The sequence below is a fragment of the Wyeomyia smithii genome, chromosome 3, assembly GCF_029784165.1.
Source record: "Wyeomyia smithii strain HCP4-BCI-WySm-NY-G18 chromosome 3, ASM2978416v1, whole genome shotgun sequence".
NCBI classification, from domain to species: Eukaryota; Metazoa; Arthropoda; class Insecta; order Diptera; family Culicidae; genus Wyeomyia; species Wyeomyia smithii.
Genome location: NC_073696.1, coordinates 194,684,364 through 194,928,156, shown reverse-complemented (window position 1 = coordinate 194,928,156; position 243,793 = coordinate 194,684,364). Strand labels below are relative to the sequence as shown.

General features: G+C 39.9%; 16 protein-coding genes, 3 long non-coding RNA genes and 3 pseudogenes across 35 annotated transcripts; 12 read left to right on the top strand and 10 right to left on the bottom strand.

The window, feature by feature from the left end:
* Positions 1-494: 494 nt before the first annotated feature.
* LOC129731139 (glucose dehydrogenase [FAD, quinone]-like) lies at positions 495-14,716 on the top strand. 2 transcript variants are annotated; one of them, XM_055690918.1, is made up of 5 exons: positions 495-655; positions 12,370-12,676; positions 12,742-14,060; positions 14,121-14,382; positions 14,666-14,716. In XM_055690918.1, exons 1-4 carry the CDS (start codon positions 650-652, stop codon positions 14,331-14,333), a joined length of 1,845 nt encoding a protein of 614 aa, XP_055546893.1. In that variant the 5' UTR covers positions 495-649; the 3' UTR covers positions 14,334-14,382; positions 14,666-14,716. The 2 variants fall into 2 exon arrangements, with proteins under 2 accessions (XP_055546893.1, XP_055546894.1); XM_055690919.1 differs by lacking the exons at positions 495-655; positions 14,666-14,716 and adding an exon at positions 868-1,084 and having other exon boundaries at positions 14,121-14,351.
* Positions 14,717-15,119: 403 nt separating this feature from the next.
* On the top strand, positions 15,120-17,160 carry LOC129731140 (glucose dehydrogenase [FAD, quinone]-like; annotated as a pseudogene).
* Positions 17,161-28,077: 10,917 nt separating this feature from the next.
* Positions 28,078-93,880, bottom strand: LOC129728105 (uncharacterized). Of its 3 annotated transcripts, XM_055686497.1 has the most exons (5): positions 93,697-93,880; positions 93,578-93,636; positions 35,846-36,038; positions 29,253-29,655; positions 28,078-29,183 (listed from the first exon to the last, which is right to left on the bottom strand). In XM_055686497.1, exons 3-5 carry the CDS (start codon positions 36,030-36,032, stop codon positions 28,817-28,819), a joined length of 957 nt encoding a protein of 318 aa, XP_055542472.1. In that variant the 5' UTR covers positions 36,033-36,038; positions 93,578-93,636; positions 93,697-93,880; the 3' UTR covers positions 28,078-28,816. The 3 variants fall into 3 exon arrangements, with proteins under 3 accessions (XP_055542472.1, XP_055542471.1, XP_055542470.1); XM_055686496.1 differs by lacking the exons at positions 93,578-93,636; positions 93,697-93,880 and adding an exon at positions 45,321-45,816; XM_055686495.1 differs by lacking the exons at positions 35,846-36,038; positions 93,578-93,636; positions 93,697-93,880 and adding an exon at positions 34,545-35,122.
* Positions 86,741-88,407, top strand: LOC129728975 (uncharacterized protein K02A2.6-like). The gene is made up of 3 exons (XM_055687449.1): positions 86,741-87,043; positions 87,245-87,879; positions 87,957-88,407. The coding sequence occupies exons 1-3, from the start codon at positions 86,741-86,743 to the stop codon at positions 88,405-88,407; spliced, it is 1,389 nt and encodes a 462-aa protein (XP_055543424.1).
* Positions 92,971-93,569, top strand: LOC129728106 (uncharacterized). Its single transcript, XR_008728628.1, has 3 exons — positions 92,971-93,089; positions 93,143-93,408; positions 93,466-93,569. It is a non-coding gene; the product is annotated as an uncharacterized LOC129728106 (long non-coding RNA).
* Positions 93,881-95,907: 2,027 nt separating the features above from the next.
* Positions 95,908-97,726, top strand: LOC129728319 (putative nuclease HARBI1). Of its 2 annotated transcripts, none has more exons than XM_055686753.1 (4): positions 95,908-96,128; positions 96,364-96,802; positions 96,878-97,019; positions 97,077-97,726. In XM_055686753.1, exons 1-4 carry the CDS (start codon positions 96,010-96,012, stop codon positions 97,442-97,444), a joined length of 1,068 nt encoding a protein of 355 aa, XP_055542728.1. In that variant the 5' UTR covers positions 95,908-96,009; the 3' UTR covers positions 97,445-97,726. The 2 variants fall into 2 exon arrangements, with proteins under 2 accessions (XP_055542728.1, XP_055542729.1); XM_055686754.1 differs by lacking the exon at positions 95,908-96,128 and adding an exon at positions 96,142-96,309.
* Positions 97,586-129,653, bottom strand: LOC129728318 (MAU2 chromatid cohesion factor homolog). 2 transcript variants are annotated; one of them, XM_055686752.1, is made up of 5 exons: positions 129,527-129,653; positions 99,309-99,722; positions 98,725-99,250; positions 98,203-98,665; positions 97,586-98,106 (listed from the first exon to the last, which is right to left on the bottom strand). In XM_055686752.1, the coding sequence occupies exons 2-5, from the start codon at positions 99,711-99,713 to the stop codon at positions 97,650-97,652; spliced, it is 1,851 nt and encodes a 616-aa protein (XP_055542727.1). In that variant the 5' UTR covers positions 99,714-99,722; positions 129,527-129,653; the 3' UTR covers positions 97,586-97,649. The 2 variants fall into 2 exon arrangements, with proteins under 2 accessions (XP_055542727.1, XP_055542726.1); XM_055686751.1 differs by lacking the exon at positions 129,527-129,653 and having other exon boundaries at positions 99,309-99,863.
* LOC129728317 (regulator of nonsense transcripts 1 homolog) lies at positions 118,633-124,443 on the top strand. The gene is made up of 5 exons (XM_055686750.1): positions 118,633-118,760; positions 118,880-119,196; positions 119,852-120,249; positions 120,312-122,575; positions 122,640-124,443. Exons 2-5 carry the CDS (start codon positions 119,002-119,004, stop codon positions 123,170-123,172), a joined length of 3,390 nt encoding a protein of 1,129 aa, XP_055542725.1. The 5' UTR covers positions 118,633-118,760; positions 118,880-119,001; the 3' UTR covers positions 123,173-124,443.
* A 23,460-nt stretch (positions 129,654-153,113) lies between the features above and the next one.
* LOC129732715 (zinc finger protein 37-like) lies at positions 153,114-156,319 on the bottom strand. Its single transcript, XM_055693840.1, has 4 exons — positions 155,005-156,319; positions 154,445-154,918; positions 154,138-154,372; positions 153,114-154,065 (listed from the first exon to the last, which is right to left on the bottom strand). Exons 1-4 carry the CDS (start codon positions 156,169-156,171, stop codon positions 153,896-153,898), a joined length of 2,046 nt encoding a protein of 681 aa, XP_055549815.1. The 5' UTR covers positions 156,172-156,319; the 3' UTR covers positions 153,114-153,895.
* A 4,178-nt stretch (positions 156,320-160,497) lies between these two features.
* Positions 160,498-162,490, bottom strand: LOC129732716 (39S ribosomal protein S30, mitochondrial). The gene is made up of 2 exons (XM_055693842.1): positions 161,931-162,490; positions 160,498-161,869 (listed from the first exon to the last, which is right to left on the bottom strand). The coding sequence occupies exons 1-2, from the start codon at positions 162,371-162,373 to the stop codon at positions 160,648-160,650; spliced, it is 1,665 nt and encodes a 554-aa protein (XP_055549817.1). The 5' UTR covers positions 162,374-162,490; the 3' UTR covers positions 160,498-160,647.
* Positions 162,491-163,324: 834 nt separating this feature from the next.
* Positions 163,325-173,938, top strand: LOC129732719 (uncharacterized; annotated as a pseudogene).
* On the bottom strand, positions 173,198-174,620 carry LOC129732720 (uncharacterized). The gene is made up of 3 exons (XR_008729324.1): positions 173,855-174,620; positions 173,715-173,784; positions 173,198-173,647 (listed from the first exon to the last, which is right to left on the bottom strand). It is a non-coding gene; the product is annotated as an uncharacterized LOC129732720 (long non-coding RNA).
* Positions 174,621-180,988: 6,368 nt separating this feature from the next.
* Positions 180,989-181,875, top strand: LOC129728974 (uncharacterized; annotated as a pseudogene).
* Positions 181,876-182,048: 173 nt separating this feature from the next.
* LOC129732717 (uncharacterized) lies at positions 182,049-184,360 on the bottom strand. 3 transcript variants are annotated; one of them, XM_055693843.1, is made up of 3 exons: positions 183,747-184,360; positions 183,359-183,688; positions 182,049-183,282 (listed from the first exon to the last, which is right to left on the bottom strand). In XM_055693843.1, exons 1-3 carry the CDS (start codon positions 184,207-184,209, stop codon positions 182,606-182,608), a joined length of 1,470 nt encoding a protein of 489 aa, XP_055549818.1. In that variant the 5' UTR covers positions 184,210-184,360; the 3' UTR covers positions 182,049-182,605. The 3 variants fall into 3 exon arrangements, with proteins under 3 accessions (XP_055549818.1, XP_055549819.1, XP_055549820.1); XM_055693844.1 differs by having other exon boundaries at positions 182,049-183,249; XM_055693845.1 differs by having other exon boundaries at positions 182,049-183,249; positions 183,411-183,688.
* Positions 184,361-195,006: 10,646 nt separating this feature from the next.
* LOC129732714 (poly [ADP-ribose] polymerase) lies at positions 195,007-198,555 on the top strand. 2 transcript variants are annotated; one of them, XM_055693839.1, is made up of 4 exons: positions 195,008-195,436; positions 195,527-195,774; positions 195,843-197,029; positions 197,090-198,555. In XM_055693839.1, exons 1-4 carry the CDS (start codon positions 195,178-195,180, stop codon positions 198,384-198,386), a joined length of 2,991 nt encoding a protein of 996 aa, XP_055549814.1. In that variant the 5' UTR covers positions 195,008-195,177; the 3' UTR covers positions 198,387-198,555. The 2 variants fall into 2 exon arrangements, with proteins under 2 accessions (XP_055549813.1, XP_055549814.1); XM_055693838.1 differs by having other exon boundaries at positions 195,007-195,774.
* On the bottom strand, positions 198,457-211,205 carry LOC129732718 (zinc finger protein 271-like). 7 transcript variants are annotated; one of them, XM_055693852.1, is made up of 8 exons: positions 210,865-211,205; positions 210,524-210,806; positions 200,260-200,737; positions 199,669-200,204; positions 199,271-199,607; positions 199,095-199,200; positions 198,752-198,958; positions 198,457-198,693 (listed from the first exon to the last, which is right to left on the bottom strand). In XM_055693852.1, exons 3-8 carry the CDS (start codon positions 200,398-200,400, stop codon positions 198,683-198,685), a joined length of 1,338 nt encoding a protein of 445 aa, XP_055549827.1. In that variant the 5' UTR covers positions 200,401-200,737; positions 210,524-210,806; positions 210,865-211,205; the 3' UTR covers positions 198,457-198,682. The 7 variants fall into 7 exon arrangements, with proteins under 7 accessions (XP_055549827.1, XP_055549821.1, XP_055549822.1 ...); XM_055693846.1 differs by having other exon boundaries at positions 198,756-198,958; XM_055693847.1 differs by having other exon boundaries at positions 198,756-198,958; positions 210,743-210,806.
* Positions 200,685-202,217, top strand: LOC129732721 (uncharacterized). 3 transcript variants are annotated; one of them, XR_008729327.1, is made up of 2 exons: positions 200,685-200,715; positions 201,747-202,217. It is a non-coding gene; the product is annotated as an uncharacterized LOC129732721 (long non-coding RNA). The 3 variants fall into 3 exon arrangements; XR_008729326.1 differs by having other exon boundaries at positions 200,703-200,810; XR_008729325.1 differs by lacking the exon at positions 200,685-200,715 and adding an exon at positions 201,312-201,684.
* LOC129728973 (uncharacterized) lies at positions 208,085-214,487 on the top strand. Its single transcript, XM_055687448.1, has 9 exons — positions 208,085-208,142; positions 210,745-210,974; positions 211,627-211,772; positions 211,910-211,997; positions 212,114-212,308; positions 212,364-212,525; positions 213,781-213,898; positions 213,958-214,070; positions 214,128-214,487. Exons 1-9 carry the CDS (start codon positions 208,085-208,087, stop codon positions 214,410-214,412), a joined length of 1,395 nt encoding a protein of 464 aa, XP_055543423.1. The 3' UTR covers positions 214,413-214,487.
* Positions 214,488-214,890: 403 nt separating this feature from the next.
* Positions 214,891-215,601, bottom strand: LOC129728972 (uncharacterized). The gene is made up of 2 exons (XM_055687447.1): positions 215,318-215,601; positions 214,891-215,272 (listed from the first exon to the last, which is right to left on the bottom strand). Exons 1-2 carry the CDS (start codon positions 215,599-215,601, stop codon positions 214,891-214,893), a joined length of 666 nt encoding a protein of 221 aa, XP_055543422.1.
* A 4,066-nt stretch (positions 215,602-219,667) lies between these two features.
* LOC129728971 (uncharacterized) lies at positions 219,668-221,337 on the bottom strand. Its single transcript, XM_055687445.1, has 2 exons — positions 220,765-221,337; positions 219,668-220,339 (listed from the first exon to the last, which is right to left on the bottom strand). The coding sequence occupies exons 1-2, from the start codon at positions 221,335-221,337 to the stop codon at positions 219,668-219,670; spliced, it is 1,245 nt and encodes a 414-aa protein (XP_055543420.1).
* A 10,049-nt stretch (positions 221,338-231,386) lies between these two features.
* On the bottom strand, positions 231,387-233,146 carry LOC129727923 (ER membrane protein complex subunit 2-like). Its single transcript, XM_055686206.1, has 4 exons — positions 232,954-233,146; positions 232,328-232,893; positions 232,173-232,268; positions 231,387-232,098 (listed from the first exon to the last, which is right to left on the bottom strand). Exons 1-4 carry the CDS (start codon positions 232,985-232,987, stop codon positions 231,883-231,885), a joined length of 912 nt encoding a protein of 303 aa, XP_055542181.1. The 5' UTR covers positions 232,988-233,146; the 3' UTR covers positions 231,387-231,882.
* A 2,344-nt stretch (positions 233,147-235,490) lies between these two features.
* LOC129727784 (DNA replication licensing factor Mcm3) lies at positions 235,491-238,366 on the top strand. The gene is made up of 3 exons (XM_055685963.1): positions 235,491-235,751; positions 235,813-237,102; positions 237,165-238,366. The coding sequence occupies exons 1-3, from the start codon at positions 235,686-235,688 to the stop codon at positions 238,272-238,274; spliced, it is 2,466 nt and encodes an 821-aa protein (XP_055541938.1). The 5' UTR covers positions 235,491-235,685; the 3' UTR covers positions 238,275-238,366.
* The last annotated feature ends 5,427 nt before the right edge of the window (positions 238,367-243,793 follow it).

The window sequence follows — 243,793 nt, the reverse complement described above, 5'->3', positions numbered from 1 at the left end:
CACTGAAGCTTTTTTTTCACACAAACTCCACCCATAACAAATTGCTCCTGTATCGATAGCCTTGGGAAGATTTATAATGTCTGATTACTGACTCGTGAGGCATGGTAAATTAGAAGGCAGATAACTCATTAAATCCATGTAAAACTGTTCATCATTAGGATCAATAAACAATCGATAAAACAGACTGAAAAATTCGGAAGTTTTTCGGTGAAACCACTCTCGCTCGACAGTCAACGAGCAACATCCAACCTTCCGATATAGCAGAATCTGCCACCGTTCAACCTCCAGCACGCAGCATAGTATTAGCAACCGATCCTCGTAAAATACCCACTAGTGGATGCCGGCTAGTATTCACCGTCACACCATTCGTACTACCGGTTGGTTTGCTATCCAATCATAGATAAACTCCTAGAGACCCGTAGAGCGTCGATTAACGACTTTTAAAATGCAGGCCTGGTTGCGGAATGAGCTAAAACTTTAGTAGTAGATGCAACTTCGTCGCGATCGGAACAGCGCTGAAACCAGCTGGCCGCGAAACTTTAACTAGTGTCCACTTAGTGAAAAGGCAGGGCAAGAGTGAAGGAAGGAATCTACTTCAAGAATACGAGATATGATTGGTTATTGTGAACGAAAAACGGAGTGAATTCTAATGAAAGTACGTACATCTAAAGATTAGAAGAATATATTTGAATATATTTATTTAAACAGTGGATTCCAGAAAATCAAGTGCATGTGTCGACATTTGGTCAAGGTTTTTAGTCTCCGATTTTTTTGTAAGAGTCCCGATACTGCAAGAAAAATTCAAATTTATTCTGATGCGAGTTCTTACTGGCACATTGGAATCCATAATTTCAACAGATTTGACGGACAGACCATTCTAAAAATTAGTCAACCTTTCAAAAAAATCAAAAAAAAATATTTTTAGCTATAGCCAGAAAAAGTGAAAGGCTGACTACTGATGAAAGTCAAGGCTGCATATTCATAATTCACATTGATTGAATTTTTGGGTTGTTACGAAATAAAACTCGCCCACAATTGGCAAAAGCGTTTGCCTCAAGCTGAGAATAGTATACAAACTGATGAGGTAAGTGCGGATTTTGAATAATGCTATTCAAATTCTAACCAAAAGGAGAAAATATATTATTCATAGTTAACAAGTTAGATATTATTTGAGAAAATACGTGCCTCAACTCCTTTAACGTGTGCTGAAAATGAGGTAGCCCATACCGCGTGTTTCCGCTATAGAATATCGAATTTCATGATTTCATGTTTTCAACTCGACAATACAAATTTATTTTCATCTTAGTTCATGGTTATAAGCATTTGATAGGACTGTACTGTGAACGAATTTTAATAAATTAATTGGCATAACATCGCAGGTGCTGATCGAAAGCAGTTTTGAAGGTTCATTATTTCATCGCCGCGTATCGAATTCTGACTGAAGCAAAAGTTGCTCTATTGTGTTAGTTTGTCGTTTCAATCTTGATTTTGACACCAGTGTTTTGGTTCATCCGGTTTCGCTTGAACTCAGGGGGGATCTATCTGTCAAACATCGTGTAACCAACATATTCGGCAACATGGTGTTTGTTTTGGTTTTTGTTCTTTTTGGTTATGAAATTGATCGATGTGAAATATTATAGAATTGGAACGTTTTTTTTTTATCAAAACTCGAGAAACCGCGGAAAACTTTTATGAATGTGTTGTGTAGTGATTTTTTCCTCATTATCGTTCATAGTTACAAACGTCACGGACCAACAAACGTCATGATCTGCGATAACGCACACATATATGAAATTTGACAGCAGTGAATCCCCTCTGCTTGAACTACTGTTAAATGAGAGCAAATGAACAAGTGAAAATGGGCCTTATTTTTGTGCATTCTTTCAACTTTTTCTATTTTTTACAAAAATAGATCCATGATAACAAACCGGAGATGTAAAATTATTCAATCGGAACTGTGTTGCGTTGAAAAGTATGATTTATGATAAGTTGTAAAAAAGATTTAGCATATTAATGAAACTATTGATTCTACTGTTTTTAATCTGTGTTGTCGATTCCTTCAAAACTAATTTACCGATTTAATCCTGTATCAGGGACAACATAGACAGTGAAACGAATCATCACGAGCGAAAATATTCCAAAAGTTGTTTTTTTTAGCTTTCCAATGATCACACAAAGTAACATTATAGCACACCAGTTCTAGTGATTCTCAGTATAAAAGTATTTCATAACAAAAGTATGTTACAGTAAGCAGTTAGCGAATATTACGCTAATCTTGTTTAGCGATTATCTAGGAGTAGGAACACTACTTTTTCCGGTTAGCGAATTAGCGATTAACGGCGCTAAATTTTTGGTTGGCAGTGCTCACTCTTGGGTAGAACTGACTTTTAGGATAAAATATAGGGTATCGGACGTCTTCGAAAGTGGTTTTTTCAGCAGGTTTATGCATAAAACTGCTGTAGAAAACCTGCCGAAGCGTTCAATACCCTACTGCTCCGCAAGGAATACGGGACTTTTTTTAAAGAATATCGAAAAGAAAACAATAATGCTTTGCTAAAAAATTACACGTTTATGACTATGTTTGAATTAGATTTGCAATCATGTTTCATCTGCGACTTTAGAAAGAATATATCCTACAGGTGGAAATATTGTTGCCTCGTAGTGATGTTATTTGGATTGTATAAACCTCGAAAAACTAAAAATCAATAAAGAGCAAAAATTTTCGAATGAATTAGAAATAACGAAAGAAGCCCGGAAGAATAGAACACTATTTTTTTATTCAATTTCGTATCTTGAGTATTTATTAAATTACAAGAAATAAATACATGAGAATTACAAAAACCTAAATTAATCCACCTAGCGGTCAGACCCAGCCTTTCTCATTCAAACTTTTATGTGAAAACAATAAATTTACATGAACGCTTCAATTCACAATATTCACTCTTTAGGTTCTAAAATATTGATGTTGTAATCTATACATATAAAAATGCAGTCCGGTCTGTCTGTCTGTCTGTCTGTCTGAACCATATAGGCTCGAAAACTACCGAGCCAATCGAAGTGAAAATTTGTATGTAGGGGTTTTTGGTGCTGAGAGAGGTTCCTATGATAGTTTGAGACCCCTCCCTCTTCTGGAAGGGAGGGTCCTATACTAATGAAACATAAATTTCTGCACAACTCAAGAACAAACCAAGCAAATGAAACCGAATTGGGTATGTGGATGTTTTAAGGGGTAACAAATATGTCCATAATATTTGGACGCCCACCTTTTTCTGGAAGGGAGGGTTCCATACAAATGAAACACAAATTTCTGCACATCTCGAAAACTAATCAACTAAATGGAACAAAATTCGGCAGGTAAATACTTTTAGTGGTAAAAAATATGTCCATAATGTTTTGACACCCCTCCTTCTCTTGGAAGGGAGGGGTGCCATACAAATGAAACACAAATTTCTGCACATCTCGAAAACTAATCAACTAAATGGAACAAAATTCGGCAGGTAAATACTTTTAGTGGTAAAAAATATGTCCATAATGGTTCGACACCCCTCCCTTTTCTTCAAGAGAGGGGTCCCATACAAATGAAACACAAATTTTGCACAGCTTAAGAACCAATCAAGAAAATACAACCAAATTTGGTATGTGAATGTTTTTATAGGTAACAAATATGTGCATAATGGTTCCATACAAATGAAGCACAAATTTCTGCACATCTCGCAATCCAATCAACTAAATGGAACCATATTTGGCAGGTGAATGTTTTTAGTGGTAACAAATATGTCCCATATTCGACCTCAGGCAATATTTTGGATTGCAAGATAAACTTCCGGTTTATGGAAAAACGCCAAAAATGGCCGATTTCCACCTAATATAATAATATTATATATTTAAAATCGACCACAGATACCATTTTGAATTCTAAGATGGCGACTTTCGGTTTCTGAAAAACAGCTGAAAGTGACCAAATACTACCCAATATGGGTATTCCCGGGTTTGTTATGATGCACTGAAGCCACATATCTACTTTAGACAACATTTTGGATTGTAGGATGACGACCTCCGGTATCTGGAACTCAGCCGAAAATGACCAAATACCACCCAATATGAGTGTTTCTTTAACCAGAATGACGCTCAGAGGCCAGAAATTGTCTCTAAATGCCATTTTGAAATCCAAAATGGCGACTTCCGGTTTCTGAAAAACAGAGAAAAGTGACCAAATACCACCCAATATGGGTATTTCCGGAATCGTAATGATGCACTGAAGCGTGATTTTCACAGTTCGATTACAGTAAAATTCAATAGGGTGTTATGAGGCAGCTAGACCTTTCATTTGACACTAATTTTGTGGAAATCGGGTCAGCCATCTCTGAGAAAAGTGAGTGAGTTCAAGTAGTCTTCGGAATATGTTCCTTTTCATAGCTGGATTTCACATTTTTAAATATAACAGGCAAAGTAATGGTCTGATTGCAAAACAAATCAATAGGGTCTTATGGGGCAACTAGACCTTCCATTTGACACTGATTTTATGAAAATCGGCCACGCCACATCTGAGAAACATGAGTGAGATTAAACAGTCTTCAGAACACGTTTCTTTTCATAGCTTTTGAACCACAAGTTCAATCTTCATGAAATTCAGTTGTGTAGTTTCTGAGATAATGAAGTTTTATGATTTTCACATTTTGATACATAACCTCGAAACTAAAAATCCGATTGCAATAAAATTCAATAGGGTCTTATGGGGCAACTAGACTTTTCATTGGCAATTAGTTTCATGTGTCCAGCCATCTCTGAGAAAATTGAGTGAGATTGGGAGACTGTTACATACATACACACACACATACAGAAAATGCTCAGCTCGTCGAACTAAGTCGATTGATATACGAGATTCAACCCTTTGGAGCACTTTTATACCTTTGGTTTTTTCAGTGATTGCTATACCTTTCTAGGAGAAAGGCAAAAACGTTATTAATGTGTTCTGAAATGTAGAATTTTGTTTTCAAAATCGCTTGCGATCGGAATTAAAAACAAAATTATTTTGTTTCAGCATCTGCAAATTTACCTTAATTACATTCTAGTTTATTTTACTAAACCGAAATTAATTTCGTATTATAGCTATTTAATTATTATTGTAAATATTGATGCCCTAGCCATTACCAAAACACATCAACCTCCGTGAGAGTGCGCATAGTAATTGCTCGCCGGGTTCGTCGCTTCAACGTTATGTTTGCGAGAAAGCTCGTTTAACTCTCTGAAAAAAAGTGTTAGTGGTTGGAGGCACCAAACTCACATAGATGGCTAAAATCATAAAATCTTTCATTTTTTCCTAGTTTGAGCATTAGAGCCACACCTGTGTTGACCAGTGTAGTATTGATCAATGCTGCAATCACGCTCATAAGATCTTTCACACTTATTGATGATAGAGTTCTATGGAGGATTTCACTCGTGAGAACCGGTAATCAATAAAAACCACAAGTACTTCAAAAGCCCATGATAAAACTTCACGGACCCGGTATGACATTTATAAAATTACCGTAAACCATGAATTAAAACAATTCACATTTGAATTGTAACTTTGTGTAGTCTACGTTTGAACCTAAAAGTTATAATCGTCAAATCGAACATTTTAAAGATTAGATGCAGGTGTTCTATAGATCCGGTTTTTTTTTTTTTTTTTTGATAAATAATCAAACTTGTATGAGATAGACTAGATCAAACCGGTAAGTGGATTAATGGTGATACCAGTCAAGGTGCATCGGTGCAACGAAACGACTCAACACATCGTGTTGTTGTTTCCACTAAAGCGAGAATGGATAATGTAAATATTGTTATTTCTATTCGCTTTGAATATTTGCTATTTGCTGGTGTTGCTTTTGCCAGACCAAAAGAACAAAAAAGAACCATAACTACCAAAACTAACGGTCCGAAGCGTGGGCAAGTTAACTTAAAAACGTCTTCCACGACAACCAGGCGATTTTATATATGAAGGTATTTAGTATGAAGCGTACTTTTGCGAATTTACGTGTCATTTGAGACTTTTCTAGATTTCAACGATGTTGCAAGGATGAGACGGGGGTAGGGGGAAAGGTGAACGATGTCAACCTTTGATGAGTTTACCATCGCTGAATCGTTCATTATTAAATTCGGTACGATTATGAATTTTATCAATGTCAATAGCGTGGTAAAGAGAGGGAAGCAAATTTGTTTTTGTAAACTCCTAATAAACAGCTGATTTTTGGCAGAGCTGTATGCCACCCAAGTCAGCGCGAGGCGAGACCACTGACAGTACCCGACTGTCCCAGACCAGCAGCGGGTATCGCTTAGGGATTGTAGGGGTCGGGCACTGAGCAAAGTCACATGTTTCCACAGCACCTCCGACGGAGAGAGCAATGTCGCTCCCATTATCCAAAGTACACTAATTCGCCCATTAGGGCTTTTTGTCTTCTTTTATTCAGACTAAGTAACCTACTTCCTTCCTTATCGACTCTATCATGTTCTCCTGCAAGTTATAACTCTAAAGCATAGTTTACAGTTCCAAGCGAAGTGAAAAATTTGACAAGTGAAAAAGCGTAAATTTTCGCTTGCGAAATCTGTTGTGAAAACCCGTTTGTGGAACACGCAGGTATTTCACCAGCCTGCAGTTTACAGTTCATGTGAAGCGAAATTCACTAGTTTACACTCCGAGCAAAGTGAAAATTGGCTGCAACTGACAAAATAGAAATACACGCAAGTTTTCGCTTGCTACTGCTTTTTTCACTAGCGTTTGCATGCGTGAAAAAAAAACCCAAGTGAAAAAGATGAGATCCACAACCTTCGATTTCGCTGGATCGAATTTGTTTACAGTTCCAAGCGAAGTGAAATTTTTGCAGGCTGCATTTTTCACGAGCGTGAAAAAATAAACATTTTGTATGAGATTTTCACTTCGCTTGGAACTCTAAATAGGGCTTACCAGCGTATAACGTGTTATAGTGCCTTTGATATAATCGAACCTCTAGAACAGTGTTTATTAAGTCTGGAGAGAAGATTTTGTGTGGAAGAGCCTGAGAATAAACCAATACTTGAAGTTCTTTTTGCCAACGAATGGCTTGGTTCTACTAAGATTCGAACCTATGACCATTCGGTTGTTAAAGCATACTCTGTAACCTTGCAGCTACGCAGCTCTTCATTTGGAATTCGTTATAGTACCAGATCTCTGGGCTGGCACCCACATCGTGTTCCCCTAGTAAAGTCGCGTAACAGCGGCTTGAAACGGCATGGTGGTGCCCGGTGCAGGGGTCTCCGTCCCGTAAAACCTGGCAGGCCATGTAGTACTTTTTGCGTTCATTGCCTGATCGAATCAGGCACGAGAGGATAAGGTTTAAGGATCAGATCAGATCAGATGGATTGAATCAGTTTTAGGAACAGATTTCCTTTCCTGACTAACGCCGGTCTGGAGCGTCATAGTTACTCATAAGACGCTATGAGCGACCTACCCTAGCCATTGCTTCGGCAAAGACCACCATCATCATGGACCATCATGGACAAGGATAGCGGCCGGAAGAGGACCCAATTAACAAGAATGTATCCAAATAAAAAAACAAGCAACGGGTGCAAAGGGACTACCGAATCCCTTTGCGCGAGGTGGCATTCAGTGATCTTCGCAGAAACCCGGTGGCGGGTAGGCTAACACTCCAGACTGAATATAACGGTTGACGATACCATTCTAGTCAAGGCCATCGAAAAAAGTTGGGAAAAATGGGCGCTAACTACAAGGCGGTATTCTAGCAAGCCCTAGACCACCTCTTTGCCAGGTTCAGACACTCACCTCGGAGATGACTCTCCAGCTTAAAAACCTGGACGAAATCACCGAGGAGTGCGATGTCGCGCAAGCCTTCAAAGAGAAGTGCGGGTGGAGGTGGCCAATGAGTCAATCCGTCCCCGGAAGAGTCCAGCGGGGACCCAGGTGGCCACCTTCCGACTAGCGTCGGCAGACGTGGACCTAGCTATGGAGGAAGGCAAGCTCAAGGCCGGTTGGTCAGTATGCCCTCTGGGTATACTTCAGCAACCTGACGTTTACTTCAGCTGCTTCAGAAGGGAGGACATACATCCTGGACCTGCAAGGGGCCCGATAGAAGCCAGTTATGCAGGCTTTGCGGTGGCGCTGGCCATAAAGCGAAGGATTGCGGGGAGTCCCATGTGCATGGTATGTTCAGGAAAACGGGACACCAAACACTTTAAGTGAAGCTCCAGCTACCCATGCGATGCGGATAAGTCCAGCATGACGGCCATAAGGACGACGCGCAGGTTCAGGAAGATGCTTCAACTTAAAAAAAAGGGTACGCGGTTGCCAAGGTGATCGAAGTGTTCTACTGCAGTTGCTTTGCTCCGCCACATTGGTCTACCGAAAGATTCATCCAGATAGTCGAGCTAACGGGCCTCACGTCATTGGTGGTGGCTCACGGCTTCAACGCTTGGGCTGTTGAGTGGGAAAGTCGCTTTACGAATCAGAGGGGTCAGATCCTGTTGGAGGCTTTGACAAAGCTCAACTTGAATCTGGCCAACGTTGAGATCAAATGTACGTACAGCAGGAATGGTGCGGAGTCGATCACCGACGTGACGTTCTCCAGCCCAGGACTGATCACGAGGGTTCTCAAAAGCGAGATATATTTCTGTGACATTGATTTCTTTGTATCTCAGTGGCGAAGCAAAGGGTGAATTTCATTGATCTTCATTATTTTTATACCATTGAATAGTTCATTTTGGAAATTTATATCGAGTAAGTTTCTAAGATATTGGTGTGGGCAACGATTTTTACTATTTGTAACACAGAAATCTTCAATTACTATCCTCATGTAAATTTGATTACAAGGGTTTTTGAACATGTTATTGGTACTTATTACGGGAGTCACTTCACGGTGAAATAAATATCACTCTTATGCTCATTCCACTTTTTGCCTTTCTCCTGGAACGGTATAGCAATCACTACAAAACCTAAAGGTATGAATGTGCTCAAAAGGGCCGAATGTCGTATACCACACGACTCAGTTCGACGAGCTGAGCATTTTCTGTATGTATGAACTCGACTCAGTTCGACGAGCTGAGCATTTTCTGTATTTATGTATGTATGTGTGTGTGTATGGGCATTTTTTTCTTACTCACTTTTCTCAAAGATGGCTGAACCGATTTTCATGAAATTAATTGCAAATAAAAGGTCTTGTTGCGTTATAGGTTGCTACTGAATTTCTTTGTAATCGGATTTTTAGTTTAGAGGTTATGTATAAAAATGTCAAAATCATGGAATAACAATATCACAAAAACTAAACAACCGATTTTAACAAAACAGATGTCAAATGATCAAAGATGGCTATCTCCAGAACCTTCAACTTATAAATTTCATATGAAATAAACATATGGTTCAAAAGTTATGCAAAGAAATGTTTTCCAGAGGCTGTTTAAACTCATTCATTTTACTCAGAGATGGCTGGACCAATTTTCACGAAATTAGTCTCGAACGAAAGGTCTAGTTGTCCCATAGGTTGCTATTGAATTTCATTGTAATCGTTTGGTAACTTTGTCCGTTATTTATGACAATGTGAAATCACGTAACAGAAGCAAAGCTTATACCAAAGCCTGTTCAAACTCACTCACTTTTCTCAAAGATGGTTAGACTAATTTTCACGAAATCAGTAGCAAATGAAAGGTCTAGTGGCCTTATAATACCCTATTGAATTTCATTGTAATCGGATTTTTAGTTTAGGCACCGTGTTTTAAAATGTGAATATCACGAAACTTTATTAATCATTATCTCAGAAACTACACAACCAATTCAGACAAAACTGGTCAAAGCTCACTCAATTTTTCCAGAATGGTTGGACCGATCATACTTGAATTATATCTTTATATATGACACCAATATTCTAGAACCCAACGAGTGGATATACTTTCATTGGATTGTATTTGACTATTTCAGTATATTTTCCAGAAATCGGAAGCTGCAAAATCGGATTTCAAAGTAAAGTATAGAGTTCACCCCGGCTTCCGAGCACTATCCCGGTTCCTGGAAAATATTGGCTAATGTTTGTCCCTTTTAGCTTGTTTTCCAAAAATCGGAAGGTACTATCTAGAAATTTAAAATGGCGTCCCAGGTTGATTTCTGGGTATAACGCTTCCGCAATACTCATAATGGATGATATTTGGTCCCTTTAAGCTGTTTCCAGAAACTGAAAGTCGAAAAACCCGAATTTGGCAGAATTTGGCCACTTTAGGGTGTATTCTATGTAAATCTATTTTAACAAATAACAAGTTCGAATGAGAAAGGCTATATTTCACCGCTAGGTGGATTAATTTGCGCTTTTAGATTCCACCTGAAGTGAGGTGACAAAATTAGCTCCGTGAAGTGAGATTGACAGTGAAGTGAAAATGAGAATAGGACAAGTGAAATGAGGGAGTTTCTCAGCTCAAAAATTCTAAGTACCAGAAAGTCTATTGAGCTGGAATAGAGTATAAGGACATTTTTCGAGAAGATGAAACTGTTGTGCCCTACCGCTAAACGAAAGTCGAAGGTCATTTTTTCCCTTACGTTCCATTGGCTGCAGCTCTTAAATTCATAAGTCCCAGAGAGTCGATTATTTTCAAACAAAAAAATGATTCGTCTTGTTACTGGAAAATAAATCCGATATTTATTATCATTAGATCACAAATCAATCGATTTTAAAACGTTTCCCATCTTCGTGAGATCATTTCACCATTCAAAATGTTCGTGAAATAATTCTACGCTAAACTTACCTTTTTCGTTTTCACTTTAGTGATATGACACTCATAATATCCCAGATTACACGGCAGATGTCACTTTGTGACGTTATTCTCACTTGCGTGAATCCCGTAACAGGACTTTATTCACTTCACTCTGATTTCACTGTGAAATGACTCCCGTAATAAGCACCATTACCATATTTGTTTTCAGATTTCTTCGTTACGTGTCCATAATCATGCGACAAAATTGTTATGTATTGACGTGAAAAATGTCTGGACATGTTTAGAACGCAGATTTCGACCAATCAAAGGCCAAACACTATCCAATTAGAGTATTTTTGGAACCGGGATGATAATAATAGACCGGAACTTGACTTCGGATACCATTTTGAATTCCAGGATGGCTTCGTCCGGTTTTTGGAAAACAGCATGGCCGATTACCGTCCCATATATTTCTGAAACCCGAATGGTGCCCAGAGACGAGAATCAAGTCCAGACGCCATTTTGAGATCCAAGAGGGCGCCCTATGATTTCCAAAAATGACTAAATATCACCCATCATGGTTATTTTGGGAACCAAAATGATACCAAGAGACCGAAAATCAACTTCAGACACCCTTTTGGAATCCAAGGTGGTAACTTTCAGTTTTCGGAAATACTCAAATACCACCCAATGTAGACATTTCCGTAATCTATATGAAACTCTTTTGAAATCTGAAGTGACAATTTCCGATTGCTGGAATATAGCCAAAAATGTTCATTCTGGAATCGAGTTGATGCCCAGAGACCGGAAAACTTATCCAGACGCCGTTTTGAAATCGAAAACGACGACTTTCGGCTTCCAAAAATGATCAATAACAACCCATTAGGATTATTTTGGGAAGCAAAATGATACCCAGAAATTGACTCCAGATGCAATTTCAGAATCCAAGGTAGCGACTTCCGGTTTCTGAAAAACAGTCAAAAATGATCAAATACTATCCAAGACGGATATTTCTGGAAACGCGATAATGTCTGAAGGACTGTAATCAACCGCAGATGCAATGTTGAAATTGAGGGTAGCAACTTCCGGTTGCTAGAAAACAGCCAAAGTTGGTCATGAACTACATAACATGAGTATTTTCGGAACCGGGATGAGCAGCAGAGCCAGCAGTCGATTCCAAATGCATTTTTTTCTGGGCCACCATATTATTTCCTTAGAGTGATATTATTTTTAGATAAATTTTAGATAAAACTTTAAGCTAAATTGGACTAATACTATAAATTTTACCAGCTTTAAAATATAGGTCCCAACATTTTTTAGTTAATCTTAAAAATTACTCAACACTAACAGTCCAAGAAAAAATTTTCCGCTCGACGACTTGGACCTCTACATAATAGAATTCATCAGAATAGAATTGGAGAAGTCATCAAAAAATTTCTATTCTTTCTTTCTATTTTATTTATTTTTATGTTTTCCAAAAGCATTTTTTATTTTTTTTATCAAAACATTAATCCTTAAAAATGGATACCAGGTACTTTTAGCAGTGGTGAACTATCAAAAATGGCACACACAAAACTGACTTATAACCCTTTTTGTGTAGAAATGAAATCGTCAATATAAATTTCTTTTTGATTATGTAGAAAACCTATTTTTTCATTCCAGATGTTTCTGCCAATCCTCCTTCTAATACTCAGCATCGGCGTCGTCACACCGGAGAGTCCCTTACAGAACATGTTCGATAATCTAAGTTTCTTATTTCTGTACGGTAATCGCTCTTCCCGGGTGTCAGACACGGTTTCATTTCGAAACAATTATGACTTTATCGTAATTGGTGCCGGCTCCGGTGGATCCGTGATGGCCAATCGGCTTAGCGAAAACGGAAACTGGACCGTACTGCTGCTCGAAGCTGGCAACGAGGAAAATTTGGTTGTTAACGTCCCCCTAACGGCGGGACTTACCACAGCTACGAGTCAGTACTTTCATCGCTCAAACAGTAACTGTTTTTATAACAAATCTTTTCTTTTGATGTTACAGGATTCAGTTGGGGCTATCGATCGGATCCGATGGAGAATGCGTGCTTGGGATTGGAGAACGGGGTGTGCTACTGGCCAAAGGGTCGCGGACTTGGAGGAACGAGCCTTATAAATTTTCTTTTATACGGCAGAGGACATAAGCGAGATTACGACGAGTGGGAACAAGCAGGAAATTATGGATGGGGATACAAAGACGTTGTAAAATATTTCCAGAAAGCTGAAAAGATCAAAGGACAGAAATCAAATTCGGAGGGCTATGTAAACATCGAGCAAAGCTCATACGAAACCCCCATGCTACGGTGTTTCATTGAAGCAGGTGAAGCTTTAGGTTACCAGGAAATTAACCCAAACGAAAAAATCCAGCTTGGATTCTACAAAGCACTGGCGACTATGGTCAACGGCGAACGATGCAGTGCTTCCAGGGCTTACTTACGTCCTGTTGCCCATCGTTCTAATCTACACATTTCGATGAAATCTTGGGTGACGAAAATTCTTATCGATCCAGATTCTAAAGCAGCCTATGGTGTTGAGTTTATTAAAGGTAAACAACGCTATCAGATTAAAGCAACGAAAGAGGTAATACTCTCAGCAGGAGCAATAGCATCTCCGCAACTATTAATGCTTTCTGGAATTGGTCCGAGAGAGCATTTGAAATCGCTGTCAATTCCTACGCTGATGGATTTAAAGGTTGGTTATAATCTACAGGATCACACCACCCTATCGGGGTTGGTTTTCACGGTCAATAAACCTGTCACAATAAGAGAGCAAGACATGCGACGGCCAGAAAACTTTCTAAACTATATGATTAACCGCAAGGGACCGTTCACCGTTCCTGGTGGAGCTGAGGGTATAGCGTTTGTCAAAACCAACAATTCTGACCTGCCACTGGACTATCCTGATATGGAACTTGTGCTTGGAACAGGCGCCGTTAATAACGATGAGTCAGGCTCCTTGCGGCATACCTTCGGGATGACCAAGGAGTTCTACAGTAAAACCTACGGATCGGTTAGAGGTGTGCATGCTTTTGGAATAGCACCGGTACTAATGCGACCCCGGAGCCGTGGAAGACTATATCTGAAGACCAAAAATCCCTTCAATTGGCCCCACATGGAAGGTAACTTTTTCGATCACCCAAAAGATATGTCCACAATGATCGAAGGAATCAAGTTGGCAGTTCAAATAGGGGAATCGAAAAGTTTCGCACCTTTCGGGGCGAAACTGTTGTCTACTCCATTCTTCGGCTGCGAAAACGAACGGTTTCGCAGTGACGAGTACTGGAGGTGCTGTGTTCGGAAAATAGGCGCCAGTATTCAGCATCAGGTAAGCGATGATGGAACGCGTTATAAGATGTCGTGAAATATGATACTTTTTTGTTTGTAGTCGGGTACCTGCAAGATGGGTCCAGTCAGCGATAGCGATTCTGTAGTCAATCCAGAGCTTCAGGTACACGGAATAGGGAATCTCCGGGTGGTGGATGCGTCGATAATGCCATTTCTACCTGCGGCACACACCAATGGTGTGGTGTACATGATTGGTGAGAAAGCCGCCGATATGGTGAAAAAATATTGGGCGAACAGTATCGAAAACTCTTGAAAATATTGCTACAGTAATAACGTACAAATTATGACAATAACTTCGTTAGGTTAGTACCCTTATCTAGTCAGTAAAAGTATATGTTTTTCACTTTCATAGTAGTTGAAATGTTAACTTAATCAAATGACTACCAATCCAACCAGAATATTATTTAAAATGGCAAATTTAGTGACACTAAACGTAAATAATTCATGCCAGATGCTGCGTAACATCCCTGCTGAATTTAGCAGCTACGTAAATACTATCAAATATATACTAACTGAAGCGCATTTTTTAAATGAACTGCTATCGCCCTGTACATGACATTATTGAGGTTACGTTTTCCTCCCAAGCTTCCGGAAACGAAACTTCTACTGGCTATCTACAGAGCGTCACAGCCGTAACCAAACATTCCGAAGACAACTATGACGGTGGCCGGTTTACTCCCGATGTTGCTTGCTATTAGCAACGAAGCTTCTCTCAGAGTGATTGATAGTGCGTTCAACAACTTCAGTACAGAATATCTCTATGGAAAAGCGACCGCCCAGGTTCCGGATACTGTGTCATTTAACGGCGAATACGATACGAGCAGGACCCGCAGGTTGTGTAATAGCCAATCGCCTGACAGAAAATCCTCGTTGGAATGTATTACTGGAAAAGAAGAGAATGAGAAGCTGGAAAAGAAGAAAACATCATTTTAAGTGTACCTTTAACTCAATCCCTAACTCTTCAACAGCCAGGTCGGTGCAGAAAAATTAAACAACTCCTTTAATACTGGAAACACAAATTTTCAGGATACTTATGGAACTATTACCCTGAACCGATGAACCAATCATGCGCAGGGTTGCCAAATGGTGTTTGCTGGTGGCCCAGAGGAACTGGCCTTGGTGGGTGCACGCTAATAAATGGAATGATCTACACTAGAGGACATCAAAGGGATTTCGACAGTTGGTCCCAAGCAGGAAACTACGGTTGGAGCTATGACAATGTATTGCCATTTTTTCACAAAGCCGAAAACAGTTATGTCCAGCTGTCACAAAATTCGTATGAAACAAAAACTTTACCTGCTTTCGAAGAAGCTTTGAACGATTTTGGCTATCAAGAAATTGACCCCAAAGATAGTAGACCTGTCGGATTCTATAAATTACGATCAACCACGATAAACGGACAGCGGTACAGTGCTTCACGTTACTATTTGCATCCAGTGAGAAATCGGCCCAATCTACACATCTCGGTAAAATCATTTGTCTCCAAAATATTAATCGATCCAAAGAGTAAGATTGCTTATGGCGTTCAATTCGAGAAAAAACAAGAGATGTTTCAGCGTTCTCGCAAGAAAAGAATTGATTTTGTCAGCGAGGTCTCTGTCAAGCCCTAAATTATTGATGTTATCTGGTGTAGGACCAAGAGAACATCTGGAATCCCTCTCCATTCCAGTTATCAAATCACTCGATGTTGGCTACAACTTGCATGACCACAACCTCTATCCCAATCTTACTTTTTATCCTGATCAACCAATTACGATGGATCTTAGCAAAAGTACTGCTCAACATTTTGCAGATTATATAGCCAACGGAACCGGTCCGTTTTCGGTTCCCGGAAGGTTTGAGGCGATATCGTTTCTCAAAACAATTGATTCAAGTTATCCATCCAATTACCCGGATGTCGAAATCCTGCTCGCATCTGCATCCATAAACCGTGAAGACTCAAGTCGCGCCTTCCAACTGCTGGGAATAACTGAAGCGCTGTACAATGCGAACTTCGCCAAAAGCCCATACAACGACAATTTTTCTTTCTATCTTATATTACTGCACGCCAAAAGCCGAGGTCGTTTGATGCTCAAGAGTACAAACCCTTTCGAACATCCACGGATAAACGCAAACTATTTGGACAACCCGGAAGACATGGAAGCATTCGTTAGAGGCATGAAATTAGCAGCTCGTTTAGGGGAATCGTACCATTTAGCCAAGTATGGCTCAAAACTAAGCCGAATGCCAGTAGCCGGCTGTGAAAGTAATCCCTTCGGTAGTGACAGCTATTGGGAGTGCTGCATTCGTCAGTTTGCGTCAACAACCCATCACCAGGCGGGAACGTGTAAAATGGGACCGGTAAGCGATCCGTCCGCCGTGGTCGATCCCGCGTTACGAGTGTACGGGATCCAGGGTCTTCGTGTCGTCGATGCGTCAATATTCCCTCAGCCGTTAACGGGACATCCGATGGGAGTTCTGTATATGATTGGCGAAAAAATTGGCAAGTCACGGCGGCTTCAATATTACTAGCGTACTCAAAATTTCGCAAATAAAATCATATGGTAAATCTACTTTAGTATTTAACTAAATTTTGTACATACTTAGTTTTCGTATCTGGTACGGAATTAGGTTCTGTTTTATTTTATACTTAAGGAGCTCTTGGCACACCTCGAGGCACTCGATTGGTCCGACATCTTCCTAACTTGATTGATGACAGACACTTTTCGGACATCATGGATGTCAGGTCCTTCAAAGGGTCCAACATGGACTCTGAGCTAGCTCCAGACGTCAACGTCTTTTTAGCATCCAACGACTATGGGCTCACGACATAGCTTCAAATAATGCCCAGAAACATGATGAAAGAAACGAACAACATTACAAATGAAGACACTCTAATTAAATTGCATCACAGAAAAAACGCTGTAAAAATTGCTTTGTCAACCGTCCCACTTTCACTTTTACACAATAAAATATAACCTGGTGAGTTTTTGACATATTAATTTCATTCATGTTCAATACCATAATCGTACACTCGTATCTTACGCTAAACTCCACTCAATAGCTTCTGCGCAACATCTGGCAGCAGTTGCCTCTGTACGGAAACCCACTTTTTTCATATCTCTCTCAGATTTTAACTATTCGGGAAGCTGCCGTAGCGCCTGCTTCATAATAGCTTAGTATTTTCCGATGGGCCCTAGCTTTGGTGCGTTAAAGGAAGGAGCGGTTCATGTTTACGGTTACGAAAGTAACACTGTTGACAAGATTCGGCCTGAAGATCGTAGGTTCCTCATGTTGCTTCAACAGAGGAAGCAGGCGCTTCTGTAGGCACTTCTTTAAGTAGTCACGAACTGCATCCTCCATTTACCAGATTGGTTACCAAATAATGCTTTTCTTGGCCAACTTTGATAGTTTCTGCTTCCTTACTTCTTCCGAAACATCAAATTTATGCTGGGCGGTGAGGAACAGTAGCCCCAGAAGCTGCCGGAAGTCAACCTTGACGTCTCGTCATCCATGATGAGACAACGAGGCTTCTTGACTTTCTCACCGCATTTTGCCGTTCGTCACGATTGACGCGCTCTCTGCACTTTGTACGTATACAGTCCCTCACGATTCTTGGCTCTCTGAACAGAAGACTTGGACAGATTCAACTTTTCGGACCCCTTTCTCACGAAAGCTTTGGGATTCCGCTAAAACGCTTTCACGACACGCTTGTGATGCTAAGAACTTTAAAAGAACATCCATTCTGACCGCCTTTCTCCTTCCAATTGATGCTCAGTGTTTCTTAGTAACGTTTAATCACACGACTCACTGTCGACTGCACGATTCAAGTTGTTTGCCGATGTCCCGATGAAGGAGTTGTGGGTTTACTAGGTGCTTGCGCAAAATCAATTCGCAGCGTTGCTTTTGTGTGACGACATTTTTTCCATTTTTCGGGAAACTGACAGCGATAAAAATACAGTGTAAACAATACACTACAAACTACTTCTACTTTCAAGAGAAAATACTTAATGGGTAATTCCCTACAGCGTTTTTTCCATGATGCAAATTGATGTGGGACACTGTTTAAACGCGAGATGGAAACAGGTCCAGGATGTGCCTAAAAAGCAGAAGAAAATTTTCATAGAGACGACGTGAGGAATTTCTTTAAAATCGTCAACAATACGCCAAACGATGCTATTTTAGCACCAGTTAAGAACAAAGATGGTCTATGCTAGTTGCCAGGCGGGAAGAATATTTCGAAGTGCTGCTTAAAGTAAAACAGAATACGAATTGAGGACGATGTGATAGACCACGTCCAGACCGAGAACGTGTTGTAACCTGCAGAACGGTCACCAGCGATGATTGTAGACTCTTTCCATGCCACGAACTGACACATCGGTCTCACGTAAACCTGCAGAACATTCAAAATGTGAATTGCCTCTCTTCCGAAAAGATGGAAGAGGCAGACTCAAGTAACAAAATTGGTTTTATCAAAGTTTTATAGCGCTATTTTGACTGTATTAAGCGCTATAAAACTTTGATAAAACCAATATTGTTACAAGGGAGAGGCTACTTTTATTGCCTGTCTGTCACCTAGACTGAAGAGGTAGCACTCCAGCGACGGAGAAGGGGCACCCGCTATTGCGCAATCTTTACGCTAGACGTGAGGAATGCGTTCAATTGTGCCAGTTTGGTCTACATAGGCCACGTGCTTCAGATTCTTCCGCTGTTTCAGATTTTGGAGTGCTAGTTAACAACACGAAAATGTTCGGAAATGTCATGTATGACAGTGCGTTGAAGCTAAAGATCTCTATAGGGGTTGTGATCGTTGGCTTTGCAGACGATATAACCCTAGGTCTACTAAATCTAGGTCTACGGCGAGTCGAACAAAATCAACGGCCCCCCATTCTATGCGCTTAGTCGAAGACTTCAGGTAACTGGAGTTGGCGTATCGTAAGGAAGAGGTCTTAGTTGCAACAATTGGTGATCAGCGTCGGAAACTACCACGTCGTGTATGCCCATAAATAACCTTAACGGCTTATTCAGCATTATCTCCAAAGATGTCTAACAGCTCAGCAACTTATTACCGTTTAGTTGCAGAATACTGCTCGTGGCTACACCATGGAGCTCTTTTGCTCTACCTCTTCTTTCTCGCAGTGGTAGTTCGCAGATGATGTTATTAGGAACGGGTTGCCAACAACGTCCCAGATAACCAGAAATCGTATAAAAATGGCAATACAAAATCGTATAAACAATATCGCACGCTTAGCCTTGGGGCTAATAGCGGTCTCGATCAACTAGATTAGTTGAGAGAATTCGTTATCGATATTGTTTTTGGCACATTTCGTATGTGTAGGATAAGTACAACGATACACCGTGCCCCAGTGCTGAGTCGAGAAAATTTCCAGCTCGAAAAGATCCTCGACTCGATCGGGAATCGAACCCGATATCACAACCATGTGGGAGAGCTAGCCGACCGACATCGCTAACCACAGAACCACGGGGACCACAAAAAATCGAATAAACATCCAGTTTCAATCGAAATTGCATAAAGTTCATGTTATAACCAGTTCAAGTTATATTTCATCATATATGGGTCGTACAGTCCGTGATATAAGACTGCATATTGTTTCTCGTATAAATGCACACAAAAAATCAGGTTTCATCGCAGTAGAGTTGTCTACAGTGCTAAACATAATCGCAGTGAAAACTTGTAGGATTTCTAATTTATGTGATCCACGTTGATATTTATATTCCTTGAAAACCCCTATAACAGTTGTAAGAGGATTGCATGATGAATTTTATACAATTTACTTTTTCGTGACAGTTAAAATCGTCTATTATGAAACACGAAATCGTTGAATAGAAAAGAATCTAACCATTTTTCTGTCAAATTCAATTTAAATTAAAATGTCCCTTTCAGCAACTCTGGTTTTTAAAATCTAGTTCCTAAAAGATAAGAATTGGGTTGGCGCAGTTTTGACTAAAAAAAATTACCCAATAAAATGGCACATATAGTCGAGTTTCACATAAACATGGGCAACGCCTTGAAAGATTTTTAATGCATGTTGATTGCAATCGCTTGAATCGCCTAACAGTTAAAAAGAAGGTCAATGCAGATCGCATGTTATTATTCCTTCGTATTTGAGGCAATATTGAATTACATATTGACACCAGAGTCTATAAATAGATTTGGGTCAACATTGAAGACAATAAGTGACATTATATACGATTTACAGGCGTTAAACTGCACTAGATAAAATTCGTTGACATGCAGCATCGTAAAATGACTCTGAGGATAGAGAATAAGAGCAGATAACGTTACGATCAGTTGGGGGTTCGAGACTGAACACAACCTTGTAAAATATAATAAAGAAAAATGTCGCATCCAACCTCGATAATTATAAAACATACCAAAAAATGTACAAAGTTAAATGGCACGCGTACTTCTCATTAAAAAAATTAAATAAAATTGTTGTTACTCAATTTTATGTTTTTTATTATATGGAAAATTAAGGTTGTATATAATGCAAATTTTTTTCGCAGTACAGGTTACACACTGCTGCGTTTCAGTTTGAAGTAGAATCACAATACGGGTGAAACGGAATGGTATGTATGCTTGAATTATGGCAATATAAAATTGTACTAAGTAGCAAACAGAGTTGTTCATACCTCAGATTTTATGCAAAAGGTAATTTTTATAGAATTGTAAAAAATGGAATAAAAAGTTGTATATCTACTGCGCGAACCATTTTGGTACGTATATTGCCTCCACTTTGGTACTTATAAGCTCATATAGAACGTTATATACAACTTTATCAGATTGTACAAGGGTGCTTAAATCTCAGCAACAACTGAAATATACGGACCAAATTGTTGGCTGGGGAGGAGCCCGAACAAACGTCAAACATCGGTAAAATTCGGGAGCATCAGTCTAGAGACCGGGATTAGTGGCTTATAAAGCTCGGCTTTGGCACGAATTCGATCTTCCTGTCCTGGACGATTGAACGGAAGAATAGTGCGCGTGTATTAAGTTCAAGAGTTAGAAGGAGTTTAAAGTAAAAGCTAGAGCTCAGTTAATAGAGCAAAGAGTTAGTTGAAGCGTTATTTGAACTATATTAGTAGTAGTAAATAAAGTGGAAAAATGTTAATTTGTTGAAGCGTTATTTGAAGTTTATTAGTAGTAGTAAATAAAGTGGAAAAATGTTAATTTGTGTATTTGAATAAAATAGGTAAAATGTCAAATATATATTTTGACATAGTGAGAAAATAGTGTATGGAAATAAAATAATTCTCAAGATTATTAAAAGTTCTGTACAGATATGGAGTAGTATTGAAGATTCCCGGAGGGAGCTTTCCAGCTAGCACAAGTTTGCGTGCAAGCAGACCCAGTTAGACGAGGAGAACAGACATCTTGGGACGCCCGGACTTCTGGTGGCCTGGTGGAGTATATCTGCCATTTTGCATCACCGGCAGCCGAACAAAAGCCACACAATCGGCTGCCCTCCAGATTCGGCGTCCACGCATTTGCGATTGAGTCTCGACCAGCGTTGCCAGGTAACCAGATTTATCCAGATTATCCAGATTTTTGAATATGTATCCAGATAGACAGATTTGAAGTCCAGTTATCCAGATTTTTCTTAACTGATCCAGATTTTATTTTCTCTGTTCCGCAAAAAGGTCATCACTTCAAATTTGGCGCAAAATTTTGCAATTTTGTCACTTCAAATGTTGGGTACCCCAAGACTTTTATCCGAAAAAATTACTTTTTGCTCCACAAAATGACTGCCAGATTTGATCTAGATTTTAATTTTGCTTTTTCCAGATTTTTAAAAAATTGACCTGGCAACGCTCTGCCGGTACCCACATAATTGTCCCATACTGATTTTGGTCACTTTTGAGTTATCATCGGGAATCGACTTAATTGTTATCATATTTTCTGGAAAAACATTAAAATTGATACCTTTGTATGGAAAAACATTGGAAAAAATACCAAGTTGTTTTTGTCCCATATTGAAAGTACCCGCATTACAGTCCCACTGCATAGTGGTACAAACTGCAAACATATAATTTTGCTCCAGATTAGTGTATATCGGATAATTTCAGGCATATAGAAGTATGTCATTTAATTACCTAGACTAATGTTGTTTTTCTGTAGTACAATCTACGTTGCCAATGATACTGCCGGTTGCTGGTTGAATTTATATGTGATGGGACAAAATATTAGTGCTGGGACTTTTAACCGGATATATTCGTGATCCGGTTATCCGGAGCTCGGATCACGGATATGTAAACGAATACTATTGGGATGTCCGGATACCCGGATACGGATAATCGAATAGTCGGATATCCGGATATACTATCCGGATATCCGGAGTTTTTTTTTTCTAGCTTTTAGGCACGTTCGAATGAAATGTAACGCGAAAAATGACTTTTTCCACAATCCCCCATCCTCTCGTAAGTATTTATTTACATATTTCTCATTAAACTATGCTCCGATACAATATCCGGATATCCGGATATCCGACTATCCGAAAATCCGGATATCCTGTCGGATAATATCCGGATATCCGATTGATCCGGATTTTGGATATTTGTCCGATATCCGAGGTCGGATATCCGGATATTTTAATCCGGATAGTCCCAGCACTACAAAATATGCGAGTACTTTTGAAATGTACCCGCATATTTTGTCCCATTTTGTTTTTTTTTTTTTTTCAAGTTATATAACGTAAAACCAATGCCATCCATGTTTTTTTTGTTTTCAACGATAAACTTGTGTCGCCATGAAACTGTTATGGTCATTGGTTCTGGATGTAATTGCTGGAAATCCGAAAATTCACGGATAATATTAAATCGCCGTTCTCTCAACATGTTGTTTTTCATTATGGGACAGTTATACGGGTACCGGCAGCGCTGGTCTCGACAGACGACCAGAAGAGAGGGGTTGGCCTTGTCTTGTAGTGAGCACACAGTTGACGTCGATACCCGAAGTTGATTCTGACTCCCCGGTGTCGGCGTTAGAGGCAGATATCAACTTAGTCATCGATATCAATAGCCCGTGACGGCAGATAAGATCGACGTCATTGGTCTCCGGTATCTTCAGCTCCCGGGTCAATCGTGTAGACGCGAGGAAATCGCAGAAGCAACCAGCAGCGGCACCGAGCAGCAACGAAGGAAAGCAAAGCCAAGCAATTGCGGGGCTAGCGCTACAATCCTACTGGAAGTCTCTCCCGAGCTGAGACTCGAACCTACGACGACTGGCCGGTTGGGCCAGCATCGTACCTAGAGACCATCTGGGAAGCGAGCAGTGACATCGACAGTTTCAAAACTCCCTTCTTTTTGACACATTGAAGCACAGATTAGACACAATAAAAACATCGGACATCCGATGGAGTTCTTTTGCAGGACTTTTAGACCATTCGATGCTCTGACCGTTCATTTCAACTCCAGGAATGGCAGAACTAAGCCACCCGTTCGGCGGTGTCGGCTTGTGACGAACAGTGCTTTACTTTTAGCTGGACGTGTAGGTCATTTTGTCGCGACTAGTCTGCAACTCGTTTAAGATCCACTTTCACCATCCTGACTAAATCGCGCGCATGGTGGATGCAATTCTCTCCGTCACTAGAACGGCTGAGGTTGCAATCCAACGTAAAAGGAGGGGCATTCGTTATTGCGCGATCGTCACGCTCGACGTGAAGAACGCGTTTAACAGTGACAGCTGGGACTCCATAGCCTTAGCGCTACAGAGCCTCAGAGTGCCGACGCCGTTGTACAAGATTCTGGGTAACTACTATCAGAATCGAATGCTAGTGTACAACACAAACGAGGATCAGAAAAGCGTCCCAGTTACCGCAGGTGTACCGCAAGGTTCCCCCCTGGGTACGGTATTGTGGAATGCCATGTATGACGACGTGTTAAAACTAACACTCCCTCCAGGGGTGGTGATTGTGGGCTTCGCCGACGATATAATTCTTGAGGTCTATGGCGAGTCAATTAGAGAGGTGGAGTTAAAGGTCGCGCTATCCATACGCGTAGTGGAAGACTGGACGCACTCCAGGAAACTGGAGCTAGCGCACCATAAGACAGAGGTTTTTGTTTTGTAATTAAAAGAAAGTCGGATCAGGTGGCATCGATCAGTGCTGGTGCATGCACTATCGCCTCAAAACGCTCCTTGAAGCTTCTGGGGGTTATGATCGACGACAAGCTCACGTTCGGGAGCCTCGTCGATTATTTCTGCAAGAAAGCTACGTACAGGCTAATGTGCCTAAGGGTCGCGTGCGCATACCGAACAGTGTCGTACGAGGCGGTTTGTGTCTCGGCTGGCATGATGCCCCTCATCATCATCGTCAAAGAGGATGTAGAGTGCTTCGACCAACGCGACACGAGGGGTATACGCAACACCATACGGTGATCTTCAATGGCTAGGCGGCAGCGGGAGTAGTCCAACACTACGAAAGGTAGATGGACACACCGACTCATTCCAGAGCTAGCATGTTGGATTAATAGGCGCCATGGGGAAGTAACCTTCCATCTGAAACAGATCCTGTCAGGCCATGGCTGCTTCAGACAGTACCTGCATAGGTTCGGGTACGCCGAGTCCCCTATGTGCCCCGCATGTACGGGTGCGGAAGAACACATGCCCGCGTTTCGAGCGCTGTACGAAATGCTGGCAATAAGTCGGACGGACACCACGCCAGAGAATATTGTGCGTAGAATGTGCAAGAATAGGGAAATCTGGGATACAGTCATCAAGGCCGCATCACAGCTCGTTAATATTTTGCAGGGCACCAATCGTAGGGAAACCATCGATGTGCCCTAGTTAGTTAGCAGTTAACTAACTGGCCTGAATAGGTTGCTCTGCTACCCGTAGGGGTGAGAGCTGAAAAGCACGACTGGCCCTCTCCCTGAAGTAATGTCTAACAGCGCTCCCGGGGAGACCAAGGGCTGTCCAGCTTAAGGTTGCTCAGCATGGGTAAAAGCAGGGTCCTAGTTGAAAAGTTGAACTGTGTGCTCAGCTTGTTTTATAATTTGCTGTGCGGGATTGTATCGAATGCTTTCGAGTTATCGAGCAATAGCAGTATTCCAGCACCTTTTTTGTCTACAATGGCACTTATATCATCGTGCACGCGAAGAACTGCGGTTTTAATGCTTTGTCCTTTACGGAGACCAACTTGACATTCTGTCAACAAGTCATTATCCTCAATATAAGAAATCATTTGGTGTTTGAGAAGCTTCTAAAAAACTTTCGACGATGAACGAAGTATGCTGATAGGGCGCAGATTTTCGACGTTGTTGAAGTACGCTTTTTTCTTCAAGGTAGAATTTTTGCATGCTTCCAAGAGTCAGGGATGGTCGAATTTCCGATAAACATGTTGATTAGATGCATTATATGTTGCACAACTAATGGAATAATAATCTTGATGAACCTAGTGGATGAACCGTCCATTCCAACAGTATTCGAGTTGATGTTTCAGATGGCGTTAACAACTTCTCAGTACCGAATAGATGAAGAAAAAAAAAAACTTCTCAGTACCGTACAAAATAAAAACAGAAGTTACAAACTGGCGCTGATGCTGATCTTGGTACTGTTAGTTATAAAAGTATCTAACTGCAAGCACCATCATTATGGAAGAATGCTGGCACAATACAAACGGATGACACGGAAAAATAACGTAGCATCGAGTAGAAAAGCGTACGTTTAACGCAATGCCGAAATAGGTCAATATTAAAGAAGTTCAGTTTTGTCCCTTTAGTCCGTAGTAAGTGTTGTCCGAAACCTTTAGAGCAGTTAAGAGCAGTTGAAATTAAAAGTGGGAAATGCTCGATACATACAGAAGTCCAAGCAATGTCCAATAGAATGTAACTGGAACAATAAATGCGTTTAAACTGGCTTGATTTTCTCGTTTCCGTAAAAAAATCGACTGTAGATTACATATTTACCTTGTGACAAATTCCGGATATTTAACATGCAGATGCTTCGTCCGTTTGATGATTCTAAGACAGCGTACGATTCGGTGAAGAGAAATTTATTGTTGTAGATAATGCTTGAACATGACTTCCCGAGCAAGTCAATTCGTCCCCTTAGTGCTAGAACTAGATAACTCGAAAATTGACGTTTCGAGAAAAACTACTTTGAAAATTTGACCTATTCTGGTGATGACGATTCAAATGCGATTTTTAAAGGTTCAGATTTTATGAAACGCAACCATATCGTTGCAGACCGGTTATAGCAACGAAAAAATCAACAAAAAGCCGAGTTATTTAGTTTTATCACAAAATAAACTTATTTTACATTGAGATATCTAGTTTTTTAATTGATGAATAACACTTTTTTTGGTAATCGTGTTTCAACGAGTTTTGGATATGTTCAAGAGCTCGACGCGATTAATATGATGGCATACTTGACTCAAAATCGACAAATTTCGAGTTATCTAGTTCTAGCATTAAGGGGACGAATTATGCTGATTTGTCCTTCGCTAGATGTATCAAAACAAGCATCGAAATAGCTGGTGAAATATCAGATGCACGTTAGATAGCAAACTAAAGTCACCTGCAATAGCTAATCACAAAGCATTGACATTGATAGTAGCCCTTTTATGTCTGTGAATCATGGACGCTAAAGTAAGCAGATCGGTGATTAATCGGTGTCTTCGTACCAATTATACGACGTTCACAACAATGCAGGCATTGTAAAGTTGATCAGGCGCAGATTGTTACGGTGGGCTGGGCATATCGCATGATTGCCAGAACCTAAACATCAAGGAAGACGCACATGTCTTGGTTAACCTCAAAAGCATATATCTAATTATATATAAGCGATCAGATAAGACGAGTTCGTCAGCGATATGGTTTTCCTCGGATTTCCTATCGAAATGGTAAATATGCATGCCATGCATGCAAAGATTAACAAAGTAACAAGGGCAACTCTCTATGCAGCATTAACATTTTCTTATAATTCTAAAAGCGCAAGAGCTTATATGTAACCAATAATTACTGTGATGGTACAGTAAACTCTCCAGTATCTGTGATGCGAAGTAGCATGTGTTCTATTTTTCCATTTTTCATTAGTTTATTATCGTTTAATAAAGTTTCAACGAGAAATTTAATAACTTCTGAACTTTTTTCATTAATTACGTTCAGACTCCTACATTGAATTTGTATAATCCTTGACATAGTTTACTAGGCATCCTAATTAGTTCAGTACTTTAAAACGTTCGCAGTTCAGTCAAATGAAATTAAAACAAGTTTCCACCAAAAACGACGGCCATTTACATTATTGTTTGTAAAATTAGCTTCATGATATCAAAATCAAAATATTATAATCGCTAAGCGTGTCGGTTGCAAGAGTAATTTGATTTAGTCCCAATCGAGAATCAAAGTGATCACAAGGTTCAGATTAAAACGCCTCAATTTAGTTGAATGACAACATGACTCACTGAGGAGGATGCGAAAAGTTTTAGTTTACACAAAAAAGGAGTTCTATTGTAATCCTTGACACACCAAAAAAAAAAGAATTTTATGCTTTCTGGTTAAAGTTTCTAGCAGCAAGTTTTAGCTTCTTGTCAAGCATAATCGCTTCCAAATACTTCGTCAAAGAACTGTTAAGACGGCATCAATAAATTACGTAACAAAAAAAAACATATTTCGACAGTTACCTACGATATGTCTAATTCATTATACACAAACACGAGTTATTGTTAAAAAGATTCTAGATTCTCAAAAATGTGATGGTTCTAATATCTTACCCATGTCTTTTCCATGGACATTATCAGATACAGTTCGTCAACAAGAAACCAGAGAAATAACTAATTTCCAAGCAAATTTTTTTAGTCATTATGGATCTGCAGCTAAGATTTGTTCAAAGACAACTACTGATACCGTATCAGGATGCAAGCGCTATCTTAACATATTATAGCTATCTTGTCACAGGAATTACGGCAACTTGTTATACCCAACATATTTTACGTGTTGCAATATAATAACGAATACTTTGTATTATACAACACACAACCTTTCAAGTGAAACAAAGTGCATAATCTATATCATCAACTATTTAATAGCTTGAATCGAATGAGGTATAATAAATAACAGTATTTTCATAACTTATAAATGTTTATTGTTTAGTCTTGTTTTAATTGTAAAAGCAACTATCACTAGGCATCCTTAGAGTTTAAGATTTTAAAACTGAACCGATCGAAAAACTTTATGCAGAATGTTCATTGTTTACTTATTTGTATCTCCTTTTGGCTTACGTCATACGTCGAATAAATGCAATTAATATAAATGTTAGGGATGATTGCTTGTCAAGTTTACCAACTACATGGCTATGAAATCAGATATTTAAATTGCAAAATTTACTCGACTTTCGACCAATGCGTTCAACGCAACGTGTATTCTATCGGCGGGAGAAGCTCGCACTTATGGTTTTATATAAACATGATTGTTGTGATTGATTAGTTCTAGATCATTACTGACAGATAAAATAATCAAATAAATTACTGTATACTATCCATTTTACACGAAAAAAATATTCAAAAGCTTCATCGTTAGTCAATCAATACTAGATGTATTTATATAACAAAACATCGTTCCTTTAAGCAGTTTTTGATGCGCTTCGGTAGATCTTTCCGATCATCTGTGGGAAAAAACACAAATAATCAGCTCCATAACCTGTAGTATGGATAATTGTACACACAAACTGCGTTTGAATGTAATCTTTTGAAATATTGATTGGAAGTGCGCTGACTAGGAGGCATACTGTCCCGTGTAGATTTATTTCTGAACCACAAGCGTGGGTGTGCTTGTCCGGCTAGGAATCGCCGCGTGAATACGATTTCGCAATGGCTCATTCTCCGGATTGGCCATTACGGACTCAATGAATGCTTTAGTTTCCTGCTGCAGCTGAGCGAGCCTAGTCTGCAGCTCCTGATTACGCCGGATCAATTTAACAGTCTTCAGTGCAATGTCGAACAAGCCCTTGGTATTGTTCGGGTGGTGTGGCACGTTTTGATGGCGATGGTGCAGCTGATGGTGCCTCTGGTATGACCTTGACGAAGACAGCACCGAGTACATAGAGGAAACGCTGTTGTCTTCACGAAAACCATCATCGTCGAAATCTGATATACTCAGCGATGAACATCTGCGGATGCAGTAACGAATAACTAATTAGTAAATTGAATTTAGATGCTTTTATATTGTTTCTACATACCGACAGCTGCTTATGCTGCCTAATGGAGAAAAATTACTATTTCGATCATCCATTGAGCTCGAACATCCACTGGACGATACGCTCATAGATCGCTGATTGCGTGAGCCAGCGTGAGGCTGCCGGTATAGGTTTTCTTCCATGTTCAGTGGTTGTTGCAGTTGTGGACGCTCATCTGCGTTCATGTTTTCGTCAAGATCTACCATGTCCGCAATGTTTTCCACTATGGGAATCGATATAATAGAGGCGCTCTCTGAGCTGTAATCAACTGAGGATCCTACTGAAGAGCTAGTATTGTCATCTGCCGATTCCACTCGACTTGTCTGAGGAGACACCTGCTGACGGATGTAGGGTTTGCGGTCTCGTACCGTGGGTCGCTGCGATGTTTTGCGCTGTGATTTACCCACTGTGGGAGAAAAGATAGTAGAATATGTAATATAAGTATGAGACTGATTTGGAATTCAATGAATTTTTAAGCGTTATATATTTTATCCCTCTGGAATTTGTTTGATGAATTGAGTCTTCTCCAATGATTTTGGATAATTCCAAGATTTTTCTTCCTGTATGGGCTTATCACCTCAACCTGAAATCTATTGTTCTATTGTAATTTTGCTCGGGTGTCTGCTGTACGCCGCACTTCTATTATTAGCAATACCACTATTGAGAGTAAGTGATATGCTTATGTTTACCCGTGCTTGTGTGTATATCCTTGACCCTTCCCATTATGCTGACTGCTTCACTATACCAGCCTTGTTTCTACCACCCCGTATCGCCAATTATGATTCTTTGGAGAAATTTTAACCATTTGTCTTTCTGACCAGTTTTGTCATAGGAGGGACAATTTTTTCAAGTGTTAGTCGCACTATTATAAAGTTTATAGAGAAGGAAGAGTGAATGGAGAGAGCCTTAGAGTAAATCAATGCTTAAGTTCTTTGGCACTGAATGGTCCTGATTCTACTAAGATTCGGAACCATGACCGCCCGCTTGTCAACGTGGACTCTGTAACCTTGCGGTTACGTAACTTTCCTGGACTCATAACAAATTTAACCAATTTGGTTAAACCTCCTTTGACGCATTTCGCGCCCACTCAACTAGATGTTGGCAGCACCCACTCAGAATTTAATACTAAATACTTTGTGAGTGTGTAGACCTTAATGAACCAAGCAACTTTGCTTACTTCTTTTTTGAAATTTTATCTGGATAAACCATTGAAAAGGGGTGAAGTTTTTTTTAATCGACATACCGGAATTACTTTTAGGTAATTGTTTGAACATTCATTTAAAAGTATTTTTTAAAAAATAAGATGTTACACTGAAAAAAATCCATTTCAGAAACAAAAAGTGATTTATATAATTTATAATTTTTTTTTAGTCTAAGATCTCAATTCCTGTTTTTCCATATTTTTAAACGAAGGTTCAAACAATTTCCTAGATGTCATCCTTCGACAACTTTTCTCTATCTCTCGTTTTAATTTTTGATACAGTGCTTTTTCGATTTCATCACGGCCAAAAAAAACACCGTGAGTTTGTCAAAACCGAAATGCGAAATGAAAAAAATATGAGGGTGGTATCAAAGACACGACAGCATGACGTTAGACTACGGTATTTTTATATTCCATGAAAACAAATAGTAGACTGAATTTTAACTCTAGTATTTTCTGCAATTTAATCTAACAGTTTGTTTGTTAATACTGAGACGTTAATACTGAGATAAAAAATAATGAATGGATCTTTTAAATTAGCGCTGTCACTTCAGAAAAACCTTTGTTCGTAGCTACCAAGACAATCATATAATTTAGCGAATTGGGCAAAATATTCCAAGCAAACTCAACGAAACTATCTGAAATTTAAGACCAGAACGATTCAAGCGGAAATTCTTAGATTGAAAATTGTTTGACATTAAACCGATGAAACTCATGCTAGGTTAACTCCAGCCCAGCATATAACTTCATGTATTTTAAGAAATGACGTTTATTTCAATAACTTAAAGAAGTAAGAACTCAATTACACGCTTTTTTCGTAGTTGTTATCAAGGTTTTGACGAGTTACAGTAAAATGATGATGATGATGATGATGATGGTCCCGCCACATACCCCTACAAAGGTTTGAGCTGGACGATTTATAAATTTTTTTTAAGATATGGACCACAGAAACAAAAACGAAAAATGGATGTATGCTCATTGAGAAAACTATTTATTCCAATAATTTATGATACTTAAAAGAACCCGTTTTGATCTAAATTAAAATTCTAGCAAACTAGTGTAGATCATTCATAGACAGTAATTTTTCCTCGATGAATTAAGACTGGCTGAAGAAGTTCAAATCGCTGCTGTAAAGTCGAATTTACAGCCGTGTTCGTTTGGGCGTTCAAATATTTCAAATGAAGTGGTTATGAATACACGAGAAAATACTAAATCTTCGATGAACACCCGCTATAGCTATCCACACATGTGCTATAGCAAACCAAACATACGAACGAATGAAAAAGGGGGGAGCTTAGAAGAATAGAGAATGGCAAGGAAAGTAAAAATGCATCAGAAACAGAAAGCGACCTCGAGTAAAACAACAACAACAATAACAAATCGTGTTCAAAGTCAGATCGGTTGTATCCGTTAGTGTCGGCTGTGCTTGGAAAGATAGGTAGTAATGGGTTTCTCGGTATGATTTAGACAATCGATGTTATTTACCATTTTTTCAATAGAGTATCTCAAACAATAGGTTATTTTTGTTACATGAATTCAACCGTAACAGAATTTCTGATCATTTGATGCCTAAACCGCGATATTCTGAAAAGAAATGACTAATATGTAAGCGCTCAAAACCTGACCACTTTTCCCTGGTTGATTTTCTAGATTCAGGCGCCTATTTTCGATAAAGACGTTAGTCCAACGTCAAAAACCTTTTTTTTGTTAAATACAATTTAAATTAATTGTAGTTCGAATAAAATAGTACACCTTTATAGTCCAATGAAACATAAGTTCAAGATTCATACGAATAACCAAAGAAAAATTAGTTCAAAATATTTTTCTCCAAAGCATTTTCGCGTACTTTCTAAGGGCAATTATCCATACGATATTAAATTGATTTTATGCTGTCTATTCTACCATGATTGAGAGAGACTAACGATTGTTTTTTTATTTATTTTCGAATCGACGTTCTATGAACACCAAACTGCTCGGCAATTTGAGTTCTGAAAAGATCCTAATTCTTAACCACTCGAATAATACGTAATTTTTTGTATGAAATCAATGAAATACGCTTTCTACGATTCATTTTTCATAAAATTTTGATACAGATAAATTTCACTTTTTTGACATTTTCATGATTTTGACATTTTTAACAATTTTAACATTTTTGAAATTGTTAACATTTTTAATAATTTTTTTTGAAATTGTTGACATTTTCGACATTTTTTACATTTTTGGCATTTGTGACATTTTTTAAATTTTTAACATTTTGATATTTTTTAAATTTTTAACATTTTGACAATATTAATATCAAAAATATTTTTAACATTTTTAAAAATTTTAACATTTTAAAAAATTTTAACATATATTATATTTTTAACATTTTCAACATTTTTAACATTTTTAACATTTTGACCATTTTCAAAATATCAACATTTTTAACATTTTTAACATTTTTAACATTTTTAACATTTTTAACATTTTTAACATTTCTAACATTTTTAACATTTTGAACATTTTTAACATTTTTGACATTTTTAACATTTTTAACATTTAACATTTTTAACATTTTTAACCTTTTTAACATTTTTAACATTTTCAACATTTTTAACATTTTTAACGTTTTTAACATTTGTAACATTTTTAACAGTTTTAACATTTTTAACAAGTTCTTTGGTAGTGTTTTTTACTTATATTGTTTCAACCCGCTTAGCTAAAGATTGAATATTTCACGTATAAAAATTATGAAAGTTTCACTAAGTGAAACATACATTCCAGTATTTGATAAATGAAGCCGTACTATATTATTTACAAAATTTAAAAGAAAAACTATGTCCACCTTGAAACGCTGTGCAACTTTTATCCAAGTAATTCGCGAATACATTATTCTGCATTAAAGCAGCCACAATTGCCGTACACGAATCACAGAAAAAGATTTCGGTCGCATCAAAGAAAGATTATTGGAAGATTTATTACTGTTGGGCATTTTTTTGCCTGAAAATAGACTTTTAACGAGCAGCACACACTGTGTTTCAAAACATATAATGTAATTTTTCCTCACTCAGATAGGTTTGCAAGATAGCAGAAAAAATGTTTTGTTTACAATTGTAGAACTCTTTCTAGGTAGTATATACTCTTTATTTTTAGGATTTTTTAATCACAGCTCTTGTTCGGCGTAGTTAATCAAAACATCTCTCACCTTTATTCTATCCGAAGCGGAATTTGTGCCACAAAAACACCAACAAATCGCTAAACTATACGATAAGAAAAAAGTATTCTACTACCAAGCGTGGTGCATTTGAACCTTCTCATGAGCTAAAACAGACTGAGCTTGAAAATCACGAGTAGCCGACCGACCGCAAAGTCTATGTAACAAGTGGGGAGCTATTTCCATGTGCTCGGTGTTGACCGGAGCCCAAGTCACGTGCCCGGGCGAGTGTTTTCCACCTTCCTGCACCGCTCTCACTCTCGACGGCTGCTACGTAGCCTGTAAACAGCCAAGACCAGTGTACTCAACAACCTTTTTCCTGGTAGTCAGCGTGATTCACGGAAGTTGGAAATGTAAATTAAACGAACAAAGCGCGACTGCGCGAACGGTGGAAGTCGGCAGGTTTCGCCTAGAACCCTTTGGTTGGGAGATAAGTGTGAAAAATTTTGCGATTCTCTGTTCCGCGGAACATCTGGTGGGGAAATTATGTCACGTTCCAATGCGCTTATTATCAAACGGAAATTGAATGTGTGACTTTGCTTTTAGCTGACATCGACGGCATGCCTGAAAGGGTCACAGCGACTGGTAGAACGCAACGTAAGCGTACGCGTGCTAATTCTATTGACAAGATCTTGGTAGAGATGAATCACAAGTGCAGTGATCCATTTATCTAACATTATAAAGTATAAAACCATGTTCCTTGAAATTAGTCGGCAACATGAACACAACTCGCGCTTCAATTTCCGATTTCTGATGCATTTAGTCTGTAGAAGACGAATATATTTTATTACTAAGTGGTGGCGAGTTAATTTATTCAGCATCAGTGCAATTTTAATATCACACAGATAGATAAAAATCTCTTCGTTTTTTTTGTTTCTGCCAACATAAAATTCAAATGCACCCATGATCACGTTCCACCGCTCGTATTCTAACGCACAGCTCGTGTGTATTATGCATCCGTGTAACGTTCCACTGTGCCGGTTCACACCTAGCAACTCTGCTGATATACCACGTAACGTCGCTGTAGCCAACTGACTAACTCGGTTGAGTTCGCTGACTAACGTAACTAAGCCGTGCTTGTCTCGGCTTATCACTAAAAACATAGAGTTTGTCACGTTTGTATGCCGCCGCTCAGCCAATTGAGGCTGGTCGGAAACAACATCCAGTCTGTTCCCTATTGCCAACTGTTGCGATCCGCTTGATCCGGAGTGCTAATTCTTATTCCGTTTTTAGACGAGATATGATAATTGATGAATTTCTTGAACAAGCGAATCTACTGTTGATGCCTCAAACTGATGTGACGATTTTTTTTTGCTGGTACTTAATTTACAACAATTTTTTTTTCATACTTTCTACTCATTAATAAAAAAATGTTTTCACTAAGGCTCTTGGCTCTCGGATTTTCTAACCCACACCAACGATAGTCTTTGCAACAGAAATGCAGCAATAATAGGAGCAACAATACACCCGCGTGCGCGAACACATGCTCTACCGCGTGCACTCTTCACTGACCTAGACTAAATAATTGCTTATCTCTCATCAAATCAAACGTCATTGCGCAAACAAACTGTATAGCAAGTAGGGTGGCAGCTTTTTTTTTTAAATTTGTCAAAAAGATAACCTCCATAAACAACCACATGGAAAAAATTAAAATTGTTTATGAGCTTGATTCGTATTGTTTTATATTTGAAATTTCAATGACAAATGTATGAAATGCATTCAAAATTTATTGTGTTTATATAAACATATATCTCCCTACAAGGTGTTCCGGATTGATTATACATTGCGTGGAGTTACCGTCGATTATACTGCCGACTAGAAAAGTGGCGAATACTATACAGTATCACTTTTTGCCCTTCTACACCCAGGACAGCACGTAAATAAGCGTAACGTTCTGAATACTGTGAACCGCAATGTTGCAGAACGAAACCACGAAAAGCGCACTCTTGTTTTCTTTCTGATGAATCATCTATACATACAGAAATACGAAAACTCACATGGCTCGCAATGTGAGCAGACTATCGAGATTCCACCGTCGTTTTATGTGCTGCGTTTTAACCCCATACGGAAAACGTTTTTCTACATTGCAATTTTGAAACAAATTAGAACACATCCGTTTTGTGCAGCAACAATTACTCACATCTAATTTGTAGCAAAATGTCATAGAACTAATTTCTACTAGAAAATTGAGTTTAAACTCACCATAGTTAATGACCGAGAAGCTGGTCGAAAGCACACTGTCAGGAGATCCAACTGACACACTCATTCGACCGGACGGATCCTTCAGATCGTGGGTCAGCTCAAGCCTCAGGTCTGAGCTAGTCGTTGTATCCTCCGACGAAGACTCCCCGAGTGATGCTTCGTCGTTTAGTTCCAGAACGGGTCCCATAGCGGTCTAGAGATGGAAGAAAAGAAATAACACATTCGACGGTCAGTTTTACATTCTGCTTTCATCATAATTTGATTATCCATATTCGTACATCGAACGGATTGAATTTCAAAGTGCAATTTAATAGCTTCGGAGGAACGTGCATCGGTAGACACATGTCGCGAAATTCATAGTTAATCATTCGGGGAAGGAAGTGAAGTGTGATAGAACAGAACGACGATCGGACCGATTTGAACGCGTTGAAATTTTCAATTGATTCTAGCGGATGAAAAACCAAACGAACATGATGGAGTAATCGCAGAATTGTTCTCCAGACGCAATAAATGGCGGAGCATAGATAAATATTGTGCATTTAAATAAAACTTATCAAAACGTCGCTGATAAACTGGCAGGTCAGGCACACTTCCGATGCTTATTTTTGTTGTTCTCGCAACACTGCAACCATCTCAGCCGCCACTGCGCTGTCAGTCCGACTTACAAAAACAAATACATTGAAATCATTCCCGCAGTTCATGTTGTGTGAACACGCAGTTGCTCTATGTGCTTGTAAAGTCGGAAGAAAGTTCGGAAGTCTTTAAATTAGTGCTGGCGCCACAATACGTGAATTATTAGTCATTCATGTATTCGTTCGATTACATTAGAAACATGAAGGTTTGACTAACGTATGGAACTAAGTCTAACCAAGTACAACCTGTGTAAAATTATGTATTTGCGATACAAACGGATATTTTACTAATGTATATTTGCACTGCGGTAATTGCCGAATTCCGAAACAGAGCTACAAAGTTTAGACTAATGGATGACAACTAAACTAAGAAGTTTATTTCAGGTTCTCTTAGAGTCGAAACAAGAAGCATTACGCAAGTGCACTGTACAGTTGTAACTGAACTGCAAAGAATTCTAGACAAAAAGTTTACGGTAAACTATTATAAAACCGAAAATCTTCCAGTTTCGGCTGTATACAATTACAATAAACCCAACAATAATTTGCCAGGAATGTAATGGAAGACCGACTGAAGTAAAGGACAAAAAAACTTCGTTCTTTTACACATATTAATGAGAACTCAATTTTTGCAAATGAGCAGTTTGGTTTTCGCCATGGGCATTCCACTACTCATCAGTTACTTAGAGTAACAAATATGATTCGAACCAATAAATCTGAAGGCTGTTCGACTCGAGCTGCTCTTCTAGATATAGAAAAGGCATTCGACAGTGTCTGACATAAAGGTTTAATAGCTAAAATGTCAAATTCCAGTTTTCCGCTTTACCTCACAAAAATGATACAATGTTATTTAACTGACCGCACTCTTCAGGTTAACTATCTAAATGGTAAATCTAATAGATTGCCTAATAGAGCTGGTGTGCCTCAGGGGAGTATCTTGGGCCCAATCTTATATAACATTTTTACTTTTCATCTTCCTGATTTACCACCAGGTTGTGAGAAATCTCTGTTTTGTGACGATACAAGCATTTCCGCAAAAGAAAAAAGCCTTCGTGTTATATGCAGTCGGCTTCAAAAAAGTTTAGATATATTTTCTTCATACTTACAAAAATGGAAGATTTCCCCTAATGCTTCTACAACACAGTTAATTATTTTTCCTCATAAGCCAAGAGTTTCATTTCTCAAACCCACCCATAACCACGTTATTAAGATGAACGGTGTGGTCCCAAATTGGTCTGATCAAGTTAAATACTTAGGGCTTATTTATGATAAGAATCTTACTTTCAAGGAGCACATTGAAAATATCCAGTCAAAGTGCAATAAGTATATCAAATGTTTATATCCTCTTATCAACAGGAATTCTAGACTTTGTCTCAAGAAGAAACTGTTAATTTACAAACAAATTTTTAGGCCAGCAATGTTATATGCAGTTCCCATCTGGACAAGTTGTTGTGCAACCAGGAAGAAGGCACTTCAGAGAATTCAGAATAAACTTTTGAATATGATTTTGAAGCGCCCTCCCTGGCTTAGCAAGAACGAGCTACATAGGCTCACTAATGTAGAAACATTAGAAAATATGTCAAGCCAAAATATCAACAAATTCCGACAAAAATCGCTGCAATCCTCAATTGCAACGATTAGCTCACTTTATAGTCAGTAAGATATTTTTAAGTGTATTTTAAGTTTTGTTTTATTCCTTTTTTTATATATATATAATATATAATAGAGTTGAAATGTCACCATTTGTGGCAGAACACACAATATTAACCCTCTAGTACCCAAATAAATTTTTAGACGGACTTCGAAAAAATCACTATTAAGCCTCATAAACATTTTTTAAGTTCTTATTGAAGCTTTTTAGAGGTTCGACTGAAGACCGCCTAGAGGCGGCACTGGGCACTAGAGGGTTAATTCTGAATAGATATTAGTGCATAAATAAATCATTACAAACATTCCCCCCCCCTTTTAAAAAAAAACTTCGTTCTTTTCTTTTAAATTTTTGTTCGAGCCCACAGATCGACTATCAATCCGATAAAAAATATATGTTTATGATTATTTTCTCGTTAATAACGAATTTAGTAGTCCTCGGGGCTCTGCGGTTAGCGATGTCGATCGGCTAGCTCTTTCACACGGTTGTGATAACGGGTTCGATTTCCGATCAGGTCGAGAATCTTTTCGAGCTGGAAATATTCTTGACTCGTTTTCATTTAAGTATATCTACCTTTTGACAGCGCTGGGAAAAAATCAAAATTTTAGTTGCGCCCCGTTATGTACACTGATTTAAAAACTTCACATTAGAGTTTCACAAGAAATGTTCCAGTTTTGATATTTTTTTTGAATTGTCATTTTTGATTTGGCTGAAACTATGCACAGACGTTGCTTTGGGCAAAAGAAGCCATTTTGTGCTATTTGTTTAATTTTTTGGAACACGACTCATTTTTGAGAAGCTATTGAAAAATGCTATTTTGGGAAGGTATTGATGATTACCAATATTTTTAGAGCCAAAACAATTTGTTTGATCGGTATGACGTCTTCGGCAAAGTTGTAGATAACAGTTTTGTCTTTACAAAAAAAAAACACTATAAAAAATATTTTTTTATGAAAAATAGTTAAAATAAAAATTAAAAATTAATTATCTAAGAAAGCTCATTTTTTAAAAATCTTTTTTTTTATAAAATTTACAGAAGATTACCTAAACAATGAAACCGGTCCGATCATGGAGAAATCAGACAGAGGTTATAATGTTTTGAGATTTTTTTTGATTTTTTTTTTTAAATATTTTTGATTCTCCATAGTGCTCTATGGGAAATTAAAAATATTTCTACAGCCAAAACGGTTTGTTCGATTGACATAGTGTCTTCGGCAAAATTGTAGATAACAATTTTGTCTTTCCAAAAAAACATATGCTCCTCGAAAAATATACTGAAAAAACAAGTTTTCTCCAAAAAATCTTCCTTTTTTTTAGTTTCTCCATGATCATACCGGTTTCATTGTTTAGGTAATCTTTCGTAGTTTTAATAAAGAAAAATAGATTTTCAAAAAATGAGATTTTTTAGCTAATTGATTTTTAATTTTTATTTCAACTTTTTCCCCTTATTTAAAAACCTTATATGAGAGTGTACACTTTTTTGGGAAGACAAAATTGTTATCTACAACTTTGCCGAAGACATCATACCGATCAAAAAACCGTTTTGACCCTAAAAATATTGGTAATCATCAGTACCTTCCCAAGATAGCATTTTTCAATAGCTTCTCAAAAATAAGTCGTGCTCCAAAAAATTAAACAAATAGCACAAAATGGCATATTTTGTCTATAGAAACATATATGCAAAGTTTCAGGCAAATCAAAACTGGCCAATTAAATTGGTTGCCCGTTTTTTTGTGGAATTGCTCATTAGCAGCTTTTCAAATAAAGCTTAAAGATTGTTAAGTTTCTATTCCAGATAAAAAAGCGCTTTGGAAATATTTCTAACAAATATTTTGCAGACTCAGGACACAGGAAAAACTAGTTTACGAGCAGGCTTGTAATTTTTCTCATAATGTGGAAAGAGCAATGAATATTCTTCGCCTTATTCTTGCATGAGTGTTGCGTGTAGCAATTTTTTCCACCACACTTTTTCCTTCTGCTTTGTGCTGTGTTTCTGCTGATCGCAGAGAAAATATACACTCACTGCTTGCACCACAGCTAAGCAAAACAAGAGTGATGGAAGAGCATAGGACGATGAGAACAGTAACGCATTTCTTAGATGTGAGCAATTCATTTTACATATCTTACATGTGCAGATGAGCTATTCACACGAATTTAGCTGGGCTTATACTCTATCAAATTAAGAGCGTTTATTCGCCAGAGAAACTATTACTCTGCACTCTCTCAATAGCAGAGCACATTGCGCAACTGTGAACTTACATTGAATGTAAGTTTACAGTTGCTCAGAGGGGAGAAAATTATTTCCTCTCTAAAATTAAGATGAGCAAAACGAAGCCAGACGAGAATACACAGAAGAGCGTGCTGAAATAAATTCTATATCATGCTTGCGTGACAGTAAACTTGCGTGACGAATGGCTGGACTTTTTTTTCAGTTCCGCAACGCAATCTACTTTCCTACCTAGATGCTCTCCTTATTTGATATATGCTTGAGAGACACACAGTAAAAGCACTGCAGTTATGCATTTTGCATTTCACGCATTTTCTATGCGAAATAAGAGCAAAAGTTGTGCGAAATGAGAGGATGCATTACTTGAATAAGGCTTCAACCTTTCCGTATACAATTTGATAGCAATGTGGTGATATCTTGTAATTAAAATATACAAAAGATTGGATCTCACCAATAAAGAAACACAGAACATCACCTCCAGCAATGAAAACTTGTAAATACGAAGAAATGACAAATAAATTTATCTTTAATATCAGCGTCTACCAATCTGCAAATAGAATGAGCTTAGATAAGTTAAATGCTTATTTTTCGTAGAGCATTTGTTGACCATTTTCACGCGACTACATAAAGGAAACACACGTTGCATCACCGCAATGGCGAAGCTTTCTGAGTCCTTTTGAGACCCAAACGTCGCCTTAGATCTCGTCGTAGGAACGATTCGCGTCCAGCTGGCCAACTAATACAAGTCGCGCACTTCGATGAGGATACTGTTGGACATTCAGAATTCAGAAAGTTGATGAACGGATTGGTGAATAATTAAACGAATAATACAGACGCATCCACGATACGGTGAGCAATACAGCGTGGAACGTATTGAGCACGGAGAAGCCTCAAAAAAGCCTCCACCAATGCAAAAAACGCGAGCTTTGCGAACGATCTGTTGTGGAGGCGGAGGTTTGTTTCGCCAGGTACGATGTTGAACTATGCCAATCCCGATGACCAATGAGACACTGGTGACCATGCGTTAGAAGCAGTATTTCGAGAGGTTTTTGAATGATGAGAAATATCAAGAGGATGGACAAGCTGTGAATCCGCCAAGATTTGACGAAATCAGTGAAGAGTTAAAAAACACGAAGTAGTTGGGCTTCCCAACCGAGCCACCGACTCGATTGTAGTAAATAGCGAGGCATAACCCTCCTCAATTCTGCACACAAGATTCTCTTCCGCATCCTTTTTCATAAACTAAAGCCTTTGGAGAGTACTAGTGCGGTTTCTGAGAAGACCGACTCACAACGGACCAGATGTTTCCTTGCGTCAAATCCTTGACAAGTTCAGAGAAATAAACGTGCAGACTTCAAGGCGGCGTACGATTCAGTTGAGCTCAATAATGCTGGAACACTCGTTTTCCAACAAAACTGAATAAACTGATTCATGCCACTCTTGATGGTTCCTCATGATATGTTAGGATAGCGGGTGTAATTTCGGAGCCGTTCATCGAACGGGTTGAAGTAAAAGAACGAGCTTTACCTTGTGGGTGTAATACGGGGAACTGGCGTAATACTGAAATTACGATCTATAAAGTATTCGATGAATTTGTGTATCTTGGTACTCTCGTGACGTGTGACAACGATGTTAGCTGCAAAGTTAGGAGACAGATAGCAGCCGCAAACAGGACCTTTAACGCATCATGCATGTCCTCAACAATTTGGACTGATTTTGAACGCTGATTCTCTCGGAGATACTCTATGGCCATGATAAAAAATATTACGGTAGTGGGCTGGCCATGTGTCACAAATGTCGGAGGAGTGACCAGCGAAGATAATATTCAACAGAAAGCCCGAGTGAGGTCGGCGACTCCGTGGTAGACCCCGCACTCCTTGGATGTGTGGTGTAGATGACGACGCCCCTTTCGGCGGGTGTTGGGAGCAATTGGAGAAGACTAGCTCAAGATCGAGTAATGTGGAGACGTATTCTGGATTTGACAGTGGATCGTCAACGACCTTTTGCCATACATTTTCAACAAGTCTTTTACGCAAGGAAAGTTTCCTGTAGCTTGGAAGCAATCGCTAATGTTTCCCGTACTAAAAGCCGGTGACTTTGACTTTTTTTCGTACCTTCTGGCTAGCCTTTTTGCTGGGTCTAAACTTTTCAAGATCATAGTAAGCGGTGATATACTTTCCTGCACTTAGCACTATATGTCAACCACTCAGTATGGATTTATGTCCGGCCGCTCTGTCTATACCAATTTGTTGGAGTTCACCTCGTCGTGCATCTCACAAATTGAACAAAAAGCTCAAGTAGATGCGATTTACACCGACCTCAAGCAGCTTTTGATCGCTTGGACCATTCGATACTTTTGTGTAACATCTCGCATCTAGGTGCCTCCCACCAGTTCGTTGCATGGCTCTGCTCGTATTAACGAGGAAGAGTTCTACGCGTGAAACTTGGTTCTAGTATTTCATCGCAATTTACTAAGAAGTCAGGAGTTCCTCAAGGAAGCAATTTGGGGCCCTTGCTATGCACTTTTTTCAATGACGTGACACTGCTGCTGGCTGATCGCTGCAAGTTGATGTATGCAGATGATTTGAAGTTGGTCCTAGACGTTCGAACTATCGAAGATTATCATTGACAACAAAATTTCTTGAACTGGCCCGCGGTTGGTATAATCAAATGCGAAGTCATAACCTTCCATCGTATTTACCGGCTATGTTCTTCTTGACACTCGTTCAATTGTATTTCTGTAGACTCCTTTTCATCGCGCATCGTTCGGCCATAATGAGCCCGTCACTGCCTGTATTAAAATTTGAGTGTTGCAATACTCAGGAAAGTGATTCACTGATTGTCCAAATACCACCTAATAAGGGATTCCGGAAATCGAAGTGTTGTCCACGGGTCTTAAATTTCAATATTTTTCAAATTGATTTGATTCTGCGATCAGTTTGCAATGCTTATGTGGACTATAATATTCTATTAAATTCTATTAAGCCTCTCAAAACAAAGTTATTTTTAAGATCGAGCTTCTCAATTGTTTGATGTTCATACATTTAGGCAAAAGTTACTTGCATTTTGTTCAGGCTGCGTGATTCAGAAATGTACTTTTCGGAGGGCAAAATTATACTATAGCAGTACATCTTAACTTGAACAACTTGGAGAAGCAGAATAATCCTATATAAAAGTCATTGGGACGGAAAAGATAAAACACCTCTAAAACAAAGAAAATTGTGGCTTCGACTATCTGATTTGTCTGTTTGATGCGCGTTGAATATACATACAGAACTAAAATTGCATCCACAAGAAGATAAAAGCAGTGAAGCATAACAAGTACGAATCATGGAAGTAACGTTTTAGGTCGGCAAGAATATTGCTAGGAATCAAAAATTGTCCGTCATCCTGTATTAAAATTTAAAGTTATTTCTCGAACTTCACTTCCGTTTTAAGATATAAACATTTAAATGCATCATGTTCAACTATCGTTAACCACTTTGCGTTTTGAAATTTTTCCAGGCATCATTTTTCTTGCATCTGCATACTATCATAGTGCTAACACCAGCGAATGTAAGAGTAATGTTAGTAGATAACGTCATATTCTGATTTGTTTACCTAGTGTATTCTTGCAGGAGAAGTTAATTCAATTTCATATTTTGCTTAGTAAAATGTATAAACAAAAAGTAAAATGACAAACAAAGGTGTATCCCAAGACGAAATAACAGATAGTGGATTATAGATATATAGACAGTAGAAAATATTGTCTTACTAGCACGAGGGAGGACGCACTACTATCCTACTACGCCTTACTATGTAGCGGTACAGAGTAATAAAGTAACGCCACCCAAAGCAATACATAACGAACGACAAGTCACGTGACCTTCGGTGTGCGAAGAAACGAGGTGTGTTGTTTCTGCTCCACGTGGCTCACTAATGGGCGTCGGAACTGATGATGAAACTGCTGTCGAGGTTATGAGCTGGTTGATTCAGATTTACCAATCACGGTGAGGTGACGCTTTCACCATCAACACGAGCCGCATCTGCAAGCCGTGTCTTGAGCGAAGCTCTTCAAATCCTCGGTTGATTGGATTGATTTAATTAAATTGAATTTATTCAGCGTATTAGCGACGCAAACTGTATTGTTAACGACGCTTGTGTCTTTAAATTAATGGTTTCTTCCCCTTCCATGCTAAAATAAACTGATGACAGGTGGTGCCATAACCTTGTCGATGACAGAGAATGTTCGCACTAGGAAGTAAATGAATCAAAATTCCAATCTCAAGTAAATCTCGATTGTAAAACCCAGGTTCACTCACAATAAATTAAATCACCTTTCCAAATATTTCGAGTTGAAAGACGAATTTTAATAAAACTAACCGAAAACAGACTTTCCTTATTTCTTTGAACAGGTATTAAGGATGTTTCTGGTGAATCTTTTTTTAACAGCAAAAGATTATTTTTTGGAAATAGCTAATGAATAAACATAAAAAAGTAAACTTTTTGTCACGCTACTCCACAGGTAAACTTTGTGCGCTTAAGATCTTTTTTAAACCCTATAAAAATCAATAAAACAAGAACTTTTGAACTTTGATTATTATCCTGTAAAGGATATCTACACGCTAGTTACCTTCAACGGCCTACAGCGATACAATAACAAAGAAACCATAACAATAACTAGTTTACATAAATTGAAAACTCATAATCAATAACAGTATTTAACCTATTAATCATTCCCGGAGAGCAGTAAGACCTAATGGCCGGTGCCTAATGACCAACAGACTCTAACGAGCTCGAGCAAATATCAACGAGTTGCCATACAGAATATGGCGCGACACTCCATTTGATGATGGGTGTTTTTGCGGGGTTTTCAATAGCACTTCTTAATATGTATTACTTCTGAGATGGTGAGAAAATGAGTAAACATGATAAAGAAATTTGAGCGTGACACAATGTAACCTAAGGAATTACTTCAAAGTTCATACTCACAAAGGACTGAATGGCTGAATGACCGCTGCCTACGCTTTTACCCAGTAATCCAACAAAATGGAATAAAGTTTCTTCTTTAAATTCTGCGCTTGGGCAAACTGCACTCTTTGTTTCTTTTTTTATCGTAATTTTTAATATCACCAACACAGACACAGGTTGCACTGTTAACTGTATAAATTTCCTTCCTGTCCTGTGTGGAATGAAAATTCTGCACTTGCGAAGTAACCTTTTGGAGTAACTCTTGGTTTTTCTTTCACGAAAATGATCCGCTTATACACTTTTGCACCACTATCTATACCGCATTATTCAACCCAAAACCCCACAAGCGTTTTACAAGCGAGTTCTTCAAGCTCAGAAACCTTTACCGGCAGTATGTTTATATGTTGCCTTAATACTATTCATTACTTAGTAACTGGACTCAGCGAACAGTAAATTTTTCCAACTGCCCCTAGACGCGACTGATCATCAACTGCTGCTAGCGAAGAGAATAATAAGCAGACACAAATGGCGATGACGCTGCCGCAACATTTCCACCTTTCGCCCTACCACCCACCGATGGCCGCCGGAACATGGTTTGTGCTTTTGGCACTACGCGCGCCGACCGTGTTTCGCGAGAGCTGCAAGAGAGCGAAAACTGCTAAATTCTCTGCGCCGACATCGTCGCTCACCTTTTGCAATTCCACCCGAGACACCGGGTCCAGTGTGCCTGAAAAAGGTCTATTTTGCTCGTGTTGCAGCAGCTGAAAATTGTTCCTAAACAGTAAACACGTGCAGTGAAAGAGTTATACACATATTTTGTCTAAATTAATCAACAGAAGCGTATACATTGTGATAATGAAAGAATATGGATAACATTGCAAAGTTTCCCAACAATTACGAAACTGTATGGTGATTTTGACCACTAAAATTGTCCTCTAACTGTACATGACAATCGTCAAAATTAAAGAGAAACTGCCAGCACGACCCCCAAACTGTCCTTTGTTCTTTTGCACTAGAACGAAACGAATTTGGCTCACGATTTTTGGCAATATATCTCACCAATATACATATCGAGTGTCGGGCTGCGAAACAGCTTTCGGCGGAACAATCACCATCACAACCGTGAAAAAAAATGAAATGCTACACGAGGCGGAAACGGAGGAGAAATGTGCAAATGCGATGGGGTCCAAACGGAGGGAATAACAAAATTCCCTATGACCGAGCCAAGCCGCACGGGGAAAACACTTTGTCGCATTCTCATTTCCACCCGTTGTTGGGATGAAACGAAGACATCGTACCTAAATGCAAAGTCAGTCACTCAGATAAGAATAATCGAAAGCAATTAGTGTTTCTATCCTGAGAGTTTAATATCAGTTTCGCTTTTTGAAAATAGTTCCAAAATTTACTTAAAATCAAATCGAAACAATCCCTTACAAAAATAATTGTAATCAGAACGAACCGTTGCAGATAAATTCCTGTTCAATCTGGACTAGCTCGATCTCGTATTATGAAAAAGAATAAAACTTTCTCTCCCCTATTAGGTCACTCGACTGGCTAGAAATGTATTCTATGCAATGGAAAAATGATTTAGCTAAAAAATCATAAACCACATTCACTGACTCTAATTTTGCTGTTTTTTATTCGAAAAATGTATAACATTAACTTTAAATATTACATGTTTGTTCAACATTGTTGACATTTTTGACATTTTTAACATTTTTGACTCTTTTGACTCTTTTGACATTTTTGACATTTTCGACATTTTTTACTCTTTTAACATTCTTGACATTGTCGACATTTTTGATACTTTTGACACTTTTGTCGTTTTTATCATTTTTAACATTGTTAACATTGTTAACATTTTTGACATTTTTGACATTTTTGATATTTTTGACATTTTTGACATTTTTGACATTTTTGACATTTTTGACATTTTTGACATTTTTAACATTTTTGACGTTTTTGACATTTTTGACATTTTTGACATTTTTGACATTTTTGACATTTTTGACATTTTTGACATTTTTGACATTTTTGACATTTTTGACATTTTTGACATTTCGACATTTTTGACATTTTTGACATTTTTGACATTTTTGACATATCTGACATTTTTGACAATAATGACATTTCTGACATTTTTGACATGTTTGTCGTTTTTGACATTAATGACACTTTTGACATTTTTGACATGTTTGTCGTTTTTGACATTAATGACACTTTTGACTTTTTTGACATTTTTGACATTTTTGACATTTTTGACATATCTGACATTTTTGACATTAATGACACTTTTGACATTTTTGACATTTTTGACATTTTTGACATATTTGACATTTTTGACATTTTTGACATTTTTGACATTTTTGACATTTTTGACATTTTTGACATTTTTGACATTTTTGACATTTTTGACATTTTTGACATTTTTGACATTTTTGACATTTTTGATATTTTTGACATTTTTGTCATTTTTGACATTTTTGACATTTTTGACATTTTTGACATATCTGACATTTTTGACATTTTTGACATTTTTGACATTTTTGACATTTTTGACATTTTTGACATTTTTGACATTTTTGAAATTTTTGACATTTTTGACATTTTCGACATTTTTGACATTTTTGACATTTCTGACATTAATTACAATTCTGACATTTCTGACATTTTTGACATGTTCGACATGTTTGTCGTTTTTGACATTAATGACACTTTTGACAATTTTTGACGTGTTGGACATTTTTGCGTTAGATGTATATTAAGCAGCCTCAAAAAATTAGAACGCCTTCTGTTTTTTACTGTCCGACGTTTCGTCACTGTTAATTGACATCTTCAGAGGAAAATGAATCTCGTTTGTTTCTTGTCAGTACCCTGTTTATCTCATCGTCAACACTTATTGAAGTACATGTATTAAATCTATTTGCTGTGGACCTATTGCGATGGCGGATGATTTCCTTACTATGTGTGACGTCACCGGCAGTGTTATAGATAACAATTTGGTCTCTTCGGAAAAAGTATACACCGCGGATAAAATTTGTTTTTCTGAAAAAAAAATCGAAGAAACAAAATTTAAAACTCCTTATTGAACAAGTCCACGCTACTTCGCAAATCGATTCTGATCGACCATTTCCGAATTCGCTGAAACTTTGCACAGTTGTTTCCAGTTGATAAAGAGGTCATTTTATACTATCAGTTCTTCATGTAGACTCACGACTGCTGTTTCGGAAGGGCCTATCAAAAAATGTGACTTATGAATGAAATATTTTGTATCAGAAAAACGACTTGTTTGATTGAAATGGTGTCTTCAGCAAAGTTGTAGGTAATAAAATTGCGATTCTGAAAAAACATATACACTGCAAAAATTGTTTTTTTTTCGGCCAAATATTTCAAATTGTCACAAAATCTAAAATATTTTAAAAAGTACATTTTATTAAAAATCTAATTTTTCACACATTGAAGACGACAATATTTATTACTGTCTGTCAAAATTTGATGATGGTAAAATGAAAAACAAAAAGTTATGGACGTTTGAATATTTTGTCATTTTCACTCAGATTTTTTTGTGTTTTTCTGTTATTGTTATAAATTATCGCTAAGAGCATGATACAAATCCAACGCGTTGTTTTTGTAACATAATCAATCATTTTGATACTGGCTTGAAATATAATATGCGTAACTCAGCGACGATTCCCGCTATCAGATGGTTTTAAAAAAGACGCGTAGAGAGAGCTAGTTTCTCTATATGCAGACGACATGACGTACAAATACGAAATTTGTTAGTTAGTTGCGATGACTTGGAATACTTTATCGCTTTCTAGTTTTGGATATTATTATCCGATAGTTTCCGCAGCTGCTTCGAACACTTTTCACCATCGAAAGGTCGAATACATTTAATTTTGTACATAGTGTTATTCATGTTGTTTGCTGGACCTTATCACTAACAGTTATTTCACTTAACCTATTTATTTATTCACTTAAAAACTGTTTTATGTATAGTTGCTTATACTACTAAGATGCCAATAACCAAAATGTAATAAAGTTACGCGCTTGTATGCATTTTTGCAGGGGAACATACAAGCAAGAGCCGCGTTGCATGTGTAAGCGAGACATCACCTGCTGTGTTTGTATTTTTTTTTTTTATTCTCGCTTATTTTCCGTCGGTCTATTTCCGCCACTGTTGTGGCCAATTACCGACGCCCAGGGAGGCGACTCCACACCCAGGTCCCTAACTCACGACCCGTTTATTAACGGACCGGCGCCAACGGCTTTACTTCCTCGTGCGATGGAAGGCGTGATCCCAGAGATTTTTCGCCTCAGAAAATCTCCCGGTGTCGGCTAGGTTTGAATCTAGACCAGTTGGGTTGGTTGTGAGTGGATCACGCCACCTCACAACCATCGACACCTATGTCGGCGGTGGGATTCGAACCCAGGCGTCGAGCGTGGTTGGCGGAGACGTCATCAACCACACTAGGCCCCCGCTCTGCTGTGTTTGTATTGATGCAACGATCTAATACATTTAAGTCACCACAGTGTGTGTTGTAAATCGACTGGAGATGAGGATAATTTTTCATTTACTTTTTCAAGTAGTGAGTAAAAGTTTTGCAAGTAGTTGTAACGATTATTATTAGATACTTATGATCTTGCAATATGTGCAAATTATATTGCAGTAAGGGTTGTTACTCAACAGAAGAAGAATTTTATTACTTGTAAAGTAATAGATTTGTTACACGAAGGGAAATATTTTTTAATTACTCTCCAAGTAATAAGTTAAATTTCATTAAGCAGACAATGTGTGCAGTAGGGAAAGCGAAAAATAGGCGAACTGGAAATATGTTACAGATTTGGAAAAATATACCGCATCCCGACGGGACTTGAACCTGCAATCTCCGAGATTGCGGATTTGCAGGTTCAAGTTGGGAGATTGCGGGTTCAAGTCCCGTCGGGATGCGGTATATTTTTCAAAATCTGTATCATATTTTCAGTTCTCTTATTTTTTGCTTTCCCTACTGCACACATTGTCTGCTTAATGCACTTTAACAAGCAGAACTTAAATGATAACGGGTAAAAGCCGTTGTTAAAAATAGAATTTTAGTTCGAATAATAAGTTAAACTTTTGCGTGTAGTTATAGCAGCTATTTGGCTGGGAAATAATATAGGTAGGTATGATAGTGTTAATTTTACCACAAATTTGTATCATGCTCTTAGCGATAATTTATAACAACAACAGAAAAAAATTCTCAAAAATAAGTTCTGAGTGAAAAAGATAAAATATTCAAACGTTCATAACTTTTTGTTTTTCATTTTACCATCACCAAATTTTGGCAGATATATTAAATATTGTAGTCTTCAATTCGTGAAAAAATAGATTTTTGAAAAAGGTACTTTTTAAGATATTTTAAATTTTGTGACAATTTGGAATGTTTGGCCCAGAAAAAAAATATTTTTTCGGTGTATATATTTTTTAAGAATCGCAATTTTATTACCTACAACTTTGCTGAAGACACCATTTCAATCAAACAAGTCGTTTTACCGATACAAAATATTTTATTCATCAGTCACATTTTTGGATAGGCCCTTTTTAAACAGCAGTCGTGAGTCTACATGAAGAACTGATAGTGTAGAATGTCCTGAGTTTCAGTGAAATCGGAAAGAATAGAATGAATAGAATAGAATGAAGAATGCCTCTATATCAAAGAAATAGTTTCCAATTTTTTTTTTAATTGCAAAATGTTAGCTAAACATTGATGGTTGCTTAATCATGGGAAAATAAAGAATCAAGGATTTAAAATTTTCAAAATAAAAAATAAAACCAGAACGGTTTGTTTGATTTATATAATGTTTTCAGCAAAGTTGCAGTCACTTTATTATTATTATTTTTTTCAAAACCCAGAAAACACTCGGTTTGCTAAGTGCAAAATTTCATTGAAATAAAAAATCAATCAATGTTTTGTGAACTATTTTCTCATGAAACAGTTTTGATTATATGGATGCATTAGAGCATTAGTAAATTGTAATTGTACGATATAATTCTCATTTATTGTACCCAATCGAATATCGCTTAAACACCCTCATTTTGAACGACATACCAAAGCACAATGGTATGCGACGAATTCTTGTAAAATTCTTGAAAACCATGTACGCGCTTTTCTTTGATGCCGCACAAACCATGAACTGTAAACGTGCCTCCGATGGTACCTACGCTACGCGGCGCACAAAAAGTATTTGCATTTATTGACAGGTGCACTCGAGTGATTACAAGGGTTTTAGCATAGGGTGGGACGAGGTTGGTTGGTCATAAACTTTGGTTCACCAGCTACAAAAAAAAAATACCGGATTCGCACTTTAATCTATGAACCTGCCTTGTAAGAAAATCTTACTTTAAATATGCAATGCACAGCTTCCTTGTAACATTTTCTATAGAAAGTGGTCAAAACAGTAACGAGCTGCATACCAACTAACCCTGCTCTACCCTACAGACAATAGCAGCGCTTCCAACGTGAGAAGAAGTGTGTCATTGACTTTACTCGGAATACGTGCGCGTGACGTAGAGTGTGGGCTGAGAATTCATCGTTGGAATCTGCCGCGATCGCGTGTTCTGTAACAGGTATTGAATATAGCGACTAGCCGTTCTCTTTCTAATGGGGAGAATGTAATAAATTACAATGCTAATTCTAACAAGGAAAAGCAGTTTAAATTATTTCTTGTTTCAATTTGTTATAAGTTTGCATACCTTATTGTAATTATAGGAATAGAACTTTATTATCAAAAGTTCGTAAGTTTCATTTAATTTGTAAGTTTCCTTTTCCAATATCATTTTGTATAGTTCGCAAATACTGATTATTATTAATATCAACGATAGTAACAAAGCAATAATAACCTGTTGAGACACAGCTGGAGATTCCTGCCCGATATAAATATAGTAAACCACACTGGAGTACTCGTGTTTTACGGTGCTGTGCCATGCTTCGTGATATTTACTATTTCACGCTGCTCTACACGTTGCAAACGCCAACTAGAGCATGTCACAGGCCACCACGAGTTGTGCACCGTGTTCTTTCGCGATAGTTGTGCTCATTACTTTTCCCGGTAATATTTTGTGTAATCCGAACTAATCTTTTTTATGCAGTAGAACATTGACGAAACACAACCAAAACGTTCGAAGACAGGGAAACACTGTTGACAATGCTTATCGTGATGCGACATCCGTAAAAATACACATTTTCCATTGCGATACTCGTGGTTCGTATTACACATCAATAAGCATTTCAGGCAATGTGCGCGCCATTTATCACATTATTCGCCCGATGGCAGTATCGTAGTATCGTAACGGAAAAATCGGATCCTTTCAACCTAGTTTTGTTTATTCCCATTTTTGAAACCCTTCTAGTCCGAAGAGGCTAAGCCATAATTGAATGAAATAATGCTTGGGAATGGCCAGGAAGTGTTTTTAAAAGTAATTTCGTTGAACAAGTCTATTTTGAGTAATATATAGGATGACACTTTCCTATTTAGCATTTATGATTAAAAATTCTAAATAGCATACAACAACCAAAGAACATTTATTTGAAACCTGAACCCCTTACCTCCAAAAAGCAGATTCACTACATGACTCTAGTATAAGGTTAATTTTTATAAAATCCTATGATTTCAAAATTATAAGTTGCATTACCTTTCAATGAAGTTTGAGCGAAAAAAATCCCCTAAAAGCTAACAGATGATTCATAGGTCGTATCAATACGGTCATCGTTATCCAACTTATCGCTGAATATTTCCGCTCGCTGTCAGTGAACATTATTCATTACCCTGCGCTGGTTATTGTGCGCAATAGTGCATGTGTTTCTTCTTCTCGACGAAAGCTACACGTGCTGTGAAAACTCGCGTACGCGTGGCTAGAAGGTAGATAGGTCAGATCAGTTGCCAACTTACCAACAAACGCTCATTTAATTTTCATCATCCTGCACTATCCATTATTTACCACCTTCGAATGCAAGGTTTTTATTCTGTGGTCAACAACGCGTGGAATATCCCATCCCCAAACGAACGTTTGTAGAGATTTATCGATTTGTGCTGATACACAGTCGATTTGTGAAAGCCTAATAGATATTTGCAATGTTTAGTGCAATCATTGGTGTTAATTTAACTGAACTCACAACAAGAACAGGACCCATTGCACATGGTTTGAAAATTTGGTCTAATTTTTGTTTATCACAAATATACAAAACATATTTATATAGTATTCTGATCGTGTTCATAGTTTAATTGAATAATTAAACTAGTCCCACAATAATTCGAAACCTTCCGGTTCATGTCGCAATTTTTTGGTCATATTTGATAATTTTACACATAAAAAATGAGACTTATCGAATCAGTTTTCGATAATTACTCAGAACTGTTTTTCAGGTTTAATTAAAATTGTACTAAATTACAAAATTGAGTAACATTAGCAACAGTATTTCAACATTCGCAAAATAAGGCGTAGTACACAACTTACGTAACGTTAAAAAACAAACTAATAAAGAAATATAATATTCTGGAAATATAGTATAGCAGGGCTAAATTCTCTGATGCCAAAAATTGAGGTATAAAAAAATATGCTTTAAAAATAATTTTCCCTGTATGGATCACCCTCTGTGATCAGAAACGTTGGTCTATTGTGAAATTGCCCGGACGTCTGCTGTATTCCACGCTTTTAACAATAGCAATAACGTTGTTTGGAGTATGTGGCATGCTTATCATTCAACTGTGCTTATGTGTATATGTTTTTACCCTTCCATTTACATTTACTGTTTTACTATACCAAGCCGCGTTTCTTCTGCTAAGGTTCACCAATTATAATTCCCTAGAGTGGTTTCAACTGTGACCAGAACTCCGCCTGTTACGGTTCTCTTGGTTCAGTTTAGCCTTTACGAATAGACTTGAATTATTGAGAACTGTAGCAGAAGGTCCAAAGCCCCTGTAAAGGAGGATGGTTGCAACAGCTCTTAACCATGGCTGTTGCGTAAAATCCAATGGTTCAAACCCCTAAGCTCAGGTGTTATGCGACCCGTGCCGGTAGATGACGTGGTGGGGGAGGGGTTTAAGAAATACTCAGCCTCTAACGGAGCCTGTGGAGTACCAGGGCACCCTTCACAGTAATTAGCCCTTACTGCATCACGCAGGTCACTGATGCAGCGGACTCTTCTTTACCCAGCGACTCGTGGGAATTTTATGAACGACAAAACTTCACAAAATTCGGCCACCGGCAGCCTTTCTTTGCCGGAACCCATGGACTCATCGGAGCGTAGTCCAATAAAAACAAACGCACCGGGCAGAACGGAGGAGATGGAGCATGAGGATGATTTCAACCTCGACAGCGAATCGCTGGACGGAGGACCCTCTGATTCATCCTTAATCCTACTTTCTCCACAAGGGAATGACGAAAGTCAAATGGACTTAGTTCCCGGTCCACAGACAAGGCCCGATGACGAAGGGAAACCCGAATCATCGGCACCCCTTGTCAAGCGACTTTCAAATGCGCAAAGGCGGCGACTGAGCAAGAATCTTCGCTCCGGTCTCTCGTACGAAGAAGCCAGGAAGCTGGCCCTCCTTCCGACAGAGCAGCCTGCTCAATCGAACCAATTCGCCGTCAAGCGACAGCGGTCGGACGGCTCGGTGTCCCCAAATACCAGTACTAAGTGTCCACAGCCTACAAAACTGCGGAACGGCACGAGTTTAGAGTCATCGGGTTCAAAGCCGCTCCCGACGGCCACATATAGGGACATGGTGGGAGCTATAAGCCTTGCGGTTACTTCTGCTACCCACCCCAGCTCCCTACTCACAACGGACCAGCTTCAGGCTGTCCGGACCTCCATCCTCGATCACATTGCGGACCAGGAAAATCCAACCACTAAGCCCAAGTTTAACGGTTGCCATCTAAAAAATGGCTTCCTGCAACTTGCCTGTGCCGACAACGACACAGTGCAGTGGTTGAAAAGGGAGGTACCTTCTCTCGTACCATGGGAGGGAGCACAACTTCGTGTATACCACATGAAGGATCTGTCGAAGGCCAGACGGTATGTCGGTTACTTCGCGGACAGTGCGAACTCTCCGGACGAGAAGATTCTTCGTTCACTCCAGAATCAAAACGACCATCTCTCTACCAAAATGTGGCGAGTCTGCAACCGCAAATTGGTAAAGACCTTGGTCGAACTAGTTCTGGATATTGACGAAGAATCGGCCAAACTCGTTGAGAGTAGGAATAATGAACTGCACTACGGTTTCGGCAAAGCACGCATCCGAAAGGTAAGCGGAAGGCCGAACGTCACAGGCAGGAAAGACTCCGTCGCAATGTCAGGGAAGGTACGTGCGGGTAACTCCTCCGGGAGTACTCTGCCACCACCCAGGCAAAGCGATCCTGCGAATGGGCTAAAGGTTCGCGTGGGAAACTCCTCCGGAAGTGCCCCACAACCACCCAAACGCAACCCTGCGGTTGGGAAGGTACGCGTAGGATGCTCTCCCGTGAGTGCCCTGTCACCACCCAAACAACGCAACCCCGCGGCTGCTCGGACGGTTCCGCCGAAGACGCGCAAGAGTGTGAAGCATCAACCACCGAACAGTCGCATCCCCCGGAGTCAAAAACCGCCACAGTGTGCGCGACGACCTTCTGTTGCCAATCGACTGCTGCAACCGAAGCCGAACAGTGAGGAAGAGCATCTTCCATCAACCAGCCAAACCGCTGTTAGCAGCCGTCAGCCAATACCAGGATCATCTTCCGATCCGGACAAAGACGGCAACTTCACTGCAAAGTGAGCAGCCTTCGCTGCGTGCAAGCGAATCTCCATCACGCAAAAGGTGCCTCGGGTGTTCTTTGCAGGAGATTCGCCAAAGAGCAGCTAGCGGCTGCATTCATCCAGGAGCCGTGGATCAACGAATCCAAAGTTTTCGGACTTAACGCTCCTAACGGTAGGTTAATCTACTGTGACACGCAGTCCAAACCAAGGACTGCAATTCTGCTAAATAGAGAACTAAAATTTTTACCTATTACAGAATTTATCCAACGCGACGTCGTTGCCGTCATGGTTGTCGCGTCGACCTACTTCCCGGGCGACCAAGGTGATATACCGCCACCCGAAGTTGCTGCGCTCGTGCGGTACTGCAAGGCCATCAACAAGCCGTTTCTGATCGGCTGCGATGCCAACGCTCATCACACGATCTGGGGCAGCTCGGACACCAACACCAGGGGTGAGTACCTACTTGAATACCTTACTTCTAACGATGTCAATGTATGTAATGTAGGGAATAACCCCTCGTTTATCAACGCTATCAGACAGGAGGTCCTTAATCTCACTCTGTGTAGCGCCTCTATTTCTGAAAGAATTAAAAATTGGCATGTCTCCGATGAAACTAGTTTGACGGACCACAGACACATCGTTTTTAATATAGAGGCTAACCCTCTGAAAAGAGAGCTGTTCAGAAATCCTAAGAATACAGATTGGGAATCCTTTAAGGAACACCTGATCGATTCACGAACTTTCAGTTACAGCAACATTCGAAATTCAGTTGACCTGAATTCGGCAGCAAATGATCTACAAAACCGAATCATGGATGCTTTCCACGCTAACTGTCCACTAACACAACGGTCAGTATGCCGTGACGTACCCTGGTGGAATGATCAACTTAGTGACCTTCGTCGGGAAACTAGGCGGTTGTTCAACAGGGCAAAAGTCACGTCTAACTGGGACGACTACAGGGCGTCCCTCATTAAGTACAACGCCGAGCTACGCAAGGCTAAACGGAAATCCAGAGTTAGTTTCTGTGAAAGAATCCAAACTCTGCCGGAAGCTACGCGGCTCCAAAAGGCGATGTCCAAAGACCATACTAACGGTTTAGGACAAGTGAGGAAAGAGGATGGATGCCTCACTGTCACTACCAAGGAACACTGGAGGTTCTTATGAACACCCACTTTCCTGGATCGACAGAGACCGAAGAACTGAATAGTGATGGGTCGCGACAGGACAACTCGAGACATATGGCGTCTCGGGAGTCCATCCTGCTGGCCCGTCGACTGTTCACGGAAGCTTCAATAGGTTGGGCTCTAAGCACATTCGACCCTATGAAGTCTCCAGGTCCAGACGGCATACTACCCATCTTTCTACAAAAATCGGTCGCAGTTATCATGTCCGAACTCATCAACCTCTTCAGAGCCAGCTTTGTCCTGGGCCATATTCCGGATAACTGGCTGAAGGTGAAGGTAGTGTTTATCCCCAAAGTTGGAAGAAAGGACAAAACCCTACCTAAAACTTTCAGACCCATAAGTCTGACTTTATCACTTCTCAAGTTGATGGAGAAAATAATGGATAAATATATCCGTGATGAGTTTCTTAAAGACTCCCCGCTGAATAGGAACCAACATGCCTATCAAAGCGGCAAGTCAACAGAAACTGCTCTTCACAGCTTAGTGACGTTGATTGAAAAGTCCCTGAGTTATCAGGAGACGGCGCTATGTGCCTTTCTTGATATTGAAGGGGCCTTCGATAACACGTCCTTTGCATCAATTGATACGACTCTTTCTCATAAGGGAATCGACCACACTTCAAGGAGCTGGATACACGCAATGCTCTCTAGCAGAGTGATCACAGCAACCTTGGGAGATTCGTCTGTAACAATGTCAGTGATCAAGGGATGCCCGCAAGGAGGAGTTCTCTCGCCCTTGTTATGGTCACTAGTTGTCGAAGCACTTCTCAACAAGCTTTCACAGCTTGGTTACGAGGTCATTGGATACGCTGATGACATCGTCCTTATCGTCAGAGGTAAAGATGACGCAACTCTGTCGAGCCGAATGCAAACGGCTCTGAATACCACCATGTAATGGTGTTTACAAGAGGGTCTAAACATAAACCCCTTAAAAACAGTCCTAATTCCATTCGGCAGACGAAGGAAGATCTCCATCACTCCTCCAATACTGAATGGAGTCAGACTGGGCTTCAGCAATGAAGTCAAATATCTCGGAATTATTCTGGACAAGAAACTGAACTGGTCTGCACAACTGGATCATGCCGCTAAGAAAGCGATCTCAGCGATCTGGGCCTGCAGAACTCTGTTCAATAAGACCTGGGGACTGAAACCAGACTTGGCACTCTGGTCTTACAAGACCATTGCCCGACCAAGAATCACCTATGCTGCCCTAGTGTGGTGGCCTAAGGTGAACGAAGTGACTGCGCAAGCCAAACTCGAAAAAGTTCAAAGACTTGCATGTCTTTCGGTTACCAGCGCTATGCGAACAACTCCAACTGCAGCCATAGAAGTTATGCTTTGCCTACTACCTCTACATCTTCATGTGAAAAAGGAAGCATAGCTTGGCGCTCTAAGGTTGCAAAGGAGGAAAACTATACTTGAAGGGGACCAAATCGGCCACCTTCGCATACTTAATGAGTTCAAACTAACTCCGCTATTAACTACAGTCTCCGACTGGATGGACGTTAGGACCAACATGGATATTCCATATAGAGTGATTGAAACAAACCGCTCTATATGGAACAATGGAGGGCCTAATCTTTCACCTGGCATCGTCAGTTTTTATACAGTTTTTATACAGAACCCGTTAGGGATCCCATTTTTTATTTATAGAAAATGGGATCCCTAACGGGTTCTGGTATATACGGACCCGGTATTAGGGAAACGTTATCCCTGGGAAAATGACCTACCGTTTTTCAAGCAGAGGTATATGCCATATATATCTGCGCAAAAATATGTTTGCAACGCAGCTACAGACATGCGAAAATCTGTATATTCTCGGACAGTCAAGCAGCACTACTAGCACTTAAGTCCGTCAAATGCGCTTCCAAACTTGTTTGGGAATGCATTGAAACTCTACTTTCCCGACAGAATTCAGTTTTTCTGTTTTGGGTGCCCGGACACTGCGGAGTCGAGGGTAATGAACACGCTGATTACCTAGCAAGACAGGGATCAGCTCAGCGGTTTATTGGCCCCGAGCCGTTTCTGGGTACGTCCATTTCCGCTACCAAAAGTGAACTACTAACTTGGAAAGGGCTAGAAATAGTATCCCAATGGCAACAGTTTATCTATCCGAACCCTGGAACCGCCAGAAAGCTACTTAGTCTAAATCGTAGTGACCTACGGATAATCACGGGACTCTTCACCGGACACTGTCCTGCTTTTTATCATTAAAAGAAAATCGGCGTAGTGTTGAACGACACCTGCCGATTCTGCAAATCTGAACCAGAGAGTTCAGAGTATTTGCTTTGCTCTTGCGAAGCTCTTGCTTCCTCTAGGTACAACTTCTTAGGAAGCTACCTTTTAACTCCATACCAAGTGTGGAGCTCTAATCCCAAACAGGTAATTAGTTTCATCAACTATGTTGTACCTAATTGGGGTACAGGCTTACAACAAAACAGCTCTACTCCATCAATGAGTACGATCCGTAACCTGTGCACAGCAATCGGGGCCCGCCACAAAAGACAATCAGCAAAAATGTCGCAGTGGCATTTCAGTACCCAGTGCCCTTCAGGCATACAGAGAACTGTGACCAGTTTTTTTCCAATAAGGACTTATTTTGTCAAGCGGAAGTCATCTAGGTATTGTGGTTTCAGTATGAGGAAAGGGTAAGAAAGAAGCCTGAGAATAAACACGTGCCTCTGAGTTTTGACAGCCACGAGCCCACGACATTGACAAATCAAAATTTTTGAATTCATCTCAATAGTTAGTAAGAAACAGCAAAAACTACGGTAACAATAAAAACTACTAAGAGGAGGGTTTTTTTTTTGTGTTAACACTTTCCCGGCGAAGAGAAATCAGTTTTTACCTCAAAAAATGAACTTCAAATTCTTATTACTCATCAACTATATCCGCAATTGACATAAACTGTATTGCATATTAAAGATTAATCTGTTCTCTTAGCATACGGAATAGTTTCATCGTTCAGATTTTCAAGCATATTTGTTAAACTTGAATCAAAGTTTGAATGTCAGTTGGTAAAGTTAGATTCACTTAATGTTTGGTCGCAGCTTTCTATTTACCATGGCGCCTCTTGTGGCGGGTACGAGAAACCAATGACAGCGCAGTGATGAGAAAGGTTTGTTTACATAGTAGTGAGAGTTTCATTTCAAGTTTTCGACGATGAAACGTGAAAGACGTGAAAAAATATTGCACACTCACGTTAAAATTCTGACGTGGTCAGGAGCGGAAATTGCGAAGTGCCTCAAATTCCCCAAATCACACGTGCTGAAACGATTCAATGAAACTCTAATGCTGGATCGCGTTGAACACAGCAACCGCAGAAATGGATCAATTGACGAGCAGCTACGATTGAAAGTCTGTAGAGTAGTTGGTGAGTTGACAACCTGGAAGGAGCGTCAAACATAGCTTCGGCCCTCACAAGTTCCTATCTCACACCTCCACGAGTCATATGATTACACTAGACTGCCGGTTGAAACATGGATACAGCTGGTTGGTGTTGCCTGGGCAATGTTGTCATCCGACAATAGCTAAGTGAGAAGGTGCGACGCGATCGTTGGCGCGTAAACCATATTCCGACGGTATAGGAAATGCTTCGCCAACCCGAGCGTCTGTTCACCAAGATGGTGCGGCTCAAAACAGCGTCTGATCTTCATGTTAGGAGCGGCTGATCAACGTCCTGGTGACAGCGTGGGACTCTGAACAGAGCTGACACGATGGCTCCCCGGCGAGACAGGGGGTTGGGGAAGGCACAACGAGCCGCCCCGAAAAACAACATGTTACAAACAACGTAAGAGATAATACTGATCGGAACAATCGGCATGGACCTAGGCAACGAAATAAGGACTACGATTGGAAACTTGGGAGTTGCAACTACAAATCGCTCTGCTTTCCAGGATGCGACAGGATAATCTACGACGAGCTACATCCACGTAACTTCGAAGCCATAGCACTGCAGGAACTTTGTTGGACAGGACAGAAGATATGGAAAAGCAGGCACCGTGCGTCTACTTTCTACCAGAGTTGTGGCACCACCAGCAAGCTGGGAACCGGCTTCATAGTATTGGGCAAGATGCGCCAACGCGTGATGGGCTAGCAGCCTATCAACGCAAGGATGTGCAAGTTGAGGATAAAGGGCCGGTTCTTCAACTACAGCATCATAGCCTGCATGCCGTGTCTAATGATAACGGCCATCGGTGCGTAAACTTTGCGGCCTCCCGTGGTATGGTAGTCCGAAGTACCTTCTTCCCCCGCAAAGGTATCCATAAATCCACCTGGAGATCACCCGACCAACAGACAGAGAACCTAATCGAACACGCTCTAATCGATGGCAGGTTCTTTTCCGACATCATCAACGTTCGCACCTACCGCAGTGCGAATATAGATTCGGACCGCTACCTAGTAGCTGTGTGCATGCGCTCACTGCGGGACGCCGAGGCTGCACAGGAATACGCGGAACAGCTGGAAGCAGCGCTACCCACGGAAGATGGCTGGAGGGGCATTCGATACGCCATAGGTAGCACTGCTGTAGCGCTACTAGGTACATGGGCCCCGAAGCAAAGAAATGACTGGTTTGACGGCGAATGCAAACGGTTAGTCGAGGAGAAGAATGCAGCACAGGCGAGAATGCTGCAACACCGTACGAGAGCGAACGTGGAACGATACCGACAGGCACGGAACAGCCAAAACTCAGTCCTCCAAAGGAAGAAGCGCCAGCAAGAGAACCTAGATCCAAGTTAACGATACTCAGAAGCTCTACGAGAAGCTGAACAACTCCCGTAAAGGCTTCGTGCCGCAAGCCGATATGTGCAGGAGCTTGGACGGCAACCTCATTACAGACTAGTGTGTGGTGATCGAAAGATGGAAGCAGCACTTTGTCGAGCATCTAACCGGCGATGCATGGTGCACGAGTATTTTTTTTTATTCTCGCTTATTTTCCGTCGGTCTAGTTCCGCCACTATTGTGGACAATCACCGACGCCCAGGGAGGCGACTTCACACCCAGGACCCTAACTCACGACCCGTTTATTAACGGACCGGCGCCAACGGCTTTACTTCCTCATGCGATGGAAGGCGTGATCCCAAAGATTTTTCGCCTCAGAAAATTTCCCGGTGTCGGCTAGGATTGAATCTAGACCAGTTGGGTTGGTTGTGAGTGGATCACGCCACCTCACAATCATTGACACCTATGTCGGCGGTGGGATTCGAACCCAGGCATCGAGCGTGGTTGGCAGAGACGTTACCAACCACACTAGGCCCCCGCTCATGGTGTACGAGTAGAAGACATCAAAATTCCAGCCCCCGAGTATCGGGTATTCGGGGGCACTCTCGAAACCCGAAGACGTCTAAGGCAAGGTGATGGTCTCTACTGCCTACTGTTTAACATTGCCCTGAAAGGTGTTATTAGAAGAGCGGGGAATAACACGAGTGACACGATGTTCCAAAAGTCGGTTCAACTGTTTGGTTTCGGCGAAGCTATCGACATTGTGGCTCGGTCCGTTGTGAAGCTGGCAGATACGTACATCGGACTAAAGTCTGAAGCCAAACGGATTGGATCAATGCATCGAAGACGAAGTACATGAAAGGAAGGGTTTCACGAGAAGACAGTGCTAACCTCCTGTGGTGCTGACATGTAGTGTATAAAATAAAAAATATAAAAATAAATAAAATAAACAATCGTACATTAATTTGTTTAGTTTTCCTAGTCTAGAACTATAAATTGAACCTCCCTACAAATATCTTCATTGCCTTAGAGCAATAAACAACCAGCACCGTACACGCAGATGCGGGAATGGCAGAACTCGAAGAAATTGTACAGTTGTATGTGCTTCATATGCAGCAACTGTGAGTGGGGATAGATATACATATGCTCCACATTCTGCAACTGGTGACTTTTAGAAAGCGTATAAAAGAAACGCGCCTTCGGAAAAAGGCTCATTCTTGCGGATACTTTCAACAGCGATGGACGCAATGGCAACTCTAGCCAAGCAGAAGAGGAAAACGCGAACGGGACTGGACGACACACAAACCGGAGGAAGGACTATAGATGGCGCGGAGGGCCCCATCGATTCGGCAACGGATGTACAGGGCGAAGGACCTGAACATGCTGCGTGCAGGCGGCCGGCGCCGGGGTTGATACAAGCATGTTATGCTTCATCATTTACTCAACCAGACCCAATGCAGGCTGCAACCGATAACCCCGCTGCTAGTGGACTACCAATGGACAGCGTCGAGACAAATTTTCAAGCATCCGCTTGCTCTCCGGATCACGACACCTCCCACCTCGAGTTCAAGTTGGTGGTGATGAAATCGAGCTGGTCGATGAGCTCGTGTATCTGGGCTCACTGGTAACTGCCCGATCAGTCAAAAATATCAGGATTATAACAAATCTTAATATTTTGTTACGAACTTTTTGTTACAACTTGTGTTCTAAACTTGGTCTCGTTAATAGTTAAAATATCAAAATTCCTATCAAAATTACTTACTGATTATAACAAATTATAGCAAGTTTTGTAAGGTTTTTGGCAGAAAAAGATCAGAATTAGTTAGAATGTACACTATTTTGTCAAATGAATAACAAATTCTGTTATATATATATGCTTTAGGAAAACACACTTTTGAACATTCAAGTGTATGATAACAGAAGTTAATTTAATTCTGTACTTTTTATTATTCTTGTATATCAAGAATATTGCAGGCTTTGTTATTTCTATCAAGTTCAGATATATTTGTGATACCCGTTTGTTAAAATCGTTTGATCGGGTGCCTACAACGATACGATCAGAGAAATTTAACGGCACATTATGGCAGGAAATCGTGCATGCTTTGGTCTCCGGAGGACGCTCCGATCGAATAGAATTCGTCGCCGCACCAAGTTAACCATTTACAAGACACTGATCAGACCGGTAGTCCTCTACGGGCATGAGACATGGACTATATGTTTTGGGGACCAACGCGCCCTTGCGGTCTTCGAGCGGAAGGTGTTGCGTACCATCTTCGGTGGACTGCAGATGGCGAATGAACCACGAACTGCAGGAGCTGCTTGGGGAGCCATCTATCGTCCACACCGCTATGATAGGCAGGTTACGGTGGGCTGGGCATGTTATAAGGATGTCAGACGACAGCCCGGTAAAAATGGTTCTTGAAACCAATCCGTCAGGAACGAGACGGAGAGGTGCACAGCGGGCAAAGTGGATCGATCAGGTGGAAGACGACCTGCGGACCCTACGCAGACTGCAGAGCTGGCGAACTGCAGCCATGGACCGTGTGGAATGGAGACGACTCTTACGTACGGCAGAGGCCGCACCATGGCTTGGGACTGTTTGGTAAGTACCTTAAGTTCGGACCAACCCCCGGATCACGGGGGCCTGCGGTCATTCACGTCAGCAAGCACCCCAACAGGACCCTCAAGCTGGATCTCGTTGCAAAACGCCGCACTAGGATGCTGTATAAGAAAGTTCGATGGCTGCATTTCAATAGACGATGAGACATACAGTCAAATCCCTTTATAGCGACATCGCAAGGGACTGTCGCAATAATACAAAGAATTTTTGTATACGTCGAACAGAAGGTACAGTTGAGAATGTCGTCATAGATTTGGCAATGTCGTTATAGAGAGATTCGACTGTACTATTGTCGCAAAAAAGAATGACAAGTATTAGTTTTGGTATACCGTTATAGAGGAAGGTTGAAATAGCTAAATGTCGCAATAAAACGAAGAATTTTAGTATAAAACTGAGGGGACTTTGAGAATGTCGCTATAGCGAGATGTGTCGTTTTTAAAAAATGTCGTTTTAGAGGGACTCAACTGTATGAAAAAATGGATTTCGAGCAGCTCCCAGGACGAAAATTCTATATGGCCAAGCGCAAGAGTGATGTTCGAGCAACCACCGCTAGAACGGCAACCCTTCCCTAGATTCAGCGACGGACACAATAGTGACAGGGGCACTGACACAATAGACAGTTGACACGATACACTTGCACATTAGACATTAGATACTTTATACTGGTTAGTTGGAGAGAGCACACGTTACACAGAACAAAATAAAAAGTGTTAACGAATAATTAAAATTACATATTAAATAAGTTGTTAAAATCACAATTACCGTTGTTACACTACAATCGAACTAAAATGTAAGTCAATAATTTGGTGAAGATTTATTCAAATAATTAATGCTAAATAAAATTTATAGCTTGAAGCCTACGCAACAGAAAAACGCGTTTGCTTTCGGAGACCGAAAAAGGTGTAACAAAAGTTCCAACAAGCTTCAAGATTTTATTTGGATCTTGCATACGTCGTTATTATCGAAATCGCACTAAATTCTCCGGTAGAAGATGCCGAACGTCGAAACGGATTCCATGCGGTGTGACTCACCTAACCTCAACAGTTCGACTCCTCGTAACTGTAACGCTTGCAGTAAACCCGATTCCATAGAAGATATGGTGCAGTGCGAATCTTGTGTACTATGGTACCATTACACTTGTGCTGGGGTAGACGAATCGATTTCGCAACGTGATTTCCGCTGTAACCCTTGCATGCAACCTGAAGTAACCGTAGCAGCCAGTATCAAGTCCAAACGATCAACATCTTCGAGCGTAAGAGTAGCGCGAGCCGAACTCGAATTACGGCTTTTAGAAGAGGAGAAAAGTTTCACGGAGAAAATGCTTCGAAAGCAGATAGAGGACGAAAATCTGCTCCGAGAGAAGGAGGAGAATTTGAAATTAGAGATTTTTCGGAAAGAAAAGGCGAGGCATGCAAAAGAAGAGTCATTTAGGATGGAAGCTCTGCTGCTAGAGGGCAAAATTCAAGAGCAGGTAGAAGCGATGAAAAAGGAAGCACTGCGAAAAGAAAAGGAAAAGAAGGAAGAGGACCGTAGAAAAATGGAAAGCCTCCATAAAGAATTACTACCGGAAGATTTCGACGGTAACAGCGAGAAAAGCCACCGAACAAGTCGGAGTGGCATTTCGAGAGTGAGAGACTGGCTGAGCACTACCAAGGCAACGGAAACGGTTTCCGGAAATGTTATCCCAACCGTTGTCCCGTCGGCGCGAGGAGTGTCAGCAACAGAAGGTATCTCCACCTCAGCGTCCGATCGTGTAATTCAAACACAACCACAAACTAACAACTTTCCCCTCACGCATTCTATGAACGTGTCAAGTTCCTCCTCAGGTTTACTAATGTCAAGTAGCACCGTCCAGACGTCTATTAATCCGTTAGGACTGTTTCCTTATGTACCTCCTCAGAAAACATCACAACAACTTGGAACAAAACCGAAATGTACTCCTGTTACTAAACCCCAACAGCAGGAAAAATCGATTTTCTCCAACAAACCGCATTTTCCACCAGAGCTATCCAATCCTAGCCTACCGTATGCAGGTCTACCATTGCAGTCGCAACTTATGACAACGCAACGAAATAATAAAGTAGTGCACTCAGAGCAGGTAAATTTCAAACCGGAGCCGTTTCAGTTCCAGCCAGCGCATTCTACAACTAACGATTCGAGACCACTTAACGAGCAGCAGGAGATAGCTTCGGAAACATTTCCAGCAGGATGGCAGAATGCCGAGGGACCATTGTACGGTGGAGAGGAAGTTAAAGAGCGGCCATTAGGACCACCGATCCAGTCGCAGGTGCAGACGAGTCAAAGTCGATACACACAGTTACCAGCACCATTAAGAAATCCCCCGCCTCCAGTACCACCAAAGCCAATTGCCCATCACAACCAGGTAACATCACAGCATCGACATCAGGTATGCGACAATCTTAACTCTCACGTCGTTGGACAATATAGCACTTCTTACACTTCTTATGCGGATATGTCACACCTGAAAACGAACACACCATACAACATCCCATTGTACACACCTAATCAGAATAAACAGATATAGGGGAACAACGGGCAAGACGGTCACCCTAAGGAAATCATTCATTATTCTGCTCAAAACACAACATTGCAACCAACAATATTCATAATATTCGACATGGACTAGTGCTTTTCATAAAATAAAGCAAACCTTTCCTTTTTAGAGTGATTTTATATTAGTTTCCACTAGAATAAAAACAGTCTCGAAAAACTTGCAACTTTTTTTACCAATAACTTATGATACTCAAAAGAACCCGTTTTGATCTAAATCAAATTTCTAGTAAATAAGTGTTGATCATTCATAGGTAGTAATTTTTCCTCGATGAATAAAGACTGGCTGAAGAAGTTAAAATCGCTGCTGTAAAATCAAATTCACAACTGTGTTCGTTAAGACGTTTTAATATTTTCAATGACAATAATAATCTTCGAAAAACACCCGCTAGTTATTCACACACATGCTATAACTATCTAAACACGCGTTAAAACTATTCATACACACGCTGTAGCTATAGCTATCCATACACACGCTATTCCTTTTCATACATCCGATACAACTATCTATACACACGCATAAGCTATCCAACCATGTGCTATTACTATCCATACATACGCTATAACTAATCATTACACACGCAGTAGCTATCCACACACAAGCTATAACTATCCGTACACACGCTGAAGATATACACGCAATAGCCATAATATGCTACACTTGCTAGTGTCTTACACACGCTATAGCTAGCCATACACACGCAACAGCGCCATCCCTATCATCGCAAATGTCATAGCAATACAGATGCACATACGCTATATGTGCACACTGCACACACACCCAACGTTTTCACCCAACGATATCTGAATTGGATTACCGCTGGTGGGGTCCAACTCAGATCGAAGGAGCACCGAACTGAATGAAGAAATGCAGCTTCCCACTACCTTCGCCGCTGCTGCCTGATACCACCGCTCTGGTTCTGCTGCAGCTCAGTTTGGCCGCTGGAATCAGCCACCGCTGCTGATTATACAAGACCGGCCTGGTGGCCTTTCACTTGTTAACTGAAGACTGCTATGAGACGACACAGGCTATTATATAGCCCAAAGCAAAAATCCATCCGCGAGCAAACAAGAAGCGAGCTTGTGATTGGTTGAATGTGCACGACTTTTAACACAACTTTTAACTAGTTTAGTATCGAAAACATATTTAAATTACTATATGACAATCTTGCGCAATATTTCCCCTATCAATCAAGCCATTGGTGTTTAGAATCTGTTCAGTGGTAATGATAAAAGAAGCATTTCAAAACGGTGTTGAAACACCTGTTGCAGCTACCGAAAGCGAGCTCGTTATTGGTTGAAAGCTGTGAGACTGTTTACAAAGTCAGATCGGTTGTATCCGTTAGTGTCGACTGTGCTTGTGAAGAGAGGTGGTGATTGGTTGCTCGTTATGATTTAGACAATCGATGTGATTTATCAATTTTTCAATAGTGTATCTCGAACAATAGGTTATTTTTGTTACATAAATTCAACCGTAAAAGAATTTCTGATCGGTTGATGCCAAAACCTCAAAATTCTGAAAAGAAATGACTGATATATAAGCGCTCAAAACCTGACCACTTTTCCCTGGTTTTCCCCGGTTGAATTACTAGATTTTCAAATTCAGGTGCCTAACTTCGATATAGACGTTAGTCCAACGTCAAAACCACTATTTCACAACGTGCATATGAAACGGACCGGCTGTGCTGGAAAGACGGCCCTATGAAAGACTATAGTAAATTTCATTTCTATACGGGACGACGCGCTGCGCAAAAAAGCTCGTGTTAGCTTACCGTCCGCTGCGCAGATGGAATCATTCACATTATTTACATGTAGCATATTTACAGGTTTAAAAAAAGTTTCTAATGATGATTTTTATTTCAAATGAGAGTTAATGACTTCAAGTCTCATCTCACGTACTAAGAATGCTGAAAGAAAATGGTGCTATCGTCGTTTTCTCAGACTGCCCATTTTGCGAACACTACAACTGACCGTCTTGCCCAGGAGGCAAACAATTTTTTGGATCGATGTGATTTCCAAAAAAAATCATATTTTCACTAAACTATCTTCACCCACATGTTTCAAATATGCTTAATTATTCCAATGTCATTAAAAACTATATTTTTCTGAAGTTTTACCGCAGCAGAAGCTTAAATTCGGCATGGCAAAAACTACATCACATTGCTTTGCTGTTGAGAGTGAGTTTATTTTTATTATTTCTCAAATAACTAAGTATTGTTTCAATCTACATAATATCTCGAAACTCCCAGAATGTTGTTGGTATGTAACTGGCATAAATGATTTGTGTTAATTTCAATGGTTTATATAGAAATGAGCAACGGATCATCTAGCCCGCCCTGTCCGTGTTGCCCGTTGTTCCCCTACCCGTCCTCTGCACCAAATTTTCACGATGTTTATTACAATAAACCTAGCCATCATGTGCCTCACTATGGCTCCCACATGTCCACTATTCCAAATTCGTCTTTGCCGGATAACAAACGGTATGATATAGACTATCGCGGCCAAACAGTTCCGTCGGCCTTAGACAACCTGTGCTACCCCACTTCTGTAACGTTTCATAGTTACCAGGTGCCAGTTGCTCTCCCGTCTTTGGCTAATAGGGCAGGTGCATTTGAAACGTCAAATATCCCCAATGTAAATCACAAAACCGCTGCTACAGTTTACAGTCGTCATGCGCCAATCACTTCGATATTGCCGGCATCGCCTCAAGTTGGGCCGTCAGCTCAACAATTATCAGCTCGTCATGTGATTCCAAAAGAACTGCCGAATTTCAGCGGGAACCCTTCTGATTGGCCACTTTTTTACACTAGTTATAAAAATTCAACAGAAATGTGTCTATTCAGAAGCAGAGAATTTAATGAGACTTCAACGTTGCTTGCAGGGAAATGCGCGTGAGGCAGTTAAGAGTCTCTTATTGCACCCCAGCCTTTTACCACAAGCCTTGCAAACACTATACACCTTATATGGCAGACTGGAACTAATAGCGAATTCGTTGCTAGAAAAAGTGAACGCTACTCCCGCGCCCAGAGCCGATAAGTTTGAAAGTCTGGTTAATTTCGGGTTAGTTGTCCAAAATATGTGCGGACATTTGGCGGCCGTCGGAATGCACAATCATTTGAAAAATCCCACGTTACTTCTACTAGTACAAAAGCTTTCACCAAACGTTCGGCTTGATTGGGCTTTGTATCAGCGTCAAGTTGAATCACCAGACTAGTCGACTTTTGGTGATTTCATGGCATCACTAGTGTCCGCCGTGAGCCAGATCGTGGTCCCAGTTGCGTCGAAGGACCTGAAAGGAGATCAACCTAAAGCGAAATTGTTCGTCAATACGCATGTAGTGGATAACAAGGAGGTTGCTACTAACAACGATTTGTCCGAAGGTACGAATATTCAACATAAATCGTGTCCGGTGTGTAAGAAATTTGGCCACAGCGTGAAAAATTGCTTCGAGTTTCAAGGCTTGAGTGTTGACGCAAGGTAGAAGGCCGTCAACGAACAGCATCTCTGCCGGCGTTGCTTGGTCCCGCATGGTAAACGACCATGCAAAAGTGTCGTTTGTGGAATTGAAGGATGTGTATACCGTCACCATAAACTTTTACACTCGTCGAATCCCAGAAACACGCCACAGGTAAATCAAAAACCAAAACCCGGAGTAGTTTCATACCACCAAGAAAGTGGATATTCCTCGCTTTTTAGAATGATACCAGTTACTATTTACGGAAATGGTGTAGCAATAGACACGTTCGCTTTCTTGGACGATGGTTCTGAGCTAACGTTGGTCGACAAAAAATTGGCAGAAAAGTTGAACGTCGTCGGTGAGGTAGTTTCTTTATGCTTGCAATGGACGGGTGACGTCACGAGAACTGAAGCTAAATCACAGCTACTTCAACTTAAAATATCCGGGCGACATAGTGCAAAAACGTATTCTCTCAAAGATGTACACACTGTCTCCAACCTCAATCTCCCACCACAGTCTGTGGAATTTTAAGAAATGCCTGTGAGAGCAATTCATGTGGAGGTAGCTTCTACTCTATCGACCGAGTCATGTAAGCTTGCTATTAGAAAGTTCATAGCCAGGAGGGGTTCGCCTCAAGAAATTTACAGTGATCAAGGAACTAACTTTCTGGGAGCAAGTCGCGAGTTAGCAGAGCAAATTAAGAGCGTTAATAACGACTTATCACAATCGTTCACCAACGCCACCACCCAATGGAACCTAAATCCTCCAGCTTCACCCCACATGGGTGGGGCGTGGGAGCGTATGGTGAGATCCGTCAAGACTGCCCTTACATCATTGTCATCATCCAAAAAACCCGACCACGAAGCCTTTTGCACCATTCTCACAGAGGACGAATCCATCGTCAATTCGCAGCCACTCATATATCTGCCCTTAGATGCTGACGAGGATGAATCGCTGACGCCGAATTATTTTATTATGCTCAGCTCATCAGGTGTACTTCAGCCAGTTAAACCGCCCAAGGACGTACGAACTGCGCTCAGAGCCAACTGGAGCCATGTTCAAATGCTGCTTGACCAATTTTGGACCCGTTGGATACGGGAATATTTGCCCATTATAGCTGACCGCTCTAAATGGATCGACGAGGTGAAGCCAATAGAAATGGGTGACCTGGTAGTCATTGTGGACGAGGCAGTAAGGAATAGTTGGACAAGGGGACGGGTAATTAAGGTGTACTTTGGGAGTGACGGGCGAATCAGAAAGGCAGATGTGCAAACAAAAAATGGGATACTACAGAGACCTGTAACTAAGATAGCGGTGCTTGAAATTTCAACTGGTGGTATTGCTAAGCCAGACATCTAGCAATACGGGGCGGGGGATGTTCGAGCAACCACCGCTAGAACGGCAACCCTTCCCTAGATTTAGCGACGGACACAGTAGTGCCAGGGGCACTGACACAATAGACAGTTGACACGATACACTTGCACATTAGACATTAGATACTTTATACTGGTTAGTTGGAGAGAGCACACGTGACACAGAACAGATTAAAAAGTGTTAACGAATAATTAAAATTACATCTTAAATAAGTTGTTAAAATCACAATTACCGTTTTTACACTACAATCGAACTAAAATGTAAGTCAATAATTTGGTGAAGGATTATTCAAATAATTAATGCTAAATAAAATTTATAGCTTGAAGCCTACGCAACAGAAAAACGAGTTTGCTTTCGGAGACCGAAAAAGGTGTAACAAAAGTTCCAACAGGTGATGTCACCGAGCAGTATAAATTCGTGTTTGCTGACAAGTTCGCTTTGAAGCTGATGCTGATGCAATATCACCAAAAAGGCTATACACCCACCAAATTGCCCAGATTTTCGTCCAATTGAAAAATATTAGGCAATAATGAAGAGCGAGTTGAAGAAAAGTGGAAGAACAGCTGATTTACCTCGATGTGGAAGAAAATGGCGGATCGAGTTGACAGTTAAACTGTGCAGAAGATCATGGGCGGTATAAAACGAAAAGTGCGTGAATTCATCCAAAACTCAGAGCCGGTAAGCAATTCCACAAAAAAACGGGCAACCAATTTATTCGACCATTTTTGATTTGGCTGAAACTTTGAAAAGACGTTTCTAAAGGCAAAAGATACCATTTTGTGCTATTGGTTGAATTTGTTTGGAACGCGACTCATTTTTAAGAAGCTATTGAAAACTGCTATTTTGGGAAGGTATTGATGATTACAAATATTCTTAGGGTCAAAACGGTTTGTTTGATCGGTGTGACGTCTTCGGCAAAGTTGTAGATAATCGTTTTATCTTTCCGAGAAAATGTTCACTTTAAAAAAAATATTTAATTTTTAAAAAAAAAGTTAAATTGAAAATTAAAAAATTATTATCTAAAAGAGCTAATTTTTTATTTAATCTAACTTTATTTTTATAAAAACTACAAAAGATGACCTAAGCAATGCAATCGATTTTGATTTTTTGAAAAAAAAAAATTTTTATTTTCTTTTCGGAGGACATATTTTTGCGGAAGAACAAAATTCATATATACAACTTTGCCAAAGACACTATGCTAATCATTCAAACCGTTTTGGCTGTAGAAATATTTTTACTTTCCAATAGAGCGCTCTATAGGAAAAAAAAATATTTTTACAGTCAAAACGGCTTGTTTGGTTGGCATAGTCCTCTGGCAAAGTTGTAGATAATAATTTTGTCCTTCCATAAAAAGATGTACCCTGTGAAAAATAATTAATTTTTTTTTCAAAATATCCTAATTTTATTTTCTTGATTTCTCCATGATTGGACCGATTGCATTGTTTAGGTAATCTTTGTAGTTTATATAAAAAAATAGATTAAAAAAAAGAGCTTTTTTAGATAATTAATTTCTTATTTGTCTTTTAACTTTTTTTAAAAAATTAAATAGAGATGAATATTTAATCTACTACTTTACCGAATACGTCACACCGATTAACGGATTGTTTTGGCCCTAAAAATATTTGTAATCATCAATATCTTCCCAAAATAGTATTTTTCAATAGCTTTTCAAAAATCATTCGTGTTCCAAAAAAATCAACCAATAGCAATGCCTATAGAAACGTCCATGCAAAGTTTAAGCCAAATCAAAAATGGCAATTTCAAAAAAATATCAAAACTGGGACATTTTTAGTGGAATTGCTCTGCTTGCTTTCTTAGCACGGTCGACAGAATGTTGAACCTAATTAACCGGCAATGCGTATAAGAGCCTGTCTTTGCTCAAGCCAATCATTTTACTAGTAGATGACGACTAGGACGGTTCTATCTGGGCAGCAGCAGGTGATAGCAGTAGCGGCAGCCGATATCAGCAGCGCTAGTTAGAGCAGCGTTCGCTGTAGGTGTAGCGCGCTTCTTCTATTTCAATAGCTGCCTTTGTGCGGTAGCAGCGGCATCAACAGGCACTTCTTTCAGCGAAAAGCTGCCGTATTTTAACAATACGGAAACGTTTTGGGGTGCTGATAATTAAAATCTGTGAGCCGACCAATTGTCAGTGCGTAAACAGCTTTACACTGTGTTATCAGAAAAATGCCTTCGTTCCACCGTCGGGGACAGCACAGATATGCAATCAACATCATATCCGATATTAAATTAAACAACAAAATTTTCTTTTGACTTCTTTTGATAGAGTATCTCTACAAATGCTTAATATATTACTGGTTCGAATTCTGCCTACTGGACAAAATATAGCCATCATATGTTATCTGCTTCCAACGTACTATTTGGGCTATATAGAATCCTGCGTCTGCTTAAACCAATCATTTAACTGGTGGATGGCGACTTGGTTGGTCCTACTTAAGTAACAGCGGTACTGGTAGCTGCGCCACCGGAAGGTGCACTTCCTTTAGAAAAAAACATAACAGAAAGGTTGCAAAACCTCGACCTTGACGTAAAACTATATAAGGTTGTTTGTTACATTACTTGCATTGTTGCATTCGAGAGTAATCATAAGTTATTGTAACTGTTATCCGGTAATAAAACATTACTGGATAATAAAATAACATTGAAAATAATGTGATGACACTGGGTCGATTCACGGTAATTTTGAAATTCAAGCTGTTGACTCCCGGTTCCAGAGAAATGCAAACTCCATGGTGACGATTTCTGCGACGAATTTGGCGCGTTTTTCAGAAAACAGACAATATAAATAAGCTGTAAATCGATTCCAGTTGTTATTTTGAATCTTTTCAGGGCCATCATACTGTTTCCAGAGATTTACATTGAAAAAATAGTGTTGGACAAACATTTTTGACATTGAGATGAGATAGTCTATCGTAATTTTAGCGTCTATCATTCAAAGAATTCGCGATCACTCCCGAATGCAACAATGCAAGTTTTGTAACGAACAGTTCTATGTAGTTTTAAGTCAGGCTTGCGGTCGAGGATTTGTACACAACCCAAACTCAAAACTTAAACTAGTTTTAAAAAGAACGTAATAAATAAATTTGCACTTGGATGGTATTTAAGTATTTCTCAAATGGCATTAGATTGTGTAAGCCCACCTTTTCAGTATTTTGCATGTTTAACCCTTTATAAGGCCGTGAAAACTACGCAAGGAATCGACATAAACTTTTATAAAACGTATTCCTTACAGAAGGAACAACACAAATGTACCTTTGTTAAAAAATTCACTATTGAATCAATTGAAAAAATTGGTGGCAATATAGTTGCCACTGCCCGTTAACCCCAAAAACGATGGTGCAATTTTTTTGCAGCTGCATTGTAAGCTTGATTTTTTGAAATTATAAGAAATGGAAAATCATAGTAATTAGAATGTAACAGTAGGACTTCATTTATTTTGCATGGAAAAGATCGAAGCAAAGGATTTTCAAGTGGTATTCAGAAAAAAGTTTTAGTAAGAAATTTGAAATTTGTCGTCCAATACACCATGTACGTTAACGAAAAAACTGCATAGTCTAACACAGTAGGTCCTGAACAGAAAGTTCCTGGTGAAAAACTTACCAAGATTTTCACTAAATTGAAAATGAATTTTCTAAATACGGTCTAAAATAGCGGTTTGTTCACATAAAATGATCCCAAAATCAGTATTGTACACTTCAAGCAGTCCTAGAAAATAACTTAAGTGTTCTAAAACACCTTTAGAAGTCTTTGGTTAAGTCAAATTTAAAAACAATATTCTTAGTGCAGCGAAAAAAATTAATTTTGTTGGTGGCAATATAGTTGCCACTGCCTTATAGGGGGTTAAAAAACATGTTCTGAACAGCCATTTGAATCTTCTCTAAGCAGTTTATCCTTGAAAAAAAAACGTTCAGACCGTGGAAGGTCACCCGTTGATTGCCTTACGATTCAGTGGCTTAATAAACATTTCTGTGAAGCAGCTTTACCAAAATGAAAACTGTTCTGTCTTGTTTTACGATATCTTTCTTATAACAAATTGGTTAAAAAAGTCAAATACAATTTACTTAAGCCAAATGGAACAACCTGTTCTACGTGACCAGAATTGAGGGCAATACGAGCTGGGAAACATCACCCATCTGCTTCCGCCCACGTTTTACCAATCGTAACACGTGTTGCGCCACGTATGTACCGAACGATGACCAGCAGGGTGACGACAGTAACCAAATGCACGGACATTCGGAATCGCATGAATGAGTCATAAACTAATTAAACATTATGAACTTCTTGAAAATGAATTCAATTTAAAATAAAATTATGTATTAGTTTGCAAAAATCATTTAAAATGTTAACGAAATTTTATCGATACAGTTTTGACAGAATTTCTTTTTTTGTTTTATTAACGCTATCAACAAACTTTTGACAGTGGGAGAATAATTTAATAGATACCCTGTCAATAAAGCGTGCGATATTTTTTGTAGTAACACGGTATAATGCGGTGCAAAAGTAGGCCACCGTCTGTCGCCGCACCAGCTTCTATCTATCTATACAGAAATAGAGGTGGACTGGTGGATTCCCTTTATGTAACCGCCCATGGTTCGCGACAGCGTACACGTGCCGCTGTCTCGTGCATAACAAAACAGGGTCATTTTGAAATTTCACGAATACCTAGCGTCACGCATTGGCGGGAAATTTGAAACCTGTAGCAATGACTGAGAGAATGCTATCTCTGTTAAATGTAACACATCTTTGACGCTTTCGATATTTCATAACTATATTCTCTTAAAATACAAAATTTTTCACCTTCGAGTTTTATATTTTTCATTAATAGTCGTTAACAATCTCGTGTTACAATCAGTCGGTCGGTCGGCTAAAAACATCCTGGAAGATGCACACATAGCAACATGCTCGTACAAGCATTCGAAATTCCTACCCTACCCTTGTTTGAAGTTATTATTTGTCGAATCTTTCAAATTAATGACAAATATCCACGCTTTGCAATATCTGAAGTCTGAACTAAAGTCTTCTGTCCGGTATAACCGGCTACTGCGAACAGTTAACGGTGTTTACTTTAAGATCACGAAGCGTACCGGTTAGAGTCACTTTATCTTTTCGACGAGACAGTAATATTTGACAGTAATATCTTAGGGAAACATAGTGTAAAAACTGAAATAAACATTTCAGTTGCTCGACAGTTTTTCAATTGTTTTACACTTGATATTTTTAATTTGTTCTGATTATCAAAATCATGAACCAGATATATTAATCATGTCAGACTTTTACATAAAAAAAACGAACCGATCTGATGGGCTAACTTTTCGGTGTTGCTATTTTTTCCATTGGAGTACAGAATAATCAAATTAGTTATTTATTTAAGTAAAATTGTGACCAAAGGAAATTTATGCGCTGCTGTTCAACCATTTCCATTTTAAGCCAAATTCCTCCATATATTTGTTATGCAAAAAAAAGACCACACGTGCTGCGCGGTCATTGACGACACTAACTAACGTTTTGGTGTTTATTTACCGCGCACGCACGCGTGCGCTTATTTTTTATGCCAATTAAACCTGTCTATTCATGTGAACTCGATAGCCATTGGCGGGTTTGCTGCGAAATTTCCGAGGGGAGAGATAAGGTTCCTGAGCTATAAAAATCCATCTAAAACAAAGACTTTCAATACTACCTTAAATTTATTTATTCACCTATGATCACATTATTGCTCTGTTGCCATCTTAAGAAATTTATTGCTCATAAAATAGAAATAAAATTGTACCTAACCTAAAATTCAGATTATCTTTTTCCTATAACAAAAATTTCTTCTGGTATGCTGCACTACAAACTTTATTAAAGACCTTTCATTCAGTCACTCAACCATTTTCTGGTGCCCAATAGTCCTCCTGGATCCAAGAGGTTGTAACGCCCATGGTGATTTTGATGCGTAATCGGGCCCAACTGAATTGAGAAAACCTATAATTCGCAAAAGACGAGATTGATAATTAGTGCCACGTTTTCAAAGATAACTTTTCATAAACACGTAAACACGTACATCAAATTAGAGCGTTTTGACTCTGCACCTGCACCCCGAATATCACGCTGGAGATTTCCATAGTTTAGCACTGAGTTAATCCAGTTCGATTCAGTTATGAAAAATGCATGTTCACTGTTTTCGTCACAAAACAATGAGGATGGTAACAGTCACTCACCAGGTCACTTCTGCTTACTGGTGAAATTGTTCACCATTACTTAAATTAACAATATTAATTTCTACCATTTATTCTATGTACAACACACTACGTAGAGTGAACTAAAAACAAAATTTGTTAAATTTTAACGCTTTTTCTGGTTCTAGAAACTTTAAGTACTAACTCCAACTGTTGAGAAAAATCGCTGGTGTGTGTAAAACACAGAGTAAACAGACTACTGTCATTATTTTGTATTTACAAAACCATTCTACAATAGTTTAGTTTCTAAAATAATCCGTATAAAAATACGTCACTGACCACGGTGACAAAGTGACCTTCCTTTCCGTTATAGTCGTTAGAGATGCAAAGGTGAACTCGGTATTTGGTAGCAACGATTCTAACACTTTTTTCTTTCCTTCTCTAATCGACCGTAAGGACGTAGCCGGCACTGTTATCAATCTTCACAAAGCGAAAGCTACTGAATTGTTTTGTTTGTTTTCAAAAAGTGAGTTTTTACGGTTCAAGTTCTGCTGGCCCATCTTCAGATGCCTCTTGATGCTACGGTGACATCCAAGTCGTTCAGATCGGATCAAATGGTTGGAAGTGGTCGACAACGAAATGCAACCCATGAAGGTAATCGGTGTGTGGAAGATGACATCCTGTCAGAGCGGAGTGAGACCCCTCAAAACAAAATGGATATTTCGCATGAAGAAAAATAAAGATTACCAGGCCGTGAGATACAAGGCTCGATTGGTAGCAAACGTTGGTTACCTGCAACGTTACGCTCCTGTCGCGAAGCTGTCAACTATAAGGATTATGCTAACATCAGTCGGCATTGACCACCAGTTTCATTTTCACCAAATGGACGTCAAACCGACGTTCCTACAAGGCGGCTTGTAACAAACGGCTTGCTTTACCGTCGGCATTCGCAGATCGCCTGCCACAACAGGTACTTCTTCGCGAATTCGTACGTCTTTCTCTTCCGGAACTTTTCCGTAACCTCCATGCGGAACGTACCGACAAAAAAACTTAAAACACACAGAGGAGTGATATCAAAGAAACCTGGTAGCTTAAAGCCTTTTTTAAGAAGTTTCATAATTTTCAATCATTCTCAAACTGTTCTTCAATAAAACCACACATTAGTTTTGAACGCTCTGCATTTGTTATTATAATACAAAATAAAGACACGAATAATTTTTTTTACGGAAACCATCTAGAGGAAGTCATGCAAAGATATTGCAAATATCAGCGTAAAGGAAGGGGAAGTGCTGGGGAGCCTGGAAATAAACCCATGTTCAAGTCCTTTCTGACATCGAATGGTCTGGTTCTACTAAGATTCGAAACCACGTTCATCCGCTTGACAAAGAGAACTCTGTAACCTTGCGGCTACCCAGCTCCCAAAATGGCTTGTTAAACCAACATCATACCTTGAGTGAGCCCAGCTGGGAGTTCTTTCGAGCTGCTTTTCGTTCGATTTCAATGTCACTGGAATTATTTCAATCATATTACACAAATCGAACATAACACACTTTTGGGTCGTGGTACCCCGGGAATGACACTCTAAAGGCTCTTTACATCGGAGTAAATAAACGGTCCTGTTTACAACTAATTAAAAACTATTTGTTCACGACACGTTAAAACGGTACAACAAACTGTAACATTCTTTCATCTATGCGCATTTCCAGCATCGCACATGACAGCTATGCTGCCGTGGCGAGCCCTGCGACTTTGCGCTGCGTCGGTTGACCCAGAAAACAAGCGCAGCGCAACAAGGTTGTCAACAACATCTCCCCTCTTAATAGAGGTGCTACGGGTCGAACCTTAGCGGCGGTCTTCGAATCCTTGAAGAGCGCCTAGGGAGATTTACCGCCGGCTCCACTTCGATAGCAGACTCGAACTCACTTGATGTTGTTGATGAACCCGACGGGGCAACGGTCGAGACCTCGTGGCGTGGCGTAGACGTAGCACGAATCGGATCAGAACCTTGCACGGTTCCCCCTGGAGTATACACTGGTACTGATGGAGGCGAGGGCAATCGGTGCGACGGCATGAGCGTAACCGGCGACAGGGTCGGCGTACCTGGCGATAGTCTTGGAAGATCTCAAGCATCCAACTTATGTCGAGCGGAAGTGAATGCTGATTCGACGCAGCTTGCTCAGCGGATTGCTTCGATATCGGTAGCAGCAGAGTGACTCCGAAGTTGGTTGACATGCGAGCGTACCATTCATCGATCTTCGACCCACACGTTGTACATCACGTTTCCTATCTTCTCGATGACGACACCGGGAGCCCATTCCCAACCATTCTGACCAAAGAGTTTAGAGTATACGTGGTCGTTTTGGTCGAAGGTCCTCGGTTCCTTGCGGTCGTCATTCGTTGGCACGGGAGCACGTACTGGCGGTGGACGCAGAAGCTCGAGGCACGTCCGGATTTTGCGACCAAACATGACCTCGGATGGCGACTTCTGATCAGGCAGGGCCCGGTTTGGCGTGCTTCGGTAGGTTAGCAGAAAGATGTCCAGTGCTTCTTGGATGAATATTCTCCCCTCTCTGATTTTCTTGACGGCCCGCTTGAAGGTGTCTACATATCGCTCCGCTTGGCCATTCGATTGCGGATGAAATGGGGCTGTCGTGACGTGCTCGATGCCGTTGGAAGCGCAGAAATAGGCGAATAGTGCGCTGGTGAACTGAGTATCGTTGTCGCTGACTAGAGTTTCCGGCATACCAAGCCGAGTGAACAACCCACGCAGGATGTTACAGGTCACAGCGGTGGTGATGCGGGTCGTTTGAATGATCTCAGACCACTTGGAAAACGAATCGATAGCGACCAGGTGATAGTCGCCTTCGATTGGACCGGCAAAGTCGATGTGGACGCGTTGCCACGGAGCGTTCGGTTTGGGCCACGGCACCCGGTGGAGAGTGAGGAGGTGATCAAGCTACGGACGCACACTGCTGGCATGCTTTAATGAATCTGGTAATGTCGGTATCCATACAGGGCCAGTAGACGTAGCTTCGAGCGATGGCCTTCATACACTGCATGCCAGGATGGCCACGATGAAGCTGTTCAAGGCACCGCTTTCGATGAAGCGACGGGATAACAAATTGTTCGGCAAATAAGATGCATCCATCCACCACAGAGAGCGATTCTTGGCGATATTGGAACTGACGAAGCTCAGACCCCTCGAGCGGTGACTGAGGCCAGCCGTTCTGGACGTAACGGTGGACTTGGCGGAGCAGTGGATCTTCCTGGGTGCTTTGTGCAACGACTCTGAAATTGAGAAGCAACACTTTAACCGTATTAGATACTACCGACCTAAGATCCTCTTCCAGAATGAGGCTCGCGATGACGTAGTCCTCTCAGTTACCGAACTTCTCGGTGGACACGTATTCAATCTCGAAGTCGTAGAGCAACAAGGTGAAGGCAAAACGTTGCAGACGGTTAGCGGTGTATACAGAAATCCCCTTCTTGAAACCGAAAATGCGTAACAGTGGCCGATAATCAGTTTGTCTTGTGGAACTTCGTGACGGCGAAGATGATGGCCAAACCTTCACGATCGGGCGAGCTAAAACCTTGCTCCGCCTTCAAGAGTGCCCGAGATGCGCGTTGAACGACCTTGATGGTGCCATCAGGGAACCTGTGGCTAATGGTAGCCCCGAGACCAACGGAAAAAGCGTCAGCAGCCACGATGATCTCCCGCCTTGGATAGTAGTGCATGAGGAGAAGATCCGACAAAAGAATCCGTTTAAATTGGTCGAACGAGCTTTGGCACTCCGAACTTCACATCCGACTTGAGAAGGTTGTCGTGCGGGTAGCGTAGCATGCGCATGTTGGGGACGAACTTGCCATAATAGTTTATAGGCCCCAGAAAAGAGCGCACCGGATACATCGGTTGAAGGAGGCAACCTAGAAATCGCTTCAATTTCGAACAGATCCGGGCGTAGCCCACGACAATCCACGATGTGCCCCAAATATCGGATTTGCTGCTTGCGAAACGTACACTTCTCGACTCGGATTGTGAATCCGAGTTCTTTCATACGCTGTAAAACCTTCCGTAGGCTGTGCTCGTGTTCCTCCTCCGTTTTGCCGCCAACGATGACGTCGTAGCCAGAAGTGCCCTTAAGTCCGGCTAGCATCCCTGTAGATGGCGGTGATGTTAGAGGCAGTGTCAAGTTGTAGGCGGATATCCGTTCCAAAAAGTCCAACGGTAACGAATTTGCGTCGCTGCTCCACACTGCACACGTCGACGGCCACAACCTTCGTAGAAACTGGTTCTCTTTTGCGTCTGCTTCCAGCTTTTCGGAACTTGGCACTTTGACAGTATCCTTCACGGTGTCCGGTTTGGCTACAGTATACGCATTTATGATTTTTGTAGCAATTCCTAACGTAGTGGAATCCACCACAGAACCAACAAGGCGAATTTGGTTTTTTTGCCAGTGTCACTGAAAGGACGCTTCGGTGACTGTCGATCACGCTTTTCATGCCGCCTTCTACCTAACTTGCGAACCGCTTGCACTTGGTTATACGTTGTCGGAGATTCGATCATCGCACCGTCGTGTTTGATGTTGTCGAGGCTCTGACATTCTCTAGAAAGCTGCTCCAATGTCACGTCGTTCCGCTCTTCAATTTTTGAAGGCGCGTGCGAATCTCGACTTCGTTCTCCGATTTCAAACCACACACGTAGACCAAGCACTTGAATTGCTCTTCGAAGAGCTTGCCAATCTCAAACTCCACGCAAGCTTTATTTACTCGGCAAGCGGAAGCCACATGGTATTCTACAGGATTCTTCGCAATCTGCAGACATCGGTCACGACGGCTTATTACCGATTCTTTTGCTCCGAACAGTCTCTTGAGCTTACTGCTTAGCCACCGTTTCGGAAAACGTGAATTTTTTCGGCAACTTAGGTAAAATGTAACTCACATACCTCTCATGTTCAGATTAGGGATACCATCCGTCCTGACTTAGCAGGACATGTCCTGATTTTGTAATCCTATTTGGGCGTCCTGATTTATTTTTCATATTCTAGCATTTGTCCTGATTTTCTCAAAATATTCAATATTATAGCTTGACAATACGCAGAATTTTTCGGAAATTGATCTTTTTCCGATTCCTGGATACAACGTTCACTAAGATCGATTTTTGTGCCCGGTTGCATCTATTTGCATTTTTACCAAAACTGAGTTTTTGAGAAGAAATGGTAACTAACAATATATACAGTGGTGGGCACCATTCTGCTAATTCGCTAATCGCTAATTAGTGACGCTTATATTCAGTTAGCGATTTCGTTAATTTTTGAGCTGGTTAGCGAAACTGTTAGCGTTGCTAAAATTTTGGCCTTCGGAACGCTAATCGCTAAATTTTGTAGATAAGCGACAATAATACTATTTAGAAAAACTGTGAATTGTTGATGGCGTACGTAAATTGCTTTGAAAGATGAACATACTTTACTGCGAAAGCTACTAAGGAAAGTATGTTTCATTTAAAAAACTTTCAATTGTCTTAGTTGTCTAGAGTTCCTCCGCAGAGAGATGTCCAAGCTGAGTTTCAAACTTGTGTAAAGTTTTTTGTAGTAGCAATTCGTAACCAGATAGCGCTACCAGTGACAGCCTCGTATACCAGCGAAAAAAAAATGTATTGTAGCGATAAGGTCACCAGGCGGCACTAGTGTACACGTGATTTATAACGCAATTCTATTTGAAAACTTACACAGAATTTTCGATCACTGTTGTTCTTGCTTGGACGTCTGTCTGTGGTTGCTCTCTTTACGACACAAATGCAAGTCAGTCTTTTTACCCTAGAATGGAGTTCTGGTTATCGTTTAAGCCACAGGAGCATTTTGAAAAACAAGCTCAAAGTCTAGATTGAATTTTCGGTACACCAAGAACCAGAACAGTAAGAATTGTTTGTAAGAATTGTTTTGTGAACCTTTTATTGTAAATAGCTCTAAAAAGTAATTGTTTTCGTTTGTTTTACCACAAAATATCAAAGTGGTCCAAAACAAATAAAACACGAGCAATAAATATAGCGATAAGACTATTTACATATTAATATGTTAGCGATTAGCGATTGGCGGAAGTTCCACTAATGTGGGTTTAGCGATTATCGAGCTAAATTTTTCGATAAGCGGCTTAGCGATAGCATCGCTAAATTTTCGGTTAGCGGTGCCCACCACTGAGTATATAGTTTTGTAATATTAGATGAATTTGACAACTTTTTACTGGAGAGCTTTGTGAAAGCATCCTGTAGTATATTAGTCATACCTTTATCCTATGATCTTTGCTTCGGTAAAATACTAGTTACCTTTCCTATTAATATACTTTGAATGAATGAGAGTGTAGTAGTGAGAGGATAGCGAAGAGGATTGGAGAATCAGAATCAGCAGGGATTGGTGAGACGACAAGCAACGAAATAGGACGCGTTACTACAAACTGGCGACTTGTAGGGATTCTTTTGCGAAAAATAACATGGTAAGCATAACGGATTTGTGAAAATCTATAGAAGGCGGCAAACGCCTTTTGTGAGAATGTTCAGCGTTTAAGTTATTAGGAGAATTTCCTCTGGCTAGAGTTTTTTTTTGCGTGATCATTTCTAGCACGACATTACGGCAGTGGTGTTGGTCGAATTCTGAAAATTCTTGAAGCATGCGGGCCGTAATGTCGGATGTTTTTCTTTCTGGAACAAAGCGGGAATAAGAAGCATTGCCCCGAGTTGTTGCGAAAGTCGAAAAGGGCTTTCCGGGAATTTAGTTGACCGTTTCAGAATGGGCGAAAATCCTATGGATTTACCATGTGGTATCGGAAAGTTCGATTAAAAATGGCGAAAATCGACAGGATTTTCCAAGACGGCTTTATTTTTCAAAAGAAGTAGAAAATGCGAAAATTAGCACAATTTTCCACGAGCAAACGAAAACGGGATGGTTTCTTTGTTGTTTTGAAACGATATTGATGCGTAGATAAACTAGTTGAAAGGGTTTGCTAAAAGGTGTTGGTGTATATTCCACTTTCAGATGGAAGATTCACAACCGGTGCTACCTTTCAGATGCAACCAGATAGAGACAGGCAAGTTGGCAAAAGAGTGGAGATCATGGAAGGATTCTTTGGGATGCTATTTCGCGGCTTATGGCATAACAGATCAGCAGGTTATGAAGGCGAAACTATTGCATCTAGGTGGCCCAGCGCTTTAAACCGTGTTCAAGAACTTGAAAGATCGTGACCATATGCCGGTAGTTTCCCTGATGCCAAAATGGTACGATGCCGCGGTCGACAAACTGGATGAATTCTTTGAGCCCCGGCATCAAACAACATCAGAACGTCGCAAGCTCCGCCAGCTCAAACAGAAGTCTGGATGTTGCCGATTTTATAATCCGGCTGAAGCAACAAGTTTCGGAATGTGGTTTCGAGCGCTACGGAGATCGAAGAAATACTAACGGAGATTAACCTCACCGGTGCGGTTGTAGAGGGGTGCAATTCTAACGAGGTCAGAAGAAGGATTATGCTCAAAGACTTGCCATTTGCCGAAATTGAAGCTTTTGGAATATCATTGGAGGGCGTGAATCAACAAATCGAGGGATTGAATGAGCCACCTCAAAAGATTTGTCGCGTAGGTCCACCGAAGGAACGATTTGCGAACCACAAAGGCTCATCGGTGAGGTCCAATGCAGATAGAGCCTGCTACAACTGTGGCAATATTGACCATCTGGCCGCTTCGAAGTTGTATCCAGCTCGCGGCAAACCGTGTAGGAACTGCCATATTTATGGCCACTTCGAGCGTATGTGCCGTAAACAAAAACAACGTTCCTTGCCTGAACGTATTAGAAAGCAAGTGCGAACCGTAGAGGACCAGAAACCGAATCAGAGCGATGGAAGCAACAAGGAAGAAACTGAGCAGGACAAGGTATATTCTGCTTTTTATTCCGGAAACGAGAGCAATGTTGTGACGTGCAACATCGGGGGCGTTGATGTGGACATGCTGATCGACTCCGGCGCCGACGCGAATCTAATTAGTAACGTGGCCTGGTTGAACCTAAAGGAAAAACGAGTAAAATTGATCTCCTCCACGAAAGTATGCACAAGGATTCTCAAGGCATACGGAAGCAACGATCCGTTGAAGATTTGAGGAACTTTTGTGGCGGAGATAGGGGTTAGTTAAAAGACGACTCGGGCTGAATTTCTAGTTGTCGGAGGGGGACAGCGTTGCCTCCTTGGTGACACTACAGCAAAGTGCTTGGGAATCCTCAAAGTCGGATTGAATATTAATCAGGTCGACAATAAACCACAGCCATTCTCGATTATCAAGGGTGTTAAAGCATTCATTCACATCAATCCGGATATGGCTCCTGTGTTCCAACCTATGCGCCGCCTACCTCTTCCATTGGAAGAAGCTGTCAACAAGAAGTTAGACGAGCTTCTTCGACGTGACATCATTGAGCCGAAAACCGGACCTACCACTTGAGTATCTCCACTCGTCGTGGTAGGAAAGGCAAACGGTGAAGTAAGGTTGTGCTTGGACCTTCGCCGTGTAAACGAAGCGGTTCTCAGGGAGCATCATCCTATGCCTGTGGTGGATGATCACATTGCGCGCCTAGGCAAAGGTACTATTTGGAGTAAACTGGATATAAAGGAAGCCTTTTTACAAATCGAACTGGACGACGAATCTAAGGATGTGACCACGTTTATCACCGGACGAGGACTATTTCGTTTCAAACGGATGCCGTTTGGTTTGGTGACTGCACCGGAGCTCTTCCAAAGGGCTATGGATGAGATTCTAGCCGGGTGTGAGGGTGTAGCTTCGTATCTCGATGACGTCATCATCGAAGGAAAAGACATGGACGAGCATGACACACGACTCAATGAGGTAATGTAACGGTTTTTAGTCAATTAAGTTGGCTTGAATTATTCCACTATCACTAGTTTCATTACTAACTCAGTAAATCCTTACGAAGTATGAATTGTTTCAGGTGTTGTCTCGTTTGAAAAATCGAAAGGTGGCTCTCAACTGGGAGAAATGTCGGTTTCGTGTTACCGAATTGGATTTCCTGGGACACATAATCTTCAGAACAGGGATCCGACCTTCAGATACGAAGATTCGAGCTTTGTTATCGTTGTAGCCAACTACATGAACAAGTTCATACCGAATTTAGCAACAATAGATCAACCACTACGAAAATTGTTAGCAAAAGATGTCAAATTCGAATGGTCAAAGGAACAAAACGATGCTTTCAACGAGATCAAATCGGCTTTGAGCAAAGTTCAAAACTTAGGATTCTATAGATTAGCAGACCGAACAGCTGTCATTGCTGACGCAAGTCCGCATGGGCTAGGGTTCAACCAGCATAACGAGCATCGTGTAGTAAGTTTCGCCTCCAAATCGTTGACCGAAACTGAGCGTAATGAAAAGATAATAGTTCGTGCAGTAACCCTGTCGGCTCGTTCTTGTACGGCGTTCACGTGGAAAGAGATTAAAGAGGCTTCTATGTCGGATTCTGAAATCAAAATCGTGTTGGATTCTCTGCTCAATGACGTAGATAGCTTGCCTATTGAATATCGGGTGGTGAGAAATGAACTGTGTCAGTTTGAAGATGTTCTGCTCAGGGGTGATCGGATTGTAATTCCGAAATCTTTACGTACTAGAGTGCTGTCTGCTGCTCACGATGGTCACCCGGGAATAACGATGATGAAGAATCATTTAAGGTCAAACGTATGGTGGCCGAAAATGGACGGCGATGTCGAGAGCTACGTAGAAGGCTGTAGAGGTTGTACTCTTGTAGCAGCACCGGATCCACCGGAGGCAATGACTCGCAGCCACCTCCGTCCTATCCTTGGCACACATTGGCTATTGATTTCCTCGGTCCTTTGCCGGAAGAACAAAGCCTGCTCGTGGTGATCGATTATTATTCCCGATTCATCGAGGTTTGCGAAATGGAGACTACTACAGCAACTGATGTGGTAGGAGAACTGGCTATTATGTTTGGAAGGTTTGGTATTCCGTCGTTCATAAAGGCAGATAATGCTCCTCAGTTTAGCACTGAGTGTACGGAGATAGAGGAGTTTTGTAAGTGTACTGGATTCAAAATTTTGAATACTATCCCTTACTGGCCTCAGTCTAACGGCGAAGTGGAGCGGCAGAATAGATCAATTCTGAAACGACTACGCATTGCACAGGAGCTGGGCCAGGACTGGAGAAAAGAGTTGCGTGATTACATCTTAACGTATCATTAGACGAATCATCCATCAACAGGAAAATCACCCGCAGAACTTGTATCTCGAGTATCATTGTATCCCGAGTACCACGCAGCAAACGTCACTTTGAAGTCGGCCTCAAAACGGAATTCCTAGATATTGCTGGCCAGAGAGTCAAGGATGAGTTCCGTATTGGGTGGTACTTGCACTTTGATGAACGAAGCGAAGGATTGAAAAAGACGTTCTTGCCTTTCATCGTTCCTCTGCTGTTGCTGAGTAAATTGCTACTGCTGCTGGGCAAATCGGACCAACATGTTATGATGCTGCATTTGCACAAACATGGTGATATTGACCTGGGTTTGCGGTTGGTGGGGCGGGATGGACGCAAATTGCTGCTGCTGGGCCGTAGAAACTGGAATAAATGGCGGCTGCTGCTGGTGGTGCACGTGATTTCCCGAGGCGTCGGCACCATTTTGTTCATTGTTACTCGCCATCGCGCTTTTATTCCACTTTCTCTTCTTCCGCGCGGGAGGAGAAATATTGGCTATTTCCTTTCGCAGAAAAACAACCCTCATTCGCGATTGTTCGTCACCACTTTTGGGTCGTGGTACCCCGGGAATGACACTCAAAAGGCTCTTTACATCGGAGTAAATAAACGGTCCCGATTACAACTAATTAAAAGCTATTCACGACACGTTAAAAAAAAAAAACTGTAATGGCCGGACAACATTCTTTCATTTATGCGCATTTCCAGCATCGCACATGACAGCTACACACTTAGAATTCGAATTTGACTTCGGTGAAAAAAAATGCCGAACAGGTATGGCTAAACTTCATTTTCACTGAAAAAATCAGGACATGATCACATTTGCATAAATTCGTCATACATTTTTGCTGAAGTTTTCGTTAAATATATATTTTGCGGAAAATTCGGCACTTCAAATTACCGTGTTCTCCTGCAAAATCGAGTACAACCGAAGTCGGTTGCAGTTTTGCCGAAATTTTGCAGAATCATACTCATACTGCCGACATTCAGTTTGTTGAACTGGTAGCCATTTTATTTGTTTGTTCGTATAAACTATAATATTGCGATTGTACCTGCGAAAATGGATGAAATACTGGAACTACTTGGTAAAGCTGATGTAAGACTGGTGGAAATTTTTCGTAAGTAACCAGAGTTTATGTCAAATGTATTGTTGTAGGAAAGTGATAATACGTTGGTTTGTTTCCATTGCCACCAACAAATTCGAGGCTATGTTGATGAGCTGGAAAGGCATGTTAAAACCCACGTTAGACAAGGTCACTTTTCTTCAAATCTTACGTTTTACGATTGTATGGTTCGTAAATGTAAAGCTAGATATAATCACTTTACATCGCTTAAGAGACACATACAAAAAGAACATCCGAGGCAAGCGCGTTTATTGCATGAAACACAACCGGTACCGTTAGAAAATAGTATTTTAGCGTCACCGTAATCAGCATGCCTAATCCAGGAAGGCGCAGAATCCACGCGGGATAACTTCCCAGCTAATGCAACTTCCACAAATCTGAAAAGACATACGCCTGACATTTGCTCTGATAAGCATGATAGTGATTGCAGTCTTACTATTGAACAAATTAAGCACTCAATATCATTGAGGATCTGTCGTTTGGCCAAGGATGTATCACTTCCACAGACTAAATTTACCGAACTAATTAGTATTTGTGAAATGGTTATAAAATTACTATCAGAACTTTTCCAAAACAAATTCAAAACTTTTTTAAAATCAAATAATATCGATGAAACGACCGACGAAGTATTAAATTTCCTGAATGATATCAATTTCCCAAATATGTTTGAGTACATTCGCACGCAACAGAAACAGAACCAATTTTTGAAACAATTAGCCGTTGAGATACCACAGCCACAGGAAATGATGCTTAACATTCGCCAGGATATCCGACATGTGAACGGAATACCCACGACAGTCGCAGTGAATGAAACATTTATGTATATTCCGATAATTGAAACGCTAACCCTTATTCTCAACCCGAAAACTCATTGATGACGAATGTTTTTATCTTCATGAAACGCAAGGCGTTATGGAATATTCATCATTTAGGTCAGGCTCCACTTTCAAAAATAGTGAATATTTTAAATCGTTTCCTGAAGCGATCCGTTTAAGCATTTATCTGGACGACATTGAAGTTGGTAATCCACTAAGTTCTCGAGCTGGAATCAATAAAATTTCTGTATTTAACTTCAAAATCCAAAACATTCCCGAGAAGTGGAATAGATCACCACGAACTATTTTTCCAATTATCTATTGTCACACACTAGATGCGAAAAAATATGGTTACAATAAAATTCTAAAGCCATTGGTTGCGGATTTTAAAAAAAGTAGGAGGGTGGTATTCAAGACACGACCGCATGACGTTGACTACCGTATTCTTATATAAAAAAAAATATTCCATTGAAGCAAATAGTAGAGGGAATTGCAACGCTTCTTTTACAAAACTTCTGTAACAAAATTTACATAGATGATGGAATGGTAGAGACAAATGTTTCTTGAAAGCTGCGCCGGCCGCAGTCGTAATATTAACAGCATCACAAACATGCATTTTTGCAAGGTTTTTTCCGCTAGCAGCAGCATTTGGTAAAACATAAAATTCAATTAGCCGCTTCTGTACCAAAATTTCGAGGCACCAAAAGGTGCCAGTTGCCGATTATAGTTTCCTGGTTAGTCCGTCCAGAATTCCAGCCATTTAAGTGTTTTGCAGTAGCCATTTACTACTAAAGCCACCAGCATAACGGGTGAAACCGGCACGAGATGACCGGTACTATTTTGTATTTCCTTCTTTCAGCTGCTATCACCTAGCGTCCGCATGTCACTGGTGCGGTTTTGGAATCAGAATGATCGGGCGCCGGCCGCTGTCGTAAAATTAACACCAACAAAAAGATGCATATTTGCAAGGTTTTTTCCGCTAGCAGCAGCATAAACATCGGAAACAGAAAGTGACAACAACAATAACAACAAAGTCAGATCGATTGTATCCGTTAGTGTCGACTGTGCTTGGGAAGAGAGGTAGTGATTGGCTGCGCGGTATGATCTAGACAATCGATATTAATTACCAATTTTTCAATAGTGTATCTCAAACAATAGTTTGTTTTTGTTACATAAATTTAACCGTAAAAGAATTTCTGATCGATTGATGCCAAAACCTCGAAAACCTGATTATAGATGACTGCAAAATAAGCGCTCAAAACCTGACCACTTTTCTCTGGTTTTCCCTGGTTGAATTACTAGATTTTCAAATTCAGGGGCCTAACTTCGATATAGACGTTAGTCAACGTCAAAACTTGAAAAAGGTATAACCGTACAATACGATAATGAGGAATACATACTGCGTGCTGCTGTTGCTATGTTTTGCGGGGATACTTTAGCTTCTCACGAAGTGTTTGGTTTGCTAGGGCCGCAAGCCGCATTGTTTTGTCGCTTGTGTACCATCTCTAGAAGAGAATTTCGAACGAATCCTCAGCAAAAGTTTGAACTTCGAAGGATAGAGTGGTATGATTCGAACCTTGAAAAGTTAAGAGCCGGAGAAATTAAATCTTCTGAATGCGGTTTACAAGATAGCGGATGTGTTCTGAATGAATTAGAGAATTTCCACGTAACTCAAAATTTTGCATTAGATGTCATGCATGACTTCGCGGAAGGTGTAATCCCGCTAACTATTCAGCTTGTTTTGGGTCACTGCTTTAAACAGAAAAGGCTCGGCTTGTATAAAGGCCAAATAAACCACAGAATCAATACTTTTAAATATGGCTATGCTGACAAAAAAAATCGGCCTTGCGCTAACATTACAGACTCTATGCTGATGAAACCGGAACAAAATAAGCTCAAACAAACTGCCTCTCAGAATACATGTTTCTTACGTGCATTTCCATTCTTATTCTATCATAAAATTCCACCAAATGACGATTGCACTCTCTTAATAGGCCATCTTATAAACATACAAAGGATTCTTGATTCATCGATAATATCAGAACACATGCTTGCCTGTTTAGAGGAGCACATCAAGTTGCTTCAGAACATATTTTATCAAAAATTCGAGCAAAGAATTAATAAACTTCACCACCTGGATCATTACGTTGAGTGCGTTAAAAGAAGTGGTAACATGAAACAATTCAATTGTTTAGTATTCGAGCAAAAAAAAACAAACCATTGAAGGATCAAGCCTCAACGTGTCGCAACTTTGAAAATATTTGCAAGAGTCTTGCGAATAGGCAATCTTTTTCTTCATGCATAGATATACCAGACAACCCGTTCTGTGATAAAATTATTTACAATAATGGAAAACTTATTCGCAGCGAGAATTGCTTGAGTAGAAAGTTTGTCAATGAACCATATGTCTTCAGACCGAAAACAGTAACCATAAATGGTGTTGAGCTAAGGCCGAATTTAATTGTGTGTATAAAGAATTTTCGAAATGAACTTTATCCTTGCTTTGCCATTATAAAAGAAATAATAATTTCTCGAAACCGAATTTGCTTACTGCTGACCATATGCAATACAGAAACATATGATACTTATCTCCAAGCATTTTGTGTAAACGTAACCTCAGAAATACAATTCTTCTATTTAGAAGATATTCACTATCACACAACTTTTTCGTTCTGGATGCCAATTGGGAGCAACCTAAAATATATTTCAAGGCGCACATATCAACAAGATTATTGAGTAAATCATAAACAGTTTTTTGTTCAAGTTATTTTCATTGTTCCGTTTTTCAGGTGAGGACGAAATATCCGATCTCGAAACATTTTTTTCACTGGATAATAACGACTTCATTAGACTAAAATAAAAAACCGCACAAGTAAAAGCTATACTGAATCTTCAAAAAAAATATCAAGACGGCCTTTATAGAGAAGAAATTATTGAAGAGGTTTACATCAACGGTGAACCGGACACTGCTCATGCAACACATCAAACTACAAGCATATCTGCAATCGCATCAGTTGACAAGCCAAAGTTATATAAATCTATAATTTTAGACAAGGTAATTCAAGTTTTTATATTCAAGTTAAGGATCACATATGTCTTGTTCTGATTTTAGACTGTGGATATAAACAAGATCTTTGGCCTTACTTACTGAAGGTATTGCAGTCATGGAGAAATTTAAATTTGCCACAGCAATTACTGATAAGCTTATTACAAAAATTACACACATTCTTTGTGATTTTCTCGTTTTCATATCCGGAGGGTTTGTGTTGATCGAGATCTTGATCTGGAAGAGATTAGTTTTTTTTTAATTTTAGGAGAGCGTCAACAACATAAAAAGATGTACTGGCAGAAGCCCTTGTTGAGAGCTATCCAAGTCTGGCTTCCACTGCATCGGATAATGTACAGGTACACAGGCACAGTTTTATACTTTTAATGTGATGAAAATGATTTAAGCTGTATTCCCGCATAGATCACATAACTTCTTATTTGGATATTGAAAACTTGAATTTTATGACAAGATTGTCATTGTTTTCTTGACTTCCTCGCTAAAATGGTCTAAGCGCAAGATAAAAAAATTAAAAATGGTCTAAGCGCGAGATAGCAATAATGTTTTGTAACAAAAACTTATATTGTGTTGCTTTATATCTTATTTATATATAGTCCCTCTGGTTCCACAAGCATGGACGTGGTATTGGTAGACATGCAGGAAAACTGCACTACAGAATGGAATTTTTGTGTAAGAAAGCAGAAAGGAGACTATTCGTACGCAATAATGGAACAAACTCACTCGAATCCGTTTCAAAACTAGAGCCTATACAAATTATGGATGAGATTCCAGCTGTTGAAGATATGGTAAATTTGTAAATTTTATGAATAAACTAAGATTAAACCATTTCAATAGCTTACAGAACTGCAATATTTTATTCCATCTAATCATTCAAAGGAGCGTCTTATGGTTATTTGGAAGGCTACAATTGCATACCGCAATGAGCAGCGCGCTAATGACAATTTTCTACATTTTTTGAGTGATTTTCCAGCTGCTTCATCTTTCAACGGAGAACTGGTAAAACACAATATCCCTAATTAAATGGCAATTCAGAAGTTAAATTAACATTTCTTTTGTTTAATTCTAGCTTCTAGAAGAGTTTACTATTTTAAATCCTAAAGCTAATGATTTTATTAGCACGTGGACTGTTCTACAACCAAAATTGCTTTCTTTTTTTGATGAAATGTACCTTCATATTACTAATCAGTTCGTGCGAAGCTTAGCAATTCTTAAAAACAAAAACCCCACCAGAGGTTCTAGACAAAGTTCGTGACGACGCACGGAAAATTAATCCGTTGCATGGTATTATTGATTATCCAATCGTAAATATTTAAAGGTGTTCAATTTATATTTCTTATGCAACGCTAATTTTTAATTACAGCCTGAATTTGAAATTCCCGCTTGCGAATTCCCACAGATATTTGTAGCAGCAGAACAATTTCAATGTGGAGATTGCTATTTGGTCTGGGATGATTTCGCTATCAACACGGGCCGTGACTTGGAACACAGCTTTATATTGCTGTGTAAAAGTTTCTCAGTTTTCAATGTATTGCCATCCTCTGCCAACAAACTTTTCTATGCATTTTTTAGCGCTGTCATGTTAAAAACAATCCCGCTGAGTACTACTGCTAACAAACTTATGATGATGCTACCGAATATATAATAGTAAATGGATGAAACAAGAAAAATCATAACTGTAAATTTGACATCCGTTATTTATTCCGAAATTTATATTGCCTAAAATCAATCGAGGGTTATTGAATCACTGATACTTGGTATAAAATAGTACGGTGATATAAATAATAAATTGGATTTTGAACTCTAAAACGAAAATTTCGCACAAATGAATACCGTCTTACAGCAAATTAACATGCCGACTCTCGTCATCTTAGTTTTTGCAATTGAACCGAAAAACTCGGCAGCTCTAAAAAATTTCGCCGAAAATAAATCAAACTGTTTTCTCGCCGAAATCCAAACCGAGCACTCGGCTGTTGAAATTTCGGCAAATTAAAACCGAAATCCGGTAAAAATTTCTAAGTGTGTACACACTCAGATTTTATTGCCGAGAATTCAACAGCTGATAAATTCAGCGAAATGTTCTACAAGTTTTCGGCAGAACTTTCAAGAATTTCGGCAAACAAAATGTCAATACATGCTGGTTTACGGTAGATCGACATACTTGCTGAATGTTCGTCGAAATATACTGCTGACATTCGTTTAAAATTTCGCCGAGCTCAATCAGCTGTTGGGAAGTTTGCCGAGATAAATTAAGTGTGTATGCTGCCTTGGCGAGCCCTGCGACTTTGCGCTGCGTCGGTTGACCGAGAAAACAAGTGCAGCGCAACAGAATTTTTCACACACACACACACACGCATAACGGATTGAGTCGAATCAGTCGAATAGACCAAAATTACTCCATACTGACCCTCACTCAGCCTTTCACACTGATTATGAGATTTTTTAGTTAAAAGGAAAACTGGCAGCTCTGTTGAGTGAGGCTGCAACAGTACAGTGATGACATTAAAATCCAACAGTCTCATTGTATTTTGTTTGTTAATATAGCAGCATGCTGAATCGCTTCGTTTAAAGTTTTCAGAAAAAGTCGTTAAAATGAGCATACTTTTGTGGTTTAGTAGTGACAGCGACAGCGAGGAGGATTGCGAGAGCCTTGCAACGGAAAGAAAGATAATAAGAGACCGTTCAAACCCTTTGGACCAACCAGAAAAATCGTAAGCTTCAATGTTCACCCTTATTCTTGTTTACGAAGCGATCGATTCGAATAAGTTTGAGAATGCCTTTCCCGTTTTTGAATGAGCTAAATAAAGGTGTATTCAAATTGATTCAAACGGGAACGGGAATGCGTATTACCGATACCGAACAAATGCGATAGGACCGTAAACATTAATAAACGTGATTATCACAATCATTAAATGTCAACGAAAACTTTACATTCCGTTTTTGTAGGTTTAGAGAATACTTCAAAGTTTCCAAAGAGATCTTTATGTATCTGCTGAATATAATTGAAGATGAAATTACCACAATTAAACATTCCCTTGCGATTCCACCAATTATTATGCTAGCAGCCTCGTTACGATTTTTCGCAGAGGGAAGTTATCAGAAATGCGTAGGTAATGATCGATTCATTGGAATGGCACAACCTACGTTTTCCAAATCGTTAACAACGATTCTTAACATCATTGAACAGGAAGTGTGTCCAAAGACAATTCAGTTTCCTTCTGAGGAACGGGAAATGAGCGAAATAAAGCTCGCCTTTTACAGGAAAACCGGGTTTCCCGGTGTGATAGGCTGTGTCGACAGAATGCATATAAAAATTATTCCACCGGCACATGCTATAGAGCATTTTTTCAACAATAAAAGCTACCATAGCATTAATGCTTTGATGGTAGGTGAAATGGATTACTTTCATTCTTTTTTTTTACAGTAGGTAATATGTCTTATGAGAAACATATAATTTCAGATTTGTGACCACAATTTGACTGTACGCCATATTGACGCCAAAAATCCTGGGTCCTACAGTGATGAATCGATATGGAACAAAAATTCATTGAATAAATTATTAACACAACGTCAAAACAAGCAACAAAATTCCTGGTTATTAGGTATGAATTTGCTTGCTTTAATACGCCTTCATCGTCAGATATTTTCATATATTACAGGAGATGCGAAATATCCCCTGAAGCCCTTCTTAATTACCCCTTTCAAAAATGAAGCAAACATCACAGAACAGCAGTTGCAGTTCAACGAAATCCACTCGAGGGCGAGATCTGTTGCCGAAAAAACGATTGAGATTATTAAAAATACCTTCCGGTGCTTGCTAGGAGAGAAAACGTTACATTATAAACCAGAGAAAGCGACTCAGATAGTGAATGTCTGTGTTGCATTGCACAATCTTCGAATAAAGCACAATATAGGTTCTGATGAACTGGAACTACCAATCGATGCTAAATGTGATATACCAGTCATAGAAAATAATGACGATGATGCTAGTAGTATAAGGAACAATATTATGAAAAATATTGTATAAGCTAACAAACATAAGAAATCACTGATCAGACAGCGCTACTTTACTTTACAAAATCCAAGACCATTACCGAAAAAAGTATAAAGCAATGTTAGTAGTATTTTTTGAGTTCTTTTTTCGGATGAATAAATATCTGTTAACGAATGAGCTCGAACGACAAAATCTATGTAGTTAAGTTGCAATTAGTTTTCATGCGCACATTTTGACTTCATTGATAAACTATCTGCTGTCCTGGTTGTCCGGGGACGCGAACCACCGTAGCAGTCGATTGAATTGGAGCCATCTCCGGTATGTCTTGAGTTAACATTGGCAACGGCGGATCTCCCTGTAACCAGTTAATAAGTGTGTGCTCCGGAAACTTAGTACACTTGAGCTGATCGGCAATCAAATTTTGTGAAAAATTTAAATGATTATTATACGCCTCATTCTCGAGTGCTTGTTCCTTCAGCATTCGGTGTAGATCCTTCAGTATGGCACTACCCCAAAGTTGCACGTGAATGTCAGGAATTTTCGATGCCAACTGCATGGCCGGTGTAACCATGTTCATACTTTCCTTAGAATTTCCGATACTGAGGAAAACATGACTTAGAAGAACTAGTGAGCAAGAAGTGAGGCGATTCAGATCTTCAGCATTCGCCATCTTTAAAGTTTCTCGGAGGAAGCGTCTGAAATTATATTTTGTCACATAAAATAGAAATTTGGTGCTTGATTTGTAAATTCTAAATTTAACAATCACAAATATATAATGCCACTTCACTTACTTTGCCTCATGAAAGCTGCTCTTGTGAAATGCATTTAAACCCTGAACATAGTAGAAACTTCCCATCAGTGCTTGGCTGTTTGAACATTGTGAATTCTCCTGCTGTACCGTTTCTAGTATCTGCCGTAAGTCTTGCTCTCGTTTCATACGCAGATAGACAATTGCTAAATTCAAATTAGCAAACAGTTTCAAGTCTCGCTCATTGGAGTCTGCAATGCAGCTCACAAATTGTCGCTCCGCATGGTCAAACAAACTGGCCGACATTGCGTACAAACCGAGCAAGCAATGCAACTGGGCCGAATGTTTCTTGAGCAAGAACTTATTGTGCGACGATAGACAAACATCTTTAGCGAGAGCAATCTCCTTAATCGCCAACGACTTGTTGCCCATCACCAGCCTACACATGATGATATGCTCAAGAAGAATAATTTGAAACACCGCAAGTATAGGTTTGTTTTCCTGAGCTGAAAAGAGAAGCAAGTAATTCATGGAAACAATTGCTTTTTTTTTTATGTACACTTACATTTTAATTTTTCGATCTGAGTCAGTGCTTTTTCAGTGTATTTTTGTGCTTTGTCCATATAGCCGGCCATCATCGAGTGAGAAACGGTAACCAAGTATACCAAGACATACAGCTGTTCTTTTGGTAACCACATGAACATTTCAGTACTGTTCTGACCGAAGATTTGTTCATCGGTTGGCCAATTGGGAGCCATTATAGTTTGAATACTCTGCTGCAGCTGTTTCAAGCTGGTCTTAACTGTTTTCACCTGTCCCAACTGCAAGTAGTGGCAGACCTGCAGCACGAAGAAGAACACTTTCAAATATTCCTTTAGGTGTATGTTCTGAATCGCATTGTCAATAATTGTTCCGGCTTGGTTCAAAATAGCAAGAACATCGCTGTTTTTGCGTTCGATCATCATTATCATCGCTCGACTGAGTAGAAACAATGACTTCAAGTAAGTTGCATTAGATTCATCGGTAGACTCCACTCCAACCGCGAGCAGCTCCGAAGCCAAAGCGTATTCCTTGTCCGTAGCATGGGTTTGCTGTGGCAAATAAAATGTTTAAATAATCGCGTCAGTAAAATATCCTTGTTGAACTCACCGCCAATTGAAACAGCAATTTACAGTGCCAGTAAACGTTATGCTGCGAGAGTTCGATAGCTTTACGCAATACCGGCTTTGCTAAAGCGCTCTGCTCCTGCTGCTGATAAAGCTGAGCCAACAGACTCGCCGTGTCGAATTTAACATCGTCGAAATTATTGATATTTTCAGAGAGCATCCACGCCTGCTCCAGATGATTCCGAGCCAATTCGATATTCTTCGTGTATGCCATAAGAATCTGCCCCAGCTGCAAATGCGTTCGGGCTTCCACTTTAAGCGGTGGCTTGAAGGTAAACAACGCCTGCAAACATTGGATGCACTTTTTGATGTTCGGTGGTGTAGCGGTTCGAAAGTATTCTGCTAATCCAAGCAGAGATATGTAACAGGCATCTTGCGATGATGTCATTGTTAGCGCCTTTTAAGAGAAAAATTTAAACCGAAAAAGAAATCACTCCATTAAACGACAAAATTTGTTTACTGAAATTTGTTCCGTTTCTCTATAATATGACGTTGCGGTTGCGCGAGAACTGTGTTGCCAGCTTTCATGTTGCACATCACTAATTATGTACGCTGAAAGTGTACTGCACATTTTTTAAGTTGAAAGTTAAGATGCCCCCATTGAAATCAGAGTCTATGTGTATATAGAGTCGCGCGAAGAGAAGATCTATCGTTTCGGCAACACAGTTTTTGTGTCGTTTTGTTGCCAAGAAATATACAGTTCTGTTTTTCACCATGCATAAGCGAATATCATTTTTTGAAATTCTTCACAAGGTACACAGTTTTGAAAGATTACACCGGTGATGTTTTGTTAAATTTAAGTGAACCAGTGTACTGGTTTAATGTTGGATTAAAATGTGTAAGTAAAACTTCGGAAAAACACATGTTCTTTATTACGCTCAATTAGAACACTTTTCATCCACTCCTAACATTATCACCTTGTTTATTTACATTGCTCGATTGGTACCCTCGTTTGACACTGATTTGGTTCCTTTGGTTTCGTCTTTGCGGGACTCTTATTATAAACATAGACTCTGATTGAAATAAGGCATCATGAAAAAAAGTACCATCGCAGACAGACGTCCAAGCTGAGTTCCAAACTTGTGTAAAGATTTTTGTAGTAGTAATTTGTAACCAGATAGCGCTACCCCAGCCAGCCTCATACACCAGCGAAAAAAAAATGTACTGTAGCGATAAGGTCACAAGGCGGCGCTAGTATACAAGTGATTTAAAACGCAATTCTCTTTGAAAATTTGCATGGAATTTACGATCAATTTTGTTCTTGCTTGGACGTCTGTCTGTGGTACCATGTATTCTGGGGTGAGAACAGGAAATGCCCAACAAACACGTTGATTTACAGTTTGTAAAGCTGCTATTAAACGGATTTCAGCTGAGCAAAAGCTCAATACGCTGTTACACAAAAAAACTGCTTGTTGGTTGGACAATGTTTTTCATTGTAACCATAATAAACATGGTATAGTGGAATTTCGATTTTATCAAAGTCAAAAAACACTTTCCGGTAAATCTAGCGAAACTTTGGATTCGAGGAAATAATGGAGGTTAGTATTTTTTTGACGTAGGACTACGTCTAACCGCACTATATTGAGATACATTCTGCGGAAACTAAAACCAAAGTGTAATGTTGGAATGAAAGATTTCAAATGGTAATTCTGATGTACCCACATGATGGATTACAATAATCAATATGTCGTTGCATTGATAAAATGATGGACAATTTTGCGATTCTTCAGTTATCATTATCATTTCATTGTTAAACGATTAAAATTTCATAAAAGTTTCCAATAAAAGGTCCAATTTTCACAAACAATGTACCAAACACATGCGAGCACGCCTAGCACAGACTTCATGAGTAGACACTAACTGCCTGTTGTGATATCCTGTATAGCAGTGGCAAAAAAAAATTGACAGAATCTCTGCGTCCCAATAGGTCAACTAATGTTCGCTTCCATGTAGGGACGGGCGAACGGCTCACGAGCCGTTCATATGAACCGGTTCTTAGAAAAGAGCGAAAGAACGAACGGCTCACGAAAAACAGCCACGGTTCTTTGAGCGCACCAGAACTGATGGGTTCGTGCGAACCAGAAGTTTACCGAAAAAACACGAACTGTCAACGCTCGTGAATCATTGTGAACCATGAGCCGTTCATGTGAGTCGGTTCGGAACGGTGAGTGAGCGGTTCAGAGCCGCTCTTGCAAAAGAGCCGTTTCGCCCACCTCTACTTCCATTAGCATAGACTATTTTGATGTCTTGAAGGTGAAGCTTTTTCGGAAAGATCTCCAGTATCAGACAGTTTTACGTTCTGCTGTTAGAATGTTATTAAAACTGATATCTTGAAGGAAAACATGCTGGCACAGGCAACAGTACTGCACCGAGCAATGTATGAATAGAACACTGGTCTTTCGTCGTCTATCAGTGCAGTAGAACTCGATATTCATTCAAGCCAAGTGAAGACTACATTGCCGCTGTCGACGCACAGTGGGGCGTGTTGGGTTAACGGGTAGGTATCGTTTTGCGATCTGGAACACAATCGAATTGCCGTTTGAATTGACTTCTTCTTTTTCTTCTTGTTTCGTATAGTAGCAAATATCAGAATTCAATATCATTATTCGAGTGCCGCAAAATACGCTGCGCCACCGGGGACAACAAAATTCTGTTCGTGTCGGTAGAGGCAGATAGCAAAGTATATAAATTAGGTTCATTTTACAGATAAAATGCGTTGTATATTTTCCAACTCTACACTCTGTTTTTCTCATGTCCATTTTAAATTTTCTGTGAATATACATTTTTGTTTGAAAACTGTAACTCTAACTGTACCTGCAGGAAAATTTTACTATGTGACATCTTTGCCGCTTGGTGATCGGAGAGTGAGCCATTCTTCACAAGACAACTAAATATTGTTTAATTTCTACTAAATCGTACTCAATTTAGGTCTGTATAGAAGCTTGTCTGTTCGCGTATCGAAGAAAATTGACTGTATTAGAATGAATGGTATTTATCAATGGTAAAGAGAATATATTTTGCTGCAAATAAATAATCAAAACAGTGATGCCACATTTTCATCTGTATTTTGGAGCACAAAAAAATCTTATCACCTTGGTAAAATTTGAAAAAATCTGTAAAATAAAATCTGCATATGTACTGGACATATCCTTCTCGAAAAAAAAATGCAATATAGCTTGTTTAACATTTTTTCCGCGAATTCATTCATGCACACGTTTATGCGTAGCATATGAATATAATTAAACTGTCGACACGCTTCACCGCATTTGAGTTAATTTATATTTTTCAACTATATAAAGAAGTTTAATTTACGACCCCATGAAAACCAAAAAAATCTGTATAAATCTGTATTATTTCCAGGAAATCTGTAATCTGTATGAAAAATACGCAAAAAATCTGTATAAATGCAGATAAATCTGTATATGTGGCATCACTGAATCAAAATACAGACGATTTTGCCGAAGACGACACGGCAGAATTTTCCTGTTGCCAAGATTGAACCATGTCAAAAATAAACGATTCTCTTTTCATGTCTTTTTATAGATATTTCCACCACTGAACTAGTTTTAGTTCCAAGTCGTTTGAGGTGTCGCTTTATGAATTAAGGCTGACGACCTAGATACTTGATATTACTACCCGAGTAATTAGGGGCTTCCCGATCAAACAATTATAACAAACGGGTATCACAAATATATCTGAACTTAATAGAAATAACAAAGCCTGCAATATTCTTGATATGCCAGAATGATAAAAAGTACAGAATTATATCAAATTCTGTTATCATACACTTGAATGTTCAAAAGTGTGTTTTTCTAAAGCATATTTATAACAGAATTTATTATTAAATTGACAAAATTTCTAACTAATTCTGATCTTTTTCTGCCAAAAACCTTACAAAACTTGCAATAATTTGTTATAATTTAATTTTGATTTTGAATTTAATTTTGATGTAATTTTGATAGAAATTTTGATATTTTAACTATTAACGAGACCAAGTTTAGAACACAAGTTGATGCAAAACAGTGCGTACTAATATATCAAGATTTGTTATAATCCTGATATTTTTGACTGATCGGGTAGTGTACATTCTAACTAATTCTGATCTTTTTCTGCCAAAAACCTTACAAAACTTGCTATAATTTGTTATAATCAGTAAGTAATTTTGATAGAAATTTTGATATTTTAACTATTAACGAGACCAAGTTTAGAACACAAGTTGATGCAAAACAGTGCGTACTAATATATCAAGATTTGTTATAATCCTGATATTTTTGGCTGATCGGGTTAGTACTGCTCCGGTCATATTCCAGGAACCGTTGAGCTTAATTGGTTAATAATCAAGAAAACTAAGAAATGTGATTAGACATAATCGCTCGTTTTTGGCACATTTGAGCCAAAATCGAACCGTGCCAAAAGTAAAACGAGCTCAAATCAAACAGAGCCTCAAAGGGAAATATAAAACTATTGTAGTCCTACGTCAACTATGCGGTCGTGTCTTGAATACCACCTTCCTACTATTTTTTTTTGCAGAGTTGTGAAATCTAACGCAAAATACTAATTTTTATCATTTCAACGTTGAATTTACGTGAGGATGTTTTTTTGACCGTGATAAAATCACAGACAAACAGACGTACCACAAAATTTATTTTAGTGGATCAAAATAACGGTCAATTCAAATGAGTTTCAGTTATGCGAAATATTCCCGCCGCAGCGGTGCTGGCGGTAATGTGCTTTTTCTCTTTGAACCCAGTTGACAGTTGTCACGTGCCGTGCTGCCAGAAACAGTAAAACAGTTGAAAGTTTATCTTTTGCGAAATATGTCCAGTAGGTGTCGACCAAGTTAATCGTAACCGCATTTTTTTAGAATGTTGTGTGGAGTGGTACGTCTGTTTGTCTGTGATAAAATCTAAATTCCACTGTATTTTTGCTATGAGCTTCCAATTATTACCACGTTTCAACGGTTTTTGTTTTGAATCCACCAATGACAATAATTTTACCACGAAAAACATTGTCAATGACTTATGAATATATGCACGCTCGTAAATAATAACTCATAAACTGAGCAACTCTGACTCAGTTTAGAACGATGTTCGTAGACGTCAAAAAATGAGTAGAAGTCCTTTTTGATTTTGAGTAACTTTGACTCACTTTTTGGGTTCCCTTCATATAACTTCTTTCTGAGTAACGTCACATATAACGACGTCCATTTTGAAAGTTGATTATGATGTGCTTCAGTTTGTAACATATGTTTTTTAATAGTATGCGCCTCAGAAGGCATCATAACTGTTTACTATTATTACATGGTAAAATTATTGATGAATATGTGGTGTCGTTTGTTGGTCGTGGCGGATTTCTAGCCAGTAATGAAACTGAACTGTACCCAAAAAATGAGTAATGTCGTACTCAAATTTTGAGTAATAATGACTCAATTTTAAAGACGCCTAGTGTTACTCAGTTTTGAGTATTTGGGGAGTTACTCAATTTTAGAGTTGTTCCACTTTTTACGAAAATGCGTCAAATGTTACTCATTTTAGAGTTATTACTTACGAGCGTGTGGGGAAAATACCTGAAGAATTACTGTCATTGTAGAGATTTGGAGCGATTTTTATTCTTCCTTTAAAAATCGAAGGACAAAGATATAAAACTTTAAAAAATCGCGTTCCGCTCAGAAAATTACACTCTTTTAGCTGATATATAAAAATCAGAAATCTGCGAATAGCTAAATAACTTAATTCATCCAACGAAATAAATTTTACTGTTTATCCAGTAAAGCAAAATTTCATTCAACTGACAGCACTTAACTGTAATTTCAGCAAACTCGAATTCAATTACTGAATAATCAACAATGAAATTTTGCTGTACATTTAGCAAAGCAAAGTATATTCTGCTGATTGACCAGTTAAGGCTTTAATACACTCTTTGACCAAGCGTCAAATATTTGTCACTTTTTGACAGATTTAAATTTGGTCAAAGATGATTGTTTGTCACTCTTCAATTTTTACATGGGGCAAACACGGGTAAACAACAACCATGATGTCGAATGAATTTGACCATTATGTCAGAAGGTCATATATTTGACCCTTGGACAAAGAGTGTAATACGAGCTTTAGAGCGAATTTCTTTATTCCACTGCGGCGAGCAAAGCCGAGCAATAAAACAACGACATCGCGATTTACGACGCAAGTAAGAAAGAGATGCCGAGAACTCAACGGCTGAAAAATTTAGCAAAATATTCTACAAGTTTTCGGCAAAATTTTCAAGAACTTCGGCAAACAAAACCGTATATCGATATATTTGCTGAATGTTCGTCGAAAAACTTCGCCAGGCTCGATCAGCTATTGGGAAGTTTGCTGAGAAAAATTGAGTGTGCAGATATATGTTTACGAACTAAGCATGTGCGGTAGTGGGTTGAAGCTGACAAATTTTACAGTGCGCAGCAATGAGCCTAAAAGAGAGGTGAGGAGGAGAGTGCATTTTCCTAGTATTAGTAAATGCTTCAAATGTAAACAACTAGACGAACTCAATGGCAAACTCAAATAGCTACGTCACTATTTGGCATCATCTCTGGGCAGAAGGGGGCAAGCAGAGGGGCGCGTGCAAGTGTTAGTAGGTTTTCTCCTCACCTCTCTTTTATACTCATTAAGTGCGCAGCACGCCAGGTCAAAACTGGGTCAAAATCGAGCGAATAGAAAAGGGGTTTGACCCAAGTATAAATGACAGTTCTAGAAGGTATGCTACATTTTTGTCTATCCACGCACACGAACAAATCACATTATGAAAATTTTCGCATTTTGTATGGAATTCGGAACATTTTTGGGAATTTCTCGTTTTATATTGTTTTATATTTGACTAGCTGACCCGGCATACTTCGTCCCGCCTATTTTTGTGTTTAATTTATTAATTTTAAACATCCCAAATCTATCGATTTCTTGCGATTTGTTTATATCGTTGGAAATGACTGGTTTTATCGGAATGACAACAACCTCGAATTTAGCCGTTAGTACATACCCTCTATTCCGGAAATGCTCATATTGGGTGGTATTCAGTTATTCAGTTATTTCGTTTTCCAGAAACTGAAAGCGGTCATTTTTGAATTCAAAATGATGTCCAGGGTCAATACTTGGCTTCTATACATTATTTCGATTACGGATTCAGAAACCGGAAGTCACACTTTTTATTTATTCTCTTTCCCATTTGTGTATATACATAACTGATCTATCTTTCATTCTTTTTATACATACATATATTCATTTTTTTTACCTTGTATACATTAGTATATTACATATTCTTATACTTAATACATTGCGCAGCCGTTGAATGGCGGTTGGGGGTCTGGCTACCCCACCGGACCTTTCATCCTCCTCAGAGGCTGAAGAGTCCGGCATGGACTTTGCCGAGATTCCCATAACTGACAACAACGCTTTCTTCAACGTAGTAAAGAAGCGTAAAAGGCCTCGTAAAACTGCCCCGATTGTCCCATCCACTAATGATGTGCCAATACGGGTCAAAAAGTACCAGGTGAACCAACCCGGTCTTCGTTGGGTCGTGTTTTTCCGACCCAAAAATAAACCTCTCAGAGTTATGCAGATATGCAAAACTCTGAAGAAAGATTACGCCAGCTTGACAGAGATTTTTAAAGTCAAAACGGACAAGCTGAAGGCAACCTTTTCCGATCCTCGACAAGCAAATGATGTCGTCCAGGATCCAAATTTCAACATTGAGTACCACGTTTATATACCGGCACGCGTTGTTGAAATATAAGGTGTCATTACCGAGGCTGACCTTACTGAAGAAGACGTTATGAAAGGTGTTGGATGTTTTAAAAATCCATCCCTTCCCGAAATAAAGATCCTTGAATGCAGGAGAATGTATTCCAAGGATAATACGGGCAAATATTCCCCAAATGACTCGTGGAGGTCAACCACATAAAACAGAAGCGTGCCCAACATATAAATCACGCTCAGAAGCGTTGAAAAAAGCGACCAAGCAACGCTGTAAGCAGTCATTTGCACAGATGCTAAAGACTGCCTTACAGCAAGAGGAAAATCCATATTCCAGCTTGGAAAATGACGAATCCAATGATGATAAAGAGACATATCAACCGCTTCCGTCAAGCGGAGCAGTGCGAAAACGGCCCAACGCGTCATCTCCTAAACTTCCTAGAGAGGAGCAGAAAAAGACGCTTACAGACACTCCAAGAGGAACCCCTCCTAAGCAAAACAACACAAAATCGTCACCTCCAGGATTCAAACTTAATCCCGAGGCTGACAATTTCGAAAAAGAGTTTCCCAAACTACCAGGAAAACAATCTGCTTCCTCCACGAAACAGTCATCGGAATCTGAAATACCGACCACTGATGGGCGAATTTCATTCAAATTGATCGTTGAATGGATATTTACCACTTTTGGTCTATCTGATTCCCTCAAAAGTATGATTTCGGCTTGGCTTCCAACAATTTGCATGTTGGGTAAGCAACTAAGCACCAAATGGCCCCTCCTCGCGTTCGTATCCTTCGATGTCTAAATCAGACAACAGAAGTGACGAATCGACAACAAGGATCATACAATGGAACTGTAGAAGTTTGATTCCCAAATTAGATAAATTTAAACTTCTGGTTCACGATAGCAAATGCGATATTTTCGCGCTATCTGAAACATGGTTATCAACTGATAGGACACTAGCCGTACCAGACTTCAATATCATCCGTTTAGACCGAGGAAACTCTTATGGCGGAGTGCTCCTTGGTATCAAAAAATGCTACACATTCTTCCGTATTCCTCTCCCAGTAATTGACGGTATTGAAATTGTTGCTTGCCATATAACAATTGCTGGTGAGAGCCTCACTGTCGCATCAGTTTACATTCCGCATAGAGCTACTATTAACCGGTTGCAGCTGACACAAATAGCTGAACTGCTTCCGACTCCACGCCTTATCCTGGGAGATTTCAACTCTCACGGTACGGCGTGGGGAGCACCCAGGGATGACAGCCGTGCTGTTCTCATTGAAAGTTTGTTGGACGACTTCGATCTGACCTTATTGAACATACCTGGGTTAGCTACGAGAAAAGCAAGGCCTTCAATACGAGAGAGCACATTAGACTTGTCGATGTGCTCCTCCTCAACAGCTTTGGACTGCAAATGGGAGATTATTCAAGATCCCCACGGTAGCGACCATTTGCCAACCAGTATTTCGATTATGAGCAGGCTCCATTCTGCTACTACAGTCGAAGTAGAGTATGATCTTACCCGGAATATTGATTGGGGAAAATTCTCGAACAAAATATCCCAGGGTCTCGAAACAAACGAAGATCTTTCCCCATCTGACGAATACAACTTTCTTGCAACATTAGTGCTAGATAGCGCGTTGCGATCTCAGACGAGGCCCGCCCCTGAGAACAAGTTGAAAATTCGTCCCAACAAACAATGGTGGGACAAAGATTGCACCGAGATGAAAAAAGCTCTGAAAGCATCATACTTAGCATTCAGGAATGGTGGCTCAATTGAGCTTTATGATCAGTTTAGAGAGCTGGAACTAAAGCAAGCTCAACTGCACAAACTGAAAAAAAGATTGTACTGGCAAAATTTCATAAGCACGTTACCCAGAGATGCTTCTATGAGCTATCTCTGGAATACGGCTCGAAAAAGCGCAATAGGTCCGACAACAATGAGGCTATGGAATACTCTGAACGTTGGATCTATGATTTCGCGAAAAAGGTATGTCCAGATGCAGTCCCATCACAGCAAAAATTCAGTGACACAACGGCGATTGAAGAACCAGAATTTTCAATGATGGAATTCTCGATTGCCCTCGCGTCTTGCAAGAACAAGGCTCCAGGACCGGACAGGATCAAATTTAATTTGATGAAAAACCTGCCGGATTCAGCCAAGATACGATTTCTTAAACTGTTTAATAAACTTATCAGGAACAATATGGTCCCGACAGCTTGGAGACAGGTTAAGATTATCGCAATCAAAAAGCCAGACAAACCTGCTGCAGATCATCGCTCGTACAGGCCGATTGCAATGCTCTCATGCATACGCAAACTGCTGGAAAAAATGATCCTACGTAGGCTCGATAACTGGGCAGAAGCTACTAACCAACTATCAGAGACCCAATTCGGCTTTCGTAGGGGCAAGGGCCCTAACGATTGCCTAGCTTTACTAGCCACAGAAGCGAAAATGGCTCTTGGTAGCAAACAACAAATGACGTCGGTTTTCCTGGATATCACAGGTGCATTTGATTCAGCTTCAATCGAAATTCTTTCCGAGAAACTGCATCAAAGAGGATTCTCCCCTATATTGACAAACTTTTTGATCAACCTGCTGTCTGAAAAGCATTTACTTTTCAACCACGGTTCATCAACAGTAACACGAACGAGCTACATGGGTCTCCCCCAAGGCTCCTGTCTGAGTCCGCTGTTGTACAACTTCTACATCAGTGACATCGACACATGCTTGACGGACGGCTGCACAATGCGCCAGTTAGCTGACGACTGCGTAGTATCAGTCACGGCGTCCCTGGCTGTAGACATGAAAAACAGCCTACAAAATACGCTAGATAATCTGACCAGTTGGGCCAGTTGCCTTGGGATTGAGTTCTCGCTTGAAAAAACGGAGATGGTAGTCTTTTCAAACAAGCGACCACCACCCCGTTTGGAGCTAGTTTGCTAGCTAGCAAACTGGCAGGAAAAATGGGATAAAGACGATCTTGGGCGATGGATGCACTCGATTTCGCCCAAAGTGTCTACAAAAGCTTGGTTCAAAGGGTTAGATTTAACTCGAGATTTCATTCGAGCTATTTCGCGGCTAATGTCCAATCACTATGTTGCAAACGCACACCTTTATCGAATAAACTTAGTCGATAGTAATCTGTGCGAATGTGGAGGGTACGAAGATATTGATCATATAGTCTTCGTATGCCCTAAGTACCACAGAGCAAGGACCAAGCTTATTGATTCTCTCCGAAAAAAGAAAGTGACATTTACAATGCAAGTACGGGATGCGCTTGCTAGCCGCAACCCCGCGCTTGTAAAACCTATTTATGACTTTTTAAGAGATATCAAGTATCGAATTTGATTATCTCCTTGCTTCTTCTTCTTATTTTTCCAACACAACCTCCATCAAAAAGTTTCACACTAATTCTGTTCCTTTTCTTCTTTTTTTATTGATCTTTTTAGAGACACATGAATCATCGCTTCTTTCTGAGAGACATGATCCACCGAACATAGATATAAGTTTTGATTTCTAAGAGATAAGGAACCATCACACCTCAGCGAATAGTATTAAGAATTGATACAGAGAAAAACTTTAATTGTTATTGTTATTGTTAGCCGTAGGTTTAAATGATATGTATTTTTAAATTGTATTTATAAGAGAGAAAAGATGAGAGGGTTTTTATGCCTGTTTGAGGAGGAGCAGTCGGGATACAGGCTCTACTCAAGCTGGCTTTTCCCTACTCCAAAAGATATTCGGCCCCGTTATGCTTTGCGGTTGGGCCTAAATAAATATTAGAGTTTAAAAAAAAAAATTTCTTCTTGTTTTTCTCACTTCTCCGGACTTTTTCTAGAGAGCACAATGAAAAATATTCGGCAAAACACTAAACTCCTGTTGCAAAATCAAGGGGAAAATTGCCTGTTTATGAAGAAAAGCTTGATTTCACGTTACCACGAACAACTAAATAAACAACATAATAATAAAAAGAAATACCTTCACTGCATATTCGACTATTGGGAGAGATTTTCAAATTTGGAATATCTTTTTCTGATTTTACGCATATTTTTAGCCACTGTCGATAAGGTTCTGCATCTTTGGGAAATCGATAAAAATTTACGACCAAACGATTGGCACTCCATCCAAATTCTGTTTTGCTTTTATTTGTCGCAACCAAAACATAATTGCAGGGGGAATCTATCTGTCAAATATCGTGTAACCGTGACCAGCATATTTGGCAACAAGGCGTCCGGTTGTTTTGGTTTTTGTCGTTTTGATTGAAGTTAAATTCAGTAGAATTGTAACGTTCTTTTTTAACCAAACACTAGAAATCGCGGAAAACTTTTATTCATACTGCGTTGCGTAGTGAAATTTGGTGGCAGCAGCCTGCAATTAGCTGAAAATCGTGAACTTTCCTCGCCACACAGGAAATCTTTTAAACGTCATGGACCAACAAACTTCATGGACCAGAGTTGATCTGCGATAACGCACACATATATGAATTTTGACAGCAGTAAATCCCCCCTGCATAATTGTGTCCACAATATTTCACTTTTACTTACTCAATGATTGGGTCAAACACCAGCTGTTTAGCAACACGGCAAGCTAAACCCTTTTGGAATATTGTCACACACGCGTGCTGTCAAAATCAGCCAATCACGTTTGGAGCAAAAAAACCTGGAGCAAACCGAGGTATCATTTTGGCCAGGGATACCAAATGTGCAGATTTGTCTGCAATACGCAGATTTTTGGAGTCCGTGTGCAGATTTTTATTGATTTGCAGATATTTGCAGTTTTTCCACGGTTTCTGCAGATTTTTGTCAGAGTCTCCTTATATTTGCGCAGATTTTTTTTAAATGTGTGCAGATTTTTACAGACTTTTGCCTGCGCGAGCGAATTTTTTTCGAGATTTTTTTGAGATTTCGAGCACATTTTTCCGGTTTTTCGAGCAGTTGCAGACATTTTTCAAAAACATCTGGCATCTCTGATCTTGGCCACTCTTCTCTTAGGTCAAACAAGGTGAGCTGGTGGAATAAAGAAATTCGCTATTAGAAAAAGTGAACCATGTTTCCCTCGGGCAACACCTTTTACCCACCCACAGCATCATAATGAATTACTGTTGAACTATAGATGTACATATACCCTCAAAATATTTTTCCCGTAATAGTTAAACCAGAAAAGTTATGTGATTATTTCCCACTGTCATTTTTACGTAGATTTCACGTGATTGTCATTTGGGTTTATCATAATCTGGTGAGATGACTTAAGGCGCGTTAATTTGACAGAAAATGTATGGGCTAACTGTCAAATTGCCGCAAACGCAGCCGCAACGTATCTGTTGTGTTTAGGCCTTTATCGTGTGAATTTTATTCAGTAGACATATGCATTTCATGTGAGTTTCACGTAGAATTCAACTACCGTGAAGTGGAAAACATTTGATTGACTGATAGCTACTACGTTTTATACAACGTATAATTTTCAATCGTGGTTTCCCAAATTCTTAAGTGATAGGAAAGAGTTATTAGAATTTTTTGAGATATGTTGCTTGATAAATCGCACGGGCATGCAAAACCACCATTTAGAAATGGATTAAAGATATAAAAGCTGACGAATATTAAGACATTCACCGGCGATAATTACTGTTAGGCGCAACTGTTTATGTTCAGGTAACCCCTGGACCTTTGAATGGAATCTGTGTAGAAGGCGTAAGCTTTAGACTCGATGTCGAATTCTTACAGTTTTTTTCAATCTCACCTGTTGGCAAGCCATCGAGAATTTCTATTTCATGTTCAGAGACTGAATTAGACAACAGCTTCGCCATTTTGATTTCTGTATATTTTTGCAATGAGAGTTAACGCGATACATCATTCTGTTTGACGTTGCCAAGTTCACGTAGATACTACGTGATAAAACTTCCCGAAAAATAAATTACTATGTATTTTGCGGTGGGAACAGTGAACGGACAATGTTTTTTATTGTAACCATAAAAAACAAGGTATTTTTACTGTAAGCTTGCAAACGATTGTTGTCATTACCATGCATTAACAACGTTTTTTGTTGTTGAATCTACCACCGACAATAATTTTACCATGAAAAACATTGTCAGTGACTTGTTAATGTATGGGAAAAATGCCTGAAAAAAATGCTGTTAAGGTACATAACGACCCCCCTTTTTCATGGTAAAAATGGCAAAAACGATATTTTTTATTGTACTGAACAATGATATTTAATGTAAAATTGATGTATTTACGATGAAAAACATAATCAAATTATGGGTAAACTATGTACAATTACAGCAACGTTCAAGGTTCTTTTAATGTTATTTTTTTTCGGGTTAGTACGCATGTGATTTTCACATAGATGTTATGTTTGTCACATAAATCATGCAAACTAAAGCCTGTATTACACTCTTTGACCAATGGCAAAAACATCATATCAATAAGACTGGGAACTCTGCATGAGATTGAGCACTAGTTTTGGCAGCGCAGTCTTTTGAGTAAAAGTTGAACTGACGCATGCTAGTAAGTGTGCTGGCGATGCGCATGCAAGCAGGGATGCCACATAGATTTTTCTGTATTTTACAGATTTTTGAACTCAAAAAGCAATACAGTATCTGTATTACAGAATTACAGAATATTGTCAAATATACAGATTTTACAAAATTTTTTACTGTTCGAATTGAAATAAATTTCTTGAAATGTTAGTTTCGATTCAACGACTTTCAAACTTTTGTGAAAAAACCAGATGCTGTTTATGTTGGTACCATTGCAGAAGAAGAGGGATGAGGCTTGGCCGAAGGCGAAAGATGACGTTTCGAAATATTTGACGGGATTTCTATTTAAAAATTCGATTCCATCGATCCTGTTGTAAAAACGGTAGTTTTATTTAATCCCTGCATGCAAGCCAAACGCACAGGCTGGACCACCACATAAGCACACTCTGTCTTTGCAGCGATGTAATTACCAGCACTTTCCTAGCAAACTTCCACCCTTAGGAACCATTCAAATATTACATAACGCGGAATTTGGCAATTTTCTATACCCACCCACCCCCACGTAACGCAATTTTACATTTAGTAAAGCGGGCAATGTATGCAGTTTGCGAGGATGCAAAAATGAACGGGAATAGAAGGTGTGACTTTTAGGCTTAGAAAAAAATTTCCCTCGTCCAGACGGGACCCGCAATCTCCGTTGTCTCCGGCAAGGTGTTTTGGCCAATTAAACTACTGGGAAAGGTATAACTAGTTCTAAACCAAAGTCGAATCACCCTCTACTATTGTGTTCCCGTATCTCAGCACGCCAACGATGAACTGCACACACTGCCCGGTGGGAGTTTATTTTTGTAACTGAGAGAGTTATCTCTTCACGCCCACAGTGTATAACGACTTATTATATCTACAGTGGCGCAAGCGATGAGACACGTCAGTTGCTGGCTAGACTCCTCCAAACGCGTATCACGGAAGAGCTCCGTCGGCTAAATTTACTTTACGAACTTATTTCATTTTTGTCATATGACTTACATTTTAAGTTTAGTAAAGCGGGCAATGTATGCAGTTTGCGAGGATGCGAAAATGAACGGGAATATAAGGTGTGGCTTTTAGGCTTAGAAATAATTTTCCCTCGTCCTGACGTCCCGTCAAATAAAATAAACGGTTCTATTATCCGGAGAATTCGGTTATCCGGAGTGAAATATTATTCAATGCTCCGGGTAATTGAGTCCGACCAGTACATACATTCAGAGTTGTGATTTATCATCAGTCCAGCTACTCATGTGTTAATTCTGATTGAAAAAGCGAGACATAATAAGATATATTTTATTTGATCTAATCTCCATTAATGAATATTTTTTTAAAAGATAAAATTTTTTCATACTAATCAAATTATAATAATATTCGCCCTGGGCTAAGTAACGAAAATCAATTGATGGCTTAAACGGAAGAGAAAAGTGCTTCCAAGCAACTTGCACATAAGCTAAAAGCCGAATGGAAAAACACATGATTGCCATCACAATGTTACCGGCTCAGTCAATGTAATGCAAATAAAAAAAACAACGCCAATCTACTTATATCGCTAAAACTATTAATTTATTAAATCTCAAATATCATCAAATTAACTAACGTTTATAACAACAACTTTTGATTTATGAAAGCATAATCTTGATAGAAAAATGGCATAGACGAAATGCAGTAAGCTCCTAATAAACGTAAGATTCCTAATAAACGACAGCTTCGCCCAACTCGCAAATTGTCGCATAATTCGGGTTATTCGCGTTGAAAAAGATTTTTAAGGCTGTTCGCACCTACGTGAACACTCATATGTAATTGTCAAAATGTGCGTGATGACAAAAGCAAAAATATTTCCTTCTTTCTTTTTCGCATGCAAAAACCAAACAAATATCAGCAACACCGTCAACGCGAATAAAAACTTTTCTTGCAATGCATAATACAGAAGCCAAGAATAGACCTTTTTACGAACTGACAGGAATCTCGGAACCTGCTGGTGATGATGTTGCTTTTACATGCGTTTTGTCAGCGGATCAGTGCTTATTGTCGAAATTTCATTCATGATTTGAGTTCTGAAACGTCTCGCAAAATGGTCTATTACCCTAAGGTGCCATTTTGATTTTTTTCAGGGCTGTCATTTTATTTTCATAAATTTATTAGCGTTAGACAAAAGTAATTGGCATAAACATATTGATATAAAATAATCTATCCTAATATTAAGGGCCATAAATTAAAAAGTGACATAAAGGAGAACTCAGTACCGCTTACTAAGCTATTATATAACGGGTCCCGGCTGAACTATAGCTTAAGAAGCCGTAATTCAATAAAAGTTATAATATGCTCACATACATTTTCATTTTTTTCGCTCCGTTACTGCGATTGAAAATTACCTGACCTACACACTGAATCAGATAATAAATGATAATAAATTGATATAACTTGACATATTTTCTGTATTCAGCAAATGATTTTACTGAATACTGCTATATTTTCTACTGAACTGTTCGGTAAATTAAACTTTTACCGAATATTGGTAAACTGGACCAACTATAGAGCTGTCAAATTTTTTCTATTCGTTGTTCTCGTTCTGGTTGTCAAGTCACATTCTCGGTTCCGTTTGAACATTAAGTTCCTACGAAAAAATGGAGGACTTTCTCCAACAACTTCAGCTAAAAGATGATCGCATAGTACAAATTTTTCGTTAGTATATAATAACAAAATTTGTAAATATTTTAGGCATCAAACCATCACATAATTTGCCTCTACTTCCGAGCATCTGTTGCATGCTACGTAAATAGTTTACACCGCCTTGTTAATGGACATACCCGGAAGATCTTCGGCTTTGAAACTATGAGCACAACTGGCATGAAGGTTAATTGATTTTCACCCTGACAAATTCGGTGCGGCGAGCGTCGATTTTTGATTTTTTTTATTTTTAATAGGTAAAATTTTTAATAATATTTTGATAAAAATATTTTTTTATCAAAACAATGTTACATCATATTTCTGGTTTACTTGAATAATTAAAAGTGAACAAATAACAAATATCACAGATCTTTCGGTATTGTCTCACACAACTTACAGATTTGATCGGTGGTTTTGGCAACTAATTGCATTTGCCGTTTTCACAAATTAGGTCGGTAATAATGACAGAAAGCAACAAAAATTTGATTACTGATCGATCGGTAGTGGTTTATATTACCGAACGTTCTACCGAGCGCTCAGCTGTTAAAAAGTCGGTGAAAAAAAGACGAATTCAGTGATTAATGTGATACATGAAGACATCAAAATGGGTTGCGTCCATTGTCCGCTATTACCGCTCGAGAAAAGTTGGATTTCTAGTTAACCGTGCCTGCAATGCTTTATACACAAGGGATATTTTGTTAAAAGTATTCCTTTACACAAGCACATTTTCGCACACATTCCGTTCTTGGTTTAGCAGTCTGTTTTCTGGCTGTAAATAAAATATGTGAGCAGATGAAGATTTTTTTCAGTTCTCTTTACAGCTAAATATGCAGCAACACTGGTTTCAGACGTTTCAGACGAAGTTCCTGTCAGCTGTCATATTTTTTTGTATTTTTCATTTATTCGCTTTGATTTCGTAAAACTTTTCAATCTCCGTTGTACAGTCACGCTCGCACCCAAGTATGATGACAGTTCTACAAGGTATGCTATTCACGTCGATGCATTAGTATTAGTGATCGTTATGAACTTTTTCCAATTTTGTATGAAATTTGAAATGATTTTGCATTTTAAACTAAACTTATAAAACATACTTTCCTGGAAAGTTACAGAAATGATGTTGAAACATATTTTATTTGTGGGTAATACATAAACATGTTGCGGTTTAGGTAAAATATGCTGTTTTTCATCAATTTGCCTGTAACCTTTTTGCACTTTTCGTTTTTTTCTTGTACTCTAATAGCGCTTCTAAATAGAGTCGCTTATGTTTCATACAGTAACAAAAGTCATGAGCTATGACAATGACTAAGATTATGCTCCAACTATTAGAAATATAGCAATTTTATATATTTTATTTCGACATATTGCCACAATTTTTCACACTAAATCTAAATTAATATCATTTTCTAGTGTGTTTCAACTGGAGATTCACTCTCCAACCAAAAAAATCAGATATAAAACAACATGAAACGAGAAATTTCCAAAAATGTTCTGAATTCCATACAAAACGCGAAATTTTTCATAACGAGATTTGTTTGTGTGCGTGGATAGACAAAAATGTAGCATACCTTGTAGAACTGTCATCATACTTGGCGCTCGCACAACCTAGAATAGGATATGTCAGCTGCAGCGTGAAATTGAACCAATTTCCTGTCCAAGTAGTCTCGCTTGGTGATTGGCTGATTTCACTAGCGCATTGTTCGATTTTATTATTAGTGGACTAGTTGGCCATGCTGCGAGTTCTTTTGTTTATGTTTCAATTGATAAGGATAATGTTTTTTATTTCTCACTAAAACACATAATATTTAGCGGTTCATTGTGTTAGCAATCAGCGAATTTTTCAGAAATACTTTCTTGTTCATCCTTCTGCAATCTGATTGCTCAAAAGGTTAAATATGTATAATTGAGATTGTGCTGGTTTTCGGAATCCTGCGATTATAAACACATACAGCAGCACTGCTGATGTGCTCGTCGTGATTTTCAAGGGGACGCTTCTTTTGAGTTGACACTACCCGTCCTAGTCACACACCAGCAAGAGTGACAGAAGTCACGAACAGGGATGCCACATGTACAGATTGATCAGTATTTTACAGATTTTTGGCCGAAGTAACGGTACAGAATCTGCATATACAGATATACAGATTTTCGTCGAAATGTACAGATTTACAGATTTTTAGAAATTGACATTAATTTTTAAAAACAATCCAAATTTTATTTCATTAAATATTAAGCAAATTGAGCATATTTTCAACTCCTCACACATTTTAAGCTAAAAATTTCGTTTATGTACCATAAAAACCTAAAAAAAACAAAGTTATTTATGTTTGAACAATACAGATTTTTTTACAGATATATTTGTTCCAGATATAGATGCTCAGATTTTTTCAAGGGAAAACACAGATTTAAATGTGGCAACCCTGGTCACGAAACGAATGAGCGGGCCGTGGTGACAAAAGAAAAATACATCGCGTTTTCATTTCCAATGTGCTGCTGCGAAAAAGATAAAGTTTATAATATTTGCAAAAATCCCCCCATTTCTGGTGAGTTTGGTACTGAATTCTACCTCCAGTTATACGCCGTGGAAAAATAGCCTGTAATAAAACAACGTTGTGCCTAATAAATAAAGGTTTTTTTTGGCAATTTTCTCGTTTTCTTCCAGGGATTGAATTGACGTGAGTATTGCGATTGCCTCTACGTCAGTAGTGGCTAGTACGAACGTGAGCAAGTGAAATTTCTCAAGGTAAAGATCGCGTACGTCGAGCACCAGCGTTAGTGGTGGAAATGAGTGTGGACACCTACGATGGCGCGGTTGGTTCCCAAACGTTGACCTTCCTGGACACCGAGGAAAACGACCTCATCGGTGCGGACACCCAGGGGACTGATTTCGACTTCCGGGACTTCACGATTCCGTCGCAGAGCCAAACGCTTGCATCGCAACTAGATCATTTGGGTGGCGCTGGAGGCTCGGGTAGTCAGGTGGGTGTAGTAAATTAAATAGGTTGCAATTGTTTTGATTTGGCAAGCTATGTTGGTATCTTCCTAGACAAAAAAAAAGTTGCGTTTTTTCACTTACATTTCAAGAGCCTTGAACAGTGTCAAATCGTACACGTATCAAAAGTGATATGTAGTAATGTTTGATGAGTGCGATAATGGTTTGTAGTATTTGGATTGAAGGCAGTGTAACTGAATTGAAAAGTTGTAATACAACACATACACATAGTTTTTTATATGTTTTTAAGCGGCACGATGTGTTCTGCTGTTACTATTTGTTAATTGATCAATCGTTGTATGCAAGAGTTTGCACTTCGAAATCTGTTTCAAAGTCAAACGTATTTTTATGTTTTTATACCAGTCGAATCATGGATTTAATAGAATTTGCATGATGCTAATAACAAGGTATTACTTGTGAGTTTCAAGGTCAAATTTCGTAAATTTAGCTGGTTCCATTAAATTGCGCATAAAGTTTAACTAACAGATTGTTACAGATGTTATGAAATAATAATAAAAATATTCAGCGGAAGTGTCATATTTTGCTTCTACTTTACGTAGGCTAGATTAACCTATTAGTTAATCCATATTCAGTAATATTCAAAGTATAATTTGAATATATCTTATGTTTGTGTCAAAACAGCTCAACGGATTTGGTCGCCGGCTAGGATCGGATGCATCGAAAATTGCCGGCATTACTTCGGGCATCAGTGAACTGCAGTTCGAAGAGGACGAAGATGATGCTGTCGTTGCGAGTCAGGATCTGCCGACGCACGCCTGTCGCTACTGTGGCATTCACGAGCCTAGCACGGTGGTGATGTGCAACATTTGCAAGAAGTGGTTCTGTAACGGGCGTGGAAGTACCTCCGGGTCGCACATCGTCAACCATTTGGTCCGTGCGAAGCATCGCGAAGTGACACTGCATGGCGATGGGCCCCTCGGTGAAACAGTACTGGAGTGCTATTCGTGTGGTGTTCGGAACGTTTTCGTTCTGGGCTTCATCCCGGCTAAGGCGGACTCGGTTGTTGTGCTGCTGTGCAGGTTTGTGAATTATTCACGTGCCTAATATTAAAATGATATTAAACATATTCTTTTATTGTTAGACAACCGTGCGCAGCCCAAAACTCCATCAAGGATATGAACTGGGACCAGGAGCAGTGGAAGCCGCTAATAGCCGACCGGTGCTTTCTGTTTTGGTTAGTTAAGGTTCCGACCGAGCAGGAGCAAATGCGTGCACGTCAGGTTTCTGCAGCGCAGATCAACAAGTTGGAAGAATTGTGGAAGGAAAATGTTGATGCAACATTCCAGGACTTAGAGAAGCCGGGTATCGACAAGGAACCATCACCGGTTCAGTTCCGTTACGTGGATGGCTACCAGTATCAGAACATTTTTGGTCCGTTGGTGAAACTGGAGGCGGATTACGATAAACGTCTGAAGGAAAGCCAGACCCAAGAGAGCATTGAAATTCGCTGGGACACTGGTTTGAACAAAAAAACTATCGCCTATTTTACCCTTGCCAAGAACGATGGGGATATGAAGTTGATGCATGGAGATGAACTTCGACTGCGCTACACCGGCGAAATGCATAAACCGTGGAGTTGTATTGGACACGTCATCAAGGTTCCGGATAACTACGGTGAGGACGTGGGCCTGGAGTTGAAGCACAACCACCAGGCTCCGATCGAGTGTACATTGCACTTTGCGGTTGATTTTATCTGGAAAGGAACGTCTTTCGATCGCATGCAGATGGCGCTTAGAAAGTTTGCCGTGGACGATAATAGCGTGTCAAATTATATCTATTCACGTTTGTTAGGCCATGGGCGGCAGGACGGTTCAGACGACGTAACATTCCGTATCAATAACTTGCCGAAACATTTCAGTGCCCCAAACTTGCCGGATTTGAATCGTTCTCAAGTATATGCGGTAAAGCATGCTCTACAACGTCCGCTAAGTTTGATTCAAGGTCCTCCAGGCACGGGAAAAACGGTCACATCCGCTACCATTGTCTATCAGCTTGTTCGCTTGAATGGTGGTCCAATACTTGTATGTGCACCAAGTAATACAGCAGTAGATCAGCTGACGGAAAAGATTCACCGTACCAATTTGAAGGTGGTTCGTGTTTGTGCTAAATCTCGTGAAGCTATCGATTCTCCTGTTAGTTTCCTTGCGCTGCACAATCAGATTCGCAACATGGAACAAAACACTGACTTAAAGAAACTACAACAATTGAAGGATGAGACCGGTGAGTTGAGTTCTTCGGATGAGAAACGATACAGAATGCTAAAGAAGCAAGCCGAACGCGAGCTGCTAGAAGCTGCTGATGTTATATGTTGTACTTGTGTTGGTGCAGGAGATCCACGTTTGCAGCGTATAAAGTTCAGCTCTATTCTGATCGATGAATCGATGCAGTCAACCGAACCGGAATGTATGGTCCCCGTAGTTCTCGGCGCGAAACAGCTCATTCTGGTGGGGGATCATTGCCAGCTGGGACCGGTTGTAATGTGTAAGAAAGCAGCTAAAGCAGGATTATCACAGAGTCTGTTCGAGCGTCTAGTGGTGCTTGGAATACGTCCATTCCGGCTGGAAGTTCAGTATCGTATGCACCCGGAATTGTCCCAATTTCCGTCGAATTTCTTCTACGAGGGCAGTCTACAAAACGGTGTTTGTGCAGAAGAACGCAAGCTAAAAGTTGACTTTCCTTGGCCTTCCCCGGATACTCCGATGTTTTTCTTGGTGACACAAGGACAGGAAGAAATCGCTGGCTCTGGAACGTCTTATTTGAATAGAACGGAAGCATCGAATGTGGAGAAAATTACTACCAGATTTTTGAAAGCCGGTGTTAAACCGGAGCAAATCGGAATCATCACTCCTTACGAGGGTCAGCGCGCCTATTTGGTTCAGTACATGCAATACCAAGGGTCACTGCATTCCAAGCTGTACCAGGAAATCGAAATTGCTAGCGTCGACGCATTTCAAGGCAGAGAGAAGGATATTATCATAATGTCGTGTGTTCGCTCCAATGAACATCAAGGAATCGGTTTCCTGAACGATCCACGTAGATTGAACGTGGCATTGACGCGAGCCAAATATGGAATCATTATTGTCGGAAACCCGAAGGTTCTTTCGAAACAGCAACTGTGGAATCATCTATTGAACTTTTACAAAGACAAAAAAGTTTTGGTTGAAGGATCCCTAAACAACCTCAAGGAGTCGATGATTCAGTTCACAAAACCGAAGAAGATCGTTAACACATTGAACCCTGGTTCACATTTCATGAACACTATTATGTACGATGCCAAAGAGGCGGGTTATTTTGAAAGAAACCACCACAACGTTAATTTCGGTGGGAATTCTTTTGGAAATCCTGGTAAGTTGCACATCTCTTTTTTACTAATTTTATAAAAATAATCAACCCATTGTTGTTCGCACAGGTCCGATCGGTAGCATGATGAATGGTCCAAGAAATCCCCCCCTGGACATGTTCACCCGTACGCATGATCCAATCAGCTATATTTCACCGGAACGTGCCCAAGCGGCGATCAACAATATGCCAGTACCAGTCGGCATGTTTATGAATATGTCCAACGTTCCTCCTCGTTTCTTCCAGCAGCAGCAAGCTATGCAGGCGGCCAAACAGGCTCGCCGTATCAAACCCGGAACTGCTCCTATCGGAACTAAACCCAAACAACGCCCAATCGGGCCACCGTCTAGCCAGAACCAGAGCACACCCGGTCCCATCGGGTCCGGTTCGCTTACTCAGGGTATGTCCCAGAACATGTCTCAACCGGGATTCAGTCTGTCGCAGCAGCCCGATTTCTCCCAGGACTACTTGGCCGAATATCGTTCCCAGGTAGACGGACTCCTTTCGCAAGATTCCACCTTTGGCCAGGGTCAGTCTATCGAGAATGCTGCCGATCGCCTGGTGTTTGAGCTACCACCGAATCAGTTCTCACAACCGTATTGATAGAGAGGATTACAGGATGAACAGGATGGCGTGCAGCCCGGGGGTATATCTTTGAAGCAGATCAAAGCAGCAGCAGCAGAAACAGCAGTCAACAGTAAAATCGCATCTAACGCCAAATTACCAATTCGCAGTTTGAAACGAGAGCTCAAGTGGACGATCAACAAAAACACGAACAGCTGAAACCCTCATGCAAATGGAACGGTGCATTGGGATTTTGGGAGGTAGGAAACCGTCCCTAGTGCGAATCTACTGGTGCTTGTCCCCGCGCCGTCATCGTCGTCGAAGTCGTCTTGTCGGAAAACGAGAAAAAAGGCGGTATGGAATTTGGAATAAGAGCGACTCCAATGCGACCAACACAAAAGCTGCCACTAGGAATTCTTTTCCCTGGAAATCATAGCAGCAGCCGCGGCAGCAAGAAATTGTGCGACCTCATATCACACGACTATAGCTAACTAATCTTTTCATGAACATCTCTATCGCGATGGGGGACAAATCTCCCACACACACAACAAACCTTTGCTTTCACGTGGGTCTTTCTGTGACAGTATCGCTGGAAAAATTGATGTCCGAAATGACGTAACAGTAGCCGCGAGTTGTCCAAGATCCCACACGACGAGGGAACATATTGTGGCTGAACTAATAGCAGCAACGGGAGAGTGTTCCTGCTATGCGAGTGGTTAGAATTTTTTTTCTCTGAAAAATTATTTTCCTTTTACAACAACAAAATATTTGCTCAGTATCTCTCCTTCGTTTTTCATGCAATTCATTTTGTTCTTTCTATTTCGGACACAACAAATCTCGCGAGTAATACATGGCATGGCATCAGTACTGTACCAGGTTAGCGCGCAGATAGATCAAAACGAAATATTTTTTTTTTATTTTTTATATGACTACTTACAAATAGTTTGGTAAACGTTATTTCTTTATGCAATACCCGAAAACATTTGAAATTAGGAAAGTAGACTAAATTATGTACGAGCGGAAAAGGGACGTATTTTCATCAAACTGATGTGCTACAAATAGATCCGTTTTATCCGAAAGTCTGTCTGTAATGATAAAATGGTTGAATTTCTGCATAAGAACATGGTATTGGTGTACCATTACTACGTGAAATTCGGTGGCATCATTGAACATGCATTTTTGGCAGGCTATCTTCTTAGGCATCACACTTGCTTGGTTGATAAAATCAAAAACAGTAAACACCACCAGCTTAACATAATGTACTACCTTTTCCAAAAAAAAGAATAAAAATGTAAAAATCCTCTGGGACATTAGGTTTGTTTTTAATAATCCCAAATACACCTTGATATTTTTTGGTAGTAAGCGACAGTTATTGAACTCAGCGACAGTACGCGCATAAATGTTGAGTTTTATTTTACAAAAAAGTTGACAACCCAGAAGGAGTCTCAAACTTAGCATCGACCCTCACAAGTTTTTTATCTCACACCTCCACGAGTCTAATGATTACAATGGGCTGCCAGCTGGGCAAGATGCACCATCGCGTGATGGAGTAGCAGCCGAACAGTACTAAGATGTGTAAGTTGAGGATAAAGGGCCGGCATTAATGTGCGCTGCTCACATGAAGGGAGAACCGACGACGAGAAGGAAGTGTTCTACGCGCAGCTAGAGTAGGTCTACGATAGCTACCCGCGACGGGACGTGAAAGCCGTCTTTAGGAACATGAGAGCATAAGTAGTTCGGGAGGCAATGTAATCGAGCTAGATAGCCTACACGCCTGAGAGTTGCGAGTGCGTATCGTACGGTGTCATACGATGCAATCTGTGTCTTGGCCGGCATGATGCCTATCAGCATCGCCATCAAGGAGGACAGAGAGTGTTTCGACCAACGTGACACAAGGGGCATACGAGGTACCAGAAGGTCATTCTCGATGCTCCACTGGCAGCGGGAATGGTTTAACTTCACAAAGGGTAGATGGACGCACCGACTTATACCGGAGATATCCGACTGGGTCGAGAGGCGCCATGGTGAAATGAACTTCCACCGGACACAGATTTTGTCAGGCCATGGTTGCTTCAGGCACACAGGTTCGGACACGCGGGGTCCCCCATGTGCCCCGAGTGCGTGGATGAGGAGGAGACTGCTGAGCATGTCTTCTTCGTATGCCCCCGATTCGTAAGGGCGAGGTGATGGCTGTGAGCGAGCCGGGCACTACTTCGGACAATCTAGTCCGGAAGATGTGCAACGACCCGGACATCTGGAACGCGGCCTGTGCGCCTCCTCCTAGATTGTCCTTGAGCTGCAATGTGTGTGGCGGGTCAACCACCAACACGCCAGTGGTAGCTAACTACCAGTCGTAGTTAGCTAGGAGGTTATAAGAGTAAAGAGGGTGTATCACGCACAGAAGCCACTCCCCGACGTAATACTTAACCGTCGTTCCGGGCTGGAGACTGAAGGGGTTTTAGTGGGTCGAGACAGAGACCAGTAGGTGTCTAGGGGAGTGTTATTACTCCAATATCTCTCCCTAGTCTCACCCCCACACCCTGAGTTCTCTTCTCAGGTGTCTGTTCGCAGATTTCCCCGCCACTTAAAAAAAAGATAGCCTACACGCCGTGTTTAATGATAACGGCCATCGGTGCGTAAACTTTGCAGCCTCCCTGGTATGGTAGTCCGAAGTATCTTTATTCCGCCGCACAGATATTCACATAACCACTTGGAGATCACCCGACCAACAGACAGAGAATCAAATCGATGACGTTCTAATCGACGGCAGGTTCTCCTCCGACGTATCGCAGTGCGAATATATAGAGTTGTACTACTACCTATTAGCTTTGTGCATGCGCTCAAAACTCTCGACGGTGTACACATAACATCCGCCGAAGTCGAACGCCGCGACCAAATATTGAGCAACTGCGAGACGCCGGAGTTTGTAGCGGGCCTGAAATGCCACACTCCCAAATCTGCGGTGTCGCTCCCCGTATCTTCAAGCAAGTGGCTTAAGCGCCACCTCAAAGAGGACCACTTGCCTGTCTTGGCTTGCCCGGCCAGAAACTCCGCCTCAGGGCTGGTCAGGGTAATAAACTGAGGGAAAACGAAAAGGCAGATGCACTTCACTAAGGTACTCAGTCTCATGCGTTTCAATACCGCAGAAATTCGCGAAAAACTCCCTAAACCTCAGAACACCGACCTCGTGATTCTCATCACTGGACCAATTCTGAACGAACAGATTGCTGCCCAGCTTATGGAAATCAAAGTGCGGGGACTGTTTTCCCAGGCAGTCCACCTGGAGTACCAAAATAAACGAAACTAAAGACGAACGCGAGACGTGGGATACCTTTACATCACCTAAATTATACTAAACATTACTCTTAACAGGGAAACACACTAGTTTACTGTTACAATTATATTTACAAACATGCTTTAACACCAACCCGGTGGCATCAGCCTTGTTTCCTGAAGCTGCCGCGAAAGACAGTGGCGCTAGTCTCATCTATGTTTTCGAAGGTTTGTTCACACAGCAGTGTAAGCATGACGAACGAAGCATAATATATGTTGTACAGAATTATGCGCTCGAATCAATTTATTCATAAAAATAAAAGCTTAGCTTAACTTTGTTAATGTTTAAAGGTAGCGTTGATATACTATCTCATTTACACATACGTTGAGATGTTAATCCCTAAATCATCGCGCGATGTCAGCCGCCTGTAAGAAACACCGCCGTTCGAATTCGGCAAGAATAAACGCTGCGTACATTCAATAATGATGCAACGCATTCATTTTTTGTTTCATCAAGCAAAGCACTCGACGTTATATGCAATAAATACATCACCCGAAAACAACACATAAACACACTGCAGCTGAACACCGACACTGTATGCATGTATGAACACTGCTTTTCCCGTGTTTCGATGAATCAGCTGTCAAATTGCATGTGAAATTGATCCAGCTAATGCTGGCTTCACTTATGTTGTACGTAAACGTCAGTGATGCCCCCGGGTTGTTTAACACTAACTGATTTGGCCATCTAACTTATATCACTAACCTATAGTGTGCGTGGGTGGAGCATCTAATGGCTACGCCATAAAGCTTCCCTAAGGGTGCGAGTCCTGGCTTAACCCAGCGCAGGGATTTTATATTATGTACTCACGCTTCGGCGGCTACTACCTCTCCTTTCTATTAGTACTCAGCGGCGATCTGCTGCAATCAGCATCCAACAGCAATCACCGCACCATCCAGGTACGATTATCGGAGCTGCAAATGCCGATCAGTCCGATCAGCGGCTGGATTTGATAACGCCTAACGGCGGTTGATGTTGCAGGCGGCAGGGGCCGATCCGTCCGATCAGCGGCTAGTTTGGTACGACGGCTGGTTTGAGTCCTAGTGCACCGTAAGTCAAGTAGTGCGAGGTAGGAGGGCGGATAAACTTTGCTGGCGGTGGGTATAGTAGCTTCGCCAGGCGCTTTAAAAACTGACATAAAAAGCCGTCGAACGGCTGTTCGACGCGGTTACAGGGGTGGATGAAGGGTGATTTGAGCTGCAGGCTAAAATTGATTTGGCGCCCCCCCGCTCATCATTGTTAAGTTTTTAATATGAGCATTTTTAAAGAAGTAGGTACTGCCGAGCAGTCCTCGAGAAGTTGATAAGCGCTCAAGGGAAAGGCGTTTTTCAATAAAATATTCCTTGTTCGTTAACATTGGCCTGAGTTCGTCTTAGTCTGTCCGAGTCAAAGTCCGATGTTCTCAAAGGAACGCAACCCGCAACTGACCGGACTGAATTTTTGAAAATTGGTATTTCCAAGTCAAGCTTCCCTTTAATGCAATTAATCTTTCATTTGTACTGACAGAACCAGCTTCGGCGGCAAGCGATGCTTTCATGAAGTGGAATCAAACCGACAGAAAGGCTAAGTCAATTCTCATTGGTTTCACAGCGGATGAAATCTTCAATTTGTTTGAAAAACTCTAAAAAAACGTTTGTGAAAAAAACCGGATTTGTCTGTCAATTCAAGACCGCAGGTCTGGAAATGGAAGAAGGTGACTTGATAGCTCAACTATTCTTAACCTTACGTGACAGCTATGATCCCCGGAAGAAGGATGGCCAAATGGTGGCTGTTGAGCGAAGAGTAAAAGAGGGCAGACCGCAATAATGACTTGAGTTGTGAGGGACTCGTCGAAAAAACCAAAGGGAAATGCTATAGCGGCCGGGAAGATCCAGTTCTGCCTAGATAGGATGCAGTGATCCTCACGCGAAGGAAAATAGAAGATGCGGAAAGTAATATGGATGATATGAAAGATCGGAAAGTATGATGCAGTAATTAAAGATATGGCTAACAAAGAATTTGAGTGTTAGTTTGAGAGTGTTAGAGAACGAGCCACACGTCCGTTAGAAAGAACATTACTTGAATCCCTGGTATGGAATGTATCACGTTATTTCGTATCGGTCACGATTGGACGTACATCGTTGTAATCTATACCAACAAGCGCAAGTCAAAGATGTTTCGATGTTTCAAGGACTATGAAGCAATGCGGCTATAGCTCAGTGGCAGATAAAAGTTTCAGCGTAGACAAAGTCCGCGAATATTTTTCAAATGAGCAACACAACTACTACAGGAATCAAGGAACCCCACAGCAAAACGGGGTAGCTGAATGCTTTAATCAGACGTTGGTTGAAAAGCTAATATCAATTCGCAAATCAGTAAGTAGCTTCTTGTTCGAAGTTTATGGCCACAGTCTCGCGGGCAAACAAGACGCCCGTGGTATTGAGTGCTGATGTCGCTGGAGTGATCTGGTTAGCCGGTTTTCTGCATGATGTTGGTGTTAAGATTACGCACCGGGTGACGATCTATAAGGACAACCATAGTTGAAAAGGGATGGCCCCAAACCTGACATCAAACACTATCTTATAAACGACCATATCGCAGCTGAGCGCATACAAGAGGAACCTATTTGGATCAACAAGCAGTTGACGGACATCTTCACCAAGGCGCTGGACGTTGGATGATTCGAAGATCTACGGTGAACAATTGATCTCCATAATCCAAAGGGGTGACGAAGTAGGCAATGCCAAGCAGGCCTTGAGAAGTTGTCAAGCGCCCATGTAGAAGATTTTCAGTCATTCCTTGTTTTTCATTCATCAACGTTTGTCTGAGAATTTGTCCGTCAAAGTCCGATATTATCTAACAATTTTTTATTTATCAGTCTAAAAAAAGATGGTCAACTAAAACTCCCGAACATTTAAGTTATCTTTATGTTTGGAGTTTTATTTTTTTTTTAATTTGTCGCCCACTCATTTGGCGCCCTTCAATGATTGACAAGCAGGCGATCGCCTGCTTCGCCTTCGCATTAATCCGCCCCTGCGCGGTTAGCACATGTATAAGCCAAATCCCAATAATTTTATTACCTTTTTCTTTTACCACACTTGCTTGCAAAGTTTCCACCACTAATCAACTTCTCCTATCTGCGCTAACCCTATTAATAAATAACATTTAAATATAACTAGCTAACCTAAAGAACATCTCACGTTGAGACAAACCTGCGAAAATCGCGAAACAAGCACAAATCACGCACTCTGCCTTCGCTCACTGTTCAACTAGATCTGATCGAAGTGAGCTTGGTGTAATCCTCAGATCAAACGAGAATTTTGGTTTGAAACCGGAAATTTTGGAACGAAAACCACGGCAAATTCAAACCCGAGTTTATATCTCCCTTACCCATCAGATTCATGCATCTAACCATTTCATTTCCCGAGTTTATTGACCTGCGATGGTTGGGATTTTAGCAAGAAGAACAAGCAAGTAAGTCGCTGATTCGTGCTTGAGATTTTGGGTTGCGTCACCGCGAATGAGAGGCTAAAAGAAGAGCAAATATTCAAACGGCTAACTCGTACGCAAGGTGTAATTGCGCCTGGTTAGCCAACTATCCATGATCTTTATAGTGGATCAGCTATAAATTCGAAAATTGACGAAAAATAATTATGCAAATTAAATTTACCAACATGATTGCTACAAGTTGCATAGCTCATTGCTTAGTCGGCTGCCGTACAGGGAAGTTGATTTTCGTGTGTGCTCTACAGCTAACGCTCATACATATACCGTTTTGTTTTAGTGCTAGTGTCGCGCTGGTTCGACTTCAAATTGCCCGTCCCGCAGCAGTGAAGGTCGACTCAACTGGGGTGGAACCCCAACAAAGGAAAGTTAGGGGCGCTGCCGCTCAGCGTTCATTCAGTGCAGCGGCAACGCGACCGGTGCAAGCGAATTACATCTACATACAAGATAAGTGCTTTCATTCTCTCTCTTATTCCTTTATATACATTCATTCACACATTCTGCAGTATTTTATATTTACATATATATAAATTCCGATCCCTCATTGTATTTCTTTCTTTATATAAAGTGATTACCTTTACATTCATATTAAAACTGTGCATTTGATAACATTTGAGAACAGACAGTTCACGACCGTAAATGGCGGTAGGTGGACTGTCTATCACCCCGGACCTTTCATCTTCCTCTGAAGTGGATGAGTCCGGGATGGACTTTTCGGAAATACCCGAAAATAACAATGGTGAGTTCTTTGGCGTTGTGAAAAAGCGCAAAAGACCTCGCAAAACAGCTTTGGTTACTACACCCACTGGTGCGCCAACGCGGGTTAAAAAGTACCAGGAGGGTCAACCCGGGCTCCGCTGGGTAGTATTTTTCCGGCCAAAAAACAAACCCCTCAAGGTTGTGCAGATCTGTAAAGCTCTGCGCACAAAATACAGCAGCTTGATTGAGGTTTATAAAGTCAAAGCTGATAAATTAAAAGCGACTTTTTCTGATCTCGGACATGTAAATGCGGTCGTCGAAGATCAAAACTTTACAATTGAATACCGGGTATATATTCCGGCACGCGCAATCGAGATCGAGGGCGTAATAACAGAACCCGATCTCACAGAGGAAGAAGTTATGAAAGGATTTGGGTATTTTAAAAATCCAAATCTTCCGAAAATCAAAATTCTAGAGTGCAGGAGAATGTACTCTAAGAACAACATGGGCAACTACTCCCCGAATGACTCTTTTAGAGTAACTTTCGAAGGAAAAGTGCTCCCCGATTTCTTCGAGCTGTACAAGCTTCGATTACCGGTACGACTTTTCATCCCAAAAGTCATGTCGTGTACAAATTATCTGCAGCTAGGGCACACAAAAACCTACTGCAGCAACAAAACTAAATGCTGCAAGTGTGGGGAAACTAAAGAAAGTAACCACGCTTGTAGCGAACAGGAGGCAAAATGCTCTCTATGTGGTGGCGACCCACACAAAATTGAAACTAGTGCAAAATACAAACAACGTTCTGACGCACTAAAAAAATCGACCAAACTACGCAGTAAGCAGTCCTTCGCACAGATGCTGAAGACTGCGTTACAGCAGGAGGAAAATCGTTACTCCAGTTTGGAGAACGTTGATTCCAATGATGATGAAGAGGACTATCAACCTCTGCCGTCAACCGGAGCTGTGCGAAAACGGCCAAGTGCATCTTCTCCTAAACTCCCTAGAAAGGAGCAGAAGAAGACGCATAATGATATCCCACGTGGTCCCGCCCTTGAGCAAAATGCTAAAGCGCCACCATCAGGTTTTAAGGTTGATTGCGACAAAGAATTTCCCAAACTCCCAGGGAAACGAGCTGCTCCCACAGCTAAGTTGTCATCGGAACCAGAAATAACGTCTTCTGATGGACGTATTTGACCACTTTTGGTCTATCTATTTCACCACTTTTGGTCTATCCGATGCTCTTAAAAGTATGATTTCGGCTTGGCTTCCAACAATTTGCATGTTGGGTAAGCAACTAAGCACCAAATGGCCCCTCCTCGCGTTCGTATCCTTCGATGTCTAAATCAGACAACAGAAGTGACGAATCGACAACAAGGATCATTCAATGGAACTGTCGAAGCTTGGTTCCCAAACTAGATAAATTTAAACTCCTGCTTCACGATAGCAAATGCGATATTTTCGCGCTATCGGAAACTTGGTTATCAACTGATACAACACTAACAGTTCAAAACTTCAATATCGTCCGTTTAGACCGCGGAAACTCTTATGGCGGAGTGCTCCTTGGTATCAAGAAATGCTACCCATTCTTCCGAATTCCTCTTCCAGCAATTGATGGTATAGAAATTGTTGCTTGCCATATAACAATTGCTGGTGAGAGCCTCACTGTCGCATCAATCTACATTCCACCCAGAGCTAATATTAATCGGCTGCAGCTAACACTAATAACGGAACTGCTTTCGACACCACGCCTTCTTTTAGGAGACTTCAATTCTCACGGTATGGCGTGGGGAGCACCTGGAGATGATAGCCGGGCTATTCTTATTGAAAGCTTACTAGACGATTTCGATATGACCCTATTGAGTATACCTGGGCTAGCTACAAGAATAGCAAGGCCTCCAGTACGAGAGAGCACTTTAGACTTGTCTATGTGTTCCTCCTCAATAGCTTTGGATTGTAAATGGGAGATTATTCAAGATCCCCATGGTAGCGACCATTTGCCAATAAGTATTTCGATTATGAGCAGGCTCCAGTCTGCTACCACAGTCGAAGTAGAGTATGATCTCACCCGGAATATTGATTGGGAAAAATTCTCGAACATAATATCCCAGGGGCTCGAACAAACGAAGAGCTTTCTCCATCCGACGAATACAACTTCCTTGCAACATTAGTTTTAGATAGCGCGTTGCAATCTCAAACGAGGCCCGCCCCTGAGAACAAGTTGAAAATTCGTCCTAACAAACAATGGTGGGACAAAGAATGCACCGAGATGAAAAAAACTCTAAAAGCAGCATACATAGCATTCAGGAAAGATCATTCCATTCAACTTTTTGATCAGTTTAGATAGCTGGAACTGAAACAGCCTAAACTACACAAGCTGAGAAAAAGATCGTACTGGCAAAATTTCATAAGCACGTTACCCAGAGGTGCTTCTATGAGCTACCTCTGGAATACGGCTCGGAAAATGCGCAATAGGTCCGACAACAATGAGGCTAATGAATACTCTGAACGTTGGATATATGATTTCGCGAAAAAGGTATGCCCAGATGCTGTCCCATCACAGCAGAAATTCAGTGACACAACGGCGATTGAAGAACCAGAATTTTCAATGCTGGAATTTTCAATTGCCCTCGCGTCTTGCAGGAACAAGGCTCCAGGACCGGACAGGATCAAATTTAATTTGATGAAAAACCTGCCGGATTCGGCCAAGATACGATTTCTTAAACTGTTCAATACACTTATCAGGAACAATATGGTCCCGAAAGCTTGGAGACAGGTTAAGATTATCGCTATCAAAAAGCCAGACAAACCTGCTGCAGATCATCGCTCGTACAGGCCGATTGTAATGCCCTCATGCATACGCAAATTGCTGGAAAAAATGATCCTACGTAGGCTCGACAACTGGACAGAATCAACTAACCAACTGTCAGAGACCCAGTTCGGCTTTCGTAGGGGCAAGGGCCCTAACGATTGCCTGGCATTGCTAGCCACAGAAGCGGAAATGGCTCTTGGCAGCAAACAACAAATGACTTCGGTTTTCTTGGATATCACAGGCGCATTTGATTCAGTTTCAATCGAAATTCTTTCCGAGAAACTGCATCAAAGAGGATTCTTCCCTATATTGACAAACTTTTTGATCAACCTGCTGTCTGAAAAGCGTTTACTTTTCAACCACGGTTCTTCAACAATAACACGAACAAGCTACATGGGTCTCCCCCAAGGCTCTTGTCTGAGTCCGCTGTTGTACAACTTCTACATCAGTGACATCGACACATGCTTGACGAACGGCTGCACAATGCGCCAGTTAGCTGACGACTGCGTTGTATCAGTCACGGCGAATCTAACTGAAGACATGAAAAACAGCCTGCAAAATACGCTAGATAATCTGACCGGTTGGGCCAGTTGTCTTGGAATCGAATTTTCGCTTGAAAAAACGGAGATGGTAGTCTTTTCAAAAAAGCGACCACCACCTCGTTTCGAGCTACTTCTGTCCGGAAGACCCATCACTCCACTCCACAGTCACCTAGCTTCAAGTATCTAGGAGTATGGTATGCCTCTAAGTGCACATGGGAAAAACATATCAATTACCTGAAACAAAGATGCCAACCGAGAATTAATTTTCTTAGGATGGTAACAGGAACCACATGGGGAGCTCATCCAGAGGACTTGATACGACTCTACCAAACCACGATTCTGCCCGTAATAGAATACGGCAGCATATGCTTCAGAGGTGTCGCAGCTTCACACATGCTGAAGCTAGAGAGGATACAATACCGTTGTTTGCGTATCGCATGCAATCGACACATACCATGTCTCTAGAGGTCATTGCGGGAGTACTACCACTTAAAGAGAGGCTTTTCGAGCTGGCTCTCCGTTTTCTCATCAGATCGGAGATAGCAAACCCAATGCTAATCGAGAACTATGAGAAATGTTTGGAAATTGTTCAAAAACCCTGTATGCAAGTATACCAGTGGTTCATGTCTATGGAGATAAACCCTTCGGCTGTTGCTCTATACCGTGAGATTTCACCATCGCTTAACAATTCTTCTGTTGTATTTGATTTGACGATGAAACATGAAATCCATGGAATCTCCGAACACCTCAGACCAACAGTTGTGCCATCAATATTTTCGGCAAAATTTGGTCACCTTCCAGAAGATAGTTCCTTCTTCACGGACGGATCTGTGATGGATGGACATTCCGGATATGGCGTTTTCAACACGGATCATCGCATATCCCGCAAATTGGCACAACCTTGCTCCATATACGTAGCTGAATTGGCTGCCATACACAATTCGCTGCGAATTATCGAGCTCAAGACACCAGGCAATTATTTCATCTTTTCGGACAGCCTCAGTTCTATCGAAGCTTTCCGATCGATTAAACCGGTCAAGCACCCGTCCTATTTCCTCCCAGAAATTAGACGGATATTAGAAGTGCTGGTTGATCGGTCTTTCATTATCTGCTTTGTGTGGGTCCCCTCTCATTGCTCAATCCCAGGCAATGAAGAAGCTGATCTATTAGCGAAAAGGTGTGCCATAGAAGGAGATATATTTGATAGACCGATCACCTATACCGAGTATCTTCACTTGCCTCGACAAATGTCCCTGGCAAACTGGCAGGAAAGGTGGGATAAAGACGACCTTGGGCGATGGATGCACTCGATCTCGCCCAAAGTGTCTACAAAAGCTTGGTTCAAAGGGTTAGATTTAACTCGGGATTTCATTCGAGTTATTTCGCGCCTAATGTCCAATCACTATGTTGCAAACGCACACCTCTATCGAATAAACTTGGTCGATAGTAATCTGTGCTAATGTGGAGGATACGAAAACATCGACCACATAGTTTTCGTATGCCCAAAGTATCATAGAGCAAGGACCAAGCTTAAAGATTCTCTCAAAAAACAGAAAGTGACGTCTACGATTCAGGTACGGGATGCGCTTGCTAGCCGCAACCCCGCGCTTGTAATACCTATTTATGACTTTTCAAAAGATATCAAAAATCAAATTTGATTATCTCCTTGCTGTTTCTGCTTATTTTTCCCAACACAACTACCCTCAAAAAGTTTCACACTAATTTTGTTCCTTTTTTCTTCTTTCTTGTGTTATTCTTTTTAGAGAAACATGAATCATTGCTTCTTTCCGAGAGACATGATCCACCAAACTTAGGTATAAGTTTTGATTTCGAAGAGATAAGGAACCATCACACCTCAATGAATAGTATTAAGAATTGATATTTAACATAGAGAAGAAATTTAATGTTATTGTTAGTCGTAGGTTTAAATGACATGTATTTTTAAATTGTATTTATAAAAAAGAAAAGATGAGAGAGTTTTTATGCCTGTTTGAGGAGGAGCAGTCGGGATACAGGCTCTACTCAAGCTGGCTTTTCCCTACTCCAAAAGACATTCGGCCCCGTTAAGCTTCGCGAATGGGCCCAAATAAATATTAGAGTTATATAAAAAAAAAGTTGCATAGGGATACGCGCAGCAGCTAGAGGCAGCGTTACCCACGAAAGAGCAGCTTGGCACAGACAACCGGAGGAGCATTCGATTCGCCATTGGTAGCAGTGTTGTAGCGCTTCTAGGTACAAGTACAGCCCGGTCAACATTGAATGTAACACAATGTTGCTGTTCTGTAACACAGAAGTGACATTGTTACGTTACAAAGTTATCTAATTACAACATAACTGTTACTGAAAAAATGGTAACATTGTTATGTAACAGTATTTAATGTACATGCAACGTAACAAAAATGCTTTACTTGTAATTAGGGTGGTCGGTATTACCGACTTTTCGAAAAACCGGTATTTCGGTATTCATAAAAATAAAAACCGGTAAAAAAACGGTATTTTTATTTTTTTTTAGATTCATACAAACCAGGGGCGACTCGTGTTCTTTTAACCTACTTGTTCAACTACAAAATTCTGAAAATCATAGTTTCGGGAAGTAATGACAATCATGTCCGCGAAAAACGCAAGTCATTCTCACTGTACTATTTAAAATAAAACTAAAAAATTTACATGAATTTTGATTTTAAATTTATTTTTTGCTCAGCGTCTCAGATTGAATCTATGGACGTGTCGCTGCATAATTATGGTTTTGCATTTATGAATACCTATGCTTCATTACGATCCAGTTATTTTTTGTAAGATTTGGACCACTGCGACCATTGTTTTGATCTCATGTGGTATATGATCCAGATACAACACTGGATAAATTTAACAGTGTTTGGTAAACTCCAATGAATGAATCCTGTGATATGATTAGGAAGAACATAATGTCGAAACTCATAGGAACAAAAAACATGCAGATTTTTATTTCAATTTTCTTTCACATCGCCAGACTTAGTTCTAAATTAGTGAATAACTTCAAAATTCTTGGAGAAACAATATCTGAAACTGTTAAGAAGAGTGAATGAATGAAGAGAAAATAAAATGATGATTAGACCAGAATCCGAAGGAACCGAAGGTAAATACTTCTCTATTCTGTTCGATGTTCTTTGAACAGTTCGTCCAAATTCAGTTGAACCTGAGAAAGCATTTTACTCAGCTAGAAATATTGCTAATAAAATCCGCTGCGGTATAGGCGACGAAGCTTTGACCATACTGTAGCTATTTTAATGTAACTTTTCCAAGGGGCAGTAATTTTTAGGATGAAATTCTTTATTGATTGATTATTTCATCCTGTAAACACTTTGTATCAGGAACAACTAGTCCATAACTAGTTTCAACCTGTGCAATGCACATGGAGATGCCAAACAAAAAATAAATTCCTAATCTAAATTTATATTTATATATTATTTTTTTAGTTTTACCTTGAAATCGCGACCATGATTTTGATTACTGCCTCAAACTATGATTTTCATAATTTATAGTTTAACTAGTAGGTTAGAAACTCACTAGTTGCCCCTGTATGTATGAGTGTGTAAAGAGATTAGCTGTTTTATTTAAAAAATAAATTTATATTCAATGCTGCTTCTGTCTAAATGTATTTATTATTTATACCGTCATGTGATTTGTAACGCCCACCTAAGTTGGTAGCATTTATTGGCCCTATAGTGATTTATAAATATGGTGACAAGTTTTTTTTTCAATTTTAAGAAAAATACCGAAAATACCGGTTTTTCGCCTCTCCAATACCGGTATTTCGGTATTGAAAAAAATATCGGTTTTACCGGTTTTACCGGTTTTTGTTTTACCGGTAAACCACCCTACTTGTAATGTAACGAAATATCCTTTTGGTAATGTAATTGTTACGTTGCGATTGTTATTAATTATGCACATTGCAAGGTTATCAAAATGTAACGTAACATTTGTCTAAATTAATAGTAACATTGTAATGTTGGTGTTCCATTTCAAGCGCATCAATACAGTATTTGAAATTTAAAGCCTATAGTGAACACATTTTGGTTTCTTTACGCGGAGATACGTTCCAACTCGCGAACCGCGTAAAAAAGACTTAATTGAGTTGAAAGAATAACGTAGAAAACCGTCCCAAAACGTGCGAACTTTGATTGAATATCGTGGTGGACAGTCTAAACACCAAAATGCAATATCATAAATTTTTAGTATTTAAACCAAAAATTGTGATTTATTTTGAAAAACTGATATATGATTACGGAAAATGTGATTAGAACGAAGTCGATATCTTGTACCATTTTTGAGTTTTTGAAGAAAGCAATCGCGTAAACCTGACTGTACAATAAAAACATTCGAAGCTACCGAATACCGCTGGTTACCGTACCATACACACCTTTTATTTGGCGGTTATAGACGTAAAGAGACACAATAATGAGTAGAATGATACTTGTCAGAGAGGAACGATATCTCAGTGAAAAAATGTGACATCGGTTAGTTTTATTTTGTTGAAACCGCGGGACATTTCAAAAGCGTGCGGGACCCTTTGATGAACATAGGACATTTCGCAGGACGTATTTCTAAGCGGGACAATTTGTTCAAACGCGGGACTGTTCCGCGAAACGATGGACGTCTGGTCACGTTGAATTATGAGCAATTTTTCTCGTGGTTTGGAACTTCGGAATGTGAACTTATAAACGACAAACCGGAAGAGGTAAAACAGATTAAGTTAGTCGCATAGGAACGTTTGGGAAGGAATCCATGTTGCTCTTCCGCGATGACGTTCTGGCAATGAGAATATATTGGTCCCATGACCACTAACTCGAACAATTTGGATGTAGCACACAATGCAGATATTCCTCTGTAGTTGTCTATGTTGCTTCGATCGCCTTTCTTATGAACCGGAAACATAAACGCCTGTTTCCAAGCAGAGGGGAATCTTCCTAAGGCTACAGATAGGCGAAACAGATGCGTAAGAGGAGTTAACAGTCCGGAAATGCATTTTTTTAGTAATATGGCGGGGATCCCGTCAGGGCCAGGTGAGTTAGAATGCTTCAACTTAGTGACAGCGGCAGAAATGGCGCGATCGTCAATATTAATCGAGGCGATGGAGCTGCTAGAAACGGCGACTTTGTTGGCGGCTGCGAATATCTGACTAGTGGTAAGAGATTCATCGCAAAGAACACTCGAGAATTTTGCAGCAAATAGTTTGCAAATATCAGCCGGATTATCTGCTTTTTCGGTAGCTAATTCCATCACTGACGGCAGTCCCGCTTCATTCCGCTGTACGTTAACGAAGTTCCAGAATTGTTTTGGATTGATTTCGACGTTGAAAAAAGTAACAGTCAGTGTTGAGACCGTTTGCCTTTCTATTTGTTAGTGATTAGTGCTCGGAACTTGAATCAAAGCCGTTTTCTGAATTCTCGTTATTTTCATATACAAATCATGTTTAAATCTATATAACTAGCACTTAATTGCAACGAAAATAAAATAACCAACATGCTAAATATTTAAAGGTCCAAATACACACACGACGTAACGACGCCTTCTCCATACAAAATGGAAGGCGGGGTAGCGATCTCCTTAAGATCGATGAGAAATTCATTTGTCGTTGATTTTTTAGTGCAGGAAGTTACATCATAGCTTATTTGCTCAAAACTTGATGCAATACGGTATATTAAATACAACCATTCTGTGGAAAATTCTGGGGAGCTGAAAAATTTCTTGTGTGAAATGGGAGCGCTCTTTGCGACATTTGAAAGCTCTTGTTTCCGAAAGCGAAATAAAACAATTTTTGGCGATGATTTAATGTTATTAAAATGAGCAATACAGCAATAGACTAAATACTACAAGGTATACAGCCCTAGGGTTGTATGAAATGGTGACGTGGGACTAAACACTGTAATTAGGGGATTGTTACAAAATATACAGAGCCTGCAGTCAGAATCAAGGTGTTTGCTCAGCGACTCTACGTATTTTTATTTTCAGCCTCCCCTGGAAATCGATTTTTGAAATATATTCAACAACACTCGAAAGAATATCGTATATATCTGGCGGTATTAGTATTAGTCTGTAGTATTCTTTTGTGCAAAAAACATGTATTTGACAAGGCACAAGCATATCATTCTTGTTGAAAAAGCACTAAGAACTTCTCGTAATGCGTCAAAGTCAGAATTAACTCTATATCCTCGAAAACCAAATCCAATAATACTTACGTTATAACAATGAATGGTTTTGTCTTATTTAACTCTGATTAAATCGAATCTATGATATGGTTTTTACTTTCAAAATAATATAGAAGCTCTTACGAAGGTTAATTAATTGACAAACATAAGAAGATATGTCTAACAAAATTATTAACAAGTTCCAGCAAAAAATCATAACAATCAACAATTCTATTTTTGTTTTTTGCGTGACAATTTTTTTCATTTACCTACAATAACATTCGCTGTATTACAAAGACTGCTAATATACATACGTTTATTATGGTAAAGCTTTGAATAATAATATATCATCTAACCATTTTGAGAAGTAACAGGTGATTCTAATGAATCTTAGTAAATAAACCAAAAACTCACAAGCATTCGCAGGCTCTTACTCTTCTATAAATGTGTTTATGTGGAATTTAGTCTTTCGATACTATCCGGTCACGATTATTTAGTGAATAACGAAGATAAAATTGAATAAATATCCGTTGCAAAATTTACATTTCTTGTTCAATAGTTAATGGTAATCATATTCATGAGATAAACTCTCAATCACCATCAACAGCAGCATTGCAGTTTTTCCTCGATTGCACACGAATAGAAATGTACGCACAAAAGTGTATTAGTGCAATATAAATAGTACCGCTGCAGTACGAATAGAAGTGTACCGCTGAAATGTACGAATAGAAGAGTACCGCTGCAATCATAGACGACGAGAGACTTGCGGTTCTTTACTCCACTGGTACTGTTGCTTTCACCGGCATGTTTTCTCTCAAGACATCAGTTTTTATGAGGTTTAGAAAGCAGGTTTAGAAATTGTTCAAGAATGGGGATCGTTTCAAACTTTTTGGAAAACTTTTACCTTCGAGACATCATTTTAGTCTAAGCTCATGGAAGCAAAAATAAATTGACCTATTGGGACGGGGAGATTCTGTCAATTTTTATATCGATATTGATACAGAGAATATTACGGGGAACGGATGGTGTCCATTCACGTCGTCTGTGCTGGGGATACTCGCATGTAATTGGTTCAATGTTCGCGTAAGTTTCCCTGTAACTTTTTATCAATTTTCACCGTTGAGCAGTGAAGCAATAATGATAACTAGCGTTTTAAAAATTGTTGCACATTTTATCTATCCAACAACATATTGGTTATTGTTATCCATCATGTGGTTATGCTGTTATCAACGTTTGAAATCTGACGCAACATTTGCCAGTTTCATTTCCAATTTTACAGAATGCATCCCAGTATAGTAAACAAAGACGTAGTCCCACGTCAAAACATTTTGTTTTGCTTTACTGAAAGAGGTTTGCGTTGAGGCTGTGGTTAAGATTTTCAACTCATTAGTTCGGAAGTTAATTTCGCTTGAAGTGATCTTTTTACTTGTATTTGTTTTTTTGTTACGATACTACGACACAATTAAAAAAAAATAAGCGTTATCCGCTTTGGATATTTTTTCCAATAAAAAATTAAGAACAATAGAGCCCTAAGATTTTTCTAAGTTGCGCCTATGTGAAAATTATATGACTAGAGTATCTTTCCTACAAAAAAAGTGCAAACAATATCAGCAAAAGAAAAGTTTACTAATAGTTAATGATATTTTTCCTCACTGATAACTATAAGTAGTTACTGATGGTATTCCCATCCTAAGCATAGTGCATTCTTCATTTCGCTTGCGCCCATTACCAATCGCTGCTCGTGATGCAACATGCAAATAGTTGCAAGATAGTTCTGATGATGCACCTCGAGTTCCAACTTTTACTAACCGGGACTTCACCCTAAACAAATCAAACTGAGCAGCTAAGTGAAATCGTTTTTAATACTCTTAGGTTTTAGATCTATCCCTCGCACGATGGATATTGCCAGTCGGTAGTCGGCAGTGAAACAAGGCCACAGGAACAATTAAAATATACAAGGGAATAAGTAGTGTAGTGTAGAGAATATTTACGGTCTTTACACGGTTTTTTCTTTTACGCGAATTTTAAAATTTAGGCGGTTTTCGGAATTCACGCGGATTTTTCAGAGAAGTGGTTTTTTATTTTTCAAATCACTTATTTAGACCTTTTTTTTACGCGGATTTTAAAATTTAGGCGGTTTTCGGAATTCACGCGGATTTTTCAGAGAAGTGGTTTTTTATTTTCAAATCACTTACCGCCCGAAAAGTTTACTTAATTTAATTAGGTACTAAAGGTTTACTGATTTGGCCTAACATGTTTATATTTTTCCTTAATATTCAACTCGATCTACAGGGTAAATAGCAAATAAATAAATAGCATTACAGGGAAACTAGCAAATAAATAAATAGCACTGCAGGGTAAATAGCAAATAAATAAAAAGCACTACAGGGTAAATAGCAAATAAACAAATAGCTCGCGGTATATAGCAGGAAATTATCTTCAAATTTACATAACAGCTACATTAATGTCGTTACATAACATCAATATTAGTATTGTTACGTAACAGAAATAATAATGTTACATAACGTTACATTGCTTCAATATAACTACAATGTTACAGTTATGTTACCACAATGTAACATTGTAATGTTACAAAGTTATGTAAAAAAGTGGGAAATAGAAACCTTCCACTTACTTTCAGCTAACGTTAAACTAACATAACATCGTAACACTGTTACGTAACAATCTATATAATGTTACGTAACAGTGTTGACCGGGAAGGGCTCCGAATCATAGAAATGACGGGTTTGACGGCGAATGCAAGCAGTTAGTTGAGGAGAAGAACGCAGCACGGGTGAGAATGCTACAGACAAAGCGATGATGCATCGAGTGATTTTGGCTTCACCGACGATATCCCAGCTGTGTCATGAGTTTCTACGATCCACTCACTGGGTCTGCTTTCTTCATTCACAATCCAAGGGAAAATAATCATTCTTTTAACATCTGTGGCGATACGGCTGTGATTAGAACGAAGAGATCGGGAACGACTACTGGCATTTATGGAAACGGTGGATGGGCCTACTGTCGCATGTAGAAAACGTTCGTATTCCTCAGTGCTTTCGCGGAAATTCCCTCTCCTTTAGGGCAGAATCAATCGAGTTGCATGGCTTCACCGATTCTGCTTGCGAACATGCGTATGGATGTGTCGCGTTCTTGTGTATCGTTGTCAAAGGACTCCCTCGACTGGAGCTGATGACCACCCTCTTAGAAGATCGTTAAAACCAAACCATCAGATTCCAGAACCACGTGCAGTTTGATCCATTCGGATCAGAACAAGTTTAAACAATTCGTTGTGTTCAGGGTTGGAGAAATCTTGGAGATGAATGGAATCGAATTCCATTTTTGCAGAGCGACAGTAAGTGGCTCACCGGGCCATTATTACCAGTCCGAAAATCAATGGCTAAGTTCCGACACGCAGATCGGAAACACTACTGAAGAAACAAGGGGTGTTGTTCTATTCCATGGAATGGTCACCGCCGAAAGATGTTCCCGATGGACAACATTGCGGAGGGGAACAGTATATGCCTTACGTTTCATAAACAACTGCAAGCTTAAAAAGAAGGGTTTGCCGATCATCACGACGAAGGCGACCGAAAAACAACGGCTGCTGATCAAGGCTCAGTATTCTTCGGTGCTACAACCTCTCAACCAGGAAGCACCAGAAGACCGAGACCGTTCTGTGGAAGCAAGTGCAGTTCGACGGCTTTCCAGACGAAATTAATGCGCTGACTGAGACCAGTACAGCAACCCGAAAGGATAGTGAGATCCAGCAGTATTTACAAGCTAACACCGATCCTAGACCAGGACGGTATTCCGCGGATCAGTGTGGTGGGCATAGACTACTTGGGCTCCATCGAACTGTTCGTCTGTTGGAAGAAGATAGAAGGCGGCTACACCGAAGCATTTTCTCAGGGGAACAGTAACGGTGACTGATCTGAGAGTAGATCGTTCCGTCAATGATGCCGAAGCCCTGCGAGACGCCTGAAGGCGGTTCCAGGTCTTGGCCAACAACGCTTGGGAAAGGTAGACCAAGGAATATTCACCTACCATCAATAAGCGAACGAATTGCTTCAAAGACCAGAAGCCGTTGGAGGTAAACAAACTCGTGTTCATCGTCGAAGGGGAAAGCCGGAAGTGCTAGACCAGAGGCATGATGGCAACCCTATGCCATTCAGCATCGCGCGCTCATTCAGCATTGTGTGTTTCACTCACTCTGTGTGAACACAACCATTCATTCAATTTTGTGTGTGAGGAGAGCGGTTGAATAAAAGCTCACTTGAGCGTTGTTTGTCTATTAGTAAAGACGTGTTTTAAATTTGTTCTACACATTTCTGTGGCTAACAGGTTATGTGCCGTTAAAGTAGGCCATTTTGTATTGTTCTGCATGAACACGTTTGAAAACGCGTTGAGAGAAACCGAAAGTAATTGTTTTTCGTTGAGTATTTGGACATTTTTCGATTCAAAAAAAAATGGATCGAACGGGAATCGCTAAGCTTACCAACGAGAACTATGACTCGTGGCATTTGGAAGTCGAGTTCCCTCTAGTGAGAGAAGGACTTTGGAAGTACGTTTCGCCGGGAGTGAAGCCGGAAGCGGCTGCTAACAATGCGAACGCGGCGGAGTTGATTGCCTGGGACGAGGGTGACCAAAAGGCACGGGCAACCATAGGTCTACTGCTGACAAAGAGTCAATACGGGCATATCCGGAATCGGAACTCCGCGAAGGCTGTATGGGACATTTTGAAGCAGCAGTATCAGAAAAAGACGCTGACAACCAAAGTGCATCTGCTCAAACGGATCTGCGACATGAATTACCACGACGGTGACGACATCGAGGAGCACTTGATGGAGCTCGAGTGTTTGTTTGAGAAGCTGGAGAGTGCTGGAACGAAGCTTGATGAAGGTCTTCAGGTATTTTAGTGTTTAGAAGTTTGCCGAGTTCGTTCGACGCTCTAACGACGACGTTAGAAAACCGGTTCGACGACGATTTGACGCTGCAGTTGGTAAAAGGAAAGATTATCAATGAAGTACATAAGCGGCGAGAGTCGTCGGTCGTGGATCCGGTTGTTCTGAAGACAGACGATAAGAAGAAAAGTGTTGTGTGTTATTTTTGCGAAAAGCCCGGTCATAAGAAAAGGGACTGCAAGCTGTGGCAACGGAAAAAGAATGATGTTAGTGCCAGCAGTTCTGGGGGCGAAAGCAAAGAACAGAAGAAAAAGAAAAAAACAAGAAAAAGCTAAAGTCCAAGGCGATTTTAGATCTGGTACACAGTGATTTGTGTGGGCCGATGAATACTGCTACGCCCGGTGGTCGACGATACTTCATGATATTAATCGATGACTACAGCCGTTACACTACCCTGTATGTTTTGACGAAGAAGCCGGAAACGGTGAATGCAATCCGAGATTTCGTATGCAGCATGAAGACACAATTCGGTAGGCCGCCAAAGGTGATCAGGTCAGATCAAGGTGGAGAGTACCGCAGCGCGGAACTGGTACGGTTTTTGAAGAAAGAAGGCATACAGCAGCAATTCACGACAGCATACACGCCACAGCAGAACGGAGTTGCTGAGCGCAAGAACCGTTCGTTAGTTGAGATGGCGCGGTGCATGGTCATCGAATCTGGTTTGAACTATCGGTACTGGGCCGAGGCGGTCAGTACAGCCAACTACCTGCAGAATATGTTACCTACGAAGTTAGTTCAACAGACACCTTTCGAGATTTGGAATGGTACAAAGCCGGACATGAGCATGCTGCAAGTGTTTGGTACTAAGGCGTACATCCACATCCCAAAGGAAAAACGGAGTTGGAGCCGAAAGCAGTAAAAATGACTTTCGTTGGATACTCTCAACAACATAAAGCGTGGCGTTTTATTGATTTGAAAACACACAAAATCGTTTTCAGTCGTGATGCTCGTTTTTTAAAGCCAAACGAGGAAGTCCAGGATCAGAACGAAGTAGAAGAAGAATTTTTCCAGTTGCCCGAGCTATTTGTTGGGCCAGATTGCGGTGTAGCACCGAATAATTCTGATGGTAAGTCCGAAGCTGAGTCGAATGACTCCGATGATGCGTCTGAAGCTGAATCGGATTATTCCGACAATGAGTTCGAAGTTGAACCGAAGAATAAACTGAGACAAAGTTTCCTGGCTTTGGGGATGAATCTGCTGATGACACTATTCAGGGTTTTGAAGACCAGAGTATCTACGAAGACGCTAGTGGCGGTGAAGGATATCGTCAAGATGATGATTCTACTCCCGTCCAAGAGGAGTCGGCACGCTCGCAGGAGGAGCAGTCCGTGGACACACTCCGTCGTTCGGAAAGGTCTACGAAAGGTGTTGCACCTGTTCGATACTCGGCCGATGGCAAGTTGGTTCAGTGTAAGCTAAGCGAACCAAACAGTTATCAAGACGCTGTTAATGGTCCGGAGAGTGATCGTTGGAAGGTTGCCATGGATGATGAGCTGAAGTCTCTCGGTGACAATGGAGCCTGGGAGTTGACAACGTTACCATCAGGAAGCAAGGTCATTGGATGTCGTTGGATCTACAAAAAGAAACAGGATGAGCAAGGTGCTATCATACGGTATAAAGCCAGACTAGTTGCACAGGGTTTCACCCAGCGACAAGGATTGGATTACGATGAAGTCTTCGCTCCAGTCGCAAAGCAGGTGACGCTTCGTACGCTTTTGACTATCGCTGGACGTGACGAAATGCAAGTTAGGCACGTTGATGTGAAGACTGCATACCTGAACGGCGATCTGGAGGAGACTATTTACATGCGGGTGCCACCCGGACTACAAGCTGGAAGTAAAGAAGTCTGTCGTTTGCGCAAGAGTCTCTATGGGTTGAAGCAATCAGCCAGGGTTTGGAACCAAACACTGAACGATGTTCTGAAGCGACTTGGATTCAAGCAGGCGGAAGCTGATCCATGTTTATACGTACAGAAGAGAAACGGCGGTACAGTGTACATCCTAGTATACGTAGATGATATGCTGGTCGTGACATCCAACAATGGTGAATACGATGGAATTGTGAAGGCTTTGAGCAGCAAGTTCCAGATTACAACACTTGGTGACATAAAATATTTTTTGGGAATACGAGTGACGAAGCGTGGAAAGGCCTACTACTTGGACCAACAAAATTACATTAACAAGTTAGTTGCGCAATTCGGACTTGTAGATGCGAAGGGATCAAGGATTCCAATGGACGTCGGATATTTACAGCAAAAGGAGGAGCATGAGAGTCTTCCGAACAATGAGAAGTTTCAGAGTCTCGTGTGATGTGAATGAGAAGTTGCTGTATTTATCGGTAAACACTCGGCCAGACATTGCTATCAGTTCGTCAATTCTTGGAAGGCAGGTGAGCAAGCCAACGAACGTAGATTGGACTTAAGCAAAAAGGGCTCTGCGATACCTGAAGGCGACAAGTGATTTAAAGCTAAAACTGGGTTCCAGTGATGAAGAACTTCAAGGATATGCGGATGCCGACTGGGCCGGAAACGTGAAGGATCGGAAGTCAAATTTGGGTTACATATTCCAATTGGCTGGAGGTTCTATTTCGTGGTGTGCTAGAAAGCAAGCATGTGTGGCACTTTCATCGACCGAGGCAGAGTATATATCTTTGGCTGAAAGCTGCCAAGAACTGTTGTGGCTTAAAAAGTTGCTAATAGACTTCGGAGAGACTGTTCCAGAACCGGTGCGGATTTTCGAAGATAATCAAAGTTGCATTAAGATGTTGGACCAGAACGCTGGGCAGAAGCGTTCAAAACATGTAGACACCAAGTTCCATTTTGTGCGAGATTTGGCAGAAAAGAAGAACATCAGTGTGACGTATTGCTCTACAACTGATATGTTGGCGGATATTTTTACCAAGCCGTTGAGTCGTGTGAACCTGTAGAATTTTAGAAAGAGGATTGGTCTTCTATCTCTGCGCGAAGAGGAGGAGTGATGGCAACCCTATGCCATTCAGCATCGCGCTCTCATTCAGCATTGTGTGTTTCACTCACTCTGTGTGAACACAACCATTCATTCAATTTTGTGTGTGAGGAGCAGCGGTGCCAGGTATCCAGATTTAGCTGGATTATCCAGATTTTTGAACATGTATCCAGGTAGACAGCTTTGACGTCCAATTATCCAGATTTTTCATATATGATCCAGATTTTATCCAGATTTTATTTTCTCTGTTCCGCAAAAAGGTCATCACTTCAATTTTGGCGCGAAATTTTGCAATTTGTCACCTCAAGTTTTGCGTACCCCAAGACTTTCATCCGAAAAATTAACCTTTCACTCCACGAAATGACTACCAGATTTTTCCCAGATTTTTATTTTGCCTTTTCCAGATTTTTAAAATAATGACCTGGCAACGCTGGAGGAGAGCGGTTGAATAAAAGCTCACTTGAGCGTTGTTTGCCTTAGCAATGGGCGATCTTCGAAAAAAAACGAATCTCCTGCATCGATTAATCAGAATTAATAAAATCGATTCATAAAAAAATCAAGCCTGAAAAATCGATTTAACAAAAAATCGATTTATGTTTGGTATAAGCTTTTTACGACCTTTTTTTACTATATTTATGGAGATTTTGTTTTGTTTGCGTTTTCTGGTTTATCAATCATGTTCAACGAGTTTTCGTTCACAACATCTACTAACGATACGGCTTTTTCAGTTTATTGCCATCTTCTTTTACCGCGTGTACTCTTTTGGCGGTTTTTTTCTACTAAGAGTTTTCGTTGTCGCTCATCCCATAGATCATTTCACGAGACGTTTGTGAACTTGATTCATGAACGAAATTTTGACAGAAAGTTTGGAACCGCTGACATAATGCACGTGAAAGCATCATCACCATCAGCAGGATCCGTGGCACCTGTCAGTTCGTGAAATGGTCTATTGTTTGGGATGCACTAAGAGCAATCCAAACCTGTATAATTGGGTTGTTTAGCTAATTCAAATCGTGATTTAAAAAGCGAAGGACAATGATAGATTTTTTTTAAATCACGTTTTACTTCGAAAATTCAGATCTTTCAGATGATAGAAAAAAACTGATATAGCTGAACAACCCAATTCATAAAAAAATCGGAACACCCGCAGCACAAACTCAAATAAACAAAATGGCGAGCGCGACACCATGCTGAACAGAATGCAGCACGGCATATACACGAACATTTAATTCAACTTTTGCAATATTTGAGTTAACGAGTACCCCGCTACTCATAGTTGAAAAATAGGTTGAGGTAGCAAATGTGAAATAATATTGGCTAATATCCGAAACGGTAAATTCAATATCCAATGCAATGCAAAAATTCAGCTCAATCGGAAGTCAGGAGTATTTGGTCTGAATTTCACTTTCTCGACTTCTGAAGAAAAGCACAGTTTGTAATAGTTTTTTTTTGTGCCAAATGTCTTATGCCTTTTTCACACTATAGCAGATATCACATGATATCGCGTATCTTGAAACATACACGTATCTTGAAACAAACATAGTTTTCACGGAAAGTTTGGAGTATGGGATTTGAAATCAAGATGAGCAATATTACATCATGTGAACGGGTTATTAGAAATGTATAAAACGTCGAAGTCGGGTGTTATCCAAAAAATCGAAATTTTTCTAACTGTCAAAGTCCATTGCCACCCCAATATACACCAATCAGTTAGTAATGATTGTATACAATACATATATGTCAAACTTTCGAGGCGGTCTTGTGGACGGTAATTTATATTCAGTTCGAGGTGCAAACTTGTCTCGTCGTTCTTTTCATCCTCGCTAGGGATGGGCGAACGGCACACGAGCCGTTCATATGAACCGGTTCTTAGAAAAGAGCGAAAGAACGAACGGCTCACGAAAAAGAACGACGGTTCTTTGGGCGCAGCAGAACTGTTTGGTTCGCGCGAACCCGAAGTTTACCGAGACAACACGAACTGTCAACGCTCGTGAATCATTGTGAACCATGAGTCAGTTCAGAGCCGCTCTTGCAAAAGAGCCGTTTCACCCACCCCTAATCCTTGATATATTTCACAACGCATGCGTATTAGCCAAATTTCATACGGGTTCGTCTATTGATGTCGCGTTTACAAAGGCAAAAAAATGGTTACTGCGTTAAAAATACTGGAGTGACTTAATTTGGCTGCGGATTGTTCTTTTTCAACTCGACGACAAGGTTATCCAGCTTCCCTGACCTACAGAAAACGTCAAAATGGGCAGCGTGCCATTACCGTTCGTGGAAAACTGGATATTCTGGAACCTTGTGGGGGTGGTGACATACTCATGAAAAAAGTTGTCATGGACGTAGACAATTGTTTGAACCAACAAAAACATTTGAAATGCGTTTTTCTCGGTTTCATGTCTACTGAACTTTAGTCCATTCTTCAACTATGGTCATCCCGGTTAAAAATTTACACATTTTTCAGATCAGTGTCCGAGTTCCGAGCACACACTTCTTCGGAGAGAAAAAAATTTTGTATACTATCAATAAAGAAATTTTCTTCTCTTCAAAAAAAGTGTTCTCGGAATTCGGCCGCAGATTACGTTAGCAACAATTAATGCAATCACTATTGTCTTCAATCCGTTTTGCACACATTTATTTTTCAGGCGAAAAAAAAAACGATCTTGCCATCCAAAGGATCGATTCAGTAGAAGATCGCGCGCAAAGAAATCGATTCAAAAAACCGATGAATCGACCCGAAAAGATCGATTTTGCAAAAATCGGATCGATCTTGCCCATTGCTAGTTTGTCTATTCGGGTTATTCGCGTTGAAAGAGATTTTGAAGGCTGTTCGCACCTACGTGAACACTCATATGTAATTGTCAAAATGTGCGTGATGACAAAAGCAAAAATATTTCCTTCCTTCTTTTTCGCATGCAAAAACCAAACAAATATCAGCAACACCGTCAACGCGAATTTCTGTGGCTAACAAGGCCAGGGGGGATCTATCTGTCAAACATCGTGTAACCAACATATTCGGCAACATGGTGTTTGTTTTGGTTTTTGTTCTTTTTGGTTATGAAATTGATCGATGTGAAATATTATAGAATTGGAACGTTTTTTTTGTCAAAACTCGAGAAACCGCGGAAAACTTTTATGAATGTGTTGTGTAGTGATTTTTTCCTCATTATCGTTCATAGTTACAAACGTCACGGACCAACAAACGTCATGGACCAGAGCTGATCTGCGATAACGCACACATATATGAAATTTGACAGCAGTGAATCTCCTCTGAACAAGGCATCATCGAACAAGTGTCCCAGAAATCCGGCAGGCGAACGATCGAACGTCTGGTGGAGTTTTCGTGGGGCTGTAGCTAATGTAGCGGTGCTTGAGGTAAGTGACAGTAAATCCGGGTCCTCCCGAATAAAAAATCTGTAAAATAACCCCAAAAAAGAAAGAGATTGATGTAATAGATATATAAACTAATCATAAGTAATTTAACAAATAGCTGGCAAGCTGCAGTCATGGACCGAGTGAAATAGTGACGTCTCTTAGGTACAGCAAGATCATACCAGCACTGAAGAAATAGGTAGAGACTTTCAGTGTGTTTCAAAAGTTAAAGGCGTACTCAAATTGGAGAGACAAACGGAGAAGACGTTAATGGGGTTTACCGGTAAGCAGTTTAAAGATCACCTCATATCGGCCAGAGCTCCTGAACCGTACCATCCAGAATCATGGCCAGGTATCTGAGTTCGATGGCCGATTTAGCAAAAAGTTTTGGGCAGAAGCATCTTCAATGACGGTGTTCCTCATACCCCAATCTCCGATAACCGTTACCCCCTACGAGAAATTCACGGTCAAGAAACCCGACTTTTCGAACGTACGTGTATTTGGGTCAAAAGCCCATGTATGCAAGGTAAAAGGTAGCTTGCTAAGGCGATACATGTGTGTTGGTTGGCTACTCAGAGTGCTCCAAGGTGAACCGAATATGCAGTTATGGCATACAATTAGGAGTTCGAAAGTCGAGACGTCATTCTGGACGAAAGACTGACAACGGGGGAAATGTTGGTCAATCATTCGGATCTCTAAGAAGAACCTACGCCAGTGTCTGATGAACGAGTGCTAGTATCCGACGAGCAGATGGATGAGGACGAGGACGAGGCTGAGCAGACGGCAAAAGACGAGAACGTTCCGATGTATCGGATCGGATTTGAAGGATTGTTGAGTAGCGGACGAAAGGCGAATGGGTTTCGCTGTGATCCACACCTCTGATTTGCGGGTAGCTCTTATTTATAAGCCTTGCCTTGTTGCGGTTGACCGTCCCATCGGTGTTCGTCTTGAGGTTGAAAACCCACCGGTTCTTCAAAGTTTTAGATATTTATTGAGGAAACTCAGGATGAGTATGCACCACATTATGGTTTGCAGACTGGAAAAAGTCCTCTACGGTCTGAAGCAGGCTCAAAAGCTGCGTCGACCCATGCGTGTACTACCTAGTACCGCGTATTCGATGGCACTGTTTACTACGATGACTTCGTTATCATGTTATCATCTCAAGCGACCAACGGCTAACCGATGACGCCTAGCAGCAACTTTGTGCCGACTTCAAGATCTACAGAGGGTCTACGACCGACAAATCAGACTCTCAGTCTGCGAGTTACCAGACGCGATGGGGCGGTACCGATTGATATGGAGTAGTACATCGACGAATTGCAATTTTGTATCGACTACCATTTCCTGCAGTATTCCAGGACTCGCTCCCAAAACGGATTATTTGCTATCTTCGGGACACTGAAGTTGTCATACCGAAACGGAAGCCTTCCCAAGTTTTCCGGATAATGACTCAGATTTTGGTAACGATACTGAGAAAAGGTGCTCAATTAATGGTACGTTATCGTCCAGAGTGGTGGTGCAATATTGTAGAGTTTGTGCGTCAGTACCTAGATGGCTTTGACTTTGATGTATTGACAAAAAAATATCTTCTGTTGTAAACCTGAACCGAATTGATCTTTTAATATTAAATAATACAGAATGTTGCTAGTTCGTAAGATGACTTCCCAGTTACATTTATTGCGGAGAAACAGTACACAATTCTTAGCTAATATGTATCAATAAATACATTGAAAAAGATTTTGCTGGCTGTTGTAATAATCTAAATTTAAGTTATAATCATAAGAATATGTAGATTCATAGGTGTTGCACTTACGAGTAAGTGTTATATTATTGAATAGTTTTCAGGTAATCATTATGCATCGAATAGATACTGCATAAAGTTTCATAAGCACTGTTTGTTTATATTCATCTAAACCTTACACCCTTTAAGACAAAATCATTACTACCTACCCAAAAAAGCACAACTAAAAGCTTCCATCGCACGAACTATGGTTATTATGAACCTGTTGCCTTTTGTGTGAGAACATTCACGAGTGTCGAGCATCTTTTTGATTTTGGTGTGCCTAGTCATATTTTTAAACGTAGGTTAACTAATTCTAGTTACTTTTAATGATTATCCTTTTTCATTAAGACTTTATGTCAGATGATGCACTTAGAAATAAACAAATAAACTGGCACAATAATCAACCTACCCTATCAAATGTGTGTTTGTCTAGACAGTACAGTGAAGCGTAGAATAAGTTATTTGCTAATAAGCAGCAGTACGATTATTGGGTCTGGTAAGCAGTTTTTTTACATTAAATAGGTGAATTGAGGAGCATAATATAATGTCATTCAATTTAAAATAAGTTAGTTTGTACGAATACATCACTTTTAGTCAACCTAAACACTAAACACAGATAAGCGACACCAGTGGGACAAATTCAACCAACAAACATGTATTTTTGTCTAGAAATGTTTCGATCATGCGTCTTCCGGTGTGTGTTTCTGTTGGCCGAACTAGTAAACCGCCGATTGCATACATCACAGGCGTAGTTTTTCTCTCCAGTGTGAACGTACGTGTGATTTTTCAATTGGAAGTTCGTTGCAAAAGCTACAAGGAAAAGTAAATGATCAGTAAGAACATGTGAATTGTGTAAAGAAACACTAATGGTCTGATGTATACCTTTTTCGCACATGGTACAGGCGAAGGGCTTTTCCCCTGTATGCGATCGCATGTGAACCGTCAAATGCACATGTAGCATGAAACTTTTACCACACTGCTGACAGGAGTATGGTTTTTCTTTCGTATGGGTTCGCATGTGGATTTTGAGGTCACCGTTGCCGGCGAAAGCTTTTCCACAAACAGTACATACCATATTTTTAGCCTTTTTTTCACCTGTATGCTGCCGCATATGACCCTGAATATGAGGGGGAAAACGAAAAGTATATTAACAAACATTTGTGTAACTGATTTTTGACCACATCCTTACACTCAATTCTCCCTGACTTGGATAGGCTTTCTCGCAAAGTTCACATCGGAATGGTCTTTCTCCCGTGTGCAGTCGGATGTGAATCATTAGGTTTCCATTTTGATTGAATCGCTTCTGACAGTACGGACATTCAAAAGGTTTCTCATTGGTATGTATGCGACTGTGCGCCTTCAACTGCCACGACAGCGTAAAGCCCTTGCCACACTCTGAGCAAACATGTGACTTTTCGCCCAGATGAATTTTATTGTGGGTATTGAGCAAGCTTTTCGTCATAAAGCGCTTTCCACACGTTTCGCAATTATAGCGTCGATCATTTGAGTGTCGGCGCATGTGGAGTCTGAGCATACTTCTTTCGACGAATCGTGCATCGCATTTAGTGCAGACGTGGGTCTTTTCCCCGGTATGCCGCATCGCATGACTTTCTAGCTTCGATGGATCAGAGAACGTACGTGAGCATTGAGTGCAATTGAGAGTCTGTTGGAAACCGACGCAATTAAATTTTAAAAATTGATAAATATATGATTAAAAAAAAACGTTAGTTTAAGAACTAACCAACTCACCTTAGAATGTTTCTTCACATGGCTTTTGTATTGTTGGTTATCTTCAAACTCAGCATTACAAGTTTTACATTGAAATCCTACAACCGCTTCATCGTTTGAACTGGTTCTTGAGAGCTGTTCTACTTTGTGGTTTTTATCGCGATCTTCGTCGTTAATAAGATTGGATAGGTGTTCTTGTTCAAACCGATCTTGTACACGGTCATCCAGTCGAGGTACCGAAGGAGCAAGTTGTTTTTCCATATTTTGAATGTATTCCTCCGTCAAAGCATCCTTCAGATAATCCACGTGAATCATTTCGTCGTCTTCGTTGTCATCTAATACTTGATCTTTGGGAACGTTTCCAATAAATTCGGACAATTCCTTCCTGAGATTTTCCAAAACTACCGATTCTTCCTGTTGCTTGGAGTTTTCCGATAGTGGCGAAGGGGCAGATTCGTTTAATAACTCACTTGGATTCAACGCAACGGATTTGTTACCTAAAGTACGCACTAGTTGCTCCTCTAGTGTATTACTTACGGCCAGATCTGTTTGGAGATTCCCTTCTATTGATTGCTGCGCTTCTGTTAATGTTAATGGAATGTTGATAGTTTCGGGTAGTCCGGCAGAAGCAGCTGATATTGAACGTCCACCTTTCATTAACTGGAATCGTAATTCTTCTACAGGAACTACCAACGCCGAAGCCTCCATGTGCCCATTTCCGTCAGTCAAAATAACATTCAAAATTTCGTACTTGGTTCGACTGTCCTGCTTAATCACGACAGATTTATCTATTAGATTTCGAATGGTTACATCTGATTGTTCACATTTTTGCCGAAAGCTACAAATTCGTTCTATTTCCTGTAAACAATCCTGGCAGATATGGGTCGGTAGTCCATCCGATTCTTCGATTGAAATATTAACGCACCCCATCACTGTGCCGGCCAGTTCAAACTCGAACAAATCTTTCAGTTGATCTTTATCTTTTTCTACTAAACAAGTTCGGCAAACCCTATCAAGATAGACAATCCTTGGACCATTGTTGCAAGTGTTTACGGATGACGTAGAATCTGTTGCGGTGTTATTCGCATTGTTGGCTGTTCGAGAGTCGGCCGAAGCTGAAGTTCTCGCTGCAGCTGCAACCTCCGTGTTGCATGTTCTGTCCGGGGAAGGCACATGAGTACGGTCCATTTTGTTTCAGTGGTAAAGTGACGAAAAATCCTAAAACTTGGACGAAAAATACATTTTTTCGACGCTATCCAAACTATTTTCCAGTTGTGTACTTTCGGAGCAAAACAAAAATCGATAACTCGTCTCGTGATGACAGTACACTCTATGGTTGAATTATCCTTTAAGGGAGTCGAACCTACACACTTAGTGAAAGTTGGGAAAGGTTGAGTTAACGTTTGACTTTTACACAGGGCAGAGATGCCAGACTTTTTTTTGGCAAGTCTGTATAATCCATAAAAATGTCTGTATAAGTCTGTATACCGCTGCGAAAAAAAGTTACCGATACATTGATACCTAAATATTTGTCGACCTGTCAGATTGTTTTGTTTTATTGCTTATTTTGATTGTTCTTTTTCGAGTCTATCATAGTTGGTCGATTAATCGATAACTAATTTATCTTTTAAATCTAAGTAACACATAGAAGTAAGAGTCTTTCCCGTGATAAAAAATCGTCGTTCGTCGTAATGTAGCTAAACTGATACATGACGGCAGAAGTCTCGCGGTTATAAAAATAGTACCTTCAAGGTTTGGGACATTTTAAGCAATTCTTCAACGTTGGATATTGCTCCGAATAGAACAAACGGTCTTTTCACCAATATAACCTGCATGGCAATCGATCGAGACAATCAGCTGTTTGTTACTGGGGGCGAAACAGGCAGATTAGTGCCCACGGGGCCGATAAAAACCCCGAAAGCCTGACTCGATTCCCGTTGTCATGATTTCACTATCAAAAACGCAAGATTAATATGTTCAGCAACGTGTTCAGTTCCTAGTTCACTTTTTCCAGCAACGGCTACAGTGACTTTTGGTTTTTATGTTCGTTTTTTTTGTGTATACTGGTAAAACCATTATGTAGAATATCAGATATCTGTGTAATATCTGTATTATACTAAATGTCTGTATAAAATCTGTAGGCTTATGCGTGTCTGTATCGCAACACAGAAAGTCTGTATAATACAGATTTGTCTGTATATCTGGCATCTCTGACACAGGGGAGTTTACCAATAGAGATAAGTGACTTTTCACCTACGCACACTAGTAAACGTGTAAAAACCCGTGTAAAGTTGCTTTTGTTTCTTCCAACCTGTAAATCATCGCATCTCGTTGCTTCGACTTTTATCACTTTTTCACCATTTTTGGTCGATTATATTTGACGCCTTCTTCCGAATCCTGATCACGAATGAGAAAATTTATTCAGAAACAAGTTTGAAACATATAATGAGTGTTCAACTGAATTTTTGTCCAACTGCTAAAAACATAGCATTGCAAACAAAACAGCTGTTAATAAATATTTTCCCCAACTAGTGGCACTAACACATTCGTACGTAAAAAGGTCTATAGACCTTCTTACGTACAAATGTGTGTTAGTGTAAATATTTACAAATAGTTTTGTTTGCAATGCTATGTTTTTAGCAGCTGGACAAATATTCAGTTGAACACTCATTATGTGTTTTAAATTTGTTCCTAATAAATGTTTTCATTCGTGATCAGAAATCGGAAAAAGCTGCTGAACATAATCGACCAAAATTGGTAAAAAGTGATAAAAGTCGAAGCAACGAGATGCGATGATTTACAGTTTGGAGGAAACAAAAGCAACTTTACACAGGTGTACACGTTTACTAGTGTGCGAAGGTGAAAAGTCCCTTATCTCTATAGATAAGTGACATAGCATTGCAAACAAAACAGCTATTTATAAATATGTTCCCCAACTAGTGGCACTAACACAAAGCAAAGCAAAGCCTTGGTGCTACATTCCGATTCGGAACTTGACCTTCTGTTTACTATACACAGACTTCGCAGCCAACTGTTGAGTGTACAGGACAATTGCGGGGCTAGCGCTACGATCCTACTGAAACTAACAGTCTTTCCTGAGCCGAGACTCGAACCTACGACAACTGGATTGTTAGGCCACCATCGTACCTCGAGACCAGCTGGAGTGGCACTAAAACATTCGTGCGTAAAAAGGTCTATAGCAGCGGTTCTCAACCTGGGGTACGCGTACCCCTGGGGGTACTCGAGGGCCTTCAGGGGGTACGCGAAAGAAAAATCAGTAATGGCGGACAAAGCAATTTTCCTTTAAAATACTTCATTTGTTTTTCAATCTTGCTCCTAAAACATGACTGTAGCAATCAACCAAACCATAGTTTAATTTGAAACCTAAACAAGACTACCGCAACATGATCTATCACTACTCTCTCCCACTCTGCGAAAACATTCCAAGACAATCGATATGAAAAATATCGCCAAGGGGTACGCGAACAAAAAAAGGTTGAGAACCGCTGGTCTATAGAGTTCTCCAAGCGAAAACAAACGAACACTACGACACGGCCCGCTTTACACTTACTTATATTGAAATTTGTGAGAGTGTGAATCAGACTCGGTAGTTTTTTGTTCTCTCTTTTAGATGACAGTTCTCACAGGTGACAAAAAATTCTTACAGCTAACAAAGAAAAATCGAATACATCGCACTAATACAAACGTTTGTAATTATTGTCAAAAATGTTCCGAATTCTATACAAAACGCGAAAATTTTTATAACGAGGTTTGTTTGTGTGTGTGTGTGGATAGGCAATAATGTTGTAGCACGCCAACATCGTCTAGCGACGATGGCGTACTTAAGTTCCAAACGTTATTCAGAGCTAACGTCAGGGATTTCCATTCCGCACTTGACCGTAAAAATGAGCGATTTAAGCGCCACCTCGAATGAGGATCGCTCACCAATGTTCAATTGCCCGGTATGAGACCTAACCTCAGGTAGGTGCTTGTTCAAAACGCGTCAAAGCGGTCCGGCTGTCCCCAACTTCCCCCCTCACTAGACTTACTAGATCTCACTAGACTCTCACGACCATCATTCACGGATTCACCCTTCTCATCCGAAAGCAAGCTTTCCCTAGAAGCTTCTCTTGAACATCATGGGAGTTTTCCCCCTCTTGTCGGCATACGCAAATACGGCAGTGGTCACGTGGTCGCCCTTCGAAGCGAGGTTCGCAAGCATAGGTTCAAATCGAAACGATACGCGCGAGCAGAAATCTTTTCAGGGGGGCTAATCACCAAAAAAACTACACAGCGTAATAGGGAGGCATTAGGTAATATTTGCAAGAAATAATTTACACATGGTTATTCTAGTTGAATCACAATCTTATTCTAGTAACTCTCGATTTTTATCATCTTTCCTTTCCCTATTCTATCTGTGCGTAACTTTACTGATCTACCGGACCATTGTCTATCGCTTAACAAAGCGTTTGCCAAATCCAACGAAAAAAATGTGGCGGTGGTCGATTGGCTATATTGAAGAAAGAAAGCCGTCGAACGGCTGTTCGGCGAGGATTAAGACACGCACTTTCCTACACGCATAGATTCTTATACCTTTCTTCTCTTGGCACAAACGAAACTAGCCTAGCTATGCGAAGGTTTCTAATTCGGTTGAATTTCACTGCAAAGAATCTTGATGATCAGCACTCTTGAAAATTTTAACAAGTTAAACTGTCCCTACTTCGAGGATCGCGAACACGCGAGGCAAGGCCACACTTCCGATACCTTATTAGGTTTACTGGCAAATGGACGAGAAAATCTCGAGCCCTCAGCTAAATAGTTTTCCGAAGTCGGTCTACAAGAAGTGCGTCACCTCCGAACGAGTTGGACAAATTCGTTAGCTATAGATCGTTCCTGAGCAATGCATCTCGCTCTTACGGGTTTCATTGGATCTTGCCATCCCACTTTTCCCGCGTTTGGAGGACACGATGTCAATCTAATCTCTCTAATCTCCGAGTTTGATTCGGTCCTGGCAGTTTCTTTAATCCGTTTAAAGAGCATTTCTCTCGAGACCTCACGGATCACAGTGCGTAACGTCGTATCCCCTGGGTGGCATATCTTTAGGCGCTGCCTAATTCAAATACGTCTGGTTTATTATACCAGTTCAAGTACCCTCAGTCGACTAATGTATTTCAGTGGTCGAACTAGACTGTTTGTGATTACCAGATCTGTTCGTTCCTATTAACTTTTAATATTGATTTTAATATTTTATATATACAACTAGAAAAAAGTTACTTCTTAAATTAGTTATGTACAAATTATACCTAAGGTACAATAAGTGTACCTGTTACAATGTATCAGGCTCCTCGTAACCCTTTTTTCACGTCTAATTCTCCAAATCTTCGATAACGTCCTGAAGGGGGGGTAGACAAGAACTATAAATATCTATCTTTGCCAGAATGGCGAGAGACGAGAAGATGACAAGTTTTGTAAGTGTAAAAAAAATCAATCGAAAAATTGAAAAACTGCAGCCACTTGATTTTTGGGTAGAAATCTATGTACTAAATTATTTTACACAAAATTTTGATATAATGTTCCTTTAAAAAAAAGTTTGTCTCATAGCATTCATTTTTCCGTACAACTGTTTATTTTAAGCTATTTGTAAACTATCACTCCCGCCTATGTCTATCGTCTCACGTTGGGATAGTATGTAGTTTCGAATTTCGGTTTACTTTTAGGACCTCCTGGACGTTCACGGCGTGGAATATATTCAAGTGCGTGTTCGTCCATTCGACGTTTATACATATTTTTGTCTAGCTCGAACGGTCGTCGCTTCGGTTCCATGGCACGCGTGTTGTTATCTACTTTATAGAACTTTTCCCATAGATACAATTCCGGAACCGGCCGATGCCGAGGACGATTCGAGGCTCGGTGTTTATATGTCTGCTCCATAAAAACACGTCGCTTCTCGTCCAGAATATTTGCGACTCGGGTTTCAGTTTTGCATAGATACGGCTTTAGATTAACGCCTTCGCGAATCTTCGGTGTGTTAATATAAAACGTAATCAATCGAGCCAAAACGTCCTCGTTGAGACCGTGTATTTTTCCTGTATCATCTACGTGGTCAAATAGCTCCAACTCTTTCGTTCCCCAGCAGATGTTATAACGCGGGTTTATATCCACTTGATCCGAATGTAATAGTGTTGTGTTTAGCTGATACGCATAGAAAGACCACTTTTTCCCATTCGTTATGATAGTTTGCGTAGTTAACGGATAAGTTAAATCGTTAAACACAGAGAAGCCTTGGTAGCAAGCTTGACCTAGTAACCAAGCGAAACTAGCGAAAATAGCTTGTGAATGAATAGCTTCCTGCAGGTCATCTGTAACACTATAAGTATGACGTAACAAAGTATGACTTCGGCGCTGGAACGAAATTGTTCCAAATTCATGCAATTCCCCGGGCCAGAATCCCGGTATTGTAGTTGCATGACGTTGTTCTGTATGATAACCAAGTGTGAGCGGATCATATTTGAATTGTGGAATCTCGATTTGGTCCTGTTTGATATCGAGATTGTCCAAATTTACATAAGCAAGTGGCTCTAGTGGATGTTTATGCCGTAGTGCTAAATAAGGCCTGCCTATATACTGCAAGTTTCTATCGTAGGGATCATTTGCATATGGTTTTTGCCATTCAACGCCTTCTTTAATTTTTCGAACCAAAGGAGGAGGCGAAATACCACCCAGAAACCAGAAGGCTTCATGTCTAGGATAGAAATCTACTTCTATTTCATTTAAGTGACCGTACTGATTAGATAGGTGGTTGATCAATACTCTATGAAGTCCTTTTACAAAAGATGAAGTAATCATTTCCTCGCGTTCTTCGGGTGACATGTTATTATCTAAGCGTCTAAAATTACAGGTGGATTAAAAACAACACTTGTACCAAAAGGGAATAATAAAAAACGTACTTGTAACCGCCCAATTCAAAGCCAATAATGTCCTCTAGCTCTCCACGAAGGGTTTGTAGAATAATTTTTGAATCCTCGGTGAGTTTTTCAAATGCATCCGGTAAAAATTCTTCGATAAAATTAGTTCTTGTAGCGTACTGTGCCAGTGGAAGAACATTGTAAGGAAATTTTTGATCGGTAATCATGTGAGTCTTATACCCGTAATATTTGGGCATGTTGATTTCGAACAATTTTTCCTCTACGCTGCTGAGCAGCTTTATCTTGTCATGCCAGGATTCAAATTCACGTTTTTTCTTCTCCTTGAAACTTAAATCTTGAATGGCAGGGTACTCAGGTTGATCGGAGTATTCGCCGATACGCTTTGTAAGGGCTCGCGTAGATAAGCATCGGCAAACACCACGCAACGTAAACCGAACATTTTCACGAAAATACGACCGCAACATTTTACTTGTTTTTATAATCAACTGTTTGTAATTAACTCTTCAAAACTACAGAACATTTTCCCGATAACCTCACGCGAAATCAGCAGTTTGCTGTCAAAGCAGAGATGCCAGTTCATTTTTTCCAATGTTTTCACACTTCTCAAAGTATATTAAAAGTACTAAGGTATAGTGTATTTTACTCTGTCAGATTTTTCTCACAAACACTGAAAATAAATCGCACGCTAATCCTTAATGCATATGAATGCTAATAAACGTACCTAATCATTCCATTATATCGACCCATATAGATTTTTATTGGAATCCAAGGTATTTTAACGTGTTTCGTCAAATGCCTACGTGTATAAGCATTGAAATTTGAATGTATAAGAAGATTGATTTCAGTATGCATGCCGTACCAGACTGAAGTGTAATGCCTTGTTCAGACTCGCAAGATGATATCGGATGTCACCTCAGGTGTTCACATTGCAGTTTGATGATATGGTTTGACATTTGCTTTGGTGAATGTAGAGATCCTCAGAGGGAGAGATAAGCGATGAAAAAACCGCTGATTTGGCAACTAGGTTTCACGTATCAGAGGTGCCAGATATCTTCTCAAAGCGCAATGTTCACTAACTTTTTATTCGGCTCGTATAACTTATGGTGCGGTGGAAGTCCTGGGGAACAATAAAGTGCATCACAAAAACCGTGAAGGTGTTAAATTTTATGTTTATGTTTAATTTTATATACTTTCATCATTATTCTGTAGACCATACAACGGGTTTGTGAACCGCCAGGTAAAAATCACTGTGATGAAGCTACTTTGGAGCAATTTGAATTCATGTTTTAGCATAAAACATGAAAAACGTGTAAAAATAAATATACTCTTTATTGAACCTTATTGCAATACCTTTCAATGTGTTACCTTTCTTGTTCGTTTGGCTCGAATTTTGACATGTTCGTTTGGCTCACAACACTCTCTTCGCATATCTCTCCCACTGAGTATTGCTAGGTGAATGATAGCAGAATTGTTTACTTTATTTGTTGATTTCGAAAAGTTTTCGGGGGAGTTTTTTGTGTGAAAAGCTGTGAAAATGAATGTTAAATTGTGAAAATGAATGTTAAATTGTAAAACTACAGAAGCAAGCTGTTGTCTTATCACAAGAGTTGATGCAGAATGTTCGTGGGACACGGTCAATATGGAAAAGGCAGTGGTGGGCACCATTCCGCTAATTCGCTAATTCGCTAATTAGCGACGCTAAAATTCAGTTAGCGATTTAGCGATTTCGCTAATTTTTGAGCTGGTTAGCGAAACTGTTAGCGTCGCTAAAATTTTGGCCTTCGAAACGCTAATCGCTAATTCGCTAAATTTTGTAGAGAAGCGACAATAGAAATATTTAGAAAAACTGTGAATTGCTGATGGCGTACGTAAATTGCTTCGAAAGATGAACATACTCTACTGCGAAAGTTACTTTTGTCAGTTTTTTTTACCCTAGAATGGAGTTCCAGTTATCGTACAAGCCACAGGAGCATTTTGAAGGACAAGCACAAGGTCTAGATTGAATTTTCGGCACACCAAGAACTTTGGTAAATTGCAATGCGCTTGAAATTATGACAACTTTGGTTCTATTTTTATGATTCAGATAATAATTGAATTTTTATGAAAACTTCCTAACATTCAATGCAAGCTAAATAACTTTTGTTATTCTTGTTTTTAGAAAATCAAATATGAATACCGTTTCGTGAACCTCTTACTGTAAATAGCTTTAAAAAGTAATTGTTTTCGTTTGTTTAACCAAAACAGATCAAAGTGGTCCAAATCTAACAAAACACGAGCAATAAATATAGCGATATGACTATTTAGGACATATTAAAAAGTTAGCGATTAGCGATTAGCGAAAGTTCCGCTAATGTGGGTTTAGCGTTTAGCGATTATCGAGCTAAATTTTCCGGTTAGCGACTTAGCGATTAGCGTCGCTAAATTTTCGGTTAGCGGTGCCCACCACTGGGAAAAGGGTATTCAGGTTTGAAATAATGCGATCGTATATTTCATTCTATTGGTTTTTAAGAATCGCACAAGTCGCAGGATGCTCAAAATAACGGTGAGCTTTTCTTCAAAGAGAATTTTCGAATGACGCGCGCCAGCTTCGAAGTGCTATGTGCTGAAATGCAACGGTTGAATCGGCAAGATACACCACTCCGGTAATGCATTCCGCTTCATAAACGTGTGGCTATAGCACTATACGCTCTTGGTTCATCTAGCAAATACCGAACTATCGCTAACCTATTTGGCTTTGAGAAATCAACGGTTTTGCAAAAACGTTTTGGAGTTCTGAAAGGAGGTATGGGAAAGTATGGGGGAGCTCCGTAGCCGCAAGGTTACAGAGATGACTTTTCGATCATGAAAATATAACAAATTTATAAATCTGATGGCTGTTTGAACTTTAAGAAATAAAAAATAAAACAGTTGAAATTTGACTTTTTTTAAATTGCTCAACTTCCCTTTTCTGATTTTTACCGATATTGGAAAAAATAGTTATGCTTTTATAGGTAGAACTGCATACGGTGTGCTGTGATCCTGATTCTATTTTTTATTTTTTTCTATCGATATTGAAAACTACAGATGGATGCCATTTTAAAGTACCTGCTGAAGGAGAAGATGCGGTTGACTTTTACAATTTTAAAGGATGGAATTCAATCGTTTTGTTTGCTTCCGTAGACTACAGGTATGTAAGTAATGCTCGAATGGTTACGAGTATTATAAAAAAAATATTTATTCACGTTTAAGACCGATTACAATAGAACGCACGCTTAAGACTGACTCGATATTCCTATCGCTAAACCTTTTATTAACTAAATCTACCTAGTCAGCACAACCAATATCGTTCGATGGGTCCTCCACGTTGGTACTCGTTGGTCGTGTCTACGTTGCCTTCCTGGGTTGTTGCTACGCTGGATTCTTCCTGGCTCATCATTTCTACGGTGCATCGATCGTTGCGTCCGATCGATGGGGCAAGTTGGCGTTGGTCGTCTCGATGTAGTTACCCTGGCTGTTGCTACGCTGGTTTCTCCTGGCTCATCAATTCCCTGGCGCATCGGTTGCTGTGGTCGATCGATGTGGCGTGTTGGCATGGTCGGCTGGGCTCGTCTTTTCATAACGTCTCCCCCCATAAGTATCAAGCGTCCTCGTTTGATGTTTAAGGACCTCGGATAATGGCGTCATGGTGTGGACTCCATTGCTTCCGTGCTTAGGCGTATCTTCATTTGTCTTAGCCGTCCTGTCTATTTCTCCTATATGTTTGGGGGTAAGAAGTTCTGGTAGCTTGGTGTGATTTTCCTTGCTCACCCTCGCATGTATTTTTCTGTAGAAAAATGCAGTGAAGAAACAAAAAAGGTTAGTGCGAGGAGGATGACACCTACATATGTTACCCGTTTTTGTGTATGGTTTAGAGATATTTGAATCTCGCTGAGTTCTTCTAGGTTCAGGATCCGAAGCATAAAGTTTTCTTCGTCATCTTTTGAGTAAGATGTGTTTTGTAGAGGTTTGCTGTAGATTGGAACCAGATACTCGTCTTGTTGAACTACGTCAAGCCTTCCAGAGAATGTAAGGTTGCGAATTCTAATGGTACAGTTTTCGGTTTCTACAATGGTGGCATCCCGTACCATCTTCGAGTTTCCACAAGAGTCTCTTACTTCAGTGTTTTCGGAGGTATCGATCAGGATAACGCCTTTTACAATTTCATTGACTTGGAATGCTTGTTTCGTCTTTACAAGCGGGCATGTTGGTGTTTGATGGGTTAAAATTTTGTAGATACATTCGTCTTCCACCAAGTTGTTACCCTCGCATATGTCGCATTTTGATGTTTGGGAGTAAATTAGATCGCCATGCTTAGTAACCAGGTTGATATGAGTGTCGATTCGTGTTTCGTTGATTTTCAAGGTATGAAGTTCCAAAAGGTCGTACGTCTTCTCGTCTAGAATTGGTGTCTTGATGAGTATAACTGCTTGTCCTTTGCTGATGCCGATACTAGCTGTGCTGTACTGAAAAATTTCGTCTAAATAATTCAATTTAAGGTTTTGGTTTACAAGTTTATCGAAAATGTACATTTTCTCTTCTACTGAAAGAATATTTTTGTTTAACAAGCCTATTCTGGAAAATTCTATCTGTTCCTCGATGTTCTCTAAAATATGAATAATTTTATCTGTATTCCAAATAAGGTTAATAAATTCTAAATCTGATCTCAAGCCTTGTACTGAATTATATTCTTTTGATATTTTGGAGCTGATTTTTCCAAGTGCATCTGTAATGTTGTTGATTTTGTCTTTAAAAAGTTCATTGATTTGAATTTGTCGGACTTGGTTGCGGACTAATTTGTTTTCTTGTGTTTGCAATTCTCCTAAGCTTTTATGTATGATTTCGAGATCATCATTATCTGGGTTCCCTGCAATGATTTTAATAGCCGTTCCTAGTGCATTTATTAGTGCTCTTTTTGTTCTGTGTGTATTTAAACTCCTAAGTTTTCCGTTGGCTACTTTAATTTTTTCTACAAGAGTTTGTTCTAAGTGTTCAATTGTTTTGAATGACTGGGTAATTTTTTTCTATATATTTTACTTTGTCTTCTAGCGACCTAAGATTGATTTTGTGTAATGTCCTGTCATATCCAGTTTTGATCCTTGCTGTTTTGATTTTGAATGCAACCAGTCCATTGCTGTTGGGAATTTCTTTGTATGTGGTAGCATTAATTGTGTGGATGAAAATTATTCTGAAAGGAAAAAGGGATGGTTTAAATGTTTAGTTTTTTTTTTTTGTTAGTTTTTTATTCGGTTTTTATGGATTTTAATATCGTTTGCATCAGTAAAAGTGAATTCATCATTGGATTTAACAGTTGCAATTTTATAAAGGTTTTGATCTTTGGTTTGTCTTTGACCAATTTTTATGTATTTTTTATCATTTATATTTAAAGTTTTTGGTGTTTCATTTTTATCAAATTTATTCTCGTGTGCTTCCTTTCGCTTATTGAGTTCAACTTTTATCGCGGATTGAATTTTATCAAAATTTCTTGCGATTTCCTCGCTATTTGTAATATTTGTTTTGTTTAAGACTACATCGCGTGGTTTTTGATTAATTGCCGAATGAAAAGTATTGTTGTAAATGTCGGTTAAAATATTCATTATTTCGTTTAATGCCAAATCTTTGTACTTCGCGTGTAAAGTTCTGTACAGCTCAATCAATGTTGAGTGAAACCTTTCAACAATGCCATTCGATTCGGAGGAACTAGCGTGATGAACGACTATTCCTAAATCGTTTAGGAATCCGATAAAATCAATGGATTTAAAGGAAGGTTCTTGATCGCACACAATCGTTACAGGTCTTCCAAACTGTCTAATGTGATCCGTTATTGCTTTTTTCATGTCAATAATGGTTCTTGTTTCGAGTGCAATTATATTCGCGAATTTGGAAAATGAATCAACGATTGTGAGCCATTTATGACCTTTCATGAAAAAGACGTCGATATGGATTCTGTCAAAAACAGTTTCACCAAAGGTATTTCTTTGTATCAGTTTTGGAGGTTTTCTGTCATATTTGCTACGTTTGCAAATATCACAGGATGTGATAAAAATTTTCAGCTTCCTTTCAAGCTCGGGAAAGAAGTATTTTTGGAGAATCTGTTTCTTATTTTCCTTTATCCCCCTGTGACCAAATTCGTGGACTTGTTCGATAAGTTCATCTTGCTCGGTATCTAGACGGATGTCTTCTAGCAGCTTCTCTGAAATAAATACTTTGAAAATTTTATTAGTGGAAAAATGTGTTTTATAGGTTTCTTGAATTAATTGTAGCAGTGAAACTGGAGCTTTTATGCAGTTAACTCCTTTGGGGTTCAGATAGTTTTTGAAGATGTTCACAATATCAACCTCTGTATATTGAGGTCTAGCAATTGTATATCTGTGATATTTTGTGAAAACCTCTTCATGAAGATCGGTATCTATATTGCCAATTTTAAAGATCAATTGCGTTTTGAACAGATTAATTGGTCTTTCCGTGCAACTTATAAAGTAGTCATCGCTAGTGTCCGCTGAGTGGACCGTTTCTAAGTCGTCGCTTGAGGTATTAACGTTGACTTCTTCGTTTGTTTCGGTTCTAATTCTTGATAGTGCGTCTGCAATGACGTTCTGTTTGCCCGGTTTATATTCGATTTCATAATCGAATTCTCCTAGGTTTAACTTCCATCTCACTATCTTGTCATTTGTGTTCGTAAGGGAATAGATTAATGGTTTGTGATCTGTCACCAACTTGAATTTTCGTCCGTATAGGTACGGTTTAAAATGCTTTACCGCCCATACAATGGCTAATAGTTCTTTTTCTGTTGTGCTATATCTCTCTTCAGTTTTATTTAATGTCCTTGATGCGTATGCTACTGGACGATCTTTTCCAGGTGTGCCCTGCGAAAGAACAGCTCCAATTGCGTAATCGCTTGCATCGGTTGTCAAAATAAAATCTTTGGAGAAGTCCGGATACATAAGTATCGGGTCCCTTATTAATATTTGTTTACATCTCTGAAAACATTCGTTGATTTCAGGAGTGATTTCGAATTCTTTATCTTTTCTTAACAGGCTCGTCAAAGGCTTTACTAGTTTGGCGAAATCTTTGATGAATCTCCTGTAATATCCTAAGGTTCCGAGGAACTGTCTAACCTCTTTTTCATTCTTAGATATTGGCCACGATCTGATACTTTTAATTTTATCCTCGTTTGGCCGTACTCCGTCTTCTGAAACGGTGTGTCCTAAAAATTGAACCTCCTTTCTAAAGAATTCGCATTTGTCTAATTGAATCTTTAGTCCAGCGTCTTTAAGTCGTTTTAAAATCATATCCAGATGTTTTTTATGCTCCTGGAGAGAACTAGAGAATATTATTATATCGTCCATATAGACGAAACAACACACTCCGATAAGATCTCTCAAGATACAGTCCATAACGCGTTGGAATGTAGCCGGAGCATTTTTAAGACCGAACGGCATTCTGGTAAATTCGTATTTTCCTGAATTTACTGAGAAAGCGGTCTTTTCGGTATCTTCCCCTGAAAGTTGTATCTGGTGGAATCCGGAAACCAGGTCAACTGTCGAAAAGTAACAGGCTCTTCCCAATTTGTCCAGTATATCTGTGATATCTGGTATTGGGTACTTGTCATTGATCGTTTTTTCGTTCAGTTTTCGATAGTCGATTACCAAACGAAATTTTTTTACACCTGAGGCATCTGCTTTTTTCGGTACGACCCATACCGGGGCAGTGTATGGAGAGATAGACTCCTTAATGATACCATCATTCAGCATTTTCCTCACTTGCTTCTGAATTTCAGCTTCAAATATTTGTGGACATTTATATGACTTTACATGAATTGGTATGTTATCAGTCGTTCGTATGCTATGTTTGATTTTGTGTGTAAAAGTTAGTTTTTCAGATTCTTCATACAAAACGTCTCTATTTTTGTTGATTACTTCTTTAAGAGCATCTTTTTCTAGTTCATTCATGTGTTTGTCTCGAATGTTGTAGTTGATTTTCTTCGATGCGATGTCTGCATCAGGTAACTTGATAATTTCACATTTTTCAGTTTTAGCTTGAAGTTGGTTCATGTTGATTTCTATTGGGGACTTGGTATGATTTTGCACTGCTATGAAGGCTAAATTATTCTCACTCTTATAGAGGCCTGGTAATATGGTGAAGTTTTCGTGGTGCTTTTCTTCTTTAATGAGAAAATCTCCGTCTTTTTTTTTTTAATCTTTACAAATTGGAATTCCTGTTCTGTTATATTTATTCTGTGATTATCTGGGAATCTCTTTTTCATCTAAATGGTCTTTCTCCCGATTTTTAATGTGTTTTTGCGAGTGTCAATTTGAGCGTTCAAGTCTCTTAACGACTCATAACCAATCAATCCATCAAAGAAGTTGTGAAATTTAAAGATGAAAAACTTCAATTTCTTGTTGATTTGAAACGGGTCGAAAGAGGCCGATCTGTTTATTGAGTGGGTTCCTTTTATGTTCGTCACCTTAATTCCCGTTTCGGTTTTGCAGTTTTCTATATTGACGTGGTCTGGTGAAAGATAGTTTTTGTTCGCACCTGTATCGACCAAAAATTTCATTTCACCTTTCGACGTTGGAATTGTAATATAGGGTATGAAGTTGTTGTTATTCTTTACCTTTTTGCTTTTAGTGCTTCGCTCACCTGAAAATTTAGCTCGTCGTCGACGAAGTAGTCATCGTCATCCGACTCTAGAACGGATTCCTCCAGCTGATTTGAGGTGTCAGGTTTTTCCTCAAGTTTGCTTTCGCGTTCTGTTTTATTGTCGTGGTTATTCACCTCGACACGAGATTTCGCCGTCCTCATGGAGACGTCATCGTCCGATGGTGAGCTTCTCGTTTTAAATTTTCCCGACCCATATGTTTTTGAATGGTTTGGGTTGTTGGAATTGGAGTTGGCAGGTTTCGCATTAAGCGAGTTGCCGTTGTTGTTGTAATTGTTTTGTTTCGCCTGTCTATTATGAAAACTTTGTTTGTCCATGTTATCTATTGTCGGCTTCTTATTTAGCGTACGTCTGTATGCTGCATTCGCATACTGCGTAGTGATGGCGTAGGCTTCCTCTAAAGATTCTGGCCTGTAGCTTCTTACGTGCATTGAAAGGTCATCTGTTAAGCCATCAATAAACCTGGTAAGCGTCATAAGACTAACGAGGTTGTTAATTGCTTTTGTTGAATGTCTGTAATCATCCATCGTCGCTGCCGTGGATTTAATGGCAGTGTCGATGGTCTTGATTTTATTGTAGTACTCTGGCAAACTTTTCTTGCCCTGATTTATGTAGAATAGCGACTGGATATGAGACGTGAGATCACGTCTATCTCCAAAAGAATTTAGGATGACATCTTTAATGTCGATCCAATTGTTAGGGTTACCCGCGGCAATCAGGATTTCCTTTGCCTCCCCTATGATTTTGTTCTTAACTGCTCTAACGAGTTGAGAGTATACTGCCTGGCCACGATACCGTTCGAACAAACCGAGTGTGTTCTCAGCGTCTTCGAGCCATGCACTCGTTTCTTTTTTATTACCGTTAAAAGTTGGTAAGTTTTTAATCGGATCGGGTGTCTGAAATTGCAGGAATGGATCATCTGCTTTGGCTTTCATTTGCCTAATGGTTGAAACAAGATCCTGCTGGGTGTCAGTCAGGTTTCTAATATGTTGAAGCAATTGCTCCACTGTTATTTCTTGTTGTTGCACCTGTGGTGGTGCATTTTGATGGTCTCCTAACTCGTCCAGTTCTGGTGCTGGCATGAGGTCTGGGGAGATCATAAGTCTCGCTCCATTTTAAATGAAGTGAGATTTGTTTGTTCACTTGTTATGGGAACTAAACAATATGCGAACCAGTTTTAAGTTAGATATGCGCTCACACTTGCACTAGCTTCACAAATTTATTTTGAGTTTCACACACTTCGTTGTGATATGTGGTATTCAATCGGCAACTAGTCTCGATGAAAAGTGACGATTGAATTATGTTTAGATTTAGTTTAAGAGTGTTTTACTTACAGAAATGCTTTCAGCATCATCTGGAGTCTCAAGTATGGTCCTCTGGTAGGTTGTAGGTAGATGTGTGTGGGTCCTTCCGTCGCTCCGAATCACGCAAACTGAGTGATATGCGCTCACCAGTGGCTTCGCCGATGATCCGGTTATTCTCGATGAATGTTGCTCGGGTTGGGCTTTCGTGAGGTGCTGTTTCCAAGCGCTTTTATTTGTTAAAACTGCGCTTATTTTCACTAAGTGCAGCTTCTATTTGCGATATCACTTGATAGTCACTTTTGGTTTGTTTAACTAAGTCCTAGTTTTCACTTGGACTTGTATTTTTTCCGGTTCACTTAGCACTGCTTTTTCCGCACTAAGTCTTTTCCTTAATTCGCACTTAGGAAATTTAGCGTTTCACTACTTCCACGCACTTGCCGTCGACTGCGCCAGTAATGCTCGAATGGTTACGAGTATTATAAAAAAAATATTTATTCACGTTTAAGACCGATTACAATAGAACGCACGCTTAAGACTGACTCGATATTCCTATCGCTAAACCTTTTATTAACTAAATCTACCTAGTCAGCACAACCAATATCGTTCGATGGGTCCTCCACGTTGGTACTCGTTGGTCGTGTCTACGTTGCCTTCCTGGGTTGTTGCTACGCTGGATTCTTCCTGGCTCATCATTTCTACGGTGCATCGATCGTTGCGTCCGATCGATGGGGCAAGTTGGCGTTGGTCGTCTCGATGTAGTTACCCTGGCTGTTGCTACGCTGGTTTCTCCTGGCTCATCAATTCCCTGGCGCATCGGTTGCTGTGGTCGATCGATGTGGCGTGTTGGCATGGTCGGCTGGGCTCGTCTTTTCATAACGTGTATATGTCTAATAAATCTTAGAAAAGTTTGCATTTGCTGCGCTTTCTGATGTTACATTCTACACTACTTCTAACTGCAAATCAGTCCCATCTTTACTCCTAGAGCGTTTCGATGCCAAATAACCTATCGACCATTTTTATTTGATTGAAATTTTTGCACACATATTTGACTGAGACAACAGAGTATTATCCGCGGGAGGAAAAAAATGCAGACTCAACAGAAATTTTCTGAAAGAGAGTAATCACTATGACAAACTTTTTATTACAAAAGTTCACATCAATGGACAACGTAATTCCTTAACAACAAAAATTTCCAAACTTTATATAAAACACTCAGGCTCAGAAAGTTTCGGTTGTACAGAAAAACTGTTTGAAACTAAATTATGAATACTTGTAATAATTTTATTCTTGGCAAAAAAAATGTTCTGAATAAAAACCAAAATAATAAAGTTATTACAAAATTTTCGGTAAAAAGTTTAAGATAAAGAAATAAAAATAATTTTTTTTTATTGCAGATTAAGTTTAAATTTTTTTCTAGCATTTTCTAATGATTAAAAAAGATTTTGTTAGACATTCAAAATGAAAAGCTCATAATAATCTTCTTTATTGCATCCTTTTTCAACACTATTCTTTGAAGTTGGCCTCATACTTTAGAAATCTGCAGCTGGTTAAGCTGTAGTGTACGCAATCATACTGCCTATCAGATTTAAAAGTTAACTATTGACCAAACCATGCAGTTAATTTATTAAGCCATATTTTTGTCTTCTCTTAATAATAACTAAAATGTTCTCTTTTTTTTCAGCAGATACCGTTTTCAATATATTAATGTCGGAAGTCCGGGAAGATGCAATGACTCCACAATATTTGAGAGTTCTAAGCTGAAAAGAAAAATGCAGTCAGAGAAACTGCGTCAATATAATAAGCAAATATGCAACGTGAATGTACCAATAAAACTGATCGGCGATTCGGTCTTCCGCCTTGCTCCCATATAAACCATAACCATATCCTTTCCGTGCTGACGCACCAAGAATTGAAAAAATATTTAATTATTCTTTGTCAAAAGCAAGACGAGTTGCCGAAAATACCTTTAGTCACCTCAAAGCTAGATTTCGACGTATTGGGAAGGGCCTCGATAATAATATCAACAACGTTAACGTTATTGTGAAATGTTGCTGTGTGTTACACAATTTTCTAAACAATTACAATGATGTCATCACTGCAAACTGGATACAGTTATTAGAGATGGATCAAGATCAAAAACCACAACCGGATCAAGTTGTTACTATCACTGACATGGACCCTACGGCTCGAACTGTGAGGGGTACGATTGCTAGATTCTTGTGTAAGTAGCTATATTATTTTTTACTTTTTACTTTCATCAACATATTAACTATTTGTTCCACTTGCACTACATTCATTTGACTCAGTAATCATACATTAAAACAAATCTAAACTAAAAAGGTGCCTCACTTATTTATAAACTGCATCAAAGCTTTATTGAGGTATAGTGCCGTGTCAAATATACGTTTTGAAAAAAAAAAGCTTATTGAGCTGTTTTGAACTATCGGTCATTTCTCGTAGAACTTCATTTCTCTCTTTTTCTAACTGTATAAGTTGCTCATCTGTTTCTCGGTAGCGCTCAATTGCGGTCTCCAGAGACGTGTCACTTTTTTCAATTTTTTGCAATATTTCCTGTTGAATGGTCTGTTTTCGCTTTTTTGCAGCCGTGCGGACGTTGCCGGATGAAGCCGAAGCCGAAGTTCCACTATATGATGTAGATGGTGATGATGACACTGATGATATTGGTGAAAGAGGTGTTGCTGGAATTGCAGTATCATACAGCCATTCTTCGTGCTGATCTGAATAAGAACATGCAAATTAGTAGTAGAATTAGTTTAGAACAGCATAGATAAAATTTAAAAATTATTAAGTACATAAGTAAACAACCAACCAGCAATTAAAAAAACATGTTAGTTTCAATTCTAAAATTAATTTTAGCTTGTAGTCGGCAGCGAGGATAAAAAATTTGCTTTTAGTTTTTTAAATACCTTAAAAATTAAGACACTACATTTAAATGACGCCGTCAAACATTTCTTTTGTATTGTGCCGTGTCGAATAAATGTTCTTGTGAAAAAAAAGTACATACAAAAAACTAAAATGCAATCGGATTGATTGTACAAAATGGGTACAAGAAAGTTTTAAAAATACTAATAGGTGATGGGAAATAATTTTCACGCATCTTTTAGTAACAATTCACAGTCTTGCATCGAATAAAAAAAATGTTTTTTTTGCTTGTCAAAATTTTCACTAAATGGGCATAACAAAGATTAAAAAAAAAATAAAAATGGGAGATAGGTTTTCGCGCATCTTTGAGTTACCAGTAACCATTAACATATTCTTGCAAAAATTTAAAAAAAAATTGTGCTTCGATATAACGTAACTCGGTATAACGTAACGAAAATAAAAATAAAGTTACCTTATATCCGGGTATGAATGTAATTTGAAAAAATAGAATGTGAAAAATTATTCATAAAATGAATTCATGGCGGTCGAATAATTCATACCAAAGCAATGTGCTGCTGATTTATTTACTTTATAAACTTTATTTTCAATATCGTAATCCAACTGAACGAGGTAATCCGACTCAAAGGGGGTAAACTAGATCGTATTAAAAAATTGCAAAACAGAATAGGTACCATAGAAGAATATAGGTAACATCAATAACGATCTCTCAACTCAGTAGTTATTTTTCAGTATCAAAATACGTAATAGGATAATTCGGGCATACTGGACAGACTTAGAAGTCATCAAGATGCAATTGAAAATATAGCTATCAAAGAAACATAAAAATGGTAGCTTAAAGCATGCAAACATAACCACAAGTATCATCACACACACAGACACACACACACACAGAAACACACACACAGACACACACAAACACAAACACACAAACACGTACATTCATATCCATTCCGAAAAAACTTGTACAACTCCTAATAAATGCTCTGAGATCTTACTACATTAAGCCAGAACTATCAAAAAAGCTCGTTCAGAAACTTTCTTATATATTTTATTTGAGTAATCTTCAGAATCATCTCAAAATTCTAATCAGACGCTCACTTAAAAATAATAACATTTTTATTTGTCTGAATGTTTGTTTGCACAAAAGTGTATGTATGTATGTATGTATGTATGTCAGTTCCTATGTGCATGTATGTTCGTATGTTTGTGTACGTATGGTCACCATTTTAAAGATGAAAATTGAACGCACCATCGTCATCAGAAATACTTTCCTTAAAGAAGTCGGCTGTATGGAAAACGTGCCTAAAATCTTATGAATCCGGTCATAATAAGGCCACTTCGATGGTGATCCTCCAGAGGGACTAATTATTTTTTTCTCCTTTTTGAATGAAAAAAAAAAAACATTTTGCGATTATAACCAGATTTGTAGGTTGCCTTCTTAGAATACAGCCTCACATATTTTATGTTGTTAGAGAAATTACAAAAAAGCTGATTGAAAATGGGATTCAAAATAGGGAATTATTTTAAAGCATGATATTACCGAATTCAAATATTGTTGGGAAAGGAAATGTAGTTGTTAGAAAAACTTGTTTCTCTTCATAGTGTTTACTTCAAAACGTGCAGAAGAGTTTTCGATAGCTGAATATTTATATTGAAATTTTTTTTATAATAACTACTATTTTAAAGTTCTTTTTTGTTTATAATATCACGTGTTTCAGTGTAGGATTTCAAATCAGATTTTTAATATAAAAATTAAGATAACTTCCTAGAGATCATTTTTTGCCTCCTCTTTCTTATCTCTATTCACATATATCATTTTCAAATGTTGTAAATGTAAAAAAAAGTGTGAACGGGGTATTAGCATATTTTGTCGTTCGCCAATTTTCTGTTTTTAGAATCTAGCGTGTGTACCAAAGCTCAGTGTTTTGTCAATGTATAGTCCCAAGTATTTGTGGGATTTAACTGTCTCTATGAGCTCGTCACCTATTTTTGGGTTTAGTGATTCATTATTATTTTTGAATAGAATGACTTTCATTTTTGTTTCGTTTATTGTTAACTGTAATTGTGTCGCCATTTGTACAAATTTGTTAATTTCCTGTTAAGTTATTTCTGTTACTTTCTCCTTTGATTAAGCACGGACTATTTTTAGAAAGTCATCAGCAAATTGTAAAGTGACTGTATCGTTGTCTTTGTTGGTGTTGCTGTGTAATCCCATTGTGTAAATGTTAAAAAGTGTTGGTGACAGAATGTCTTCTTGTGGTAATCCCTTAGATGTTATGGTGGAGATTAGCAATACTCAGAGGGAGAGATTTGCGAAGAGAGTGTTGTGAGCCAAACGAACATGTCAAAATTCGAGCCAAACGAACAAGAAAGGTAACACATTGAAAGGTATTGCAATAAAATTCAATAAAGAATATATTTATTTTTACACGTTTTTCATGTTCTATTGTTAAACAATTAATTGAGAATGCTCCAAAGTTGCTTCATCACAGTGATTTTTAACTGGTGGTTCACAAACCCTTTGTATAGTCTACAGAATAATGATGAAGGAATATAAAATTAAACATAAACATAACATTTAACACCTTCTTGGTTTTTGTGATGCACTTTATTATTCCCCAGGACTTCCACCGTCACCATCAGTTATACGAGCCGAATAAAAAAGTTAGTGAACATTGCGCTTTGAGAAGAGATCTGGCACCTCTGATATGTGAAAAATAGTTGCCAAATCAGCGGTTTTTTCATCGCTTATCTCTCCCTCTGAGGATCTCTATAACAGACATCCAAGCTAGTTTCGCTTCATGTGTAAAAAGATTCAACGGTTTTTCACCATGTCGCAATACGCAGTATGGTGGCGCTAAGAACACTTAGAGCAAGCCCACCAGTGGCTAAATTGAAGTTTCTAAAGCTAGTTTGGCAACTCCCACCATAACGCGGCAACCGCACCGGGCGTAGCTATGTTGGTTTGGGAAATAGCAATCCCCACCTCGGGTAGTAGCGAGTTATTAAATTTGGCAACGCGATAGCAACGAGCCGAATCGTTGCTATTTGATGAAATGTCAAACTGTTGTTTTTTTTATGCTCGATAGTGAATGTTCGTAATTCGGGTTATTCGCATTGAAAGAGATTTTGAAGGCTGTTCGCACTTACGTGAACACTCATATGCAATTGTCAAAATGTGCGTGATGACAAAAGCAAAAATATTTCCTTCCTTCTTTTTCGCATGCAAAAACGAAACAAATATCAGCAACACCGTCAACGCGAATAATATTACGAAGATGATGAGTGTTTCGAATGCGGACTCAATTGGTCGGCCTCGGCCTCGCTTGTTAAACACGTCGTAGGACGCAAACGTCGGCGTAAACCACTATTCAATTTTATTTCCGATTGAGCTGAAATTTTCCACAGAGTGTTTTTTCGGGCAGGTAAACATTTTGTATAGGTTTTTATTGAGATGACCATTTTGGTTGGCATTTTGGTCTGCAACCTACACGATGCGGAAAGCTCAAATCCTCACAAGATTGGCCAATATTATTCAATAAACCTGGAAGGTTTAAGCAAATCTGCTCGGGAGTATTACCAACTATTTTTCCGTTTCGTTCGGTCGTTGTATAAAAAACCATTTTTCTCCTTTACTGCTGTTTCAATCTTCAAAAACAACCTAATATGCGTTCGAAAGCGGCGTTGGAAATGGTCATCTGTATTGACCGGTGTTTCCCATACAAATATTGTTAAAACGCTGGATGGCACCTTCCTCCGTATGGCGGTCAATGTTTGGCTATTTACTAGGCTGAGAGCCGCCCCGAATCTTTCCAAAAACCCTTTTCTTAATCGCGTATAAGGAAATTTGTTTTGCGAAATCACTTTCTTCATCACTAGAATCAACCAAATACTCGAAAACAGTTTCCGAGTTCTATATTCAAGTTTTTTTGGTGGCAAATTTTCAAATATTAATAGCAAACTGTGGGAACCAAGACATCATTGAATACAGAATACATTTAATGAAAATTCGCCAGCTTTCAGTAGAATAGTCGTTTAAGCCAACGTTGCGGGACTCGCCCAGTTTTACGAAATTACTTTAAATAAACATGTAAGGATGAAAAATTCATGTACGCACAAGTAAAAAAAACCTGCAAAAGAATTATGGTATCGATAACTTGGGAAAACGGAAACAAAGTAAAAACAAAGTTGCGTGAAATGGAGGGAACATTTTATGAATCAGAAAGAACGTAGATCATTCCGGAAAAGATTGACTGACGGATAGGTTGGTTATTACTAGATACGCAAAAAATATGCGAAATATATCACAAACAAACATTGTGCCAAAGCTGGCTAGTGACGGTCTTCAGAAATTGGCAACCGCCGGTGTGAAAAAGAAATAGTGGAATTGGTAATCCCCATTAGCAACGACCGGTGCGAAAATCGGTTGCTATCCAAAATAGCAACGGCCAGCGTTGTGAAAATAGCAACTCAAATCACAACTCACCGGTGCGCTTGCTCTTAGTAGTCAATGATTTAATAAAATCGATAGTTTTACAGCTTTTATCGATATGATCGCAATAAGAAGGGTTGCGGTTTTTAATGTAGAAATTTCGAGCAGTCGTAATTTGTACACAATCGACAATTTTATTCCTTCCCAGCTTATATTTACGATAAATATGTTTGTTTTAATGTTGATTTGAAAAAACAAACACCCACCTTACATACATTACACCATACATTACATGTTATATCATTGCAAAAACAGCGACTCTATAACCTGTGATAATGTTCATGCGTCTGGCAGCTTTGACTGTAATCCAGCGCTGCCATCACTAAACTGGTTAGAGTCGCAAGTTGCAGAAAAATGTCGCTAGCATTCCAAACGAGTAAAAGTTTGAAATCTTACACACGATTTCTGGAGTTTTTTGTTCTAGCTTGGATGTCTGTTATCTGTGGTCAATGGAGTGGGGTGAAATTGATCAATTTTCATAACAATTTCCAATTAACTAGCTTCATGTACATTTTGCTCGAAATAGTATAATTTTAAAACAAGTACTGGTATGTGCTCCAGTAAACCACTATGGCAATTGGTGAAATTTCTATTGTCTACTTCATGAAATAAATTCGATAATTCTATAAGGTACTATTAGGTAAATTGGGTGAAATTGATCACCATTGAATTCCAAACATTCTTTTGGCATTGTGATTTTTTTCGATATGATAAAGATAAATGATGATTTCTGTACTGAAAAATTTCATTTACAGTTAGTTTGGAAACGAAAATAACGATATTTCAGGTTAAAATTTGTTTATTCTGGTCACGAGCTGCTTGTTTACAAAAATTACATTTTTTGAGCTTCTATCAAGCTTTACTCACTTCTCCAAATTTAACATAATTAACCCTTAACTAGATTACTTCAAGTAAATTCAATACTTTTTTTATTATTTGGAAACTTGATTGATCAAATTTGATTGAGTATTGACTGAGTTAGAAGAATTTTTCGAAAATATGAAAAATTGCACCGGGCATGCAAGGGTTAACTTTGACAGGTATGTGAATCATGCAAAAGTGGCGTTTCAGGACACGTTAACATTGCCTAGTGTTGTACGAGCAATATTTTTTGATTAGTATTATTTATCACGACCTAGGTAACCGTTGAGCCGTAAAAATAGTTCTAATTTAGTACTATGATTCAATATAGAAAATGCCTTACGAAGCATAAAAGTTCTATATTCTACTTAAGAACTGTTCAAAAACCAGTTTTGGCGTATATTTCGGCCTGTATGCAGCCTGCCCCCACTTTTGAACTACACCTATGAGAATATGTCAAAACGTTTTTTCGGTTGGTATTACCCACTGGAGAAAATTTTTGTTTATGTTTTGTCTTTTTTTCGAAGGGGCAAAAAAGTTATTTGTTTTCTTGCTTCCTCACACCAACTGCCTTCCATCGCATTCGCTAGAGCTTGCTATAGCTACTGTTTACTCGTCGTTTTTTCCGTTTTTTCGCATCGCTCTGTGAAGTCGAAGAAGATCCAGTTTCGAACCGCGGTGTTGTTGTATATTGAAGGCTTTCTGTTCTGCTGCGTTTACCCGCTGCTCCATCATCTCATTCGGCGAAACATTATATTTACGGCCTATTTAAAATGCGAAACCGGTAGCAAGAAGGTTCTTTTGAATTATACGAGAAATCTCGAACTAAAATTCACGATTTATGCTGTTTTTTCTGTTTTTTCTCGAACAAGGATTTGTGTCTGCCTGCTTGAAAATCGAACCCGGAGAAGCCAGCAGAGTACCAGAGATGAAAAATTCATCTTGCCAGACAGAACCGAACGAAGCAGCAGAGGAAAACGATAACCTGACCATCAAGGTGAGCAAGTGCCTGTTGTTGCTGTCGCACGTTAACACGAAGTTGGATGCGTTGGCAGCACAGTTGTTTCAACAACCAGGAACGTCGTTAACGTAAAACTAGTTCAATCACCTCTACAGCCCGTGAAAAGCTTGGCCGACATGGAGTCCTTGGAAGACCGCTGCCAAGATGAAAATTTCGTGAAGGCAACGGTTGCATGGATTGGGAGAATACACGGTCGCAATCGTTTCATTAAACAAGGCGCAACGGTGAGTCTCCAGATCAACGATCACTTTTTTGCTCGTGAATTCCTACTGAAATGTTCATGGACAGGAGCAACCCGCACTTCCGGTGATAACGAACCGACGAGACAAAAAATTCCGTTTATGAAATTTAACAAGACGATCTGTTTATTTCATCATACAGTGCAGTATTCTGACCCAGAATACTCACTAGATGAGTGCAAATCTTTTTTGCATCGTTGTTTGAAAAACTCCCGGCAAAGATTCGCAGAAGTATCCGGAATGCGGAAGCCTATCTCAAGGAAGCGAAAGCGACTGACGAATGAAAATTTCGAAAACATCTTGGTGGACCATCTTGATGACGACGTCAAGGATTCCATCAAGGATAGCAGTGATGGAGTGCCACCAGAGGAGTCCACCATCGAGTGTTCGTCTTGGCAAGTGGAATTCCTGGATGTTAATGACGACGATCAAAATTTGCCACCAGAATTGTTAAAAGTCGCGAAGTAGTTCGAGGCAATTTATTGCAGTTTCGTTTTTTTTCGTTTCATTTTAAACTGTTTTTTATTTTTAAGATATTCTAAATACTGCCGACCTATGAACTTGACGAATAAAAATACATATTTCTGTTTGAATCAATATCACATATTGTTTTATTTCTTCTATAGATTATTTTGCCGGGAGAGTATGATGTAATGGTACAAAAACAGTTTCTTCGTAAGCTTGTATAGCAACTAACTTACAAAAAACGCTTTGAAATGGATAAACTTTGCATGAATTGAAACTGGCATCTGATATAGTTCGATAAACGTAGAAAACATCGGATGGAAATGGACTTCTAATGTGCGGTTCATAATGTTTAAGTTCTGAGCCAATAATACCGTTTTCAACAGCGAAGTGCATTGCTACGACTGTCTTGTCCTTCGAGAGAAACCACTTATCTTGAAACTTATTAGTTAACATACATCCATTGTATAAAATGCAGCACGTGAACTTAGTATCGAAGTTTGAAGGATTTTTGAAAAAGGATATTGCTGATCTTTTGGACTTTCATCATGATTGTTATTGGTTTTCTCAGAGATTCTATTGATTATTTGGTTTAACGGTAGTCGTCCTGATCGTACCATGTTTTTAATTTGGAACAAATAATTCTCGAATGGGTAAGAAGACAGTGTTGGTAATGATCCTAATCTCTCAACTTCGTCTACAATGTGTATCAAATTGTGCGTGTTACTGGAAATTATTTGAAAGAAATTGAAGTAATTCTCGATGAAGGTTTCAAAAAGGTTCCTAGCAACTGATAGATATTGTTGATAGTGTTGGCTAGAACAGATGGTAACAGCATAAAACAAATTAACAAAATTACGTAATGTCTTGAATCAACAAATTTTTTTAGAAGTGCTGTTCCAATATAATTTAAAAAAGAGGCGCATTCCGATGCCTTCCAATGACAATGATAACGCAATCCTCGTACTTTTCGGTGTATTTCTGATGGTAACTTTATTCTACTCAGAATATCATTTATACATTCAGTCTCGGATTGAGTCCACTTCGTATAGTAGATTTGTCCTGTTTTGTAAATTGTGAGTAGTTTTTTCATTATGCCTAAATGTAGAAGATGCAACGAATCTGATACTATAACATCTTGAATGAAGTCAATTGGCAAACGGAGCAGGGGGGATTTGACGGAAACTTTTTTTAATTTACCATTTTCTCTGCTTCTATAAACCCGGTGGTGATCTTCATACGACCAGCTGCGGAATCCTTCATCTGTTCGTTTGGACGCCTTTGCTAATGGATAAACATTTGTATGCAGATCCTGTGAACGTTCACCAACAGCGGTACATTTCATGCACCCATGAAACGAATTGAAGTTCACTGTTCCTGTAATTAGAAGTTCAGAAGTACCAAATTCATCTAAGAAGTGACGACGTAGCCATAGGCTCACTAATTGATAAGAAAATCTTTGTATGATGAAATTATCTATAGTTACCTTTAATAAAAGCCCTGGCGGGGGAGTCGCAGATAAATGCCCGAATATTTACTGTCAACAATTTAGCGTTGATGAAGATTCCAGATTGCAATATTAGACACGCTTCGTCTGCAAACGGCTTCAGAAACTCCTCAATGAAGTTCGGCTTACATTTTCCGTGGAAAATTCCAATTATCATCGGTTTCATGTCTGGTATTTCGAATATGTTGAATAGAATTGGCCATACTTGGTCTGTACCATTTTTGAAAAGTGTTAAGCCGTCTATGTTTATATTCACAGAGATTTTTTTTGGTTCATTAAGGTCTCGAAACGCTTGACGAAGACATTCACCTGTTGAGTATTTAAATTTGATAACATTTATATTTTATGTAAAACAAAAAGATTTTACCAAAGCCGGTATGCCAATACTGGCCTCCTTCAATTTTTATCAGTTCAAGTTGTTTACGAGAAGTTCCTAGAAGTCTTCGTGGATCTGTGATTTTGTGCTCCAGGCTCCAATTTCTAATAAACGTAGTTAAGTTTTCCGTATTATCCTGGAGTTCATCAATACTATCCAGCTCAAACTGGGATGACTCATCCGGACTATAATACGACTGTTCGTCATAGAAATCATCAACATGAACATCTAGACTATCGGAATAGTCTCCGATCTCAACAGCTTGAAAATCAATTTCCTTATATAAATCGGCGTTTGTTTGCTGATCTGCTGCTGATTCTGTCTCAATGCTTAATTGCAAATTACTAGTGAGTGGCTTGCATTCACTGTCTAATACGAAACGCTCGTAATTTCGTAGCTTTCTTCGAAAACTTCCACTCTTTAAAAATATTTGCCACTTATTCATTCCATCCATTGTTTTTTTTTTTGTTTCGAAATTTATGTTGCTTACGTTTTTTTTTAAAAGATATGCAATTCAGAGCAGTAAACAGCCATTCACGTATACCTCACTTAGCCTAAAGCTACAGGGCTTGAAAGCTCTAGAGCACAGCTTTATACACCCATAAAGGGCCTATTTCACGGCTTCAATTTCACAGTGTTTATTGACATTTGAAAATATTCTATACGGTTAATAGGCACTCAAATGCTGTTATGTGTTCTTTATACGGCTTATAACAGTGCTTATCGGTTACCTGGGGAATTTTCAGGTGATCAATTTCACCCCATTCCACGGTACTAATTTTCTATTTATTAAAAAGTTTCTTACCCAGTTGCAGACGTCTTGAGGAAGGTTTATCTTGTTCATTATTGTATTGAGTTTTTCAACGTGTACTGCGTTGAATACATTTGAGAAGTCAAAAAATATACCGATGCTGACTTGCTCTTTTCTTTTTCCTTCCATGAAGAAGTTTGTTGCGAATTCCAGACAGTCTTCAGTTGATTTTCCTCGTTGGAAACCAAAGGATAGTTCTAGCATTATTTTATGTCTTATTAGGTGCTCCTCTATAATTTTTAAAACTCTGCTATTGATTATTTTTGTCAGTGTTGATAGCATCGCTATAGGTCGGTATGATTTGATATCTTCCGGATCCTTTCCGGCTTTTACTACGGGTAGCAGTTTTATTTCCTTGAGATGTTCAGGAAGCTCTCCAAATTTGTGAATAGCGTCCTATTTTACTGCTTGAGATGCGTACCCTTTCCATTGTTGACCCTTTCCATTGTTGATCCATCTCTTCATTCTAAAAACTCCTACGACTTTCCGATTACATTTCAAATCGAGTTTGAGTTCTTCTACACTGATGTCTCCTGGGACACCATTGATGACACCTTTAACTGTAATGAATCCTTTAGGGATGTATGCTTTATATTTATTAAGTATAAGATTTTGGCAGCTCGTTAACTCGCTTCTTGCCAGTCCAAGAGGTAAACCAACACTTAAGCTCCATCCGTTTTTGAAGTAGAATACTTCTCTCAGGAAGTTCGGCTACATAGGGATGTGAAATGAAAATCTAAAACCGAAAAAAGTGAAAAATATGTCCAATTTCAAATGCTAATAAATCGGTTAGTATTCGATGGATTTCCTTCGTTCTTGCAGCAATAGATTGGAAAATCTTCTAAGATTCTTCCCAAAATAAGATAATTGTAATTTTATTATTCCCACTATTGTACTATTGAAAATAGTCAAGCCTTGTCAAAACGAAAAATTCGACCTCTGATTGGTCGTTATATGCTTGCTTCCCAAGCACGGTCGACAGGATCATATACCTTGCAATTGAAAACATGCTATTTGGCCTATATAAGAGCCTGCTTCAGCTGGAGCCGCTCATAATAGTTCTAGACAGCGACAACAGCAGTTGTCCTTCCTTAGCAGCAGCACTAGCCCTGTGGTTGGTCACCACGTCTCAGGAGCAGCGCAGTTTTTCTCAGCGTGTGTCGCCAGACAGCCATTATTCCCCCCGTGTTGGGGCAGCATGATGATTGCCATCAGGAAATCCAATTTCGGAAATCAAAATGCCTTTTTTAAGGCAAATAAACAAGTCATTGAAAGTTAATAATTTTTGTCAACGCAAGCAAGCATTCTGTGTTGCATCCTGGCAATTCAAATTTGTCGCACCCGTCTAATTTACTGAATGTGAAATCGCTTCCACAGTGCATGTTGTCCGTGTATCTTAATTCCACCAATGTTAGGGCAGCTCAAAGGTTGTAATTAGCAACCGATTTTGAACCGCAACATGCTTTTTTCAAGGCAAATAAAAAAATAATTGAAGGTTAATAATTTTCTGGCATCAACACAAGCAGACATTCTGTGCGGGATGCAATCAAATTCGGTTGTAGTTGTCTAATTTTTACTTTTACTTTATTTAGTAAACCCCCCACTGTAGGGGCAGCGCAAAGGCTGCGATCAGCATAACCCACATTAAATAATCAACTGCCCTGTTAGTACGCATTCACAAAAGCAGTTAGTTCGACTATGTAGAGCTAATATGTAGTCGATTCAATCAATCAGCATAAACAGAATTTCGTCGTCTCCCAGCTGCCAAGTTGCAACATGATGCAACACGCAACAGCGAGCAAACGAAATCGCTTGATGTTACAAACCGCAATAAGATACGGGTTAAAACCGTTGCGTGTGTGAGAGCACCATCGGTGTTTATTCGCTGGATACACTATCTACTGTCTACTGAACGCAATAATCTGCTTACATGCGACACGGGGACGGGAACATTTTCCCCAACCAAGCTGCACAACACGACACAAAACATGTTATTTTGTTGCTTCAATGAGAGTGCTATCGGTCCGGCTCGACAAGAAATCATTTTTGTGCATCCGTGCTACGAAACTGAGGAAAAACTTTAGAAACTGAAAAAAGAGGTGGAGCTTATCAAATGATCGCTCTGAGCCGGAATGAAGTCACACATATTTTTCAAGTTATATCATTCCACCACGTACGTAAAATAATTCATTCCTATTTTCATCCCTATATGAGAGCCTGTTTTAGTCGAAGCCGCTCATATTAGTTCTGAACAGCGACGACAGCAGTCCTCCCTTAGCAGCAGCGGGAGCGAGCGGTGGGTACCATCGATAGCGGATAGCGGCCACAATTGTGGCATGGCTGCGAATAGCGTTGCAGTTGCTCAGCAGTTGGGCCAGCGTATAGCGGCCACAACTGTGGCATGGCTATGCATAGCGTAGCTGTTGCAGCGGGTATATCAGCATCGATAGTAGCAGGGCCAGCTGATGCAACGACACTCCCTTCACTAAAATGCTGTTTCAGCGTGGTAGCGGGAAGCATCAGCAGCAGGCTTGCATGAAGTGAATACATCAGCCAGCAACTTTCTCTAAGGCCTCTGCCATTAGCGAACCTAAACATTAGAGAAATGACAAGACACTCACCGTTAAGGCAACTGTCAACATCAAAACGGGCGAGCTGTATAAATTTGCATTGCCGTTATCCGTTCTGATGTTGACAGTTGCCTTAACGGTGAGTGTCTTGTCATTTCTCTAATGTATAGGTTCGCTATCTGCCATAGTAGACGCGAAAAGCGGCGCGAACCGATACGCTCGGCCGTAGCAGCTCTACTGATGGCTGAACATTAACCTACAGCCGAGCGAATCGGTTCGCGTCGCTTTTCGCGTCTATTATGGCAGAGGCCTAATGGGAAAGTTGTATCATTTTGTTCAGAAGAATATTATTGTCGGTAATATTACAGAGATGCGATTGCGTAAATCCGATTTTGAATTGAACAATTGTTCTTTTGAGAACAAATAACTCACTTATTTGAAGAGTTAATAGCTTTTGGTACCAACAGCAGTATAGTGACAGCCTCAGCGGTAGATGCAGATGCAGCCGGTACTTCCCTGAGGCCGATGTAAAGGTAAATGGGAGCAGCACGGCGAAACAGTTCGGGTTATGCTTAGACGCGCGTCATTTTTCGTTGTTGATATTCCCCACATGAAACGACGCGCTTTCGTATGATAGCGGTGGTATTAGCGGTAGATGCATTTGCCAACAAGCCGTGTCTAGTTTCCAATGTGAAAACACCTTTCTCACTGTGTTGACCGTGCGCCTTAGTCCTCACTATCAAGGTAACACAGAGATGTAAGATAAACACTACATCCTATGATAAATTGAACAATTGCCCTTATAAGGACAACAAATGAAATAATGAAGATTTAATTTTGAATTAGAATACTTCTCTCAGGAAGTTCGGCTACATAGGGATGTGAAATGAAAATCTAAAACTGAAAAAAGTGAGAAAAATTTCAAATGCTAATAAATCGGTTAGTTTTCGATGGATTTCCTTCGTTTTTGCAGCAATCGATTAGAAAATTTTCTAAGATTCCTACCAAAAGCATGAAATTGCAATTTTATCATTCGAACTATTGTACTATTGAAAACTCTTAAGCCATGTCAAAACACAAAATTTGACCTCTGATTGGTCGTTATACCACGCTTTCCCAAGCACGGTCGGCAGAGTTATGGACCTAGTAAATTGGGAATGCATCATTTGGCCTATATAAGAGCTTCATCAGATAATAAACAAACATTTCATCGGATATTAAATTGAACAACTGAAATTTGAAGAACACAAATGATTATTTGAAGAGTTTATATTTTCTCGTTTTGCGCTATAATCCAAAGTTAATTATCTACATCTACATGCATACTCTGATTATTATTACGTGTTTGCGTCGCTTAGTGTTTGGCTACGTTCATGCAGAACGCAAATAATGGCGCGATGCGATTCGGCAAGACGAAATCTGTTGAAATGTATAGCTCTACTTCGCCTTAAAAAGAGCTGTACATTTCACCACGGTAAGGCGAATCGCATCGCGCCGGCATTCGCGTTCTGCATAACCGTAGCCTTTGTTCCGTTCCCGTTTAATGATGTCGTATTAAATGTGCATATTACAATTCGGCAGCACTTCAACGTCTCATTTGCACACAATTTAAGAATATTCAATGAACTTCATTCAAAATATCAGACAAAAAGAAATTACAATTCTGCCAACTGACACGCAAGCAGCCGGGTTATCTTTCTTGTAAAAGTATTCTACTTCAACCTCGTGGCTTTGCATACAACCTTCTTGTGATTTTTTAATGTCTAGTACCGAATTAGCAAAGGGGCGATCCACCACGTTGATAACTTGAAGGGGGGGGGGGGTTGTGTAATGTCCACGGTCTTTGAAAAAAATAAAATAAAAGAAATTATATGGGCATTTGTCCATGGTGGGGGGGGTATAAATCGTTAAAAATCTGTCCACGTGGTATGTGGATGGCCCCAAAGCCGTTCTGTTTTAAAATTTGCCCAACTGACAGTTTATTGATTTCATTATATTTTTCATTTTCTTGAATCGGATTAATTATGGTAACTTTGTAGGGTCGTTTGTTTATATCAATATTTTTCAAAAGTTTTTCTCTTCTGGATCGCCATTTTGTGTTTTCTTCTGCTCTGCAGTAGCTACATTATTTCTGGAATCTTCCATGTGATTTATAAAATCAACAGAATCCATCGGCACCCCATCTGGGGCACCGGCACCTGCACTCATTTTATTTCCACTAAACAATCTGATTTTCTTGTTTTCTATAATATAGTAAAATACTTTGATTATTCGAACTCACTTCCGATGCGTTGTACTTTCAACCAAAGAATGTTCGCAGTTACTACAAGATATGTTTCCGTAAGACGTAGTTTTACGTCAAAACACCGAATTCGGTGAAAATTTCACTGGAGTCCAAGGGGGAAGACAGCTTTTATCTTAGTTACTCTTATTTACTCAATATTACTCCGAAATTTTCAGATGATTCACATCTTTGATTACCTTGAGAAAAAGAAAAATATATGAACGGTGAGACCGAGCAACATTCACGTTTATATTTGCGCTGGGGAAAAAGTGTAAGGATGGATATTGAGAGACACGAGAGTTACTCAGATTTGCTTTTTATTTTCAGGTTTTATCACTGTCTTACCCTTCGCCGTTATCTCAACAGGTACACCACAGATAAACAGACGTGCCTCTTCGAACGAAAATCCTGAAAAATCTTCGTCCTTATTCGAAACGTTACCTCATGCGCCACCATATGAGCTTATTGCCTACTAACTTATTTTCGTAAAACAGTTTTTGTCTTTGCTAATGGGTGTGCACGCTTGCCTAAATCAACACAAACACATAAAAATACCGTGGATTCCATTGAAAATTGATGTGAGCTGACATGTTAAAATTATTGGGTTAGTTTATTGGTATTCATGTGTGTCATGTGTGTGTTTTTCAGTGTATGTGATGTTCGATAAGAACTTTGGTGTTTCCGAAAATTACCAAAGTGCTTGTGAAACCACCGAACGACAAGTCAGTAATTTTCACAGATTTTTGGTAATGTTTAAAGTCGAACTTTTCGACTAGCGCCATTCGATTTTTCTCTCATACCGTACATTATACTTAACGTCGGAAATAATGCGCTGTATAGCAAATCAGATGCGGCGTAGTCTGAACAAGGCATTACTTTAACCAGCAGAATATACTTTGCTTTGCTGAATTACGCTGCTGATTATTCAGTAATTGAATTCAAGTTTGCTGAAGTTACAGTTGAGTGCTGACAGTTGAATGAAATTTCGCTTTACTGGATAAACAGCTAAATTTATTTTGCTTTATGAACCACTGGTTTTACCACCTCCCTGACGCGTTTGTAGCCTGTATTTTTGTATACGTATGTATAAACGAGATAGCATATCGCCGCCACTTCTTATACACCTTTATCTGACAGCTGACAGCGGGCACAATTGATATTGAGCCCATGACCCAGGGATGTCAATAGCTCGGTTTTACAGCTTGACAAAATCCAGCAAAATTCTGCTGGTTTCCAGCAAAAATAAATGAGTGTGAACGCTTCTCTTCGATGTTACCAATCAATTGATAAAAAGAAAATTGGAAGAGAATAATCACTGGAATTTACCGCTTCACATAATTAAATTGATTAACCTCAATCGAGTGATCCCAAACCTATTGCTAAATATACATTGACATAAGTCAGGCTTATTTGTGCCGTATCAAATTAACTATAGATGAAGAAAAAAAATAAGTCAGGCTGTCGTAATTAAAATTACTAGCGGGCGTGTCTTATTGATGCGGCGAAGCGAACGTAAAATATTGTCGCCTAAGTAGAAAGTCGAATTTTTCGACTAGCAAAATTCGATTTTTCTCTCATACCGTACATTATAAATACTTAACGTCGGAAGTAATGCGCTGTATAGCAAATCAGTTGCGCTATACAGCGCACTACTTCCGACGTTAAGTATAATGTACGGTATGAGAATGAGAGTAAAATCGAATGTCGCTAGTCGACAACTCAAATTTTCAACTTAATGCATAATAGCGTTTTCACAGGGAACGCATTATCTATTTCCGAGTCTTCTGCCACTGAAAATTCGAAGTGGTGGCTCGAAGTCGGCCATTTGTGGCTTTAATACCGTTTCACCTTATTGATGTGTGATACTTCAAAGCCGGGAAAGTGAAATAATGCTTGAAGAGATTTATTTTATGTCTTGTAAAGTTGACGGTTTGATTAGGAATGCTGAGAAAAAGTGAAGTGCTACAAACTTTGGTTGCTGTGATGGAGCTTATCGGGGATCACTGATTGTTAGATCTACAACACCCCCTCTCAATGGCTGACTCCGATCTTGCTCCTCAGGAACTGGAATCGTGTAACGTCCACTACCTTTGTGAACAGATCTGCTTGCTGCTCGGTAGTAGAGATTCGTTTCAACTTGATGGTTCCGGCAGCAACATGGTCCTTGATAAAATAGTGCTTGATGTCGATGTGTTTCACCCGCTTCGACTCTGCAATTTTTGCTAGTTCAATGCAGCCTTGGTTGTCTTCATATATCTGTACGGGATCCGCTGGTGATTTGCAATTCAAGTCCTCCAGAACTCCAGCCAACCAGACTGCTTCAGATACAGCTGCGCTCAGTGCAATATATTCCGCTTCGCTCGAGGACATTGACACCGTTGGTTGTTTCCGACTTGCCCAAAAAACCGTTGAACCGTGGACTTTAAACAGGAAACCGGTCACCGACTTACGGTCTTCTGTGTCCGAGGCCCAGTCTGAGTCAACGAATCCTACGCCTTTTGTTTAACGCCTCCCGTTCGCTGCGCCTCGTGGACTGCTCGCCGCTTTGGCCAGAAGACATGTCCAGATCTTAGTGCGAAGGGAGCGCGGAGTCACCTGGTTGCACCACGAAGGTATCTGGTTCCGCTGCATCTTCATACCCTTTTATGTCATTGGTCAGGGCTTCATCATCACTGTAGTTCGGATCCTTCTGGGCAATCTCCGCAGATTGCTCGACCTCATCTTCCCCCTCTTGCTCGTAAATCAAGGGTACCACCAGTCTTTCTTCAGTATGATCTGCAGGTTTGATTGCCCACGGGAAGCAGCTCTCGTTAAACTTGACGTCACGAGCAATCACGATATGTCGAGCATTCTTGTCCCATAGTCGGTAGCCATTGGGTGCATATCCGACCATGAACAGTTGACGACTTTTGGCATCCAACTTCTTCCTATGTTGATTCGGTATCCACGCAAAGGCTTGGCATCCAAAGACACGCACCTTCTCTAAGCTTGGCTTTCTCCTGTACCATAACTCAGCTGGAGTGACGTTCTTTGGCAACGCTGATGTCGGACTTCGGTTGATTATAAACACGGCAGACAGCACAGCTTCACACCATAGCGACTTCGGCGCATTGGCTCCAATCAGCATCGTACGTACCTTTTCAATCAGAGTTCTATTGAATCTTTCCGCAACTCCGTTTTGCTGGGGTGAGTAGGCTACTGTTGGCTCGACTTGAATTCCCTTTGCTCGGTAATACTCCTTCTGGATATTTGAGCAGTATTCACGTCCTTGGTCCACAGTGAGTTTTGAAAGTTTTGTTCCACACGCTGCCGTTGCCATCGCCTCAAATTCTTGAAATTTTTCAAATACCTCTGACTTTTTCCGCAACAGGTATACGGTATACCATAGCAAAATGGGACTGATCATCGATGAACGTAACAAAATAACGGTGCCCGTCCCATGACGCTGGTTCGATCGGTCCACACACATCGGAATGTACTCGCTCCAACAGTCGATCAGCTCTATCCCTTGTGCCATTGAACGGATCCCGACTTTGTTTTCCCAGGACACACGCATCACAAAACTTGATTTTCTCCGGCTTGAATCTTACACCAAGAGCAAGATTTTCACGGACCAGAGTGGTCATTCCACCTTTGCTGATGTGACCAAGACGACGATGCCAAAGATTTGCAAACTCCGATTCAGCCAAACTCGCATTGGCACGTTGTACTGCAATTTCCACAACGTAAAGATTTCCTCTTGAATGGGCCGTTGCAATCGTTTCACCGCCCTTCTTCATCGTTACAAACTTTTCGTTGAACACAACATCTACACCTTCCTTCGTTAGCTTCTTAACAGACATAAGGTTTTCCCTGAGAGCCGGGACGTAGAGGACATTCTTTGCATGCACCGTAACACCATAGTTGCTCTTTCCGATGATCGAACCGGCTTTGGCCACCAGAGATTCTCAGCTCTTTGCCACATCAATGTACACTGGTCGATCCAAGATTAACACGGATGAGAAATGCTGCTTTGAATTAACCATATGGTCACTGGCCCCCGAATCCAAAAGGAACTCTATCTTATCGCTGTTATGCTTTCTGTTGCCTTCAGTATCCGCCATGAAAACAACCGATCTTGACTCGTTAACTCGTCTGTCGGCAACGTTGGCATTGGTCTTCTTTCGGCAATCTTTCATCATATGGCCACGTTTGCCACAGGCGTGGCACTTCCCGTTAAATTTGGAGCTTGTTGTCTTTTTACGTTGATCTCCAGCGAATGCCGTGGGTTTTTCATCGTTGGGTTTTTCATCGTTTGTATCGTTGGTCCTTCAACTAGAGCGAGCGATCTGCTTCCGAATTACCGTTTGCTTACCGGCCGACTTTTTAGCGAACGTATCTTCGAGAACCTTCCACATCTCTTTAGTCGTAGACTTCTCGCGGATACATCCCAGGTACTCGTCCGAAATCAGGCTCATCAGCAGGGACTTGGCCTTGAAGTCCATGTCCTTGAACTTGGCTGCTTCCGCTTCCACAACTGGACAATCCTTCACCACTGCATCCCAAACTTTCGAGGCTTCGAGAAACACCTGCACGCGGAACTTCCAAGTATCAAAACCGTTTCCGGCAAACTGTGGAATTCCGTGAATCTGCTTATCGCCCATAACCTATTGATGTGTGATACTTCAAAGCCGGGAAAGTGAAATAATGCTTGATGGTTAATGCTTGAAGAGATTTATTTTATGTCTTATAAAGTTGACGGTGTGATAAGGAATGCTGAGAAAAAGTGAAGTGCTACAAACTTTGGTTGCTGTGATGGAGCTTATCGGGGATCACTGATTGTTAGATCTACAACACACCTTAACCCTTTATATAAAATAAATCAGTCCGGAAAATCGATCAATATTGTTCTTGCTTAAACCTTAAACTCCTGTGAAATCACTTGACGTTTAAAAAATATCGTGCTCGGTTTTGTTTTGCCCGTTGATTGCTCTGTTGGCCAGAGGGGCTTATTTAGTCAAAAGGAAACCATCGAAGTATTGCAGAATGCAGTGTGACGGGAGGGTAAATGGGGAGAAGCCTGAGAATGCTTAAGTTCTTTGACATCAAATAACCTGATTCCACTAAGAGACGAACCCACGCATCACAACTAGTGCGGGATATAGTCCCAACTGTATGAGCTATCGTTAAACCATATGGATTATCGTTCGTTTATTATTATCGATTTTGCGGGATTCAAAGTGAACTTTATAGTTTTGCAGGCGCGCAGCTCCCCAGTAAAATTTTTTATCGAGGTTTGGCTTTTGTGTAGTGTTTGTCGTGTTTTACGTATTTGAACCATCGTCCCTTTGTTTTCCCGCGTAAATCTCTGGGGGCAAAGTTGCCGGCTCAGCATTTTTTTTAAATAATCAATATAAATAATTTAATTTTCTCATATTCTTATTTGTTTTTAAATTACATAATAATAATTCCACCTAGAAGGTAATGAAAAATCAAATGCCTTCATTCATTTTTCATCTTCTGTAAGTTCTTTAGTATGCGTTTAAAGTTTTCTATTAACCATTTATTCAATAAATGCTGGCAACTCGAATGCCGGTAGCGCAATTTGGCTAAAAAAGAAGAAAAAAGAAGAGTCTGCGAGTGGAGAGACATTGCATTTTTCTCTTGAATGTTAAGTTGTACGTTGTTCTTGTGCTTTCGTGTTTTGGTGATACGTTTTTCCTTCGATAAAATAAATTGTTTCCGAACTCGTGGTATAGACATTGAAAAACGGTTCTAATGGATGCCGATACTTTGCCGTACGTGTCGGAGTATGCAAAAAGCAACCGGGCATCGTGCAAACTTTGCAAGAACAAAATAGACAAAGATGAACTACGTCTTGGGGCGATGGTGCAGTCGGCGTTTCACGACGGCAAACAAGCCCAGTGGTATCACGAGCGGTGTTTTTTCCAAAAACTTCGGCCATCTACTGAAGGAGATGTGGCTCACTTCGAAAATCTGCGCTACGAGGATCAAGAGAGGATTCGCCAAAAAATCGGTAAGTTCAACCCAATTCTCAAAGAAATATTTCGCATCGTAATTACTAATTCTCAGTTACTAATTATTCATGTTCAAACATTTACTACAGCTGCGATTGGCACTGGAGTGGTACCCCCGAAAAAGGGTGGAAAAGGAAAAAAGCGTTCGGCTGAAGAGACTGTTGCATTGAAGGATTACGGAATTGAATATGCGTCATCCGGTCGTGCAATGTGTCGTGGATGCGAAATAAAAATTTTGAAAGATGAACCAAGAATCAAAAAAGTTGATTACACAACTGAAGTCGGCATGAAGTATGGTGGTCAGGCACTGTGGCATCACATCGAGTGTTTCGCCCAGGTAAGTTTCGCATTCCCGTAGAGACGTAGATGCTTCTTTGTTTCTACTAACCTCTCACTTGATGCCAGGTGCGTTCTGAATTGGGGTACTTCGAGAAGGGAGAGATGTTGCCAGGCTTCAATTTAATGAAAAAAGAGGATAAAGAGAAAATTAAAACTTTGTTACCGGCGATTAAAGTGGAGGATATTCCAGTTAAAAAACTCAAAGCTGAGCCAAAAGATGAAACCGATTCCGCTCAAGAAGCTGTTGATGAAAAGCTTTATGCTACACAACAAAAAGCGTTCTACAAAATTCGGGATAAGCTGAAGGATCTTGACGTAAAGAAAACAGATTTGATCAGCATTTTGAAACGGAACAAACAAGCGATTCCGGAAGGTCCGAGTGAATGTTTGGAACGGGTGTGTGACATCTTAACCTTTGGTGCGTTGCAGCCTTGTCCCAAATGCAAAGGGCAATATGTACTTCAGAAGTCAGCCTACCAGTGCGAGGGAAACCTTTCTGAGTGGGTTAAATGTTTGAACACAGATAAAAAACCACCACGCATTCCAACTAAGCTTCCCTCTGAAATAAAGAAGTCCTATTCGTTTCTTGAAAAATATAAGTCCGTAGTTAGCGACCGCGTTATCAAATATGTTCCTCCTAGCTTGAGTACAACAATGAAGAAAGTCAAAAAGGAGGAAGTTCTTGAGCCGAAAGTAAAGCGTGAAAAGCCCCCACTGTACAATATGCAGTTTGTGATTCTCGGCAAAACCGAGACCCCGAAAGACCAACTCAAAGATAAGATTCAAAAGCTCGGCGGCAAGGTTGTAACCAAAATTACTAATACTATTGCTGCCATAATCTCTACTCCATCAGAAGTAGAAAAATTGGGAAGCCGAATGCAAGAGGCGAAAGACATGCAAATTCAGGTAGTTCCGGAAGATTTTCTCGAGGACGCTAAAGCGGGTGGTGCATTGTCCTACATTACGAGCAAATCCATTTGCGATTGGGGCTCGGACCCTCATACTCGTATCCCGCAGGACGAGGAAAAGTCCAAATCGAAGAAAAGCATTTACACGAAATCGATACCAACCAAGATGACTCTCAAATTGAAAGGGGGATTGGCCGTGGATCCGGACTCGGGACTAGCTGACGTGGCCCATGTGTACAAAGATGGCAAGCTGGTGTACAATTGCGTTCTGAACAAAGTGGACATTCAAACTGACAAGAATTCTTACTTCAAGATGCAAGTTTTGAAATCAGACATTGGGCAGCGGTAAGTTGTGATTTTGATGATGTTAGTTGATGTTTTACAACCGAATAATTTGCTTTCCAGCTACTGGTTCTTCCGTGCCTGGGGTCGCATAGGAACGACAATAGGCGGGAACAAAGTGGAAGATTGCGATACCATTTACGACGCGATAGAGTCTTACCAACATCACTTCCAGGATAAGACTGGCAACTCGTTGGAGGCACACAACAAAGGTCTTTTCAAAAAGCGTCCTGGTTTGTACTATACTGTAGATATCGACTATGGAGATGACAAGACGAAAAAGCTGACAGAAAATAATAATATCAAATCTAAGTTAGAACCTGCCGTGCAGGATCTGGTGCGAATGTTGTTTGATGTCGATACCATGAAAAAGGTAATGTTGGAGTTCGAATTAGACATGGAAAAAATGCCGCTCGGAAAGTTGTCACAAAAGCAGCTCCAAGAAGCGATGCAAGTACTGACGGAAATATCAAACTTGATTGTTAACGGAGGCAGTAACCAGCAATTCATTGCCGCATCCAATCGTTTCTATTCGTTGATTCCACATAATTTTGGTGTTGAAACTCCTACCATTTTGGACACCGTGGAACAAGTTAGAGATAAACAAGCCATGCTCGAAAGTTTGATGGAGATTGAAATCGCTTATAGTTTGTTGAATGCTGAAACGGATGATACCAAAAATCCATTGGATGCTCACTATGAGCAACTCAAAACAGACATGGAAACACTTAAGCGTGATTCGGAGGAGTTTAAGCTGCTCGAGAAGTACGTGAAGAATACTCACGCTGAAACGCACACCGCGTACCAACTGGAAGTGAGCGAGATATTCAAGATTCAACGCAAAGGTGAAATTCGCCGATACAGGCCGTTCAAAAAACTGCATAACCGTAAACTTTTGTGGCACGGATCGCGTCTCACTAACTTTGTCGGTATTCTGTCACATGGTTTGAAAATTGCACCACCTGAAGCACCCGCTACGGGTTACATGTTCGGAAAGGGTATCTATTTTGCCGATATGGTTTCAAAATCGGCTAACTATTGTTGTACAAGTTCTCTAAATTCTACCGGTTTGATGTTACTATGTGAAGTAGCTTTGGGAGATATGCAAGAGTTCACACAGGCTCACTACGTTACCAAACTACCGGCAGACAAGCACAGTACCAAGGGCGTGGGTCGCACTCAGCCAGATCCCAACGACGTTTACACTCGGCCAGATGGTGTTCAGATTCCGTACGGTAAAGGAGTTACGCAAGATCCAAATCTGCGTACGTCTTTGCTGTACAACGAATACATCGTATACGACGTAGCTCAGGTCAACTGTCAGTATTTGTTCAAAATGAACTTCAAGTACAACTATTAAATGGTAAGCGGTTGAAAATTTCACACCAAATGAGATTCCTATCTTTTCAAATACAATTATTTTTAAACCGTGTTGTGTACAAAACATCACGATATGTTTTTACCGGTATATTCTTTGATTTTTATTCGTTTACAGTAATATGCATATTCGTACCGCGATAACAGTTAAAGGTATGCTTATCATTGACTAGAACATACCGAATTCAGTCTGATTCGATTACATTGTTAACATAAAAAATCGGTTAACTTCAGTTTCCCGGTTCTACCTCAATTCCATATTCATAGTCGATCAGATCCTCAACATCGTCCTGTGAAAGTAAATAGCTTACTTGATAGGTTGACATTGCGACATGGAATGACTAAAACCTACAAAAACTGCAACGGAGGTGAACTTCTGCAACTGCTTTTCGTGCCTTTTCTTATGCTGTGTGTAACCACTGCTTTTTATAAATCCTTTATTACAAACCTCGCACCGGTACGGCCGATCACCGGTGTGGATGCGCCGGTGGGTACTTAAATCCCCCTGCTGTCGAAATGATTTGCCACACTCTGGACAGGAAAATGGACGTTCCCCTTAAAAATATAGAATTTTTTACCTGATTTATTCGTTTTGATGCGTGGTACACTGCCGCTCCAAGCATAACTGTCCCAGCGTCCATTAGGTTTGCACAGAATATGGGACAGTTATGCTTGGAGCGGCAGTACATACCTGTATGAATACGCTGGTGGCTTTTAAGCAAAAATACTCTTGCGAAGGCACGATTACAAACGGTACATACATGTGGTTTTTCTCTGGTATGAGTGCGACGATGAACCTTAAAAAAAAACAAAAGACAGAACATTAAATATAACACAGCAAACTTATCATCCAGTTTAAGTGTAAACCTTCAAATTGCTGCTCTCAGCAAATCCCCTGCCACATATATCACAGTGGTACGGTTTAACCCCGCTGTGACGTCTTTCGTGCAGTTCTTGACCACCCACTGTACGGAATCGTTTCGAACAATAGCTGCAGGGAAAAGGCCGTTCCTGAGTGTGCACTCGAACGTGCGCTGCAAGGGCTGATTTGGATGCAAACAGCTTCTGGCAATATGCGCAGGAATGTCGATTTTTGATATTACAGCGTTCTTCCAAGTGATCCCCTATTAGTTCTCCAGAGCAGCGCATCTCGGTTTGACTGGAACACTGGTGTGTCGATTTGTGTTTTTCGAGGTCCTCCTTGCTAGAAATCACATAGAAATGCTAATTTTAAGATAGCACTATTAAATTAATGTCACCCTTACCTTTCAAAAACTGCTAAGCACACATCACAAATAGACTTCTCATGAATGGCTATGTGTTTGGTAAGGTTTTTCTGCAGCGCAAATCCTGCCCCACATTGTGGGCATATGTAACTTAGTTTCAGTGCATCAGAGGAAAGCGTTGGTTCAAGCTCAATATTTTGGGATACCAGATCGAAATCGATCAAAGTGCTTGATTTATAAGACAATTGATTAATTTCTACCTCTTCAAACTCGCTATTTTGACTGCTGATTAAATTGTCGTAATCAAATTCCTGCAATTCGGGGTCGTCAGGAGATTCTGCTATGATATATTGAATTACAGATTCATGTTCTCCATTTGGCTCGTCTTTCATTTCTTCCTGTGTTAAATCCAGTGTCCTTTTCTGTTCAGCATCCAGCAGCATCTTTGATTCATCGTTGGCATCTTGAAAAATCTTCTGTGTTCTCTGGCATTGTCGCCGGAAACGGACAGCGTTAGCCAAATGGTTGAGGCAATCACCGCATATACTCTTAGAATATTTGTCACTAACTGATATCTGTAATATGTAAACTGGAAGTTAAGGTAATCTAAATTAATTTAACAAAGCTTACTGAAATTCCGCCACAGTCGGCAATCAAATCGGATATTTTACTGTTAAATTCATCCAGAATATCGAATACATAAATCATGTCACTTTCCTCAACAAAACAGCATCGGCAACAGTCGGGCATAACAATGTACGAGTTTTCCATGTTCAATTAAATGATAAACCAAAAACGCAAATTTCAAGTACACATAACTAAAAATTATTAATTATGCTGATTTTTGCAATGGTTACTGTGATATTTTTGCTTGGTTTTCGATTGGATATTATTTGCTTGGTTTTCGATTGGATATCAATGTCGAATTCGTTTTTACGGCAGGACTATCCCGTCCCGGACTACGCTTTGCAGCTTAAAAAAAAACACTTTCCGAGCAGTTGCAATGGTGTGCGTATAATACCAGAGGTAGCTGTCACTTTTGTTTTGGTCATTATCGCCATTGACTTTTATCGCGTTTGTGCTGCTGTACGAAAAATTTGCCAATTTACTGAAAAATGAATAGAAAAATAGAAAGATTGTGTTAATTTTAATTAAATTTCAAAACAAAATATATCCAAAAAGTTATTTAATTCTTGAAAGTACCATACCTCATTTCGCATGAACGCTTATTTCTTTTAAAAGTGAATTCTTAATATTTAGCAGCGTCAGATTAATGAGCTTAGTGTTGGTCATTTCAAACATTCGTTTATTCTTGATAAAGTAATAGGGTAACGACCCTAAAAATCGCTTTTCCCCCATTGTTCGCCCCCCTAGGGGAACTTTAAACTTACTGTAATTACGGGAAACGATTATATTTAACACTTTGAAACTTTTCAATGTTGCGTGTGCACTTAGGAAAATATTTCATAATTACAAAATGTCAACAACAACAATTCAACAAAGTCAACAATTACAAAAATTATGATCGAAATAACGTTGTGAAGAGCACAATTTTCTGCCAAACTAAACCGAGTGGCAACAAATCTCAGTGGAAAATTTGGCATATATCATTTAGTTTATATCAACTTTTGTGAAAGTTTTTTCTCAATTGTACTGTTATTGCTTGATTTTTCTGTTCACAGAATTAAAACTTATGAAATTACTGTAGTTTCATACCTCAATATAATGGTCGAAATTAAGATCCCATATTGTGCCTTTAACCCCTAAACTCACAAATGAACCCAATTTTCGACTCCGTGGTAAAATTAAAAACACACTTAAGCCTGTAGTACACTCTTTGACCAAGCGTCAAATATTTGTCACTTTTTGACAGATAAAAATTTGGTCAAAGATAATTATTTATCACTCTCCAATTTTTACATGGGGCAAACACGGGCAAACAACAACCATGATGTCAAATAAATTTGACCATTATGTCAGGAGGTTAAATATTTGACCATTGGCCAAAGAGTGTAATACAGACTTTATAACTAATAAATTTTAACTTGAGAAATGGTAAGTAAGAATGGTTAAAGTTCTTAAAAATCATTGATGAGCGTTCTTCATTCTATTTGCAGCAACGAACTGAGAAATATCGTAGTAACTACGGAGAGGCTGAAATTCCCGTCGCTGTTCTCGAGTTAACTACGTGATAAGTAGAAGGGATCAAATAAAACTGCCAAACATTATGAATGCCTAGATCGCCGATCCGACGTCTCGGCGGGTTTGTTTTGCTCGACAGCGGAAACAGCCATCACGGGCTATTTAGTTTAGCCTCGATATCGATATGGAACACAGGTCGCGTTTTGTTTTGGTATTTTGAACTGTTTTATTTTGCAGTTTGTGTTATTTTTGGTTTTCTTCTTGGTATTCTAGCGAAGATCCGGGGTCCGTTGGAGGTACTTTGCCGCCCAGTAAGGGTTTCACTGTGCAACTTCAAGTGTGTACATGGTAACCCCCCAGGGTTTTATATATTGTCTTGTTATAAAGTTTTATTAAAGGCTTAACTAATGATAATAAAGGTGCTGCCATACTGAGCACGAATATAATGGCATAGTTCTCTTTGACATCTATGACTCGAAAGTATAAGTCCAGTCTCTACCAGGCGAGGACTCAGCATGATGTTGACACTGGATTCGGTGAAATTTTCGGTACCTTCTTGTGCAGGGGAATTTACAGTATGTTGAAACATACAATAAAAACATAATTTTTTCACTTAACTCTTGCTAAAATCAAACCCGATCATAGAGCAAACAATTTTAAATAGCATTTATTCATACAAATAGAAATTTGTTACTCCATTTTCTCAGATGCTTGCTGATGTTACATACGTCTATTTGAAAACTCACGCTTGAAATATTGTTCCATGTCGAGTTCTATTTTGAATTACTCTCAAAATAAACTGGAACAAAACAGACCAACGCATTTTGCCTCATTTACCGAATGATCTGAGCAACAAAGACAACCCAGTAAATTTTTTTCGCTACTTCACCTCGTCTAAATCTGTTTTCGTAGGCTATCTTGATTTTACTGCAAGCGGACGAAGCGAAGAAGTAGCGGTGACGATGTAAAAGTTTCCTGCTTTACAGGTTTTACACCATATTCTCATTTTACATCATGATGATGACAACCCAAAGAAGATGCGGAAGTAGAAAAAGTTCGTCAGCATAATTGGTAGGTATAATTACTTCGCCGTTCGTTGTAACCTGCCGTATTTCATCAGCTTGACAAACCCAACAAACAATTTGGTTTCGGCCGAACTAAAGCTTAACAAGCTGTTATACAACAAAATTGTTTGTTAGGACATCATCGTGTTCGTGTATACTTACATTTCGTTTTTTAGCTTACCACCGAGTATTGACCCAAAGATGCTATGATGCTGCGAATCAGGTGTGAAGAGTACCGCTGGAAAGATTAGTGTCCTGTAGAGCGCAAATTTAGTGCGGATCTGTAGCTGCTTACGTAATCCGCACAAGACCACTTCGTGGCACCCCTCGTTATCACACGTTCACGACTGTACCAAGATAAACAAAATCATGAACTACTTCTAAAGTATCCCCATCTATCACCACTGTAGCATCAATACCCGTAAGACTATACCACGCGCTCTGCCTGCCCCTTTGTACATACGCCGTTTTGACAGTGAGTAAAATTTCCGAAACTTTCCACGCGCTTTAACAGCTCTACGATTTATCCAGCTTTTCACGCACCATTTTTTTTGTAAGATTTGGACCACTGCGACCATTATTTTGATCTTTTGTGGTATACCTCTTCTTTAGTCTAGGTACTCGTGGCAGACATATCACTAGTGATGGAAGTGATCGTCGTTGTCATACCGCACCCTTTCTCCCAATTAGGCACTGAATTTCGTATGAAATGTATTACCTCATTAGGATTCGCAGACCAAACCTCAAAAGGCTCCAAAGTTCCTTTTCCAAAGGCTCTTATTCTGCGCTGTATTAGTGCACTGCAGTGGCAGGGCAAATGTTCTGCGGTTTCACATTCGAACCCGCAGAGACGACAAATTTCGTCATCTGACTGACCAATTTGTTTCAGGTGATGCTTGCTTGGACAGTGTCCTGTAAACAGTCCAGTAATTGTCCTTAGCCCCTTTTATTCAAACTAAGCCATTGCTGGCTTTTCTCCACGCTTGGTTTTATAAAGCGCTTAGACTGGCGTAGCCCTACTGAGCATATCCAGTTCTCTTGTATAGTCCTATGTTCCCAGGTTCTCAATTCTGCTTTTAAGGCGCCTGATGACATCCCACAGAACGGTTCTGGGCCAATAAAATCGGTACATGACTCCAGTCTAGCTAACGTATCGGCTTTTTCATTGCCTTCCACTCCGCAGTGACCAGGAACCCAGTATAACCATACTTGGTTCCTTTCTGCCACTTGTTTTAGTGAAAGGATGCACTCCCATACTAGCTTAGAGGTACATGTGAAGGCTTTTATTCCTTTAAGTGCTGCTTGGCTATCAGAAAAAATGCATATATTAGCATGCCTGTATTTCCTAGCCAAACAGACTTGTGCACATCCATAAATTGCAAATATTTCGGCCTGGAACACTGTAGGCCAACGGCCCATTTTTATCGAAATACTTATCCCAGGACCATTTATACCTGCTCCGGTTGAATCATTCATTTTTGAGCCATCTGTGTAAAAGACGACAGAGCCTTGTCGAATATTCGGGCCACCTTATCCCCAAACTTCCCGTTCGGTCTCTATGATTTTGGAAGGTATTTCGAAGTTTGCTTCTGTATTCATCCAGTCTTCGATACCTGGTATATGTTTGCTCAGCTGGAAATGTTTGAGGATTGCCAGCTGGCCTGTCTGATCTCCATCAGGTACTTTTTCAAGGCGTGTTAGTCTCAATGCACTTTTTTACGCCTCTACACACTTAATCTATCTCGGCAAACTTCCCAACAGCTGATTGAGCTCGGCGAAGTTGTTAACGAATGACAGCAATAAATTTCGACGAACATTCAGCAAATATATCGATTTACCGTAAACCAGCAAGTATTGACGTTTCGTTTGCCGAAGTTCTTGAAAATTCTGCCGAGAACTTGTAGAACATTTCGCAGAGTTTATCAGCTGTTGAGTTCTCGGCAATAAAATCTGAGTGTGTGGTTGTACTACCTGGTGGAGTGGTAATAGATGCAGAATTGCATCTAAGGCTTTTGACGGAGCACTTTTCATTACTCCTGTAATTGCATTACAAATTAGCCTTTGCAACTTGCCAAGCTTGTTCTGCGTTGACCTTTCTTTTGTTTTAGACCACCACACTAGCGAGGCGTACGTTATTCTTGGTCTTATTATTGCCTGGTACAACCAATAAATCATACTTGGCCTTAGACCCCATGTTCTGCCAACAGCTTTGCTACATGCCCAGAGGGCACTCGTAGCTTTACCGATGACATATTCAATATGTGCATTCCAGCTGAGTTTCTGATCCAAAACCACTTCAAGGTGTTTGGCCTCAATGGAAAGCATAAGTGTGGTTTCACCCAATTTCAGGCTATCTATGTTATACCTTCTCTTCCGAGTGAAGGGAATAATGGTTGTTTTTGAGGCGTTAATGGTCAGCCCCCTCGTTCACACCATTCTAAAGTGCAGTTCAGAGCTAACTGCATTCTTTCCGATACTATACTGTCAAATTTTCCCCTCACAAGAATAACTACATTGTCGAATACTTCGAAACCTTGTTCAGTCAGGTTTCTAAGCAGCTGGTCTACAACCAGTGACCACAGCAAAGGCGATAAAACTCCACCTTGCGGGCATCCCTTTGTTATTTTTCTTGTGAGGGTGGTATTTCCCAATACTGCAGTTATTTCACGACTGTTCAGTATTGTTTGAATCCATTTTGAAGCATATATATCGAATCGATGACATCTCATTGCTGTGAGCATTGAACGATGGGATACATTATCAAAAGCTCCCTCTATGTCTAAAAACGCAGCAAGTGCGATATCTTTTGCTTCTATAGATTTCTCTATTTTTGTAGTCAGCATGTGTAACGCATCCACTGTTGACATGTTGCTTCGGTATGCAAATTGATATTTGCTTAGCGGAGAGGTTTTGATGTAAGTTGATTTGACGTGGTAATCAACGAGTTTTTCCATAATTTTTAACATAATGGATGTTAGACTAATTAGTCTGAAGGCTTTTGGAAGTGTTCTGTCGCGTTTCCCTGCCTTCGGTATGAAGATCACTCTCGTTTTTCTCCAATTAGTGGGTATATAATCAAGTGTTAAACTAGCCCTAAATATCTCGGTTATGAACGGAATTATTACCCTTTTACACCGTTGAAGCATTATTGGCAATAATCCATCCAATCCCAAGGACTTATAGGGCTCAAAGGAGTTAATTGCCCATTCCACTCTCGATTCAGTGAAGATATCGCAGGCTATCCAGCTTTTTACGCACCATAATAACGGGTGCTATAATGCACGTTCGTAATTTGTGAACTTCTGCTTACTTCAGATTTGTGATTTCTGCAGTTTTGGCAACATTAATGTTGCCAGATTTATTGTTTTTCGTGCGAAATACATGAAGAGTCAAACTGACGTAAGCAGAGTTGTCAAGAGGGTAGGTAACATATTACGATTTTTTCATTATAGCGTCCGCCATTATGGTGCGTAAAAAGCTGGATAGCCTTGGAAGGTGACTCTCAAATCTTTTACTACGTCAACTCTTCCAAGAGGAGCATCGTCGATTTTATAATTGAACAATATAGGATTTTTACGTCGAGTGAAGCTAATAATAGAGCATTTTGAAACACTAATCGTAAGGTTCTTCAAGCGGCACCATTCTGCAAACTGATTAATAACATTTTGTAATTGCTTGCAGTCTTCCAAAAACCGTACAGCAAGAAATATCTTTAAAGCGTCAGCATATAGTAGTTTACATCCAGATGGAGTTATAAAACAAACATCGTTAAGAAATATCAGGAAGAGTAACGGTCCTAAGTTGCTACCCTGTGGAACTCCAGACCGGTTGCAGAAGGTACGAGATTCAGTGGGCCCAATCTTCACTGAAAGGCTGTGGTTTGTCAGGTAAGTATGTAGCCAATTAACAAAACCGTCAGAAGCACCGAGTCGGCTTAGTTTCCGTAACAAAATGTGGTGGTCAATGCGGTCAAAAGCCGCCTTAAGATCTGTGTACACTGTGTCAACTTGAGCATTTTCCTCTATTTTCTTAATGCAAGACGAGCAGAATTGAAGCAGGTTTGTGTTAATCGAGCGTTTGGGAAAAAAAGCCGTGTTGTTCTATTGTGATGTACGATTTCACTTTACTAAATAAAAGCTCACCCACGAGAATCTCCAACAGTTTTGACCCGGCACATAGAGATGTGATTCCGCGGTAATTCGTAATGTTGCATTTATCTCCTTTTTTTTATATACTGGGAAGATATATGATTTTTTCCATGATTCAGGAAACTTATTTTGTAAAAGTGATATATTACAAATTTTTTGTAGTGGCTTGCATAACACTTCAGCACATTTTTCAAGTACAATTGATGGTATTCCGTCCGGCCCGCTTTATTAGAAGTCTTAAGCTTTAGGAGACCGGCTTCGATATCAGCTTCGCTGAAGTGAATTGAGTTTAACTCGAAAACATTTTCGGGAATATTACACATGGCGTCGTCAATTTGTAAATCAGAAGCTACGGTAGGACTGAAAACACTAGCAAAGTGTTTCGCGAACAGGTCACAGGTAGTTTGAGTATTAGCAGACACCAGGCCCTCAAGAAACATATTAGATGGGAGTCCACTCTGCTTACGCTTCTCGTTAATAAACGACCAAAATCGTTTAGGCTCCTTTTTCAAGTCGTTTTGCGTACGTCTCACGTATTCGGAATACCGAAATTGATTTGTTGTGACTGGCCGAGTAAAACAACACGAATTTGTTATTTAACTTTATTTAAACCAACCATAACTAGAAATGCGTTTACTCGCGCGAGAACTAACTTTTGTACAACCAAACATGCACACTTAAATAAAAAAACCGAAGTCCGTAAAAAAAAGTACGGAACTCATCGGTATGTTCTAGAAAACACAAATCAATCCGCGAGTTTCCACCAATTTGACAAAAGCTCACCATTTATTTACAAATCTCATTTTTATTGAATTTTTACTTCACCGAGTTTTTCGGTATTTGCTCGGTTACCGAATATTGTAAAATTATGTTACCGAAAATACGCAATTTTGTTCTGTCACAGATACGATAGGAATATTATCCATGCACATCAAACGATTTTACCTCTGTAAACGAAAATTTGCATGTGATAGAAAGAGAGCGACTGGCCATTCCACATCATACCGCCGAAAGTTGCCATTTTGTTTTTGTTTGTTTAACATTTGAAGTTGAAAAAGTTCCTCCTGCCGGTAAAATATTATTTTGAGCAGAATATTAACAATGGACAGTGTTTTGAAGCAACTGCGGGAGCAACACGACCGCTCGGTAAAAATTTTCAGTATGTATATATTAACAAATGATAGCAATTTTTTTCAGGCTGCAAACAGCAGCATAAAATGTTGTTTTTGTAACGCATACGTCGCAGGTTATGTGACTGGTTTGCATCGCCATGTTAATGAGCATGTCCGCCAAAACCATTTTAAGGCAGCGAACATGATTTTCAATTGTACAATTCAACATTGTGACTGTCGATATGGCAGTTTTTATACTCTGAAACGTCACATTCTCGAAAAACACCCCCTAGGAGAAAACCCGCAAGAACGAAAATTTCAAGAACACATCCAACCTATCGAACACCAAACCGAAATAAGAGCAGAATCTAGCGAAGCACCTAAAGTTTCTTTTTTGGAAGATATCGTGAAAATTATAAACCTTTCCTTTTGTCGTATGACATCAGACGTGGGGTTACCGCAAGCTAAAATAACTAGTTTTGTAAAACTGTGTGACACCGTTGTTAAGCATATTACGATATACCTGAAAGAAAAAACACTCGAATTCTTTGACGACCACGATATATCAGTTGGCTCAGAAGATTCTTTAATTTTCCAGGATATATTTTGTTTGGATCATTTATTTGATGAAGTTAACACATTCTCTAAACAAAAAAAAATTTAAATCAATTAGCCATTTCTGCACCAGTTCCACGCGAACTATTGCTGGCCCGTCGGGAGGACATACGACATATAAACTCGGTTCCTAAAAAAAGTGCTAATAAACGAAACTGCATCATATATCAGCATTGTGGACACCTTAAAATTGGTATTCAGGGACCCGGAAGCATGAAAACTTTTATCTGAACCATATTTGTCGTCTACGGTTACACCTTGCGTTACTGAATACAGTTCCTATAAAACAGCCGAAACTTATAAACAAAAACCATTCTTTAAGCAGTATCCGGAAGCAATACGGCTTACTATTTACCAAGATGAGGTGGAGCTTGGTAATGCTTTCAGTTCTAGAGCAGGAATTAACAAGATCACCAACTTTAGTTTTAAAATTCAAAACATTCCTGAGAAATGGAATTCCTCACCCAGAACTGTATTTCCTTTAGTGTTTTGTAACACAATAGATGCAAAGAGGAACGGATTCAAAAAAATCCTCGAACCTCTAATTACTGATCTCAAACGACTAGAGAATGGGATAACAGTTTTTTATGGAGCACAAAATTTCACTATAAGAGCAGTCGTGTCAATTTTCTGCGGTGACACATTAGCGGTTCATGATGTTTTCGAATTACTTGGGCCTAGTGCGAATCTATTTTGTCGACTGTGTCAGATAACAAGGCATGACTTCAATGAGCAACCTTTCGCTGAATATCCTCCTCGTACCAGAGAGTGGTACGAAAATAATTTATCATCAGTCCAAGAAGGTCTAATAGCTTAGAAAGATTGTGGATTGAGAGCGTCCGGGTGTACACTGAACGAGCTTCAGTTCTATCATATAAGCGATAATTACTGTCTCGATCCTATGCACGATTTAGCCGAGGGTGTCGTTCCGTTGGTCCTACAGCTTGTTTTAGGACGCTATTCTAGTGACTAATGCATGAAAATTAACGCAACATACATCAATAACCGGATAAACACATTCCGATATGGGTATAGCGATCGCAGTAATAAGCCATCAGCTAATTTTAGCAGCGAGATGTTATTGCAACCGACGAAACATAAGATGAAGCAAACACCTTCACAAGCATTGTTGCTCTTGCGTGCTTTTCCGTTTCTTTTTGGCCACAGGTTTCCCAAAGATTGCAAATATATGCGAATGATCGGAGATTCGATTAACATAGTACGGATCATTATATCACCGGTAGTTTCAGAACATCTTTTGGGTCAACTAGATGATTACATAATGCAGTTTGAAAATATCTATTATGAAAACTTTGATCGTCGAATTAATAAGCTGCATCATCTCAGACACTATTCAACATGTATACGCAAAAGTGGGGCGATGAAGCAATATAATTGCCTCCAGTTCGAACAAACTAATAAAATTGATAAAAATCAAGCTGCAACATGTAGAAATTTTAAAAATATCTGCTACAGCCTTGCTAAGAGACAATGTTTTAGAATGGTTTTAAATATTCTGGAACGTCCATTTAATGATGAATTACTTCATCAATCGGGAGTTCTTACTGCCCGCGCTAAATGCATGAGTGAATCCTATTTACCGTCAGAACTAAAATTCGTATACCTTCCAAAAACGGTAACATTAAACGGGATTGAGTTTCGCCCTAATCTAGTCATCGGCCTGAAAAAACACGAAAATCCCCTTCTCCCATCATACGGAATAAATCAGGAAATAGTAGTGCATTCCAATAAACTATTTTTTCTTCTGCAAATTTGTGACACTACAGACTACAACGATTACTATGAGGCTTACGAGTTGGAAACTACAACACGGGTGGACTTTTTCAACATCGAAAATTGTTTCACACATGCAACTTTTTCCTTCTGGTCACCATACAATTGCACAACAAAATATATATCAAGACGTTGTTATAACCGCGACTATTGACGATGATTATACATGTATGTTCAAGGACATCATAGATGTTTTTGTTATGTTACAATCTAATTGTATCATATATATCATTCTTACAGGGGATGAAGAAATTTTTGATCTAGAAACATTCCTCGAGTTGAACGAACGTGACTACTGCCGACTAAAATTAACGACCAAAATGATAGAAAAAATCCAATCACAATTTAAAGAACAGTTACCTCAGCCTTCAACGGATGAAGAATGGATCCAGGAGCAGGAGATGGATGTTGTAGAAACTCAAAATAGTTGGGACACAGAACAGCCGTATCGAGGGATTTCCTTGGAAGAGGTGTGTATAGAAAACAAGTTTTAAAAACAACATAATAACTATAAGCCAAGAGGATGACAACTATGACACTGTTTTTTCATGTCTTAAGCCGTGTCCAATACAACCAGAACAATGTTTTGAAATGTTTATTTATATTGTATGTTTCTTTTAAAACAAAACGCGCCGAATCGTCGCCATAGAAACTGTATTACGACGATTTCGGCGCGCTTTGTTAAAAAAAAAAGGATAATAACAAAACAGTGAAACAGAGATGCCAGATGTTTTCGAAAAATGTCTGTAACTACTCGAAAACGTTTTGCAAACAAATCTGCACATTTGGGATCCCGGCAGTGAAAGGTATTTAACAGCAAATACAGCAATAATTCGAGCAAGTTCTCGTATGCTAAATATGTATCTGCTATTTCTATCGCAGGGTTACAGTATTTTTCCTAGAATCTCTCACTGTTTCGTTGTTATGTTGAATATGAATAAATATCTCTAAATATAAACTATTCTGATTGCACTGGTTGCACTGGATGTCGCTTAAGGCACATGATCATAATTTCCAACCAGAGACAGATTCCATTATTGAGAAGAGAAGGAAGAAGTCAATTGGCCATAATTCTCTAAGGTATCTGCTAGTTTCCCATTATTTACTCGTAAATTTCAACAGATTATTGAGATTGATCGAGTTTTTGAACGTACCGCTGATGGCGTAGCAATCATGGAGGTGCTAAGAGAGAATAAGAGACTCGATGGTAGCTTCATCAGGCGAATTGGCACACTGTTATGTGACTGTTTACAAGCGCTTTATGGATGGTAAGCATATATATACACTTTTTTTTTTAAAATAAACATAGTGGAATCATAACAAAATTCTTATATCTTTTAACCTCAAATAATTTTTACATTTAATAAAAAATACTAACGTAATTCAAACATTTTCTGATATGCAGCCGACCGAATAACTTTTATAAGAACCAAATAGCTGTTTCTCTCGTCCAATCATATCCAGCGCTTGCAGCGACTTCAGAAGTTCCACAGGTAAATATCAAAAGCTCACAATTGTTAATTTGTTTAAATCATTTTAGACATTATATGTATGCAGCAACCGAAAGCACAATTGTATACATTAAATTTGATTCTATGTTCACCTTTAGGGATTGTGGTTTCATGCTCACGCTAGAGGACTGAATCGACATGCGGGACGCCTTCATTATCGCATGAAGTACTTGGCGCGTAAATCAGAAGACCGTGTGTTCAAACGTCGCCGCCTGAATGAGTTGCCATCCTGCGGGAATATTTCTATTACACCTTCATCAGTGGAGTTCAACGAAATTGAGCTTGAGGAGTTGGTAAGACTTTCAGTCGGGGATCAAATGCTGAAAAAAAATATATTCAGTTTCTCAGATACTTGAACTAAAATACATAGTCCCCAACCAGCAAACAAGAGCACGTATTTTTGAACTATGGGAGATCACTTTCGTTAGCAGACATGGCAATGGCACTGACTCATCGTTTTCCAAGATGTTTGCTACGTTTCCTGTACTGTCAGCATATAAAGGTGAATTGGTGAGTATCAATACTGATTTTCGACCTAAATCGGATTAATGAAATCAGATATTTAAGGAAAATGAAGTTGTAGATATTCGAAATTTTGTTAACTGACTTCTGACGAAAACTACTAAAAAAATCAAAATATTGAGAATTTTAACGGGATTTTGATTCATGTCGTATATCATCGCAGGATGTTGATGTATGGTATGTATTATTTCATTAAATCGGTTTCCTCATTTTCCATAGAGGTTATCCTTTCATTTTTTCATGAGTTAAAAAAGTGAATCTTCGACTTTCTCGAGGCTTCACTTCCTGAAGTCCGATTGAGCTTAAATTTTCATGGAGGCTTTTTTAGAAAAGCAAAACTTTTAAGCCCTACCACTAAACAAACTTCAAGTAGTCGATATTTTTTGGCACCTCATTGAATATATTGCGTATACATGTGTACGCTATATAACTATGACTTCGCACGCAATATTTTGTTGCGTATGTTTTAGCACAAGAATTTTTTTTATAAAAACTCACCAAACCATTACGGGGTGGTGGAGAACGGTGTACAAGGGCTGTGAAGCTGTTCGTAAAACATACCTTCCTGGTTGCTTCAGAAGTTGATACTATATTTACAATGTTTTACCTGCGATTCCTTTTCATTGAAAACAAAATGCGAGAGCTATTATAAAGAATGTCGCTTTCGTTTCGACAATATTGAGTATTCTGCCATAATTTCTACGCGTTTCGTATTGCCGAATCAACTGACTATATTTTTTTTCAAAATAAATAACAAAACAAGAGTGTGCATGTTTTTTTATGTTGTTATTTTACTCCTTCCACAACTTAACATATGGTTGAGCTTTGCTGGTTGGCCAATGCATCAGTTGAAATGTTACACACTTAATTTATCTCGGAAAACATTCCCACAGCTAGTTAAGCTCGGCCAAATTTTTAACAAATGCCAGCACTATATTTAGACGAACATTCAGCAAATATTATCTGTTTCTTTTCAAAACAAAATGCGCTGGATTCGTCGCAGAAATCGTCGCCATACAGTTCGTATGGCTCATTTTGTTTTAAAAGAAACACAATATATCGATCTAACGTAAATCAGATGGTATGAAATTTTGTTTGCGAAACTCTCGAAAATTCTGACGAAAACTTGTAGGTCATTTCGCTAAGTTCATCACTTATTTTCAAGATTTTATTGATTTAGTGAATAATTACTTGTTTAGTAATTTTGAAAATAGATTGACAATTGAAATTAATTATCTTTCAGATTTCACTCGACTTTTCCTTGATGAAACCAACCGCAACACCATTTTTTGAATCATGGAGTGGATTAGAAACCAAAACACTCACCAAGTTTAACCAGCTACATACAGAACTCAGTCATGGTAGATATTATACATAATCTTTAAATTATAAAATAATATTTCGAAGAAATGTATTGCAGATTTCATCCGAGCATTGGCCATAATAAGAGATAAAAACTTCTCCAGGGGATCGAAAATGCGTCGAGATATTAAAACCAATAATCCACTAAGTGGAATAGTGCACTGGATTGAAGTAAGTCTTCGATTTTTCATATTGGCATTCTCTCACCTTTCATATTTTGTTTTTCAGGAGGAAGATGATATTCCTACAGCTGAATCAGATTCCTTTTTGTTAATTGTTCGTGGTGCATATTTGGCGGATTCCGAAGACTGCATTCTCCAGATACGGGAGCAGAACATCCCAATTGGAAGCGATTTACGATCTGCGTTTAATATTTATCTGGAAGCAATGACTGTATTTAATATTTCTCCTGCAGCTACCGATAAACAATTTTTTTTATTTTTTAAGAGTGCTGTTTTATGTGTAGATAACCTGGGCACAACAGGAACAAAATTTCTACACAGCTTGAAGTAAACCAAACTCTTTCTTACATTCAGTTGCATCATAAGTAATGATTGATCCAATTAATAACAATGCATTGAAATACTGCATCATAGTTGCTAATTATATCCGAAATTTTCCAAAAAAAAAAATCAAAATTTATATATAAACAGGAGCTCTATATACCTCACGGACCGTTCGGTAAATATGACAGGTGGACTTCTTCTTCTTTCATTACAGAATCATTCTGTCGAAATTGACACATGTCAGTTACATTACAAATCAATCTGTACTGGCTTGCATTACCGAAAATTTTACCGAAAGGTCAGCTGTTGAAATTTCGGTAAAACAATTACAGAAGTCAGTGAAATATTCTAAGTGTGTGTGGTTTTCGATCTAATAATTCGCGAGCAAAGCAGATTGAATATATAGGTATCATCGTATATCAAAGTACATGTGAATGAGGTATAACAACTTTCCCCCTCGTAAAAAAAAGGTTCCTAAAGCAAAATTACAGGTTCAGTCTTTGGGGAACTTTTATCGATCGTTTTGAACGCCTTAGGGGCTCGTCAGAAGGTTTGATTGCTGTTGGAGTTGAAGGACCAGCGATTAGTCCAGGAACTATATCCGTAAGCGATTCAGAAGGTTGAGATGGTGTAACCGGATGTTGACCAACGGATACCTGACCGGTAGGCTCAGGGGCACTAGCCACCGGGGAAGTAGCAGGAACCGTCAAAAATGCTCGTTCAGTGTCTACCACTTCTCGTGGAGTGTTCACCGAATCCTCTGGCAAGTGTGCACCGACTCCAGCAATATGGTCGACATGACGTTCCCATAATCTTCCGTCATCCAAACGGACAGTATATCGAAGTTTCCCAGCCTTCTCGACAATTCTACCGAACTTCCACTTGTCACGGGAAAGAAACTCGTACTCTTACTCGATCTCCGTCATGAAATCTTTTACTGTTAAATCGGAAGCATGTTTTATTTCGTTTTTCGGCAACATGAGATCTATTCTTGACCGAATCTGTCGCCCGAACATTAGCATGGAAGGTGATTGACCTGTCGAGGGGTGCAGCATCTTTCGGTAGGTCAGCAATATGTTCCCTATCTCTAAATTGAACTGTGATGTCGGACACTTCAAGGCTTTCAGTTTTTGTTTGAAGGTTTGCACGTAGCGTTCTACCTGTCCGTTCGTTGATGGGTGGTACGGTGCCCCCATCTTGTGTATGATACCGTTCATTCGCAAAAATTGTTGGAAAGATTCTGACGTAAATTGGACACCATGATCACTAACAAGTACAGATGGTATCCCAAACGTAGTAAATATTTCACGACACATTACCACCGTACTTTCCGCAGTTATCGATCAGTAAATCTTTATCTCCGGCCACTTGCTATATGCGTCAACAAGAATGAAAAATAGTTGAAGAGGTTGTTTATAAGACACGACCACAGAGGTAACGTAGAATACGACAGCCTGTCTTATGTCAATGTATTTCTTGGAATAGGTTTGGGAATACACTCAATTGGGGTTAATTAATTTAATAGTCTCTTTGCTCCAGATGACGTCTACCTCTGTAGCCGGCACCGCGGTTTCATTTGCTGCCGTATCCAAAACAAGAATGAAATTGAATTGTTTTGAGGCTGTCTTTTGTATCAAGTTGAACTAAGATATCTTAATTTAGGCAGTGGCTACGAAGAGGCTGTAGACAAGAGCAAATAGTGCATTCCCCATCTATGATATGACAGTTCAAATAATAATTTTCTGCATTTTACGATAGCGTAGATAGTTTTAGAACTGATTGCTGCAATTAGTAAGACTTGCGCGAAAAATTATGTGATTTAGGCTCACCAGCTCAAAAAATTCTTCAGATAAACTTTGAGGTTAATTGTGTTTGTCAATGCCATTTATTGACAACTGAATATTTTTTTTTCAACATGGCAAATTTTTTATTTACTTTTGGATGATTTACAGTGATAATTAAATTCTACATGAGGTGATTTATTAGCAATTACAGGTCAGACTCGATTATCCGGAACATCAAAAAAAATTTCATTCCGGATATTAGAGTTTTCCGGATTTTTCCGCGTTGGGTATTTTCGTCACTGCGACCAATTTTTTGATATTTTGTGACATAGTTATCCGGATAATCGAATCACACAAAAAATACTGAAATTTTGCGATTAACGAACATAAAATAAATATTTCTTTTCTCTATTTACTTGTATGATACAGTGGCGTAACCAGAAGTTATTTCTGAGGCAAAAAGGGATGAAATCTTGAGAAGCAAAAAAAAAAATAAATTGGACATTGATTATTTTCACCTAATTGGAACATGTCCTAAACATGCCGGAAGTGACTTAAATGGTAACAAATATGCCAGAAGGGATGGTAAAGACAATATTTCGGAATAAAAATTGAAAACGGACACCAAAAAAATAAAATTCCGGATAATCGAGTCTAAAATTCCGGATAATCGAGTTCGACCTGTATAAATAAAAATTTCAATCGCTATACTGCTAGCCACACACGCTAAATAGCAAGCCACACATGCTATAAACATGCACAGACACGCTAGGCATGCACGCGCTATATAGCAAACCACGCACGCTATTTAGCAAGCCACACACGATATAAACATGCACACACACGCTACAGACATGCATACACGCTATAGACATACACACGCTATATAGCTAGCCACGCACGCTATATAACAAGCCACACAAGCTATAGACATGCACAGATACGCTAGACATACACACGCTATATACCAAACCACGCACGCTATTTAGCAAGCCACACACGCTATAAACATACACTCACACGCTATACAGCTAGCCACGCACACTATATGGCAAGCCACGCACGATATCTAGCAAGCCACACACGCTATATAGCAAGCCACGTACGCCATATAGCAAGCCACACAAGCTATAAACATGCACAGACACGCTATATAGCAAGCCACGCACGCTAGCCACACACGCTATATAGCAAGTCACACACCTTATATATTAGGAACACACTACAGATATTCACACACGTTATGTGCTCACACCCTATATATACATACGCTGGATGATGGTGGCATCTCAAGCCACCTGGCGGTGCGAGTCTCTTTCAGTTTCGGGTTGTATTCACCCAACGATATCTGAATTGGATTACCGCTGGTGGGGTCCAACTCAGATCGAAGGGAAGCTGAACTGAAAGAGGTAGGAACTGCAGCTAACCATTACCACCGCCACTGTTGCCCGCTGCTGATCCACATCGCCTACTGCCATCGGTGTTGATGTCCGCTGCTGCTGCCTGCTGCTTGTAAACTGATTTGCTTGAGGAGAAACAGTCTCTTGTATAGCCCGAAGAGTACATTCCCGGCTAACTAGGTACTTCATTCTGTCGTCCTTTTTAGGGAAAGGCAGCAAGCGACCAATCAAAAGTCGGCATTTGCGTTACGACAATGTTCAACAATTTTCAATATTACAATAGTTTGGACAATCAGATTACAATTTTCTGCATTTGGACGGGTGCTTAAATGGTTTTCCAATCGATTGCTACAAAAATGACGGAAATCGGTTGGAAACTGACTGGGTTTAAAACGTTTGAAATTGGACAATTTTTATGACGCTCTCGATGTTTTCGGTTTTGAAATTGGGTCCCTGTAATTGTTGCCGTAAGACGTATTCTATGTCAAAAATACGTGTTCTGGAAGGATCCTGCGAAGTCCACGTGAACTCTCTGGAACGGTTGCGTCGGTGTCTCCCAGCAGTGCAATTTCGTTTTTGTAGGTTCTTTTTTTTTCACAACATTTATTTGACACGGCACAATACAAATTTTTGCAAGTTCTGGTCGTACTGATTGACAATCAGCACAGTTTGAAATCACCTCTTCGATTTCACGATCCATTCTGACCCACCAGCAGTATCCTAGAGCCAAGGATTTCGTACGAGTAGCCCCAAAATGAGTGCAGTGTAGCTCATCCAGCACTCTCTTCCTGAGCACTGGTGGCACGTAAACACGTATACCTCGCAGTAAGCAACCTCTGTGAAGTGAAAACTCTGTTTGCTCCACACCGAATCGGTCTCTTGGGTCTACTGGCTGGCCGTACTTGATTCCCTGAACAAGATTTCGCACTGATTCATCTTAAGATGTGGCCTGAGCCAGCTCCGCAGCAGTTAACGGCAACGTTTCAATCTGGTTAAGCTCAATAACATCGGCCTCTTCAATCACGTTTTCCAGTTCTTTCTGTGGCAGAGGAATCCGAGACATTGCGTCTGCATTAGCATGGTCCTTTGATTTTCTATACCGGATCGTGTAGTCGAACGATTGTAGGTAGGTCGCATAGTGTTGCATGCGTATGACTGACATCAGTCCCTTATGCTCACCAAATATCTTGGATATTGCTTGATTATCTGTGATCAACGTAAACTTCCGGCCGTACAGGAACTTGAAATATTTCTTAACGCCAAAAATAACCGCATATGCTTCTCTGTCAACCTGCATGTAGTTTTGTTGAACCCGGTTGAGCGTTTGAGAAGCAAACTGTATAGGACGCTCCTTTCCATCCGGCATCAAGTGACTTAATACTGCGCCCACTCCGTATGGTGACGCGTCTGTTGCTAGCAGTAATGGTAGCTCCGGAGAGTAATGAGCAAGACATTTCTCCGCTTGCATTTGTCTTCTCACGTCATTGAAAGACTCCTCGCACTGCCTAGTCCACTTGAACGGTACTTCGTTTTTCAACAGATTGTTTAACGGGTATAGCACCGTACTAAGGTTTTCGAAAAATCGTCCGTAATAGTTGATCAGCCCAACGAACGATCGTACTTCCTCCTTGTTTTTGGGCTGGGGCATATTCTGTATGGCAGCAACCTTATTCCGTATCTCGTGTATACCATCCTTATCGATGAGATACCCACAGTATTCTATCTGATCCGCAAAGAAATCGCATTTATCTTTGTTTACCCGTATACCGTTCTGGTTCAGTCTCCGAAGAACTTCTTCCAGTCGTCGCAGGTGCGTTTCATCATCGGGCCCCGTAATCTTGATATCGTCGAGAAAAACACTTACTCCATTAATCCCTTGTAGGATTACCACCATCTGCCGTTGCCAGATTGCTGGTGCCGACGCAATACCGTACATGAGTCGATTAGGACGATACAAGCCGCGGTGAGTACTTAATGTAAGTATTTCTCGATCCTCCGGCACAACTTCTAATTGTAGGTAGGCTTGCACAAGATCGATTTTACTAAATTTTCTTCCTCCAGATAACGATGCTAAGAGCTCATCCACCGTAGTAAGTGGATGTCTGTCTACGATTAGCACAAATCCGCACGCGTCCTTGGGACTTTTTGACCGGAACTATTGGAGTTGCCCAGTTGCTTTGGTTCACTTTCGTTAGGACACCTTCTGCCTCCAGCTTGTCCAATTCCTCTTCCACTGTCTTCTGCAAGTTAAAAGGGATCTTCCTAGCCTTCAGTAACACCGGTCTGGCATTATTTTTCAACGTAAGCCTCGCCTGAACGTTGCAAATTTTACCAATAGATTCATCAAACACTTTTGGGAACTTTGCCAAAAGACCCTCTAAAGCCACCTTATGAGTGGGAGTAGCATTAGTAATCTCATTTACCGCACCCGGATTTTTAAACACATTGTTCCAATTGACCGGTAACGCATTTAGCCACTCGCGCCCGAGAAGTGGATTTGTGCCAGAATGCACTACATACAACGGTAACGTAACACTTTCTTTTCCGTATTTCACACTTGCGTCAAGTATTCCTAGCACATCGATACTAGTACCACAGTAGCTCACGAGATTCGTATTGCAGCTACGTAGCTGCGCATTCGGAAAGTATTTATCCCGATAATTCGTACTAACGATCGTGACGGGCGATCCCGTATCCACTTCGAATCGAATGTTATTTCGTTCACGCAAACGATCAACCAAACCCGGCCGCTGCCAGAATTTGCATCGACGGTACACACTTCCCGCACTTTTGTACTTCCGTGGTCAAACCCATCGTTGGATTGCTGCACCTAGTTCGTTTGAACGGCATTAGATTTATTCCCGGGTCTATTTGTATCCGACCTTACGGAAGCTGACTTTTTTAAGCAAGCTTTTTCCAAATGTCCTTTCAATTTACAGAATGAACACACTGTACTTTTATGCCTGCACGTATTCGCAAGGTGCGATTTATCCCCACAGTGATAACAACAAGAATCGTTCGCATTTTTTCCCACTTTAGAAAAAGACTTTTCCCCAGATTTTATTTTATTTTGTTTCCCTTGTTTACCTTTTGACTGCTGAACTACGTGTACCTCCTTATTAGTTCAATTTCCTTCAATTTCGGCTTCTCTTTTTCTGGACAACTCCATACTAACAGCTATATCCCGGGCATTCTGAAGGGTCAGCTGGCTTTTCTCCAGCAACCGACTGCGTATATCATTCCGTTTGATACCAAAGACCAGTTGATTCCGCAAAGCTCTCTCAAGGTATGCACCAAAGTTACAAGTAACGGCAATGCGTCGCAATGCCACTAAGTACTCATCCACTGTCTCATTGGGAGAAGCAGCATTTTCATCACCTTTCTGGTGACATTTAAACCGAAAATTTTCACTTATTTCCAGCGGCTGTGGATTAAAAAACCCCTCGAGTACATCGACGATCTCGGCGTAACTCTTTTCTCGAGGTGTAACAGGAGCAATCTTGTCGCAAACGATGTCGTAAGTTTCAGCACTCATATAGTGTAGCAGCAAGCTTTTCCTCATTATTTCGTCGGCAACTCCGTAAATGGAAAAAACATTTTCCAGTCTCTTCACCCACCGTGTCCATTTCAATTTCTTTTTGTTGAAAGGGTCAATGACGAAATTCGATGGCGGAGCTCTAGCAGCATCGATAGCAGGATTTTCTTCCGCTCTATCGTTTTCCGTTCTTGCGTTTCTACCGGTACTCATCCTCGTCGCCAGAACTGTTATGACTGGCCGAGTAAAACAACACGAATTTGTTATTTAACTTTATTTAAACCAACCATAACTAGAAATGCGTTTACTCGCACGAGAACTAACTTTTGTACAACCAAACATGTGGTTTTCGATCTAATAATTCGCGAGCAAAGCAGATTGAATATATAGGTATCATCGTATATCAAAGTACATGTGAATGAGGTATAACATGATTATAAGCTCTATACTCATTACTTATCTGGAAAAATGTTACTTTGTCGTGGGATTACGCCTGTTAGTATACTTTTTCAGAGCCGCAGATCTTTTGCGCTTCAAAAATCGTAGTCTAGCATTAGACCAAGGTGGATTCATGCGTGGACGAAAAGTTGGTACGTGATGTCGAAAAAATTGCCTAAGCGTGTCACTGAAGTAGTCAGCCGCTACAGACTTAAAAAATTTCGCCGAATCTCGGCATTGTTTGTGCCGAGCTTTGGACAGCCGAGTGCTCGGCAACCATCTCGGCTGAATCTCTTTTGCCGAGAATCTCGGAAAACCAATTTTTTTTTTATTCTCGCTTATTTTCCGTCGGTCTATTTCCGCCACTGTTGTGGCCAATTACCGACGACCAGGGAGGCGACTCCACACCCAGGTCCCTAACTCACGACCCGTTTATTAACGGACCGGCGCCAACGGCTTTACTTCCTCATGCGATGGAAGGCGTGATCCCAGAGATTTTTCGCCTCAGAAAATCTCCCGGTGTCGGCTAGGATTGAATCTAGACCAGTTGGGTTGGTAATGAGTAGATCACGCCACCTCACAACCATCGACCAATATTTGACAGATGTCATTTTATGCCGAGAATCGCGGTACACAGTTGACTGTGCTCTCGGCAAATCCAGCCGAGAAGCGGCAAACCAGTCTAACGACCTTTCGGTTATATGAGCTGAATGTTCGGCACAGTAAAGAGCCGTTTTTTCAGTGGAATCCAATCGCAGAAAATAGTTTTGCTGTGAATCAGGTAGTTTTCTTTTAAAAGATAAATTATAAGCTCGATGAGTTTTAGTAAGTAAAGAAATTTATTCATACTAAATCTTGAATACTTATCTTTATCTTGCTCGCCAGTAGGGCATTGAGCTAAACATCTAATCTGAAATTACGTCTAATGCCTATCCCTAAAACAAATAAAATATTGTATTCACACGATTTGAAACTACACTTTTTAGGTTGGGGAAGTGGTTCCAAACTGTACTACATTTTTTTCGGCTACCGGATTGTAAACACTTGTAATTTGCACAAATTTCTGCCAAACTTGTATCCGATTCCTGTTTGCTCACCCGTAACACGCATAAATTTGCACTAAGAAAAATGGCGGCAACTCGTTCATGAGAATGACAGCTGTATTGCCGAAACACGGCAACGAGTAAAATTTGTGCCGAGATACCAGTAATGTTTTTGCTGACCTCGGCATCAACAGTGTTTAACGATAAATTCGGCAAAAAATAGAGACGAGATTCGTCAAGCTTAATTTTTTGGACGAAGTCTCGGCAAAATGATCTGACAACTGTCGGCAACCGGCATTTTTTTGCTGAAATACCGGTTGAATCCAAAGTTGCCGAGTGAACTCGGATGTTTTTTTTGCCGAGCTCGAGATCCAGTTTTAAGTGTGTAAGTCAACGTTTCCAAAATCGTCGAGTACAGACTAGTGATGGGAAATATCGCCCAAAACGTACATCGATAACAATCGATAATTCCGGGGGTTTTATCGATATTATCGATAAATATCGATAATTTGACAGCTAACGTTTGCGGTAAAAAAAAATTTTTTTCAGATGATGAAAAAAAAACTATTTCAGATGGGGATGAAAAAGAAACTATGACAGACAATTGAGTTGGATGAATTTCCCATGCAAGGTTATCATGTTAGCTCGCAAAAAAATATTACGTCCTTGCGTGCGGCCTTCCGGCAGTTAACCGTAACATTTGCCATGGCGGACGAAAACATGCGTGTAGCCATATTTTTAAGCTCTTTTATTCGTTTTTTTTATTAATTCCTCCTCCGTTTTCGCGACAAAATTGTTGGAATAGATCTTGCGCTTCAAGTTTGCCCAGAAATTCTCGATGGGAAGCAGGTGGGGGACATTGGGCGGATTCGCCGACTTCGGTACCACATCGATATTCAGCCGCTCCATCTCCTCCTACGATCGCTTCGAGTAGTTGGCCGACGTCAAATCTGGCCAGAACACCGTGTCTTCGCGCTTATGGTATTTCTTGATGAACGACGCAACGTCTGTCAGGCACTTCGTACTATAAATTTCCCCGTTCACGGCCAGCCCGGAGCGAAAGAAGAATAACTTTGACATCCCTTTCTCGCTGATTGTCAGCCACAGCCGCACCTTCTTGGGGAACTTGGTCTGTGAAATAAACTTTACCTCGGTGCTCACTTCCTTCGTGGGGGAGGTAAAATACGAAGAACCCTGCTAGTCGTTGCCATCCAGGGTGAGATAGGTCTAGTCGTCCATCACCACTGCCACGTCGCGATTCGCCGGGAAAATCGACTTGACCATCTTATTCAACCGCTGTCGCTGCGTCATTGCCTGCAGCTCCGAGACCAGTGGTCGGAACTGCAGCTTCTTGTATGCATGTCCATGTTCTCCATATACTTTTTCACTGTTTAAGAGCATGCACCAACCTCTCGGCCAAGTGCACGCAGCGATTTAGCCACTTTTCCCTCGGTCTTCCTCTTCAGCATCCTTTGAAGCTTCTTGTCACTCAGGGTCGTTGGCCGTCTAGAACCGGGTTTTCTTTCGATGCTCTGATCATTGTCCAATAGTGTCAAAATGTTGTAGATGCCAGAACCGGCATACCCGGCGTCCACAAAGTGCCGCACGATGTCTGTTTTTGACGCCATTTTGAAACCCATGAAATCGGCAATTTTTGTCTATTTTTTTTACCGCAAACGTTATTGCGGTTATAGTAACGGCCCAAACAGAATGGATACGTTTGCGTTGCGTTGGCGTCAATTTGACAGTAAATGTATGGGCTAACTGTCAAATTGCCGCAAGCGCAGCCGCAACGTATCCATTGTGTTAAGGCCTTGAATGACAAATCTTACGATACTGCGAATGATAATTCAAACTACCGGACGAGTTAAACAGTTTGTTTTGGAAAGTCTTTGAGTTTTACGCCGGGAGTGCTTTCTACGGAGTAGTTTCAAGCCGAAGTTCATTTTGAAGGTTGTGTAATAAGGGAAATAATTGAAGCAGGCAAAATTCTGTCAATTTTTAAATGGCCAAAACTTTACGAAAAATGAATCAATTCAGACAAAACAGGTTTCATTTTACTGGAAAACTGTCCTAGATTCCTAGTATAACTTGAGAACTGGACGTGACCAAGGGTCACTGGAATTGTTTCAGATTTCCGGAGTGTATGCCAAAGTGTACATTTTTGCAACGCGTAGAACTTTTTCTGACATTCTGTTTCACATTGGTTTATATGTTGTCAATAAATCAGAATTTATTTCAGGTTCATTGGTAGCCAAAGATTGAAAATTCGCCAAGGAATCATCGAGGTATGAATTTATTAAATATAGGTGTTGATTTTGGCGGTTTTTTCCCTGTTGGGTACTAATTTTCTTTGAGCTTGCAGCACTCTAGCAGAATTCAATCGAACATTGTGGGTGTGTAGGTCTTATTAAACCAAGCAACTTTGCAAACTTGCGTTTGAAAATTTATCTGGATTAACATTTAAAAAGGTCAGATTGAAAGTTGAGACCATGATAATTGTTAGTCTCCTCCAGTAACCAGCCGCACTGACTTGTGCTCACCCTTCTAATATCGATAATTATCGTTAACGTCAAAAAATTAACGATAATATCGATGTCAAGCACTTATCGATATCATCGATAAGTATCGATAAGTTTCCCATCACTAGTACAGACCAATCCGTTTCAAGCAGTGATTGGTTTAGTCCAACAAAGTCAGCGTGTCCGAAATTGAATTCGTTACTAACGCTGCAGGACTCATACGACGTAGGCAACGAGATACACAAGTGAGCAGCAGCGGAGGATGAAACAGATCGGCTTCGACAATTGGCTCACGGGCCTCAAATAGGGTACACGCCTCAAATAGGGTCAGCTACATCATTGACAAATACTAGATCCAACGTGCGATTTCTGTTGTTCACTATTGTATTCATTTGTCTCATGCCCAATAGAGCAAATCCATCGACGAGTGCTGAATTGGCTCCAGAAAATGCTGATGTGTTGGGATCGGGAAACGCATATCCATTCGAGCAACTTATCCAGGACAAGTTAGGTTGATTATAATCTCCAAAAACAACGTGCATATCGTTAAGCTGCAAAGAGTTCGATTGTTTTAGTGCAGATTCTATGTGTGCATCGATTGAAATCACATTCGAAGCGCACTCATGGCTGATATAAACAACACCAAGACTAATAGTTCTGTATAAGCCGACAATTTTAACCCATAGCCGTTCCACTGTATCAGATATTCGTACAGGAGATATATGCGAGTTTAATCGGTTCGTAACTGCTATCAAAACACCACCGCCTCTTCTCTTATTTGTGCTGTGTGGATTCCAATCGCAACGGTACACGTTGTAAGCATCACCAAACAGTTGCACGGAGTGAAAGCATTCATTGAGCCAAGTTTCGGTCAGCACTATGACGTCGTATTGGGCATCAGATACCGCATCAAAGAATTCATCTACTTTGGTGCCGAATCCTCTCACATTTTGGTATAAGACGCTGATAGCGATATCAGACACACTGCACCGACTCGTAGCCGTAAACGGTGTCAGAATTTCAGTATCTGGAGCAGGGGAGAGGGTAGCAGATAGCTCACTTGCAGTGCAACGCTGAAAATTCACTTTATTCAAATTGAGTGTAGAATCCAGCCTAGGTTCGACTGGACATATACTGTGCATTTTTTTACCTGGCAGAGCAGGGAATTCGTCTAACTCTGTATTTCCAATCGAATCCATCAGTTGATCGTCATCACTATAATCTGGTGTTTTGAGTGTGCTAACATTATCGAGCTGGAAGTTATATGTTTTTAAATTTGGTGCAGGATCATTCCTAGTCTCGGCAGGACATATACAATGTGTAATTTTACCTGACAGAGCAGTTCTAACCACTGACTCTGATAAAACGTAGATATTTTCCAACGGTGCGCTGGGCCCTTTATTTGGTGAGAAACGGTATGTTGGCGTAGGGAAAAAAATTAGTTTGTTGCTATGATGAATAATAATCAATTCGTTGTCGCATTTTTTTCACTCTTTGCTGGTGAATCGGGCATTGGGAGCTCCATGCTGGATGGCTGGTGTTAAGAAATACATAGCAAGCTCGAGAACCCGTCCCCTTTCTTCAAATCAGTGATGGCATGAACTCGTGCAAAGTTGAACTGAGTAACACCACATACATAAGACACACGTAACACTGGCGTTTTTTTTCTGGTACACGTTGCCCCATAGTACTCCGTACCTCGTCCTGTCCAACTGCTCGACAAATAATGAACAAAATGAATTTTCTTTTTCTCGGCTTTTTTTATTCTCGCTTATTTTCCGTCGGTCTAGTTCCGCCACTGTTGTGGCCAATCACCGACGCCCAGGGAGACGACTCCACACCCAGGACCCTAACTCACGATCCGTTTATTAACGGACCGGCGCCAACGGCTTTACTTCCTCATGCGATGGAAGGCGTGATCCCAGAAATTCTTCGCCTCACAAAATCTCCCGGTGTCGGCTAGGATTGAATCTAGACCAGTTGGGTTGGTTGTGAGTGGATCACGCCACCTCACAACCATCGACACCTATGTCGGCGGTGGGATTCGAACCCAGGCGTCGAGCGTGGTTGGCGGAGAAGTTACCAACCACACTAGGCCCCCGCTGCCTTTTTCTCGGCTTTATCGAGCCCCAAAGAAAATCCCATAAGGAACTGTCAAAAAGTTATTTACAAAATCAATGCAGCATTTTTCGAGTAGGAACGAGACAAATTCAGGGCTGCGCAGGTATTCTGCCCTAAAAACAACTCAAACAGTAATTTTATTCAGAGGGTGGTACCATTCGAGTACAGTTCATTTTGTACCAACTTTTTTGGAAGATTTTTTCCTGAGTGTTACGTATGTCTTTTGTATGTGGTCACACTGCTCACTCTGCTTCAGATAATCCAACGTCACAAACAAAATCATGTTCTAGTATAATATCACAACTCGTTGCGTTTCACTGAATCGTACGCCACTTGAAGTCGGTGAATAGGTGACGTGTCTGCGAGGGTCTGTCTAAAGTTGAACAACGGTCAGTTGTAGATCGTCCCGCTCGAAAACCGCGCTGATATTCCCCAACAAAAACTTCCTGCATTGGCCTATGGAACAAGATGCAAGAGAAAAAATTTTTATGCGGAATCGAGGAGTTGCCACAGTGGAGTCTATGTCCCTTTTTATAAATCGAGTAAATGACATTCAAGCAACATATATAGTTTAATCACAGACTAACAGACATAATACGTCGAACAAATTTTCAATAAAATCATCGTTTGGATGATTCCAGTACTTTACGTAAGTAACACTAGCACCATCTGCTGTCGTGTTCGCGCTGCGTCATGTATTTCGACATCAGCGCTAACGTTACTGCATGTGTCAAATGGGGAACTACAAAATATGCATGAGATTGCATTACAGCGCCCCAGACGACGTTTTCGCGCGATGACTGTAATTCGATTGAAAATTTGAAATGAACGTTTTTTGTGGCGAAGGAGCTAGGTTCCAGTGTTACGTCTGTTAGTCTGTGGTTTAATGTTGCTAAAGCCGCATGACGTGGGATTTCAGATATTTAAAATGTACAACAACACTCTGTTGCTTGCTTGTTCAGTCCTCATTGGAATTCTGTTACACTGTCTGGATTCATCACTACAATAATGCAATTTATCGTATTGAAAGCATCCAGCGCTGATGAAAGCATGAGCGCTGCCCGTAAATGTGGCAAATTTAAAAATTGGAGAGTGACAAACAATTATCTTTGACCAAATTTTTATCTGTCAAAAAGAGACAAATATTGGACGCTTGGTCAAAGAGTGTTATACAGCCTTTAAGCCTGTCCAATGGTCATGTATTTGAGCTTCTGGCATAATGGTCAAATTTATTTGACATCATGATTGTTGTTTGCCCGTGTTTGCCACATGTAAAAATTGGAGAGTGACAAACAATTATCTTTGACCAAATTTTTATCTGTCAAAAAGTGACAAATATTTGACGCTTGGTCAAAGAGTGTAATCCAGTCTTAAGTGTTGCTCGAATTGATTCAAACTAAAATTTGGTATACGAATTTTCGATACTTTCGTACAGATTTGTTTTATTCATATTTTCATTTATGACCTATGTACTACATTTTTATGAAAAAAAAACGATTTTAGCGAAATGGAAATTGTTTGCGATGTTTGAACCGATTCAAACGAAAAAGGCAATATGAATTTCCGATATTTTTGTTTGATTGAAATTCGTTCACGTGACGATAATTTTTCTCGACCTATGCCAGTTGCTTATCAATCATTTCAATGATATCCAGAGATGCCAGATGTTTTTGAAAAATGTCTGTAACTGCTCGAAAAACCGAAAAAATGTGCTCGAAATCTGAAAAAATTCTATCCGTAATCCGAAAAAATTTCGCTCGCGCAGGCAAAAGTCTGTAAAAATCTGTACACATTTTAAGAAAATCTGCGCAAATATAAGGAGACTTTGACAAAAATCTGCAGAAACCGTGGAAAAACTGCAAATATCTGCAAATCTATAAATATCTGCACACGGACATCAAAAATCTGCGTTTGGCAGACAAATCTGCACATTTGGTATCACTGATGATATCAAGCTCACTGCAGAGTTGCCGTTTTCACAGATTTTTCTGTAAAATCACAGATTTTTTTTCCTTTTTCAAATCACAGAATCTGTGATCACAGATGACAGATATTTTTGAAAATTCACAGATTTTCACAGATTTTTTCCATAAATGCCGAAAATAACAAATAACCCATTTTTTCTACGGCTCAAACTCATTTACCCGAGAGTACGATTTTCCAGAGGCTCGATTAATTATCCGGAGCAAATGGTTTGACTATCCGCAGTAATTTTTTTCTTGAACTTCGGATTTGCCTTTTATTCGATTCTCACGGGGAATGCCAGTTTTTTCGCGCTATATGCTGCTTAGTTACTTAGTGAAGTATGCAGAGAGGGTACCTGATTGTATCACCTCATTATGATTAGGTTTTCGGTATTTTAAAGTTAACTGTGTCCAATTTATGGACGAGTTTCTTCTGACTAAATTATAGCCACTTTCTTTGATCCACAGCTTACCTGGTTTGTTTCAGTAAGGACGCAAACAGAGCAGATTGTATAATTACCTCTTAACTTTCTTCGCAGAACATTCGTTTCTAACTTTTATGATAATCAGGGATGTTACGGATGTGATTTTTTAAATATCTGCAGATGCGGATGTCGATATTCATGTTTCGCATTTACGTATGCGGATGCGGATATCCGTAACATCTCGCTTATTTTGCTTATTTTGCATGACAAATCGCATCACAGTGCGAAAGCTATTGAAGCGAGCAGCAAACACACTAAAGAAAATTTTTCTACAAAGTTTTATAAAGCGATATTTTTGAAGTATAATACTTCTCTCAGGAAGTTCGGCTACATAGGGATGTGAAATTAAAATCTAAAACCGAAAAAAGTGAGAAATATGTTCAATTTCAAATGCTAATAAATCGGGTTGTTTTCGATGGATTTCTTTCGTTTTTGCAGCAATCGATTAGAAAATTTTCTAAGATTGCAATGCAGGCAATTGCAATTTTTTATTCGAACTATTGTAATATTGAAAATTCTTAAGCCTTGTCAAAACACAAAATTCGACCTTTGATTGGTCATTATACGATTGCTTTCCCAAGCACGGTCGACAGAGTTATGGACCTAGTAAATTAGGAACGCATTATTTGGCTTATATAAGAGCCTTCATTAGATATTAAACAGACATTTCATCAGATATTCAATTGAACAACAGAAATTTGAAGAACACAAATGGATATTTGAAGAATTAATATTTTCTCGTTTTGCTCTATAATCCAAAGTTATTTATCTTCATCTACATCCATACTCTGACTATTATTACGTGTTTGTGTATCTTAGTTTTTGGCTACAATTATGCAGAACGCAAATGACTGCGCGATGCGATTCAGCAGGAGAAATGTGTTGAAATGTATAGCTCTACTTCGCAATAAAAGAGCTGTACATTTCACCACGGTAAGGCGAATCGCATCGCGCCGTCATTCGCGTTCTTAATAACTGCAGCTTTTGTTCCGTTCCCGTTTAATGATGTCGTTTTTAATGTGCATATTACAATTCGGCAGCACTTCAACTTCTCATTTGCTGAACTGAAATTATAATACTGCCAATGAACGGTCAACGTTTATTTACTAGAAAAAATGACTGTCACGCAAGCAGCCGAGTTATCTTTCTTGTAAAAGTATTCTACTTCAACCTTGCGGTCGTGACTTTGCATACAACCTTCCTGTGATTTTTTCAACATACGCATGATGTCAATTTTCTTGCAGATGTTCTGCATTTACGGATGCAGATGCGGAGTGCCGTAACTTCCATAATTATAATTCCTCTTTCATCAGCAGTTGGAGAGAGATTACTCTCAATGCCAACCTGAGCAAAACTACGTTGAGGATGAAGTTGACTGTTTCAATGCAATTTTAAAAACTAAATAGTAATTCAACCGTTTGGAGGAAAATTTAATGTTTATATAAAGTCCAAGTTCAAATATTTATAGAGCGACTCATAAACAAACTATCAAACTATATTCAGCAATGCAATCAATGCCGTTTTCGTTTTCTGTTTAAACCGTTTAAACAAATATTCATGTCACAGTATGATCACAGATTTTTTTCTCTGGTCACAGATTTTTATTGTCAAAACACAGATTTCGGAATGGCAACTCTGGCTCACTGTTTCCGCTAGGTATGGAATGACGCATAAAAAAAGAAAACGATGTAAACCATATAAACTTTATTAATTTTTGATCCTATCTCTCATTACCACCGACATTTTAATCTAAATACCTTTTATTTATTAAATAGATTAGTTGGCTACTAAAATGTTCAAATGGTACATATACTGTGCAGGTGTTACTTTTTACTGAAAAACCATCTACATGAAAATGCGGAAAAATTAGCTACATTAGACCTTAGTTTGTGAAAATACCTTTTCAGATTTACGTGATTTTAAAAACAGTATTTCTAAAATAGTGTACACAATTTATTCATTGAGAATATAAATGCGATTTTTTTACTTCATTCAATGCAATATACAGCGACTATTAAAAATTCCGTATCATATTTCGAAAAGAAGTTAAGCGGAAAAACACCCACAATAGAGTAAAGTTTAGATACATCAGTTTGACCACTATGGATGGTAGGGGTGACAGCATGCATAAATTACGTGATGGTAAACCACCCTCGAATATACGGTGTTAAAACTGGTCAGTTGGTCAATTTGCTTTGGCAATATCTAAACCACCGAAGGCCTGCTCCAAGGCGTTCATTTCATACTTAGGCTGTTTTGCTGACAAATCACCAATTTTAGTAGACGATTGCACAGAGGGCGCCGTTTTGTGCTGAATTTGCCCAATTGCCCACTGAGCCAATTTTTGAACTTCCTTTCGCTTGTGAGTTGCGGACTTCGAATTAGCAATATGTCCACAGCACTGCAAAGAAAAATAACATTTTGAAGAATATTTGAAACAATACAGCCAGATGAATTGACTAATAAAATACTTACTAAGAAAAGTCCATACAAAGCACGGAGATTATTTTGGTTAAGCTTCACTGCTTGGCAGTAATAAGATTTTGCTATTTCGATATTGTCCAGACCCCCCTAGAATCGAACAGAAAATAGGAAACAGATAATACATAAAACAATTCGAATTATATTACCATGGTATAGCGAATGTCGGCTAACCGCTGATGAATCAGATGACTGTGCGGATTGTGCAGAAGCAATTCCTCCATACAAAAAGCAGCCTTTGCATATTCACCCTCAGCCAAATACAAACTACACAGCTCATGCCATCCTTCCTGGTCCGACATAAAACGTTTCATATAGTCGCACAGTTCCCGAATGGCATCGGTTGTGCGACCTTGAGCTTTGAAAATAGCTACTTTCCGTTTCCGCGGAGCTGCGTTTGTTTCATCCTTTTTAATAATTAGATCCAAAACATTTAGTGCATCATCGTAACGCTCCAATGCTTCCAACACCATGGCTTTATACTTCTGTATACGTAAGCTGCCGGGAAATTCAGCGATCAGCACCCGTATGCAGTCTTCTGCTGTTTCTATCCGATTGCAATCAAGGGCGGCTATCATCACTTGTTCCAGCACGAGGTGACGTTCATTACCGAGTTTATTCTGTTTATCCGAGAGGATTGCGTCCCACAGTTGCATTACATCGTCACTTTTTCGTTCATTATCATCTCGCCACTTCCTGAACAAATTCCGTACATCTAAAATAAAAAGGTTAAAATTAAAATACTTACAGGCAGGGCAATAGTTTAGTCTTATACCTGTCCAGCTCATCTCGTCTATGTTATATGACATTTTTATTAACAATAGTATAATTCTTACGTGTCTGATTTTGTATCAAAAACTGATAGATTATTCATTTATTTCGATTAAACTAATTGAAGAAATAGGAATGTGAAAATTTTTCACACTATTCCCCTTAAGCTGCTCTGCTAATGAATGTCAATAAATTGCGGATGACAAACAAGAGCTGTCAAAGTTCTGCCAACATGATAGCAGTGATGCCAAATGCCAAATTATTTAGGCCAAATCACTAGTGTCCCACTAAAATATCTTCCTTTTTATTCTCTCGGATAAAACATTTATAGCGAATTTCTTGATTTCACCAGCTCACCTCGTTTTGACCTGGAAGCAACCTAACTGCTGTCAAAACCCTTCTTTATTCGCTCGATTTTGACCCAGTATTGACCTGGCTGGCGTGCTGCGCGGAGCGCACTGTAAAATTTGTCAGCTTCAACCCAACCGCCGCATGTGCTTAGTTCGTAAACAATTATCTGACATCTGTTTCTCACTTGCGTTGTAAATTACGATGTCGTTTCTTTATTCCTCAACAGATTTGCTTTGCCGCAGTGGAATAAAGAAATTCGCTATTAGATTGAAATCGAAACTGCAGTTTTTTTAAGTAGCAAGAGATGTGTTTGTGTTACGTCATCGAAGAGTTCAGATACACAATGCATTCAATTTCGACTATTAACCCTCTAGTGCCCAAATTAATTTGTAGACGGGCTAAACACTTTTTTAGTATTAATTGAAGCTTTTTAGAGGGTTGATTGAAGCCCGCCATATGGTGGTATTAGGCACTAGAGGGTTAATACGTACAGAAATATATATAGTAAATACCAATAAAAATATTTTTTCAACAAAATATATTGTTACTTAACCAGCTCAAACAGTACAGTCTTTCAAGTTTTGTTGCACTGAAGCACTAGTCAAAAAAACCTAAAAAAAGCTACGTTATTTATAATTGTTCCCCTAGCGAAGTGTTACAATTGGCCCTGGCGACTCTGTGGATATTGGTTTGGTTTTTACTTGCGAAAGTGAAGGAGGGAAATATTTTTGCTTTTGTTTTCACACATAAATTGACAATTACATATGAGAATTCGCGTAGGTACAACCAGTGATACCAAATGTGCAGATTTGTCTGCAAAACGCAGATTTTTGGAGTCCGTGTGCAGATGTTTATTGATTTGCAGATATTTGCAGTTTTTCCACGTTTCTGCAGATTTTTGTCAGAATCTTCTTATATTTGCGCAGCTTTTCTTGAAATGTGTGCAGATTTTTACAGACTTTTGTCTGCGCGAGCGAAATTTTTTCGGATCACGGATAGATTTTTTTCAGATTTCGAGCACATTTTTCCGGTTTTTCGAGCAGTTGCAGACATTTTTCAAAAACATCTGGCATCTCTGGGTACAACCAGTCTTGGCATTTTCATCGTGTGTAACAAAGAGGCTCATATAATTTGCATAGAACACTGAAGCATGTTGAAAAAAACGGATGAGTTGATTATTTTTTTCGCGCACTAAAAGCAAATGCAAGTGCTCTGTATGAAGAAAGCAAAATACGCAACATCAGAAAGCTTGTATTGTAAAGAGTAAGCGCATAAAGCTCCCGCAGAGAGACTTTTTCGATCGCAACTGATAAAATATAGATAGCGCACGTTTATTGCTCAATGATAAGGGCACTATGATGAAAATTCTAGCTGGCAAAACTTTTCTGACTGTTTCCTTACTAACCTGTTCTGTAGCGTTTACGTAGGGCTCTGCGCTATACTCACTGTGTTATGCTCACTGCGTTTTTCTACTACCAAGGTAAATTTACTCAACAGCACGCAGCTTTAGCTCGCCTACTCATGTGTGAAGTTGTATTCCACACTCCCTACGCGCAAAGGCATCGCTCAATAAGGTTGTGCTTTTTTTCTTGCTCATCACAATGCCTACTAAAAAACTGATGTGATGCAATTTATGTGTTGATAAATGCACAAAGATGAGTAAGTGGACAAGACTGGGTTCAACAATATCGCACGCTAGCCTGGGGGGCTAATGCGGTCTCGATCAACTAGATTAGTTGAGAGAATTCGTTATCGATATTGTTTTTGTCACATTTTGTATGTTGTAGGATAAGTACAACGATACATCGTGCCCCAGTGCTGAGTCGAGAAAATTTACAGCTCGAAAAGATCCTCGACCTGATCGGGAATCGAACCTGATATCACAACCGTGTGAGAGAGCTAGCCGACCGACATCGCTAACCACAGAACCACGGGGACCACATTCGCGTAGGTGCGAACAGCTTTAAAATTTCTTTTTACTTGTGTCAGGGCCAATGCTTGAGGACACCATGCAAATTTGTGTTGCGTGGGGTTGAGGGGCACTGGAAATTGCCAAATTCCGCGTTACGCAATATTCTATTTTCCCTTCAGAATTTTCATTTCACTGTTTTTTCAAGAACCTTCTGTTATTTCCATTGTTGAATTGTACGCTTTGACAGATAACTGGCAGCACTTACACAGAAGAGTTTCGCGCGCTATTTTGCCTATTTGTTGCTTGTGTCCCATCGCAGCTTGAGAATTTGTTTTTGCTCTGATTTATAATCGGATTGTTTCAGCAATATTTTCAATATATTTTTACAAACACCTGTGTGGCATTGAGTTTTAATACAAAATTGTAGGATCTAGTGAGTTTTAGCTTGTTTATTATTAATAGTTACAGCAAATATGGCAGATGAAGACCAGCGCCTTCGTGATATACAGAGAGAATATCTCGACTTCCTGGATGATGAGGTACTGCATATTTGTATCTTGAGGTATTTGATAGCAATTCTAAGCACTGTTTGCTCTTTAGGAAGATCAAGGGACATATATGAGCCATGTCCGTAAGATGATAACTGACGGTACAAAGCGTCTGGTGGTAAATGTGAACGACATTCGTCGAAAAAACCCGGCCAGAGCCCAGGCATTACTAAATAGCGCTTTCGATGAGCAGTTGGCCTTTTCGCGAGCACTGAAGGAATATGTGTCCACGGTTGACCCTACTTATGCTAAAACGCAGGAGGAGTTTTTCGTCGCGTTCGAGGGAAGCTTCGGTAACAAGCACGTTACTCCTCGCTCACTCACTTCCAGCTACTTGGGAAACCTGGTCTGCGTGGAGGGTATCGTAACGAAGGTCTCGCTTATCAGACCAAAGGTGGTGAAAAGTGTACATTATTGCGCAGCTACCAAGAAAGTTATGGAACGTCGCTACACGGATTTAACTTCATTTGAAGCGGTTCCTTCGAGTGCTGTATATCCGACTAAAGACGATGATGGTAATCCGTTAGAGACGGAATTTGGCTTATCGGTGTACAAAGATCACCAAACGTTGAGTATCCAGGAAATGCCAGAAAAGGCTCCCGCTGGTCAACTGCCGCGGTCGGTTGACGTAATTTGTGACGATGATCTCGTCGACCGCTGTAAACCTGGTGATCGAGTACAGATTGTCGGTAATTATCGGTGCCTGCCTGGAAAGCAGGGTGGATACACCACTGGAACGTTCCGAACTGTTTTAATTGCAAATAATGTTTCTCAGTTGAATAAGGAGAGCACCCTGAATGTTACCAGAGAGGAAATTAATTTATGCAAAAAGTTGGCTAAAAACAACGACATTTTTGAGCTGCTATCTAAGAGTTTAGCTCCTTCAATCCATGGTCATGAATACGTCAAGAAAGCAATCCTTTGCTTATTACTGGGTGGGATTGAAAAGAACTTAGCCAATGGAACCAGGCTGCGAGGGGATGTCAACGTTCTGCTTATCGGCGATCCTAGTGTCGCAAAATCTCAGCTCCTTCGCTACGTATTAAATACTGCTCCTCGTGCCATCACAACTACCGGACGTGGTTCGAGCGGTGTTGGTCTTACAGCTGCTGTCACTACGGATCAAGAAACTGGAGAGCGTCGTTTGGAAGCCGGGGCTATGGTGCTAGCTGATCGAGGCGTCGTCTGTATTGACGAGTTCGATAAGATGAGTGACATTGATCGGACGGCCATACACGAAGTGATGGAACAGGGCAGAGTTACAATTTCGAAAGCCGGTATTCATGCAGCTCTAAATGCCAGATGTTCGGTTCTAGCGGCGGCCAATCCTGTTTACGGAAGGGTAAGAGTGATTAAGTTGTTTTGTTACAATGATTCAAATGTTTTGTTGTTTTTACTTTGCAGTACGATCAGTATAAGACACCAATGGAAAATATTGGACTGCAAGATTCGCTACTTTCTCGTTTTGATTTGCTGTTTGTTATGCTTGACGTAATTGATAGTGATCATGATCGAATGATTTCCGATCACGTGGTTAGAATGCATCGTTACCGAAATCCGAAAGAACAAGATGGAGACGTGCTTCCGATGGGAGTTAGTGCAGTCGATATGCTATCGACGATTAACCCCGAAAGTCGTGATGATAAGGAAACTCCGATGTATGAAAAGTACGATCCATTGTTGCATGGAACTACTCGCAAGCGTACGGATCAAATTCTATCGATGGAATTCATGCGCAAATATGTACACATTGCCAAATGCTTGAAACCGAAACTGACGGAGGGAGCTTGTGAACTCATTTCGAACGAATACTCTCGTTTGCGTTCACAAGATCTGATGGATTCGGACGTTGCCCGAACACAGCCCGTTACAGCTCGTACATTGGAAACACTTATTCGTCTATCTACTGCTCATGCCAAGGCAAGAATGGCACGAGCCGTGACCGAGAAGGATGCCCAAGCGGCTATAGAGTTGATCCAGTTTGCCTATTTCAAGAAGGTTCTTGAGAAGGAAAAGAAAAAGCGTAAACGAACGGAAGACGGCTCAGATGACGAGGAGGAGCAACAGGATGAGGACGTAGATGAACAAGAAACTCCCAATAGCCAGAGCACCCGGGCCAGTCGTCGGACAAAACGTACTCGTATTGAAGATCGTGATGATTCGGACACGGAAGAGCTGGTATCGACCGTTCCGGATGCTGGGGATCTCACGAAACGCACTTCCATCTCAGCAAGTGCTGCCGGTCCAAGTGGAGCTACTTCTTCAATGCCGATGGAAACTGATTCCGAAGTTGAGGTAATTTCTGACGATCGGTTCAAAATATTCAAGCAAGGAGTGCACCAGGCATTCCGCCAGGCACGCGAGCAATCTATTGCATTGGTTCGGCTGACAAAAAGTATCGACGAAAACAGTGGAACGGAAGCTTTTAGCCAGGGTGAAGTACGAGCTGCTATCACAAGAATGACTGACGACAACCAGATTATGATGCACGATGATATAGTCTTTTTGATCTAGATTTGCTTGTTACGATTACTCGATCTAAAATGTTTGTGTACCTTTTTTGTCATCATTATTTTACATTTAAAATAAACTGCGGTTTTCATATATATTCAGTTTATTATTACAGCGTCTAAAAAAACAAAGCCTAAGATGCGCTGGTTGCTACTATAACCGTTACGATATCGGAACATACCTAATCTTTCTTTGAAACCTCAAAATTTTTCAAATATTCCCGTGTTGCAATAGTTATTTATCTTCTATCTATCTATCTGTTAATATAAAAGAGAAGTTTTGTATGTATGTATGTATGTATGTATGTTCCAGCATAACTCTTGAAGGCCTGAGTCGATTTGAACCAAACTTGGCATACGTGTTCTTTGTATAAAGGAAGTGGTCATAGAAATATTGAATGAAGAAGGGGTCAAAAGTAATAAATTTTCATACATAATGGAAACATTTCATTGAAATTTGATGATTTTCGGGTTTTTGGTCATATTTGGAGGCCGGAAGTAGATATCCAGAGACCGAAACATGATGTTCGATGTCATTTTTAATCCATGGCGACTTCCGGTTTCTGGGACGCCATTTTAAACTGTGGAAAACGCTCACAAACCCCCCAATGTTGGTATTTTCGGAGTAAAAATGTCTCTTAAAAACCGGCTTTCGGTGTCTGACGATACTTTGAAACTTGGGTTGCCGACTTCCGGTTTCTGGAAATCTGCGAAAATTAATAATTGAATTATATACAGTAAAGTCGCTTTTTACGCGGGTTGCTTTACTCCATACAAAAATCGACCATATATTTCCAAATATTGGCCTTTTTTGAAACGTAGTGACGTCTGTTTTCAGCCGAAAATCGGCTTTCGTGCAAATGTTTATACCGTGCTGGATCGAAACCCGTACAGTATCGAAATCCGTACACCTTGATGTTTTTCTTTAGTTTTAAGCATTATAAAAAGGAAAATTCATATGATAGTCACATGTACATGTCCGTTGAGCTGTTGGCCTTCTGTTAAATTAAATTATGCGCCAGTAGGCCATGAAACAAAAATATTAAAAATGAAAAATCAATCGTGTATCGGTTTCAGTTGTCATTTCATCGTATCGTTAGAGAATTTACTAAGGGAACGTTCTTCAGATTTAAAGGTTTTTCGAGTGAGATATAAGTGCTTTACTCTGTGAATGTTTTTGAAATTGATGGAAAAGGTAAGTCTTTATCATTTTCGAGCTGTATATTGTCTGGTAAATAGTATAAATTGTATTTATTCAACAAAAACTGTGCCGTACGGATTTTGATTCTTGTTAATTGTTTGAATCGAAATCCGTACAGTGTGTGTATCATGCATATATTGTTGAACTTTCTTCTTGTTTTCAGCATATGATGAAAGAAAACAAGTTTAAATATACGGCAAACAGTTCCGAAGGAGCTGTGACTGAGGTGCGCAAGGGAAAGTCGTACCGGGAAGCTTCGAGAGGTTCCGGCGTTTCGGTTACTACGACAGAGGTGCCGCAACGAAACGCTACGAAAATTGCACTATTTCAGCTGATATAAAAAATTAGAAAACCGTGTGAAAGTTCAAAGATAAATTATAAATAAAAGATGTTCATTTTTGTACTTCTATATCTATACGGATTTTGATTCATTGCTGTATGGACTTTGATTCAGTCTATATCGCGTGTGTGCGGATTTCGATTCAAAAGTGTACGGGTTTTGATTCAGACAAAAACTGTGTACGGATTTCGATTTAAAACATGTTCTATTTAAACATGTTCTATTCACATGTGTTTAAACATGTTCTATTCACATGATTTTTTCGAGTTCGGAGTGATTTGAATCATTTTGCTTGAAAATAGTGATAAAATATAAGTAGACCTATAAGTAAACTTGTCAGTTTGAAGCAATATGTGATTTCTTGATTTTATATTGACCGTCGAAGATTATCATGTGCTTAGGTGTACGGATTTCGATCCAGCACGGTAGAGAAGTGTTTCAAAACATCCAGCCTGCTTTGATCCGTTTCTGGTACGATTTCTTGACATATTTCTTGCATAATTTGATAATGGAGAGTTGAACCTAGAGTTTCGGATAAAAAATATGTTTGGAAAAGTTGCTGAAGCTCAACCATTACCGAATTGAAATTTGGTTAAGAGCATCGACCAAATAAGATAAGAGCCCCTAGAATCCAGCTATTTATTAAATTGTATGTATGTATGTATGTTCCAGCATAACTCTCGAATGACTCTACCGATTTTAACCAAACATGGCATCCTTGTTCTTTGTACAGAGGAAGTGGCCATAGAACTATTGGGAAGAGGAAGGAGCAACCCCCAAAGGAGGAGGGGGTATTAATTGCTCAGAAAATCAAGTTTTTTCATGCATTATGGGAACTTATTGAATGAATACGATAGTTTTTAGGCCTTTGGTCATGTCTGGAGACCGAAAATTGATTTCCAGAGACCGGAACATGATGTCGAAATAAGAAAGGGGCAGCTATCAAAGAGGGAGGGGGTCTTAATTTATTAAAAAGTCAGGTCTTTTAGTGCCCTATGAAAAACTTTTTGAAAAGTTTTTCGATAACTTTCATGCCCTCGGTCGGTCATGGCCAGAAGTTGATGTCTAGGGACCGGAATATGACGTCCGATGTTTTTCTAAAACAAAGATAGCGACTTTTGGTTTCTGGGAAGCTGTATTCAACTGTAGAAAACGTTAACAAACCTCCAAATATTGGTATTTCTGGAACCAGGATGATCTTTAGAAACCAGAAACAAAAGTCCAACGACAGTTTTTAAATTCAATATGGCGACTTCCGGTTCCATAATTTTGTGAAAACGAATATATACTCTGCAATATATACTTACTTTACTTTTGTGGCTAACGGACCGTTCACCGGTCTAGGGCCGAACGAATTAGAGATGTCCAGCTTCTTCTGTCTTGGGCAGCTGTTCTCCAGTCTCCTCGTACACCAGCAGAGCGTGCATCTTCTTCCACCGCGTACATCCACCGCGTGCGAGGCCTACCACGGAGTCGACGGCCCCTTCCTGGTTCTCTACTGAAGATAGTTTTGGCGGCTCTCTCGTCAGGCATTCTGGCTACATGTCCAGCCCACTGAAGCCTGCCCCGCTGTATTACTTTCACTATATCAGCATGTTTGTATACCTGGTACAACTCGTGATTCATTCGTCTGCGCCACACTCCATCTTCCCGTTTCGAGCACTCGTCGATCAGCTTCCTTCAGCGTCCATGCTTCATGTCCGTAAAGGGCCACCGGGAGTATCAGCGTTCTATACAGCGCTAGTTTTGTGCGAGCTTGCAAGCTACGGGACCTTAGCTGGTTACGTAGTCCGTAGAAGGCCCTGTTCGCAGCTGCAACTCGTCGTTTCACTTCACGGCTCATATCGTTGTCATATGTCACAAGTGTACCAAGATAAACGAATTCGTCAACCACTTCAAATCGTTCCCCATCTATCTCCACCTCAGCACCAACATCACGGGGCTTCCACGCTCCATGCCAGCTACCATGTACTTCGTTTTGGCAGAGTTAATGACAAGTCCCAATCTCGCTGCTTCTCTCTTAAAAGGTACGAAGGCCTCCTCCACAGCCTTACGGTTGATACCGATGATATCGATGTCGTCCGCAAAACCAAGAAGCATGTGAGATTTCGTGATGATCGTACCGTTTCTTTCCACGTTTGCTCTTCGTACTGCACCCTCAAGAGCGATGTTAAACAGTAAGTTGGAGAGCGCATCCCCCTGCTTCAGTCCATTCAACGTTACGAATGCGGCTGATGTTTCGCCAGCTATCCGCACGCACGATTTTGATCCCTCCAGCGTCATACGACTCAGCTTAATTAGTTTCGTAGTGAAGCCGTGTTCCAGCATGATCTGCCACAGCTCGTTTCTTTTGCCTGAGTCGTATGCCGCCCTGAAGTCCACAAATAGATGGTGAGTCGGTAAGTTGAACTCCCGGAACTTATCGAGGATCTGTCGCAGGGTGAAGATTTGATCCGTCGTGGAACGCCCCTGCAGAAAACCAGCCTGGTATTCGCCAACAGAGGATTCCGTTTACGGTCTCAATCTGAAGAACAGGTTATGCCTGGATAGTTGCCACAATCCTATCGATGGCCCTTCTAATAGATAGGGCATATGAGGCCTTCCAACCAGTCGTTCGGCATTTGTTCGTCCGCCCAGATCCTTAGTATTATCTGGTGGATCGCATAGTACAGCCGTTCACTTCCTGTTTTTAGAAGTTTGGCCGGGATACCGTCCTTCCCAGCGGCCTTGCCGTTTTTCAGATCCCTAATCGCCTTTTTCACCTCCTCCTGTGTTGGTGGCTCCACAGCTTGTTCGTCACTCATAATCGTCATCCTGTTCCTGCTCTGCTCATCCAGCTCCTCACCGTTCAATAGCGCCAGAAAATGCTCCTTCCACCTGGCTGCAACCGTCCGTTTATCAGTAAGCAGGTTGCCGTCTTTGTCATTACACATGACCGGCACAGGGAAATTCCTGCTTCTGACTCTGTTGACAGTTCTATAGAATCTTCGCAAGTCGTTTGAGCATAGCTGTCCTCTGCGCTGGCGAGCACCTGCTCCTCGTACTCGCGCTTCTTCCGACAGTGGGTTCTATTTTCGGCAGCTCTTGCCACCCTGTGTCTCTCTCTGTTCTGACGCGTAGCCGCAGTGAGCATGCGGCTCATGGCACGGTTCTTCTCATTTGTCGCTCTCTGGCACTCGGCATCGAACCAGCCATTTGGCTGTCTTCCACGTACGTACCTACCACCTCTCTCGCAGTTGTTTCGATGGCGCCGTGGATGCTGCTCCACAGCCCATTTATATCTTCCACTCCTTCCTCCTGCTGTTCTGCGATCCGTTGATCCAGCTCTCTGGCGTATTCTGCTGCCACGCCATCAGCTTTGAACCGCTAAATGTTGAAACGCGTCGTCCTCTCTGTGCGAGATTTCAGCACGTTCGACAACCGTGCGCGGATCTTACAAACGACGAGATAATGGTCAGAGTCAATGTTTGGTCCCCGGAAAGACCTAACATCAGTAACATCCGAAAAGTGCCGACCGTCAATCAGTACGTGATCGATCTGGGAGCAGGCTTCTCCATTTGGATGCCTCCAGGTGTGTTTCCGAATATTCAAACGTTGAAAATAGGAGCTACACGCAAAAGTTGAAGTCTTGTACAATCATTGTGTCTTCCCGATTCGCACAAATGTTGCACAGAAAACGCACAATAAATGTGTGAAACGCATAACGCAACAGTTGTACTGCGAATACATTGACATAGAATGAAATCAGAATATGTATCATATACCGACACTTTATATCTCACGTCGAGTGTATTAGTGTCTGCACGCGCTTTTTTCTCAAGCGACGAGAAATTTCTCTCTCGCTCGTAGAATTTCCATGTATGTGCGACAAGACTAAAACGTCACATACAATTTGCAGGTTGCTCTTTCGCTTCTCTTTCGGTTCGGATTGCGACGCGCAAGGCGATATCTCGTTGCTTCACGAAATGAGCGAGACACCCGT

What these genes read in the sequence shown, in the direction of transcription:
- LOC129728975 (XM_055687449.1), top strand. Translation starts at nt 86,741, where the DNA reads ATGCCTGTGGTGGATGATCACATTGCGCGCCTAGGCAAAGGTACTATT. An exon ending in ATGACACACGACTCAATGAG is followed by an intron (nt 87,044 to 87,244) that starts GTAATGTAACGG and finishes CATAATCTTCAG; the next exon opens with AACAGGGATCCGACCTTCAG. An exon ending in ATGATGAAGAATCATTTAAG is followed by an intron (nt 87,880 to 87,956) that starts GTCAAACGTATG and finishes GTACTCTTGTAG; the next exon opens with CAGCACCGGATCCACCGGAG.
- LOC129728319 (XM_055686753.1), top strand. Translation starts at nt 96,010, where the DNA reads ATGAGCATACTTTTGTGGTTTAGTAGTGACAGCGACAGCGAGGAGGAT. An exon ending in ATAGCATTAATGCTTTGATG is followed by an intron (nt 96,803 to 96,877) that starts GTAGGTGAAATG and finishes ATATAATTTCAG; the next exon opens with ATTTGTGACCACAATTTGAC. An exon ending in ACAAAATTCCTGGTTATTAG is followed by an intron (nt 97,020 to 97,076) that starts GTATGAATTTGC and finishes CATATATTACAG; the next exon opens with GAGATGCGAAATATCCCCTG.
- LOC129731139 (XM_055690918.1), top strand. An exon ending in GGGACTTACCACAGCTACGA is followed by an intron (nt 12,677 to 12,741) that starts GTCAGTACTTTC and finishes TTGATGTTACAG; the next exon opens with GATTCAGTTGGGGCTATCGA. An exon ending in GCGCCAGTATTCAGCATCAG is followed by an intron (nt 14,061 to 14,120) that starts GTAAGCGATGAT and finishes TTTTGTTTGTAG; the next exon opens with TCGGGTACCTGCAAGATGGG.
- LOC129732718 (XM_055693846.1), bottom strand. Translation starts at nt 200,400, where the DNA reads ATGGAAAACTCGTACATTGTTATGCCCGACTGTTGCCGATGCTGTTTT. An exon ending in CCGACTGTGGCGGAATTTCA is followed by an intron (nt 200,205 to 200,259) that starts GTAAGCTTTGTT and finishes TACATATTACAG; the next exon opens with ATATCAGTTAGTGACAAATA. An exon ending in TGCTTAGCAGTTTTTGAAAG is followed by an intron (nt 199,608 to 199,668) that starts GTAAGGGTGACA and finishes TGTGATTTCTAG; the next exon opens with CAAGGAGGACCTCGAAAAAC.
- LOC129728972 (XM_055687447.1), bottom strand. Translation starts at nt 215,601, where the DNA reads ATGGGGGCACCGTACCACCCATCAACGAACGGACAGGTAGAACGCTAC. An exon ending in GATTTCATGACGGAGATCGA is followed by an intron (nt 215,273 to 215,317) that starts GTAAGAGTACGA and finishes GAAGTTCGGTAG; the next exon opens with AATTGTCGAGAAGGCTGGGA.
- LOC129728318 (XM_055686752.1), bottom strand. Translation starts at nt 99,713, where the DNA reads ATGACATCATCGCAAGATGCCTGTTACATATCTCTGCTTGGATTAGCA. An exon ending in AATTGCTGTTTCAATTGGCG is followed by an intron (nt 99,251 to 99,308) that starts GTGAGTTCAACA and finishes TATTTGCCACAG; the next exon opens with CAAACCCATGCTACGGACAA. An exon ending in AGCAGCTTTCATGAGGCAAA is followed by an intron (nt 98,107 to 98,202) that starts GTAAGTGAAGTG and finishes ATATAATTTCAG; the next exon opens with ACGCTTCCTCCGAGAAACTT.
- LOC129728973 (XM_055687448.1), top strand. Translation starts at nt 208,085, where the DNA reads ATGGACAGTGTTTTGAAGCAACTGCGGGAGCAACACGACCGCTCGGTA. An exon ending in TTACAAGCGCTTTATGGATG is followed by an intron (nt 211,773 to 211,909) that starts GTAAGCATATAT and finishes TCTGATATGCAG; the next exon opens with CCGACCGAATAACTTTTATA. An exon ending in CAGCATATAAAGGTGAATTG is followed by an intron (nt 212,526 to 213,780) that starts GTGAGTATCAAT and finishes ATTATCTTTCAG; the next exon opens with ATTTCACTCGACTTTTCCTT.
- LOC129728971 (XM_055687445.1), bottom strand. Translation starts at nt 221,337, where the DNA reads ATGAGTACCGGTAGAAACGCAAGAACGGAAAACGATAGAGCGGAAGAA. An exon ending in AGAATGCCCGGGATATAGCT is followed by an intron (nt 220,340 to 220,764) that starts GTTAGTATGGAG and finishes AAATTCTGGCAG; the next exon opens with CGGCCGGGTTTGGTTGATCG.
- LOC129728105 (XM_055686495.1), bottom strand. Translation starts at nt 34,746, where the DNA reads ATGTTTTTAGTGATAAGCCGAGACAAGCACGGCTTAGTTACGTTAGTC. An exon ending in GCGGTGGAACGTGATCATGG is followed by an intron (nt 29,656 to 34,544) that starts GTGCATTTGAAT and finishes TTTCTCCCACAG; the next exon opens with TGGGTAAATCACAGCGCAAA. An exon ending in GGCAGCATAAGCAGCTGTCG is followed by an intron (nt 29,184 to 29,252) that starts GTATGTAGAAAC and finishes CTGCATCCGCAG; the next exon opens with ATGTTCATCGCTGAGTATAT.
- LOC129728317 (XM_055686750.1), top strand. Translation starts at nt 119,002, where the DNA reads ATGAGTGTGGACACCTACGATGGCGCGGTTGGTTCCCAAACGTTGACC. An exon ending in CTGGAGGCTCGGGTAGTCAG is followed by an intron (nt 119,197 to 119,851) that starts GTGGGTGTAGTA and finishes GTGTCAAAACAG; the next exon opens with CTCAACGGATTTGGTCGCCG. An exon ending in GTTGTTGTGCTGCTGTGCAG is followed by an intron (nt 120,250 to 120,311) that starts GTTTGTGAATTA and finishes TTTTATTGTTAG; the next exon opens with ACAACCGTGCGCAGCCCAAA.
- LOC129727784 (XM_055685963.1), top strand. Translation starts at nt 235,686, where the DNA reads ATGGCAGATGAAGACCAGCGCCTTCGTGATATACAGAGAGAATATCTC. An exon ending in TCGACTTCCTGGATGATGAG is followed by an intron (nt 235,752 to 235,812) that starts GTACTGCATATT and finishes TTTGCTCTTTAG; the next exon opens with GAAGATCAAGGGACATATAT. An exon ending in CCAATCCTGTTTACGGAAGG is followed by an intron (nt 237,103 to 237,164) that starts GTAAGAGTGATT and finishes TTTACTTTGCAG; the next exon opens with TACGATCAGTATAAGACACC.
- LOC129732715 (XM_055693840.1), bottom strand. Translation starts at nt 156,171, where the DNA reads ATGGACCGTACTCATGTGCCTTCCCCGGACAGAACATGCAACACGGAG. An exon ending in ATGTGAAGAAACATTCTAAG is followed by an intron (nt 154,919 to 155,004) that starts GTGAGTTGGTTA and finishes GGTTTCCAACAG; the next exon opens with ACTCTCAATTGCACTCAATG. An exon ending in CAAGTCAGGGAGAATTGAGT is followed by an intron (nt 154,373 to 154,444) that starts GTAAGGATGTGG and finishes CCTCATATTCAG; the next exon opens with GGTCATATGCGGCAGCATAC.
- LOC129732716 (XM_055693842.1), bottom strand. Translation starts at nt 162,373, where the DNA reads ATGTTGCGGTCGTATTTTCGTGAAAATGTTCGGTTTACGTTGCGTGGT. An exon ending in TTTGAATTGGGCGGTTACAA is followed by an intron (nt 161,870 to 161,930) that starts GTACGTTTTTTA and finishes CTGTAATTTTAG; the next exon opens with ACGCTTAGATAATAACATGT.
- LOC129732714 (XM_055693838.1), top strand. Translation starts at nt 195,178, where the DNA reads ATGGATGCCGATACTTTGCCGTACGTGTCGGAGTATGCAAAAAGCAAC. An exon ending in ACATCGAGTGTTTCGCCCAG is followed by an intron (nt 195,775 to 195,842) that starts GTAAGTTTCGCA and finishes ACTTGATGCCAG; the next exon opens with GTGCGTTCTGAATTGGGGTA. An exon ending in AAATCAGACATTGGGCAGCG is followed by an intron (nt 197,030 to 197,089) that starts GTAAGTTGTGAT and finishes TTTGCTTTCCAG; the next exon opens with CTACTGGTTCTTCCGTGCCT.
- LOC129727923 (XM_055686206.1), bottom strand. Translation starts at nt 232,987, where the DNA reads ATGTCATATAACATAGACGAGATGAGCTGGACAG. An exon ending in AGACGAGATGAGCTGGACAG is followed by an intron (nt 232,894 to 232,953) that starts GTATAAGACTAA and finishes TTTTTATTTTAG; the next exon opens with ATGTACGGAATTTGTTCAGG. An exon ending in CCGACATTCGCTATACCATG is followed by an intron (nt 232,269 to 232,327) that starts GTAATATAATTC and finishes GTTCGATTCTAG; the next exon opens with GGGGGTCTGGACAATATCGA.
- LOC129732717 (XM_055693843.1), bottom strand. Translation starts at nt 184,209, where the DNA reads ATGGATGGAATGAATAAGTGGCAAATATTTTTAAAGAGTGGAAGTTTT. An exon ending in GTATTGGCATACCGGCTTTG is followed by an intron (nt 183,689 to 183,746) that starts GTAAAATCTTTT and finishes AATACTCAACAG; the next exon opens with GTGAATGTCTTCGTCAAGCG. An exon ending in CGCCAGGGCTTTTATTAAAG is followed by an intron (nt 183,283 to 183,358) that starts GTAACTATAGAT and finishes GTCACTTCTTAG; the next exon opens with ATGAATTTGGTACTTCTGAA.